Source organism: Kogia breviceps, chromosome 5, assembly GCF_026419965.1.
Source record: "Kogia breviceps isolate mKogBre1 chromosome 5, mKogBre1 haplotype 1, whole genome shotgun sequence".
In the NCBI taxonomy this organism is placed as follows: Eukaryota; Metazoa; Chordata; class Mammalia; order Artiodactyla; family Physeteridae; genus Kogia; species Kogia breviceps.
In genome coordinates, this window is record NC_081314.1 from 81,510,649 (window position 1) to 81,755,013 (window position 244,365).

General features: G+C 48.8%; 1 protein-coding gene and 1 long non-coding RNA gene across 3 annotated transcripts; one reads left to right on the plus strand and one right to left on the minus strand.

The window, feature by feature from the left end:
• Window positions 1-19,160: 19,160 nt before the first annotated feature.
• Window positions 19,161-28,998, minus strand: LOC136794258 (uncharacterized). The gene is made up of 2 exons (XR_010840741.1): window positions 27,730-28,998; window positions 19,161-20,761 (listed from the first exon to the last, which is right to left on the minus strand). It is a non-coding gene; the product is annotated as an uncharacterized lncRNA (long non-coding RNA).
• Window positions 28,999-29,077: 79 nt separating this feature from the next.
• On the plus strand, window positions 29,078-186,154 carry ADCY5 (adenylate cyclase 5). Of its 2 annotated transcripts, XM_067034428.1 has the most exons (22): window positions 29,078-31,476; window positions 111,796-111,897; window positions 116,791-116,940; window positions 120,597-120,718; window positions 135,144-135,255; window positions 136,770-136,897; window positions 138,927-139,085; window positions 139,942-140,083; window positions 142,034-142,174; window positions 146,975-146,997; window positions 147,939-148,083; window positions 149,358-149,455; window positions 153,146-153,233; window positions 164,395-164,511; window positions 164,951-165,115; window positions 167,874-168,049; window positions 169,927-169,956; window positions 171,020-171,152; window positions 177,469-177,732; window positions 178,795-178,999; window positions 181,866-181,990; window positions 183,711-186,154. In XM_067034428.1, the coding sequence occupies exons 1-22, from the start codon at window positions 30,340-30,342 to the stop codon at window positions 183,837-183,839; spliced, it is 3,891 nt and encodes a 1,296-aa protein (XP_066890529.1). In that variant the 5' UTR covers window positions 29,078-30,339; the 3' UTR covers window positions 183,840-186,154. The 2 variants fall into 2 exon arrangements, with proteins under 2 accessions (XP_066890529.1, XP_058920322.1); XM_059064339.2 differs by lacking the exon at window positions 111,796-111,897.
• Window positions 186,155-244,365: the final 58,211 nt, after the last annotated feature.

Sequence of the window (244,365 nt, forward strand, 5' to 3'; positions counted from 1 at the left end):
GGGATCCCAGGGCTCACCGAGCCTCCTGTCAGGAATCTCGATTCAGAGCCAGGCAAGTTGGCTTGCCTGGTATATTTAGAAAAGTCAGGCTCCGGTTGCTCCCTGTTCCCTTACAAAGTGTGAACTGCACCCATCACATGGAAATGTGATTCACTTCTCAGCAACCAGGCTGAGCTGCTTCCCACCGCCTCCAAGCAACCCTCCCTCTCTGCCCCACTCAGCCCTCCTGCGCCCGTAGCTTCATGTTCTCCGCCTGGAGCTGAGGGCTCTGGCAATGCTGTGGCCGCGGAGAACAGGTGGAAGGCACCTCCAGGGTCAAAGGCAGAATGGCTCCTTTGCATTTTTTGGCAATGCATTGGTCTCACTTAGTCTGGTTCCTTTCTAGAAATCTGGATGCTTCTTCCTCACAGTCTCATAGCCCTCAATTCTCAGTCCCCCAGCCCACATTGCTCCTCCTGCGGTCTTAAGCCTTGGAAAGGCTCACAGTTTGGTGGTGAGATCCTCATGGAAACAAGTGCAGTAAAGCTGAGGTTGCACCCCTGCCGTCTGTGAGCTGAACATGGCTTTTTTTTTTTTCCTTTTCTAAAATGATATTCTAAACTGTTTTGGTTACTAACATTTTTAAATTAAGAGGCTTCACATTTTAAAAAATTAATTTCCTGCTTCTCTTGAAAAAATGACCTGGAGTTCTGGCAACCCTGGGCCCCAGTCCTACAGGGCACATGGTGGGGTCAGGGTGGAGGCTCTCCCTTTGGATGGGCAGGTTCTCCAGGCCACCCCACCAGGCCGTGCATTCATTTGTGTTTTGGATGTGTAGCCCAAACATCTAGGGTCTCCTACTATACCTAGATGTACCTGCATATAGCAGGTGTAAAGCAGCTGTATAGCCCCTGCCATAGGGACACAAAGAAGATGTCATTTCTCCCTCTCCTCTTTAATTTCTCATTCTTGTGATCCTCAGTCTCCCTAATTTATCTCCATTTTTCTCTCCACCGCTCTCTAGTGCCCTATATTATTGGTTTGTGTGGTTCTATTTTTGCCCAGCACCAACCTCCCCAACCTCTGCCTGGTTACTTGGAGACAGAGCAACACGGAGCTTCAGAGTCAGGCCTGAGTTTGATTCCTGCTCCACTTTCTGCCCTCACCACTTCCCCGAGCCTCTTTGACATATAAGATAGGGACAAAATAATACCTAGTTTACAGGGTTTCCGGGAGGATTAAATGAGCCCCTGCCCTGCTCATTAAATGGCTGAAGGGACTTGAGTTTGCTCCAGTGGAGGGCAGAGCAGAGGCTGTGGCTACCTTGCCAGGCACTGTGGGAACCTCAGCCACTCCCTCACCTCGTGCTCCCAGGAAGTAAGTAGTCCAAGTGCACAGGCTGCTCCCCAGGGGCCCCAGAGGTGGCAGTGCCTCTGGCCCTCGAGGGCCAGAACTCCCTTAAATGACTGGTCTCATCTGGTTGCAGGACATTGTTCAAGCCCAGGCTGGGCTCCGTCCGAGGAGGCCAGGCCAGTAGGACAAGCCAGGGCCTCAGACCATGTGTTCCCCTCCTCCCTCCGAATGACAAGCTCCAATGCCTGCCCAGACCCCGTATCTGCCCGGGGTCCTCCAGCTGGAGCCCAGTCATGGGCTGAAGGAAACCATCAGTGGAGGCGTGACCAAGGCCAGGGGTGAAGGTAACCACCTCTTCTCCTACTGGGAGGTGCCAGCTTGGTGAAAGTACACTGGACTCTGTAAAGGACCACATCACAGAGTCCCTGCTGTGTCACTCTCTCCCTCCCTGCCAAGTGTCCAAGTGTCCTCCTCTGAGCAATGAAGGGGTGAGTTCTGGGAACCCTCAGGCAGCCCCTGACACCATGTGATTTAGTCAAGCGCAGGGGAGGGATCACATGTTGGAGAGGTGCACAGGTGATATCAGATCCACAGGTGCAGGAGTAAAAACTGACAAAATGGAATAAATATAAATCAAGGCAGCTGATCTGAGGCTTTAGGGGGAGAGAAAAAGGCCTGGAGGAGAAGGGGTTTGGTCCATGCTCAGCACCCCCAAGTCTCCCCCAAGATGTCCTCTACCCTCAGGCAGCATTACCTCAGGGTAGGTTTCTCTTGGAATTTCTCTGATGACAATGTTGCCAGGGGAGCCAGGAATATGAGAACCCAGAGGCACTTCCTCCAAATGCAGAGTGACTCACCCATGTGCTGGCCCCCTGATGCAAGGGCGACCCATGGAGAATAACAGTAGCTACCATTTAACACGTACAATGTGCCGGGCACTGTTCATATTTTTTCATGTATATTGTGTATTTCTCCCAACAGTTCTACGAAGTCAATACTGCTGGACTCCCATTTTACAGATGATGAAACTGAGGCACAGAAAGGTTAAGTAACTGGGCCATGGTCACCTGGCAGGTGAGTGGCAGAGCCTGGACATAAAGCCAGAGGGTGTTCCAGAACCCACACTCTCTGTGACTACACTAATTATATTGCTTTTACTGTTGCCCCAAGGGGTAACAGCACAGGGTGCTCTGTGCTGTGCCCCCAGCCTTACTCTCACCATCTAAAACCATCTCCAGCTGCAGCCACCCAGCCTGCTCCTGAGCTGGTGACCAGTGAGCACGACATGATGGCACAGCCAAGCGAGGCCAGAAACAGTCAAGTGCCTGGGTTCAAGCATCATGAAGAACCCACCCCCTCTTTCTCAAGCCAATCCCTCCGTCACACAGAGAAAGCAAGGGCCCAACAATGAAATCCTCTTTCCTTTGCTGTCACAGAGAAACATAAATTAGCCCATTCAAGTGGCCACAAAATGTCAAAGTTCCCACGTCTCTCTTCCCCATTTTTGTCATCCTGCTCAGTCCTAGCCAAAAGGATCTCCCTCTAGTGCCTGAGGCAGCTCCTTCCACCCCTGCAGTCTGGGTCCCCTTCCTGGACACTGGAGGGGACCTTCAGCCCCTGGGGGCACTGACATCAATCCCTCCCTCAGAGAAAGAACGTTCTCAGAACCAGACACAGTGGAGCCCCGTGGCATTCTTGCTTAGACCCTGGCAGAAGTGCAGTAGTTACCCTGGGCGGGGGGAAGACGTGCCGGGCAGGGGCCAGGGGTGGGGAGGATAAGCCAAGAAGAGAGAATCAGCTTGGAAGCTGCCTTGCCAGGAGTCTGACAACCCCCTCACCCTGCAGAGCCCTGAGCTGTGGCTCCACCTTCCTGAGGGTTAGTTCCCCCGGGAGCTTGGGCTGCTGCTCAGGGTACCCACTGGTTTCTTGAGCCCCACGAGTCCCTGTGTTAACTTCCAAGCCCTCAGGGGCCCCGGGGACAAGCAGTGTGATTTCTATCCCACAAGCTCCCCCAAACCTTACCCTCCCCCATCCTTCGGGTTCCCTAGGCCTTGATCGCTGCTCCCATCTCCCACACAAAGTGCCAAAGTCCCTTTCCTGCTGCAGCAAGACGTGTCCTCTCCAGGAGCAGCAAACCAGTCCCCAGCCCTCTCTGAGAATCAGGATAAAGGAGTGAGGGCACGGTGGAGCCACGGAACTGCACCCCTTGTCAACCCCCCAGAAGGCTCGGCCTGCCCCACTGGAAGCCCTGTCGTCTGAGTGGCCCAGGAGTCTCCTGGTCGCTGACATTGTGGCCAGACAAGACTGCCCAGTGAGTCTCCCTTCTCCCCCTCAGGACAAGCGTCCAGGTGTGCTGCTGGCGGGGAAAGCAGCAAGACCTTTCCCCCAAAGCAGGAACCCAGCCTATCCACCTGGGGGCTCCGTCGGCCTGCAGCACTCCCCCAACAGTGACCACAGGCCCCGCTCACTCTTGAAGCCAGGCTGTTCCTGGTGAGCTGAGCACACACCACGGGCCGGCAAGTCTGAGACCGGCTTCCCTGGGTCCGCTGACCGCCACCCTGTGAGGGGAGGTAGCTTACCCTTCCTTGACATGGATCTGAAGGACTCTAGGGGTCAGGGGAGATGGGGGAGATCACTCACAGTGACCCAGGTTCTCCAGAGGAGAGCTTCTTACAGCACAAGGACGGCAGGGCCATCCTCCCTCTGGAGGCTCTAGGGGACAATCCTCACTTGTCTCTTGCAGCTTCTGCAGGCTCTAGTTCCCTTGGGTTTATGGCCACATAACTCCAGTCTCAGGCCTTTGTCTTCACCTGGCCCTCTCCCCCGAGTCTCTGTCTCAAATCTCCCTCTCCTTTCCTTTCTCTCATAGGGACACCAGTCACTGGGTTTAGAGCCCACCCCAGATACCAAATGGTCTCATCTCCAGGCAAGATCATAATCTCATTTTGTCCTTAAAATATCTTAATCCTTAATTATCTTTGCAGACCTTGTTTCCAAAGAAGGCCACATTCACAGGGACCAGGGGTTAGTAGTTGGACATATCTTTCTGGGGGACACCATTCAACCCACTGCACTCAGTTGCCTCCTCTGTAAAGTGGGACAACAGTAGACCTGCCCCACGATGCTGTGAGGGTCACGTGGGTTAATGCAGGCACAGCACTTAGAGCAGTGCCCGGCACATCGTAAGTACTCAATCAGTGCTAGCTGCTATTATAATTCCCCGTCCTTCCAGACACCACTCGATGAAACTTGCCCTGAGCAATGTCCAGCCCCTCTCCTCTCACCAAACAAGAGCCACTGCTGTTCCATGGCCTCCGCAGACCCCTCCAGCCTTATCCCAGGGCCTTGTACCAAGAAGGATGGAGACTGGTTTCCTCAGCCAGCCATTGGCTCCTTTTAAAAAACTAGATTTAAAAAAACTAGATCTTATTCATCTTTTTAAAAAAATATAACCTTTTTCGAGTCGTACGAAAAAAATCTTCGTTGCGCGCAATAATATATGTATGGTGACATCATAGAGCAAACATATCTCGTCATCGTAAGCCCAAATGTTTCCGTTTTCTTCTGATAATTTAACTGGTGCCCTTCACCTTTGTCTCTCCAGCATCCAGTACAGAGTTGCCCTGTAGGGGTGGGGCACAGATATTTGTTGATAAATTGAAAGAGGAAGGCAGCCTGAAGGTCAGAGCAGAAATAAGGGAGCAGCTGAATGTATGGCTGAGGACCCCTCGCTTGGGGGGGACACTGGAGGGTGCTTGGGTGATGGGAGCATGGCAAGCAAGTCCCAGGCCAGGAGGACAACTGAGACACAACTGATGAGTGTCAGCGATCGCGTGTGCTGGAACAGTACCTGGCGTCAAAGTGAACTCTCAGCCCGGAGCCGTGACACATCCTCGGAAAGGTAACCGGACAGAAAGAGACCTTTCATAACCACCCGCCTGGCTGTGTAAAAGCACATCCGTTACCTTTGTTTTCATGGCCTGTTTACTATTTATGACTAATTACTACGTAGCATAACAACAGTATGTATATAATTAGGTGGCAGATTAATTTTGTTATTAGCTTCACTTAATTATACTGCTGAACTCTGTTTCCTAAGTCTCCACGACCCCCCAAACAAAAACAAAACAAAACAAAAATTCGCGGGCCCGTTGCTCACATCTGAGGCTTTCGCAGTTGGAGGAGGTAGGTGGGCACAGCCCCGCCTCCACAGTGGAAGTGGGTCCCTGGCCAGAGTCGCTCTTGTGGCTGCTGCCAAGAACTGTCTTGTACTGAGCCCTGCTGTCCTCGGCTGAGGGGTTCCTCAACTCTCACGTAGCACAGCAACCCTGCTGATGCCCATTTAACATGCACGCTGCATGGGGCTCTAAAAGCCTCAGACGGGGTCAGTCCCCTCCACTTGCCTGGGCCAGGGGAGGCGTCATCTGGCTCCAGAGCTGGGGGATGGCTGGGATGACCTCAGAGCCTCTCCTGGGTGCCTGAGTTCACTCCAATGGGCTCCATCGTGCTCCCAAGGGGGAGCCATCCCACTCCCGGCTCCGGCCAGTGGCTTGATCACTAGCCCACCTGTTCCTCCTCCCCTCCCCCACCCGCCCTTCCTCAGTTCTCTCGTTCCTTCTCTGTCTCTCCTGTCCCTGGTTTCTACAGTGACAAGCACCATAGGAATGCTGATGGCTCCTCAGTTCTGGCCAGAGAGCCAAGCTGGGAGGAGGCAGGAAGCCACAGAGAGAAAAGCTACTCAAGACGTGCAGCAAATCTGTGATGCTGACACTTCCAGAAGAGAGAAGAGCCCCGAGGGACCCTTGCAAGACCTCCAAGGGTTCCAGCCACCCTTTGGGTCCATTCTCAGTGAGAAGCTTTTCTCTCATCCAGCTTCGTTCTGTGTTCTCATAACGTATGACAGTTCTCTCCTCGGTGGGGTTAAACCACGACTGGCCAGCCTCCTTTGAGGAAGCCCCTTTGCAGCCCTGGACTCTTGATCCCCTCTGTGGCCCACCACACCAAGCCCTTCTCAAGGCCACACACCCCAGATCCCTTCCATGGCAACACGAGTAGTTTACACTCACTGGGCACTGTGGCCACTGTCTGTGCTGACACCTCCAGGCCTGGTCTCCCTTGCTCTTCTGCGGGCCCCAGGAAGTAGCTGCTGCCATTACCATCACTGATCCACAGACGAAGAGAATGAGCCTCTGACAGGCTGGGAACTTACCCAAGACGCACAGCTGGTAAGTTCAGAGCCAGGATTTGAAACCAGGTTTGTCCCGCTCTAGAGCCCATGCTCTTAACTGCTGCCTTACAGCTCCTCCTCTCCTGTCATCATTCAGCAAATATTGGGGAGCATCTCTTCCAGGCCAGACCATGTGCTAAGCACTGAGGATGGACCCACGAACAAGGCAGAGACAGATGAGGCCCTGTGGAGCCAACACCCAGGCCCACCCACCATGTGTGAGCCTGTTCTCCTGGGCCTGAGAGGCCTGTCGTGGTGGGAATCAGTAGCACTGACCCTGTTCTCAGCCAAAGAGGCATGTGATTGTGGATAAGCGGCATGTTACAGAAGCAGGCTTCAGGCAGCTGCTGGTGCTGGGCCTCAAAGCCTTCTTGGGGCATATCTCCCATACCCTAAACTTGAACATCAGTGGGCCTTCCTCCTGCGGGGCTGGCCTTCCTGGGGGGCAATCTTCCCCCAACATCCTTCCTTTCGGTTCCCTCGACCAGATGTTGTTCCAGTTGGAAAAGGGGCCTGCAAAGCTGACCAACTCCCCTACCTGCTGCCCTCCCACCTGAGGGGAACCTCGCTGGTCAGTAGGGCTGGGGGCTAGTGGAAGGCAAACAGAAATACTGGGGGCTGAGGGACTGAAACCTGGCCAGGCAGCCTGCCCTCCCTCTCGGCAGAACAGCTGAGGGACCTGAGGTGGAGGGAAAGGATGCCACCTCCCCCTGAGAGCTGCCTCGTGCCAGCATCACACCAGGCAAGGAGCCGCCAGTCTCTCTGACAGGTGGGTGCCCAGGGAGCCTCTGATGGGAGGTGACCCCTGAGCCAGCAGCACCTCTCAGGTGTGGTCTGAGGAGGCTTCCACCTCATCAACCCTGATTCAGGACTTGGGGGGGGCGGGGGCCCGGGGACGTGGTTTTCATAAGTGCCCAGCTGATTCTGATGCACACTCAGGTTTGAGAAGCATGCCCCAGAGGACGGGTGGGGAAGCTAATGCAGACAGTGAGACCACCCAGGGCGCAAATTCATTAATGTAGAAATTGGAACCATGTCTGTGCATTAGAGGGAAAGGCTGGAAGACCCTCCCTGTGGCTCCCTCCTTGGGATGGGGTCCTCTTCCCTCTCCATCTGGTTAATTCTCACCTCTCTCTCAAACATCACTCCTCAAGGAAGCCCCACCCCAGTAACTCCTGGGTCCCAGCTCCCTGTGGTCGTTCTTTTGGTTCTGTATTTCTTTCTTGGAGCCCTAGTATGGGTGGCACTAAATGACTGCCATTTGTAGGTCAAGTTCTGTGCCGCCCTCTGGAACGTAGGCTCCGAGAGGGCAGGAATTTTTGCCTTGTTCACGACTGCATCCCCAGAACTCGCACTGGGTTTGGCACGTAGCTGGATGTTTGTTGAATGTGTGACTCAGGTTGCAAAGCTGGGAGACGTAAGTTCAGGTAGAAGGAAAGAAATGTAGAAGAGAGTCTGTGCCTTCTGGTCTGCAGGGCCTTTCCCCATCCAGGAATTGCTCGGCCCATGTAGGAATTTCACAGGGCAGTGGAATCCTCCTGCCATGGAATCAGCTCACCTACCTCCTTGCATCCAAGCCCTTCTGCTGTTCTTCTCAAAGATCCCTGCAAATGAAAGTTCCTCAGCTCTCCTTCCGTGTTATTCTTTCTATGCTCTTTGCTATTAGGGAAGTTCTCCTCTGAGTCTGACTCCTGTGTTTCCTATGCCATTTTTACCGCCCTTTCCCTCCTCTTGAACACAGACTCTAACGTTACCAGAACTAGATAGGACCTTAGAGATGACCAAAGAAAGTAGCTTTCAAGTCTTTTTTTTTTCTTTTTTCCTAAGCAGGAAAAGCTCTTTTCCAAAAAAATCAGAATCTGAATCCTAAAATGTGAGGCCGACAAAAGGGGAGCAGCTCTGATTTTTTAGGGGGTGGAACCCATCCCAGGGCACCCCCAGGAGCTCCAAGGTACCCAACTTGAAAACCAGTGATAGATCTAAGCCTGACACCTGACACTTTGTGGATGAGAAAATCCAGAGACGGGAAGTGATCTGCCTCAGACAGGATCACAATCCAAGTCTTTCCTGCCTGAAGTTCACAGCCAGCGTTGTTGGACCTCAGTGAAAAAGGCAACGTTTGGGTTGCTCTGCAGTTGTACTTTTTTAGAAAAAATTAATTAATTAATTTTATTTATTTGCTTTTGACTGCGTTGGGTCTTCGTTGCTCCGCGCAGGCTTTCTCTAGTTGTGGCGAGTGGGGGCTACTGTTCATTGTGGTGCGCGGGCTTCTCATTGTGGTGGCTTCTCTTGTTGCGGAGTATGGGCTCTAGGCACGTGGGCTTCAGTAGCTGCGGCACATGGGCTCAGTAGTTGTGGCTCACAGGCTTACTTGCTCCGCGGCATGTGGGATCTTCCCGGACAGGGTCTCAAACCTGTGTCCCCTGCATTGGCAGGCAGATTCTTAACCACTGCGCCACCAGGGAAGTTCCTGTACTTTTTAAAAAGTATGTTCTGGCATCATGTTCGGGACTATGTGTTTTGTGTTTTCTTTATGGTATCTGGTTCTTCACTATGCTAAAAAACTCAATAAGAAATTGGGAAAGTTATACAAACATGTTTCCCAAATCTCCAAATCTTTGAACAAAGATGTTCATCACATTTTCTCAAACATTTCCACATAGGGCAGCGGAGTAAGGCCCATCTTTTTTTGTATTATTTACTTAGTTATTTCTTTTGGAGTACACTTTGTACACAAACTATGGGATCGCAAGAAAGATCAATTGGAATGAGAAATGGTGGCATCCTTGGTGCTGGGAACTCATTAAGCCTTTCAGCCCCAGGGACTTGGGGATTTTCATGGAACCAATTTCCTTCTTGGGATTGTTAACATAATCCCATAATTGGAGGATTGAGGGACCTATTAGCTGCCAGCACAGTGCTCTAAGGGAGCACATTCCCAAGGACCAGAAGGAAGGTCTAGGCGTCTTCATGGATTTCCCGTGAACCACAGGCTCTCTGCCCACACCCTCATCCTGCCCTCCACCTTCCGCCGGCTCCCAGACCCCAGCGCAGGGGAATGTGAGGTGTCTCAGGAGAGTGGGGTCAACAGGGGCTGGACTGCAACAGTACTCACTAGTCACTCATCCTCCACGTGCCACCCTTAGAGCATTAGTCACGATCATCATGCTTCAGGTGCCATTCATGAAGCTTCTAGTACGTTCCAGACACTGCTAATTCACCTAATCCTGACGACAAGGACTGACAATATTGTTATCTCCATTTTGCAAACAAGAACACTGATTTTTAAGAGGAGCTTGAGCTGAGCCAAATCTTATTTCATTTAATATTTGCACACATTATTTCCTCTAATACTAATATTATCTCTTTTTGAATGTTCGCTAGGTTCTAAGAGCTTCACATGTATAAACTCGTTTAATCATCATGACAACCCTATGAAATTGGGTATTATTATCATCCTTATTTTATATATGAGAAAACTGAGGCACAGAATGGTTAAGTTCCTCGGCTCTCAGCCTCGTCATTAGTTCTAGGCAGTCTCAGTTCACTTCAGGCATTGATGTGTTCCTTCCACGACACAGGGGAAACAGTACCAGCAGTGGTTGAGTGTGGGGACTTTGGAATCAGACACACCTGGGTCCCAATTCCAGCTCTCTCTGCGTGAGTGCAGGCAAATGGATTAGCCAGCTATTGCTACATAATAGATCCCCCCAGCGTTTGGCTGCTTAAAACCACAAACATTTACTATCTCATGGTTCTGTGGGTCAGGGACGTGAGAGCAGCTTCCTGCATGGTTCTGGGTTGGGGTCTCTTATGAGGCGGCGGTCAAGACATCATCTGAGGCTGCAGTCATCTTCAGGCTCACCTGGGGGAGAAGCAGCTTCCGAATGTACTCACAGGGACCTCTCCACTAGACTGCCTCACCACCAGGCAGCTGGCTTTCCCCAGGGCGAGTGATCCCAGAAAATGAGAGTGTGCCCAGGATGGAAGCCACAGCCTTTTTATAACTCAGTCTCAGAAGCAACATTCATTACTTCTACCCTATTCTAGTCATTAGAAGTGAGGCGGTAAGTCCAGCCTGCGCTCAAACTGTGGGAGGTTACACAAGTATAGTGAACATGAGGAGGAGCGGAAGACTTGGGCCAGTTTAGAGGGCCTGCCGTGCAAGTCACTCAACTTCTGAGCCTGGGTTCCCTCATCTATAAAATGGAGATCCGAGTACCTGTCTCAAAGAGTTCTTTTAAGTCCTCAATGAGATAACGCCTATAAAGAGATAGAAACGGTGCCAGCAAACAGTGAGTGCTCGACAAATATTAGGTGCTGTCACCACCAAGGCTGTTAGCTACTTGCGGACAGGGACGCTGCATCTTTTTCTATCACATCTGACCCTACAGTTGCATGCCTAGCTCAGCACCCAGTACCAGCACTTCCTATCACGGTACAGACACCAGGCACTGACATGGCCAGTGCGGGAGGGTGGAAGGAGGAGGAGCACGCCCTTCAGGCCACTCCCAAGGCCTGTGGGAGGGGCCTCCCCAGGGCATCAGGAACTTCCTCTAAGAGCCAGTCAGGGTGTGAGGGTTGAGAGTACCCAGGGCCTCTGGCTGCTGCTGGCCCTCAGCCTACTCTACCCAGACATGGTCACAGGGGGCTAGTCATGGGTGCAAATCTGCCAGCCCTGCTCCTGTAGGCCCTGGCTTGGCAGAGCTCCCAAACACTGCCCAGACACTCCCAGGAGAGGCTGGCACAAGGGCAAGGACAAGTTCTGGAATGCTAGACCACCCTCCTATGATGACAGTAACTGTTGGTGGCTCCCTAGGGCTTCTCATCAAGGAACAGCACGTTGCCTTCTAGGGTGCTGGGCGATGGTGGCAGCTGCTGGCATTTCCTGCGGAGGGGAATTGGGGCAGAGGGGAGGGGACAGAGAGGAGACAGCCAAATCTTCAGCAAAGAACCACATACCCAGCCAGGCTGCAGACGAGGAAAAGAGACCAAGCGTGCTGGAGAAGCAATGGACCTCTGAATGGGAAAGGCACAAGCTGTAGGGTTGTGGGTTTGACTCATGGCTCAACTGCTTGTTTGCTGGATGGCTTTGGACAAGCTGCATAATTACTCTTCATTTCTGGTGCCTCATCCACAAAATGACCTTTCACCTCGCCCAGAGACAGTGAGAATCAGCAGTGTGATGTGCAGTGCCTGGCTCACGGTAGGTGCTCCGGAAATGGAACCATCACTGTTTTCAGGGTGGGGGGTGGGAAGGTGCTTAGGGGAAGATTGAAAGCTAAGTTGTCTGTTTCATTTTGTAAATTTAATTGATGTATATATATACATTAAAAGGTGCATGTATCATGTGTACAGCAAGACAGAAATTCCCAGTGTGTAACCACACGTGTGTAACCAGATTCCGGTCAAGAAAAAAACCATGACCAACACCCCAGAAACCTGCTTCGTGTTCCCTACCAGTTCCTATCTACCTGCAAGGAGACCCACTATGCAAACTCCCAAGACTCTGTTTCTGCCCTTTGTTTAATTGGAAACACATGGAATGCGCTCTTTTGGGTCTGTCTTTTCTGGCTTAATATCCACCCATGCAGCTGCACGCGATTGTGGTTTGTTGGTTCTCATTGCTCTGTAGTGTTTCATTATGCGAATATACTCCAGCTTATTTACTAATTCTCCTGTCGATGGACATTTGGGCTGTCTTCAGTTTGGGGCTCTTAAGAATAGTGGTGCCATGAACGTTCTCATGCCTGTTTTTATTTGATGGAATTAGGGTGGAATTAGTGGGTCAGAAGCCATCCGTACTTATAGCTTTAGTAGGTACCGCCACACAGTTTTCCAAAGTGTTTGTACCAGCATGCGCTCGCACCAGCAGTGAACGGGAGCTCTCCTCGCTCTGCATACTTGAGCTCACTTGGTGTTGTCACTCTTTTTCTTTTCAGTCATGCTACTGGGTGTGCAGTAGTGATTTTAATTCATCTCCTCTTGGTGACTCCTGAGGAGGAGCACCTCGTCCTATGTTTATTAGATATTGGGTTCGTATCTAAGTAGTTTAATTTCTGTCCTTGATGGGGACGCCCCAGATCACTGATCCCACCCCCACCCCGTGCCCACTGGAAATTTTGGATTTCACACCTGAGTGAAATGTGGGAGTTGAGCAACAGAAGTGCAGGCTGGCTCAAGCAGCTCCATCCTTTGTGCAGCAGGCCTTACAGCTCCAGGTGCACACATGACCCGCCCTCTGCCAGGCAGATGCGCTGGCCTGAGGTTGAGAAGGCAGTGCGTGGCCAGCCGTGGGCTTCTGCGCTGCTGCTGTTTCTCCTGACCAGCGGGGAGACAAAAACATCTGGTTCTCCTGGGGGTGGCGGTAGCAGAGATTCCAGGCCCAGGCTCTAGTTTGGTGTGTCAAGGGCCAAACATGTGGCATCCCTTTTGCTGATGTGGATCATGTGGATCACTGCCGGGGGTGATGTGGTCCTGGAGCCGGCAGATGGCTCCCTGATTCCCCAGATTCCTGATCATGGCAGAGATGGCAGAGCTCCTGGCAGGCCAATCCTTCTGGGAGTTTCTCCGAGAAGCCCAGCCTACCTCTGCTCCACCAGCCCTTCCAATGATCTTGTAAAGTCCTAAATCCCCGTGTTAAATTATTTCCTGCTTAAAATAGCTAGAGTGACTGCTATACCTGCGATTAAACCCCAACTTATCTATTGCCGTACACTGATATCGCCGTTTCATGGAAGAAAAGATATTTTAAAACCAGAAAATAGGAAGAACATAATCCTAAAATAAAAGGACAGTTTTCTTAAATTTCATTAAATCAATCCCATGAAAAGCCCATTTTCCTTTTCTCATTTTGCCAATGGAAATTTCAGCACTAGTGGGCTCTAAAGGAAGAAGTGAGTTTAGAAGAGGAATTAAAAGGGAAAACATAAAGAGTGACCCCTGAAAGGGGCACGAGGAAGCTGAGAACTCTTGGGCTGCTGTTTATTGACTACTTACCATAGTGCCAGGGGTAATGTGACCCTGGTACCAGCAGTATCCTGAACTCATTTAAAATGCCACGAGTAATACTGTTTTGTTTGTTTGTTTGTTTTTAAAATTTATTTATTTATTTGTTTTTAATTTTTGGCTGTGTCGGGTCTTCGTTGCGGTGCGCGGGCTTCTCGTTGTGGTGCCTTCTTGTTGCGGTGGCTTCTCTTGTTGCGGAGCACGGGCTCTAGGCATGCAGTCTTCAGTAGTTGTGGCTCGCGGGCTCTAGAGCGCAGGTTCAGTAGTTGTGGCACGCGGGCTTAGTGGCTCCGCAGCATGTGGGATCTTCCCTGGCCAGGGATCGAACCCGTGTCCCCTGCATTGGCAGGTGGATTCTTAACTACCGCGTCACCAGGGAAGCCCTAGTAATACTGTTTTTATGGGTTCTTTCACCCTGCCCCAGAGTTGAGGGTGAGGGAGAGCTTTTGATGATGGGGAGTCATGGGCATGAGGCACTGTAGCTGGGTCTCAGGATGTAATTCGAGTGATCATTAGTAATATTGGGCTAGTCATTTGGTATGATAAGTGATAATAAGAGGATGCAGGGGAAACAACTCCTAAAAGGAGAGAGAGGAGCTGGAGCGAGGAGCCATCCAAGAGGACCCAGAGAGGCAGCCAGGTGGTGATGAGGTTTGCTGTGTATTTGAGATCCAGGAGGGTCTGTCTGCCATCCTTGCTCTGTGCAGCTGCAGCTGCTCCATGGCTGCAAAGGCCTCAGTGCTGAAGCCTGGCTGGAGAAGGAAGTCTCCAGGCTAAAAACTGGGCATGGGCTCTGGTGACAGTGGCCTCAGCTGTGGATGGGGCGAGGGGTAATTCTTGATGCTGTCAGCAGAGTCTGGCTGGTAGGGACAAGGAGAGGGGCAGATGCTACCGTCAGGAACTCTGGAGATGGAAGCACCTGCATCATCTTTTGGCCCAGTGGTGTGCAGTGATACTTTCCTTCTCTTTCTCTCCTTTTTTCTCTCTAATGGTTTATAATGGAAAATTTCAAATATACACAAAAGTAGAGACTATAGTCCAATGAACCCCCATGGACCCATCACCCAATGACAACAATCATCAACTCATCAGCCTAGTGATTTTTTTTTTTTTTTTTTTTTTTTTTTGCGGTATGCGGGCCTCTCACTGTTGTGGCCTCTCCCGTTGCGGAGCACAGGCTCCGGACGCACAGGCTCAGCGGCCATGGCTCACGGGCTTAGTTGCTCCGCAGCATGTGGGATCTTCCCGGACCAGGGCACGAACCCGTGTCTCCTGCATCGGCAGGCGGATTCTCAACCACTGCGCCACCAGGGAAGCCCAGCCTAGTGATTTTTTTAAGCAGTTAAGCCTCTGATTCTCTGCTCTCCTGTGTATGTGTAGCTGAATGAAACTATAGAGTATTTACTTATGTTTTTCCCTATCCCTTTCTCCCATTCAGTCAGATGTTAGGAGAGCTAACAATGCTCAGGAGGACTTAAAGGGTTTGCAAGGGAAGTAAAACAGGCAGAAGGAATCTGCATTCCATAAGGGGAGGGGGCACCCTAAGTGTTTTCAAATTGAGTTTCCTGCAGCCCTAGGCTGCAAACAAATACCACAAAACACTGAGTGGCTTAAACACCAGAAACGTATTGTCACTGTGCTGGAGGCTGGAAGTCTGAGATCAAGGTGTCAGCAGTGCTGGTTCCTTCTGAGGGCTGTGAGGGAACTCTTCATTCCAGGCCTCTCTCCTTGGCTTGTAGATGGTCATCATCTCTCTGTCTCTTCACATCATCTTCCCTCCATGCCTACCTGTGTCCAGATTTCCTCTTCTTATAATGGCAGCAGTCATATTGGATTATAGACTTACTATAACTTAATCACCTCTTTAAAGGCCTTTTCTCCAAATCGGGTCACATTCTGAGTTATTGGAGGTCAGGACTCCAACATATCTTTTTTGGGGGGGAACAGAGTTCAGCCCATGATGGGGACTCACTGGCATTGACTGAATGAATGTCTTAAAGAAACACAAAAGGGAATCCCCCCAGGCTAGGAAGAGTTTTCCCAGGGTGGAGGGTGGGCTAGAGAAGGGGGTCTGTGGGATGAGAAAGAGAAAGGCAGAGGGGACATTGGTCAGCTTCCAAAAGGCACCCATGTCCCAGGAGTGGCACAGAATCAGCAGAGACAGCTGGACTCACAGAGACCACTGGACAGAGACATGGCTTTTTAGTGGACACACGTGTCCTGGAAGTGAGGCACAATCTGAGAGGAGAAATCCAAGAATATTTGGGGTGAATATTTCATCCAGCTTCTGGGAATAGGTCATGGGAGTCAGAAATTAATTTAGAAATTTAGAAACTGGAGGAATTGATATTTTCTGTGACTCCTGAGTTTGTCAACTGAGAGTTATATCTGCCAAACATAAAACAGATAAAAGCAGGATATCTGCCAAACATAAAACAGGTAAAAGCAGGACTGTTCTAGGTGGAGCTCACCCCTAACCCTGGCTCTCCTTGCAGTGTCCCAAGGCAATCCAAGGGGTCCTAGGGCTGCAGGAAACTCAATTTGAAAACGCTTAGGGTGCCCCCCCCCTTATTGAACACACAGGCCACAGATGCTCAGAAGAGGAAAAGACCTTTCCGTGGGCAGGTACAAGGCAGGTTAGCAGCAGAACCCAGGGCTCCTGATTTCTACCAGGACACTTTCCTCGGGTTCTTCAAAGATTTCCAGGGAGGCTGATGCTGTACCTTCGATCCATATCCAGGTGCTATCTGGTGAGGTGTCTCCCTGCACGGCAGATGGCTGGGTCCCTGAGTCATCCTGGAGTCGGCCGGAATCTCTTCTTGTGAACTTGTCAAGTTTTTGTTACTGTTTCGTTTTAGCCATTCTTATAGATGTGCAGTGCCCTGTGTTCTTTTGACATGTCCTCATTAATCTTTGAGGGCTTCTTTGCTTTCTAGCTCAACAAGGTGTTCCAGGTTTACCTTGTCCTTTCCCTACCCCAGGGAATTATCCCTGGAATAAGCCATTGATCCCCGGTTCTCTATCCCTGCAGTTTTTCTAGAAATTTCACAAGACGAGGGTTTGGGAAATTATTATGTGTTGCGGGGGGCAGGAAACACCATTAAAAAGGTACTTCTATAATGTAGATTTAATTATTCTACAATCAAATCATTCCCCACATACTGAGGTAATTCCCATATTCAGAAATGACTGAGACCTTCCTCCTTGAACTTGTCCCCAGCAACTTTTAACACATTCCTTTCTGCTTCAGTTGGTTATTGTGAATTCAGTTCTCTGTAATTAACCCTCATCAATAGAGACTGATTGATACCGGATGGTGGCCAGCAATAGACTCTCAAAGAAATGAGAATCTGAGGTTGGATATCTGACCTAGTTGGATCCAAAGGCGACAATGATCCTATTAACATGAGGAGATAGTATTCTGGTAGTCCATACCACACCATGGTATAGTACAGTTATCACCTGTGGTCACCTAGGAGGAAGGTAAGGCTTTGGAGGACAGGGTTGCTGATGAGATAAATCATTATAGTGAGAATAAGGAACATAAAACCTGGGGAGGGGGCCGGCTGCTTCAAACTGCACAGAGTGTTTAAAGAAAGAAACAACAAGCTCAGGGTTTTTTCTTCCTTTTAAAAAATAGCTTTATATATAATGTTACATGTCAATTTTACCTCAATTTAAAAAGTAGCTTGGGCTTCTCTGGTGGCGCAGTGTTTGAGAGTCTGCCTGCCGATGCAGGGGATGCGGGTTCGTGCCCCAGTCTGGGAAGATCCCACATGCCGTGGAGCGGCTGGGCCCGTGAGCCATGGCCGCTGAGCCTACACGGCCGGAGTCTGTGCTCCGCAACGGGAGAGGCCACCACAGTGAGAGGCCCACGTACCGCAAAAAAAAAAAAAAAAAAAAAAAAGTAGCTTTACTGTCTGCACATATTTAAAGTGTACAATTTGATGTTTTGACATATATATGTATACACACACACACACACACACACACACACACACTCCTACCTGTGAAAACCATCACTGCAATCAAGACAATGACCATCAATTACCACCCCCCCCACACACACCCCTGGCCCAAGTTTCCCTTTCAGTCAATCTCTCCTGCTCTTCTTTGCCTCCCTGCCATTCCCAGGCAACCACTGAGCTGCTTTCTATCACTATAGATTAGTTTGCATTTTCTAGAATTTTTTATAAATGGAATCATACAGTATATACTCTCTTTTGTCTGGCTGCTTCCAGTCAGGATAATTATTATAATCATTTTGAGGTTTATACATGTTGTTGAATGTATCAATAGTTCATCCCTTTTTATCGCCGAGTAGTATTCCATTACATGGATATATCAAATGTGTTTATCTAGTCACTTGTTAATGGATATTTGGGTTGTTTTTAGTTATGAATAAAGTTGCTATGAATATTAGTGTACAGGTCTTTGTGTGAACATATTCTTATATGCTTTCATTTTTCTTGGGTAAATACCTAGTAGTGAAATTGATGGCATATGTGGTATGTGAATGCTTAACTTAAAAAAAAACTGTCAACGCTATTTCACAGGGGTTGTACCATTTTACATTTCTACCAGCAGCATATGAGAGTTCCAGTTGCTCCATATCCTGTCCAACACTTGGTATGATCACTCTTTAATTTTAGCCATTCTTATGGCTTGTGGTGGTATCTCATTGTGATTTTTAATTTGCTTTTCCCTGATGGCTAATGATGTTGAGCATCTTTTCATGTCCTTATGTGTTATCTGTATATTTTCACCCTTTTTTGGTAAAGTGTCTGTTCAAATCTTTTGCTCATTTTTATTGGGATCTTTATTCATTATCACGCTTAGAGTTCTTTTTAGATGCTGCCTACAAATCCTTTATCAGATATGTTTATCTGCAAATAATTTTTCCCAGTCTGTGGCTTGTCTTTTCATTCATTTAACAATGTCTTTTGAAAAGTTCTTAATTTTGACTAAGTCCAATTTACCAAAAATTTTTTTGAATAATTTGAAAAATAATGAATTGTACTTTAGGTGTTGTGGTAAAGAAATCTTTGTAACCCAAGGTCACAAAGATTTTCTCCTGTGTACTCTTCTTACAGTTTGAAGTTTTACATTTAGGTCTATAATAAATTTTTCTTTTGGTGGGGAGAGCTGTGTTGGGTCTTTGCTGCTGTGCATGGGCTTCTCGTTGCTGTGGCTTCTCTTGTTGTGGAGCACGGGCTCTAGGTGCAAAGCCTTCAGCAGTTTTCAGCACATGGGCTCAGTAGTTGCGGCATGCAGGCCGTAGAGTGCATGGGCTTCAGTAGTTGTGGCTCGCGGGCTTAGATGCTCCGTGGCATGTGGGATCTTCCCAGATCAGGGATTGAACCTGTGTTCGATCAGCAGGCGGATTCTTAACCACTACGCCACCAGGGAAGTCCCTATAATGAATTTTGAGTTAATTTTTATGTGTATGGTGTGAGGCACGGGTGGGCAAACTTTTTCTTAAAGGATCAGACAAGTACAGATTCTAGGCTTTGTGGGCCATCCAATCTGTCATAACTACTCAACTCTGCATGTAGTGCAAAAGCAGGCTGAGACAAAAATAAATGAGTGTGGCTGTGTTTCAACAAAACTTTATGTCTAAGAACAGGCAGTGGCCACATCTGGCCCAGTGGTCAGAGTTTGCTGATACCTTCTTTAAATCTTCACACAGCACTGAAACTCCCCAGGCAACACAAGCAACCCCATCCATCCCTGCCTATTGAGTGTGGTCCTGCCTTGCTTAAAGATCCTTGGTAGGTATCTTGCAAGAGGACGGCAATTTTTCTCATGTACCACCCCTACATTTCTTCATTGCTTTCAGACCTACAAGCAGTGAAGTATATTCTTGTATGCCCCAGAGGACCAAGTACAAAGTCTGACTCAGGAAGAGCTGTCTACATGCCAGAATCTCAGGTGGACATAACAAACTGTTAGGTCATTCAGCTTCTTCATCCTCTGCCTGCTTTGGGTTGACAATAGAAGTCAAGACGTTTAGGTCAAATTCTGCCCCTAATGCTGTGTAATATTGATCAAGTCACTCTACTTCTCTCTTCCTCTGTATCCCCACCTGTGGGGGGGGGCAGGGGGTGGGGGGAGAGGAGAGATTTCTCCTAACACTGTCATTGTTACTGAGTTGATAAGAATAAGACAATACATTTCTTACCCATCTGGTTTGCTCTCTACCAGACAACTCCAAAGCTGCCTTCTCCTTGAACAGCTTTAAAAAACTGTTTTCTTTCTTTTTAAAAGCACTACACAAACGCAAGGTATTGTTACAATTTTCTCTTTTTAAGTAATTCTAGAAAGCCCAGCCCCAGGATTTCACAATCTGTCACTGTCCCTTGGTGCTTTCTGCCTGTTGCCAGGGAAAGAGATTATCCTGGCTTGGGGAAGGTCAGCCAGCCCCAGCACGATTGCTAACATGACTTAGCTTGCCATGCCTAACCACAGATTCACAGTCAGGGATACAGAGACTGGACTAAACCACTCCAAGGCCAAGCAGACTGGCCAGTGAGAGGAGAAACAACACTCAGCACCACTCAAGTGCCTCACCGGCCACTCTAATCACCACCCACACCTGCGGGAGGGCGCAGCTCTCCAGTCTGCAGGGCAGACAGGCTGCAGTCTGTCAGAATCCTGAAAGAGGGGAGGTCTTTGAGAACAGAGACCTCATCTGCATGGCCCTGGGGGCCCTGCTTTGAACACAGCAGAGATGAAAGGGTAGATCTCCCAGACTAGTAGACGAGCTGGTACACACGCAGCACAGACGTAAAAATATTTATCACAGTCATCTATAAATGTATGCAAGAGCCTGAGACCCTGAGAGATGTACCTCATTCCATGCTAACCTCTTAAATGAATATCTGGATTTATTAAGAATGACTTTATTAATTCGCTATTATTAAGAATGATTCCCATTTTACATAATGGTGAATAATTTGAAACGGAATTTCACATCATTGTCCGGATCCTCATAAAAAATCGTGAAGGGTAGGAGAGCAGTTACCCTTGCTGGGACTGCAGTTCAGAGAGGTGATGTGTGACTTGTCGGATATCACACAGCTGGAAAGTGGTAGAGCTGGTGTAGAACCTCCAGGTATTCTGACCCCAAGTTTAGCGCTCTTCTCTCAGTCCTCTGTGTTGAGTGGAAGACTGTTTTCTCAGCAGGTGGGATGCCTTAGTAAAGAAGTACAAGGAGGAAAAGAAAGAGATGAGCTAACTGATGCCTAGAGCCAGCTGAATCGGCTCTGCCTACCAACAGAGAGCCAGCTGATAGGGCCAGATTGGGCCCCAGTCCCGAATCCCCTCTTCTTGACTCACGTATTGCCTCTGGCTTATAAAAAAAAACAGGTCAGAGTGCAAGCACTGTGTATTCTTTACAAAAGGAGTCATCATAGAGAGTTTTGAATAGTCATCTCCCCAAGGGCATCTAAGATCCAGTTCAAACCACACAAACCGTACGTAAACACAATTTAGGGAGAGATCATATACGAACCTTATATATTGTATAAGGTTCATATACATAGGCAGTTACATACGCAGATAGACATTGGGGTAATTTGAGACAGGGGATGGGACAAAATAACCTCTGAAGGGTATAGGGGTGATGGTTTCTGACTCTTTCTCTCCCACGCTCTATAAAGAGGTTGTGGACTCACTGTGTGTGTGTGTGTGTGTGTGTGTGTGTGTGTGTGTGTGTGTGCGCGCGCGCTCCGTGGAAGAAGATATACACAGTGGGGGAAAGCCTGGTTTTAACACCAAGGCTGAAGTTCAATGATGCTGCTTTCCAAGAAGGTTGCCTTTGACTTTTCTAATGAAAAATTAATAGGCATTTACTTGCTGCTCCCTTTAATTACATTTGCTAAAGACAAGTGTCTGCCAACTGGCATGGCTCTGGCTGTCTTCTGTGCTGGATCTGCTCTCAGCAAAGCTCATTGGTTTGGGAGGAGAAAGGGTGCCATTTTGTCTGAGCCGTTGAAGAGGCAGAAACATCATGGGATGGAAATTGTATCACATTTTCTGCCAATGGATCCCCACCCATAAGCATTCACCTGACAGAGAAGCTGAATCAAACACGCCTTGGTAGAAGGAACATCGACCAGGATTCTAAAACTGTGGGTTGAGGACCCCAAAGGACCAAGGAGATTTTGAGAGAGGGCCACTAAGCCTTGTCTGTAGGCATATAAAATGCTCCCGTACAAATACAGAACTACTTTTCTACCATATGTAAATACTATTGGGATTAGTATTGGGATTAGTAAAGTATTAATTCATTTACTAAATGAAAATCTAAATTTATAATAGCTATTTATAATAGCTTTTTAACGTTATGTATTTTCTTAACTAAAAGTACATATATACCATGTTGAGGTCCTCGAAAGTTTTTTACCTTAAAAAGGAGCCTTCAGGGAATTTCCTGGCAGTCCAGGGGTTAGGACTCCATGCTTTCCCAGCTGAGGGCCCAGGTTCAATCCCTGGTCAGGGAACTAAAATCCCACAAGCCATGTGGTATGGCCAGGAGAAAAAAAAAAAAAAAGCCTTCATACAGGAAAAGACTAGGAACTTAAAACTAGGGTGTTCCTTCTATAACTAAGCAGGATTACTGAAGGAATGGTCCTTTTGGATCCCACTTTTTCCCCATTTTTAAACAGATTTATTAAGATATAATTTGCATTCCATAAAGTTCATCCATTTAAAGTATGAAACTCAATTTTTTTTTTTAGTATATTTAGAGTTGTGGAACCATCACCACAATCTTAGAACAGCTTTCGCCATCCCATTGTACTCACTAGCAATTAATCCCCATCTCCTACACCCATTTCCCCTAAGCTCTAGGCACTCAATGATCTCTTTTCTGTTTCTATAGATTTGCCTCTTTTGGACATTTCATATATTACGTGGATCATACAGTACACGGTCTTTTGTGACTAGAGGCATGTTTTGAATCCTCAAAACTCCATCCAGTTGTTGTATATCCAACTCCCACACATACTTCTCTGTCCCCTTCTCACATCTCCCAGAAGCCTCTTGCTCCCCCGCCTATAAGAATACTTTCTCCTATTAGTTCTCAGCCGTCTGCTTGTTCAAGAAGCACTTGGCATAAGCTGCAAAGCCCATCTCTGCTGGCACTGTGCTGTTCTCCGGCTCTTTCTGTGACTTCCTCACCTCTGACTTATTGGGGATGGCATCTTGCTGGCATACCTCTTGGGCTCCCCCCACTCGACTATGTCCAGCATAGTTTTCTGCTTGAAATGGGTAATCAGTTTATGTGTGTTGAAAGAATAAGGGACTCATGGGGATGTTCCCATACTTCTAGAAAAAAAGGATTCAGGAGAAAGTGCAAGAAAGCAAAGTCAAGAACAGGTACAAAGATAAAGCGTGGAATGTGGGCATTACAATCCAAAGGGTTGGCAGCTGTGGGTCAGGAGTGATCTAGTATTGTGACTGGAGGGTATTAAGAGGCCCTGGGCCGCAAAGGGTCTCCCGTTACTTCCAGCAGCACCTGAAAGAACGTAGTAGTCACTCCAGCTGATGGCGTTAACTGCCTCCATTACAATGCAAATGTCAACACCTGGGAGAGTGGCAGATTGAGCTATTATCAGCCATTTCCACCTCAGCTACAATCTGAGCTCTTTGAATATTTCCTCTTCCCTGAGGCCCAGAGGTCTGGAGGTGAGTGTAGAGTCTGGAAAAATCTAGGGCCCAGTTCCCTATGGCCAACTGCACACTTTTATCATCCTTGATTTCCAAGCCAAGGAAGACAGAGGTCAAGAGTAAGATGGCTGATGTTCTTGGTTCCTCCTCAGAGCTCCCGGTGGGGGACGGGCTAGGGTGGAGGATGGCTCCCAGGGACCTCAGCCATCTGTGCCCATGGCTAAGACACTGGGGCCCAAGCCTCCACGGATGACCTACCCTCAAGACACACAATGTTCCATCCTGTTAGCTACTCTCTGACTTGGGGAGAGTAAGTTAGTTCTTCAAAGGAAAGGTAAGTCATCTAGTCTGAGGTGTTGGGCTTGCTCTCAAAACGCAAATACCCAGGGGAGGTTGACACACCTTTGGGGAATTAAGATGATCTTTAAGATTCTTTCACCCTTAAGAGAACCTAGGGTTCTTAGAGTTCTTTAATTCCTTGTGAAGAACTCATTACAAGGCAGGGCTCTCCTAGGCAGCAGGCAAACTTCATTTTTAACCTCCAATTCCTAACTGGCTGTCATTTCTGCCCTCCTCCTTCCTGCTCCCAGGCACCTGTGCCCTTTTCTGGTTCCATTTGCTTTGGGAACTGCTTAGTGGTCCCAAATGTTCTTTCCTTCCTTTCCCTAACTCATTCCTACTCCTAAAGAGCAAGCATCCAAACACATATATATGGAATCTAAAAAAAAAAAAGAAAGTTATGAAGAACGTAGGGCCAGGACGGGAATAAAGACGCAGATGTAGAGAATGGACTTGAGGATATGGGGAGGGGGAAGGGTAAGCTGGGACAAAGTGAGAGAGTGGCATGGACATATATACACTACCAAATGTAAAACGGATAGCTAGTGGGAAGCAGCCGCATAGCACAGGGAGATCACCTCTCTGCTTTGTGACCACCTAGAGGGGTGGGATAGGGAGGGTGGGAGGGAGGGAGATGCAAGAGGGAAGAGATATGGGGATATATGTATATGTATAGCTGATTCACTTTGTTATAAAGCAGAAACTAACACACCATTGTAAAGCAATTATACTCCAATAAAGATATTAACAAACAAAACAAAACAAAACAAAAAAGAGCAAGCATTCATTCTCTCAGTGAGAGAAACTTGTTTTGGCCTTAGAGGGGGAAGCCTGCTGATTAAACTCATCCACACTAACTTAATAACGACTGGCAGTCCTGGCAAAAGTCCCTCAATCTCCCGGTGGTATCTGCATTCATTTTTTCAACCACTTTCTTGAAATGTAATTTATATACCATAAAGTTCACCCCGTTGGATTAAAGTGCAATTCAATGGTTTTTAGTATATTTCTCGAGTTGTGCAATGATCACCATAATCTAATTTTAGAACATTTTCATGACCTTCCCAAAGAAGGAGGGTCATGAAATTTTGTACCCATTAGCCATCACTTCCCCATTCCTCCTCTTCTCCAGGCCTAAGCAAACACTAATTTACTTTCTATCTCTAGATTTTCTGCATTCATTTTTAGGGAATAATTGTCATCCTAAAGCATGATTATCTAATGGTGGGATTTTCAGCATTGTGGGGAAAGTATTTTTAGGTACAAGAGTATTACTGAGACCCACTTGTACAAATATTTCTAAACATTCTAAAATATTAATATTCTAATTTCCAAAATGGAACTATTCTTCCAAAAAGAAGTCTGGGGGAAATGAAGAATGAAGTCCTGAAGGGTAACTAAGGTACAAGGGGAAGATGGCTGGAGGGGGGGTGGTCTGCAGATCTCCCAAAGGGCCTGCTATGTTCCGAGGTGCATAGGCACCTCCCCTCTGCAAGCCACGTACTCACTTCAGAGAGAGGCCCGAGGTGGTCAGCCCCTGTCTGATGACAACAGCCAGATGCACATCCTGGAGCAGCTCTTCAAAACCTCTGCCTTTTGTTCATGTGACCCCCCCCACCTTTCTTGGTTTTCATCTGACCTTTCGGACTCCTCCTGTACACGGTGGTTGACCCCTGGGTGTCCTCGTCAGCCCTTCACAGGTGTCCTCCAGCCAATGGCATCATTCCCATCACCATGTCACTTCTGGGCTCCATCAATCAATACATCTGCTCTGCCATAGCTTCCTGACTGGTCCCCTCTGCTCTTGGATCTTGCTTTTCCAATCTCGTTACAACATTGCCAGAGTTTTCCTCCCAAAACATAATGGCCCTTGACACCCCTGTCCCCCAACTCATGGACTCTTCATTATCTTTAAACTGAAGCCCACCCTCCTCCACATAGCGTTAAAGAGCCCAACCCACCTTTCCACCTTCACCCATGGTTGCCAGTCAGTCCCCTCACTCCACCCCACCCTTCAGACTCAATTCCCATCACTAATCCCCAGATGTACCATTTCTTTATCCAACAAACAGCTAAGGGGTACCTCCTATGTGCCAGGTATGGGGCACAAGAATGAGTAAGATACCAGTTCTGCCCTCAAGGAGATCAGCAGGCTGTGGAGACAGTTCTGAAGACAAGTCAAGATAATACAATGTGACAAGTGCTATAATAGAGATAAAAGCAAGGTGTGCTGGGAACTGAGGAAGGAGTGCCTAGCAGCCTGGGGTGGTGAGGGAGGAAAAGCCATTAGAGAGGCATCACAGAGGTGCTACAGATTTGGTTTGTACTGGGGGTGCATGTGGAAAGGGTGATCTCTGCAGAGATTTAAAGAGCCATTTACAGGTGGCTGGATGATGTGCAGAAGTGGTGGATAGTGAAAGCTAGCAGGTAGGAAGAGGCAGTTTTGGGGACAGTTTTCAGTTGGGTTGTGACAGGCATGATCAGATGGGGACAAAGTGGAGGACAGATTGGAGGGCAAGGAGGGAGAGCTGGTAATTGTCTAGGCAATGAGGAGGGAGGATCTGGGCGAAGGTAGTAGCCAGAGAATGTGGAAGAAGAGACAGAAGTGAACAGACAGGGGCACGGTGGCAGGACTCTGGGAACTGGGATAGGAGGGCTCGCCACTCTAAGATCTGGGAGTTTGGGGGATGGTAATTCCACCAATGGCGAGAAAACAGAGGGAGGAGCAAGCTTCTTGGGGGATGACCTTAGTTTTAGACAAACTGAATCTGGGGTGCTGGTGGATACCAAGGAACATCCATGGGGAGTTCTCCAGTAGACGGGGATAAGCTTGGAACTGGGAAGGGAGGCAGGGGATGAAGACTCAGATTTCAGAAATCCTTAGTGAAAAAATGTTTATCCTTTGGCCCAGCAATGCTACTTGTAGGAATTTCTCCTAACGATACAATGAAAGATGTGTGTGAAGATTTATCTACAAAAGTGCTCATTGTTTATAACAGTAAAACAGTGGAAACTTTACAAACTGCTATGACAGTGAAAAATGTCCAACAGTAGGGGACTGGTTAAATAAATTATGCTATATTCATGCAATGGAATTCTGTTTGGACAATAAAATGGATATTGTAGATGGATACTTATTGGCATAAAAAATATCCACAATATTTTGCTAAGTAGAAAAAAGCAGATTCTAAAACTCTCTGTAAAGTCCCATTTTTTGTTAAGAAAAGAATTAAGATGTTAATGGTTCTTTCTAGGTGTTGTAATTATGAATGTGTTTTCTCTTGTCTTTCTCTTTTTTACTTTTTACACACTTAATCATACATAGATTTTGCTATAAGATGATGGTTACTTAAAATTTTTGAATAAAATGGAAAGGAATGACCTAGGGAGAGCTCAGGGAATGAGAAGGGAATCAATGATGGAACCCAATCACCTTGAAGGCCATCTGGCTTCTGTCCATGCAGTGTTCCTCTCATATTGCATTTGGTACATGGCTGTGTGGTAGAGTACAAGGAGCAGACTGAACTTAGGTTCCATTCTACTACAAACTCTGGACCCTGGGCAAACTTTGATTCTCTAAGTCTCGGTTTTCTCACCTTTATAGTGGGGAGAATAACATCTTCCTCAAAATGGTTATGCGACCATAAGATGCACAGACATATTGTTGTTGCTTAATAAATATTAGTCCATCCTCCTTTTCTTCTGACTCCTTCTTCTCTGCTGGCCCCAGATTCAACCTCTAGAGTCTTTTTGGCCCTTACAGTGGGAATTAATGCCTCCTCTCTCCAAACTCCCAAACTGCTCTCTTTGGACCTCTATTGAACACTGACTGAACTGTGCTCTGAACTGGAATTAGTGGCTTAGCTCCTCTCCCTCCCTGACTGTAACCAGAGTTGAGTCACCTCTCTATCCCTAAGGCACCTAGCACAGTGCTTTGCACATAGGGGATGCTCTATGAATGTTTGCTGACTAAATTCATAGTGCTTTTTATGACTTCGCTAATCCTGGATTGATTACTCAAAGGCTGGAATACTGTAGGGTTAGTTTATTCAGATCTCTTGGAATGTTTCTCCTCCCAATTTGTAACTCTGGCAAGATTTATTTTCCAATTTGCAAAGAGATGACCATCAGAGAAAGAAAGAGAAGCTCACCCAGACCTCTAGCCTCTTTGTCAGAAGCTCTGCAGAGCACTGGAGGAAGACGAGTAAAGTGAAGGTTGTTTCTCCCTCCCCGGAGTAGGGGTGACATGTCTCCACCCATCCAGGTGTTTAGACTGCCGGAGCTTCCAGCAGGACAGGTTAGGGGCAAGGGGAATTGGATAGGTACATCATTCCACAGGCCTAGGTCCTCTTTGACCCGAAGTAAAGTCCTCTCCACTCCTGCCTGTTTGTCGCTGGCACTGTGCAGGAGTGTCTTGTCCTTTTCTGCCCTCTCCCCCGTCCTCCTCCAGCCGGGGCTCTCCACCCTGCTCTGGGGCGCATCCTTCCGGCTAACACCTTGCTAGGTAGGGAGCCAGCCTGGCGCTGACGAAAGATGTTTCGGTTGCAAGTCAGGAGACCTGTGTGGCCCATGGCAAGTTAATTAGGCTCTGAAGCCTTAGTTTCCGCATTTATAAACTGGGAATAATCACACGGGCCCCGTCCCCTGTCACAACCCAGGGTTATTGAGGGGAATCAAATGAGATTTTTTAAAAAAAGTATGAACGGGCAAAGAGCTCTTCACAAACGCCAGGTGTTCGTAATGCTGTCTGTGGGGTTCCCTCTGGGTAACTCTCCACCAAAGCGTTCCTGTCCGCCCCGCCCTAGCTGCATCGGCCTCACCCACTGCATCTCCATCTTTCGCGTCACTGTCTTCCTGCGCCTCAGAGATACTCTGTCTCTTCATCTCCACCGTCCATTTCCGGGTCTGGCTCTTGGGCCCCTCCGGCCCTCCAGGGACTCTGGTCTTCGTCTCCCTGCGGCAGTCGCTGCCTGGGCGCCCCCAGGCCGGTGCGCCCTCCTTTGGTACAGCCGCCCGGCCAGAGAATCGCCCAATAAGAGCGCCGGACTCAAATATGACAGCTCAGGAAGCGGCCAATCGAGCCGGGCCGGGGAAGGGGGGCGCAGCGCGGGGGCTGAAGTTGGGTTGAATGGGGGGATGGGGATTAAAGGGGGATACAAAAGAGGGGAGCTAGGACTAGGGGCGCAGGAACCCAAGCAAGGGGCAGGGGAGGACCGCACGGCAGCCAGGTCCGGCGAACGGACCACGGGCTGGACGCGGCTCCAGGCGCCAGGGAGGGAGGGGGCGCGGCGAGAATTTTAGGTGAGGAAGGGGAGCTGGGGCCCCCACGGTCCCGGGCGCCTCACGAGGCCGGGCCTGAGGATGCCAGCAGGGCGCCGAGGCGGGGGCCGCGGCCGGGCCGGGGGCGGAGGCGGCCGCGCGCCGATGTGAGCCGAGGCCCGAGCGGCGCGGGGGGCGGGGAGGCGGAGGGAGGAGGGGATGTGGAGGGCGCTCCGGCGGCGGCGGCGGCGGCGGCAAGCGGGCGAGAAGGGAGGAGCGGCGCGAGCGGCCGGAGCAGCGCAGGGCCCGAGGCGTGCATGGCGCGCCCTGAGCCCGGCTCCCGCGGGTCCCCCCGGAGCGCCCCCGGTGCGCAGCGGCTCTTGGGCCGTCCCCTCTCGGCTGGCTGCCTCTGAGCGCCGGCCCTCGATCTCTGGATGCCGTGCTCCCTGGGAGAAGCCCGCCTGCGTTGGGGCGGAACGGCGGCGGTGCTGCGCCGGATTCCGCCCTCAGCTTAGTCCTTCTGCGCCCGGCCGTGGCGGGCCCGCAGCCGGCGGCGAGGAGCCTGGAGCTTGCGGAGCCGGCGCGACAGCCATCCTGGTCCAGCGGGTCCGGGCCAGCTCCGCTCCGTTTTTGGGGAAGGGGGAGGCGAGAGGGGAAGGGCCGCGCTGCAGGAGCCGGTCCTCGCCCCCGCCCCCCTGCGCGGACACGCTGAAGGCTGGGCTCGGCTTTCGCGGGGGCCAAGCTCCCACTCTCGCCGCGGGAGGTGGGGGATGCGGGCGACGGCCCCCTTGGGCTCCAGGACCCTCCCCCCAGGGCTCGGGAGCTGTTGCTCCGCCCGCCGCCCCCTCCCCCGTCCTCTCCACCCCCCCATCCCACCTCCCCACCCCTCGTAAGAAAATAATGCTGGCTGGCGCTCGCACCTCCCAGTCGCTCCCAGTCCGCTGCGAGGAAAGGGCGCCCGCTTGGTCTCCACGCCGGGACCCCTACCGAGCCGCCCTAGCTGCCGCCTCGCCGCGTGTGCCGCTGGGCTCCGCTTAGGCAGAATCTGCGAGCGCCGCGCCCGGGCATTGCCAGCTCCGGGGAGGCGCCGCCCGCAAGGACACCTCTCCGTCCCGCCTCGTCTGCAACTCCAGTCCTTGTCGAGCTCGACGCGAGCCAGGAGTCCGGACGTCCCGACGTCCCTCTGCGCGCAGCTCAGCAGCTCGAGTAGTCCCCGCTGCCCCAGCTCGGAGCCAACTCCATCTCGGACCTGGGACTCCTGACGCGGATTCTCAGCCACTTCTCACCTCGGGGCTGTGCCTGCCTCCCGCTTGCTCTCCCGCTGCCCTCCTTCTCCGCTCAGGACGGGGGTGCCAAGATGCCCCGCTACTGCCCAGGGCCCCGGGCCGCCCCCGACGTGTGACCCCAGCCTGGTCCCCCTGCTCGGCCGTCCGCCCTCCCCTTGGAGAACCCCGGCCCGGCCCCCGGGGGAGGAGGAAGAAGACGACGAGGCCGAGGGGGGGATGTCCAGCTCCAAAAGCGTGAGCCCCCCGGGCTACGCGGCGCAGACAGCGGCGGCGCTGGCGTCCCGGGGAGGCCCGGAACACCGCTCGGCGTGGGGCGAGGCCGACTCCCGCGCCAATGGCTACCCCCACGCCCCCGGGGGTTCGGCCCGCGGCTCCACCAAGAAACCCGGGGGGACGGTGACCCCGCAGCAGCAGCAGCAGCGCCTGGCCAGCCGCTGGCGCAGCAACGACGACGACGATCCTCCGCTGAGTGGCGATGACCCCCTGGCTGGGGGCTTCGGCTTCAGTTTCCGTTCCAAGTCGGCCTGGCAGGAGCGCGGCGGCGACGACTGCGGTCGCGGCAGCCGGCGGCAGCGGCGGGGCGCGGCCGGCGGGGGCAGCACCCGGGCGCCCCCTGCGGGCGGCGGCGGCGGCTCGGCGGCGGCGGCGGCGGCGGCCGCAGCTGGCGGGACGGAGGTGCGCCCCCGTTCTGTGGAGCTGGGTCTGGAGGAGCGGCGGGGCAAGGGCCGCGCGGCCGACGAGCTGGAGGCCGGCGCCGTCGAGGAAGACCAGGGTTCCGGAGATGGCGGCAGCTTGGCAGGCTCGGGCACGGGGCCTGGCGCGGTGCTGTCGCTGGGCGCCTGCTGCCTGGCACTGCTTCAGATATTCCGCTCGAAGAAGTTCCCGTCTGACAAGCTGGAGCGGCTGTACCAGCGCTACTTCTTCCGACTGAACCAGAGCAGCCTCACTATGCTCATGGCTGTGCTGGTGCTCGTGTGCCTCGTCATGTTGGCCTTCCACGCGGCACGGCCCCCGCTGCAGCTGCCCTACCTGGCCGTGCTGACGGCTGCCGTGGGTGTGATCCTCGTCATGGCCGTGCTCTGCAACCGCGCCGCCTTCCACCAGGACCACATGGGCCTGGCCTGCTACGCGCTCATCGCCGTGGTGCTGGCTGTCCAGGTGGTGGGCCTGCTGCTGCCCCAGCCGCGCAGCGCCTCCGAGGGCATCTGGTGGACTGTGTTCTTCATCTATACCATCTACACGCTGCTGCCCGTGCGCATGCGGGCCGCGGTACTCAGCGGGGTGCTCCTGTCTGCCCTCCACCTGGCCATCGCCCTGCGCACCAATGCCCAGGACCAGTTCCTGCTCAAGCAGGTAGGGGCCCACCTGGGCATAGGGACTGGATAGTGGGGTGCGCAGGCCTAGGCCTGACTCCAAAGAAAGGCAACCCACTTTCACCCTTTAAAGTGGTGAAAAGAGCCAGAGAGACATGGCTGTGTCAGCTGTGTGGTGTCTTCTAGCCCCCGAACCCCATCTGAGCCCCATCATCTTCCTCTACAAAAAGAGTGCTCTTGTATGTAATGTTCCCCCTGGTAGAAGACACACCAAACCTTAGCCATTATTGTCGGGTTGCTAATGAGGAAGGAGAGTTGGAGGAGAAAATGCTATGGAAAGGTCCCCTTCTCTTCCTGTGCTTCTGTCTCTGTATATAAAAGGCCCCTGACAAAAGTGGCTGGCTCCTGTAGCAGCCTCCCCACTCCTGAGAGCCACTGATGGTTTGTTAACCGAATGTCTTGGATGGTGGGTTGGGGAGGGGAGACCCTGGGCACCACTTGCCCAGTCTTAGGGAGGGGAAATGATATAACCCTCCCAGGTGTCTGGGACTGGGGGTTCGGGAGCTGGAGATATTTTTGAACTTGAGGGAGGACTGACAAGTTTGTTTCATTTGTGAAAGTGCCCCAAGCCAAAAAGCTGCCTTCAGCAAAGGTGGGAAGGAACATTTGTGTGTGGTGATGGTCCCCCTCCTGGCCTGAGCAGAAAGCTAGTGTTGGAAGTCGTGACCCCTTCATGTGGGTGCTCCTGGTTATTGCTTATGGTTGGGGCTTTTAACCCTCCTGGGAAGGGTTAGGCGAGCCTTGAACGGTAGGCTTACCTCCCTACTTCTCCAGAAGAAATAAAACTTCTCCCTGGTTAACTGGTGACTCCCCTGAAGACTTGTGGGAGAGAGGTGTGCTTGCCATGGCGACCTTGGGTGAGACCAGCTCCTCTGACATGCACACCTTCTCCCCTTAGCGGTCCCCTTGTCTGTGGCTCCATGGGCCTCATCCATTGGCCCCTGCTGAGCCTACTTGGTTGCAGTGCAACCTACTTGGCTGTGAGAGTCAAGTGGGCCTTTGCTGCAGGCTAGTCTCCTGACTGTGGAACCCAGTGCATCCCCCCACCTCTCTCCAGGCAACTGCATCCTCTAACAGAACTTCTTAACTCTATTCCACTGTCATTGCCTTCCTCCTCCCCACTTCTAGTGCCTTTTCTCAGACTTCAATCTTGTTGAGTACTGAGTCTTTCTTGAGGGGTTCTCCTGTGCCCCCTGGCTTCCTGGGTATCATACTCTCCCACAGGGGATACTGTGGGCTTCATGGCGCTGGGCTCTCGCTGCACCTCCAAGGTGCTCTGTGAGTGGGAGGGAGGGAGCCTACAACCTCTCTGGGCCCCGGGTTCCTTGCCTAGTAAATGAGAGGCTTGTGCATGCCCCTTCCAGTTCCAGCCCCTCTGTGCCAAGCCTCACCTTCTGCAAGGAGCCCCTCCTTGCATTCCAGCCATACTGGCCTCTCCCTCTTTTGCATGGCCGACAATGGAGTCAGAGCCACAGAGTGGGGCACTTACTTATTCCCCAGTGCCCATTGGTTTTACTCCCCATCCAATGAAAGCTCCTTGGATGCAGGAATCCTGAGGCGTATGTGTTTTTCCTTCTCTACCCTCTCTCCCTTGTCTAGCACAGTGTAGGGTATTTAGTAGGGATTTAATAACTGCTTAACAATTTGATTGTGTTCCGGTAGGTGAAGTAGTTGGGGTTGTTGATGCTAACTTAAAGTTTTTCTGATCTGGGATCAGAAGGAAATAAAATCTTTAAAGATAAGCTTTGAAATTAAGAGAACAACCTATTGAGAGCTGGTTAAAAAAAAAAGTTAACTACTATTGTTAGTGCTTATAAAGGCTCCAAATGTTTTGACCTGGGGACCCAAGGTCTCACATGAGTATTATACCTCTGGGGGTTGTTCCTGGCTTGAATGGAAGGCAGGTTGCTGGGGTGGATATAGCTTTTCTACAGAAAGAAAGGCATGACATCCACATGGAGCAGCAGAGATTTCCAGGATCATTCAGAGTATTTACTGAACCAGACTTGGGACTCAGGCTCTGATTACAGCCCTAGGAAATCCTAGATGTGTGATTTTAGGAGGCTGGAGTCAGACCCCAGGACAGGAGTGCTGGACTAGGGAGCTCCATCTCCATCTTAGCATGAAGATGCTATTGCAGCAACAAGAGTTGGCTGACTGTCTTCCCCATCTAGTTCCTCGGGCCTGTCCCTCTCCCTTCTCTCCCCACCTCCACCACCTCCCACCCCATGCTTGTTTTACCTGTTGTGGTCTTCACACCTTCCCTTGTCTGTAGGCTTTTGGGTGTGTTTGCACTTAACTTCTCATGACCTACTCTGCTGAGTATAGCAGAGCTTGTTAGGAATGGTCCACGATAACAGAATGCAAGCATTCTTTCTATTTGACTTCAGAGAAAACTGTATCTTTTTTGGTTTGTATTTGATTTGCCTTTCTGATTACATCTGATATAAACTTTGTATTTCTTGAGCAAACCCTATTGGATGGTGGGAAATATTAGTGGGACAGTCAAGCATTATCCTCCGCCTCAGGTTACCCCAGAGCAGCAGGTGTTAGAAGATGGCTTGCGTTAGGTGCCTTGTTCTTTTCTTTGGTGAAGATACACATCCAGGGAAATGGGGCAGCAGCATGCGGTCTCTCATGCAGGGGCTTTGGGAATTTCCCTCCACGGTGCCTTGGACACAGAGTGGGCCCTCAGGAAACTGTGTTGGCATTTTCCACTTCTCCTGAGAGGCTGGCCCCCTTGCTCCTACAGCCTAGATCTTCAACATCAGTATCTGATCTGGATATTTTTTTCCCCTGGCCCCTCTTCTCTTTGGGGCTCTTCCCTTTGCTCCAGTTAGGAGGAGAAACATCTAGTATCTCATCTGGGGCCTCTTGAGAGAGCAGAGAGGCAAGGTGGGGCAGCCCTTTTGGGGGATGATGTTTCTTCCTTTTGCTACATCTCCTGATCTAGCTCTTCCCCTGGTATTCATCCCCCTCCCCCCGCTCTTTTTCTGTCCCTTCCTTTCTCTTGCCTCCCCCTCCAGTCCCCTGTTGTTCTCTGCCTACCTCTCCTCTCCTCTGCCTGTCTGCTTTTCTGCTTCCCCATCTCTTACTTCCCATTTGCAGCCTCTCAGCCTCGCCTTCTGTGCTCACCTCACTGTCGTCTCCTTGGTGGGGTACAGTAGGAGCCTCATGGGTTGTTTTTTTCTCCTTCTTTGCCTGTTAGAAGTCCCTCTGCTACACCCATACCATAAATAACACTCAAGCATCTGCCAAACACATTCCTCACTTGTGTTAATAGGCTGCAATGATGCTGGAGCCTGTTGCCATGGCAACCTCATTTTTGTTTGACTGTATCCCACTCTGCTACATAAAGCCTCTGCATGCACTCACACACAAACAAGTACACTCGCACAACTATTACACATACTTAACTATTAGAGATTATTTTGGAGAAAACATCTTTGGGGCCCATGGGGGTAGGCAGTCATTTGGCCAAGGAGATGAACGTCTCTGCTTGTCCATTGTTACTCTAGGAGGTGATAATGGATGCAGGAGCTCTTTGAAAAGTAGAGAGTCCCGTTCAAATGTGGGGTGTTATTATTCTGCAACCACATTAAACCCACCTGACATGGTTTCTGAAAAGAAGATTCTGACCCTGTGTGGGTCCCCGTGAGCTTGGGAGTGCTGTCAAAGGTTGCCTTTGTGGTGTGGGCTGACCCATCCCTACCCAGCTATCATCAGCTCCTTCCTCTCTCTCCCCTAACCCTTTTGGACAAACTCAGTGATTTCCTGCATTTCTGCCTTTGTGCCTGTTTGAACACACAACTAGCACCAGTTGTTCCAGAGATCAGAAAGGCACAGGTGCTGTGTGGGTGATGTTCTGTGACCATGAGCACATGTGAGTGTCTAAACTGAGGAGTCTGGGGCTGGATGGGGGTGGGGAAGCAGACCAAGAAGTGACTGCTGTGGCTGCTGAGGGGTGGGTGCCTGGGTCCATGTGTGGGAGTGTGTCTGTCACGTGGGCTGGCCTCAGTGTGTACGTGCATGCATGTGCATATGGACGTATGTGTGTGTGTGTGTGTGTGTATGTGTGTGTGTGTGTCTATGTGTATCTATCTGTCTGTCGTGTGGGCTGGCCTGGGTGGTGGAGGGGGGCCCAGGGAAGCCTTTGTGTTGACTTTGAAAGGAGATCATCACAGCTCTGTCCTCTTTATTCTCGGTTGGTGGCTGGCTTCCTATGGCTGTTTGCATTTCTGATTCTGGGCCTTGATTGACTTTCCGATCTTGACCTCTGGCTCCTCAGGGAAATACCCTGGATGCACACGCCCTCCCTTATCATAATGAGGCTGGGGGCTAGACTCGAGTGGTCAGCCCACTCCATGGAGTCCCACCCTTCCCTTTCAAAAACGCAAGCTGCCTACCCACTCAGCCATCCGGTGAGCCCCGTGGAGAGCTGGCCCCTCGCTCTGGAACTTGGTCCAGAGGCCTGTGCAGTGGGTTACTGTGTGCACTGCTCCAGCCACTGCCTCCCTGCCCACGGAGGGGTTGGAGGATGGGGTGCTGGTATGGAAGAGGACACACACTTTCACAACTCCGGGAATCGTCTGCCGCCAGTTACTTCCCCCATCACCCCCATTTCTGGAAGAGAGAAATCTGGCCATAGTGAACCCCAGCAGCAACTGCAGGCTGGGGTGGGAGGCTGGCTCTGAGTTTGTAGTCGGGGAGGGTCTGCTTGTCTTGCCTCAACGCTAATTGTATTTGCTGATTATATTTGCTAATTGTTTTCAATTATTTTGTTGTCTCCTCTGTGCAGCGGGAAGGGGGTGCTTGGAGGGGAGCAGGAACCTCTGGGGTGGGGGTCGAGCAGAGCTTCTAGATGGAGGGTCATCTTGTGGACCTCAGGGGTGCCTCGATGCCTGTGGGGACGACTTCAGGAATGGCAGAGACCCAGCCGAGGAGCAGGGCGATCAGCTGCTGTACTTGCGGCAAATGTTGACTGTCAATAATTCAGTCTAAGTTTTGATCTGGAGCAAGAGCGTGAGGTCTGTGTGCTGTGCAACTCGGAACAGTGTGCTCATGTTTGTCTATAAAGAGGACACAGGCAATGTATTAAACCCCAGCTTGGGAACCTGCCCAGCCTCACAGAAGAGTTTTAAATATTAGTGTCAAAGGCCTGGACAGAAGCTCTCCTGTGCAGACAGGCCCTGGCCACGGGTCACTCTGTCAGAGGGTGCAGCTGGCAGCAGAAGCAGGGCTGTGGCCCTTGCTGGGCCTGGCCTTGTGTTCTCCCGAGAGGTGAGGATGGAGCACCCACCTCGGTTCCAGCCAGGGGTGGGGTGAGTGTTGGGGGAGGGGACCGAGGTAGGAGCCTCTCTGTGACTGCACCAGTCTCTTGCCGGTTGACTTCCTGTCCACGGCTGCCCGCTTGGCACCTCCGTTAACTTTATTTATCTTGTGGTGGGTCCAGTTTGTGGTTGTTTACTTCCCAGGAGCATCACCTGTGTTGGGAATGGAAACAGTTTGCCCCAGGAGCTCTAACGTGCTGGCGCCCGTAAATCCTTTGGGTGCGGTTACATAAGTCACGCCTTAGCATATTGTATCCTTCTTTCATCCCTGCCTATGAGGTGGGGGGAGCTCGCTAGTGGAGGGCAGGATCAGTGTTGTTTTTTTTTTTTTTTTTTTTTAAATAAATTTATTTATTTATTTTTGGCTGCGTTGGGTCTTCGTTGCTGAGTGCGGGCTTTCTCTAGTTGCGGCGAGCGGGGACTACTCTTCGTTGCAGTGCACGGGCTTCTCATTGCCGTGGCTTCTCTTGTTGCGGAACATGGGCTCTAGGCACGTGGGCTTCAGTGGTTGTGGCACAAGGGCTCAGTAGTTGTGGCTTGCGGGCTCTAGAGCGCAGGCTCAGTAGTTGTGGTTCACGGGCTTAGTTGCTCCACGGCATGTGAGATCTTCCCGGACCAGGGCTCGAACCCGTGTCCCCTGCATTGGCAGGTGGATTCTTAACCACTGCAGCAGTAGGCAAGTCCTAGTGTTGGTTTCTTTTCCCAAACACGAAACACCATGAAGATGATTGGAAAGCCCTACTTCCGCCCACGCCCCTCTACATTTTCTCTAGGCAATGTCCAAACGCGGGGCAGGAGGAGATCTCTCTTTATAACATTGTGAACAAAATCTGGGAGTTTCTAGTTAATGGACCGTGAGCTTCATGTGGCCCTGCATTTTAGTCTGGCTGTTAGAAAAGACCAGTGGGGTCTTGGTTAGACTTATGGGCATATCCGGTTCATAGAAAAATTGAGGCCAGATCTGAATACTACATTTGATTCTAGAATTCAGAGGAGGGTACCAGATTGGTAAGGGGGACTGGAAACCTTGACTTCTGAGAGAGCACTTGAAAAGGTGGGAGATGTTTAGCTGGGAAGACAGCAGACTGTACAAAGCTAAGAAGGCAGAGACATGGGCAAAGTGTTATTTATTGCTGGAATCCCTGTTGTCACATGTTAGAAAAGGGACTAAATTTATTTTCGGTTACTCCCAAGGGCAGAGTTGGGGCAAATGGGTGAAAACAGTAGACAGATTTCAGCTCCAGGGTAGAAGATACCTTTCTAGCCTTTGGGGTTGCAGCCATCAAACCAGATGCCTCCTGGGGTAGCCAGCTGTGTCAGTGGAGGTGTTCAAGGGGAGACTGGACGGCTGACTGCCAAGCTTGTTACTGAGGAAATGGAAGTCTCTGCTTCCAAAGGTCTGCGGTGGGTCCCAGGAAGGGATCTATTTTTTTTGACAGCGTGGATTTAGTTTTCCAAGCTCTCCAGCTGATGTTGTTGATCAACTCTTAGGTTTGGGATCATTGGCTAAGATAGCCGCTCAGGTCACACCCAACCCTCAGATTCTGTGGTTTCACATCTTACCACAGCATGAATGCCTGCTGCAATCTGTTGGGGTGTCCTATCATCATGCCCAGCTCAGCCTCTGTTTAAAAGTCAGAAAGTCACTGCAGACCTGCAGGCCCATTAGGAGATGTCCAGGTGGGGCTGGCAAGTGGACTGATGTAGGATGCAGAGCTGGAAGGCGATTGGTAATGGTGACATAGGGTGGGAAGGATGGCCCAGACCTGGACGCATATTCTCCTGTCATCCTGCCTCCCAGCTGTTCCCATCCCCCCACTCTTGTTTGAGGCAAAGCAGTCTGTGGCTCAACACTGGTGGTGGTAGTGGTCAGCAGAAAGATGGACCTTAGTTTGACTCCTGGTTTATTCATTCATTTGGCAAGTGAATATGAAAAACACTGAGGATACCCCAGGTCCACAATGGATGGTACAGAACGTGGAAAGTGGGGAGATCAAGGAGTAGGCAAGAGGTCGGGAATTAGGAGATGGTTTGAAGGAGGAGGAGGAGGCTGTAAGGAAGGGAAGAGGAGATTGGAGCTGTGAGTATGGGGAGGGGAAAAGCTTGGAAGTGGGGGCAGGGATGCTCTCTGAGAACAATGGGATATAGTCACAGAAAAGGGGGGTAAACAAACAAACACCAGGGAGACAGTAATAGCTTTATTCTCTAGCTCAGCCTCATATGTCAGCCTGGACACCGCCCCCCACCCTGACTCGCACACACACTTCTTGCTCTGAGAGGGTTATGAGCTGTTGCTTCTGGGCTTGAGGCATCCTGACCTCACACTTGGGTGGTCTCCTCTCCCTTCCCATTAGGGGCTCCCTAGGGGTTATCACACAGATCCCCACAGTCCCACTTGGCTCTTGGAAGTGGTCCTGAGGGACCTTGGTGCGCGACACGTAGTAGGTGCTCGGCGAGAGTTTGAATGAATGAATGAACGAACGGGTGGTGGGGTGGGTGGACGCTGCATGCAGACTCTCAGCTGTACCAAAGTGCTAGACCAACACCTCCACAGAAGGAAGCGATACAGCTCGGCTTGGAAGCCTATTTTGGTGGATTGTTATCCTACACTCTGAGCAGGGCTTCCAAAATCCCTCCTGCTGCAATTTAAAACGTGTGCCTTCTTGGAAACAGAAAGCTGTTGCCTGGCACTGCCGGTACTATATCCCTTCACAGATTTGAAACCCATTATTAAGTCATTCTTTCAGCCTTTTCCCCATTCATTCAGACAACAACCGTTTATTAGATGCCTACAGTGTAACAGGCACTGTGCTAGACCATGAGGGTCCAAAAATGACTCAGCCTGGGTCCCAGAACCCGGCATTGCCTTTAGCCCAGATGCTCCCAGTGACTGTGTCCTTTGGAGGGATGTTAATAGATGTTTCACATACACACATTCAGTTCTGTGTCAAATAAATTTAAGAAATACTGGGTTAAACAGAATTCTTTATTGTAGAACTTTAAAGCTTTTAATATGTTAATATGCGGTCGAATTTGCCAAGAGGAGGCTATTGCATGAAGCCTTTATCAAACATATTTGACCCCAGAACCAGTTTTTGAAGGAACATGACAGAGGCATTAGTGTTTGTTGGAACTCATTTTGGGACACACTGCCTCAGGGGCTGGGAGAATCTTTGAAATTTCTCAGGGTCCAGCCCCCTGCCTCTGGGGTAGGCCTAGGCAAAGTCGTCTAGATGGGGGCATTTGTTTGTTTGGGGGCTTTCCTCCCTCAAGAAGGAGATTACTCAGCTTGCATTGGCTGGCTACCTGTTTTAAAGTCTCATTCCCCATCTGCATCTGAAATCCTTTATAAAGTAAGATGATGGGGCTGGAAGGGATCGGCGAGGTGCCTCCTTTATCTAGTTTCAGTTTCCTTTAGGGGTTTTCTGCTGTCATTAGACATCGGAGCCTGTTGGGCTCTGTATATGACCTTTGGTGGGGCTGGGCGCCATGCACTGAGGGCATGGCTGCCCATGGGGAAGTCGTGATGGGCCATTTCAGAGCATCCTTCTTCCCCAAATTTTCTTTGTGTCCTTTGCACTCCCATCCTCCAAAAGGAGGAAGACCTTAAAGAATATTGATTATGAACAATGAGTATATATTGAGTTTTTGTTGTAAGCCTGGCACTGGGCTAATCCGTTACATATGTGACCTCATTTAATCTTAATATCAACCCTTTGAGAAAGATATTTTTATCCCTATTTCAGGGCTGCAGAAAATGGGATAAGAGAAGGTAAATAACTTCCCCAAGGTCACTCAGGGAGTGAGCATAGCAGATGGTTCAGCGCCCGCCCATATTCCCTGGGCATGTACCTTTCTGCTCTTGCCAGCCAGACTGCCAGCTGTCAGCACCTGAGGGCTTTCTCTGGCCCTGAGCCTCTCTGCCTGTTTGTGGGACAGGTCAGAAGTGCTGAGGGGGAGTGCCCATCCCTAGAGCAGTTCTCAACCAATGACTGTTGGAGCAGTTCTCAACCAATGACTGTTGGAGCAGTTCTCAACCAATGACTGTTGGGAGCTGGTGGATAAATACCCCAGCTCCCTTGACCCCGGTGTGGGGGGAGCATAACTTTGAGACGAGCCTTCTCTGTTGGCTCCTAGTGCTGCAGAAGGATTCAGCTCTGGTTGCCCACAGTGGTATAGGAGTGAAAACATTCCTTTTTCTTTTTCTTTTCTTTTCTTTTCTATTCTTTCCTTTTCCTTCCTTCCTCCCTCCCTCCCTCCTTTTTTCCCTCCCTCCCTCTCTTCCTTCCTCCCTTTCTTTTATTTCTTTCTTCCCTTCTTTGTCTCATTTCTCCATTCCCTGTCTAATGTTTTCTGGGGTCACCTCTCAGGTAAACCACTTCTTTCAAATCCTTGTCTCAGAATCTTTTTCCAGGGACAATCCAAATTGAGAGTGGAGAAGCTGGAATTCTAACCTGGGTTTGACTTGAACACTAGGGAGGGGAGTGGCCGCTTTGCTAGGGCAAAATGCATCAAGTGCAGAACTCTGTAGCAGACTCAGAACCCTAGTCCTGCCTGGCCCCTCACTCCTATCTGATAACATGTTTTGTCACCAGTAGAGTGGTTTCTGGACTAGTGGAATGGTGTGAAAATTTAAAAACTATATACATATTTTTCGTTTATATATATATATATATATATATATATATATATATATATATATATATATTTAATTTCTGCTTCTTAAAAATGTATGACTTTCTGTCACCTAGACAGTGGCTCAAATATCAGCCAAAGACTCAAATACTTGGACATTTGATTAACATTTTACAGAGGACACAGGACTTTACCACGTGTGATCTTACTTGCTTCTCATGATGGCTCTGAGGAGGTGATGAGTTAAGAAGGTGCAGACATTGGCTTTTGGGCCCAGGGGCCCAGGAGAAGTCCCTGGTTATATGGTCCAGACTGAATTGCCTTACTCTCGCTCAGTCAGTTCCCTGACTGACAGGATCTGTTGTTGGGTCCCGATAAGGTAATGCATGCAAGAGTACTCATAGTTACAGACCTGTGCTGCTGGTATGATGTTGGAGAGGAGGAAGTAGGGGTTCAGAGAGGTTGAGTGACCTCACTCAGGTCACACAGCCAGTTAGCTTAGGAGCTGCTATACAAATCCAGTTCTCTGACTCCAAATCCAGTGCTCTTTTCACATTTGGACCCATCCCTGAGTCCATCCCATGGTGCCTAAATTAGAAGGCACAGCTGCTATCAAGCAGTTGTCTTGGGTGGCTGTGGAATGTGTGGTTTCTTATTTGTGATGCCTTCCTTCCCACGTGGTGTCTGGCTCAGATGGGCGTTAAATGATTTGTCATTTCCTGAGCCTGCAGTCATGCTACGAGCGGGGGCAGTGCTGAAGTGTTCAGGGGGCACCTGGGATCAGATGTTTACCTGTGAAGAGCCCTCAAATGGTCTTCTGGATGCGTGATGAGGGACCGAGACCCAGGAGATGGGTCAGACTCAACGCTGGGATAGCTTAGGTCTGGATGTGAGGCTGCCTCATGTCCAGGCTTCTGGTGGTGTACATGGAACAGGGGTGGGAAGGAGGTGGCTGGGGATACACATCAGGATCATTTCTTGGAGGTCAGACCTGGGGTCTTTCTGTAGAGTTGCATCTAGTAGATGGTGCAGTTTAGTGCTTACCCTAGGAGGTCTTTCTTTCTTTCTTTCTTTCTTTGGCCATGCTGTGATGCACACAGGAGTCTAGTTCCCCAACCAGGGATCCAACCCATGTCCCCTGCAGTGGAAGCATAGAGCCTTAACCACTGGACCGCCAGGGAAGTCCCTCTAGGATGTCTTAGAGCCCAGCTCCCACAACCATCAACATCCTAAAAAGTACCCCAAATATCCTGCTTCAAATCCACTTCTGTCCTTGTCACTCTTCTCAAGAAAACTAAGGGCTTCCCTGGTGGCACAGTGGTTAAGAATCTGCCTGCCAATGCAGGGGACACGGGTTCAAGCCCTGGTCTGGGAAGATCCCACATGCCGCGGAGCAGCTAAGCCCGTGAGCCACAACTACTGAGCTTGCACGTCTGGAGCCTGTGCTCCACAACGGGAGAGGCCATGACAGGGAGAGGCCCATGCACCGCGATGAAGAGTGGCCCCCACTCGCCACAATTGGAGAAAGCCCTCGCACAGAAACGAAGACCCAACACAGCCAAAAATAAATAAATTTATTTAAAAAAAAAAAAAAAGAAAGAAAACTAAAGGAGAATGTAACTCCTACCCAAGTGCAATTCTTTTGCTAAGTGGATTTTCCAGGTTTTATTTTCACATTTTCTTTTGGGGATGGGAAGGCTGTTTATTTGTTCACTTAACATGCCCAAGCCCCCAGTCTTCCTCTGGCCAAGTCTCTTTTCCTTTAAGCATTTCACCACGCCATCTGGGAGGGACCCAGCCATCCTGACAGGCTCCCAGCGGGTAACACCAGCTCGGAAGTGCCTTGGCTCTGACATCTCCGCCAAGGAGGCTGCCGAGGGAGCGGGATCATCACTGAATCCCAGGTGAGCAGGGTAGACTTGTACCCCTCCCTGTGGAGGGAGAGGCGCCCTGCCTTTGCAACATCTGACACTCTGCATCTAACATCTGAGTCACTCTGAAACACCCTCTTCTTTTTCTCTGTAGCACTCATACTGGTTTGTAATTTTATCTCTGGAGGTTTATCTATCTGTCTTTCAACTTGACAGTCAGCTGTCGGAGGACAGGGGCCTTGTCTGTTTGAAATACTCAGATATTTACTGAATGTTACTGACTTTCCGACCCCTACTGCCCAGCACTGTGGGAAGAAGGTGGACAGTTCCCATTCTCAGGTTCTACAGGGAATGCTGACTCTTAGCAGCCAGGGGTCTCTCATGGTGCTCCCTCCCTGGACCAAGGCAAGCTTGTCCTCCACTGGCAAGGGGCTCTGGGCCTGGGGGTGTGGTCTTAGAAAACACTGCTTTCCATCTTTGCCCTCCCTCCCTTGAGTTCCCTACTGGTCTGTTGAGTGATGTCAGGAAGGGTCCCTGTTGCCCCCATTTGCCTCTCTCTCCCATCCTTGGTCCCCTTTCTTCTTCTCAGCTTTCTTTTGGTATCTTTTTCCACCTCCTGAGTCCTCCCACTTCCCTCTTTCCAGCTGTAAGATGTGGGAAAGACCTCAGAGACTTGCCAGGAGGCAGGTTCAACTGTAAGGACAATAAATATAAGCCTGGATAACTACACAAATTCCAAACAGTATTCTTCATTCTTTTCAAAGCAATCCCATGAAACAGCAGTTCTCACCGTGTGTTATAAACTTCCTTATGGTTGATTGCCCTGTATTACAGTGCATGTGTCAGCTTTGTTTTTCACCTCAAACGCCCCAGGCTGAGACTTCAGCTTTTGGCGTGGGTTAACCTCCAGTCACCCTACAGAGCTTAAGATGTGGGAAGTGAAGGCACATCTAGGAGTTTTTACATAACCCCGGTATCCAGGCTCATCTGGGGTGGGCCTGGGCATCAGCATTTTTAAATGTTCCTGCTGATTCTGACGTGCCCAGGGATGAGAACTACTGCCGTGAGCCACCCTTCATCAGTAGAGGGCTCACAAGGATGACGCCGAGTCTGATTTATGGCTCTATTGAAAGGCAAGTTGCTTATATCGAAAGGGGTTTATTGTGGTGATTCACTAAAGAGTGATGGCCACTAAAAATTATTACAGGCGTGTAATAGGGGAAGAAAACTTGGTTGGTGGTTGGTGTATAAAATCTTGTCAGGCAAGGCTGTGGCTCAGTATATTTATGTTCCTCTTATCACCAGCAATTTAGTCCCAAACATGGCTCGATACATGGATTAGTGCAGTGCTATAATAACTGCAAGGATATTTTAGAAAATGAATGCTATATACCATGTGTTCAATGGAGCCATCTTAGCAGAGCAGCAAATCTCACTCAACGTTCCTGATGGCCTCTTAGCTACAAACAAATGCCTAGTGATCAGTGTGAGCTCTTCCCTTCTCTCCTTTTTCATGTGGTATTTCCCTTTTGAATAGGAGAAATTGTACATTAGTCTTTGTGAGTCTCCCTCCAACTAGAATGTAAACTAGAAAATGTCTGTAGTAGATGCTCAATAAATATTTGTTAAAGGAATGAATGAATTTGCTCAGGGCAGGTAAATAGCAATGTGAGTCCAGCACTAATACCACCATTACTTTTTCTTCGACTCTTAAGCTCATGAAATATGTAAGGAATTATATAGTTAGTGACTCCCCATTTGCACGTATTGTTATCAGCATGTGTGGCAAAGACTAAAAGAGTAAAGAAAGGTGATGTGTAGGGTGATGAAGAGATGGAGCTTGCACCCTGTGAAAGGATTTCCTTCCTGTGCACTTTGAAGCTGCTTCTTTCCTAGCACCTTTGGCTAGAAAGGTACAAGGATCCTGCTGTAGCCCTTGTGCTCTGGGAGGACCGAGAGATGCACATGAAATCAGGGTCTATCTGAGGACTGGAAGGATTGAAAATCACCAGATGTGTGGGCTGAGGCCTGGGAAGCATCCCTCTCCAGGACCGAGAGACATCCTTGGGTTAAATCCTCTAGGAAAGGCCACATGTGGATTACGACGTGGTCTTTTTTGGAAAAGGGTTATCTGGGGAGAGTTAATTTTGGATTTTGCTTTACATTTATTTTTAAAGTGGAATACTTCTCCGGCATTGATGACAATGGCCTAGAAAAGCCAGTTAGTCACCATCTGACATTTTCCCCATGTGGGGTGTTTGCTGCCCCTGCTTCTTTCCCACCTGATGTCTCTGGGGCTGATTTAAATCCTCTCCCTCGGGGGCCTCTGGGGTGATTTCACTGGCAAACAGATCTATAGGGAAGTCCTGCTGGATCTAAGTGGTATCATCCTCTGCTCTGATCCTGGGTGACAGGGAGTGGCCCCTGGAGCTGCTCTTTGCTTCTCCTTGCAGGGGGCGATGGCATCCGGGTGAGGCCTTTCCCTGCCACATCCAGGCCTGTAAGACTGGTTCCAGGCTGTGTTCTCCAGTAGTTTTTTTTGTTCTTTAATTTTACTCTGTATAGTCTGCAGGGAGTAGAAGGAAAATCACCCAAATCCTGTATTTAAAGAACAGACCTGGTTTCTCTTAAGGGATCAAAAACATATGGACTGTTCCATCCCACTTCCCCTAGGGTCACCTCTGGTTCCACTGGGAGCAGGAAGAGGGTCTCAGGGCAGACGCTGGAGCCTCTGTACTGTGAGGGGGTAGAAGACGGGAGGAGGTGCTGGGAGAGGTGACAGAGGTGGCATCCCTGCAAACTCAGTTGAGAGGTGGGGAGAAGGGCCAAGGCTGGCCCTGGAGTGATGTGCAGGGCATTTTCTGCTGGATCTTCTCACCCCCAGTTGTAATTCATCTAAGAGAGACAACTCGGGGCCTGGAGGGAGTAGGGCAGTGGCTGTGGGCAGGTGAGCTCAGAGGACCTGTTGCAGTTGAGTGCAGGTGTAGAGTAGGGCACAGAGGCTCAGAGCCTTGGATCTCCCAGAAGCCAAGAAGCCACCGGGCCAGCCACACGCAGGTGCCATATGCCACCCTGACTTCTCCCACCTGTTCCCGCCCCCTTGTGCAGCACTGCCCTTCCAGCGAATGGGTATCAGGTGGTCTCAGAAGCGCCTCCCTTCCTGTTTGCGTGAACTCTGACCTCTCCAGGCCCCTAGAGTGAAAAGCCTGGGGAACCTACCTAACTGACAGGTGGGAGTGGGTGGGGCCAGGTGCCTGGGCTCCTGCTCTGAGGAGAGGAGGGCTTTGTGATCTGCCTCCATCCAGGGCTGGGGAAGGGCTGAGCACAGGCACTCCCTGGGGAGGGGGGCACTCCTCCTCCTTCCTTTTCTCCGGGGACCCCTCTGGACTTGGAGGTGTCCTGATAGCCTGCCTGGTGTAGGGTGGGCTGTGCACTGGGAACAGCATCTCTTTCTTTTCCATTCACCAGTCTTTGCTGCAGTCCTGATGAATCCCTGGGGCCCTGGGCATGGGGAAGAAAGAGGGGGCTTTGTCCTTCCCCTGGGGGAATGTTCAGTCTGATGGAAATCTTTTGCCTTTCTGAGATACCCAACTTAAATATAGGACAGTGTTGCTAATTCCTACCATTTATCATGCACTTACTGTGTGCCAGGAAGCGCTGAGCACTTGGTAACATATTTGATCCTCGTAATCTCCCTTTAGGTAGGTGTTGCTGTTTTTTTAAAGAGGATAATTTTTAGATGAGAAAATTGAGGCCCAGAGAAGGTAAGTGGCTTCTGAAAGGGTAGTACATTTAAAGAGCGGTACAGCGGGCTCCAGAGCTCGTGCGCCCAGCCAGTACACCAGCAGCTCCCAAACTAGTGTGTGCAAGAATTCCCCATGAAGTTGATTTAAAAATCAATTCCTGGGCCCCTTGTCAAGAGAGTTTGATCCAGTAAGATTAAGGTGGACCCTAGGAATCTACACCCTAAAATTTGAGGTAGGTGCCCCAGGGACACAGTTCCACCCTACAGCGCCTCCCCATGTGGAGAAAGGATTGAGGCTGAAGTGATGGGGGGCAGTGCCCGGCCACCTGCAGAGACAGAGGTTTCTGTTTTGACTTCCCCAGGAGGTATCTGGGGAAGGCAGAATGAGGTGGTTAGACTGAGGATAGGAGGTCCCTTTCTGCTGAGCCTGTGCCTGGTGGGTCTCAGGGGGCAGAGCTGGAGGAAGCTTTTGGAAGAGCTGATGGAGAGACTCCAATCTGGGGGGCGGGAGCTGGGAAGTGTTCCGGGAGAGAGCACATGTCAATGGCATGAGAAAGGAGACAGAGAAAGGGATTCTCGGGTGATGGTAGGGACACCGGCTGTGACATTGCAGGCACAGAAGTTTCGACCGGGAGACATCTGCCTCTGCCTCAGTTTCCTCATCTGGACAACGCAGATCAGACATTCTCTGAAGGTCCTTCCAGTGTGTACATTAACAGGGGCACTGGGCCCAAATGAGAAAGGACTTTGCTCCAGAGGCCTGGATGGGGAGCAGAATGGGGACGAAAATGATACAACCCAGGGGGGACTGAGAGTCACACGGCCAGACAGTGCATGGCCCTCATGGGTCCTTGTCCATTGATCCTCCCGGTGAGAGTCCCTCCAGCTCCTCGAACTCAGCATGTCCCCAAACAAAATTCATCATGATCCCTAAATTGGCTTTTTTTTGGGGGGGGGTACGCGGGCCCCGCACTGTTGTGGCCTCTTCCGTTGCGGATCACAGGCTCCGGACACGCAGGCTCGGCGGCCATGGCTCACGAGCCCAGCCACTCCGTGGCATGTGGGATCTTCCCGGACTGGGGCACGAACCCGTGTCCCCTGCATCAGCAGGCGGACCCTAAACCACTGCGCCACCAGGGAAGCCCCCTGGCTTTATTTTTGTCATGTCAGTTCTCTCTTTGCCTAGGTAGTGGTGTTAGATGTTTGCTGGACTGAGTTATTTAACAATATCTACCATGTGTTAGGCACTGGGAAAGCAAGAGGAAAGAGCTGCAGACCCTGCCCTCAAGAGCAAGCCTGTACACTGTGCCTCCTATACGCCTGACTCTGTTCTAAGTGCTTTATTTTGTTCTGTTAACTCATTTAATCCCCACAACAGTCCTAGGAGGTGAACACTGTTGTCACCCCCATTTTGCAGATGAGGACACTGAGACTGGCAGGTTAGATAACTGGCCCAAGCTCACACAATGAACCGGGCAGCCTGGCTCCAAGTCTGGGCTCTGACCTCCCAAGCTCAGTGGACAGATGGGCTCTCACACCCTGTGGGCGCAGCATGACACCTGCTGTTTTAGCAGCAGAGATAGCATGCAGCCTATACCAGGGAGCGAATGGGAAGAGGTATGTGGCAAAGGTGAGGCTGCTAGTATGTGGACTAGGTTGGGAAGAGTATAGGTTTCTGGGCCAAGGGGGTTGCATTTTTTGGAGGCAGTGGGGATCTCCAGAAGGTTCTCATGGCCCCATATGTATTTGGAAATGTGGCTCTAGTGTGTGGATCTGGAGGGAGCAGCCTCTTGGAAGAGGGAGAGCTGGTGCCGAGTGCAGAGGCTGCTGCCGTTGTCTGGAGAGGCTGGAGAAGTCCCGGGGGTGCTGGGGGGTTGAGGGTCAGGGCCTTCAACAAGAGGGGGCAGGTCACAGGGTGCATCTGGGCATTTACCTATTAGTTTCTCCTTGCCTTGGTTACCAGTGGTGCCAAACCCACAGCCTTGTGTTCCCTAACTAGGAGACCAGCTCCCCAGCCTCCGGGAACCAGATATCATCTTTTTCCCAGGGAACCTGAGGTGGATCCTGAGGACCCTCCTCCTTACCTTTTCTCGGGCTTTAAATATCCCATGTCAGCCTCCTCGCCTCAAATGCCCAGGGCTCTGCCTTTATCTAGGTGTTAAGCACCCAAACATTCAACCTCTGAGCTCCTCCTCCCTCTGGAGCCCGGGAGCCCCCACCCCAACCAGCTCCGTTGCCCAGAGATCTCAAGTCTCTGAGAACTTCATCTCTCTCTGGGCCACTGGCATCCTGGCCACCCTGAGCCCCAGCAGAGCTCCTGGTGCTCCTGTAGGCCCAATATGACACCCTCCACGCACTGCCCCTTCTCGGGGGCCGCTTGACAAAGTGCACATTTAAGCCCCTTGTTCATTGCTTGCCTGCTTCCCCTCCCCCACTAGAACTTCAGCTTCCCCAGGCAGGGACTCCACGCTCATGGCTGTGTTCTCTGTGCCTGCACGGTTCACATCCCAGCTCCGCCGTGTCCCAGCTGTTTCTCCTTGGCAGGCTCCTTGTCCTTCTGAGCCTAAGTGTACTCCACAAAATGGGATTTAATAAGAATTGCTGCCCCTGAAGGTTGTGTTGACCATTCTATGGGATGATGTATGCAAAGCACTTAGCACAGGGACTGTCAAGAAAAACGCCCTCCGTAAATGACCTGAGGTCTGTCCTTGCTATGTATAAGCTTTCAAGTTCCCACACATTACAGGAGAGCCTAGTGTTTCTCTTGAAGGCCTTTGTGTTTGGACAGCAGTGAACAGGGTAGGAGAAAATTGCATTACATCCGCAAAGAAGGCTGAGTGGAGGAAGGACTAGGTCCTGGGCCGTGGGTTTTCCCCCACGCCTGCCCCATCCCTTATGCTGGCTGCTGGCCACCAAGGTCCAGCCCAGACCATCCAGGAGTGAGGCAGCCTCTAGAACTGACTGGGTGGGACCAGCCTGGGAGCTGGAGCCAGGAATGCCCTGGGTGAGTGTGAATGGGGGGGTGGGCTCAGCCAGGTCCCCCTGAATTTGGGGGTGGCTGTAGCTGAGGGAGGCTGCAGGGGTGTGACCAGCATCCTCTCCAGGGACCGTTCTAGAGAGGCCAGTAAATAAACTGAGGACGGTTTTGAAAGAGTTGGAACCACTAGGGAAGAGAGTGGGCAAACATCTGCTTTTCCCAGATGTGCTTCCTTCTGTAACCTCATTAAGACGTGCACACCCAGCACAAAGGACAGCAAAAGCACCCATGGACCCCAGAGGCCTCAGGGTGGAGAACGCTCAGAGCCGGTGAGGCCTAGAGAGGGCCTGAGAGAAATCAGATGAGACCCTTCAGGGATCTGGCTGAGGTCGAGCGACAACCAGGACATTGAGTCAAATCCCTTGCCCCCAAGTGAGTGTTTAGGTGGGGCAGGACCCATGCCCAGGGCAAGAGACTGTGATGATGTCCAGAACATTCCCCCAGCTGGTTGGACCTTTGGGACTGGACACGGGGCTGGCCAGCTGGATGGACCGCAGGAGGACTGCTGGCACGTGGCCTGCCAGCTTTCTGCCCGTCCGTGATCTTGTGTGCCCCTGACTGGGCCCCTTCTCTCCAGGGCTGTTACCCTCACATTGAGCGAGGGGCCCCCTGCGCCTGGGCTGCACTTAGGATGTGTGGGGAGGGGCTGTGCCAGAGCCAGAAACCACGACAGCCCCTGATCCTGGCTAATGGAGGCGGTCTTGAAATGGACAGTTTTTTCTTTTTGGCTAAATTAACATTTGGCATTTCAGGGTGCTGGCCCCATGCCCGGGCACTTTGGCCTTCTGCCTGTCAGCTCCTTTGAGGCTATTTTTGCCATTCACTTATTTATTAACTATTATTGCTCCCCAGGACAGATGGGCATGCGCACACATGCACACGTGCAAACGCACACGCACGCGTGTACACACACACATACACATACACACACACGCACACACACACACACGCACACACACACACACCCTCTTCAACCCAGAGCCCATTGGAAAAGCCAGCCTGCGCCCACCAGGCTGAACATGGGATGCAAAAGGGGGAAATGACCAAAAGATGGTCTCTCTGAGTCAGGGTGGAGGAAGGGCTGTGGGGGTGATGGTGGGAGGCAGCGACCTCCCCACGCTCATCATTCCCCAGAAACACCTCCACCCCCAAGGCATTTCCGTTCCCCTTCTCCCGCCCTCAGGGGTGTTCAGCCCCGGGAAGGAGCCACGTGTGAGGGGATTGTGGATCCTGTCTGAACCATGTTTCCAGAGAAATCAGCAGGGAGACCTGGGAGATCTAAGGGCTCCTCGCTAGGAGGCAGGAGAGCCCTTGCTTCCTTCCTACAGGAGGCCTGCTTTTCTGCCCTGCTCCACCAAACCCTCACCTTCCAGAGGAGGGAAACTTGGCTTCTGCCTTCAGAGAGCTCCCAGCCTGGTGGGGACAACACTGGGCTCTGGTCGTGAGATGAACAGGTACCACTGTCGGAGAGCAGAGAGCATCAGGAGGAACCGGCCTCCATTGAGGGGCAGCGTGCACATGCCCTGCCCACTGTTTGATCCCTCTGAGAGCAGGTTGCTGGCAGCAGAGCAGGCACCAGCCCCGCCACCCACACAGACCTGTGTGCAGGGCACTGTGTGCGTGGTGTGAGATGATCCCCACACTTGCGTCCAGTTTCCTTGCCTCAGGGCCAGCTCGTCTGCCCTGAGGCTGGGGTCCTGGCCATGTTCCCTCCCCCTGACAGCCTTGACCCCGGGGCTCCCAAAGGCCAGCATGGAACCAACAGGAGAATAGAACGAGCAAGAGGGACCTTCCTGCTTCCTTTGGCCGCCTGGTGCCTTACCTGGGCCTTGGTGTGTGCTTGTGAGAATTGCGAATGATGCTTTTGCCGTCTCCAAGGCAGTGAGCGAGGGAATCGGGGGCTGGAGTGGTGGCTACCAGGCCTGAGTCCCGGGATGGCTCCCTCTTTTCTCCCACTCAGCTGGCCAACCCCACCCTTCCCGTCTTAGGGCACGTGCCATCTACTTTCCTCGTCCTCAAGACCCCTTTCTTGGCCTCAGGAAGACACTGCACTCCTGCGACTGGATACTTACTGCAGAGGGACTGCCAGTGGCCAGGCTATGTCCTGTGGGGCTTTTCTGCCTTGGGACTCAATGCCAGCCCTTCTCAGAGTCAGGGAACTCCTTGAGGGTAGGGGCTTGCCCCTTGCATCAGACTGGGAGTGAGGCCAGGGCCTGCATTTCCTCCTTTGAGACTAGGAGCTCCTGAGGACAAGGACCGTATCTCCCCTATCAGACTGGGAGCTCCCTGAGAATGGGATCAGGACCCTCTTCCACCACTCAGGACCCAGTTTCTGGCTGTGGGACACAAAGGTGCACCTGGGTGCCTGGAAAGAGGGTAGAATGCTGGGGAGCCACACGGCCTTAGCTGGGGATATGGAAGACGAGAAACTTCCCATCTCCCTGCAGGAAGTCAGAGCCAAGAATTCCATCCCCTTAATCAGGAGCTTCCCTTCACTTCCCCTTCTTCCCAGGGGTGGGGTAGGGAATGGGTTTTATAGCTGGGGTCGGGGGCAGGATTTCACAAGCCTGAGAGCCAGTTGGGCACTAAAGGTTTGTGCTAATAAGCTCAGGGCAGTCCGAGAGGCAGGCACGGGTGTGGAACAGATGGGCAGTCAGGGAGGGCTGCGCTGGTGCCCCTGGTGGCCTTAAGACTAAGTGCCCTTTTGAGCTGCTGCTGCGTGTGACCTACTCCTGAGCTGAGGGCCAGGGCAGCCCTGGTAACTGGCCTGTCCCCTCCTCTGAGGTGCAGGGAAGTATCATCTCCTTGTCCTCGAGGTCATTGCTGATGCTTCTCCCCGGGAGGACGGTTGGGAAGTCCTCTCTGGTCTGTGCATCCAGACTGTGCCAAGCCCTGACAGACTGATGTATCTGTGTCTGTCTGTCTCCCCTACTTGATAAGGGACCATCTCATTAATTTGTGTGCTCGCTCCTCTCCTGGACTCAACCCTTGGTCTCCTCTGGAGTGCAGTGGCTTCTCAGGGCTCCCAGCAGCACAAGGAGGGGGACCAAGCCAGCTGCTGGTGGGCCCCGCCTGGACCAGTGTCCTAGTGTCTGGGAAGAGGTGGGTCCTCCTGGCTGGGCATTCTGGTGGGGGCGGGGGCAGGGGATTTGCAGCTCTCAGGTTGTGAGCTGAGCTCACTGCCCCTGATGTGTGCAGGTCATGACTCAGTGGCTGCGTGGTTTAATGGCAGGCTTGGATTTGAAACTCAGCTCTGCCGCCTACCTGTGTACAGGTTACCTTGGATGAGTGGCCACAGCTGTCTGACCCTCAGTGTCCCCATCTGACCACTTGGGGCTGTCGCTCTCCACGGCACATTACTGCTGTGAGACTTGTGCACTAATCTGTATAAAACACCCTGACCTTCTCCACTGCCCATGGAAATCCCACGGACAGGCCGAGAGAGGAGGTGAGTCAACGAGATGTCTAGTTCGTCTGGCCACTGCGCTGCCCTGATTTTTCCATGGTCTTGTGTACTTTACTTTTTAAACATTTTTGTTAATTATTTTATTTTATTTATTTATTTTTGTCTGCGTTGGGTCTTCGTTGCTGCGCGCGGGCTTTTTTCTGGTTGCGGTGAGCGGAGAGCACCACTCTTCACTGTGGTGCGTGGGCTTCTCATTGCGGTGGCTTCTCTTGTTGCAAAGCACGGGCTCTAGGCACATGGGCTCAGCAGTCGTGGCAGGCTCTAGAGTGCAGGCTCAGTAGCTGTGGTGCACGGGCCTAGCCGCTCTGTAGCATGTGAGATCTTCCCGGATCAGGGCTCAAACCCATGTCCCCCGCACTGGCAGGCAGATTCTTAACCACTGCGCCACCAGGGCAGCCCGGTGTTGTGTACTTTTAACTTCTGGCTGCTTTAACTACTCATCTAAATCTAGACTCAGCTTTGGTGCCACTTTGATGAGAGCATTGGAGAGAGTGTGGCCGTATTGGGAGCTGGGCAGAACCCTTCGAGGGCCCCTTTCTGCCAGGGAGGAAGCTGGCAGTCCCAGTGCCTGCACGGTTTTTTGCCTCCCAGTAAAGACTGCATTATTATGAGTTAATGTCTGTGCTGTCCCCAGAGTAGCCAGGGAAGAAACACGGAGTAATATGATTAGTATAACAGTAATAATAACAGCAACAACATCGACAAGCACACACAGTTATGGAGAAGGCTGAGACTTGAGGGCCTGGCTCCAGGCCAGGGCTGCGGTTAGTGTACCAGGGTTGGCCGTGGGACTTGAAGGCAGCAGATTTCAGGGTTTTCCTGCTCAACTCTCTCTCCCACAGCCTTCCCCTATTAAAGAAAAAGCCTTCTGGACCAAGTTCCTTCCAGTACAGCACAGTGTGGTCCTATGCCCATCTAGGGACGGGTGGGGATGTCCCAGAAAGGGAGGCAGTGGGCTCCATTTGCCTTATGTGTCCCCTGCCCCCTGTTCTTCACTCACCCACTCGGAACTCCTCCCACCTTTGTATTGCCCCACTGCAGGCCTGTCTGCTCTCTTGGGTGATGACTTGAGCCAGGGTCAGGGGGCAGTTTCCCCATGAGAACTCTCCATGGCTCAATCTAATGGCCAGAGTGGACCACACCCAGGTTCTGGATTTAGGACAACGTGTCAGAGTGAGATGATATCTGTGTTGCCCAGAACTGGCACAAATGTTTACATCATATGATATGATTACTATAGTGCAACGGCTGAGGACCACCTGCATTAGAATTCAGGCTTTGTCATGCATAAACTCTGTGACCTTGGGGAAGTTCCCTAACCTCTCTGGGCCTCAGCTTTCTCATCAGGAAGTGCAGATAATAAAAGTAACTTCATAGTGTCCTTATCCATGCTTATAATGGTATGTGGGACATGGTACACCCATGAGGGTCAGCTCTTTTTCAGTTACTATTCTTTCAGTAGGAACAATACCAGTACCTTCAGCAGCTCCCACCCTTGGGATCTGTTATGCATTGAATTGTCTTCCTAAAAGATGTTGAAGTTCTAACTCACAGTACCTTTGACCTTATTTGGAAATAGGGTCTTTGCAGATACTCAAGTTAGATGAGGTCATTAGGGAGGGCCCTAATCCAATATGACTGGTGTCCTTAGAAAAAAGGGGAAATTTGGACCTAGAAGTAGATATACATTGACGGAAGATGGCCTGAAGACACAGGGAAAGTGCCATCTACAAGCCAGGAAGACCTGAGAGAGTCTCCCTCACAGCTCTCAGAGGAACCAACCCTGCTAACTCCTTGAGTTTGGACTTCTGGCTGCTAGAACTCTGAGGCAATTATTATTTGTCATTTGAGCTACCCGGTTTGTGGTCCTTTGTTAAGGCAGCTCTAGGAAATGAAGGCAGGGTCTGATAGGGGCACGGCCCACTGCTTCCCGCTGCTGCTCCGCTGAGCTGCCTGCCACCTGCAGGGGAGAAGAATGGATGTGGGGTGAGCAGGCCAGGGTCCGGGGCCTGCCGTCAGGCTTTGGCTGGCTTTGAGGCTCTCGCATCTCAGATGATCTGGGCTTCTGTACCAATGGCTCCAGCTCCATTTACCATGCAGGTAAATGGAGCTGGAGCCATTCGTAGAGCCTGGGGTGCAGATAGCCCACCCCTCGCCTCCCACCCTGCCTTCCTGCCTCTTGCCTCTGCTTCTTGGAGCACTCCCTACCTCACCCCTGCTCCAGACAGGAGGAAATGGAGAAAGGAGGTAATTAATCCCTGGAGAGGACAAGCCACAGTGGGATGTAGGCCTGAACATCTCTGCCCCTCTCCTCGCCTGTCTCCTGGAACTTTAACTTTGATCTCTAGTTGGGAAATGGTCTGCCTGTCTGGGGTGTATCTCTGTGTATGTGTGTGTGTGTGAGTGTGTGTACTGAGAATGTCCCTCATTAAGCTTCTGTGGGCCTCGTGACCGTGACTCATGAATGCACAATCAGGCTGCGCTGGACGGAGGAGACCTGTCCCCGGGGTGGGTGATGCCAGCTCCCGAGGCGCACCTCGGCAGCCCGCCCCTGCCTGCTCCCTCCAGAGAACGGGCTGTGCAGTATCACTTGAGGGAACAGACAGGTCTCATGTGTCTCTGTCCGCATGTCATGGGGATCCAGCGATGAGAAAGGTGCTGGCCTCGCCTGCCGGGAGCTTGTCATTTGCGGGGGCAGAGGGGCGGGCGGGCATCTAAGACAAGCACAAAATAACTCTTAATCTAAGGGGAATAAAACAAGGAGCGTGGAGAAGTGCAAGCTGAGAGTGGAGGTGGGGGGCTGTGGAGGAGGAGGAGCTCAGCACAGGCAGTCGGGGACGTCTTGTCCCATGGCTGGGTGGAGGAAGATGCAGAGTAGTCCTCTAGCATGGTAAGACCCTGGACTAGCCATGGCCACCAACTGTTTTGTGGGCAAGGAGATAGCTCCTCTCAGGAATCAGAGTGGGCTCATTTCCCTGAAGAGCCCTGGCGACTAGGCCCACTGGCAGGTCTGAGCTACAAGCAGCCAGGGGCCCAGGAGCCAGGACCCACGCTGGTCACAAAGGCCAGTGGCATATGTTCACCCCAGGATCCCACTTCACCACCTGTTCTGTGCTCCCTCCATCCCGGGTACCCCAGAGAGGGCCCTGCATCCCCCTTGTCCCACAGTGATTCCCCAGAGACCTGCCCTCTACCACACCAGAGGCCCTGGTGCTGCACAGGTGGATGGCACAGCCAGGGAGGCACCCTCCCACCCACTTCTCTTTGAATGGCATCACTGTTCCTTCACCTGACTCATCCTCCATGCCTCCTCTTCCTCACTTGCCAAATTCTGTCAATTTTCCAAGAGAAAAGTCTTCCCTTCACTCTTTCTTCCCACTCCCGCTGTGCTCCCTCACTTGCATCAGGGCTCACCGCCCTCTCCCAGACCTGCTTCAGCCTCTCTCCAGGGCACCCCCGGCTACATGCTCCCCACCCCCACACACTCTCCTTGTCCACTCCCTTCTGAGATGCAGCCTAAACCGTGTGTCCGTGCCCACAAACCCCAAGGAACTCCCTCTGATGGCTACATTATACAGACGCGCCTTGAGCCAGCATGTGAGGCCTCACTTTCCTCCTGCCCCAGGGAGGACCCTGCACGTGGGTCACTGGGAAGACTCAGTGTACCAGACACTCCCTGCCCACTCCAGCTTCCAGGCCTGTGCTTCTTCACCACCCCCTGCAGCAATGCTGGCGCCTCAGAGGCTCCTTCATGAAGCCCCCCATGGCCTGTGAGGGAGGAGGGCTCACTGTTTCTGGCTGGCTTGGCCATCAAGCAGTGGTTTCCCTCACTGCCCTGTAGTGAACCTGGGAAGAGGACCGAGGGGGAGGGGTGGGGCCTCTCATTGGTACAGCTCCTTTTCTTCCCTGGAAAGGCAGACTCACTTTGGCCTTTCTATGCCTCCTGGCCCAGATCATGTGTGGTGGGACGAGGAGGAAGGAGGGAACTTGTACCTTGGGATATGCTAGGAAATCAGGGGCGCTTGAGCCAGACAGGTGTGCTTATTGGATCAGATGGAACCACAGTGTGCCTTTAGGGTTCATGTCTCTGAGGGGAAGGATTAGTCAGTTTGGGCTGCCCTAACAAAATACCACAGACTTGGTTTAAATAAGACATCTATTTTCTCACAGTTCTAGAGGCTGGAAGTGCAAGATCAAGGTGCCAGCAGATTTGGTTTCTGGTAAGAACTCTTTTCCTGGCTTGCAGATGGCTGCCTTCTTGCTGGGTTCTCACATGGCCTTTCCTTTGTGCATGAGCTTGGGGAGAGAGAGATCTCAGATGTCTCTTCCTCTAGGTATAAGGGCACCAGCCCCATTGGATGAGGGCCCTACCCTTATGACCTCATTAATCTTAATTACCTCCCCAAGACCCCATCTCCAAATACAGTCACATTGAGGGAGGACCACTCAGTTTGGGAGGACATAATTCAGTCCATAACAGAGAAGATTTGCGAACGAGAGCCGTGGGTTTGTATCTTCCTCATCATCAGGGTGCCCTGTCCATGGGTGTGAAAGACCTGATTGGTAGGAAATTTGCTCAAAATCTCAAGGTCTCTACAAATTTCTGTGAGAGAATTGTCACATCCTGTCAATTACCTCAGATGATGAGGCAGAGTCTGAGTGTCCCTCGTCCTTAAAGCTCCCTCCCCTCTTTCCCAATCAGATTGGGGTCAGGGAGGACCTTTGGGAGGCCAGCTAGGCCACTTCTCTGTGGGGCAGCCTGGTGTCTAACCCCAAGCCAACGAGACAAAATGCCCTGATGATAAAAGTTCCAGAGAAGGAGATTCTTGCTGTTGGCCCTTTGTAGGAAAAGTCTGGAAGTGAGTCCTGAAGAATGAAGTCTCAGAGAGCTGTTGTGGGGGGAGGTGACCTGCCCAACAAGACAGCGGGTCCTGGAGAACGCCACCCTCTGAGGGACAACATCATCTCCACTTCTGGCCCCCCCTGCACCGTCTCTTCCTTCCTTCTGTCCCTCCGTCTCCCTTTCCCTGTGTCCTCCCTGGGCACCTCACCTGGGTCCTGCATTATAACTTCCTGCCCTTGGGTGGGGCCTTTGTCTCGAATTTTTAAAATATGAAACATGGCAAAGTAGAATAATAGTGAGTTCCCACACACTCATCATTCAGATTCGACAATTAGCATGATTTTTTCCCACGTTTACTTCATTTATTCTTTTTTTCCTCGTGCTGAAATCTATTAAAGCAAATTCCAACCATCATGTCCATGTACCTGTATATACTTGGTGTTTTTTTTTTTTTTTTTTTTTTTTTTTGTGTGTTATGCGGGCCTCACTGTTGTGGCCTCTCCCTTGCGGAGCGCAGGCTCCGGACGCGCAGGCTCAGCGGCCATGGCTCACGGGCCCAGCCGCTCCGCGGCATGTGGGATCTTCCCAGACCGGGGCACGAACCCGTGTACCCTGCATCGGCAGGCGGATTCTCAACCACTGCGCCACCAGGGAAGCCCTACTTGGTGTTTTTTTTTTTTTTTTTTTTTTTTTTGCGGTATGCGGGCCTCTCACTGTTGTGGCCTCTCCCGTTGCGGAGCACAGGCTCCGGACGCGCAGGCCTAGCGGCCATGGCTCACGGGCTTAGTTGCTCCTCGGCATGTGGGATCTTCCCGGACCAGGGCACGAACCCGTGTCCCCTGCATCGGCAGGCGGATTCTCAACCACTGCGCCACCAGGGAAGCCCCCTACTTGGTGTTTTTGAAAAAAAAAAAAATGTGCATCCGAATTTGATCTCTGCCTCTCTGTGCCATCCCAGGTCAGTCGGTGATGCCCTCACTGCTCAGTTTCTTCACTGTGAATTTTTCCCAAGGGCGTGGTATTGGGTAAAATAAAGGAGAACTTAAAAAGAACAACAGTGTAGTAAGAAGGTGTGCCAGATTAAACCTGAGACCTGGGTTTTGTAATTAAACTGCGTTTTCCCTGGTTGGAGCTCCTCCCTAAGGCCACAGAGGCGCTGTGGGACTTGCCACCCCCTCTCACTGGTCGCAGGAAAAGTAATCATTTTCTAAACGGTCCCGCAGACACTGAAGAGAGGCTCATTAGTCCTCCCAGGGGCCGCTGTCACCCCTGGGAGGACAAGTGGCCCAGCTCAGAAAGAATCTGGGTCATCTTATCTTGTACCATGACGATCTCCCCAGGGCTCTGGTGAGAAGTAGCCCGACCAGCGAGACCCCAGGCACACTGGCACGTGGAGTGGAGGTGTACTAGTGGATGGCAGGGCTGGGGTGAGGCTGCTTAGGGTTCTGTCCGGGGCTGATTCCACCCTGTCCCCTGGTCCCCGGCTGAGTCAAAGGAAGTTTAATGGTTTCGTCTCATTCCTCTCTAACAAATGAATTTCTCCCCCTCTCTTGGCAACCTAAGCTGTGTTTACAGAAAATATCAGAGTCTAGAATAAACAGTTCCTGTCAGACGCAAGGGCCAGTGGAGACCGTGGGAGGACTTGCAAGTCTCCTCCCTGATGACTGGGAGGGGGCTGCAGGCCCCACTGTGGCTCACCCCTCAGCTCTTCTCTCTGGGGGTCCCAGAGATTGCTGTGGTGAAGCTTTGGAGTCAGACAGACCCACATCAAATCCTGCTTCCCGCCTTGGTTACCCATGTGACCGTGGACAGGTTACCTAACCTCGCATAGCCTCAGTTTCTTCATTTGTAAATCTTCGGAAGGGTTGCTTTAAAGATGAGTTGTCAAGTCAAATCCCTAGCTTAGCACTGGTCCTCAGAAATGATGCTGCTTTCTCTCCGCCCTGACCTGGAGCTCCCATGTCCCTCTGGCATTCGGTACTGGACACAGGGAATTATTGGCAAAACAACAACAACAACAAAAATTATTGATACAGTCCTGAGGACCATTTCCCATATATTATCTCACTGGAGTATCAGTGGATTAGGAATTATTATCTTCATCCCCATTTTGTAGATTTGAAAATTGAAGCTCAGAGAGGATAAGAGGATTGTACAAAGTTGCACAGTAAGTGTGGAGGTGGGGCTCAGGTGTGGCACAGGCTAGTGTGTGAAATTGGTGTGGAGTGGCCGGAGGGCTAGGATTGTCCACCTGGGAGCAGAGAAGGCTGAGGGTGGAATGAGAAGTGGTTCAGGCCTTTGAAGATTCAGTGTCCCCCCAAGTCAGTCTTCACTCACCCATCCTGGGCAGATCCTTCAGCAGTTTGTATGCCTTTAGCTGGCAATATACTGTCTGGACCATTTTTCAATCTCTCTCTCTCTCTCTCTCTTCCTCTCTGAGTTTTGTTTTATTTGAACCAGAGCTGACAGGGACTTTGGGGGTCACCTCTCCTAGCTCTGTCTGAGAGTGAGGCTAGGTGCACAGAGGTGAAATGACATGCCCAGGGGCACACAGTCCCCAGTGGGGCTGGGACGTGACTCCCAGGCATTTCTCTGTCCACTACACAGCCCTGCCCCTCCTTGGTCTTTGCTGCTTCTACACTCCTTTGGGACAGAGCCTGGGGTTCCTGTCTCACGTACCCAACACAATCATGTTTAATAAATACTCATCGAGCAAATCAAAGGGGAAGGGAACTGCTTTCACTGACCTTTCTGAGGTGAGAACAAGAGATGCCTCAAGTTGCAGCCAGAGGCATTTAGGTTAGACTGACAGTGGGCTCAGGCAGGTCCGCTTCCTGCGGTGGCCCTGCTGCCCAAGTCTCCGGAGACTGTGGACTCAGTCGTCCCCTCTGCTGAGAGTCACACTGGTTTGGGGATGGTTTAGAGGAATCCTAGGCAGGTCTGGATGCAGAGCTGACCCCTGACTTGGCCTCCCAACTTCAGGCCTCAAGTTTCTGATGGGAGGCCCTCCCCACGTGCATTTTTCTGGGGTTCCACTCCGCAAGTTCTGTCTGGGAGGGAGCATCTCCCTCCCTCCTCGGACTGAGATCAGAGGCCTCCCAGGAACAAGCAACCTTCTTCGGGCCCCAGCCTACCCATGGGCCTGAGCTCATAGCTCTGGGATCTCATCAGGGACAGGAAGTGCTCCTGCCTGCCTGCGTGCGATTAGGGTTCAGGGAAATGTGATGTGTTTTAGGCACACTCAGTGCCTGCCTTCGGAAAGGTCACTGCTTAAGAAAACAGCCTGGTCCTGGGCTTGGCCTATCTGCTGGGAAGCAAGGTCTGCAGCTCCTCTCCCCTAGGCTGGCAGCATTTCTCAGGTGAAAACAGGAAAACAGAACAGGGGAGAGAGGCTCATCATCTCCTGGATGAGCCTGTGTCGTAGCCTGTGTCGTGAAGTCTGCTTCGGACGCCGAGGACGTCTCCGGGGGTGCCGTGATTTCTCACAAATCTGGATTTAACCAGGAAACAGAGTCCAAGTCTGAACTCTGATGGCCTGCTCTGGAGGCTCTACTGGGCCTCTGTACCTGGCAAGTGACGGTCCTCAGCCTTTGTGACAGGCGTGTGCATGGACGGGGCTGTTTAGGGCAATCATCGCCTGAGCACGTGACCGTGACTGCCCTTTTTTTGTTTGTTTGTTTGTTTGTTTTGTTTTGTTAGCCTGAGGAAGGATCCAGATGTTTCTAGTTCTCCAGTTGTTTTTCATGGTAAAGCTGAAGACCAGAGACAGGAAATGACGGATGCAGGGAAGGTGGGTCCCAGAGCCTCCCGCATAACAGATAACCAGCTGATAATTTGTCTTCCATGGGGGCTCAGATTCCCTCTGCACTGGACTCCCACCTTCAGCCCGACTGTTGAGTATGTCCCCCTCTTAGGTTTTTGTTTTTACCTTCTCTCAGAGCTCTCTTCCACTAGCACTGGAGCTGCTATCTTCATTGCCTTAACACGTCATCCCAAGAGCCCTCTGGGGGTGCTGGCCCTTTGGGAATCACTCGTTAAGGAGTGCCTGGATGTGGGAGACATGCTGGTTGCATTATTTGACATTTATTTGGAATCAGAGGGAGACACATGGGGACAGTCCTATCAGGTTTTTTTCTCTGTCACTCTGGTCCTATCCCTCCCATCGCCTCCATTTCCTAGTGGGGAGAATGTCCTCTCTAAGCGCCTGCTGGCAGGAATCTGAACTAAGACAGGGCAGCCAGGCTGGCCCATGAAAGCCCATAGGGGAAGCTGCTTTCTCTCCTCCGTGGCATTCACCTTTGGTCAGGAAGTCTCCCCAAAGTCTAGCCTCCTTCCCTCTTGTTGTTTCTTCTGATCTTTCCCTAAGCAGAGGAAGATTTTTGTGAGTGGGAGCCTTCTTGGCACCTTCTAGAGAGAAGGGCAGGTATCCCGAGCTCTTGGCTTGGTGTTCCGAAGCTTTTCTGGACTTTGTGGGGGGAGGGCATGCTCCAGAAGATGGGAAGTTCTGTTTGGGTGGGTTTGGTAAGTGGGCCCACAGGCTGAAGGGACAGGAACTGGGCCGTGTGTGGGGAAGGGTGATGAAGGCTGTAGTCTGTCCACCTGGGTACTCTGTTGTGCAGTCAACATGGGCTGAAAGCCGTGCATGGTCTCCCTCACTTGTATTGACATGTCAGCCCAGCTGTCCCTTTAGGTTGAGCTGTTTGGGGACAGGCATGCTGGAGCCCAAAGGCCTGGGTCCCCAGGCTAGAGTCTGAGCTCAGGAGCCGCTTGAACCCCCTCCCTGCTTTGCTTATAGGACGTGGGCTGAGTCCTGGGGGCAGAGCAGGTAGTGCTGGGCTGGCACTCTGTGGGAGCCAGGACTTAAAGCAACTCTGGATTAGCCATTGAAGGTGTTTGAATAAAAGATGGGCGTGATGGAGGTGATGAATGTAAGTGCTTCCGCTATTGAGCCTTTCCTATGTGTGCTTTGTGTTGTGTCCTTTGATTCCATCCTTGCTGCAGCCCTCTAAGGAGGGTATTGTTATCCCAGTTTTCCAGAAAACCAAGTCTCAAAGGTCACCCGCCTAGTACGTGGTGGAAGTGTGATTCCAAAGCCAGATCAGGTGCAGGGTGTGGCCAAGGGCCTTGGAATAATGGAGGGAGAGCTGACACCTGGGAGATGGTGGTGGTCCCAGGCTGCTCCTTCCAGGAGAAGGAGGAGGAGAAAGGAAGGAGAACTCTTTCACAGGGCAGAGATGCCCCGGAAGGGAGTCTTCGCGAGCTGTTTTCTGGGGAGTTCTAGAGAGGAAACTCCCAGTCACTCTGCTGCCTTTAAGAGTGATCAGCTGAATAAATTTTTTAAAAATTTAAAAAAAAAAAAAAAAAAAGGAGATTCCCTGGTGGCGCCGTGGTTAAGAATCCACCTGCCAATGCAGGGGACACGGGTTCAATCCCTGGTCCGGGAATATCCCACATGCTGCAGAGCAGCTAAGCCCGTGAGCCATGGCCTCTGAGCCTGCGCTCTGGAGCCCTTGAGCTACAACTACTGAAGCCCGCACGCTTAGAGCCCGTGCTCCGCAGCAAGAGAAGCCACCGCGATGAGAAGCTGGCACACCACAATGAAGAGTAGCCCCGGCTCGCCGCAGCTAGACCACGCACAGCAACAAAGACCCAATGCAGCCAAAAATAAATAAATTAATTTAATTAATTTTTTCAAAAAAGGGTGATCAGCTGTGTACCTACCCCCATCCCTCCCTCCCTCACCCTCCCAGCTCTGGAGGGGGCCGTGGGGGCAGATGGGGGCTTCCTGCTGAGCTGATAAGATCTGGGCCCTGGGCTGTGTGGGGAGAACAGTGGAATGTCCCTTTGCCTCCTCCTGTCTGGGGACCTCCGGGCTATGCGGCCGCTGCCCTGGGGAGCATAGGTCTGGGGTGGGGGAGTGGGTGTGGGAAGGGCTGTGGAAAAAGCTGGGGCCGTGTGACAGCAGACAGATTTATGATGGCTCTCCCTTTAGGTGTTTGCATTTCCCAGGCCAGTGAGCTGGTGAAGAGAGGAAGAGTTAATCTATATCCAGCTGATAGATTAGCTCCTCTGAGCCCAGGAAACTTTCTCAGCTAAATCGAGTGGGGCCTGGGGGTGGGCGGGGCCGGGCCAGGAAGGCGTGTCTTTCAGGGGCAGTTTCTACATTGTTAAGAAAGCAGGTGCTAGAGGAGTAATACCTTAACCACTTGGAGGGCTTTCCGGGGTGGGGTGGGGGCACCCCAGAGTTTCCAATTCCCAAGGTTGTGATGGGGCCCAAGAATCCGCATTTCTAGCCAGTTCCCAGGTGATGCGGCTGCTGTTGGCTTGGGGATCCCACTTTGAGAGCCGTGCTGGTAGACACTCAAATGAGAGTTTATGGTTACTCTTCCCTCACCCCACCTTGCTGCTTGGACGGGTCTGTGGTTCGCAACTCGCCCTCTCCACCTGAGAAAGCCACGTCCTGCCTTGAGGCCCTGGTTCAAAGGACACCTTCTCCCATGGCCACACTGAGAGCCACGTGTACTGGGCCATCTGTCCTCATTTTCTTATTGTGCCTGGTTTTACAGTGCTGTTGCACACTCCCTGAACACTAGTGCTGTTGAACACTCCCTGAACTCACATTAGTGAGTCACTCTCACTAATCCCTGGGCCCCTGTGGTGCCTCTCACAGGCCCTGGCACATAGAGGAACTAGGGGCAGAGTGGGTCTGGTTAAACTGAACCATTGTCATGGTTAAGCCATTCTCAAAACCAGGAAATCAAGTTCAGTTGGGGAGAGCATTGCACAGAGGCCTCCTAGGCTGGTTAGGGGCAGAATCAGAACTAGAACGTGGCTTCCTGGACTCCTACTATATGCTCTCTGTGTAGACAGTTTTACCAAAATAATTTCATAAGCTTAAAACACCACCTAGTTCTCTAAGTCTTTCCTATATCTATAGAGGTGCATTGTGTATATGTAAATGCAGTCTGCATAGCTAGAATTTTGTGTCTGCTGTTTGTTTTAAATTTAACATTTTGCATACTAATTTTCTTGCTCTGAGTGTCTTTTGAGTGATGGCCCTATATTATCTCATTTAATTCTCACAACAGCACTGAAGGTAAGTATTATGACTGTATTCATGGAGTAGAATATCCCATGGAGGTGATGTTCTGTGGTTTGCTTAATGTTTCCCAAGCATCATGAGCATTGAATTGGTGTTTGGAGTTTTCACTATAGGTCCAGGGCTCTTTGTACCATCCCAGACCACCTCTTATATTTCTTTTTACGTGCCCACTGTACATCATGGATGATTTGATCTGATTCTTTTTTAAAAATTGAGGTGAAATTCACATAATACAAAATTAACCATTTTAAAGTATACAATTCAATAGCATTTAGTACATTCATAATGCTGTGCAATCATGAGCTCTGTCTAGTCCAAAACATTTTTGTTACCCCCAAGAAAACCCTATACCCATTAATAGTCGTTCCTAATTCTCCCCTTCCCCCAGCCCCTGGCAACAACTTGTCTGCTTTCTGCATCTATGGAGTTACCTATTCTGGATATTTCATATAAATGGAATCATGCAATATGTGTATTTCTGTGTCTGGCTTCTTTCACTTAGTATAATGTCTTTGTAGTTCATCCACGTTGTAGCATATATCATGTACATCGTTCCTGTTTATGGCTGAATAATATTCAGTTGCATGGATGTATCACATTTTGTTTATCCAGTCCCATTCTTTTTGGTAACCAGGGAAATCCAAGGGCTAATGTTGGATTCTGGAGTGTGATGCTAATGTTTTGAGAAGAGAGGGGTGTCTCAAGAGGAGTTTATTGATGGGGGAGTGTGATGCTAATGTTTTGAGAAGAGAGGGGTGTCTCAAGAGGAGTTTATTGATGGGGGCTGCATGGGATGTGGGAGAGTGGTAGGGAGTCTTGAGAAGGTAGAGTTGGTGGTCAGAGGTGGGATTGGGTATGTACTCTTGAGGGATCAAGGGGGCAGAGCAGGATGATGGAGCTTGGCATGGAGGGGCAGCTGAGGGGGTGTCACATTCCTAGAACAGAGGAGTAGTCAGTTCAGGGAAATGTGGTGGTTGAACTCCAACGATGTCCCCAAGCCTGCATGTGAATGGCTTCAAGTGGAGGAATTTTGACCCAAAACCAAGGCGTGACCTCATGCCCAGATGGAAAAGGTCCTGGATTTCCTGGGAAACAGGAGCAATAGCTGTGGCCTGGCCTGCTGGGCGGGTGTGGGAGTGACAGGCTGGCTAAGCATGGCGGCGTGTCTCTGAGAGGAGTGGCGTGGGGCAGGAGAGGAGCGAGGCCTTATAAGGAGCCCAGCTGGGCGGAGTTGTGAGAATGCCAGCTTGCTCAACCCCAAGTCACCTGGGCGTTCTTGTCCCTCCCAGCGTTACAACAGTCAGTGTTGATTAGAGTGTTGTTTGTGCCATTTGAGTGATCATGGGAGAAATGGAATAGCCCTGAGTCTCAAGAGCACAGTTTCAGGAGGGAAACAAATCCATTTCCTCTCCCCCTCAGTCCCTCCAACTCGAATGAAACACCACTTTGCTGGTCAGTGGCACCAGACAACTATCTTTGTAACTGACTGAAGAACCGTAGGGTTAAACTTTAAATTTAAGTTTAAAACACTTTAAATGTAGGTGTTATTATTATCCAGGTTTGGTGAGACCAGCAGATCAGGAGACGGCTGCCATTGAAAAGATAGTTTGTTACTCACAGGTCCCGAGAGGAGAGGATGCGTTACGCCATAGGCTGGGGGGCACACGGGGAAGCACAGGGGTCGGTGAGGAGGCAGCGTGAGGGGAAACGTGGGCAAGAGCCTCTGTTGTGGTTTCTGCAGGAAGGAATGGATGAGGCAGGGTAAGCAGGCTTGGGATTGGCTAGTTTGAATAATGTCGGTGGGCTCTGAGGCATAGGACCGGCCGAGTCACCTGGCACTTGTCCCTGGGGTGAGTAGGGCAGGGGAGTGGTGGGCTGGAGTGTGGGAGTGTAAGAGCTTGATAAAGAAGAAGGTTCACACACAGGCAAGAGGCAAGTCATTTGCTCTCTCTCCGAATTGACTAGGTAGGGCCCAAGGTATGGAAGCATCTGAAATACAGAAAAATAAAAAGGCATGATTGGTACAGTGGGGAACCTCAGGACCTTGTTCTCAGCAAGGTCCTACTCAGTCCTGGCAGGGCTTCACGCCCTGCTCTCCTCCTTGCCTCTCGTAGCTCTCTCAGGTACTGAAGGAGAGAAGAAAGTTGGAGTCCTCTTCTCTGCCTGGGTGGACTCTTGGAAGCATTTGCCTTCCAGGGAGAAGAGGACTTGGAAGATGTGCACATTGCGGCCTGAGATGACTGGTGTCTGCCTGTCCATCTCTGTCAGCTCTAGGCTGGCGGTCAGAGCCTCACCCAGGGGTGCAAGGAGGAGCATGCAGGGGTGGGGCGCTGCGGGCCTCTGAGGGTCTGGGTCTTGGCCACAAAATCAAGGCCACGGCAGCAGGAAGGCAGGCCTGGGAGCCGGCGCTGGTTGGCCCTCAGGCCTTTACCAGGCAGCTCTTACTCCAGATGCTGCTCTGGACAATCAGCAGCAACAGTCATAGGTCCCATTTCTGGTGGTTCTGGCATGCTCGTTCCCCGCTTCCCTCCCTCTGTCGTCTCTGTGTTGTCCCAGCAGCACCCCAGAGGCAGGGAGGGTCTGTCTAGTTCTCTCTGTGGTACATGAAAATGGAGGCTCAGAGGAGACCAGAATGGGGGGCCCAAGCCCCAAAGCAAACACGTTTACCAGATCCCTCGGACAGGGTTTCTCTTTGAGAGCCAGTTGAAGATGGAGTGTAAAAAGATGGAGTAAGACAGAAATCCGTCTGTCAGCCACCTTCTCTTGCAGCTGGCGGAGACTCAAGCCCAGACGAGTCCAGGTTCCGCTTGACTCCTCCGGGGAGCCCTGGTTGTGTGACTCTCCCACCAGGCTCCATCTGGTCTGAAAACCCTCTAGAGCTGAACTCAGTGGCTCTGGTGACATACACGCAGCCCACAGAGCTTCCAGGAGCCCTTGTCTGATGGGGGTGGAGGCTCCCACTTTTCAAAGCTGCTTTCCCACCTGGGAGGCCTGTGCGAGTGTTTGTTCTGGGCATAGTACACATTCTTCTCTCCAGAACACAGCTGGAGAGACGGGGCAAGGCAGGAACCAGGCCTCGGTAGAGCACGAAGTCCAGGCTGGGGGGTGGTGAGTCAAGGGCTGGAGGTACCAGGAGGCCCTCTGCTTGATGCTCAGAACTGACTGGCAGCTCCAGAGTGACCATGTCCACCCCCTGGGTCTGGCAGGGGCAGTGTTTGTCCACCGTCAGAAGCTGGGGGAAGAGGAGCTGTGTCTTCACTGGGGTCTCGTGTTCTCAGCACTCGGGTGCTTGGCAGTGCTTGTTCACCAGCCGGGATTCACGCTGTAGTTAAAAGTCCCCTCCCGAAGCCGGCAGCAGTGGCTCTCTGCTTGGGGCGGGCAGGGTTGTGACTCGGACACAGTGCCGATTGTGTCGCTTCTGCTGGCGCTTTGCAGTTGGCTGTTCTGCCTCATTGGGTGTTTCCTGGGTGGGCATATCTCTGTACTTCCTCGCTGTGTTTCAGATTCTTTGAGGGAAGAGGAGTGGGTCTTACTCCTTTCTTGTAAACTAACCAAACTCAAACTGTTTGCTAAATCAGGAAGGTGAACACCTCCTCATAGCTGACTCTAATCAAACAGCATGTGAGAAGGTGGTGGGAGAGAGAGATTCCCTTCTGGCTGGAGTGTCAGAGGAGACCTCACGGAGGAGGGACTATAGATGGGTGTGGATTCCACAGTGAGATGGGATTGAACACAGAAGGATAGAAGGAGGAATATGTGACAAGGACACACAGGAAGGAGAGACCCGGCCGGGGTCCATGAGGGAGGCTGTGTGAGGAGAGGCCCCCGTGGGCTGGGAAGGGATGGCTCAGGGGTTCATTCTTAATCTCATGGACAGCGGGAACCCTTAGGGAGCTTTTGATTGATGTGCTTGGTTCATTCACCTGGTGATCGTATGGGGTGGATTGGGAGGAGGAGAAGGTGGCGTCCTTAGGACGATGGAACTAAGAATGGGTTCTTCACTGCTCTGGGACATTGCCTGAATTTTTCCTCATAGTGATTCTGGTAGGTGGATGTTACTACCATCCCCATCTCACCAACAAGAAAACTGAACCCAAGTCACACATGCTGTAGGTGGTGTAGCCACGAGTCAAAACCAGGTCTCTCTGGCTCTAAATCTGTGCTCTTCATGCTACTCAAGACTCTCCAAGACATGGTAAAGGAAGCTTTTGATTTCATTGTTCATCGCATCTGTATTGAGGCATGCTTTAATGGTTTCTTTTTTTTTATTGCCAGTCTTTAATTAGATAATAAATATAAGTACATCGCCCCTGCCAAAAAGGAAAAACTATAGACGTGACTAGAGCCCCATTTGAACACTTTTCCCAACCATGGTCCTATGAGCTGCTGTGCCTTGGGATGGAGAGGTTGGAAGACACCCTTGCTTGCATCACAAGCCCTCCCCCGCAACCCCTGCCTTCTAATATCCTGCCAGCATTGTCAATCACACTGTCACCAGGGTTACCAGCAGTCCAGTGCTGTCCAGCAGCCAGATTTGATCCCAAGAATAGTAACTTTGGGTTAGAGCCATGCTCTGCAGCCCCAGCATTCCACCTCTGGGCCTAGCCCAAGCTGTATATTTGGAGAGTGGAGGGTTGTCCTCCTTGCCATCAACCTTAAAAGGTCCTGCTTGTGGTCCAGGCATCCCTCAGGTCCCTTGATAACCAGTCGTGATTTTGCCTTCTCTTAATTTGTCTGAACCCTCCATGAGCCTGTTCTGTTTTCAGCCTATCTCAGCTCTTAAGAGAGATGGGGACCAGGGGTTCCTGTCCAGCTTGGCAGAATGCACTTCCTTCTTATGTCTAACTGTGCATCTTTAAGCTCTCAGGGGCATTTAGCCCTGGTCTTAGAGGAGCTGGTGCACAAAAAGTCTGCCTTTTCACGGCCCTTGTCTACTCGGCTCTCCCCTGGGGACCCGCTCCAGCCTGGCCAGGCCTTGTCTGAGGCATTGCCTGTAGATTCTGGGGCAGGGGCAGGCACCGTGGGGTCATCCGGGGTTATCTCAGTCTTCTTGTATGTTTCTTCTTTTTTTTTTTTTGCCTGTGTCAGGTCTTCGTTGCTGTGTGTGGGCTTTCTCTAGTTGCAGCAAGTGGGGGTTACTCTTCATTGCAGTGCACGGGCTTCTCATTGCAGTGGCTTCTCTTGTTGCGGAGCATGGGCTCTAGGCGCACGTGGGCTTCAGTAGATGCAGCACGCGGGCTGAGTAGTTGTGGCACAAGGGCCCTAGAGGGCACAGTATTCAGTAGTTGCGGCGCGTGGGCTCTAGGGAACGCAGGCTCCAGTAGTTGTGGTGCGCAGGCTCAGTACCTGTGGCTCGTAGACTCTAGAGCACAGGCTCAGTAGTTGTGGTGCACGGGCTTAGTTGCTTCGCGGTGTGTGGGATCTTCCCAGACCAGGGATCGAACCCGTGTCCCCTGCATTGGCAGGTGGATTCTTAACCACTGCGCCTCCAGGGAAGTCCCTCCTGACATGTTTCTAAGGCCCTTTCTGAGACAGGCCACGTTCTCTAGGTTGGTTAGGTTATAGCCACATGTCACAGCAGGGGCCCCAGAGAACAGCTGGAAAGTTTGGGAAAAAGTTGTTCCTGCCATGAAGAATGCTGACCAGAGAGAGAGGTCAGGGCTCAGGATGATTCCAGCTTTCTTCCCCACCCCCTCAGGAAAAGTTGCCTTGATCTTGCCACCATGTGTTTCAATGAAATCTTATATAGGTCTCTCTGGGAAAACCAGTTTATAATCATTTAGGTAGCCATCTCCCCTTCCTCTGTCCAGCTCCTCCACCGTGACCCCAGCCACTAAGTGGGCTCCAAGGAGCACAGGTTGAAAATCATCTGCTCTAGGTTGTAGAGTGATCAGACATATGCTTGTTTTTACCCTAAGTGCCAATAGCCATGAAATGGTCTTTTCTTTTTTTTTTAATGTAGAGGGGTGGGATCGGGATGGTAGTTCCCCACTTGCACATGAATTATGCTGCCCTGGTGTCACGGTGTTTTGCTTTTCCTGAGAAGGAGTCCTCAGGCACTGCGTTTCCCCTGACCAACCCAGGCATGTGCCTGGGCTTAGCGTCTGAACCTCCCACCCCATCTGTCTGATCCAGCCACCTGTTGGAGCCATGAGTACTCTTGGGGAACTTCAAATCAGGACCCTCATCATGTATTTTTCCCCAAAATTATTTATGCACATTTGGAAACTGAGAAAAGAAGAAAAAAACAAGCACTCATAGTCCCATCAGTCTAAATAGTCACCATTTGCATTATGGTGAATTTCCTTTGAATTTTTGTGAACATACAGGTGTTGCACCCCCATATACGGGTGCAAAACTTCTTTTCTTAAAAAATTTAATTACAATTATACAGTACCAGCCTTTTAATATCCTGTTTTTTTTTCATGTGGCCAAAAGCACATTCTATGTCAGTGCTCTGTTTTTTCAAATAACTGCATAATATTTCATTAAATAAAATTGCCGTATCATAGTTTAGACATTCTCCTACGTTGGACTTTAGCTCATTTAGTATTTTAGTGTCAGAAGTAGTGCTGAGATGAAAGTCCTTGCAAATAAAGCTTTTTGCTTATTTCGGATTATTTCCTTAGGGTTCTTGGAAGTGGAATTACTGGGTCAAAGAGTTTGAACAATTCTGAGGCTCTTGACGCATATTGCCAAATTGCTGTACAAAAGGATTGAGCTGGTTTGCATTCCCAATAGCAGGGTAAGCGGGTGCCTATCCAGCTGCTTCTCCAAGCATCCAGCTCCTATGTTACCAATGAGGAAACTGAAGTGCAGAGATGTGAGACGAGTGGTGATCCAGGAGCGAACAGTTCCTTGAGAGCAGAGGTGATTTTGGAATCAAGGCCCATAGACTCCCACTTTAGACCTCTTAACTGTCCTCACTGCCTACTCCTGTTTTAATAATGTTTCCTTACCTTTTTTTGAGTTATGTCCTAGTCTTTCCTATGGAAGCAAGGAGAGCATATAGTTCTGCTGCTTCTGAACCGTGTCCACTGCCCTTCCTGCATGTGTGCACTGGAAGGTGTCTGGGTGTCAAGGGTTTGGGTCCTAGTCCTGACACCACCTTTGCACACACCTGACTTAACCCCCCTGACCTCTGTTCCCTTACCTCCTTTCCGGGGCTGTCGGTGCCTGACCTGCCTGCTTCACAGGGTCAGTGTACAGAAAGCACCACAATACAGTAAGGAACAATCCAAATGAAACATGCTATTACAATTATGGTTATTCTGAAAGTACTCCTGGGATGGGAGATTCAGCATCAGGACACTAAAGGTCTAACTTAATTAACTCATTTATAACACCAGTTTGTTCCAGAGAGAATATGAGGCATCTATCAGAGAGGGTATACATGAAGATAAATAAAACTAAGAAAAATGATGCTGTATAACAAAGTGCATAAAGTTAACAATACTGTACTGTATACTTAAAATTTTGTTTAAAAATGTAATTTCATGTTATGTGGTTTTTTACCACGTTAAGCAATATGGAGAGGGAGAAAGAAAAGTGAGACATGGAGACAGTTCAAAAGGAACACTCATTATACCCTTCAGAGGTCAAAGAGAGATTATTTTAACTAAAAGGTACAGACCAGTAAACACACCCAGAGCTCCCTGGACTGCCACTGTCCAGTAGGAACATAACATTAACCACACGTGTAATTAAGAATTTTTCCAGTAGCCACATTTTTTAAAAATGAAAAGAAACAGGGAATTCCCTGGCAGTCCAGTGGTTAGGACTCGGCGCTTTCACTGCTGAGGGCCTGGGTTCAATCCCTGGTCGGGGAACTAAGATCCCACAGGCCATATGGCGCGGCCAAAAAAAAAAAAAAAAAGAAAAGAAACAGGTAGATTTATACTAGCACTATATTTGATGTAACCCAACATATCCAAAGTATTAGCATTTTAATATGTAGCCAATATAGAAAATTATCAATGAGATATTTTGCATATTTACTAAGTCTTTGGAATTGGTGTCTATATTATACTTACAGGACATCCCATTTTAGACTCATCACATTTCAAGTGCTCAGTAGTCACATGCAACTGGTGAGCAGCTCAGCTACAGAACATTTCCAGTGCTGCTGAAAGTTCCAGTGAATAGCACTGCTCTACACTTTCACCCTTCGCCTTGCTTTGGAAGCTATGGCTGCGATATAGAGAAGCCCGTGAGGGGCTGAGGCCTGGGGGAGGCGGAGAGATGCCTCCCCAAGCCCTGTCCCTGGAGAATGCTAATGGGATAGTTGCGATGCTTGTCTAGTGAGTGCCCAGTCTAATGGAGGAAGCTCCGTGGGTCTTCTGGGAGCCCCTAGTCTAACAGGGGGATCTCGCAGCCTAATGAAAGAGGAAGATCCCCCCTTGAGGAGTTTGCAGTGAAGTTAGAAACTTGGAACCCACAATCAAATGGTCATTTATAGCAACATCAAGGTAGATGCAAGTATCTATAGCGACAGGATACAGCATGGCTTGTTGAAGGAGAAGAATGTGAGCCAGAATGCAAGGACATGGCAGGAGGGGGATAATGGCATGAGCAAAGAAAACATGGCAGGAACAAGAAAATTGAGACAGAGAAGAGACGGGTGTGGCTGGAAAGGCAAGGCCCTGGATTCGGGATTGGAGTGTGTGGGTGGGTGTGTACATAGTGTAAAGGTTTAGATATGATCTGATAAGCTGGGGGAGGCTATTTTAGGCGCTTGAGCTGAGGAGTGATTGGGTAAAAATGGTACTTGAAGAAGATTATCCTGGTGGTGGTGGCTGTGAGCGAGATGGTTTGGAACACCGGGGACTGGCCTGGAATCTGGACCAGAGGTGATGAGGGCGGTAGACGATGTGGTGATGATGGATCGTAAGGTACATTCAGATCCATCCTTGCAAAATCTCAGAGAACTGAGCATCTCCCAGTATCCCTGTGTCACCTCAGCCTGGGGATCCCTGAGACAGGCCCCCTAGACCATGTGGTGGCCTGTACGAATGTCCTGAGTGAGGGTGCACACTGGCCTCTCCCATCACTGTGTAGCAGGGTGTGTGGGTCCCAGCTGAGGGGCAGGTAAAGCCCTTGGTTTTAGAGGGAAGGGGGCTTTGCTAGAGGTCAGTTGGGGGCCTTTTTGCTGATGAGCCCCGCTCTCCAGGTGCTGGGAGAGCTGGTTGCCATGGCAATGGGCACAGGTTGGCAGTGCTCTGAGGAGGAGGGCAGCAGACGGTGCTTGGGTGCTACAAGGCTGAGGAGGTGGGGAACCCAGATGAGGAGGTATCTGAACCCCAAGATAGCTGTGAGCAGCTTTGTTGGTGCCCAACAGTCAGCTAGACTTTGCAATAGGAGGGTTAACCCTTAAGCGTTCCTTCTTACTTTCTCCTGTCCCCTCTTCTTTGCTCTCCACAGTGGCTTCTCTGTGCCGGGTCTCCCCCATGTACCCCTTTCACTGTTTTAGTTTGAGCCAGAGATACACTTAACTAAGGCCCCCTTTTCCTCATCCCTCTTCATCTCTGGTTTGAAAAGCCCACCACTTAAATCAGAGGGGAAAAAAAAATGGTTGAGAGTGGGAAAGAAGATCCTTCCCACAGAACAGAAGAAGAGGTTTAAGCTAGATGTCAGGAAACTTCCAGACCTGACGATTAAGTGCTGGAATGGATGAGTCAGTTGTTCCTTTTCTCAGCAGCCTCTGAGCACAGGGGAGACTCCTGCCTGATCAAGTAGGAGAAAAGAGGGGCTGTGTGATTCTGGATGTTTCTGTGCTTATCCCCCCACCCACCCACTATGCCACAGCAAAGAGTAAGGAAAAAGTCAGTTAGGCAAGGCACAGAGGAAATTGTTGGCAGGGCCTCCTTCCCTTCCACCTAGTTCCACCCGTTCTCAGGAACACCAGGACAGAGATAAATTTAGCCCTTCTATTTTTCAGAGTTTATGGAGAAAAAAATTAGCATAAAATCCTTCTTGGGCAAGAGGGAATTCCTTCCCAGCTGGACCTCCTGTCATCCTTTCCCAATTCCAGGAGATCACATCCTCCGTGAGTTTCCCCAAAGTGGTGGGAAGGTGTGTGAGGGTGCCTGTAGGCATGCACTCCTGTGTGTGCTCCAGAAAGCAGGGCCCCTGATCTGCCGTGGTGTGGACACGGGTCTTCAAATCTGACAAAAGTTTACTGAACGCCCATGAGGTGCTGAGCATGCTGTCATCTGTGGGGACCCAAACAGGCTGCGTGCTGTCTGCACACAGCTCACCGTCAAGCCGAGCAGGGGAGGCGGGTGTGCAGGCAGCGCCAGTCAACACAGGATGGAAAGGAGCTCGAGGGGAGGCCCAGGCCAGGGCACGTGAGGAGGATTTGCAGGGCAGGGGACTTTGCTGGGGAGAGCGATGGCAGGCTCTGTGAGGGAACACCGTGGGCAAACGCAGCCGGCAGCGTGAGGGTGTGTGGGCATGGTCAGGGGAGAGCAGGCAGACTGGGGTTGGAGTGTGGGTACGGTAGGCCCTCCTGGGGCCTCAGTGGAGCCCAGTTTGGGGATGTTGCATAGACTGAGATTCCGCCTGGACATTGGGCACTGGCCGGATGGGCCCTTTGAGTGGGGAGTAGTCTATGTTATGGCCTTGAGAGCTGGGGCGCCCCTCTGCTCATCACACAAGGCTGCTCAAAGTGGGGAGAGTCTGAGGGGCTATTCACTTAAAATATGAGGTTGGCGCAGTAACCCCCTTCTCTCCAGAACCCTTGGGGAGTACGCCATTCCGTGTGGCCTGTTTTTCCAGATAATTAAGTATTTATGCTGCATTTATTATTATAACTATTTCTGATGGAAGTCTTCCTAAAATATGTACTTTGTCCACTCCTTAAATAGTCACTGATACAATGTAACCTTTTCTGGATAACTCCAGCCATCACTGTTGTAAGTTATTGTCTTCTGCTATAATACAGGGCAGACCTGCTTGGGGGTTGCAGGGATGTTTGCTCCTACATGAAATAGTTCAAGTATGGGTTTTTTGGATAACTTATTCATACTTAAAAAAATCATTTTCTGTCTTCTTCCTTGGTTAGTAGACTGTCACTTGTCACTTTTCAAAGTTATCACAGCTCCTGCCCAAGCAGCTCTTCACCTCTCCCACCCCTATCCCACCACCACTTCTAATTTGCTATTTCTAAACTGCATGAGCTTGGCAACTATATTATTAGAATTTGTGGAAACTAACAATTATCAGGTACTTAGAGATGACCTGAGATGATCACTCATGGGTAAACTTCATGAATGTGAGTGCATAGTCTAAGTGCATTTGTTTTGTCCCATATAGGCTATCTTTTTGGCTATTTCTGGGTTCTCAGCTGTGCTATAGAAGGGTAGTGTAAATACGCATTCTTTTTATTCATTCAAAAACGGTCAGGTCCCTGGAAGGGAACAGAAAACTGTTGATTGATTAAGTATTGGAGGCAACATCCTTTATTATTTCTGATTTGGGTGAGAAAAAAATATTTTTAATCAAATTAAGAGAACAAAGACAAGGTATGTACTTTTTAAAGTTAGAAAAGTAAATTTAAAATGTTACTATCTTAAAATCAGTTGTTGTTGTTGTACATAGTCCCTGAGGGTCCTCAGCAGCTGGCGCTGGAGGGAAGGAGGGAGAACTGGGAATGGGCCAGCCCGGGCCTGGGGCTGGTATGGGGGTGGAAGGTGGGTCTGCAGAAGGCCCAAGTTCATGACAACAGTAGCTGCCAGTTAGTGAGCACCTGGCCAGGCCAACTCGAATGGGCACTTTGCTCATGTTATCTGGTTCTCATGTGATACCACGCCCCTAGGAGCTAAAGTTCTTGTCCTCATTTTACACGGGGTTTCAGAGAAGAGGACTAACATGCCCACAGCCGCAGAGCTCAGCTCTAAGTGAAACAGCTTGAAGCAAGGCCCGTGTCGGTACGGTGGGGTGGGGGGCGATTCAGGCAGAAGGTGCGTGGATTTCTGTGCCTGGCTACTTGCTTCTCTCTCTGGTATGTGGCCTGATTACAGGGACTGAAGTCCTGAGTCTTCCTACTGGGTGCCATTGTCTAGACCCAGTGCATTTAGAGTCACATGTCCCTTGAGCCACCTGTGGTGGGGGAGACTGGTGGCCTCCCACAAACATGAAAAAAGAGCTTGTTCTATTGGGGGAGTGGGATAGGTAAGGGCAGTGTGTGTGTGTGTGTGTGTGTGTGTGTGTGTGTGTGTGTGTGTGTGTGTGTGTGTGTGTGTGTGAAACAGAGACAGAGAGATGCAGAGCAGGGTAACAACAATGTTCTCTGCCCGGGGGTTGAGAGGCCTGGGTTCAGACTCCACTTGGCCACTACCTCCTGGCTAACTGACCTTAGGCCAGCCTCGTGCCCTCTGGGCCTCGGGCAACCAGTCATAAGCTGAGTGAGTTGGAAATGGTTTCTTGGTCTCTCCAACTCTGTGGTGTATGAGAATCTCAAGGAACACGCCCTCACCTGTGATACCTGCAGACACCAGCCCGTCTTCACCACTCCTCAGACTTTCTACAAACCCGACAGATTTTATCCTACCTGGAACTCACAGAATTTTCCACTCAAGGTTTCTCTGAGGAATAAAATCTTTACTGCATGCATAGCTTTCTTTCTCTGATCATAAAAGCTATATATATCCTTTGAAGGAATCTGGAAGATTAAAAAAAAAGTATAAAGGAGAAAATGGAAAATCACCCTTAATTCTACACATTTTGATACTTCCTTCTAATCATTTAAAACTGAAATTAGTATAATACAGGATATACTGTTCTGTAACTTGCTTCCCCCATGCCTGCCACTACATAGTGCATCTTTCTTAATTATGTGAAGCAAATTAGACCTGAGGAGGAGGTGGAGCTGGCTGCCCTTCAGCGGCCTGTGCCAGCAGCTGCGCTTCTGAGGCCTCTGGAAACCTGTGGCCCTGCCCTTAGCCTCGGAGTCCTGGTCTGCCGGGACTGACCATGACAGAGGTGCCATGGCGGGGACTCCAGGGGCACCTGGCCACCCGCTAGCCTGCAGGGCTATGGGGCAAAGCCCTGTAGCTGCAGAGGGAGCTGTTCACACATAATCTGCATTGAGTGGCGCCCCCTGGAGTTGTGCAATGAGAGGTTGTACCAAAGCCCGAGGGACTGCCCGTGTCACTCCTGTGAGTTAATAGGAGCCCTGGGCCCTGGAAATGGCTCAGCACATTTCACAGGGGGAGGTTATTTCGGTTGTGCTTCCATCCCATGGCCTTTCGACCTTGGGAAGGGGAGCTGGGGTGGGGGAGCTGGGCTAGAGGAAGGAGACCAGGGATAGCCCCGGTGGGGTTGTTTGGGGGCGTTGTTGCTTCTCAGCCTCCTGGGCTGGGTGGAGGCTGCCTCCTCTCAGGAAGGACATACCCATCTTCCGTCCTCAGGCCTCAGCCCCGGGGTCTCTCCCTCCTGGGTGGGAAGTCATAATTGTAATTTATAGCCTCTCTTTCCCAAGAGATGATCTTTCACTTTGTTTTGTCTGAGCTGCACTTGCTGTCCCCTGTACGGCCCTCAAGGACATCTGGAAGTGTTTAGACATTCTGTGGTCCTCACGCAGTGGCCCCACGAACTGACCGGCTAGGGTGGGTTTGGCCTAGTTTAGTGGCCCAGCGGCCTCAGGGGTGGCACATACTTTGAAATTCTGAGAATGTAGCTCGCTTTTCTCATCTCAGACCCACATACTTTTGCTTCATTTCCCGTCCATATCCTCCCACCTCACCCACCTGGAGGGATCAGTGTGCCTGTACATCCTTCAAGCTTCCGCACACCCCGGCCAGTCTGTTTGGGCAGCTGGTCCTCATGGGCAGGTGCACTGGGCGGCCCCCAAGCCCCTGGAGGGGCAGATGGGAGGTGCGCTGGCCCCTGCCCACAGCTGGATCAGCGCAAAGTGCTTTAGTGTTTGCTTCTGGTTTTCCAAAGTCATTCCAGGGAGGAGAGAGAGCTCGAAATGCCCCAAGTCTCTGTAGCAGGGTTGAAGGTTGAACAAATACTCTCTTCTCAGGTAGAGATTTTAGGGGACAGACCACAGAAGTGAACCTTCGTGGATGCAAACTCCAGCCTGCTGTCCTGAGCAGGTGAAGGGGAGAGAAGGAACAGGACAAGTCCATTCCAAGGATGTGACTGGGTGGCCTCACCTTGATGACCCAGGACCACCAGGGGATTATGAGGAGGGTGTTTTACCCACATCCACAGGAGTCCAGGACCAGCCCTCGTTCCGTACTCCGCAGCACCCGAAAGCAACTTTTTATCCTCCTTTGTGTCTCAGCCCCTCGGAAAAATCTAAGGAAGGCTATTAACCCTCCCTGCAGGGAAGTGTACCATTTTAGGGAGACCTGGGCTCCTGAAGACCACCTATGCAAGCCTCAGGTAGAGCCCCTGCTAACCAGATCTCACAGAGAGGCTGGCCCTCCGTGGCCCATTCCACCAGCATGCACGGGGGAGACAGGCTTGAAGATGCAGTGGGAGACCTCACGAGTAAGCACTGGACTGATGCCCAGCTGGGTGATCAAGAAGATTCTGAAGGCTCCTCTGCTTCTGCCACAGTGACAGCATTCAGGGACCACCAGCTCCCTTTTCTTTCCCCCTTTTCTACAAGCAGCACAAAAGTCAGGCTTGGCTGTGAGCTGTGTCTGCTGGGGATGAGCAGTAGGGGACGGGTTCTGTTTTCTGAGTCGATGGTTCAAAGTGTCTGTCCAGCTTCCCAGCCTGAGACTGAAGCTGGAAGCTCGATGGCCCAGGGATTGGCAGCCACCCTCACCCCCATCACCTAGGGCCACCTACTCTGTCCCGGTGTCTAGACATCTATAGGCTAGACTCCCCAGCCCCTCCCCTGGCTCTGCCCCCATTGTACACTCCCCCACCCTGGCCCTGCTCTTGAGGAAGGACGCGGGCCATTTTGGACATCTGTGTACCCTCCATGCAATTAGGTTCCGGTCGTATTCACTTCACGCTGGAGTTTATCCCGCTCCGAGCCACGGACTGAGAAGCACTTATTCTGGGAGAGTTGATTGACCCTGTGGTCAGCGAGGGGGAAAGTTACAGGATTTTCTAACCTCAGGGTTAGTGTCCCTCTCATCTGTTTGTCACACGCCTCTCTGCATGTGGTGCTCTGCTGGGGGTGTCACCAAGAGTAAGAAACAGATGTGGGCCTGTGCTGGACTGGAGTCCCAGCTATGGTATGCAGGGAGTGGGGGGCGGGCAGCAGGGGGGGCGGTTAGCTGTCTTTGTTTGTTTTTACGATTTAATTTTCTTTATTTTTGGCTGCGTTGGGTCTTCGTTGCTCTGTGCGGGCTTTCTCTAGTTGCTGCGAGCAGGGGCTACTCTTCGTTGCGGTGCGTGGGCTTCTCATTGCAGTGGCTTCTCTTGTTGCAGAGCAAGGGCTCTAGGCGTGCGGGCTTCAGTAGTTGTGGCATGCGGGCTCAGCAGTTGTGGCTCGCAGGCTCTAGAGTGCAGGCTCAGTAGTTGTGGCGCACGGGCTTATTTGCTCCGTGGCATGTGGGATCTTCCTGGACCAGGGCTTGAACCTGTGTTCCCTGCATTGGCAGGCGGGTTCTTAACCACTGCACCACCAGGGAAGTCCCCAGTTAGCTGTCTTTTGTGAAAACTCTCCATGTGCAAAAGGACCCTACTGGTACTGGGGAAAAGGGACTGAAAGATTTAGGGACAAGACTATAAATCTTAGCCTGGAGGAAACTCTTTAAGTTGTGTTCCTAATTTTTCTGAACCAGTTCCCTTCCCCTCCAGGGCCATAATTTCTTGAAAGGATTTCTAATGAGGGTCACAGTTTTATTCATATCCTCCTCCCCAGAGTGGCCACCTGGAGCCCTCCCCACTGTCTCTCTCTGGCTTCCAGTCCTGTGTCACCACTAAGCCCTCATTGTTTGCAGATGAACTTCCTGCCTCACTGAGGACCGCTCAACCCCTGTCCCCCCCGTCTCAACTACCTCCTGGGTGCCCTTCCCGGCCTCTCAGAGCCAGCCCTGACCTTCTCCTGCCCAGGGTGCCCCCTCTACTGGCCTGGCCTCTGTTATGCTCTTTCGGCAACCCCACCCCCCATCATTTCTAGTGTCATTCAGCCTCTGCTCCCTCAGATGCTGAGTGAGGACACAGTTTCTCCCGCATCAAACCCATCCTCAGTCTCTTTCAGGCCTCCACCTCTCACGTTTTCTCTCTTCTCTGTCACCACCAGCCCTCTCAACGGGGTAGCTTTCCCTAAACTCAGCAATCCCCCCCCACGATGAAGGAAGCCCTTGCTTCACATACTGGGGTCTCCTGGCTACCACGTGGTCGAGCCCCCTCAGCTGCTGGTCTCCTGCCTCTTGTCAACCTGGCCCCGCCTCCTTCCTGACACTCCTGGTTCTCAGGAGTGTCAGTCCATCTCCTATCTGGGCCCCCGGTCCTCTCCTTCCTCCTTAACACTGAGGTGTTTCCCAGGCTCCGCAGTGGGCCCGCTTCTGGCTGATCTTACCTACCTCTGTGATTCAGTTAGTTGTCCCCCATATCTGTCCCTTCGGCCCCGATTTCTCTGGAGATCCACTCGCAGATTTCAAGCTGTCTGTTGCTCCCAGGCTGTTTGTCCCTGGGTACCTCAAAAACCTATCGTGGCACTGCTTGATGCATCCCCAACAAGGCCAGCTTCTCTTCCACCTTTCTTCTGCACCTTGTTTTCTGGCATCACCCTGCCCTGGTGCCCAGCTGAAAACCGGGAGTCATCCGTGACCACTCCCTCTCCTTGCCTCCCACTTTCACCTGGTCATCTGGTGCTGATGGTTGTGACTCTGAAAACCCTCTCGCCCTTCCTCCACCTCCCACGTCTCCTCCCAGCCTGCCCTGCTTAGCCCTCATCATCTCTCATCTACCCCATTGCAACAGCCTTTTAACGGGCTACCCTGACTCGGCTCTTTCCCTCTTTGGCGCACCTTCCACACAGCTATAATGCTGCATTTCCATAACTCAGGACTGAGCACATCACTTCCGGGCCATTCTGGCTCTGCATGTTGGCTCCCCGCCCCCCACCCCCATCTGCCATGAATAGCTCCCTCTCCAAGCTTTCTTGGAAGGCTTTCAGTCCCTCCAACTGCTTCTTGTTCAGCCACTACTCATCTGCATTCCAGAATCCAAGTCAAACTTCACCACCTCCAGGAAGCCTTCCTGGGCCATACCCCAAGTTGCAGGGTTAGGCTTTCTCCTTCCTTCCTTCGGACCCCTCTCTGACCACACTCACCCAGCTGTTGTGCCCTCCTGGTTCTATTTATCTTTCTCCCTCTAGACTGGGTATGTCTCAAGATCTGAGATGGGGCTTTATTTATTGCTGATTTCTCTAGCCCTAGCAGAGTGCCTGGCCTGCCATTGGCCTCAGAACATGTTTGTCTAATTAATGTTGTATGAAGATAAATTCTCTCTTGCATCTGCTAATAGACCTTTTTAAAGGAGGTTACTATGTCACTTGGTTTGAATGTCCCATATTTGTGACTGGGCTGGGCTGAGATCAGTGTCCTCCTCAGCTTCTCTCAGGCTTCCTCAGCTGTCCTCAGGCAGGCTGTCCTCTGCAGGCTGTTGGATTTGCATGTTTTTTTATTCTCACCTTATGTTTGCATTTGGTTTACCCCCAGCCTCCTGCATGCTGGTCACATCCTGGGCAATTAATCCATATTTCCAAATTGATAAATTTGGTCAAATTGATTTTTTTCCCCCTGGCTAGCTTCCTCAAACTCAGGCATTTTCTGAGAATGTAGAAGAGGTCTCGGAATCCAGCTCATTTGAATAACAATGTACTATCTTATGGGCTAAAACATCATCAAGGAGGAAAAAGTATTGAAAAAAAAAAATCACCTAATGCATTTCAAAGCCTGATTCCAGTGATTTTCAGATTCCTGGGATAGCTCACAACTCACAAGCACAAATAACTAAATCTATGTATGCATATGTGTGTGTATCTCCATCCTAATTCTATAGGTTGTATATATACTTTAATTTTGTGGGTTCTGGTTCCATTGACTATAGGACACAGCCTTGAGCTTGGTTGATGCTTAATCAATTTTTGTTGAATGAATGAACAGACAAACAGACTAAAGCTTGAGGGAGTATCTGTTTCTTTTCTTGAAGATACAGTGATTTCTCATAGATCCTAGTGCATCCATGAGCAGTGCTGGGTGATACTTCTGGCCGCCTCCTTTCTCTCTTCTGGAGTGGCCGTTTTTTGCTGGCTTATGACCTTCGGTCACTTATGTGGTGTTGAGAAGACCTAGCTGGGCCCCTTCTAGAAGTCACAGGCGTAGGTGCCTGGCAGGTGTGTGGGAAGAAAGTTTCTATAGCCTGGAAAATCAAGGAGGCTGGTCAGGGGCATTTCTTAAAGGTCCTTGGAACTGCCCAAGGATGGTGGGGTGCCCCCCTTAAGGGCAGATTTAGGCCCAGGGCTCAGGAGCTGTGCGTGGGGAATCAGAGTATGGTGTCCATATAATTTAGCATCAAAACCAGGACCCTTTTGGCAGTTAAAGGGGAGGGAGCACTGTGAATAATTGCTCCAGAACATCAGGCATAAACCAGGACTGTCCTGGGCAAATCAGAACAGAGGGCCTCCTGAATGGAAGACAGGCCTGCTCTGGGAGCTCTTCAGTTCCATCCAGAGGGCACCCCAGGCAGACCGGGGCATCACGGGCAGTGTGGCAGGAAGCTGAGAAGCTGGGGTGAGAGTTGGGATCCTGTGGACGTCCTTCTCTCTGGAACTCAGGGTTCTGACAGAACGCTGGCAGGTCTCCCCTCCCACCCTGTGCACACCTCGGTCTCACCAGCTAGGTCTCCAGAAAGTAGAGGAGTCATGATTTCTGGCATTGACACTGCATGTCTGGCTGGAGCTAAGTGGGACTTATTTATAAAAGGTTTTAATAAAATAAGCCTTTTGGCTCTATTGACATTCCCTCTCCTTTCTCAACTGCTCCCCAACCCCTGCCTCTCACTCTCTCACATACACACACACACAGACACACACACACAGATTATAACCCTGGTTGTGTGTGTGTGTGTGTGTGTGTGTGTGTGTGTGTGTGTGTGTACGTCTGCGATGGACATTTTTTGCCCCTAGAAGGACGTGCTCTCGAGTGGAGTGCAACGCAGGCTCCAGGGTGACCTCTGCGGGAAGGGCAGCTAGCTTGGCTCCAGCGTCTTGCTTGTTTGTTTGTTTACCGGGGCTGTGGTGGAGTGTGGAGTTTAAGCTATGTTCACATTGTTCAGAGACATCTGCTGTTTGCTGTAACTTGCCAGCCAGGGGGAGCTGCTGGATGGCTGGCTTTGCAGCGTTCCCTGTAAATATTATGACCTGGAGGAGTGGGGCGGGGTCCCAGGGACTTCAAGGAGACTGAAGGGCTGGTCTTGCACTTGGTGGCTGCATCCCCGAAGTCCTATTGTCCACTCCTTCTTCGGAGCTGAGGGTCACAGAAGGAGTGGTGGCTTTAGGAGCAGCAAGGAGGCCAAGATGGTTACTGGTGGCCTCTATGCTCCTCAAATTAGAAAAGTTGGGGCTCACAGATTGTCCCAGAGCCGAGCACCAGAGCAGGAGGTTGGGAGAGAAGAGGTGCCCTTGGGCTTTGGGCCAGTTCCTGTGGCTTTAATGGGGAGGAGGCAAAGAAGGAGTAATTTCTTGGACAGCTAATTTAAATGGCCCCTGGAGCTTGGCTCTGGGGTCAGAGAAAGGGCAGTGTGTGTGACAGTGGACAGGCTTTACAAGGACGCACCTGGCTTCAAGTCCCAGCTCTGACCCTTATGCACTGTGTGCCCTGAGGCAAGGCTCTCAGCATCTCTGAGGTAACGTATGGAAAGGGCATAGCCAGTGATGGCGCAGACACAGCTGGTGTGGTCAAGGGCTCCAAAGGCCTTCTACACCACCCCTCGCCCACAGGTGGGCCACACTTGACCCTGCCCAAGGGAAGAGGCAGCCTTCTGTGACGCACTCACGCTCCGGGACCAGACTCTGTGACTCAGTGTTTTAGATTTCCCTTGGTTGGACAGCTCATCCTCAAGTCCAACCAAATTCCTTGATAATATGTACTGTTGAGCCATCCTGCTCTGTTCTCAGAGGGGACAGCTGGTCCCATCTGCAGCTGCGGTCTAAAGGCTATTTATTATTAAATCTCCCTCAGGGTCTTTTCTTGGGACCTAGCCACCTCTGACCCGGGAGTCATAGGGTCACGTGGTTAATACTATGTAGTGGGGCCTTACGGGGTTCAGAACTGCAGGGAGTAAAGGATTGACAGATTCCCTTCCTCTCACAGGGCAAGAAGGAGAATTCATGAGGCCCACGGGGAGGAAGGGTGTGCGTGTGCACACATGCATGTGCACGGGTGCCTGTGCGTGTACATGGTTGTATGTGCACGTGCATGGGTGCATGTGTGTGTGTGTATTTTCTTGCCCTTCTGGGTGGCCCCATAGTGTAAACCTCCCTAGCTGACTTTAACAGGAGCCTTTGCACAGGGAGCTGTCCCTGCTGCTGTGGAGCCTAAAATTAGCCCCGTGGGCAGGCACTTTTCCATCTGGCTTTCCTCTCCCTAAAGAGCTTGTCCATCTCCAGAAGGTGGGAGCCTGGAGCTCAGCTGGGCAGCCCCATCCCACCCTGGTTTTGGGGCAGAGCTGTGAGCATTGCAAACTTCCCTGGAGACCAAAAGAATCTGTCTCTCCCCTCTCATCCTTGACCGATGGCTGGTAAAGCCAAAGGGGGAGCCGAGAGTGGGCCTGAGAGCTTGCCGAGTGCAAGGGCCGCGCCGACCCACTTTACTTCCCTGCAGCAGCAGCAGGTTGGGCTGCGGAGGGGACAGAGGGCTCCTCCTTTCCTTCTGTCACACACTGTGGCCATGCCTGCCCCTGACTTGGCTTTGCTGAAGCCCACAGTCCTGCAGGCAGAATCAGAGGCCCCCAGACGCCTCACCAGCAACTGCCTTTCCCCTTGCACTTTCCACCCATTCACAAAACCCCATCTCCTTGGCAAGAGACTTCCCGTGTATATCTTTGCCTGAGTGTCCCTCACAGGGTATCACTAGGGGATGCAGCAGACCGGGAGCACTCCCTTCCCTCTCCAGGGCAGGGCAACACGCGGCCACCACCGTTGTGCATGATGGTCCGTGTCACCTGGTAGCAGCATCAGACCCTGGGGTGGGTGTGGAGGAGGCCGAGGGGGTCAGGAGGGAGGGTGAGGTCCAGAATGGTTTCATATGCAGTTGAGTCTTTTAACCTCATGATTGTTCCTTGACTTTTTGTTATCATGGCAAAATATAAATAACATAAAATTTGTCACTTTAACCATTTTTAAGTGTACAATTCAGTGGCATTAAACACATTCACCATGTTGTACAGCCATCACCCCCTTCCATTTCCATACCTTTTTCTATACTGAACAGAAACTATATGCCTATTAAACAATAACTCTCCATTCCTCCCTTCTCCAGCCCCTGGTAACCATTATTTTACTTTCTGTCTTTATGAATTCTACTGATTTTAGATACCTTGTGTAAGTTGAATCATGCAATACCTGTACTTTTGTGTCTGCCCTAGTTCACTTAGCGTAATGTTCTCAGAGTTCATCCATGTTGTAGCATGTGTCAGAATTTCATTCCTTTTTAAGGCTGAATAATATTATATTATGTATATAGCACATTTTGTTTATCCATTCATCCATCCTTGGGCATTTGAGTTGTTTCCACCGTTTGGCTATTGTGAATAATGCCACTGTGAACATGGGTGTACAAATACCTGTTTGAGTCCCTGCTTTCAATTTTTGGGGGTATATACCCAGAGGTTGAATTGCTGGGTCAGGTGGTAATTCTATGTTTAATTTTTTGAGGAACTGCCATACTCTTTTCCACAGGGGCTGCACTATTTTACATTCCCACCAGCAATACACAAGGGTTGCAGTTTCTCTGCATCCTCACCAACACTACGCTTTTTAAAGGCTGGATTAAGTGCAGTCCAGCTTAGGGACAAAGGGATAGGTATGATTTTAGAGGACTTTTCTGACTTGAAAGGGATGTTTGGTCCTCTGTTTGGGGAAGGATATCTGGGGTAAGAGTGTCCTGTGCAGAGGTAACAGCCAGAGCAAAGGCCCTGGGGTTAGAATGTGCCTGGTCAGTGAGGAAAGAAGAAGGGTGTAGACTGTGAAAGGCCTCAAGACCACTGTCACGACTTGGCCCTTCCTTTTACTCTGAGTGGGATAAGAGCTACATTTATTAGCATTGTTAGCACTTTATAATACAGTAACTCATTTAATCCTCATGCTAACCTAGAAGGTGTCCCCATTTCACAGGAGACGAGACTGAGGCACAGTCAGGTACTTGCCATGGGTAGAGGTGAAGCACCACGGGAGGGGCACCATGCTGTTTGCACTTCTCATGGAGGAAGGATGGGATATGAGGAGGGCCTGTGGTGGTGACCCCATGCCTGGCACTGTGGGTATGTGCGCACCCTAATTTTAGGGAGGCGGGCCCCCGTGGGGCATCCTGACTCCAAGAGAGGGAGCCAGCAGTGCTCGTGTTTATAAAGAGGGCAGGTGGGGGACAGTTTGCAGCGCATGGTTTTGGTTGGTAAATGAACTGACAAAGCTCACCTAGGTCTCACCCCTTCTCTCTGCACTCCCCACTCTGGGGCCCAGGGTTCACAATCCCCCAAATGCTGCTCAGACCTTGGCTTTGCTTGACAGGACCAGAATTCTGTTGAGGGCAGAGGGTGGTATAGTCATTTTCCCACCCACCTCTACTCAGCTTGTTCCCCATTTACATGGCTCCCTGTAAATGTTTGTGGTTGATAATTATACCAAGGCATTGGTAGTTGTAACTGGGACTTTTCTGGCTTATTTTTTCCTGGGAAACCAAAACGTACTCAAGCCTGGATTCACTCTTTCTGAGAAGAGAGGCGAGGAAGTCCCCTAATTTCTTCTAATTCAGGAATTAGTCCTAACTAGGAGAGTCTGGCCTATTGATGGGAGAGGAAATTCAGACCCAGATGTCTGGCTGTGTCCTTTGGGCTAAAAGGAACTGGACTTGAATTCTCACCCTGCATTTAATATTTTATCTGCGTGTCCTTGGGTTGAGTTGGTTTCTCCTTTGAGTCTCAGTTTCTTCTTCTGCAAAAATTAGGATAATCGGTTCAAGTTGCTGTAGAGACCTGGGGTGAGTACTTAACAGGAAGGAGAAATGCAGTTCTGGGAACGCTTTTAGCCCGGAGTCTCTCTGCTGTTCAGATGAGGTCTGATCAGAAGTTGGCGGAGACCTGGGGCCTCCGGGTCTGGCTTCTCAACTGCGTTGCCACTCCGCCCTACCCCCCCGCCCCGCTCTGAAGTTCCCATGTCTCTGAGCCCCTGTGAGGCGACCCTACCCTCACCCACACACCCTTCCCACGCTCTGCTGTCACAGAGCAGTTCCTGACAGCCTCCATTGTCTGCCTCGCCCACTCCCTTCTCACACCCTCTCCCCACCACTTCCCATTGCCTCCACTTCCAAACCACCCCCACCCCCCCCGCCTCGCCCCCCCCGCGGTAATTGCTGTCCTGGATTCTCTTCAAACCCACCTGCTCTGTGGGCCTGTGGCCTCTCGCCTCCTGCCCTGTGTCACTTCCTTTCTTACCTCATAAGACTCCCCCTCCCCAGAGCGGAGAGACTCAGTGCCATTTCAAACAGGCAGAGAGAATTGCTTCAGAAGTCCTCCGTGAGGGGAGCTGATGGGAGGTCTCGACCCAGGGAAGCCAAAGCGTGCCCCAGGCTCAGCCTCCTGGGGGTCTCGAACATTCCCCACTGCACCCCTTGTCCTCTCTATCAGCCCTGCCCTCCAACGCCGGAACTTTTGCCAGCAAAAGACCAAGCACTACGGTCAAGTGCCCCAAGTGGTCCTGTGTCCCTCGGCTGGAGATGGTGGAACCTGCCTGTGAGAGGGTGGGCGAGTGAAGCATGTAGGAAAGTAAACATCTGCGCCTGGTGCTCTTTCCAAGGACCATAAGACAATAGCCAGTACCAGGAATTCATTTCACCTGGAGAATTTCAGCCTGAGTTCCTGGAAACTGGGGACGTGTACCCTGAAAATGGGAGTGTGGGACAGGGCATTGACAACATGGGCCTTTTTGCAGAATCAGAGGATGGCCAAAGAGAAGGAGCTGCCTTGGAGCTTTAGAGGACTTTCTCTGTTTATAATAACTGATGTCACTTTCATCTGAACATCATTCCTCCCTCTCCTCTTGAATCCACACACTAACCCTCAGCTAGTGGAGGATAGGGTGGAGTTGGTGCTGAGCATCTCCATTTTACCTTTGGGGAAACAAAGGCACAGAGAGACACAACTAAAGACGTCTGGCCAATCAGAGCAGCCCTCGGCGTCTCTGGCAGATGACAGGGATAAGAGCCTCCATTTCAACACGGTAGTGGGGCTTCCCTAGGGTAGTGTCATGCTGCCCTCCTGCAGGATGGGACCAGCTGGACCTTCTGGAGCCTCTGAGGAGTGAGGTCAGGGTGATTGGAGCAGGAGGGCATGGTCTTCCTATCACCTCAGTCCTTCCCTCGCAACTCCCACACCAGTCGGGAGGACCGCCCGTTGATCTCTGCCTGGGGCTCTGTGCTCTGGGAAATTGGGCTCCTAGTCAGCATTCATCTCGGGATAGGAGGCTTTGTCCTCCCAGCAGGGACATGGGGCCACTAGGTCAGTGGAGGCTGCAGGACTCTTCAGGACTCTGGACAGGATTAGCCCTAGTTAGGGCCACACAGCAGTGTGGAGATGTGCTCTCCACATCCTTCTCTTTTGGTGGGTACTTGGAAACACTGTGTTCCTGAGCCTTCCTCACAATTAATTTGGGGCGACGTGACTGAGTGGTAGCCAGTGGAATGTGGGTGAAAGCCACGTACAGCTCGATGTGTACCACCTCCAGGCCTGGTCTATGAAAATACCCAGTGCCTTCTCTTCACCCCTTCCACAGGGACCTGACATGGACCTTCCACATGGTCCAAATGTGGCCTGCATCACATGGTTTATGAGCCAGAACTCAACTTGTATGGAGCTAAGTGCTGGAGTTGCCGGGGTGTATTTGTTCCTGTAGCACAGCCTTGCCTGTTCTGACTAACACAGCAGCATATTAGAATCAAGGGGCCTGATGTAGTCCTGCTGTCCTGCTGCCTGAAAGTGTGATCTGAGGCACTGAACCCATCTCCTCATCTGAAAAAGCAGAGCGTCAAGCCCTCTCGGGGTCTGAAATTTGGAGAGGCTGTGAAGATCAGAGTTGAGTAAACATGCTGGAGAAGGAAGGTTTCCTGGGCTCAGGGTGAAAAGGCAGGGCAGGTGGCTGCTATGCCCAAGCTGTTTCTCAGCTTTATTCTCAGGTGGAATTATGGATGGCTCTAGCTTTGGAGAATGCCCAGCTCGTAAGTGATTTAATTTTCTTGTCCATTCATTCATTCATCCACTCATTCATTCATGCAGAGTTTCTTGAGCATTTATTACATTCCAGGCACCGTGCTAGGTGCTGATGTTTTGCTGGTGAGCAGACAGGTCCTACCCTTATGGGGCTCTCACTCTAGTGGGGAAGTTGTACACTGATGAGAAATCACACTGGTAATGGTAAAATTCCAGCCATACTCGACACAAAAGGGAGAGAGACATGGGCTTTGGTAGCTGTTGGGGGGGATGTCACTTTGGGACGTCAGAAAAGGCTTTTCAGAGGAATTGGATATTTGGCTGTAGTCTAAAAGAACAATAAGAGGGGGGAACTTCCCCGGTGGTCCAGTAGGTAAGACTTCGAGCTCCCAATGCAGGGGCCTGGGTTCGATCCCTGGTTGGGGAACCAGATCCCTCATGCATGCTGCAACTAAGAAGTCTGCATGCCGCAACCAAGAAGCCCACATGCCGCAACCAAGAAGCCCACATGCCGCAACTAAGAGCCGGTGTGCCGCAACTAAGAGCCGCCGTGCCGCAGCAAAGATCCCGTGTGCCACAACTAAGAGCCAGCACAGCCAAAACAAATAAATAAATGAATATTTTAAAAACTAAAAGAAGAGTAGGAGGTAACTAGGTAGAGAGGGGTGGGAATGGGGTTTTCTTGGGAGAGGGACCAGCATATGCAGAAGCCCTGTGGCCAGATGGAGTGGAATTGAACTTAAGGTAGTGATAGCAAGAGGTGATGTGAGATGAGGCTGGAGATGCAGAAGGAGGCAGATGACACGAGCCCAGGGAGCTGAATTAGGAGATTGGATTTTATTCCAAGAGACTTGGAAGTTATCAAAGTTTGAAGTGGGAGAGGATGTGTAGTTTACACGATCGAATTTGTGTTTTGAAAAGATCACCTTGGCTGCTGTGTACATCTCCAGTCAACTGCAGGTGGACAGGTGTATGTGTGGAGGGCGGAACATGCATATGATTTTAGAAAGCCTTCAGTCCAAGATTGCCTGCTTCTTGCTGGTGCACATCTCACCCTGGACTACCTCAGCACAGATTAGATGTGTTCCATGCTTGAAACACCAGAGGATGAAACTTCCCCAGGGAATGATGGGAATTCACCAGAAGCAGATCCTAATTCTGCAAAGAATGCTGGTGGAGAAAGGACCTATTGTCTAAAATTAGGCTTTGGGAATATTTCAGTGAAACTTCTTCCTGACCTTTCCTTGCTGAGGGCTTGGTCCTGGTTCCTCCCTCCTGCCTGCCCAGACCTCTCTTTTCCAGCCTCTCCTCATCCTCTTACCTCATCCGGCCCCCTCTGCTCTGGAGCTAAGGATGACGGGTTTATTGTTACTTTTTTTGTTGTTTTTTATTTTTTTGCTGCACTGCGCGGCTGTCGGGATCTTAGTCCCCCAACTGGGGATTGAACCTGGGCCCCGCCGAGTCCTAACCACTGGACCACCACGGGAGTCCCCATTGTTACCTATTTTAGACCTCCCTGGGCATCCAAATAGTGGGCAGACTGGCTATGGGCTGATCGTGATTTTCACTTAGCAGATTATGTCCTGAGGCCTCGAGTAGAGGAAAGTCCTCTAGGAACAAGTGTCCCCTCCTCCTAATGAGACATTTCTCAAAAACATATAGCCTGGACTGGGAAGCCCCAGGCAGAAAGATCTTACAGCCCTCAGAAGAAATTCTGATTTCTCTTATGGAAGTGCCAAGGTCCAGAGCCTGCCCCTGGATCCCTTAGCTTAACTGTGACCACCTGTGCTACACTCTTGGCATTTCCTTGCTCTTCTATCCTGTGGGCCCCCAAACCAAAGACCACCTTAGCCACAGTCCTGCTGAGACAAGCAGAACTGCCAAGCAGTCCTTGAGTCTCCCCTTACCCCACTGTAGCCCCTTGCCCCGGAGAGCAGGCGGATTGAGGAATTCCCGGTCTGCTGCACACATGCCCCCAAACAGCCATGAAGGACCTCAACTTTTGGCTTAAAACCCCCGTATCACTATCACCATCATGAATCCCACCCCACCACCCTGAAGGCTTGCATGGAGCCCAGCTGTGGGGCTCTGCTAGGCTTCCTCACTTGTGTGTGCCTACAAATCGCCAGGACAGATGCTGATGTGGACAGTTGAGCAAGGGGTTTGCTTCTCGGGGTTAAACAAGGCCTTTGAAGTCACCCTCCCAGCCTCGCAGCTATCCCCTGCTGTGTGAGTGCCCTGTCCAGCTTCCCCAGATAACAGAGTGCCTGGCACACAGAGACCCCTCAGTTAACACTGAAGGATGAAACCAGCTCTTAGAATGGCTGGCCTGCTGGAAGCCTCCTGTCCCTCTGACCCCTCATGCATTCTTGGGGCAAACTCTTAGCTGCAGACATTCTTTCTCAAGATAGCAAGATGGCGCCTGCTGACCTTGGGTTGTAAATATCCTTTGTTCTCCAGATTTCTCTGAAAACTGGGAACAGAGGGGCCTGTCCCAGATGGGTGCCTGAGCCCAGAGTGGGGTAGGCTGGTTGTTGGGGTGATGCCTTGACACTTGACTGTCAGGGCCCAGAGTTTTCAGGAAGGACGTCCTATGGAGAGCCCTCTTGGCTGAGATTACTGACAGCAGGACCTGGGAAAGCTCAGTGCCTGGTTTATCTCTGTTTGTCATCCACTGAGGAAAAATGAGAGTGTGCTTCCTTCTTGGAGGCAGAGCTGTTTATATCTGCAGGATCTTGACACATGCGTGCATGCTTTCACATGCACAGCCTTGGAAATAATAAGTCCCTCACTTTGGACTCCGTGGCAGTGAACAGACACTAACCAGATCCTGTCCGTTTACCCCAGGAATAGATGTGCTTCCCTGGAGAAGAGACTCTGGTAGCGGTGGACGTGTCATTGAGATGGGGGGCCTGTGGAAGGGATGGGGGAAGGTGGGAGCTTCAGTCCCCTGGAGGGTAACTTGTGAAAACCTGGGCTGCAGGTGAAGGTTAGGCTGTGTGGGAGAAGAACTCAACGAGGAGAGAGATGGCAGTGTCCACTCTGTGGACAACTCATCACTCTTCAGACTGAACCCATCATCTGCCCCATACTTGGTGCCTTTCTCGACTTTTCCATTCCTGTCAAGGGTCCCCTAAATATTTGAGTCTCCTGAGGCTTGGTATGGGTTTGTCCCAAATTTTGTCAATACTTTCCTCATGGAATCTCCTGGATTCAGCTCTCCTCTCCAGCCCCATCCCTAGCCTCATCTCCCTAATGTACCAGTATTTCTGGCCTGCAGACCCAGGTTCCCAATGGATGCTGCGGCTCCTCCCTTTTGCCATCTCCATGGCTCTTTGCAACTGCCGACAACGTATTCTTCCTTCTTGGGGGCCAGGTAGCGTAGTGGTTAGCCACGTCCTAGCTGTGTGGACTTGAACACGTTGCGTAACTTTGCCATGCCTCACAAGTCTCCTTGTCTGTAAAATGGGAATTCTAATTGCATCCACCTCATAGGATTGTCCTGAGGATTACAGGAGGTTATATCTGCACATTGTAGTCATTCAATAGACAGTAGTTGCTATTAAAAATCATTTCATCATGAAACTCCCCCCTCCCGCACCAACCTTCAGTGGCTCCTTATTGCTTGTGATCCCAAGACAAGCATTCCATCCTGGTAGACCTTGGTTCACACCTGGGCCACAGCTGGGTGCAGCATTATCACCGGTCACTCTCTGATCCTGCTGGGCAGTCTCTTCACTGCCCCAGCCGTGCCAGGAGTTTTCCAGGACTGTCACTTTCATCTGAAAATTTCCCCTCCCCATCCAAACCCTAGTCAGCTCCCCACCCAAACCTCGCCCCCTCCCTGAAGCCTGTCTTGGCCTCTGTGGCCCACAGAGGTGTTTGCAGTCTAAACCCAGCCATCTTGCTCTCCATCATCTATTCCTATGGGTTCTCCCGTGTCATCCACCTAACTGTGAGCGCCTTGAAGCCAGGGGCCACATCTTGAATGTCTCCAGCCTGTCTCATGGGGCCAGCCACGTACTGATTTGACTCCCCTAATGTGGAGAGTTGGGAGTTGGCCGTAATGATCAGTAGAAACTTGTCCTTCAAATATAGGCAAGTCCTGTCCTGATTTGATAGGAGCCAAAAGGTCAAGAAATGTATCCTAAAGTTCCCAAGTGACCATGCAGATAAAATGGGATTAGACTCCAGCCCAGGTCCTGTATTCCCTCAGCCCTGATCCCTTGTTACCTGGGGGCTCTTGGCTTCTTGGCCAAATTCCACAGCTCAGCAAGTGGCAGAGATGAAAGCAGGGGCCAGCCCTGCAAGTGCCTGCCGTGGTTTGTTTTGACAGGGCGATTTAGCTTACTTGGCTTGTGCTAGCGCTTGAGGTGCTCACCAGGACTCCTACCCCAACTCCCTCCACAGGGCCCTTCAGGGCAGGGGGGGTGGTCACTGCTGTGAGACCATGGGGTTGGGGTGGGGAGATCTTGTGCCCCTTCAGCCCTCATTCTCCCAGTCCCAGTCTGGCTGCTGGAGCAGCCCAGCTGAGACTGGTGGGCTCCAAGAGAGTCCTCTGTCCCTCTGAGTGTTCATCCAGTTAGCCCCATTAAGCTAGGAAGCCAGAGGCATGGATAATACCAAACAGCAGAGGATTTCTAAATGCATTTGATAGTTTGGAATGCACTGCATGATTTGTAGCAGACTTCCTCTCTTAATTATTTTGGGCTCATGCTGAGGTCACATCAGTCTGTATTCCTTGTGTACATATTGCTGCCTGGAAATGGCTGTGGTGAGGACGAGCCAGTCATTCCTTGACATGTTTTCCCATTTTCCTGCTCACCCAGCATTTATCAAGTACCTGTAGCATGCTAAGCACAGTGTGGGGTGCTGAGGCTCTGCGACGTGTGGTCCGTGTGCCCAGAGAGCAGCCTGGCTGACCCTGGCTAGTAATCTGCTGTGGATAATTCCCACAGTGGATGAGCACCTGAGCTGACCAGGAGAGAACAGGAGGCCGAGTGGTCCAGTGTCCACCTTTCTGAGCACCCCTGCCCCAGCCTCTGCTTGTCAGGGTTCAGGCTGCTTGGGGTCCGAGGTGGCTTTGCCAGACTTTGCTTTCTGCTGTAGCCGTGGCCCTTTTTAAGAGAGAGCAGTTGACAAACATCCAGACTTGCAAAGCTGATTTATTAGGGGAGTGGCCCTTTGCTTCAGATAGGGTGCGCCCTAGGCTACCTTACCACGGCAGCTCCCTTGGTGTGGACATTGAGCCACAGGGGATTGTCACATGGCTCTGTTGCCAGACACGAGCCTGGTTGGGCTTTCCTGCCCTCACTGCTGGCGTGGGGCAGGGCGGCGGGGTGGGGCGGGGTGGGGTTGGTGGGGAGGCAGGCTGCTATGCTCCTCTCCTCTCTTGTTCTCACGCTCTGTCGCTCCAGGCACATGCACGTGGCCGGGGAATGGAGAGCATCTGGTATTGCTGGCTCAGGTTCCACTCCAGAATCCTTTCCGAGGACTCGGGCTCTCTCCATCCACCTCTGAGCCCTGGGAAGGACTCTGCTTCCCCCAGAGGAAGAGGAGAAAGGACTCTCCTGCCTCCTCTCACCTGGGGCCCTCTCAGAATGGGAGTACCATTTGAGGGTTGGTATCCTGCCCCACAGAGTATCGCGATGCTTTTCTGGATCCCACAGTGTTCCTGGGAAATGCCCTCTCTGCCTGTGTTCTGGGGGGCAGAGCAGAGTGCTGCTGCCCAGTCTTTGGGGAGAGGTGAGGAGGACCAGCCACGACGAGGCTGGGGCTGGAGTAGGTGCGAGCAGGTGGGACCGAGAAGGCTTGGTATTCTAGCAGGGAGCATGGGGGTAAACCGAGGCAAGAGAAGAGGCGTTGGGCTGGCGTGGCAGCTCACCTTTCAAGGCTCCTGGACACACCCCAGGACAGAGAGGCAAAGTCTGAAGGATGGTCATCCGATGGTGGTGCTGGGGTATCAGGGACCCCTCCAGGACTGGGAGAGGGCTGAGCTTGAGTGCACTTTTCTCCACCAACTCAAGTAATTTTTTGAAGAAAGAAAAGAGCTTGGATTGTATAAGGGAAGGAGGAAAAGAATGTCTACGTGTGTATAACTGAGTCACTTTGCTGTACAGCAGAGGTTGGCACAGCATGGTAAATCAACTGTATTTTAATTTAAAAAAATAAATAAATAAAATTAGAAGAGAAAGAGGAAAAAGGGCTCAAAGATGAGAAGGGAACCACCGGGCCAGGGGTCCCAGGCCCTGTTTCTAGTCTCACTATAGACCTCAGAGACTTTGCTGCCCCACCCTCTCAAAAATCCCTCATTCTTCCCCAAACCTGGCTGAGGAGCAGCCCAAGGCCCAGCTGCTCCCGAGGTGAGGCCCTCAGGCACCTTTTGCTTTCCTGTGCTTCACTGTGTGGAAATGCCGAGTGACCATCAGGCAGGAAGCTAAGGTGCAGACCCCTCTGCTGGTGCATGCCTGACAGTTTGCTGAGAGCCCCCTGAGAAGAGAAGCTTTGGTCTTTGCTTTCACTCCCAGTCAAGGCCTGTCGTCGCCAGGCTAGAGCCTGCAGTGGCCACTGGACAGAGGAGAGGAGCTCCCTTCTCCAGCTCCTCTCATCTTTGGAGGCCTCTGCCCCCAGGGCTGTGGGAGTGACAGCCTTGCCCTAGTCCTTGCCTGGTCCTCCAAGCGTGGGTGAGAGAAGCCAGGCTGCCTGTGCACAGGGTCCTGAGGCGCCAGACTAGAACTCTCGGGCGGTTGGCCACGTGTCCCTTTCCCTGGGAGATGCTCTGAGAAACACTCCCAGCCCCGTTCCTGGTGCTTCAGGACGCCCAACAAATACTGATCGATGTTCTTATCCTCCCCACTCCCCACGCTGGGACTGGCCATAGATTGGTTGCGGTTCTTAGTTTCTTGCTTTCACTATAACTAAACCAGGTAGGCAGGGGGAGAATAACTGCTTTTCTGACATTTTATATTATTACCCTATTTAGTTTATCAATAGTCCTTGAGAAGTAGATAGTATCTCCCCATTTTCTAGGAGAAGAATCTGAGGCTTTCTAAGGTGAAATGACTCAGTCCGCACCACTCATCTCATAAGTAACTGAGCCAGGACCTGAACCCAGGTCTTCTGATACCAGGTGCCATGTTCTTTCCCACACCATGCTTCTCCTTGAGATAACGCAGAGCCCGTTCCTTCTTTCCTCTGGGCCTCCGTTTCCCACCTTGTGGAGTACAGCCACTCTGCTTCCTCCTGCCGTTGAGAATCCAGCCAGTCTGTCTGCTTTGTCTCTGGTGTGGTTTCTGGGCTCAGGCCCAATTCTTGTCAGGACCACTGCCTCGGAAACCTTCCACCGTTTTTGAAGTGGGCTTCCCATTTTCACACCTCCAACCCCATCCTGCCTTCCCTCATCTTCTGTGCTCTGCATGTTGTGGTTTCTCCCTTCTGCACTGGAGGAAGTGATGGGAGAGGCGGGGGAAGGACGGGATCAGGCTGTCATTGGACGCTCCAATCTGTGGACCTCTGCTGTTCGCAGGCACGTTCGTGTAACAAAGAGACACCAAGATACAGTCAGTTTCAGAAGATGAGAGTTTCTTCCTTTCTCAGGTAGTAGTTCCAGACTGACCTGGTCTGGTCCCGTGAGGTTGCTCCACCACCCACAAGGCCATTATTCTTATCTATATCGTCAAAGCTGCGTTTGGGGGCTATCCGTGTTCCCGCCTAGAAGAAAGTGAAAAAAGGTGCTGGTCCAGGTAGGGCAAGGGGCTTGTCTGACGATGGAGAGGGAGAAGGCATAGAAGTTGCACACATCACTTCTGTTCACATCCCTTTGACCTGAGCACAGTCACATGACCACACCTAGCTGCAACGTGGGCTGAAAAATACTCTAGCTGGGCAGACATGTGTCCAGCCACGGTGTAATGTTTTGGAAGAAGGGGAGAATGTATTTAGGTGGACAACTAACAGTCTCTGTCATGGCCCTTAAAATTATTTTTTTTTCAATTTAGTTCTTATTGGAGTAGAGTTGATTTACAATGTTGTGTTAGTTTCAGGTGTACAACAAAGTGAATCAGTTATACATATACATATATCTATTCTTTTTTAGATTATTCTCCTATATAGGTCATTACAGAGTACTGAGAAGAGTTCCCTGTGCTATACAGTAGGTCCTTATTAGTTATCTATTTTATATATAGTGGTGTGTATATGTCAATCCCAGTCTCCCAATTTATCCCTCCCCCTGTCCTTTTCCCCCTGGTAACCATAAGTTTGTTCTCTACATCTGTGACTCTATTTCTGTTTTGTAAGTAAGTTCATTTGTACCATTTGTTTAGATTTCACATATAAGCGCTATCATATGATATTTGTCTTTCTCTGTGGGACTTACTTCACTCATTATGACAATCTCTAGGTCCATCCATGTTGTTGCAAATGTAAAATTATTATTATTATTATTGTGTGTGGTACGCAGGCCTCTCACTCTTGTGGCTTCTCCCGTTGTGGAGCACAGGCTCCACACGCACAGGCTCAGCGGCCATGGCTCACGGGCCCAGCCGCTCCGTGGCATGAACCTGTGTCCCCTGCATCGGCAGGCAGACTCTCAACCACTGCGCCGCCAGGGAAGCCCTAAAATTATTTTTTTAAGTAAAAAGGTTAATCCTAATTATCTACTCTAAAGGGACGTGGTGAGAGGTGGTAGTGTGATAATCTATTGTCCATCAGATGGCCCTCGAGCTGAAAGTACGCTTCTGGGGGGTCAGTTTGCAAATGAACATTTACTGCACTCTTTCCACTAGGCGCTTTTTATAGACTTGCATCAGTAATGGTGTAATGAGTAATGAGTTTAATGGCTCACGCTTGGCACCCAGTTCGTGTCTCGTGAGGAAGAAGACTTAGCTCTTTTTAACTCTTTCATCCCAAGAATTGGGCTCTTACTCTCAGTGCCAGCCCCAGTCAACCTTCCTACCTCTCATTAGCAGGACAGCTGGGAGTAAGTGGCGACCGGGGCCAACTCTTGGTTTTCTCTCTGGGAGACTGAGTCACATCACAGAGAAGGACCCCCGAGTCATAGCATGTCAGGGCCCTTGTGAAGCCGCTGAGAGACGTGGGCTCGTGTTCTCCTGTTTTACATAAGAAGAAACCTCATGGGACCCAGCAGACTGGCTGAGGCAGCCCAGGCTGTGAGGAGAAGGGCAGGCCCTGCAGTAATCCAGGTCCTCACTGTTCATCAAGCCTTTTCACAAGCCTCATTTCCACATTACCTCATTTCTCTTCCCAGGTCCAGCATCCAGGGATTTCCCAGTGATCTGCTCAAAGCCAGCCAGCCAGTCAGGGACCCACCAAGACCACACCTGGGTCTCCCAGGTCCCAGCCCAACAGAGCTGTGCACCCACTCACAGGGACACATAGACTTGCCTCCTGGCTCATCTGTTTTGGTAGAAACGCTCTCCAAGCCCTTAGCAGCCACGGCAGTTAGTGCCACATTCATTTGTCCATCTTTCTTGGCCTCATCTGTGTTTTATTTATTTTTTTAAATTTTTTAATTTTTTTTGCGGTACGCGGGCCTCTCACTGTTGTGGCCTCTCCCGTTGCGGAGCACAGGCTCCGGACGCGCAGGCTCAGCGGCCATGGCTCACAGGCCCAGCTGCTCCGCGGCATGTGGGATCTTCCCGGACCAGGGCACGAACCCGTGTATCCTGCATCGGCAGGCGGACTCTCAACCACTGTGCCACCAGGGAAGCCCTGTGTTTTATTTAATTCTAACTCGGGCCTTTGAATTCCCATGGATGGGGTGCTGTAACCCGCTCTCCTGCCTTGTGCTTGGTACTCAGTGTCAGAGGCAAAGATGGCTGGGTGTCTGGACCGTCTTCTGACGTGAGCTGGAATATTCAAGGCCTTGAAAGTACCTTGTAGCCCTCGATGTCCTTTTCATTCATTTATTCGTTTAATAAGTGTTTATTGGTGCCTGATATGTATCAGCCTGTCCTGGAGGATGTAATAGTGATCAGGAGGAGGCGTGGCCAGCCCCTGGAGGGCTTTTATCTAGTTCTCACCCCTCCCAGCCGTTCAGGGCATCCCTAGACCAACTTGTATTGCTTTACACCTGTAATGTGTTTGCATTGGTAAAATCAGCAGGCATCCATAACTCCATTTCAGAGCTAGCTCTGGAGGTTATGTGATTTGCCCAAAGTCACAAGACCAGCAAAGGTCAGTCCGGGTCCCCTGACTCCCAGCAAAGCACTCCTTCCATGGTATCTCCTTGCCTCTCTTTCCAGGCAACCTCTGGGGTAACCTCTGGAGCCCCCTGAATCCCTGCTGCGGTACCTGACGGAGCTGGGCAAGCCTGCCTTGTCCCGAGCAGCTGCAGGGTGACCCTCCATCCTGGGTCATTCACAGGGTGCCCAAGCCTGCCACACAGACAGACACAGCCCCGTACATGTTCTGCACTCAAGTAGAGGTTAGGTAAGCAGCTTGGTGGCAATTTCACTTTCTCTTTAGTGTTTCTTTTTTCCTTCCAAATTCAGCAGACCTAAAATGGGCCCCTGGAGGTGAGGACTGGAGGGAGGGAGGCGGTGTGGGTAGGGAAGGCACGAGGGAAAGCCGCGCTTCACCTGTGTAGGGTGGAAAGCCGAATTCAGTGTTTGGGGAGGGGCTGCTCTTTTCCCTCCCACGGGATCTGATTCCAGCATTTTGTCAGCCCCTTCCCTCCACCTACACAGCCCAGCATCATCCTCAGCTGTCACCACTGCTCACCTAGAACAATGAAGGCTTGTCTGATTTTCCTGGAAGGGGGAGGAGGATGCTGAGGGTGGAGGAACTTGGGGAGGTGGGGCTGGATAATTGTTCTCCAGGATGGAGGAGAGAAACTTCATTTGCACTCAGATTATAAATAAATTTCTAGCCCACTAAAACTTCTTGCCAGGCCACAGAGCAAACTCTCCCTTACCGCAGAGGTCAGAGAACTGCATGGGAAGCAGTTTATGGGCGGCGAAGCCCCATCCAGCTTCTCTAGAAAGCCTTACCAAGGCACTCCCACCGAGCTAGCCTGTCCATCACCCCCGACCCCTCTGCCCCAGCTCATAGCCTTGGTTTGTGTGGGAACGTATCTGCATTTCCACACTGCTTTGTACGTGTGATTCCCACACCTTGGGGGTGCGTGAGGGGTGTTGTTGCCTGGCATAGGTTCTGAAGGACTCCAGCTTCCTCTGGGATTCCGCACAGATTCAGCATGGATCAGAAGGGAGATTTTGTATGACTTCCAGGTGTGACCAGCTGTCTTGAAGCTGCAGCTTATATGCTGAAATGTTGGGCATTTTATTGCATTTCAGAAGAACATGGGACAGAATATTTGAAATCAGATTTCCCGGAAAACTCTGTAAGTGGTGTGTCTCCATTCATAGTGGTGTGCTCAGGACAGTTGCGCTGCCAGAGCCCCAGGCCACGGCCACTCCATGCACTGTCCCAGGTGGCAGAGACCTTGGCCATCACCCACTGCCTCTCCGGTTTTATAGACAAGGAAGCTGAGGCCCATAGAGGAAAAGTGACTTGCTTAGAGCCAAAGTGCTATTTTTTTTTTCTGTGGCAAATCCAGGATGAGAACTTAGCCTCCCAAGTCCCTAGTACTTTCTTTACACTGTGTTGCCTTCCAGACATTTATTCATTGCTCTCGGGCTGCCCCTTCTCCCCATGGTTTTAAATTCATATACTTTCCCAAAGCCCCCAAGTTTCATGACATGCTAGAAATGTTGACATCCTGTCTTAATACAGTCTTAATACATCAGTCTATACCTGAGCCCCCCATGAGAGACTTTCTGGTCCCTTGGGATCTTATGGTTGAGCCTCAGCGCCCAGAGACCTCTGTCCCTTTTCTCCTGTACATTTCATGCTCCCCAAAGCCAGAGAGAGTGGCTGTCTTGGGGCATACCATCTGAAGTCTGCTCTGAGCCTAGTAGATGAAAGAATCTGAGTCTTTGGAAAATGACCCCCTAAAGGGCAGGGAGGGAGGCCAGTCCCTCTGTGGCCCAAAGGTGGGGCTCTAGGTCAATTCACTGAGTGTCAGGTTTTCAAAAACAGCAGTTTGATATTCTGCAAATCAGCTTGTGGTCTGTCCCATGTCTACCGTGCTCCCAGTCCCTCTTGTTTGCCTCCCCTTTGTTCTACAGCTGTGCTGTCAACAGAAATATAATGAGAGCTACATACATAATTTTAACTTTTCCAGTAGCCAAAAAAGTTTTTAAAAATGGGTGAAATTTAGACTTCCCTGGTGGCGCAGTGTTTAAGAATCCGCTTGCCAGTGCAGGGGACAGGGGTTCGAGCCCTGATCCGGGAAGATCCCACGTGCTGCAGAGCTGCGTCACAACTACTGAGCCTGCGCTCTAGAGCCCGCAAGCCACAACTACTGAGCCCATATGCCACAACTACTGAAGCCTGCGCGCCTAGAGCCCGTGCTCCACAACAAGAGAAGCCACTGCAACGAGAAGCCCGCGCACTGCAAATGAAGAGTAGCCCCTGCTCGCTGCAACTAGAGAAAGCCTGTGCACAGCAACAAACCCAACACAGCAAATAATTAATTAATTAATTAAAAAAAATTTTTAACGGGTGAAATTAATTTTAATAGTGTATTTTTACTTCACCCAGTATCTCTAGTATATTATTTAAACAAGTAATTAAAAAACTATTTCAAACTCTAATGTGTATTTACACTTACAGCACACCGCAGTTCAGACTAGTCACATTTCAAGTGCTCACAGCTGCGTGCAGCTGGCGGCTGCCATTGTGGACAGTGCTGTCCTGCAGCTCAATAGACTTCTGTCCTCCTTTGCCCCTGTAGTCCTCCCCTGCCTCTGCCTTTGGATAAATCTGGTTCTCCCGCCTTTCCCTTCATTCCACGCTCCCTCTCAAGCATCCTAAGAGTCACCTTCACAGCCCCTCTGACTTAATCCGTTGCAGTCTGGACCCCTCTTCTACCCAATCTCCTTCAGCGGTCACCTGTGGGAGGGCCCTAACAACCTTTGATTCACGGTACCTTGTCAGCCTCTTCCACAGACTTGACTCAGTTGGCCCTCCAACTCTTCCTTTAATCTCTCTCTTCCAGTTAGCTTTCATGACACAGTCTCACTCATTCCACTCACCATGGAAACTTCCCTTCCCCTGGAGAGCCACTTCTGGCAAATGTCTTGCTTGGGACCTCCCAACACGGCTCCCCCTTCCCTTTGCAGGCCCCTAGCCCCCCTCAGGTGCTGGCCTTTCTCATCTGTGCCATTTCCCAACCTCTCCTTTTGGTTTCTCCATCTCTAGCGCCTTCCTCTTGACTACCTCTTTCCAGCTGTCCAATTAATCTTTCTGAAGTGCATCTCTGATCACATTTCCCTGTTGAAAGCCTGCAGCATTAGAAGTTGTAATAACAGGGGAACTTGCTTACGCTATAGCGTTGAGTGAAAAAAGCAGGATACCAAATCATAGAAACAGTAAGATCCCAGCTTCACAAAAGCAAGAACAAAAAACTGTGAGTAGATTAGAGAGGAAGGAGGGACAGGAGGAAGGAACCAGACAGCACTGGTTGTCTTTGGGGGCTAAATTGATTTTTTTCCATGATTTTGAAATTTTCTCTAATGAAAGCACATTTTATAAGTTGAAAAATTAATATATTTTTTATTTTGGGAAATGCAGCCACCAAGAGGTTTTAATGCTTCCTGGGTCATGTGCCAGCTCCTTACTTGACATGGATGTCCTTTGTGATCCAGCCATGAACCCCACCCTGTCTCTGGCCAGTTCCCCTTGCTGGCTCTGTCCCATCAGCGTTGACTTCCTCGCATTCCACAGGCAGCCTTGCACCTGTCTCCCTCCACCCCTTTATTCAGGTTGTTTCTGCCACCTGGACACCCCTCCCCTGTCATTCTGGCTGCCCGGATGCTGCCCACACTGCAGGTTCCATCCCCAGACACTTCTAGCCTTCTTGGTCACCACTGCCCAGACGTGACTTCTTTTTCTTGTTCGAATCTCTTTTCCCATTTGATTTATTCTGGCTGGTTTTGTAGGCATTTGAATTCTGATCTCTTCAATTTAGATAAGAAGTTCCTTCAGCCTGCCATGCTCAGAGTAAAAGCATGTAAGTTTTTCCTCTTTTTAAAATAAATTCATCATTTTTCTCTTTTAAGGTTCATACGTATGGTAGAAAAGTATTCAGTGGTCTAAAGAAAAAGGTAAAAATACTTATAATGCTACCACCTAGAGACAGTCTACCACTGTTAACATACATATATTTTTAGATTGGAATCATGCTGAATATGCAATTCTGTATTCTCCTTTTACCCCACTTGACATTATATTTTGCAAACTTCCCCAAGATGTTGAATCTTCTTCGAATAAAACATTTGAAAGCCCTGACATATTCCAGGGTATTGAAGCACCATAATTTATTTAACTATCCTCTAGTTGTTCAACATTTATCTGTTCCCCATTTTTAAGTTTTCTAATTCTCCTTGGATATAAAGCCCAGCCCAAGCTACTGAGTTTCTGTAGCACAGATTCCTGAGAGGAGACTGAATCTAGGTCAAAGAGTATAAACATTTTTAAGGCTCTTCATACACATGGCCAGACTGCTTTCCAGAAGGGTTGTGCCTTCACATCCCCACTGATGGTATCGTGCCTTTTCTATTGCATTCTTGCCATCATTATTACCATGAAAAAAAAGCTTTGCTAGTTTAATAGGCAAAATATTGTTTTCATTTGTATTTCTTTGCTTACTGGTGAGGTTCACATTTTTCATATCATGTGTTTATAAGTCATTTGTAACTTTACTTCTTTGGAAAGCTTCTTCATCTACGTTATCCATTTTTCTGTTAAATTTTACTTATTCTTTGTTAATTTATAAACCTCTTCATATCGTAAGAGTATTATCTCCTCTGCCATATTTGTTGAGCGTTTGTGGAACTAACTTGGGGTTAACGACACCGCAAGGCCTGCAGAGTTTGTGTCCTCTCCGCTGCTTCTGTGCATATGCCTTCCTCCACCCCCAGACCTGGAGTCCTGGAGGGGAGGGGCTGGGTGGCCGGGGTCAAGGTTCCCCAGTGCCCCAGTATGGTGCTCTGCACTGGATGCTTAGTCAATGCTTTTTGAATGAATTAAGAGGATGTCCTGTTCAAATAAGTACTCTTATATGAAAGCTGTTGTTTTTCTCTGGCTGTGTACACAAGGTCTGGGGTCTTCCTAGGAATAAGTGACCAAAGAGAACAAAAATAAAGTGTACAGTGCGGCCATTTCTCTCTAAAGGCGCAGCCGTTTAAGTTACAGAGTAGACTACCTTACATGTTATTGTCGCTATTTGCTTTAAATTTTAAGGGAATCAAAATCACAATGCGATACCACCTCACTCCCACTAGGATGGCTGTAATAAAAAAGACAGACAAAACAAGTGTTGGGGAGGATTGTGGAGAGTCAGAACCCTCAGCCATTGCTGGTTGGAATATAAAAGATGCAACCACTATGGAAAACACTTGGGCAGTTCCTCCCTCATACCTAATCATCTTCCCAAAGCCCCACCTCCTAATACCATCACACTGGGGGGTCAGGATTTTAACATATGCATTTAGGGGAAGGGGACACAAACATTCAATCCATAACATCTAGCAATTCCACTCCTAGGTATATACCCAAGAGAATTGAAAACAGATGTCTCTGAAAGAAGCTGTACATGAATGTTCATAGCAACATTATTCATAACAGTCAAAAAGTAGATACAACCCAAATGTCTATAACTGATGGTTGAATAAACAAACTGTGGTATATCTGTACTATGGAATGTTATTTGGCCATAAAAGGAAATGAAGTACTGATACATGCTAAACAAAGATGAATCTTGAAAATATTATGCTAAGTGAAAAGAGCTAGACATAGGAGGCTATTACATGACACCATTTATATGAAATGTCTAGAACAGGCAAGTCCATTAAGATAGAAAGTAAATTAGTAGTTGACGGAGCTGGGGGTGGGGCTGCGGGGGGGGAAATAAGCAAGGATTAATGGGTGTGGGATTTCTTTGGGGGGATGTTAATAACGTTCTGGAGTTAGTGGTGAGGGTGGCACAACCTTGAGATTGCGTTAAAAGCTACTGAACTGTATACTCTATTTTTTTTTTTTTTAAATTAATTTATTTCTTTTTGGCTGTGTTGTGTCTCCGTTTCTGTGCGAGGGCTTTCTCTAGTTGTGGCAAGTGGGGGCCACTCTTCATCGCGGTGCGCGGGCCTCTCACTACCGTGGCCTCTCCCGTTGCGGAGCACAGGCTCCAGACGCGCAGGCTCAGTACTTGTGGCTCACGGGCCCAGTTGCTCCACGGCATGTGGGATCTTCCCAAACCAGGGCTCGAACCCGTGTACCCTGCCTTGGCAGGCAGATTCTCAACCACTGCGCCACCAGGGAAGCCCGAACTGTATACTCTAAACAGATGAATTCTATGGTATATGAATTGTATCTCGCTGAAAACATAATTAAAGGACACTCTACGAGGGTAAGGCTTGGCCTCACAAGACAAGCGATGGGCCTTTCTCACCTGCCGTGGCAAGTTCCTGGGAGACAGCTGGGCTGGAGGCAGCAACTGGGAGGAGGGCCCTAATCAGCAGCATTTATGTGACCAGGATATATGAAGAAGGCCTGGGGCACTTAGGACGAGGGTGAAAGAAAGTCGAGTGTTTCTTTATTAAATAGAATAAAACAAAAGTGGACCTAAATTAAGTTGGGATAAATAACAACTTCTTCGTACAGTAGAGCAGGACAAGCTCTGAACTTGGAATGAGAATCTGATTGAATTCTGCCGTCGCCTTGCTGTGTGACTGCCTTTGTGGCTCCTGCCTCAGCCAAGCCGTAGTTCCCGCATCAGCAGGAGGGGGTGATGCCACCCACCTTGCTTATCTTAGAAGGATGCAATGAGGGTGTCATGAAATATTACCTGTGAAGGTGTTTTGAAGGCTGTAAATTGCTGGCCCCCATCATTCCTAGATACTTGTCTTTTTTCCTATTTTAGTCTACGTTGTCTTTCCTAAACATGGATTAAGCAGATGCTAATTATCGATTTGTTTTTAGTAATAGTAAAATTGTATTAAATAAACATCGTACTTTTATAGATTACTTTTTTAAACTATTGAATTGCACACTTTATTTATTTATTATTAAGAATTTTATTTATTTTTGGCTGCTTTGGGTCTTCATTGCTGTGCACGGGCTTTCTATAGTTGTGACGAGAGGGGGCTACTCTTCGTTGTGGTGCGCGGTCTTCTCATTGTGGTGGCTTGTCTTGTTGCGGAGCACAGGCTCTAGGCGGGGGGTTCAGTAGTTGCAGCACTCAGGCTCAGTAGTGGCGGCTTGTGGGCCCTAGAGCACGCGGGCTTCATTAGTTGCAGCACGTGGGCCTAGTTGCTCCGCAACTAGGATCTTCCCAGACCAGGGATCGAACCCTTGTCCCCTGCATTGGCAGGCAGATTCTTAACCACTGTACCACCAGTGAAGTCCCAAACATTGTACTTTTAGAATCATATTGTAGATTGGTATTTCCAGAGGCAGTGAGTAAGCCATATGGTTGGGGTAGTGAGGAGAAGGGGAACGTGGCCCACGATGAGACTTGTAGAATCTTAATACCAGCACAGGAGTGTGGGCTTTATTTTACTGGTGGGCTTTTGAGCAGGGAAGTGTCATGATATAAGGGGATATGAGGATCTCTGACATAGAGGATAGTTGCATAGAGGATTCCAGTTCAGGAGAGATTGACAAGCACCGAGCAGCTAGATCCTGGCTGGAATACAGAGGAGGGGTGGGTGCCACCTGGGCAGACCCCTAGCAGGAATGAAGTGAGTGGAGCCCCTGGTCTTGTTTGTCCAGAGCCATTGAGATGGACCAGCCACCTCTATGAAAGAGGACCTCATCACAGAAACCCTCAGGCAGAGATAATGTGACTTTGATCACCGAAAAAAGTACAGCAATCTTTATTCTCTGTAAAGGAAAACTTTTAAAAGAGGCATCACTATGATGAAAAAAAGTTAAAATATGTAATATTTTTAAAAAGCCATTTAGCACCTAATCGAGCATGGTACGGTATACAAGAAACCCTGCTGATATGCCTTCTCAGTATATAATTTAAGATTATCCTTCCTTGATTTATTTTACATCATAATGGGATTCCACCGAGGTCCCCCAAGCTTCCCATCAGCACCACGCAGGAGAAATGAAATCTGGGACAGCAGAAGGAACCCTTGTCCTGCTTGTCAGCTCCTTTTATTTGGGACTCATTTGGTTGCTAGTTTCGTGTGTATGTAAACAGAAAAAGGACTAGAACAGAAAGGGTTCTGCCTGTCTTTAAGGCTGGAGTCCCAGGTCACAGCTGCAGAGTACTGGAGAGCTGGTCCTCAGCCCCCAGGGCCCTGAGGTGGTCTAGCCCCCTGGGTCCAGGTGGGTGGATTTGGAAAATTAGATCTCAGCTTTGACTTGCACTCAAGTGGGGTGATTTCAGGCCCTGATGTGAAGAGGAATTACTGTAGTCTATCTGCGCAGGAGCCACTGAGAGTGGAAGAGGATCTGGAAGAGGAAGTGGGGTGGAGTGGGGGCTGGGTCACCCTTAGTGTGCTGGGGCTCAGCCAAGGGGGGCGGTATCAGAGCTGGGGGAGGGCAGGTTTGAAGGGGCTCCCTGTTAGCGTTGCCAGTGAAAATACAGTCGCCCAGTTAAACTTGAATTTCATATAAACAAATAATTGTGTCGTATATGTCCCCAGTATTGCATGGGACGTACTTATACTTAAAAAAAATTGTTGTTTATCTGAAATTCAAATATAACTGAACATCTTGCCCCCTCTCCCCAGTCACCAAATCTGGCTACCTGGGGAATTCTGATTCCCCATCTCCTACCACCGCCACCAGGTCCACCCTGTGAACCAACTTGCAAGGGCAAGCTGACTTGTCCAGAACAGAATTCATGCAAAATAGCAGATTGTGAGGGGGTCTTCCCCAACTTATTTCCTTCTATTCCAAACCGTTCATTCCTCATTCCTCTTTGCCTTGTGCCTCTCTCAGGACTGGTTAGTAGCAGGCCTATGGCAGCGGGCCCTTGGGTCCCCCCTGAAAACTCAGAGAGAAGGGGCAGCAAGGATGGCAGTGCCCAAGGCAAGCTGCTGGCAGTCCTTTCAACCTTTGCCATGGAGACACTGCACACACTGAGGACTGTCACTTCACCTGTGGCCAAATCAAACCTGCAGCCTACAGACAGCCAAAGACTGGGTTTCTGAAGTGCTGGTGTTTTAGAAATGCCAGCAGAGTTGTACATAAGCCGAGGCATCTCCTCTGGGTTTCCACTGGGAGACCAGAATTCCAAACATTCCCCACTCACAGGGTTTCTCCTGGTGTGGTCCTGGGACCTCCCAGACCCAAACAATATGCAGGCCTGGTTTTAAAAGCAAATGCTGAGGCCACTGCCAGGGCTGAGGTTTGCTGTATTGCCAGGTGCCCTGTTACTCCACCTGGTGTAATGTAGGTATCCCTTCACACACACACACACACACACACACACACACACACACACACACACACACACTCATCTTCCATGTGGTTGGACATGTCCTGTGAGGTCGGCACAAGGAAAACCAACAAACCCTTAATTAGGCCTTGCTTACTTGTTGTGAATGATACCTGCTATTATTTACTAATTAAGTATTTTACATAAGAACATATGAGGGGGCTCGATATATGATAATTATTTTTAGTAGAGAAGAAAGCTGGTCAGCATTTAGACCCTTGTGCCTGAGGTGTGAGATCATTTTTAAGCTACAAACTCCTTCCTGGAAGGCTGTAAGCAGAATTCCATCAGATTTCACTGACGTTTCCTCTCCATTCATAACCTTTGTGTCTGTACAGTGGCCTTAGCATCTATTAAAACCTGGCACACAGATTCCTGCTTTTTTGAAGGGTGGCGTGTGTGTGTGTGTGTGTGTGTGTGGCGTGTGTCGTGTGTGTATGTGTGTGTTTGTTTGATGTGTTAATCTCTTTTTCACTCTCAGGTCCAATTTGCTGAAATCACCCTTCCCAATGGGGCCTTGCTCAAGACCCCTCTCTCATACCCAGCACTGTCTTCCTGCTCACCCCATTGTGTGTTTAGTGAATGGGAGAGAGGAACCCTGAGGCATGCTAAGCTTAGCCAAGCCATTTGGACCCTATTGGGTTACGGCGCATCATTTTACCTGGATTTGCACCGTCTGTTGCTATTGGCCTTCTGGCTGCAGGAGGAGTAAGGTTACAGCAGGAGAGGTCAGGAGGATTAGTACTGAGATACAGCATCGGCCAGTTGATAATTACTTCGGAGATCATGTCTCAGAATAGAGTCTGGTCCCTCTTTCTGGCCTCAGAGAGAGGAAAGGCTGCCCTTTCCCTGTCCAGCCGTCTCCTCATATTCTCTCTGCTATCCCTCCTGGATCTTAGTCCTGTCCTTTCTTTATTAAAGTATAATTTACATACAATAGAATTCAGCTTCTATGGTGTACAGTTCTGTGGATTTGGCAAAGGCGTATAGATGTGTAACTACCAACACAATCATGATATGGCACAGCTCCATCACCCTGAAAGATTTCCTCCTGCTGCCCCTTTTAGTCAACCTCTCCCCCTGCCTCCTGGCAACCACTGATCTGTTTTCAGTCCCTGCAGTTTTATCTTTTCCAGAATGCCCTATAAATGGAATCATATAGTATGTAGCCTTTTGAGTGTGGCTTCTTTCACTCAGCATAATGTATTTAAGACTCGTTCATGTTGTGTGTTATTACTAGATTGTTCCATTTTATAGGTGGGTAGTATTCCATAAAACATTCCTGCACAGATTTTTGTGTGAACATAACTTTTCATTTGATTTGGACAGATACCTAGGAGTGAGGTTGCTGGTCATATGGCAGGCATAAGTATGAGAAATGCCAGAATGTTTCCCAAGGTGGCTGTACCATTCTTCATTCCTACTAGCAAGGTATGAGAGTTCCAGCTGCTACACCCTCTTACCTGTACCAGTGTTGGCAGTTCTTTTTTCTTTTCTTTTCTTTTCATTTTCTATTTTATTTTATTTTAACCACTCTAATAGTGTTTAGTAGTATCTCATTGTTTTTTTAAAATTTGCATTTCCCTAATGGCTAATGATTTTGAGCATCTTTCTCTGTGCTTCCTTGTCATCCTTATATCTTCTTTGGTGAATTGTCTACTTAAATATTTTGCTCTTTTAAAAAGTGGGTTGTTGGTTTTCTTATTTTTGACTTGAGAGCTCCTTATGAAGTTTGGATACAAGTCTTTTTATTAGATATATGATTTACAGATATTTTTTCCCATTCTGCTGCTTGTCTTTTCATTTTCTTAGCAGTGTCTTTTGAAGGCAAATGTTCTTAATTTTGATGAAGTCTGATTTATCAGTTTATCATTTCTTTTCTTCTATGGATCATGTTTTGCTGTGGTATATAAGAAATCTTCGCCTAATCCAAAGTCTTGTGTTTTCTTCTGGAAGTTTAATAGATTTAGGTTTTACATTTAGGCCTATGAACTGTTCTGAGTAAATTTTTATATATTTTGAGTTAATCATATGGGTATCCAATTATTCTGGCACCGTTTGTTGAGAAGATTATCCTTTCTCCATTTAGTTGCCTTTGTATATTTGTCAAAAATAAAGGTGTGATAAATGATTTGCAGGTATTTTCTCCCATTCTGCAGGTTGTCTTTTCACTTTCTTGATGGTTCCTTTAGAAGCACAGGACTTCTTAACTTCAATGAAGGGCAATTTATCTCTTTTTTTGTCTTTTATCATTTGTGCTTTTGGTGTAATGTCTAAGAAATCATTGCCTAATCCTAGGTCATGAAGATTTATTCCTATATTTTCTTCTAAGAATTTTATAACTGTAGCTCTCATGTTTAGGTCTCTGATCCACTTTGAGTTAATTTTGTGTATGGTATGAGTTATGAGGTGCAACTTCATTTTTTTTGCATGTGGATATGAAGTTATCTCAGTATCATTTGCTAAAAAGACTATTCTTTTCCCATTGAATTGTCTTGGTACTCTTGTTAAAAATCAGCAAACCATAAATGTAAGGGTTCATTTCTGGACTTTCAATTCTATTCCATTGATCTATATTTCTATCCTTAGGCTAGTACTGCACTAGATTAATTACTGTAGTTTTATAGTCAGTCTTAAAATTGAGTAGTGTGAGTCTTCCAACTTGGTTCATCTTCAAAATTGTTTTGGCTATGCTAGTTGTTTTGCTTTTCCATATAAATTTTAGAGTCAGCTTGTCAATTTCTTTTTAAAAACCCTGGTTGAGTTTTGATTATGATTATGTTGCATCTATACATCAGTTTGGGGAGAATTGACATCTGAATAATACTGAGTTTTCCCATACATGCACATAGTATGTCTCTCCATTTATTTAGGTCTTTTAAAATTTCTTTCATCAGTGTTTTATAGTTTTCAGTGAACAGGTTTGCAATATTTTGTTAGATTTATGGATAAATATTTCATAGTTGTGGTGATATATAAATGGCACTTAAAAAAAATTTCACTTCTAATTGTTGCTTGCCTGTAGAAATACAGTTGCTTTTTTGTATATTGACTTTGTTTCCTGCGATCACGTATCTTTTGTATTTCTAAACTTGCTTATTAATTCTGGTAGCTGTTTTGTAGATTCTTTGGGATTTTCTACATAGACAAACATGTCATCTACAAATATAGACAGTTTTATTTCTTCCTTTCCAATCTGTATGCATTTTATTTTTTTCTCTTATCTTACTGCATGGCCTAGGACCTCCAATATGATGTTGAATACACGTAATGAGAGAGGACAATCTCGCTTTGTTCCTGATCTTAGGGGAAAACATTCAGTCTTTCACCATTAAATATGACGTTAGCTATAGGTTTTTGTATATGCCATTGATCAGATTGAGGAATTTCCCTTCTATTCCTAATTTGTTAGGAGTTTAAAAAAAAATCTTGTATAGGGACTTCCCTGTTGGTCCAGCGGTTAAGACTCCATGATTCCAGTGCAGCGGACACTGGTTCGATCCCTGGTGGGGGAACTAAGATCCCAATGCTGCACAGTGTGGCCAAAAAAATAAAAAAATTAAATTAAACTAAAAATCTTGCATAGATATTAAGTTTTGTCAAATACTTTTCCAGTAACTACTGAAATAACCATATGGTTTTCTATTTAGTCTGTTAATATGGTGAATTACATTGATTTTTGATGTTGAAACAGCCTTCCATTCCTGGGATAAACCCCACTTGGCCATGTTGCATTATCATGCTGCATTATTCTGTCTGAGGGTAACTCCTCATATTCTCCTTTCCAGTTTCTCCTCACTCCTTTTTTTTATCGTCTGGCACCTTCCTCTCACCTTTCAAAAGATAACCCCTAAAGAGAACATTCTTCAGAATTCCCTGTAGTCTGCACCTTCAGCCTCCACCTCCTCATCTCATTCTCTCTCCTTAGCCCTCTCTCAGTGGTCCCCAGCAACTTCCAGGAGGTGTGTCCTTGGGGTCTCCCTTCACAGGCATTGCATTGCTTCATACTGCAGGCTGCAGTCTATTTCTTCCCTGCGCTTGGGGCCTCTTCTTTCTGAGTCACCTCTGCCTTGCCAGCCCCCAGCCTCATGTGGGTCTTTGTTCCCTCATACTTTGGGCTTCTGTGGTAGCCTCCTGACCCCTCTCTCGACTCCCTGCATTACTCTTGCCCCTGATGAATCTTCCTGAAGCTGTGTGCTCATCCTGCCATTCTTTGCTTCAGCAGTGTTCGTGGCTCCTGCTGTAGGATTGTGCCAGGACTTCTCAGCCTAACATTCAGATGCCTCTTCATTCTGGCTCCAGTCTGCCTTTCCAGCTCCATCTCCTCTCTGTGGACTTTCCCTCAGGATCAGAGAGCCTGGGTTATTTACTCAAGGACCCTGAGTACCTTACAAGTCTGAGCTTCCTGGATGCTCGCTTCAGGGACGCCCTTTCTTATGTCTGCCAGCCTCGGCAAACATGCCCCTAACCGCAGGCCCAGGAAACCCGGGCCTTCCCAGGGGTCTCTCCTCACTCTGTGCTCTCTTCCTCTCCCTCTTGCTTGGCATGAGTCAGTTTCTGCTTCCTGTTGCTGGTTCTCTGTCAGTCTTGACCGCTTGTCTCCTCAACTGGACTGTAAGCTTCTGTAGAGCAGGGGTCTTCTTTGCTTGTGATAAATAGGTTGGGTTTTTCTCTGCAGTGCGTTTACATAAGATGACAGTGGTAGGATTTGGGGGTGGCTGAGGTTGGGGTGGGGGGCTGGGAGCGAGCAGCAGTGTTGGTGGGGCTGTGGAGCTGGTAATGGGAGTTTGCCCCTTCCCTGAAGACTCCTCAGGGAGGCATCTGGAGGGGAGCCAGGAGGTGCTGGAGGGGAGCCCACAGTGTCCTTCAGCCAGGAGACCAGAATTTTTTGTGTAGCCGAGGAGAGAGCAAGACTGAGATGGGAGAGGAAAAGTCTCTTTCTGTGCATGGACTGGGACAGACATGGTATAGGATGTCTCCAGGGAAAGATGGCACCACATCCGGTATGGAGCCCACATGGCTCTGGGCCTGAGAGCCTGTGTGGAGGTCAGGGCCACCTCAGAGCTGGGCTGGGAAAAGCCTTCAGGTAGAATGCAGAGCAGAGCCAAGGACAGGACTTCTAGGTCCAGAGACACCCTGGAAGAAGAATGTGGGAGCTGCTGCCAGTCACTGCCAGGCAGCTGAAGTCCCAGAGGGAGGCTCTTTGGGATCCAAATAGACAAGTGGACTAGAGACCAATGCAGGACTCCTGGGGGCTGGAGGAGCCACAGTGGAAGGTGCAGGGGTCGGCCTGGGCTCCCCTTCTGCAGTTGGGACTAAGAACTAAATGTTTGGAGGGAGTGATTGAGGCCTAGAAAGCTGAGCCTCTTTGTGTGGCTTCTGTCCGGTATGGCCTGAGGCAAGGGCAGGACCAGGATCTGTTTACCCAGATACCCCAGGAGCTGTACCTGCCAAGAGAAGTTCTGACCAAACAGTACCTTTGCCAGGACCTGGAATGTGCTATGTCAACCCTGCTTTTGTGGGTTGAGTTGTGTTTTCCCTTAGCTTTTCAGTAAGTATTGCTTTCAAAAGAATTCCAGCCTTGTCTCTGCCCCGAGGGACAGTGATTTTTCTCCACACACATCTCTGTCAGCACAGAGGACGACATCCGTGAGGAGTGGGGGTAATGGTGGGTGCTTGTCAGCAGGTGTGCTGGTGGGGTCGTCAGGAGGCCCTGGTGCTGGTGCAGAGAAGGAGATGAGACCTGTGTGGACACTGATCCCTGCTGGCCAGGGACCTCATCCTTCCCTGAGTCCCCAGAGGACTTCACACAGTGCTGGGTATCAGCAAGTATTTGCTTCTTGGAGCTGATTCCTGGGGAAGAGCCAGCTAAGGCCTCTCTGTGGAAGAGCAGCCCTTTGTCCTGTTGGACCCTGTCGCACTTTCAAACAATGAAACCCTGTCCCCCTCAAGGAGCCTTCCCTGCAGTGCCCTTGCCACCCCCAACACACAAAGCTCTGTCACAGCATCCCCAAGACACCTAACCTTTTAGCCTTTGGTACTGTGGACATGGCCAGTATGAGTATTCAGTGACTCAGCATCCTTAGGGCCATATTCTGTCACAGGCCAGCCAAGCTGTAGGCTCTGAGGACATCAGAGAGCCTGACTGGTGACACTTGGCTACTCCCAGCAGTTGGCTGCGGGTGGGTGCCCTTGGCATTTGTTTGCGGGCAGCTAGGTGTGCGTTTGCCACCCTGGGGCCTGGGGGCTCCGAGCTCTGGGACTGGGAGAGTCATGGCTGGGGCTCCAGGCCTGAGCTCCGCGTCCTCGTCTCTCCCTCTGCAGCTCGTCTCCAACGTCCTCATTTTCTCCTGCACCAACATCGTGGGCGTCTGCACCCACTACCCGGCTGAGGTCTCCCAGAGACAGGCCTTCCAGGAGACCCGGGAGTGCATCCAGGCTCGGCTGCACTCGCAGCGGGAGAACCAGCAGCAGGTGAGTGAGGCCCTCCTGCCCTGCACAGCTGGCAGGGAGCCTGCCTCGGCCCAGCTGCTGCCTGCCCACCAGCTGTGCTCAGGGCAGCTGTCCAGCCCCGCCTCCCTGGTGGGGTGCCCAGCCTGTGGGGAACGTTTCTCCTGGAGGGAGCCCAGCGTTCCTGGCTCTGCGGGAATGCTCTAGGGGAGGCTCTGGAACACCAGCTCTAGCCCTGCCCTTGCCTGTTGCGTCCTCAGTCTCCCTGGGGTTTGCAAGCAAACCAAGCAGCTTGGGTGGCAGGAAGCAGCCCTCCACCTCTCCCCCGGGGCTGATGAATTGGGGTGGTGAGAGCATCAGCAGTCCCTCCTGGGATTAAGGTGCCTGCCAGGTGAGGGGGGAGGGAGGAGGAGAGGAGACTAAGCTGTCAGCCCCTGTGACACCCTCAGTAGGCAATCTCTCTGTGATGATCTCTGGGGTTTGGTTAGTTCAGAGAAAGGAAGACAACCGTGTCTCACCCTAAACCTCACCCTCAGGGGGCTCCTGGGCCAGGAGGCAGGCCATTCATGCCGCTCACCGACTCGGGCTTCTCCCCGTGAGCCCTGGGTGGAGGGACCTGCCCCTGTGTACTCCTCTGGCTGAGGCGAGGCAGGGGCTGAGGCCTTGTCAGGGTTCCCTGCCTGGCATCCTGGGGGTGTCCTGTTTGGGGTTCAGGTCTGGCTGGCTCACCACTGTGTCTTCTCCTGTGTGTGAACCAGATAGAAGTCGGGATCCCTGAGACTGCGCATGGCTCCCAGACAGCAGGCCCGGAGGGAGACCGCAGGGGGAGAGTGGGCAGGTCAGCAGGGTGCTGGGGCTCCCACTGGACTTGGACTCGTCCCGGCTCTCAGAGATAAGGTTATTCCAAAGCGGAGGGGCCTCCCTCTCTCCTTAGGTTCGTGTCTCGCCAAACTCTGCACGAACACTGGCGGAGTCCTCTTCTGTGCTGCACACTGTGTCGGCCGACCACAGGTGTAAACACGGAGGCCTGCCTTCAATCGTGAGGACAGGGAGCCAGAGGCCTGGACGGCAGTAGTCATCTGTGCCCTCCTGCCCAGCACGGCGTGTGCGCTGTGAACACCCCACGAGCACAGTTTGCCACAGTGTGAGGGCCTCTCTGCCTCTGTCTGGATTCAGCCCACGGCTGGTGACATCCGGATGGCTGAGCCGGGGGGAGAGCTGGGCTGAGCCTCTCCAGGCCCTCCCCCAGTCACCATCTGCCCCTTCTTCCCTTCCAGCCCCGTGCCCGGCCGCTGTGCCTGGCTAAGTCCCCAGCTCAGGCTGTCCAGTCTGAGGCCTGGCCTTCCCATGTGCTCTCTTGGCCCCATCTGGGCTCCAGGTCCAGCCTCTTGAATGAAACCTGTTCCCAGGGGTGTCCCTGAGTCTTCCCACTGTCTCTTCTTGACAAGCTTACCTCACCTGTCTGCACCCTGCTCACCCCCAAGCTCCTACCTGCCTCAAAAGCCCCCCTCTCATCCCTGTTCCAGACCCCAGCATCTCTCACGTGAGATCAGGATACCTTCCTTCCCCTTCTGGATTAGGGAATGTCCCCCCTCACTCCTGGGCCTCGTCCCTTCTCCAGTAAAATTAGCATTTACAGTGCCTCACAGTTTACTTGCACTGGCCCTGGCCAGGCTGGACATTCCAGAAGATCCACAGGGATTTGGGGGAGAAAATATGTTTGCCATACCATGTTTCAGGCCAAGGTACTGGGGAGGGGAGGCATGCTTCCAGGGGACAGGCACTCCTCACCTAGCCGGGGCCCAGAGTCAAGCCTTCCCTGCCCTCTGCAGAAAAGGATGCTTTTAGATCTGAGGATGCTCCTAGGTGCCACCTGATGAGGGGACTCAGCACTGTTCCCCAGCCACCCCCTGCCCACTCATCCTGGCCCTCAGCCCCAGAGCTAGTTATACATGTAGGAAGGTCTCTCATGAATCTAAACAATTTGTAGCACACTTTCTCCCAGTCATCCTGTATTTCCACAGAATTGTCCTTTAGTTTGTATTGATATTTTTATCACCAGTAGCTGTTCGCTGAGAGTTCAGTAAATATGAAATGGCCTTTAATGCCCATGTGCACTGATGTCTGGGGAGGCCAGACCCGCCCACAGAGAGCACCATTCCTCACTAGTCCACCAGAGTTTCCTAAGCATAAGGCTGTCAGCTCTGGAGCTGAACAAGACACAGTTCCCACCCTCAGGGAGACCCCAGTAACAGACCATTGACATTGAAATGCAGAGTGATCGGGGGCTCTATAAGAAGGCCCAGAGTGGCGAGGGGATGCTGCAAGCTGGAGCCAGGACCCTCCCCCTGGGACGGGGCTGAGCCTGAGGTAGGTTAGCAGCAGTACTTGAGGATGGTGATTCTAATTGAGGAGCAAGGCCTTGACCTTCATGATCAGGAGGACGGGGGTGCCACGGACAAAGGCAGGGAGCTTGAGAAGAACCATGGTGAGCATGGTGTGGGCACGATGTCAGGTGCTGGTGGCAAGACATATGGCGGGCAACCGGACAAGGGAGTGGATGTGGGAGGTGAGCAGAGGAGGTGCTGATGGAAACCTTGTTCCCAGAGGCCAGGAGGGGGGAGGGGAACGAGACAGATGCAGGCGCAGCAGAAGAGCCTTAGGGCCACGTGAGAGAGCAGCCCAGCGCCCGGTGCTGAAGGAGTGGAGGGAGAATGAGGAGGGCTGGAGACAGCCAGGAGGAAAGGCTCCAGATGAGAGGATTCGTGAGCGAGCCTGGCAGAGCGCCTGGGCTACAGAGGATGCAGGTAGAGGTTGGACCTCTCGGAGCAGGCAGGCCCCGGAGGAGAACACAGAAATGGGGCCAAGTCCAGACCCCGTCAAGGGCTGCCATGACCCTCCCTAACTTCACAGGGTGGCCCTGGCCCCTCTCCTGGCTTTTCTCCAACCTCCCCTTCAGCCAGTCTTAATTTCTTGGTTTCTCAAAGTCAGCAGGCTTTCCCATCCTCCTGGGCCACCATCCCCTACATCGAAATGGTGCCCCCTCCTTCACACATCATCCTCTGGTCCCCACGAAGCCTTCTGTGACCACCCTGCTCCTCCCCAGCCTACGTCAGGTCACCCTGCTCAGTGCCCTGTAGTACCTGTAGCCCCACAAGACTGGGAATTTGTGAAGGAGGAACTTTGCCTGTCTCGTTCACGGTTATCACTCCTGGCACCCGGCAAGATGGGTGCCTGGCAAGAGGCCAGGAACATGGGAGGTGCTCAGTGACTATCTGGCGACTGAACGAATCTCATCTAAAGCTCCCAACAACCCCATCCCTGTTTATAGATAAGGAACTGGAGGCTTCGAGAAGTTCAGTCATTTGCCCAAAGTCTCAGGTGACACCCAGGTTTCTGACCCGAGGTGCCTGGTACTACAGATTCACCAGGAGTACTTTTCCCCATGTATGTGCAAGAACCAGGAGGTGTCCCGGGGAGATGGGGGCCAGGTAGCCCTGGGGCATGACTCCACACCCAGCCCACACAAGTGTTAGCTCCATGAGTTTCCAGAGAGCCTGAAAAGTTTTCCAGGGCCCTGTGGGTGGGGGCTCAGGTAGGGAGGAGTGAAGCCTGGGGAGGGGAGGGGACTGCCAGGCAGGGGGAGGAGCTGTGATGAAAGCATCTGCTTCCCTCCCCAGGAGCGGCTTCTGCTGTCTGTCCTTCCCCGTCACGTTGCCATGGAGATGAAAGCAGACATCAATGCCAAACAGGAGGATATGATGTTCCATAAAATTTACATCCAGAAACATGACAACGTGAGGTAGGGGTGAGGCTGGGGGGCAAAGGCAGGGTGGGAAGACTGAACCCCAAAAGAGGTGACATGTCCCTTCCCTCCCCTTCAAGAGGGCACAGCCCAGGGGGTGGTCTGGTGGCTTTGGAATGTGTGTTGTCTGGGGCACCCCAGCCCCGCCCCTCTGGGTCTGTTAAGTGAATTAGTTAGTATTGGTGGGGAGGAGGTGAGGCTGCAGCAAGGAGGAGAAAGGAGAAAGCAACACTACCACCTCTTGGGGAAACTCCTAGCCTAACAAGGGAGATAGAAAGTACAGACTTGGGACCCACATGTCACCATCATCGTCTCAATCTTCACCACCATCCAGCAGCCTCCATGCCTTCTAAGCCAGTGTGTGCCAGGCACTGTACCAGGCATTTTCCACCTCACTGCTAATCCTGTCAGGAGGCTGACAATCCTGCAGGGTTGGGACCCTTATTAACATCCCTTGTTTAGAGTTTGAGCTCAGAATGTCTCAGACCCCTGGCCAAGGTCACTCAGCCAGGAGTGGTAAAGTGGTGTGTGCCCAGGTCAGCCCACCTTGAAGCCCACGCTCCTTTTAGTGCGTGTTTGCGGCTTCCCTAGACGGAAGGTCTGACAGCAGGGACAGGCAAACAGATGTAGATTAACAGAGTGCAAAATCTGCTTCTGTGTTCCATGGGGACATGAAACGATACAGTGGCCTTCATCCAGCATGGCTTCCTGGAGAGCCTGCTAATCCTCCCATATGCCCAGCCAAGGAGCTGCTGTGTTTGCCTTCGAGAGGATTGCTTCCTCCCTGGGCGAGGTTTCCTAGGACCCATGAGTCCTCTAAGGTTGGTATAAAGAGGACATTTTGGAGGTTTGGGCTGAATTTTCAAGTTTGGGTTATAGAGAATAATACAAATTATTGTGCGTGGGTGCACACGCACGCACACACAAATACACACGTTCAAGATGAGGCTGATGGCAGCAGGAGTGGGGAGGGCATGTGTTGTCTTGCAGAGTGGACCGAGCTGCCCAGTCCCCAGGGTGCCCCGGAATCCGACACTGCCGATTCTGCCCGTGTGTCCTCCATCCAACTCCCAAGACAGATTTGAAGCCTTTGGGAGAAAATAGTACCTGGACAATATATTTGTCCTCAGTTTTCAGAGTATCCCACCCCTGTGACGACCGCCCACACTCCACTGTCGGGCAGGGAGAGTGTGGCCAGCAGCAGCCTTGGACTCTCAGGAAGAAAGCTGCCCTAGCCGAGTCTCCAGGCCGAGGAGGTGTCCCGAGGGGCTGCGGGCTCACCTCAAGAGGGAGGTGGGGTCCAGGCCTCTGTAGGTGGTGCTGATGCGAGGTTTCCCTCCTCCGCCTCTGTCCTCACATGGTGGAGTAATCACTAGCAATAGTTAATGTTTGTATAGAGCTTTCTTTAACCCAAACACTGTTCTAAGCGCTTGCTTTTGTATATTCGCTTAATCCCCACAACAAATATAAGAGGTTGGTACTATTATTATCTCCTTTTAACAGGTGAATAAACAGGCACAGAGATTAACTTGTCCAAGATTCGTAACTGGTTAAGTGAGGGAATCGCCCCCAGAAAGCTTTTTGGTATTGAAGTTTTTACCTGGTCTGACTACTTGACAGATTTTTTTTATACGCCAGCAGAAGGGGTTTGTGGATGACTCTGTAGGAAGGAGGCTTGGGGAGCCCTCAGGGAAGAGGGGACTCAGAGGAGAGGAGGAGAGAGGTTTGGCTTCCCACCTGCGTGTGTGTGACTCAGGAGCCACGGGGCCTTTCCTGTCTGCTGGCTGCCCCTCAAATCTGGTGGGCCCCACCTTAGGGCATGTAAAGAAGCAGCCTTATTTATCAGAACAAGTCCCAGAGGTCCAAAGTTCAGGTGGGAAGGAGTGACCCACCAAGTGGTCCCAACACATACAAACCCCTGAGCTCTGCCCTTTGAAATTTTCTCTCTTGGTCCTGTCTTCACCACGCCGCTGGCCCTGGCATTGCTGTGTTCCAGGCAGAGCATGGACAAAAGGAGCTTTCCTCGATTGCTCTTAGCACAGCAGAGCTTTCAGCAGATTTACTAAACTATAAAGTGGAACACAAAGGAAATCCAGAAAATTCACCACTCAGAAACTGTCTGGCATTCAAGGCACAGGTTCTCAGCCTGGCTTGGCTGGCACATCTGCCACGTCTGGCCTCCTCTGCATCTCTGTCCAGTACCTTGCCCTCTCACCCCTCTGTCCTCCCAAATGGGGGTCTTCGTCTCACTTTCCATCCCTCTGTTGCTGGCTCTTGGGCCCACGGCCCTCCAGCAAAAGGGTTTGGTCAGAGAGGCTGACTCAGGCCTCTTCCACAGTGACTGCCCTACGGAGTGGCCCACCCTCTGGGTGACACCCCCTCACCCCTCCACTCCCACAAAGGCTGTGACTTCGGGTCAATACAAGAATCACAAGAGTGGCTAGAGCATCGGCACGGCAAGAATCAGAATCAGACCCCAGCCATGGGGGGTGGGGAATGTCTGTTCTAGAATGTGCTCAGGATCGATAACAGCAATCAGGAAAGAGATGAAAGGACAGAAAAGCTAAGATGCCATCATTCTCATGGGGACAGACATAATTCTGGCTCTGAAATTGCCAGGACTAGGGGGTGGCTGGTACACATCAGAGGCCAGCCGCAAGCAATCATATGCAAATATCCCGCTGGGGCCCCTTCCCTGTTTCATCAGCCTCCGGGTGCTGCTCTTGGTAGAAACACATTGCTTGCTCTGGTCTCTGGTTTTGGGCTGAACCTATGGTTTGGGTTGGGGGTTGAGTAATAGGTGGAGGGATGACATCACAGTGTAGAAATGCACTTTGGGGCTTGACTCATGGTCCAGTGATTAGCCCTGGGGCCCTAGGCAAGGCGGCCCATCATGTCATTCTGGCTCTGCTGTGTGACCAGGGCAAATTACAGGCATTGAGCCACTCTGAACCTGTTTCCTCATCTGCATAATAGGATAGGAAAAGTACCTACTTAATAGGGTTTGTTAAAGAGGAAATGAAGGGCTTCCCTGGTGGCGCAGTGGTTAAGAATCCACCTGCCCATGTAGTGGACATAGGTTTGAGCCCTGGTCCGGGAAGATCCCTCACGGCACGCAGCAACTAAGCCCGTGTGCCACAACTACTGAGCCTGCACTCTAGAACCCGCGAGCCACCAGTGCTGAAGCCTGTGCACCTAGAGCCTGTGCTTCTCAACGAAGAGTAGCACCCACTCACCGCAACTAGAGAAAGCCCACGTGCAGCAATGAAGACCCAACGCAGCCAAAAATAAAATAAATAAATTTATTTTAAAAAAAGAGAAACAGGGCTTCCCTGGTGGCGCAGTGGTTGAGAATCTGCCTGCCGATGCAGGGGTCATGGGTTCATGCCCCGGTCCGGGAAGATCCCACATGCCGCGGAGCGGCTGGGCCCGTGAGCCATGGCTGCTGAGCCTGCGCGTCCGGAGCCTGTGCTCCGCAACGGGACAAGCCACAACAGTGAGAGGCCTGTGTACCGCAAAAAAAAAAAAAAATAATAATAATAATAAAAACAAGACAGTAAATGAAATAATATGAGGAAAGCGCTTAGCACAATATCTGGCACAGAACAAGTGTTCACTAATTGGGAGCAGCTATTATTGTTACTGTTATTATGATGATTATTGCCACACTCCTATCAGCAAAGAAAGGCCTGGGGATTCTCGATCTGGAGTGGAAGGGTGATGAGTCACATTCGTCAGTTCTCTGTGGAGTTGTAATATTTAGACAGGGTGATGACATGGTGTTCTCTAACCCCACTGAGAGCAAGGCCACAAGAAAAATAAATCAACTCTGAGGTGTGACAGTTTGGGCCTGGATCTAAGGGAGAGAAGAGACTAATGGGTGGCCAGAGAGTTTGGCCTGGGCAGGGAAGGGGGACAGACAGGTGCACATCACTTTCCATGGCCTCATTCTCCCCAGGCCCCGAGGAGGATCACTGCACAGCATACAATTCTCAGCATTCCAGGGGGCCTGTTGGATGCTCTGGCTCTGGGCCACCACTGGCTGTGGGTTGAGGCAGGCCAGAGGCCAAGGAACCCTCAACACCCCCGTGGAGCCCCCCAGATGCCTCTCCTGTCTGATGTGTTGGGTGGAGATGTTTTAGCCCCTCTTGCTGAACAGCTCAGTTGGGGCTGGAGCCATGGCTGGATTCAGACCTATGACTTGAGAACCCTCCTGCCTACCCTCACCTCCATCCAGACATCTGGCCCTGCTGCAGCCACAGCGCCAGGGTGAGAGGAGGGCCATGCTGTCCCTACTCCTGGGACAAGGGTCTCCAGGACATGTCAGCAGAGGCTGTTCTGGACTGGGGGTTCCTGGTGCTCTGCTCTGAGGGGAGGGAGATGGGGGTTGGAGGAAGGGACACCCAGAGAACATACCACATGGGGGAGCAGAGTAAAGGTACTGATGCAGCCAGAACCCAGGGGCCACCGGGTTACCCCTGCCAAGAGGTCACCATTGTGGAGGAAGATGAGCGTCTGTGTTGAGCAGACTAGTTCACACCCCACTCTGCCACTTAGTTAGTAGCTGTGGGGACTTGGGCAGGTCACCTAGTCTAAGCCTCGGTTTCCTCATCTGTGACATGGGAATGGTGATGTCCTTCCATTCATCCATCCAGCAGAGGTTTCACCTCTACCTCCATTGCTAGGAATCACCAGCTGTGCTGTCAGACACTTAGCCAGAGGCAGGACCGTGCTGGCATTTGGGGGTGGGGGGACACTGTCTCTGGCATGGGGAAGCTCCCCTTCTGTTTGGGAGGACACACAAACAACAGGTTAATTAGTAAATTGGGGATGCATCATGTGGGGAGTGGGGGTAGTGACCTGGCGACATGGACTTTGCATTCTGGCAGAATACAGTGCTAGACAACCCACCTCTCAGTCACTGAGGAGCAGAGCCTGTAGGAGAGGGGCCCCGGGGCTTCTTGCAGGGGTGCTGGAAGGGTAGGGCAGCTACAGCATGCAGTGTGTAAAGCCTCGGGCCCGGGAGGTGGCTGCACACTGTTTGCCCTGCGGAGGCAGAGCAGGCTTCTGGGCAGGCTACCAGGTGAGAGTCAAGGTCAGGCAACCCCAGAGGTTTCAGGAGGAAGGGAACACCCAGCCAGGCCTGAGAGGGTACTGAAGGGTTCCCTGCTTCCGCAAGGGTCCCTGCTGGATGAGAAAGACCTGCACCTGATTGGCCAGTACGCTGGAGCCCTTAGGTTTTACAGGTTGCAGATGGTGGGATCATTCCAGACTCTGCTCTCTGTGGGAGTGGAGAGAAGGCCACCTCCTCCAGGGGGCGCTGGCCCTCTGCTGAAGGAGTGCCGGGGCGGGGGTGCGGTCTTGACTCACTGGCTTGAACGAGATCCTCATTCTCAGAGACCCAGGAGCCCTGTGGGGCTGGAGCTGTGGGCCTGGCAGAGGAGCTGCTGATCCAGGGGTGGAAGTGAGGTTACACCTTCGCCCTACACAGGGGGGGTGTAGCAGGGTCTGGGGAGGGCTGCCCTTCCCCCACCCTTCCCTTCTTTCCCTGTCTCTCCCCAACCTCCCCCTTTTAAGGTTATCGGCTCCTCTCCTGTCTCCTTCAAGGGCTTGGCTGCGTCCCCAGGTCACTCCGGCGTCTGGCTCAGCTACAGCATGGTTGTGAATTATAATGACCACTCCGCAATGTCTGCGATGCTCTGATACCCGTGGGCGGATTGTGCACCCTGTGGGCAGAGATTGAAATGTTTACCTCCCCATGTCCCCAGCCAGAGGATGGACGAGAGGTGTGGACCACAAACATGCAGCTTTCCTGTTTCCGACCTGATATTAAGAAAAGTATTCTTTTCTTGTCATCTTCTGTATCAATTATAGATATAAGTGGTCTTATATTATCCTCTCATTCATTCCACAAACATTTATTGAGCTGCTACTGTGTGCCAGACATGACTCAGAGTAGATGGAAAAGACACCATGCTTGACCCTTAGGGAATATCCAGCCCTCACCAGTGAGGTGGGGCTGAGCCTGGTGCTCTGGGAACGTGGCTGACGACCCAGCTGGAGCCACTGGGGTTGGGTCTTTTCTTTCAATCAGTCAATCAATTAATTAATTATTTTTGTTGTGGTAAAATATACATAGTATAAAATGTACCATTTTAACCATTTTAAGTGTGCAGTTCAGTGGTATTAAGAACATTCACATTGTCGTGCAACCATCACCAACCATCCGTCTCCAGAAGTTTTTTCATCTTGCAGAACTGAAACTCTTTACTCATTAAATACAAACTCCCCATTCCTCAACTTCCCCCAGCCCGTGGCAACCACCATTCCACTTTCTATGTATTTGGCTATTTCCAGGTACTGCATTTAAATGGGATCATACAGTATGTGTCCTTTTGTGTCTGGTTTATTTCACTGAATGTCTTCAAGGTTCACTCATGTTATAGAATGTATCATGTTTTCCTTACTTTTTAAAGGCTGAATAATATTCCGTTGTCTGTATTTACCCCATTTTGTTTATCTGTGCATCCATAGATGGACACTTGGGTTTCTTCCATCTCTTGGCTATTGTGAACAGTGCTGCTATGAACATGGGTGTACAAATATCTCCTTGAGTCCCTGCTTTCAAACTTGGGGGTATATGCCTAGAAGTGAAATTGCTATATCATGTGGTAATTCTATTTCTAACTTTTTGAAGAGCCCCATACTGTTTTCCTTAGTGGTTCACGATTTTACCTCTGCACCAGCAGTGCACAATGGTTCCAGTTTCTTCACATCCTTGCCTGGGATTGGGTCTTGACAACAGACCTGAGTTTGTCTTGGGACACAGAATGGGGATCAGTGGGGAGTGGAGCCAGCACCCCTCTGGACTCAAAATGGGGGGCCCTGGGGGAAACTAGAAGAGAGAGAAGTTGGGGCACAGGGTCACTGACCAGTTAAACATGTCAGGCTATCTTTGAAACAACTGGAATCAATTGTGCTTTGTGATTCTGATTCTAATAAGAATTCAGACACAAGAAGGCTGATTCTAGGCAGGGTGAGTCAAAGAAGACATTGTGAAGATGGAAGGGTTAGAATCTTCTTTCAGAAGGCCTAAAAGAAGAATGTGATTTATTTTCCATCTTTTAAAAATTAACATTTTTATTGCACAAAGGATGTAGGTTCTTTATAGAAAAATTGGAAAATAAGAGCAGCATGAAAAGAAGATAAAAAGCACCCATCTCAGGGCTTCCCTGGTGGCGCAGTGGTTGAGAATCCGCCTGCCGATGCAGGGGACGCGGGTTCGTGCCCCGGTCCGGGAAGATCCCACATGCCGTGGAGCGGTTGGGCCCGTGAGCCATGGCCGCTGAGCCTGCGCGTCCAGAGCCTGTGCTCCGCAATGGGAGAGGCCACAACAGTGAGAGGCCCGCGTACCACAAAAAAAAAAAAAAAAGCACCCATCTCACCACTGAGAGGTCCCGACTACGGCTTGGTTCTGGGACAGTTCCCCTCCCTTCAGTGTTTCTCCTTTAGGAAACATTTCCCCAGTTCTCCCCAGACTCTGGAAACAGAAAGCCTGCAGGTGCTGTGGAGGCTTCATTGTCTGGGTGGGGGGAGTAGGATTTGGTGGGCAGGAATAAGAGCGAGGCGCTGGGGCGTTGGAATGGGGTCTGCAGGAGGCCCTGAGGCCGGCAGTGGGGATCCCAGGACATACCTTGATCCCAGACCCCCTGGACCCGGTCCTGGTGGTCAGGCTTGTCACAGAACCCTCTGCTTCCTGAAGGCAGGTGTCCCATCTCTGTGGGAGTGGAGAGGGCCCGGCTGTCCCAGGAGAGATTCTCCCTGTAGGTGGATGTGTGCCAACACCTAGTGTGTTCAGCATCCTCCCCCTTTGGCTCTCCCGGCCTGTGTGCTCAGGTGGTCCTCTGGCTGCTCCCAGTTCAGATGCCCCACTAACCGTTTTCCACTGCCCCTCAGAAAATGCCCAGTCATCTGGAGCCCGTTCTCAGCTGGGTGTTAATAAGACCACACCTGATTGTGTTGCTCACCTAGGGCATGGGAGAGGCCCACTGACCCTCCTTTATCTTACAAGGGGCATGGACCTGGGTGGCTTTCTGGGTGGCAGGGCTTGGAGCAAATGGAGCGATGCTCTTGGTCCAGAAGAGACCCTGCCTTGTGGCTGGGCCTCCAGGGCACTTCCTGCCCTGCTTCCCCAGAACCTTCCTCTCCCTCTGGGCCCACAGTCCCAGGAGTTGGGCCGAGACCTTGCCATGCTCCCTTCCCGGCCCCCACCCCGTGACCTCTGTTTCCCCAGGCCCCTGCTCTTCCTGGGCCCACCTGGACAGATGGCTTGCTTCTTGGCATTTCTCAAGTTCCCTCTACATGCCAGGCAGGGAGGGAATGCAGGAGTTCAGACGGGTGGGTTCTCATGCTGCTGCCCGCCCAGACCCCTAGCTCCTGGCTGTTCAGAGATGCTGTGGGATGTGGCTTCTGCACAGAAACGGGATCAGATGCCGGCAGTTCTGTAAGTTGTAGAGCCTGTTGGCGGTGAGAGGGGGCAACAGTGAGGAAATGCACGTAAGCAAATCCCCACATGGTAAGGCTGAGCTGCAGCTGTGACAGAGCTGGAGGGCCTCTTGTGGTAATTGGGATGGAGAGCCTGCCCGCTCCTGCCTCTGGAACAGGATGCAGGCGACCATGAGTGATGGATGGCAGGCAATCAGGGAGGAGCACACGGCCGGAGTAGGCCTAGACCCACCACAAGGGCCTGATCACGTTGCCAAGACAAGCTCTCAAGTGGGAGCTAATCGATGAGTTAGTACCTTGCCACGTGTCTGGGCCCCGCGCTGTTGTAAAATGGCCTTCGGAATTACCAAGGAGCAGATCGAGCAATCTTGGCCAGCAGAGCAGACAGCCTGCCGTTGGGTAAACCTCGTAAATCAGAGGAGCCTCCAGAAGTGACAGACACGAAGCAGAATCCTCCCCCGAGGAGGCAGAGGAGTGTGACTTTGCCTGTGACAGGAGGTGGGGGAATGTGGAGGTGGCAGGGTCTCCATCAGCGTGGAGCAGAGGCTGCAGGACTCAGACGTGGGACCTGTCCCAGCTCCGCACCAGCTAGAAGCCTTGCTTGGAGCAGCCTCCTCCCTGGCTGCAGGTCGCTGTCACACCACCTGAAGGGGAGAGAACCAGCAACCTGCCCCTCCCTGATTCCTCAGCAGCTGTTTAAAGAACTTCTTTTACGGAAGAATAGGTCCCAGCAGATTGGAGGGAGGGTCAAGCTTTCTTTTTGTTTTTTAAAAAATTTTAATTAATTAATTAATTTTTTGGCTGCACTGGGTCTTCGTTGCTGTGTGCGAGCTTTCTCTAGTTGTGGCGAGCGGGAGCTACTCTCCGTTGCAGTGCACGGGCTTCTCACTGCTGTGGCTTCTCTTGCTGCGGAGCATGGGCTCTAGGCGCGTGGGCTTCAGTGGTTGTGGCACGCAGGCTCAGTAGTTGTGGCTCACGGGCTTAGTTGCTCCGCGGCATGTGGGATCTTCCTGGACCAGGGTTTGAACCTGTGTCCCCATCTTTGGCAGGCGGATTCTTAACCACTGCACCACCAGGGAAGTCCCGGAGGGTCAGGCTTTCTAAGGCACCTGGAGGTCCCGTCCACACAGGTATTGTTTCCGATGTCCTCTGGCACAGACCAGGAAGATGCCTGGCCTCCATCACTATTCTACCGTTTGTTCCATGAACACTGCTGGATATCTGCTGGGTGCCAGGCCCGGGGCTCCCCACACTCGTGTCTCAGATAACGTGCTTGGGACTTCAAGAGGCCCAGGGCGGTAGAAGGAAGAGCTACTAGAGTTACTGGTCCTGCCTCTTCCTTGCTTTACACTATGAATATTCTCTTCCATTCAACAAATATACATTAGACACTGTGTGGGTTGAACTGTGCCCTCCTAAAAGATACGTTGAAGTACTAACCCCTCGTATCTGTGAATGTGACCTTATTTGGAAATAGGGTCTTTGTGGATGAAATCAAGTTAAGATGAGGTCATGCTGGAGAAGGTGGGCCCCTAATCCAATATAAGTGGTGTCCTTATAGGAAGAGGAAAATGCCATGCAAAGACACATATACGCATGGACAACGCCTTATGAGGACAGAGACAGGTTGGAGTGACACAGCCGCAAGGTGAGGAGCACCAGGATTGACAGCCACCACCGGAAGCAGGAAGAGGAAAGGAAGGTTTCTACCCAGAGTCTCAGAGGAGCTTGGCTCTGCCAACACCTTGACTTCAGACTTCCAGCCTCCAGGACTGGGTCAGAATAAATTTCTGTTGTCTTAAGCAGCCCAGCTTGTGGTACTTTGCTATAGCAGCCCTAGGAAACTAACACAGGCACCTACTATGTGCTGGGTATTGTGCTGGGCGCGCGCGCGCGTGTGTGTGTGTGTGTGTGTGTGTGTGTGTGTGTGGAAGGGGATGGGCATAGCAGAGGGCAAGGAAGATGTGCTCTGTCCTCTTTCATTCAGTCATTCCACTACAAATTTTATTGAGCAGTTCCTCTGTGTGCCAGACATTGTACTAGGGGCCGGGATGTGGTATTGAAAGAAATAGACCAAATCCCTCCTTCAGGACTTCCCTGGTGGCGCAGTGGTTAAGAATCCGCCTGCCAATGCAGGGGACACAGATTCGATCCCTGGTCCGGGAAGATCCCACATGCCGCGGAGCAACTAAGCCCATGCGCCACAACTACTGAGCCTGCGCTCTAGAGCCCGCGATCCACAACTGCTGAGCCTGCATGCCACAACTACTGAAGCCCGTGTGCCTAGAACCCGTGCTCCACAATGAGAAGCTGCCGCAATGAGAAGCCTACGCACCACAACGAAGAGTAGCCCCCGCTCGCCGCAACTAGAGGAAACCCACACACAGCAACGAAGACCCAATGCAGCCAAAAACAAAACAGCAACAAAAAATCCCTCCTTCAAAGACTTTACATTCTAGTGAGGAGAGGCAGATAGGAGCATATAATAAATAACAACAATAATAAATAATATGTTAAATGGTGAAAAGTGCAATGGAGATAAATACAGTAGGGAAGAGACTTAGACATATGGCAGGGGTTGTAGATTTAAATAGAGTGGAGGAAGCCTTGAGAAGGTGACATTTAAACTAGTACCCTGGTTTTCAACCCTGGCTGCGTATTAGAATCACCAGGGACGATTATAATAAAACAAAACAGAACAGAACAGAACAAAACCAATCAATAGCAGATCCCCACCCCAGGCCGATGAAGTCAGAATCTCTGGGGATGGGGTTCCGGGACTTCTCCATATAAAAGCTCCAGGGGGATTCTGATTGACACCAGCTCTGAGAACCACTGGTCTAGCAGATGAAAGCTGCAGTGGAGAAAGTGCTCTCCTAGGCCCAGCCAGGTCCCTGCGGAGAAGGAGAAGGGTTGCAGGCCTGCCCATGTCCACACGTGGCAGGCAGAGGCCATCCTGGCTGAGTGGCTAGGTGAGCTCAGGCAGCTGCAGGGCTCAGGACTCAGTGAAGCGAGGCCCCCGAGCCCTGGTCCACACACGTCTGCCTAGTGCTTCTAGGGGCGGCCCGTTCTTTTCCTCCTTCCCTCTTCTTGGCTTGGGTCACCCTGCCCAGTAGCGTTCCTGCCTCTGCCGGGTTTGGGGATTTTTTTCCTTCCCACCGTGGAGGGGTCTAATCAGCCCCCAAAGCCAGGCTTCTACTCTGTAGCCTGGGACCCAGTATGGAACAGCTGCTGGGCCTGGCGCCTGCCGGCTTTGCATTCAAAATACTGACACTTATTAAAGATGTTCTTGACTCTGGAGCAGCTGATCTTGACCCCAACTCCCCTTGGCTTTGATTATCTAAGAGTTACAGAAGAATTTCCAGAGCAACTATGTCGTGGTGCTTTCACATAGACCAGCAGAGACCTTTCTCTTCTTCCCGGGTGGGGTGGGGCTCCTGAGAGACTGAGAGCCAGGGAGGTGGCTGGTGGTCTGGGCTAGGAGTCTGAACTTCCTTGGGGAGCAGGGGTCAGCGTCTGGAGCAGGGCCGCTTCCCTTCACGTGCTTCTCTCTCACCAGTGTGGATGTCCACAGACTCCCCCAGGCGGGGTGCTGAGCCTGTCTGCCAGACACCAGGCATCAAAGCCTGATGGGGGCTCCGGCTCCCTTTCATCTTCTGAGCCTCTGCCCGGTGGCTGCCACTGTGGAGCAGCTTGTCTGATTTCTGAGTCCTGTGGGCTGACAGTCTCTCCTCTCTGCTCCTCCTCCTCCTTACCTTTTCTTCCGTCCCCCTCATTTGTCTCCTCTCTTGCCAGCTCCCCCATTTCTCCCACCCTCTTTGGCTTTCCTCCTGCACTTGTCCGCTGGTCTGGACTGGGATCAGGGTGGCCGGAGGAGCCTCGAAGCCAGGAAATAGCACTGGGCTCGGGGCCTGGGGTCTGCCCTCTTGTACTTTTCTTGTACTTGCCTAGCCCAAGCCCGAGATGCACTACCAGTCCCCCTCGTGTAAGCTGGTGCAGAGCGTGTCCCCTCATGCTGGAGTCCTGTACTTGCCCGCCCACGGCAGCCCACACCTGTCCCTCCCCCTCCGTCTGCGCCGTATACCATATGCCAGACCAGTGAACTGTGCTTTTTACTCATTTAAGATGACTATGGGGCCAACAGACAGCATAGTATTTATTGGCTGAACTCCTGGATTGTGGACCCACACAAGCCTGTGTGGCCTTGGGCAGGTGACTCGACCTCTCTGTGCCTCAGTTTTCTTACCTCAAAAAGGATTCCAACCTCAAAGGGTGGCTGTGAGGCTTAAATGAGTTCATACATGTAAAGTGCTTAGAACAATGTCCAACTATTTTAAAATGTAGGTGTTATTATTATCCAGGTTTGGTGAGACCAGCAGATCAGGAGACAGCTGCCATTGCAAAGATAGTTTGTTACTCACAGGTCCCGAGAGGAGAGGATGCGTTACGCCATGGGCTGGGGGGTACCCGGGGAAGCACAGGGGTCAGTGAGGAGGCAGCATGAGGGGAAACGTGGGCAAGAGCCTCTGTTGTGGTTTCTGCAGGAAGGAATGAATGAGGCAGGGTAAGCAGGCTTGGGATTGGCTGGTTTGAATAATGTCGGTGGGCTCTGAGGCATAGGACCGTCCGAGTCACCTGGCACTTGTCCCTGAGGTGAGTAGGGCAGGGGAGTGGTGGGCCGGGTGTGGGAACCTGACTGGGGTGAGAGGCTCTGGACTCCAAGGTGAGTGGTTGACCATCTCTAGGAACTGGCTGGCCTGGGAGAGGCAGGCTCCCCAGGTCAGGAAGACCCCGGATGTCAGACAGCAGAATGAAAAGATATGCTTAACGCATGAACACACATTTTCCAAATAAAATGACAAGGCATGTTTAGTTGTACTCTCTAATTTGAAGCGGCTGTCGGTCTGGAGCCCCGGGAGCCGCGTGGATCAGAGGACAGAGCAGAGGCCGTGGGGAAGAGCCCCCAAACTACCATCCGTCGCTCTTCCCCAAGGCTCCTCATCTTGGGATGGGGACACCAGGCCCTCCTTCAGGGCTGCCTGGAGGGCTCAGTGAGGTGGCAGGTCGGAAACCCTAGTCCCCGTGCCCAGCCACCAGGAGCATCTCAGCCCACAAGAGTTACTACATTTCTGTGTCCATTTTAAGAAAAAACTCTTGGGCCCCTTACACATTCTGGCCCTGGGGCCTCACCTCTGGTAGTCTGTTCTGAAAGAAAAGGAAGACACGTTCAATCTCGGGAACAGACAGAAGATCACAGTGTGCAATGCAGGGACCAGCGGGTGCACCTGAGGGCCCCGGGGATGAGGCCGAAGGAGCTGGCAGGACAAGTTGGGGGGCTTCCAGGGACGCTTATTGGCTGTGTCTTCCTCTCCCTCCTCCCTGGGCCTCTTTATTCTGTCTCTTCTAGAGGACTCCCTCGGTATGGAGGGCCTGGGGTTGGATGCCCTGTGTATGGGTTTGGGAAGTGAGACCTCTGTATGGCCGCCATTAGGGCCTGAAACACTTTCCAGACAAGATGAACAAAGACCCTTCTCCTGGACCCAGCTACCTTGAGGGGGGCTGCTCAGGAGTCAAACGGGGGGCAGCCCTGAGAGGTGGCTGAGGGTGAGGGGAGCAGGCCCTGTTTGCATGGCCTCAGGCAGATGTACACCCCCAGGCCTCATACGCCTCCGCCCCCCTTTCCTCCCGGGTGGGAGTGAGGGTGCAGGGAGATACAGAAAGGAGGGCTGGCCCGGCATTTCCCTACCAGCTGGGAGAGGCCACCAGTGTCAGCTCTCTCTCTCTCTCCCTTCCCCAGCAGCCGTTTGGAGCTCCCAGGACTCTTGCTGGCTGGCGGCCCTCCTAAGGCAGAGGGTGGCCCCAGCCGTGTCCCCCTGACCTTTCTTCCTCACGGAGGTCTTCCCCACTGTCTCTCTAGCATCCTGTTTGCTGACATCGAGGGCTTCACCAGCCTGGCGTCCCAGTGCACTGCCCAGGAGCTTGTCATGACCCTCAACGAGCTCTTCGCCCGCTTCGACAAGCTGGCTGCAGTGAGTCACCTTGCCCACTGCCCTGGGGACCCCGTGTGCCTGAGCCGGGGCCGGAAGGGTGGCCTGATCTGGGCTGCCTGGGGTAGGGTGCTGCGGAGTCCGCCATCGGGAACTGGGGAGGCAGGGCCGTTCAGGCTGTGGCTGCGTGTCCTCACGCCTCACATCAGCCCCGCCGCACACTCAGAGATGCTCACGGTGTCACCGGTCACAAGGGAGCAAGCCCTCCATCAGTGGAAAGGGGTGGTGAGGCCTGTAGGAAATGCTGCCCTGACCCCGGAATTTGTGGAATTTGTGTTTGGAGGAGCGAATTCGGAGCCACAGAGCCACTTTGCTGATGAGGGTGGCCAGAGTGATAAATAAATAAATAAATGAGTCTGAATCTCAACTGGCCTGCAGACAGCTGTGTGTCACCCAAGAGACTTTTGAAAAGAGGACTCTCCCACATTGGGACAGATTGGAAGTGACCCCCCCGGGCATGGAGTGGTGAAGGACACACGTTCGTTAGTCCCTGTTTATACTCTGCCGTCCTTTCCCAGCCTTTGTGGCTCTGAGTGATGCTCTGTGCCTTTGGAGAGTCCTGTGTCGGGGCCCACTTACTGCAATGTCCTCTGAGAGGTGGATACGTCCCCTGGGCCGTCACAGGACACCAGGCAGATCATGGATGAGAGGCGGTGCCAAGGGCCTCCGAGAGCATTGATGGTGGGCCTCACACCTCACTGATTTTATCACCGAATGTGGGCGAGGTGAACGGGGACATGCTCGGCCCTTGGCTTTTGGAAGGGCCTTAAAGGAGAGTCCAGGGCACACAGATACTTGGGTCCCAGCATACCGGCTTCACGAAATAACCTTTGGGAAGCAGACTTGGACAGCTCAGAATTGGTGATTAATGACAGTCCATCTCAATCCCAGTTATGCATCGGTTGCGGCCTGTGGGGTGACCCTGCAGCGGGCGGGTGCTTCCGCTCTGTGGCTGTCTTAGCACGCACGTGCTTGCTGGCTTAGCAGAACTATCTTGGATAAAAATCTCAGGCTGGGGGTCAGGCAAGCTTTGGTTAAATCTCACTTCTGCTTCAGTCTTTTCATAAAAGGAGAGTCATAAAACTGTTAGTAGAACCCTAGGCCAAGAGTTGGAGCGTGTCCCAGGGCTGGGAGTGGGGTGGGCCCCTCACTCTCAGCTCGGGGCCTCTCACACTGACGAGTCTGACCCATTTGCTGCCACATTGGACCAGCTGTATTCTTCTTGGGCCTCAGCTGTGGCCATAAAAGTGAGTTCCTGAGCCTGGGGTGGCTGGAATGCTTCTCCAGGGCGGCTCAGCCTGTCCTCCGTCCCCCACGGCTCCCGATAAGCCTGTCCCCAGGCTGGGGCCACACCTCATGCCGGCACTGGGTCTGTGCTCGCTGCCCTAAAAGGCAAGTTATTCCAGGCATGGGGTGAATCTGTTTGCTTCCTGTATCTTTCCCTCCCACTTCTCTTTCCTACTATTTTTAATTTTTAAAATTAATTTGCTTTCCAGGAGAATCACTGTTTACGTATTAAGATCCTGGGAGATTGTTATTACTGCGTCTCAGGGCTGCCTGAAGCCAGGGCTGACCATGCCCACTGCTGCGTGGAGATGGGCATGGACATGATTGAGGCCATCTCGTAAGTGCCCGTCTCCAGGGTGACTGCCCGCCTTTGGGGACACTGTCCATCTCCAGGGGGACCGCCCGTCTGCAGGGGGACTGTCCCATAGCCCGAGTAACTGACTCATGTTGAACTGATGGAAGCAGGGAAATAGTGGGACAAAGCCACCTCCCAAGGACCCTGGCCACACCGGAGGGTTGATTCACACCTCCAGGCTCTGAGCCTTCTCCTGGGCTCGTGGGCTCACAGCAGCCTGGGAAGCTCTGCACAGAGGGACATGTCCTGGAAGAAGGGAGGGCTTTGCAGACTCCAGGGCAGCAGGAGGTGTGGAGCCACCCCTCCAGGAAAGGAGGGCTGGCTGACAGCTGTGCTGTACCCTGTGCCGTGGCAGGGCCTTGCACTCCAGGCCCCGTGTCTTCTCACAACCACCCAGCCAGGGTTAGAAGTCACCGGTCCCATTTCTTCACAGATGAGAAAGGTTGGGCTCACAGAGGCTAAGCGGTTCCCCAGGGTAACAGTGCTGTGCAGGTGGATGCAGACACAGGTGTTCCCGTTTAAGAAAATCCATCCTCCCTGGGAGCAATAGCAGCGAGGATCTTTGGCCGATTCTTGGTCACTGCTGACCACAGAAGGAACCCCAGTCATTAAGCAACATAGACAATACAAGCTTACAGGTCAGCCAAGGGAGTAGGCCAGAGATTGCATCCAGGTTCCAAAACTGTGAGCTTTAGAAGTAGACTGGGTGGGGCAAAGGAAAAGCCACAGTGGGCAAGGTCAGAGGTCAGAGTAACTGGCCCAGAAGGTGGCCGGGTCCAGCCCGTTTGGCTCAGTCCCTTTCGGCAGTGTTTGCCAAGTGCCCCTGTGTGCCCGGCCTAGACAGGGGGTCCCTTGCCCGGAAGCACAGAGCCTGTTGAGGGGCCAGGACTCCCGTTGCTCTGATACCAGGCATGCCCAGTGGACACCATCAGGTAAGAGAGGCAAACTGCGGTGGGAGCGCCCGGGGAGGTGGGCAGTTGATTTCACTGGGAGGACCCAGAAAGGCTTCATGAAGAAGGTGGCCTTGGAGTGAAGCCAAAAAGGTAGAATGAGAGATATCAACCTAAGCAAGTGGTCAGAGGCCCTGTGGATGGAAGGCACAGCTCCAGCAGAGGTATTTGCAGAGTTGATCCCAGGATGAGAGAAATAGATGGATGACATAAATATTCCCTGTGGTAGGTGTCAGCCTCTCGGTGGTGGGGTGGGGTGAGAGCTGGAGTCCACATGGTGGTCCTGCCCGCCAGGCCAAGTCGGACTACCGGCCCCTTGGCTGGCTGAGTGGGTCCATCCCCAGGGAGCCAAGGAGGGCCCAGGTCCCTAAGAAGTGCACACTGTGAACCTCCCCCCAGAGTGCCGGCTCCTTCTTCCACAGACCCCGGGCCCCAGACGCATACCCAGGGCTGTAGAGCTTCCACCCCTCTCCCCCTCCTACAGGCGTCCCACCCCGAATACGTGTGGGCTGCATGTGATGGGGTTGGTGCTGTCTTCTAGCACGTGGAGCACCCCTGGTCCCCTGCACCTGCCCCAGCTCTCCTTCTTTCCTAGGCAGGGCCTATGTTCTCTTTTTCTCCATTATCCTGCTAATGTCAAAGAAGCAGCAATGTGGGTAAATCCAAGAATTATATGAATGGGGTTTGGAGTGACTATAACTTTCCTGTCGACTCAAATCGGCACTAACGTGCACCTGCATTTTCAGAACACAACTTAATTATTGACTGAGGGTAGTTAGTGCTGGCTCAGGTGCCCTTGCTGGGAAGAAGCAGTGGGCCTGGGATGTAGTGTGAGGCACTGCGCCACCTTGCGGGAAAGCTGGGAAGCAACGCCTCTCCCAACCCTCAGCCCCTGAGCCCCAGGGCCCAGCCCTGCCCTTCAGGATGCACAGTCTCAGACTCTGGATTTGGACTGGCTTGGAGAGAAATGACTCTCTGACCCCTACACCTTCTCACGCACCCTGACCTCTCTGCACCTGGCCCTGACCCCCCTCCCGGCCTTACCCCTACTCCATCCCCAGGCTGGTCCGGGAGGTGACAGGTGTCAACGTGAACATGCGTGTGGGAATCCACAGCGGGCGAGTGCACTGTGGCGTCCTTGGCCTCAGGAAGTGGCAGTTCGACGTCTGGTCTAACGACGTCACGCTAGCCAACCACATGGAGGCTGGAGGCAAGGCGGGGTGAGTGAGTGAGGGCAGCTTCCCGCCCGGCCCACCCAGGTGGCTGTCATAGGGAAAGGGCTAGGGTGGGCAGGACCGGGTAGCCGCAGCCCTGGGGTTGGCAGAATTTAGGTGGAATTCCTCTAGTAACCAAGCACTGACGCCACACATGGCAACTTGTAGGGAGCGTGGCCCCAGTCTTCACCCAGAAAATATTTACACAGAACCTGGCGGCCTGTCGTGAGACGCAGGGGGTCAGGGTAGGCTTCTAGAGGAGGGGGAACCCCTGGATAATTCCGGGGGTGGCCAGGAGGTGGAAGGTCAGCTGGCCCGGCAGACGGGGGGCGGGGTGGGGACAGGTGAGGAAGGTGAGGGTCGGGGGAGCTGCCAGGCTGAGGACGGGCACAGGCAGAGGAAAATACAGTACTTCCAGGGAATGCAGGTAGAGCAGATGGCCTTTTAGGAACCAGTGGGAGAAACGGTGCCTGTGTTAAGGACGTGCATGCCAGGCTGGGGAATTTGGACACAATCCTGCAGTCAGCAGGAGCCACTGCTGGCTTCTGAGCAGGTTTGCAAAGTTTGTGCGACCACAGGCCGTGCTCTCCCTGCAGGCCGATGTGTTACGTCACTGTAATAACATGATGCTGATGTGATGCGGTGTGGTCTCGGTGAACATGAGCTGGGGAGGGGCCCACCGTGCCATCTTGATAAGTTTGGAGGGATACAGTCTATTGAGAGGTAGGGGTTAGCATTTGAGCCAGGGGGCCCTGGGATTCGAATGATGACTGAGTTGGTTACAGTTTGGTTCTGCATGGGAGCAGGGGCTCTGAATTCACGTCTGCTGCCCTCCTCTCCCTGCTTCCCCCCCTACCCGTAGACGCATCCACATCACCAAGGCCACACTCAACTACCTGAACGGCGACTACGAAGTGGAGCCGGGCGGTGGGGGCGAGCGCAACGCCTACCTCAAAGAGCACAGTATCGAGACCTTCCTCATCCTGCGCTGCACCCAGAAGCGGGTCCGGGGACCGAGGGCTGGGGTGGTGGTGGGGGGAGTGGGAGGGCGTCATTCTTTGGGGAGGAATGTTTCTTAGCCTGCTGCTTCCTTCTCCTCTTACTCTTTCCTTGAGGCAAGTCCTGAATTTATTATGCAGTCGTGGTTCCTGCATCTCAGGAAGGACATGAGAGCTACAGAGGCTTTGCAAAGGCTGGTGGCAAAGAGGGGAGGTTTTCATTTTGCTTCTGTTGCAGAAAAAGCAACAGACCTCAGATCAGTTAGTAACAATACAGCAGAAGGCCACGAGATGGAAAAGAAGCATCAGGGAACTCTGTGTATACCACGTCCTTTATTTCCATCTCGTTCCTTGTCTGTTGCTTAATCTAGGTGGATCTCGCTCTCTCTCTGCCTGTACTTCTATAACTCTGTTTCTTGAAACTCTGTCTTTTCCCCTCTTGCACTTTCCAGTCTTTTTTCTTCCTTCTTTAGTCTCAGCTCACACTTGCCAAAATATAAAACTGAATTATTAGCAGACTTCAGTGTTCTATTTTTAATAGTGTCACGTTCCATGTTAATTTTTAAAGCAAACGAGGAGAACATTTTGTATTTTACATTTTTCCTTAGATTAAAATACCTTTTACTTATAAATCTTTCAATTGAATTTATCTATTGGTCAGAGCCCTTTGATAGAGAAAAGCTTCCCCGTTTCTTTCCTAAGGAATTAGACTGAAGACAAAATTAAGCTGCAAGAAAAGTTCAGAGAAAGTCTCGGAGACAGCAAAAGTAGATTTTTCCAGGTGGGCAGAGCTCTTTGAGGCAGGTGTCCACCCTGAGAGGGACATCAGAGGGACACCTCACCCTCCACAGAAGCACATCCCAGCACACAGGACCTGGCTACAGGGTGCCTCTGAGGGAGCGGTATCAGGCCCTGCTCCGGACATCCGGAAAGAGGGATGGGAGGATTTAGGTACTCTGGGGAAAGCACTTAGTGGCTTAATTGACATTTTAAAGCATTTGCTTGTTGTTTGGCTCGAGTATAAATGAACCAAAATGCTCCCAGGCCCCCTCCCACACTCCTCCTCTCTGCTGGGCCCACAGCGCCTCTAGCCTCACCCTCCTGCCCCGCCCAGGCTGAAGGGTTACCCTCTGCCCTGGGTTCTCTGGGTCTTGATTTTTCTAGCTTGACAAGTGGTTCAGAAAAGATGAAATGTAGACAAAAAAGGACACACACACCCCTCCAGCCCTGACCCAGAGCAGTGTCTGCTGAAGCAGGCTGTGTGTCCCCTCCCCTCTGCCTCTGATCTGACCTGCTCCCTTCCCAGGCTCAGGGAGGGAGTTGAAGGGAAGGCCACACAGGTACCCCCAGGGCCTCTCCAGCCCTCCACCTCGAGCTCATTTGGATGGATGGACAGATAGGTTGTGGTCGGCACATGGAGAACTGGCTGAGGCCCCGTTGGTGTATTTGTGCAATGCGCGTCAGCCCTTGAATCTCACGTTCTAATGACCCAAACCTCCAGAAGCTGCAGGGCCTGTCCTACTACCCGCTCTGCTAGAACATGCCTGTTTTGGGGTGGAAATTGGAATCTCATGTTTCCTCTCTGTCCATCACCCCCCAAGCACTTTCAGACCCAGGCTCTGCCCACATCTAAAATTCTATGTCAGCGACAGATGTCCCCGTGCCCCTTGGCTTTGTAACAAGACAAACCTCGTCATCCTGTTCTGCTGCTCCCACCTGAGGCCCCCAGCTCCCAGCCAGGGCTGGCGTTGGGGAGTTTGGAGGGATTTAGGATGCTTTCTTGGGTGAGCTTTAGGATCTTAGCAGACCTCAGGGCTCCAGGCTGTGCAGAGAAGGGAGGGAAGCACTGCCTTCACCCCTACCCGGCCAGGCACCTGGGAGGAATGAGAAACTCCCTACCTGGGCTCACGTGATGGGCCCTGCCCACAGGCTGATGCATCTATGTTGCTCTCCCAGAAAGAAGAGAAGGCCATGATTGCCAAGATGAATCGCCAGAGAACCAACTCGATCGGGCACAACCCACCACACTGGGGAGCCGAGCGCCCCTTCTACAACCACCTGGGTGGCAACCAGGTGTCCAAGGAGATGAAACGGATGGTGAGTAGCTGGCAGGGCAGTGTGTGGACCACACTCTCCAGGGCTAGGGCCTTCTGTGGGTGTGAGGACTGGGCCAGGCCCCTCCTGTTACCCAGGGAATCTGGAGAGCCACAGAAGGAATCATTGGAAGGGAGCTCACCCTGACTTTGGACCTGGAGACAGAGCACCTAACTTCCAGCCCTGGGCTTTCTCCGTGGGCACCACCATCTCTTGGCATGCTGGATTTGGCTTTGGAGCAGAGCAGTGAAGCCCCTTCTTCCCTCCCCCTTGGCAGACCTTGCTGGTGTAGGCTGGAAGCAGACCCATCTGGCTGGACTCAGGGTCCAAACAGAGCCTCCAGGGCCTCTTGGCACTGTCTGGGGAGCCCCAGGGAGTTGGGCAGGCACAGGCTTGTCAGATACCTTCCAGCATCTGTTGCATTTCCCAGGCAGTTGAAACACATCTTCTGGCCCGGTCGCTCAGAAACCATCCCAGTGCTTTTTGGCAAGTGCCTGGTGATGGTCTTTTTGCCCTCTGTGCTGAGAAACGCCCTGCTAATTCCAGTCTTCCTGTGGGAGCATGCAGGCTGAGTGAGCAGAGGCCGTGGTAGGGGTGCTGCCTCCATCTCCAGGGACCCTGCTGGCCTCAGAGGACAGACACCCTCAGCCACCCCTGCACACAGCAGGGATGGGCTAATTCAGGATGCCCTGCCTGGGTTCTATCAGTAATGCTAGAAAGAAGACTTCAGAGCGTGCGGAGAAGTGCATCCGAGCACACTCCTCAGGTCAAGGGCAGCCTGGTACCCAGGCAGGAGTTGCCCACTCTGAGAGAGGGATGGGTGAGGAAGCCGTGTGTGTGTGTGTGTGTGTGTGTGTGTGTGTGTGTGTGTGTGTGTCCACTGAGTTCCCACAGATCCAGGTAGAGGAATGGGGGGCATGCCGACACTAGGATCCCCACGTTGGGGGCCTGTGGATCAGACTGGGTTTAAGCTGCAGCAGCAGGGATTAGAGAGAGACTCCATGGGAGTCCAGCTGAGTCGGCAGACAGATCCAGGGGTCTGAGGGAGGGGACAGGCTAGGGACCAGTCATTCTGCTCCTTGCCAGCTAGCAAATAGCAGATGACAAAGGTTTAAGGAGAGTGTACAGAAGAAAAAAGTGAATTGAATCAAGATCACCATTTTAACTTTTGGTGGTAAAGAAACAACTCGCAGGACACCAAGGTCCCTAAGCGACGAAGAGTGGGAAAGGTCAGCCTTGCCCCAGGGCTTTGAACTTAGACGTGCCAGGCCTGGTCGGTGCCACCCAGGGCTCCAGGCACCACTCCCGCTCCCTCCAGGCCCCTCCCCAAAGCAAAGAGCAGTTGCTGGATCCCCCCTGTTCTCACCCCAGTTCTTGAATCATCTCCTGTGGACTCCTGTACCCACGTGACCAGGACGGCCAAGAGGTGAGAGAGGGAGTGAGAGGAAAGGAGGGAGACTGAGAGCAGGATGCAAGGAGGGAGGCTCTCATCCAGGTGGGAGGAAAGAGAAGGACAGGGGAGCAGGAAGACCAGAGAGGGAGGACAAAGAGGGTAAGAGGGAGATGGTGGGGGGGGGGCAGGAGATGAGGGAGAGCAGGGAATAAAAAGATGGGGCAGGACAGAGGTGGAGAGGAGGAACCACCAGCAGGCAAGAAAGGTGCCTGCTGGTACGTTCTCTGTTTAAAATCTTTGGAAAGCTTTTTTCTTTAGCGATATTTGGTGTAGGTGGACTCTTTAGGTATTTCAGAGTCTCCAAGGGGGCAGTTTGGACTATAAGCACCGATTTGGCAGACATTAATCATTGTTAGGACAAGAAACCTTGGAAGAATTAGCAGAAGGGCTGTAATTGGGGAAACAGTCTCAGGGGAGACTGGCTGTCGGAAAGGCTCCTCCGTGGTGTTGGTTGCTTCGCCCATTGGGGAGGGAATGGAAAGTGATCAGAAGGCTCGGAGACACCACTGTAGACGGAGAGAAGAGGCTCCCCATCTCCGTCCTTGCTGGGCAGAGTCACCCGAGGGGCCAGCATCAACGTACCATACCCTGGGCCCCTGCTTGCCCAGTGTCTAGGTCAGGGATGGGGTGGGAGCTGGCAGCCGCCAGGCACACCTTTGGCTTTTGGTGTTAAACTTGCCCAGAAACCCTTGGGAAAGATAAGCAAAAAGAAAGCTTCTACCCCGACTTCCACTGAAGATGCAGTGGAGGGGAGGGGATTGGCTTAAGCAGTGACTGAGAGCAGTTAGAGGGGAGTAACTCGTAGTCAGCAGTTTACTTCTTTAAATCTTGTTCCAGCTTTTACTCAGCTTTTAAGATGTAGTAATGAGCTGTGCTGGTTTAGGCATGAGTGTTGTAAGGCCTCTAAGTTTCTTTTTTTAAAAATTATTTTTATTTTTGTGTATTTATTTTTAAAATTTATTTATTTTTGGTTTGCTGCTGTGCGCGGGCTTCCTCTAGTCGCAGCGAGCGGGGGCTACTCTTTGTTGCGGTGTGTGGGCTTCTCATTGCGGTGGCTTCTCTTGCTGCGGAGCACGGGCTCTAGGCACGCGGGCTTCAGTAGTTGTGGCTCATGGGCTCAGTAGTTGTGGCTCACGGGCTCTAGAGCGCAGGCTCAGTAGCTGTGGCTCATGGGCTTAGTTGCTCCGCTGCATGTGGAATCTTCCCAGACCAGGGCTCGAACTCGTGTCCCCTGCATTGGCAGGCAGATTCTTAATCACTGTGCCACCAGGGAAGTCCTCTAAGGTTCTTTATTAATAAAAAGGTTGACGGGAGATCGTATGTGAACTCCTGCTCATCTAACCAGGCCCGGGTAAGCAGTGCATTCTCCAGAGGCGTCAGGCTGGACCCAAGTGTTCCCCACAGCAGCTTTGCCAGGGCAGGCATGCAAACCGGAGTCTGCACCTCAGTGTGGATGAGCAGAGGGGCCCATGGCCTCTGCTCTTGCTGTAGGTCAGAAGGAGGACTCGGGGACCAAACAGAAACACTGAGCTGAGCTGCTCCCCAGAAGTGCTGAGGCACAACGGCAGGAACCCATCTGAGTGTCCTCCTTGCCGGCTGGGGACCGTTGTCCTAGGACTAGAAAGCAGGTCGGGGGACTGGAACCCAGTCTGCTGGCCTGTGTTCCTAAAGGCCCTTTTATCCACCAAAGTGTCTCCTGACTGCGGTCAGTTCACCACCCCAGCCCGGCACCCAGGGAGCCTAGAGCGGACCTGGCCCCCAACACCAGCCCCTACAAACCACCAAAGGAGCACTGGAGGAAGTCAGAGACAGGTTCATTAGACACATTTCAGGTATAGTTCCGAGCTGTAGAGACCAGTGTAGGCATAATATGGCTTGGATGTCCTCCGAGTAAAATCATTGCCGGCCCCTGTGGTGGAGATCAGCGGGCCAGCCCCTCGCTGTGGTCTGCAGAGACGGACCTGTCCGGACTCTCCGCCGTCCACTCGAGCTTGTGCCCTAGAGATCCTGCCTGCCCCCAGATGGGGCACTCACATGACAGACCCCAACTCCTCTAGCCTCAAATGGGGACAGTGAGGTGGGAGGGGCCCTGCAGCCCGGACCGAGGGCTTGGTGATTCTCAGAGGATGAGGAGAAAGGAAGACAACCACTGGGCAGCCCGGAAGGAGCTCAGAGCCCACGGCTGGGCACTTGGATGTGGCACTGGGGCTGCCAAGGCCCCTGGGAGCCCTGAGCTGGTGAGGAGAACAGACAGCACCTCGGTGCCCACGGGCCCCACGTCTATTTCGGAGCCCGGCAGCTCTGGCTCGCGGAGGGCATCATAAACCCCACTCCTCAGTGGGAATGAAGAGGGCTGTGTTCATTTGGGGTTTGGGTTCCCCCGACATTTGCCAAGCCCCCTGGCTGCTCAGCAGTGTGTTCCATGCTGGGCCACAGGGACAAGAGGCCACGCTCTGTCCTTGTCCTGGCAACGTGACGCGGCCTGTCCTGGGGTGCTTGTGCCTCCCCCACTGCCTCCCAGATCCCACCCCTCCCCATTTTAGGGGCCCCTCCCTCCATTCTGCCACAGTTGGTCAGACCCTGACACACTTCTGCCCTTTATAGATGAACTCTAGGTAGGGCCTTGAGTTTGGCAACCAGTAAGGGCCCTTCCCACCCTCACCCCTGCCCTGTGTGTGTGAACATCAGAACAGTCGTCAAACCGGGGCAGGCAGGTTCCTCACCTCCTGGATCCCCAGCCAGCTCCAGCCTTCTAAGAACACACTGGTTCTCAGATACCAGAAGAGCTGTTGCAGGTAACCAGAGTTTAGTTTTCTTAAGCTCAAAACTTGTGAAGTCCCAGGAGATTTTATGTGTGGTTGGCGGGAGTTGGGGGGGGTGAGTGTGCGTGAGCTCTGTGTGTGTGTGTGTGTGTGTGTGTGTGTGTGTGTGTGTGCGCGCATGGGAGTGCACAGGTGTGTGTGGATTGATCGGCCTGGCAGTTTCTCTTATTTCCATCTGAGTAAGTGGTAGAATTGGGAGGGGACCCACCAAGCCCAGGGTCCAGGAGGAGGGTGAAGGAAGGTTTGGGGAATGACAAGGAATTGGGTATGGGGACAGGAAGAGCTTAGACTCATGGATTTTGCCAGTGGATGAAGTAAAATCACAGTGCGCCCCCAGCATCTAGCACGGAGCCTGTCCCAAACCCAGCTGTATTTGCCGAATGAAGGAAGGAGGGGATGACTGAGTGACAGTGCTCTCTGTGTCTAAGCTCCTGGTGAACTGTGGAGAGGGGCTGAGCTGCAGCCTCCCCGTTTTCTTCCCCTTGGTTCTCATCCTCCTCTCCTCCTCTCTCCGTCCCTCTCTTTTAGGGCTTTGAAGATCCCAAGGACAAGTGAGTAACCTGTCCTTCTTCACTTCAGCTCCCTTGGCCTGGGGGATGTCTCCACATCTGCCTGGAGCTCAGTTTCCATACTCCATGGAGAATGAGCCCAGGTCTCGCAGTCTTGGCTGGGAGTGAACAGAGCCCACTGTACCTGAGAGACGAGCAGCCTGGGAGCCCAGGCCCCCGGCAGGGATGCTGGGCCTGGGCACCCCCCATTTATAATCTCCACTCCACATACACACACACGTGTGCACGCACAACTACACACAACACACTCAGCACATGCATGTGCGCGCACACACACACACATGCGGCTCCCGGGAAGATGCAGGCTTTGCACATTGGTCGCCGGAGCCTGGCACGTCCCAGCACCCTGAAGGAATGGGCCTGTCTCTCTCCTCCACTCCCCAGTCTCAGGGGCTGTCAGAAATCCCACTTGAGGACTGGGCCCCACTCTACAAGTAGAGTGTTTAGTTCAGCACCCAAAGATTGTGAAACGTGCTTCCCAGAGAGTCCCCTGGGCCAGGCGAGAGCAGCCAGGTGGCTCCCAGGCTCTGCAGCAGAGGTCTTGTGTCCTGGCCTCAGCCTTCAATTCAGAATGACAATACATCTAGAGAGTGAAGAGCGGAGACTGTTACCTGTAGGGGAAAAACAAACCCTTGAGAATAATTCATATTATCATTATCATTTAATAATACATCAATAGGGTTAGAAAATCCTTATTGTCAGTGAGGCCCCCCCCCCCAGCCCGTGGGTCTGAGCCTTGGGCAGTTTTCTGCGCATGTGCGTACTTGGGCTTCTGGTCGTCCTGGTGTCAATCCCAACTTCCCCACCCCTTATTAGAGCTGATCAAGTCCCTCTGATGGGTCCGGGTGCACGGGCTGAGCCGGCCCCCTAGCGGCGCCCCCTGGTGGTCAGCCTGTCTTGTGTCTGCGCCCCTTGCTCCCCAGGAACGCCCAGGAAAGTGCGAACCCCGAGGATGAAGTGGATGAATTTCTGGGCCGTGCCATTGACGCCAGGAGCATTGACAGGCTACGATCTGAGCATGTTCGCAAGTTCCTCTTGACCTTCAGGGAGCCTGACTTAGAGAAGAAGGTACAGCACCCTGGGGGGGACCACCCCCAACCCCTACCCCAGTGCAGAGCCAGGACCAAGGGGAGGGGAAGGAGGCAGCAGGACGGCTCCCTCCCGTCTCCACCCTGGAAAGAGCTCCTTCTTGGCACTTCCGTTTCCCAGCCCTGATGCTGCCCTTCCCAGAGGGTTTTAAGGAGACTTCTTTGGTGGAAAAGGATACATCTTAATTTCTTTGTGTCTCAGTTTACTTATCTGGAAAATGGGGATTTTTAACATACCTACCTCATGGTGTCATAGTGAGGATTAAACACATCCATGTATGTAAAACACATGAAACAGTACCTGCCACATAGTAGATGTTCAATAAACATTGCTATTTGTATTATTTTTATTGCTATTATTATTATTACAGTTACCAATGGACCATCCAGCTGCCTTTGGCACACTGGAAACTCAAAGTATTAGAATTGGAAGGGGCAGTCAAGAGCTCTTTGTCCTATCTCCTTAAATTGTGACTGAGAAAGTAAAGCTCAGAGTAGCTGGGTGACTTGCTCTAGGCCACCCAGTGAAGTAATGACAGAGCCAGAATGAGACCCTGGTCCAGAGTCTTTGCTACATGTCACAGGGTCTCCCTTGTGTTCCGTCAACATGGGCTCCTGTGAACTCATGCCGTGGTCAAATGAGGCGCGCCTAATTGGGAAGGAAGAATTATGAGAAGGGAACTTAGTCTGTTTACCAGCATAAATGGAACTGACTCATGGATTACCCTCTCTGGGTGACTCTCTACCAGCACGGCCATTTGTGCAGCTGGTTGGTGTCGTGGGAAGGGTGGGTGGGGGCTGGGAGTCAGGACCTTGGAGATGAGCTCCGTGACATTGGACAAGTCGAGTGACCTCTCTGATCCTCAGCTTGCTCATCTCTGACGTAGAAACAGCAGCAGTCCTGTGCGTATTTCCTGGAGCTCTTGTGAAGATGGGCAGTGATGGTTGCAAAGCCCCAGCGCGTGTTGAGGCATGTAGTTGGTGCTCAGGAATGTGATCCATGATCATTATGAATTATTCTCATGGTGACCCAGCCTGCAGAGTTTCTGGTTTAACATAATTCAACGGCCCTCCCCACAGGCACCACCATATAGTGAGTGGACTGGTTTCTTGAGAGCTAAGGCTAGTGCTGGCTCTCGACTGGGTCTTCCAAGTCTTGGGAGTGGACTGTCCCGGGTGTGTCTGGGGTGGGGGGGCGCTGGAGCAGACTGGGCCAGGTGCCTCCGCCCGCTCACCCTGCCCATGTCTTCTCAGTACTCCAAGCAGGTGGATGACCGATTCGGTGCCTACGTGGCATGTGCCTCGCTCGTCTTCCTCTTCATCTGCTTTGTCCAGATCACCATTGTGCCCCAGTAAGTACCCCATCCCTCCTGGGCTCCCTCCTCTGGCTGCAGGGGCTCCAGGGGTGGGAGGGGAGGTCGTGTAGGAGAGCAGAGGCGGGAGTCTGAGCTGAATTTGCTCAGGCAGAGGGAGAAAAGTTTACAGTCTTGTCCTCAGTGAGACCAGGAAGCCAAGAGTCTGCCTCCCCCATGATGGGTAGGCCATGTGCTCAGTGCAGGTGGAAAACTTCTGTCTGGGCACTGCCCAGAGCACAGGAGACCCCTTCTCTCCACTTCATCCTCTCATCCCATTTTAATGCAGACCACTCTTGCCCACTGAGTCACCCAAAGTATTCACCAAGCTGGTTTCTGCATGACCTTTGGTTCTTGCAAAAATCCAGTATATCTTCAAAAAATAAGGGTTTTATGCTACTCCAGATATTTCAAAGAATGGATTTCAGATTCTCAAGACTTTTCTCTAAGAGATGTTCCTGAAATCTTCTGAGGACTGGCTGTGTCACTGAGAGAGGCCTGTGGCTTCCAAGGGGACCACTCTGAAATGGGCTGTTGGACATGAAGTGTTTATTAGGTAGTCATTCACAGTAGGGTCACAGCTAAGTGAGAAAGATAACCGCTCCATGTATGTATGTGTGTGTATATATATGTATATATGCACATATATATATACACATATTTTTTTACTTTTTATTATGCAATATTTGAAACATACAGAAATGAAAGTAATTAATATAATCAACACTCATCCCCTAGATAGAACAATTGTTCTTTTTAAAAAATATTTATTTATTTATTTTTGCCTGTGTTGGGTCTTCGTTGCTGCATGCAGGGGGTTTTCTCTAGTTGAGGCGAGCAGGGGCTACTCTTTGTTGCAGTGCGCGGGCTCCTCATTGCGGTGGCTTCTCTTGTTGTAGAGCACCAGCTCCAGGCTCACGGGCTTCAGTAGTTGTGGCACGTGGGCTCAGTAGTTGTGGCTCGCAGGTTCTAGAGTGCAGGCTCAGTAGTTGTGGCGCACGGGCTTAGTTGCCCCGCGGCATGTGGGATCTTCCCGGACCGGGACTTGAATCTGTGTCCTCTGCATTGACAGGTGGATTCTTAACCACTATACCACCAGGGAAGTCCCAGAACAATTGTTAATATTTTGCAAGTTTTTTTAATTTATCTTTTTCTGATTTTTAAAATTGAAGTATAGTTGCTTTAGAATGTTGTGTTCGTTTCAGGTATATTTCTGATTTTTTAAGGTAAATTTTAGACACAAGGACATTTTGCCCCTAAACATATCAATATACACATGTTTTAATAGCATTTTGCTTCTTAACCACAATGCTTTATATACCAGACAAAACTAACCCCAGCTCCTCTACAATCATCTAATACCAAGTCTGTATTCAAATCTCCCAAATTGTCCCCCTAAATGTCTTCTACTCTTAGTTTATTCATAGCCAGGATCTACTCAAGATCCACTGGATGCATTTGGTTATGTCTCATAAATCTAACTTAATCTAGAAGAGTCCCCTCACTCAAACACCTTCTGTTTTTCATTTTGAAATAATTATAGACTTAGAGGAAGGTTACAAAAGTACTACAGAGAGTTTCTGTACATCCTTTATCCAGTTTCCCATGCTATTGACAACTTAGATAACTGTAGTAATCAAAATCAGGAAATAACACTGCAGTGATATATGAACTAATCTGTAGGCTATATTCTAATTTCATCAGCATTCCCCCAAATGTCCTTTTTGTGTTCCAAGAGCTGGGCTGGGACCCCACATTGGATTTAGCTGCTGTATCTCCTTAGTCCCCTCCAATCTGTGATGCTTCCTTGGCCTTTACTTATCTCTCATGGCCTTGGCACTTCTGATAAGTACTGGCTAATTAATGTGTAGAATCTCTCAAATTGGATTTGTCTGATGTTTTTTCACGACTAGATGGAGGTAATGTATTTTTCACAAGAATCCCACAGAAGTGGTGTGTCCTTTCAGGGCATCATATCAGGAGGTACATGACGTCGGCATGTCTTATTACTCAATGCCTTTGTTGTGTGTGTGTGGTACGCGGGCCTCTCACTGCTGTGGCCTCTCCCGTTGCGGAGCACAGGCTCTGGACGCGCAGGCTCAGCGGCCATGGCTCACGGGCCCAGCCGCTCCGTGGCATGTGGAATCTTCCCGGACCGGGGCACGAACCCGTGTCCCCTGCATTGGCAGGCGGACTCCCAACCACTGCGCCACCAGGGAAGCCCAATACCTTTTATTTTTAATGGCACTTACCGTTGAAGACATGGCCCTTGCGTTTGTGTCTGCTATGACCCTGTCAGGATACCACAGGTGAAAACCATACACTGGCAGCCAGCTGCACCCTGGTTATGCAGTTAATGTCCGTTGCCCCCTGTACTGAGACCATGCAGAGCTGGTGGGATTGTGGCTCTTTACTGTCATAGGACTCATTTTCTGTATTGAAATGGAGCTATAGGTATGTATAATAAGCAGCTTAGACTTTCCGTCCCATTGCAACTGAGAGTCCCCTTCACTTGGGTGCATAATCCTGCCTCTTTGCTGCTTCTCACTTTCTGTAGCGTGGCTTTGGGGCTGGGTTATTCCAGATTCCTGCTCTGCCCGCAGTAGCTTCACTCCCTCCTCTGGCCACAGCTCCGAGCTGCTAAGGCATGGATGGAGGTCGTTCTCTGGCTGTCCTCTCTCCAGGGAAGCCTTAAAAGCTACTTTAAAGGTCTTTCTTTCCCTCTGAAGAGAGTTCTCTCCCCTGTTCTGTTTGTTTCAGGCAGCTAAGTGCTGGCTTCTGGGGGAGCCTGGAACAAAGATGCCTCCCTAGAGGCGTTCATCTGCCTTCTTATGTCCTCCACTTGCCTTTAACCTGCTGGCAACACCTGTCATGTCAGGCTGTCTCACTCCCTGAAAGGGAGAAGGAGTTTCTGGGGCCTCCTGTGGTTGGTAGGGAGTGCTGTGCCTCGACCAGCCCCTGCCCCAGGAGGGCCACGGCAGGCTCCGGATGGAAAGTCACTTGCAGTTCTTTGGCCCCAGGATACTAGCCCTGTGTGAACATTGAGCTCACCTGTGATCTGCCTCTGTGAGGAGGGGCAGCAGGAGATCCTTGCAGGTTTTACGGTTGTTGTTGAGCTGGGTGGGAATAGGGGAACAGAAACTGAACAGGACTTGTGCGGCCTGGCAGTAGGAAGGGGATAGGGTTTAGGGACTCTGCCCTCCAAAGGGAAATGTCACTGCTGTTTCTCAGAGTAGCTGGTTGGGCGGTTGACAAATGCATTTCTATAAATGATGGCCATTTATCAAACCAGAGTTCAGCCTTCAGAGTTACTTGGCAGGCCATAAGTGACTACCTAGAGAGAACAACCAGGTGATTTTTAAAATGGTTCCTTCCAGGCTAAATGAAGTGAGTCTACGGATAGCTAAGAATTAGGCAAACTATTGGGCAGGTGTCCCCCCGTTCTTCATTTGGCTCCTGCATGGGCTATGCTCCCCCAGGAAAGTGACAAGACCGGGAGGGAGGGCAGGAGCCAGATTGTTATGGAGGCAGGTCCTGAATCGGTTAACAAGGCTCAGTAATCCCTCCTCAGTGAGTCAGGGGCCAGGCACCCAAGACTGGGCAGGAGGTTCAGGAGAAATGGAGCAAATTCTGCTTCCTTCGTGGGGCCTCTCAGAGCCCCAGAATTCCCCACCTCCTCTCTCCTTCCAGCTCCGTGTTCATGTTGAGTTTCTACCTGACCTGTTTCCTGCTGCTGACTTTGGTGGTATTTGTGTCCGTGATCTACTCCTGCGTGAAGGTGAGTCCAGCTTATACTTGAACCCCAGTCGCCTTCTTCCCTCCCTTCCCAGCCCATTGATAGGGCCCCTCCCAGGGGCTGGAGAGTCACACCTGGGATCCAGGTGCCTGATGCTGGATCACGACTCCTGATTGGCATGCGCAGCAAGCCAGACTGCAGGGGGCGTAGTTTGTCTGAGAAGCCTTATTTGTAATGGCTGTTTCAGTTAGCCTTTGCAAATCTCTGCAAGAAGATACTGTTGCTGTCTCTTCTGTCTGTCCCCTGGCTATCAGGTAGGCCAAAGGAAGGGCACGTAGCACAGTGCCTGGCACGGCGCAGTGGCCAATAAACATTTGCTGAAGGAATGAGTTTGAAAGGGATCGCTCTCCACACCCCTTCTCTGTTCCAATGTGCCCTGGAAATGGCCCTGGAGGGAGGCCATAGAGATGATGGCTTTTGAGCTGCCCATCATATAGATGAGAGGGAGACCCAGAGTGGTTCATTGTTTCAGACAGGGCCACACAGCTAGTAGCATGGGCGTGAGACCCTGTTCTGTGTTTTTCTCCCACGCCGCCTCTTAGGCATGCTGTGTCGCCATCCAAGCTGTGTCCTTCAAGGGGACCTGACCACAGGTCATGAGGGTCTATTGTAGAAATCACTCAGGTTCCTGTTTGCCTTGCCCACCAAGCCTCTTCCTCAGTTCCTTTGCCACTGGTTTAAGAATTCCCATGGGCCTTCCCTGGCAGTCCAGTGGTGGGACTTTGCCTTCCAATGCCGGGTGGGGGGGTTGGGGGGGGGCAGGGGCGGGGCGTGGGATGGTGTGGGTTCCATCCCTGCTCTGGGATCTGAGATCCCATGTGCCTCATGGCCAAAAACCCAAAACATAAAACAGAAGCAATATTGTAACAAAAATTCAATAAAGACTTAAAAAATGGTCCACATCAAAAAAAAAAACACAAAAGAATTCCCTGATGGGGCCAGCCTGGTTCCAGAAACCTCTCTGTCCCAGCAGAGACAAGCCCTTTCTAGCTTCTGCTGTAACCATTTCTCTGCTCCTCCCTGACACTCACTAGGAGCCAAGCCCCTGGGGGCCCCAGGCCCTGACAGCACTCCCTACACCCTCTGCGGTGGGCACTGTGTTCTCCTTCCTGGGGCATTGGACCTTTGTCATCTCCAAAGTCCCCTTTCTCGTTCCATCCTCCAAATAGAGTCCTTCGTTAGGCTGTAAACTGTTTAATCACCTGATGGTCAAGATCTTGGTGGACTGATTGTCATAACTGGAAGGACCTTGGAAGCATCTGGTGTGCTGCAGTGTGCCCCTGGGCAGGTACAGAGAGGGGCAGGACCGGCCGGGGTCGCTCGGCAAGTCGAGCAGTGTGCTCAGCCGGTTCCTTCGCTGCATCGTAGGGGTTAATCCTGGCTCCCTGCCTCTCCACCAGCTCCTTCCTCAAGGCTAGGACCTCCCTCCTGCTCGTGTTCAGTCCCTCTTGCCTCTTGGTCTTGCCGTTGTAAGGCACCCCCCCCCCAGCTTGCTTTTCCTCCAGTGGACAGTCCCACTTTCTTCCTCTCATGGCCATAAAAGCACGCCGTACATTCACAAGAGCCAAAAGGTGGGAAAAAACCCAGGTATCTATTAACAAAGGGGTCCCCACCCGCCGGACCTCGGACGTCCACGGCCTGTTAGGAACCAGGCCGCACAGCAGGAGGTGAGTGGCTGGTGAGGCAGCGAAGCTTCATCTGCGGCTGCCCATCGCTCGCATTACCGCCTGAGCCCTCGCTTGCATTAGCTCCTGAACAATCCCCCCCAACCCCGTCCGTGGAAGAATTGTCTTCCACGAAACCGGTCCCTGGTGCCAAAAAGGTTGGGGACCGCTGCTTTAACAGATGAATGAGTAAACAAAAGTGCTAAGTCTGTACAATGGAATATTGTTCTACCATGAAAAGGACTGAGATTCTGACACATGCTCCGACATGGATGAACCTTGAAGACGTTGCACTAAGTGAAAGAAGCCAGACACAAAAGGGCATATATTGTATGATTCCAGTTATATGAAATATCTATTCTAGACAAATTCATAGAGACAAAAAGTAGACTATAGCCTGGGCTGGGGGAGGGGGAGTGGAGAGTTATTGCTTATTGGGTACAGAGCTTCCGTTTGGAGTGATGAAAGGGTTTTGGAAAAAAATAGCAGTGATGGTTTCACAACATTGTGTAGGTAATACATGCCACTGAATTGTACACTTAAAAATGGTTAAATTGGCAATTTTTTTTTTTTTTTTTTTGGCGGTACGCGGGCCTCTCACTGTTGTGGAGGCACAGGCTCCGGACGCGCAGGCTCAGTGGCCATGGCTCACGGGCCCAGCCGCTCCGTGGCACGTGGGGTCTTCCCGGACCGGGACACGAACCCGTGTCCCCTTCATCGGCAGGCGGACTCTCAACCACTGCGCCACCAAGGAAGCCCCGCAAATTTTGTTATATATATCTTACCGCAATAAAACAACCTAAAAAAAGCATACCATAGCTAAAGGGCCCTCTTAAACATTCTTTTGCTGAACGCTCAAAAAGAATCTTAAGTTATAAACTGAGGCAAAGTCATTGTTTTGTTTGTTCATTTGAGGCACTTAACTAGCCTATTCAAATCAGAATCAAAGCTATCTGTTGTTTACAATTTTTAAACTGCAACCGAGCTTGTCACTTTTCTATTAGCTGCTTTGTTGAACCTGAGCTTCATGGACTTCCTTTGGTTTGTGTTCCCTGACTTGCATGTGTATCTGCTGGTGGGGGAAGAGGAGGAAACAGAGGGGGAGGAGGTGGGGAGGGGAGGGGACGGGCCCCGCCTGCTCTGGCCATTTTAAGTTAGTTCCTTGGTCTAGTGAATTCTTTTTGCCACTGTTAGAGATTATTTATAAAAATCATTCCTGCCTCCTTGTGTTTTATTGAATCTACCTATTTTGTAATCAGTGTCACAGTCAATAATCTTGTTCTCAATTCCTTCATCCAGCCCAGTGATCTTTCTGATGGCTCTGAGGCCTCAGTTTCCTGAGGGGGAGGCCGGTGGATGGAACACTCCCCTTCCTGCCCCGACTCCATGCTGTCCACCTCCCCACACGCTTCCACCAGAGAAGCCTGCTTCTTCCATCTTGCAGATGTAGAGCTTCTGTAAGGAGTCTGTTTAGAAAAAAAAGTGTGCTCTGTGACTTACCAAGCCTGAAAGCTGCTCATGTGGACCAAGAGTTGAAGAGACACTAATACCCATCTTGGGTTCCTAGCTGTGTGCTTCTCTCACAGCCTCTGAGAAGCCATTTTCTCAGCATTTATCCACCTTCTGGAAAGTAGACCCCGACCTGAGCAATTGTTTGTAGCATGAACTCCTCTTCCAGTTAATAATCAGTCTTCTTTCCTCTTTGTGTTGTGGATTAACTGCATAGTAAGATGTGAAAGGGGTAAGTCTCCCTTTTGGCATCTCTGCAGCAGGGCAGCCTGGCTCCCGTCCCGTCACACTGCCCGCAGGCCAACTGACTGAAAGTTGATTGTATCACCTTTTCAGGTACTGCTGTGAAGCTGACTGGGCTGGAATTTTCAGTGTCATTCTGGTTTTCCCTGTGAAAAGATTTGCCAGAACTCAGACATTTTTCATCTGATTTCCACTGTTTCTCAGAAATCATGGCTAGCGGCTTTCCGATGAGATACAGCAGTTCCTGAATTACCCTTGCCTGCTATGGGCTCTGCAGATCCAAAGCCAAGCGGTTCTGTCAGACATGGTCTCTTTCTCTGTTTCATTTACTTTTCCATTTCCCCCAAACAACTTGGACTTACTTTCTTGAATCATCCACATTTTATCCTTTTTGAAGAGAGAAACATGAAGAAAGTGTGGTCTGAGTTATTAGTCAATGTAGTCGTCTTAGCCGTCTGTCAGGGAGCAATTCCTGGGTCCTTTTCTGCTTTTCTGAAATGTACTGCTCACCGAAGGCTCTGATTGTGTTTTTCATCTTGGGCCTGTATGATCTTCTCCTGACACAGCTTGGCCCAGGTCACACACACACACCTAGATTTCTCAGTGAGGGTAATTTTGTGCCTCGGACTTCATCTTGTCCCACAGTCCTGGTCTCGCTTCTCAGAGCATCAACTGCCCTCTGGAGCCCCTCTGTCTCTGGGACGCCTTGTCCTAAGGATCATCCCCTGAGCGTGTCCTTCCGGTGAAGCTGTCTTAAGGGCCAGTCTGAAGATCTGCACACACCACTCCTTCCTTCCCTTGGCATCGGTGCTCATCTGGGCTCCGGAGCTGCTTTCATCAGAGAAAACCATGCTAAATCCCTCTTGCGGTCACATGTGGTCCCCAAACTCAGAGAATCTCAGATCGGTAGGGGCCCGAACAGGGAGGCAGCCCAGACACCCTCCTGAGGCCGGAACCCCTTTGCATAACCCTGCAAGGGTTGGGCCAGCCTCTGCCCTGTCAGCTCCAGGGTTGGCGAGCTCCCTCACGGCGCCTGAGTGCAGCCCCTTCCCTCCTTGGCCAGCTCTGACTGCTCCGTAAGTCCCCCGGTGGCTTCTGCCCCCTCATCCTGTGAGGCAGCTCAGGCCTGCCCCTGACAGTGCCAGCACTTTTGCTGCCACCGCCCAAGTGGGGGCAAGAGAGTGGCTCCCTTCTGTCCCCGCACTTGACTGGGCCCCCTTTCTCTCCTGTGGCTCATTAGCACGTTCTCACTCAGAAGGCCAAACTCTGCTTTTCCTGCAGTTTTGGGGTTGGGTACAGATAGGTCCAGAAGGAGTACTCAGCTACAGGGCCGTGTGTGTGTGTGTGTGTGTGTGTGTGTGTGTGTGTGTGTGTGTGTGTGTGTGAGTGTGTGTGTGTTTAAATCTCTTTCATCTTCTAGGCTACTGGCTCCCTCTTGGCTTGTCTCCCATTGACCTCCTGGACCTGATTGTCTGAGCTCCTGGAAACTGACCAGGACTTCCTCTAGGCCCTTGCCTGCTCTGTGCAGTCACCTAAAAGCCTCCTCTCCTCTCCCCGAAGCCTGAAGCTAGCTGAGTCCCGCCTTGCCGGCTGCCCTTCCTACCACGCCCTCCTGACTCCCGTCCACAGCTTCTAAAACAGGGCCCTACTCCTCAACCATTACCTCTCACCTCCCAGCTGCCTTCTGTCTCTTGTGACGACTTCAGAATCCCCACACTCCCCTTTCTAGAGGCTCGGAGTCACACTTTGTCCACTTGAAGAGGATGTGTTGCTGTCAGGCACATGTTCGTTTGGGGGTGAAGAATGCTTCATTTTCAGGAAGGAGATCTTATGTTCCTCCCATGGCTTTTAAGTCAAGCCATCTTGGGCCCAGAGCCCAGCCATGCCACCTTGACCGGCGTTTCCCAAACCTTTAAGGTGTCTTTTATTATATCCACTTTGCAGATGAGCAAAATGAGGCTCCAAGCGGTTAAACAGCTTTTCCTAGGTCCCGGAGCTAAGAAGTGGTATAGCTGGGGTTTAAACCCAGATGATTCTTGACTCCAGAGCCCACAGTCCTTCACCTCCAGGACACTGCCTTTGTTAATATGTCCAGTTGACCGCTGCAAGGCCAGGTGATAAGAGCAGTAGTCAGCGTCTACTACTGGTCAGCATCTTCCTGTCTTGTTCTGAAGTTTTCATATCTTTCAAAATATTTTTCTGAAGTAGGAGCCACTGCTTCATTTATTAGCTCCTTGTCAGAAAGTCTGTTTTCTTACATTTTTTGGCTGTCAGATTTCATCACCTTCTTTCATTCCTGCAATACCCTGGTCCCACATGACAGACAGGGAGCTGGGACCCCAGGGAGGTCATTGATATGCCTGGAGACTTTCTGAGAGGCCAGGATCAAAACTGTCCCTCACCCCAGTCATGGTTTATTAATTGTGTCACCATTCCCATTTTTCAAGTTGAATTGATTTGAATTAATCATATCGGGGTTGGAACTTTTTTTAAAAATTGATTCTTTTTCTGAGCTCTGATGGTGAACAGGCACTGAGCAATTAGTTTGCACAGACACAATTATCCTTCCAGAAAAATGCTCTCCAGGATCTGTATGCAGCTGTAGAGCAGCCCTGCGAGGAGATTCTACTCCAGGTGAAGAATCTTATTGTCCACACCGGGGTTAGTAAAGGTGGGATTTGGGGTCAACATACAGGTAAACTTTTTGTTACAGGAGATGAGATACTCTATAAACCAGTGCCAGGACACGATGTCAAATCTTTTGGAGACTTCAAAAAGGCAGCAATTCCTGGGTTACTGCTGAGACTTTAAGTCAAGAGCAGGTCTTTTGAAAGGGTGACAAGGGAAAATGGCTTGTAAAAATGCAATGCATTGAGGTAATCATTCATTAGATGTTAGAGCTGTAGCAGCGGTCCCCAACCTTTTTGGCACCAGGGACTGGTTTGGTGGAAGATAATTTTTCCACAGACGGGATGGGGGTTGGGGGGGGGGCTGGCTCAGGCAGTAATGCGAGCGATGGGGAGTGGCTGATGAAGCTTCGCTCGCCGCCTGCCACTCACCTCCTGCCGTGCGGCCCGGTTCCCCTGAGCTGTAGTATTCCAGGTTGGATTTTGTTTAATAGCCTGCAGTTCTTCTCTGGGTGGCCCCTGTGGGGCTCCTGGTCCCAGTTCACCAGGAAGCCGGTGTGCTTTTACTGGTCCCCAACCACCTTCTATAAAGGCTTGACCATCTTCTAATAAGTTTTGTCTAAATCAAGTCATTACACTGGCGATGAAAGAAGCCGTTCAATTGATGGATAGGGTGATCAGGACTGAAATGGTTTAAGCAACACGGGGGATGGGGGGATGAAATGGCAAAATTTTAAGCAGGCAAAGATTAGAAGCCATCTGTCATACCATTTCAGAGTAAGATCCTCATGCTAGCGCCAAAACACTTTCCACAGCTGTGAAACCAAAAATTCCTTTACTGAGAAACAAGGACTTTTGTTCTTATCTGCAACATAGCTCTTGAAAATGCAAATATTAAGTAAATTTTCTATTGAATTTAACAGCTTTCAAAGCACTTTCAAATGCATCATTTCACAACCACCCTGGAAAATCTACCACCCTGGGAGGTAGATATTCCCTGTTTACCAATAAGGAAACTCAGAGCCCTTGATGACTTCCCCAGGATCACACAGAAACTGAGCAGGATTTTTTTAAATCAGTGCTTTATTGAGATATAATTCACATAACATAAAATTCACCTTTATAAAGGTTATAAAATGATAATTCAGTAGTTTTTACTATATTCATAAAGTTCTGCAACCATCACCACTAATTCCAGAACATCATCATCCCCAGAAGAAGCCCCATACCTTTCAGCAGTCACTCCTCATTCCCTGTTCCCCACAGCTCCTAGCAACCTCAAATCTACTTCCTGTTTCTATGACTGTGCCTGTTCTGGACATTTTGTATAAATGGAATCATACACTATGTGGCCTTTTGAGATTGGCTTCTTTCACTTAGCATATTTCAAGGTTGGTTCATGATGTACTATATGACAGCGCTTTATTCCTTTTTATGGCCAAGTAATATTCCATCATGTAGATATACCACATTTTGTTTATTCCTTCATCAGTTGATGGATATTTGGGTAGTTTCCACTTTCAGGCTGTTATTAATAATGATGCTATGAACATTTGTGTACAAGGTTTTGTATGGACTTATGTTTTCAGTTCTCTTGGGTATGTACCTAAGAGTATAATTGTTGGGTCATATTTTGAGGAACTGCAAAGCTGTTTTCCAAAGCAGCTGCACTATTTTACATTCCCACCAGCAGTGTACAAGGGTTCCAATTTCTCTGCATCCTCACTAGCACTTGTTATTATCTGACTTTTTGATTATAGCCATCCTGGTGAATGTGAAGTGGTTGCTTTTGTTTTGGGTTTGCATTTCCCTGATGACTATTGATGTCAAATATCTTTTCATGTGCTTATTGTCCATTTGTGTAGATTCTTTGGAGAAATGTCTATTCATAGTATTTGTGGGATTTTGTTTTGTTTTGTTTTGGTTTTGGCCGCACCTCGTGGCTTGTGTGATCTCAGTTCCCTGACCGGGCCATGGCAGTGAAAGCCTGGAATCCTAACCACTAGGCCACCAGGGAACTCCCTGTTTGTCCATTTTTTAATTGGGTTATTTGTCTTTTCTTGTTGAGTCGTAAGAGTTCTGTGTATATTCTGGTTATAAGACCCTTATTAGATATATGGTTTACAACAATTTTCTCCCATTCTGTGGGTTGTCTTTTCATTTTCCTTTTCATAATCATTTTAAATTTATGGTAAAATATACATGATATAATTTTTTTATTTTAACTATTTTTAAGTTTACAGTAGAGTGGTATTAAGTACATTCATATTGTTGTGCAACCATCACCGCTATCCATCTCCAGGACTTTTTTATCTTTCCAAACTGAAACTTTATACTCATTAAACAATAACTTCCCATTCTGCCCTCTTCCCTGGCAACCACCATTCTGCTTTCTGTCTCTATGAATTTGACTACTCTTGGTCCTCAAAAAAGTGGAATCATATAGTATTTGTCCTTTTGTGACTGGCTTCTTTCATAATGTCTTCAAGGTGCCATCCATGCTGTAGCGTGTTTCAGAATTTCATTCCTTTTCAAGGCTGAATAATATTCCATTGTGTATGGATCCCACATTTTGTTTATCCACTCATCCATAGCTGGACACTAGAGTTGCTTTAACCTTTTGGCTATTGAAAATAATGCTGCTATAAACATGAGTGTGCCAATATCTGTATAAGCCCCTGCTTTCTATTCTTTTGGGTATATACTCAGAAATGGAATTGCTGGATCATATCATAATTCTATGTTTAATTTTTTAAGGAATCATACTGTTTTCTGCAGCAACTATATCATTTTACATAACTACCAGCAACAAACAAAAGTCCCAGTTTCTCCACATCCTCACCAACACCTTTTTTACTTTCTTGATGGTGTTATTTGAAGGAAAAATTTTCAAAATTTTGATGAAGTCCAACTTATCTGTTTTTTCCTTTTTGCTTGTGCTTTGGTGTCATATCTAAGAAACCATTGCCTAATCCAGTCACAAAGATTTAATTATATATTTTCTTTTAAGAGTTTTATAGTTTTAGCTCCTACATTTAGGTTTCTGATCTGTTTCAAGTTAATTTTTGTATATGGTGTGAGGTAAGCTCCAAATTCATTCTTTTACATGTGGAGATACAGTTGTCTTAGCGCCATTTGTTGAAAAGACTATTCTTTCCCCATTCAGTTTTCTTGGCTACCTTGTCAAAAGCAATCAGTCATAAAGGTAAGGGTTTATTTCTGGACTCTCACTCTATTCCATTGATCTCTATGTCTATTAAAGCAATATTTTAATCCAAGCTTATGTTCTCCAAATCACACATGTCTTTTCTTCTGCCATGTTAGAGGGTTCAGTCAGAGTGCCTCCTTTATTGCCCCAGAAGGAAGTGTTTTTTCAGAAGAGTGCCACAGACTTGATGATCCATGAACACACCTGAGAGGCACCCCTGCTGGGGACATGGAGGTCCAAAGTCTTCACCACTCAGCCTAGAGCCTGAATGGCTTGCAGGCCTCTGTCACTGCTGCATTCCTTCTCTGTGGTCCCTTCTTTCCCTCTGCTGAATAGGAAGTGGCCTTGTTGGAAGGGTGGAGGAGGATTTGGGGCGGAAAGATATACTGCTTCCCTACGTGCATGCCCAGCCCAAAGCCCAAGACTGAGGGGGTAAGCAGTGCACTTTCTTGGTGTCAAGAACTATGAAGGGTCTGAGATTTGGTTTTACCCTAATTACAAGCTAATAAGTTAGCTTGTTGCTCTTTCATCGATACTGGCAGACATCACGAGACTCCTGGGTCAGAGACAAGAGACTTTATTACTCACAGCATAGCAAGCAGCACAAGCATCAGCATATTTGGGTTGGTTTCCCAAAGTCCCACGGGGGCAACCTGATGGGCCCATGTAGACGCCCTGCATGTAGTGAGTTTGGGTCACAGCTGAGGAGCACTGGACCAAGAGCCCGGCACTTGCTGGCCTCAAACATTGTAGCACACAAGCCATGGCCTTAAACATTGTAGCACACAAGCCAGTCCTCTCCACACTGGGAGAGGTCCCACTGTGTCCCTTTGCCTACTTAGCTGTCTGTGTGACCAGCTACAGAAACGCTCTGTATCAGAGGGTGGATAAGCCTTGCAGTCTGGCACACTCAGCCAGAATATGCAGGTGTGCTCACACAGGAAAAGCCATGCCTAGAACCCAGGCCTCCAGGCTCTGGTGAGTGCTTTTTCCACCACCTTCGTCTGCCCTTAGGGGTTTCCAAAGGACGCATGGCATGCTTGCAGATCAGCCTTACCAGGAGGCATTAAGGTAGGTAGGATGGGGGAAGCACGAATCCACTACTTCACTTTTCCGGGGTCTGTCAACTTCTTTTTTAGTCTAGGTTGCTTGGGAGATGAAGAGCACATGGGGGCCAAGGCCAAGTATATCAGATTTGGTAGACCCAATCATTTAATTACCAAAACCGCAGTGGGTCTTGAGTGGACATACAGTTTGTCTAGCTGAAGGAAATATAGGGAGGATTAGGTGAGGGAAATGGCAGATCCATGGGCATCCTGCTGAGGAAAAGCTCACTTAATTCACATGACTGGGGCCCCGCTGTCCGCTTACACGCTGCTCTGCCCCCTTCTCACGTGCCCATCCCTTTCCTCCAGACCCCAGGTTCTCTCCAAGCCCTCAGACCCACAGCTCCCTACTTCTTCCCTGAAGCCTTCTGACCCTCCCTGGAAACGTTCTGGGCACCTCCATGTCTCCTTCACCCCACCTCCTGCCCCTCCCTGATTGTAACTCCAAGCGGCCCAGCATTCACACAGCGGGTACATGTGCTTTTTTCTCTGCTTCCCCGTTGGGGTGAAGGTAGCATCTTCCCTTTCGTCCTGCCTCTCTTAACTGAGCTCCCCAGGTGGACCCCCTCCTGGCCAGCTGCAGAATCTGTGCTGTGGTTGGCCTGGAAGCAGGGTTGCAATGGTGCGAGGCTGGAGGCTCGCCCACAGGGAGGGGGTCAGGAAAGCTCCTGTGGTTCTGTTGGCGAGAGACAAAGGTGGGGAGGGCGTCCACCGAGCTCCTCTGTGGCGGTGTGCGGAGTCCACTGAATTCTGTTCCATCTCTGTCCTCCCTCTGCTCCGCGACAGCTCTTCCCGGCCCCGCTGCAGAGGCTATCCAGGAAGATCGTGCGGTCCAAGATGAACAGCACCCTGGTGGGCGTGTTCACCATCACCCTGGTGTTCCTGTCAGCTTTTGTCAACATGGTGGGTGCCTCCACCTCCCCAGCGTTTCCTCAGCCCATTGGGTGAAACCCAGTGGAGCCCTGTACCTCACAAGCATGGGCCGGGAGGAGACTTTCCCCCAGGCCCTGGCGTTCTCCCCCCTGGAAGTTCTTATTTGGGTCTCACCTCGGGTCTGGGATCAGATTTAGCTCCTAAAGCCTCTCACACAGCCTTTAGTCCTCACTCTAGAGGCTGGAGGAGCCAGAAAGACTCAGGGAAGTATGCCCCAAGGGAGGTTTACAAGCCCTGCCCTGGGTAGCTGGGCAAATCTTGGCCCGTTCCTCGGCCTCTTCCAGGCTCCTCTCCTGTCCCGGTCAGTGTCAGGCTGCACCTGAGGCGAGGCGGGATGGGTACCTGCTGCCTGTGGAGATAGGCTACCCTGGCCCGGCCCACACAGGCTGACCCTCTCCTCCCCCACCAGTTCACATGCAACTCCAAGGACCTGTTTGGCTGCCTGGCGGACGAGCACAACATCAGCGCCAGCCAGGTCAACGCATGCCACGTGGTGGAGTCAGCCGGCAACTACAGCCTGGGTGATGAGCGGGGCTTCTGCGGCAGCCCCTGGCCCAACTGCAACTTCCCCGAGGTACTGGGCAGGGAGGGACTGGACACGGATGGGGACCTGCCACCCCAGCCCTCTCTGCCCTTGGCTACTCTGGTGGACAGTCAGGGGCCCTCAAGCTCATTGCCATTCCAGAGACCTCCTTCCCCCTCAGTCTGTCTCACTCTTTGTGCCAGACACCAGTGAACAAGGCCGACCTCCTCAGTATAGCAGTAACAACAATAATAGCATAGCTATTGTTTATATGGTATTTACCATGTGCCAGACACTGTGCTAAGGGCTTCACATTTACTCATTTAATCCTCACAGCAACCCTATGACAAAGATACTGTTTTATACAGATGACATTGAGGCACAGAGAGGTTAAGTAACTTGCCTAAGGTCACACAGCTAGTAAGTGGCAGAGCCAGAGCTCCCACCCAGGTCACCTAGCTTCAGAATTCTTGCTCTTAACCTGAAGGCAGAGCTGTTTCTCAACCCTCAGCCTCAGCAGCATTCCTGATATGGCCTCAGGAGGACCTGTCTGACCCCTCGGCCGTGGGTCAGAGAGAAGAGCGGAGCAAAGGGAACCCAATCCCAAACCAGTACTACCACCAAGTTCACCCATTCAAAGTATAATTCAGTAGCTTTTAGTATATTCACAAAACTTGTGCAGCCATCATCATAATCTAATCTTAGAACATTTTCGTCACCCCCAAAAGAAACCATGTACCTACAGGTTATTGGGTTTATAAAATGGTGAGAACCTTTCGAGAGCAGCATGCATTAAGCGCCTACAGTATGGGAGGAGCTTCGTTCACCCTGCCGTGCTTCCTCAGGGAGCCATTTTGCAGCGAGCAGCAGGGCCAGGCTTCCAGCCCAGGGTATTTGCTCCAAGCATTGGGTGATTCCCACAACCCGGCTCCCCGACGGGGCTCACGTGAAACCTGTAAGATGATGGCCGTTTTTTCCCTTTTCTGGGGAGAAAGCCCGTGCTTTCGTCCAATTCCCAAAGGGCCCATGACTCATAACAAGGGTTCGGAACTGCAGTGAGGGACCCGTGGGCAGTCACAGTGCTGGCGTCTCTCCCCCGCCCCAGGGAATGGACCTGATTCTACTTCCCTGTACACATGGGCAAGGGAAACTCAGTGAGGGGTAGGGCTCACCCTCACGGGTGCTCACCTAGACCGGTTGTCCCTGGGCCCCCGCCAAGCCCTCCCTCTGCGCAGGCAGCCGTGCTCCAGCACCCGCCCTCAGCTCCCCACCTCTCTTCCCTCTCACATCTGGCCGACAGCCCACAGGAGCTGCTGCCTGAGGGCTGTCTGCTGAGAAGCAGAGGCTGTTGTTTGGTCCTGCACATGCCCCTTGGTGGTTGCTCCATGGGAAAATGGGGGAACAAAGCAGTGGTGTCAGGGCCCGTTCTGCTTCCTCATTTGTGGCAGATGGTTGGTTGGTCACAGACTTCAGCTCTCACCAGCCCGACCAGTTTCAGGCCCTCAGATCCCAGGCCCTACCAGCTGCAGACCCCTAGGGCTGACCCCATCCCACAAGTGTTGTTCTGATTCAGCAACTTCTCACTGACCCTGAGGTGGACCTCAGTATTAAGCCTTGGCCTCCTGGATGTCTGGGCCCAGGGTCTGAATAGGAATCCAGGCTGGCGCTTGGGTTCCCCTCCCCATCCCCCAAGGACAGGACTATTATCCTTAGGGCTGATGTATCGGGTTGTGCCTTCCCTACTCCTTCCTCTGCCCCTTTCCTGCTGGTGACTTGAGGCTGGTCCCTCCCCCTTCCAACCGCCAGGGGCCTCTGCAGTCCCTCTCTTGGTTCCTAAAGGCCTAGGCAGAAAGGATTGCCCCACTGCCAGCCACCAAATTTGGCCTCCGGCCCAAGGCGGAAGCAGCGAACAGTGAGTCGCTCTGTCTGATGCAGAAATAACAATGCTAAATCTAAAAGAGAAAAATAATAGATGCTGACATGACTAGGACTAGTGTCAGGGGACAACAGAGCAGAAGTCGACCTCTGAGATCGCCTGGTTTGGCCCCTTTGGTTGTCTGAGAAAGAAACTGAGGCTCAAAGACGAGGATTTCCCCAAAGTACAGGGAAGAGTACAATCCCTCATCTGAAACCTTTTGGGTCAGATATGTCTTGGACTTGGGAATTTTTCAGGTTTTAAAAGGTTACCTCACACCCCACTGCAGTATGGGCAGCACCTGATAATGAAACACAGAAATCTTTCTGCAGCAAAGTGTATGAAATAGTCACAGGAAGCAGGATAAAGGTGATAATTCACATCACATCAGTAGGTCAGTTTGGCCACCAAATAAGGTCAGTTCAGATGTTGCCACCACATGTTATGTTGCAGATCAGGGGCTGAAGCCTGCGCTCCCACAGTAATGGAGGGCACCACGCACTGTGCCAGGGGCTTCATATTGTGTAATCATCACAGTAAGCCCATGAGATAGAAGGTTTTGCATATGGGGAAACTGAGGCTTAGGTTGAATAAATGGCTTAAGTCACACAAACAGTCCATAATGAATCAGGGCTGAAGCTCAAGTCTGCCTGAGCCTGGAGCCCTGCTCTAACCATTGGCCCACACTGCTGATAGTGGCCCTCCTCAGCCTGGAGCCCCACCTCCTGGTTCCTACCCAGGGCCACTCACACCACAGTACAAGTTTGCATCAGCAGAAACATCCCCAGACCCCCGGTTTCAACCTGAGGCCAGCTCAGACTGGAGGGATGCTGGGGGGCGGGGCCGGGGGAGGGCGGGGCCTGGGGCACTGAAGCCGCTGCCCTCTCTCCACAGTACTTCACCTATAGCGTGCTGCTCAGCCTGCTGGCCTGCTCCGTGTTCCTGCAGATCAGCTGCATCGGGAAGCTGGTGCTCATGCTGGCCATCGAGCTCATCTACGTGCTTGTCGTTGAGGTGCCCGGTGTCACGCTCTTTGACAATGCCGACCTACTGGTCACAGCCAACGCCATGTAGGTGGCACCCGCCTCGCGCTCTGCACAGGGTCTGGGGCATTGCAGAGAGGCAGGAAGAGCAGGGGGCTGGGTTCCTGGGCCGCAGGGGGCTTGCCAGGGGAGTGTTCTGTTGCTCCCAGCTCTGACCACGGGGGCAAAGCAACACAGTGTCTTGTTTCTTTCTCTCCATCCCTCCCCCAGTGGTGAGGGTGGCCTCAGGGCTACTAGGTCCCCTATTCCTCTGCCTCCAGCCTCCTACTCAGTCCTGACCTCAGGCTTCAGTGAATTGTTCCTCATCTGTCCAGGGCAGCCTTTGATGACCTATTTTCACCTAACTGCCCTTGCACCTCAGGCCCAGGGGGTCAAGGTCCAACAGAGCTGGAAAGCAAGGTGTGTGCAAGCAAAGGAACAGCCTTTGCTGTTCGTGGGCACTTGTCCTGCCTCGAACCAGGCAGTTGGACACACGTTATCCCTTTCATCCTCATAGCAACTCAGTATATAGTAGGCAGGGCCACCCTGGACGGTTGGGTAGTTTGTGCACTGCTCAAGGGCTCCTGTCTGTGATGGTGAGCAGTTAAATCCTACAGCCCAGAGGTGGCAAGTATGGGGGTTGTGCCCCAGGCTATCTAGCTGGCAGTCAGCCTGGTCATATAGTGACAGATGTCGGATTTCCAGGGGAGGTAGCTCTGTGAGGGGAAAGAGCTGTGATTTTGGGTCAAATTGAGTTTGAATCTCAGCCTCAGACACACATTTGGCTCTTTTTCCTGAACCTCATTATTTTTTCCCAGTAAAATGGGAATAATACCTATAGTAGTAAAATGTATGTAAAGTGCCTGATATGTAGTACCTTTTTCTTCCCATTACCATCCCCCCCCACACACACATACATCAGGAAGAGCAAAACACGTGAGTGACAGGTCTGTGAAGGATCTAAGTCAGATGCAAGGAAGAACTTCACAGCTGTGCAGGGCTGTGGGCAGATGACAGGGAGACACTGTAGCATCATGAGCAGTGCAGGCTGCAGTCCCTTGAGGACAGGAGAGGGAGGAGGTCGACCCTTCTCCCTGTGGATCAGGGCGGGAGCTGGGAACTTTGCCTCCTCTTTTGCTCCTGCCCCGCCCCTCCCCAGAGCCCCTCCACTCCTCCTGCTGAAGCAGCCACAGAGAATGGAGGTCCTTTCTGGGTTGGGAGACCCTGGTGTGGCTCTAGGGCAGCACTGTCCAGTAGATAAATCATGCAAGCCACAGATGTAATTTAAAATTTTCTAGTAGCTCTATTAAAAAGGCAAAACAAGCGATTAATTTAAATAATGTATTTATTTAACCAATATATTCAGAATATTATTTTCATATATAGTCAGTTTAAAATTATTAATGGAATATTTGACACTTTTCCACACTAATTCTTCAAACCCTAGCATCTATTTTATACTTACAGGACATTTCAACCTGTACTAGCCTCATTTTAAGCTCAGTAGCCACATGTAGCTAGTGGCTACCATACTGGACAGTGCAGGTGTAGTGTTTCTCCTCCTCTGGGTGGCAGCGACTGGCTGGGGTGGGAGAGGGGACAGGCTTCTGCCCAGGTGGATGTGCTGGGAGGGCCCCAGGGTCCCAGGTAAGGGCTGGGTGATTTGTGGTCATGGTGACCAGATGCTAATTGGGGCTGGCCTTTCTGCAAGCCTCCCATCCTGAAAGTGACCTTGGATTGGCAAGAGGGGTGCTGCGGGGGGGGGTGGCAAAGGAGCAGCCGTGGTGGGGGCAGAAGTAGGAGGTGTGGGGAAGCAGAGCTGGGTGTAGAGGGGCACAGAAGGGGGTGGGGGGCAGCAGAGCAGGCATTGAGGCTACTGATGCAGGGAGCAGCCCTGAACAGCCCTCCCCAACTCCTGTTCACAGAGACTTCAACAACAACGGGACCTCCCAGTGGTGAGTTGAATCTGTTTCTCCGAGTTCCCTGATACAACCCCTGCCTGCCCTTGGCACCGAGCAGCCAGAGGCCACCAGCTCAGGCCACCAGCCCAGCAGAGAGGGCAGCGGTACCCAGGTGGGAGGGGGCCTTGGTGGCAAGGTGGGTGATGAAGGAGGAGGCCCTCCCCTCCCTAGGTACCAAGCAGGCCTCACTGGGTAGGTGCCCGTCTTTTATGATCTCTCTACCACCCCAAGATGATTTATAGACTCAGTGACCAAGGTCATCAGGATCCACAGGTCATTCCACAGGCCTCAAGCTCTCCCCAGGGGCACGCATGAGATCCTGGGTGCAGGAGAATAGGTGCCCCTTCTGTCCCCAGAAGAGAGGAGCGGAGGAGAGGCCTGCAGGGTGTGTGGCCCTGCCTCGGGGCTGCTCCTGGGCAGGGAGTCTACACAGCCTTCAAGGTTTGGGCTCTTTGCTGGGACAGGAGCAGGGTCAGGGACAGCTGTTTTTATTGGGAGTATTAATAATGTTAACAGAAATATAGTCAGAAATAATAGCTACCAGTTTGGGATTTTCTACTGTTTGTCAGACACTGTACAAGGAGTTTGCATACAGTGTCTGTAATTCTTCCCACCATCTTGAAATATGGGTGTTATCCCATTTTACAGATTAGGAAACTAAGGTTCAGAGAAGTTAAGAGGACTTGCCCAAGGTTGCCCAGAGATGGTCAGTATTATGGCCTGCCTGGCTCCCCTGTTACAACCCCTGTCTTGTCAACTGAGAAAGACCTGAGATGTACACGCTGCCTTTTACAAGGGCCTCGTTCACCCCCTGATGTAACCAGAGGGAAGCGCCCCAGTGATGGGGGAGAGGGAGCCATCAGGAGAAGAGTGCTGGCTGCTGAGCCAGGGCTGAGCAGGGGCTGCCCACTGAGAAGGCTTCCTGGAAGAGGCACACCTCAGGCAGTTAGAGGAGGAGGGTGAGGATGGGGGGTGCTGGAGTGGGAGGTAGAAAAAAAGGCCTGAGGGGCCTCAGAGCCCGGCATGAAGTGCCAGGACATCTACCTCCCGCCTGTAGCCCTGAGCACGCAACCAAGGTGGCGCTGAAGGTGGTGACGCCCATCATCATCTCGGTCTTTGTGCTGGCCCTGTACCTGCACGCCCAGCAGGTGGAGTCCACCGCCCGCCTTGACTTCCTCTGGAAACTGCAGGTGGGTGGCGCCAGGCTGGGGGGTCGGGGGTGGGGTTGGAAGGGTGGGGCGGGACCCCCCAGGCCTTCACGGCACTTTGTGAGTGAGCAGTTCATCCGCTGGGCTGGGCTGGGCCTGGGTCCTGTACTGACAAGGTGTCCTGCTCACCAGCTGACCGGTGCCCCGCGTCCCAGCGAGTCTGCTCCCTGCTCTCTGGGGCCAAGAGGCAAAACCCTGGAGCTCCAGACAAACCCACCCTTGACAGTGCCTGGTTCCGGGACTCTGATGGGCCTGGGAGAGAGGCTCTTCGGTCACAAAGACCGTGGGCGTCCAGATGCCAGGACAGAGGGGAGGCATGGACAGGCCCAGTTTGGGGCAGAGGCAGCAAGGAGTCAGGAGGGCAGGGGGAAAACAGTGGCAGGAGGAGAGGAGAGAAGTAGGGGGAGTGCAGTCCTGGGGCCGCGGAGGCCTTAGTGCAGGAGGTGGTGCCAGAGGCTTCTGGGCAGGGCTTGATGTGACCTATACTGGATTTGAAGACCCCTCCAGGGGAAGATGGCTGGAAGGGGCATCAAAGATCGTCGACAGGAAGTCCAGCCAGGTGGCTGTGTCCTGGCCTTGATGAGAGGTGGCTCAGGCAGGGGCAGGGGTGCTGGGTGCTGGGTGCCCAGGTGGGGCTGAAATCCAGCCAGCACTCTGCCCTCCAGGCTCTGTGACCTGCGCCCTCATTGTGTCCACCTGAGGGAAGGGTGCTGCTGGGCCATGCACAGGGAACTCCAGGTGCTACAGCAGCAGCCCTTGTGGCCCCTTCCGACCTGCTGGACCACCTCAAAAGATGCAGGAAAGGGCACCCAAGGGCCCATGAGAAAGCCTGGTCTTGTCTTTTTTTTAATATATATATATAAATTTATTTTATTATTTTTATTTTTGGCTGTGTTGGATCTCCGTTGCTGTGCGCGGGCTTTCTCTAGCTGCGGCGAGTGGGGGCCACTCTTCGTTATGGTGCGCGGGCTTCTCATTGCAGTGGCTTCTCTTGTTGCGGGGCACGGGCTCTGCGTATGTGGGCTTCAGTAGTTGTGGCTCGTGGCCTCTAGAGTGCAGGCTCAGTAGTTGTGGCGCACGGGCTTAGTTGTTCCGCGGCGTGTGGGATCCTCCCGGACCAGGGCTCCAACCTGTGTCCCTTGCATTGGCAGGTGGATTCTTAACCACTGCGCCACCAGGGAAGCCCCAAGAGAAAGCCTGATCTTAGATGGGAGTGAAGGTAGGGCTCAGACCTGTTATTTCAGCCCAGCCGCCTGCAAGGCATAGCTTAGCCTGGCCTTTTTTGCCTCGCCTGGCCTGGCCCCTGTGTGCAGACCACTTCTTTAGCTCATCTGCAACTCACTTAGGCCTCCTCCATCCTCCGCTTCCTAGTAATGTTGAGATTAAAGTCTTCGGGCTGGGGCAGGAGGCCCTGGACTTTCACTGGATGCTGAGTGAAGACGGGGGCACCTGGCTGCCCCTGCTATTGGGTGTCTCCAGTGAGGCTGCCCTGAGGCTGGGGGAGCATGTTTTCTATGAGGAATGCCCTGGGTTGGGAGGGGCCTCGGGGGTACCCAGTGTGAGGCTGCACCTTCTCTTCTCGGAGAGCAGCCTCCCAACCTCCTCCCGACTTGCTCACGCCTCTCTTCTTGGGGAAGCTCCCAGGAGGTCCCCAGGTCTCTCCTGGGAGTTGACCAGGCTTTGTGGGGTCCAGGGCCAATGCCCCTCCACTCCTCTGCTTACACCCCCCGCCTCCCCCAGGAGCCCCCAGGGAGCCCCTCCCAAGGTGGATGCTGTTGGGTGACCCTGTTGTGTTACAGAGGCCCCAAGAAAGGGACGGAGGCCAGGGAGGGTGAGCCTGCCACTCCGCACCTTTGTGACCAGCTGCCCCTTGACCCGCATCCCGGGGCCTTGTCCAGCTCCTGAGGGCACAGGGTCAAACCGAGGCCGCCTGCCTGCTGAGCAGAGTAGCCTGGAGCTTCCCCGGAGCCCCTACTCCTGGCTCCCTGGTGCCCAGGCAACAGCAGCTTTCTCGTAGCCCCGGAAGACCTGGAGGAGCCATGAGGTGGGGTGCCTGTCTCTCCCAGAGAGCTGAAGCCTTCCAGCTTTCAGCCAGGGTGAACCTCCCCGAACCAAAACAGCCAGGGAAAAAGGAGTGTGCTGTGGACAAGACTTCCTCCAGTCCCCTTGGTCTGAGGCCCCAACATCTGCCCAAAGCACTCCCGTTGCCTCCTGCGTCCCCGGCTGCAGCCCGCCCCCGTCCATCCCCCCGCTGACCCCAGCTGTGCTGAGGGTTTGGGGAGGTTTGGAGACCCAGTCGATGTCAGGCACTTGTATTGTTAGTGTTTCTCTCCACATGTGGCTGCAGAAACAGGTCATTTCCACTCTTTACCTTTCCTCCCTGACTTCCTACCCCACACCCATGCACCCCCCCATTTTTATCTTCTTTTATGGGAGGAAGTTTTAAAAAATAACTTTAAACTTACAGAATAGTTAAAAGAACAGTATAAAGAACTCCACCAGTCCCTTCATCAGATTCCCCAGCCATTTGTCTACATTTGCTCCGTCACCCCCTCTCTCTCTTTTCTGAAATGATGCCCCATCACCCCCCTAAGTTCTCCAGTGTCTACCTCCCAAAAGCAGGGACACTCTCTGCGTTATCCCCGTGTGAACTCCCAGTCAGGAAATCAACACTGTCCACCCACAATACCATCCCACCCACAGAGCTGTTCACGTTGTGTCAACTGTCCCAGTTCTGGCCCTGGATCCCATCTGGTGTACCCTATGCATTTAGTTGTCATGTCTCCTGTCTTTCTTTTCCTCTCATGTTTGCCAGTCTTGAAGAGGTCCTTATTCTGTGACCCTCAGTCTAGAGCCCTTGATGTTTCCCGTGTGCAGACTCAGGCCATGCCTTCTCGGAGGAAAGCCGTGGAAATGACACTGTGCACTTCTCAGAGCATCACCTGGGGACTCCTCTATGTTGGCCTGTCCCACCCCTGGTGACATTTACCTTGATCACCTACTCAAGTGGGTGTCTGCCAGATTTCTCCACTGTCAGGTCCCCATCTTCCCCTTTGTACTCAGTTAGCATTTTGTGGAAAGACACTCTGGTATTATGCCAATATTCTGATCTCCAGCAAACCTCACCCACCAGCCTCAGCATCCATTGCTGACTCCTGCCTGCCAGGTAGTGATGACCTATGTCTGTCATTCCTTCTGCATTTGTTAATCGGCATTCTCCTGTAAGGCAGAGCTCTCCTTCTCCCCCTCTCATTTACTTGGTCATTCATTTATCTACATCAGCATAGGCTCACAGATTCCTATCGAATTCAATGGGGTTTACTCTGCTCCTCTCATTATTTATTTTAATGTCCTGGCTTTGTCCTGGCTTTGGTTGGTGTGTCTTCGGTTGGCTCCATCATTCTTTGAGCATCTTCTTACTTTCTGGCACAAGAAGATGTCTGGGGCTTATCATGTACTTTCCCTTCAAAGTGCCCCAATTCTTTTTAGTGGGGAATGGTATTTAGAAACCCAGATCAGGGCACTCAGTGTGCTCACTGTTCTAGGTCCTCTCTGTGGACAGAGCCAGGAAATGTATGTAGGTATATAGGAACATAGAAACAAACATACACATACACACATACATGTAGATGGATACTACTCCAATATCTGTCTGTTGATATTTAAAACCATGAGTTTATAGCAGCACCCCCATTACCAATGCAACACCTCAGGCTTCTTTCTAGCCTTCTCCCTTCCATGCATGCAAATATCATCTCTAGCAGTGAGAACCTCCCCTTCCGTTCCTTTCATATATCTACTCATTTGCTCGACGGAACCGACCTCCCACCCACCCCACCCCCCTTCTCTGCCCTACCATGCCCTCTCCCGCTCACTGCCCTGCTTCCTTGCATACTGGACATACCACACGTGGCACCCCTTCCTCTGATCACCTCCTTCTTCAGGCACCAAGGGCTCTGCACAAGGGCGGGAAGGAAAGGAAAATTGGAAGGGGAGTGGCTGACCACTTCCCATTTTGAAAACAATTAAGAAGGCCACGCACACTGTGTGTGTGTCTGCGGGCGGGTGGTGAGCGTGTCTCTACCTGCTAGGTGTGTCAGCCTCTCTCTACTCAAGCTCTCTGACAGGCTCATGATGCGTCCACCTCCCTCCATCTCCCCTTGTGCTCCAGGGCTTTGGGGAGGGATAAACAATAACCTGAACGCAGGTCCTTGGGATGGGTGAGTGATGGTCCATTCCCCACGCCCAGTCTTATGCAGCAGCCCATTTAGTTGTTGGGTCTGTGGTCATGATGGGTGGATGCGGTGCTGACGGGGAGGTGGGGAGCCTGGGGTTCTTAGCTTCCCTGAAGCACCTGCACGAGGAACACACCCTAACCCGCAAGGCCCCCTCCACTCGGCCTCAGCTCTCGGGAGAGCTCATTCTTCTTGTCCCCTCCCACAGCATTGAACTTACTAGGACCAGCAAGCGTCTGTGGACTCCTAAGCTATCCTGCCTGGGCAGAGCCCAGCCCTAGAAGCAGCTGGCTATGCTGGCAGCTGCCAGCATGTCTCGGGCCGAGTTCCCCAGATGTGGCAGGCACACCTGGCCAGGGCCTCTGAGCTTGGCGTGCGTTCCCAGCCGCGTCTCTGCTCCCTGAGTCCCCACCCACAGCCTCCGCAGCCACCCTGCCTGCCATGTTGGGCAGAGGCTGTCTGGGAAGGCACGTGTCACATTTCTGCCACCTGCAGGCTGATCAGAGGAGCCGAGGTGCTCCCAGCCTTCCCCCCCCACCCCGGCATGTGGTCTCAGCGGGTAGTAGGAGCAGGAGTGGGGGCAGGTCCGGTGCATTTTCAGAGGCAGATAGACCAGCTGGGGCTCCTCCACGGGCTAGCAGGCGAGAAGTACAGGGATTCCCACTCCAGCCTTCTCCCTCTGGCACACCTGTTCCCGAGTAGGAGCAGGTGGCACTTATTTATGGGGAGGGGGGTGGTCATACTGTCCCACCTCATAGGAGCAGAGGTCACCTGGCAGGAAGAGAGCACATGCCCGCTGGACCGCCCCCAGGCACCTGAGGGTCCAGGAGTTTCCTCGGGTGTGATCCCCATCCTTGTGGCCACGTTTCCAGTGGCTCCAGGAATGAAGTGGGTCCTCTCACCTCAGAGGCAAGGCTTAGACCCTGAGCCTTAGGGTCCCTGAGCTTTCTCCTTCCCTGCTGGACCCAGTCCTGCAACCTTGGTGGCTGTGCCAGCTCCTTCCCTGTAGGCAGCCACCGCCTACCGGGAGAACCAGGGCCCTGAGAAATAGTCCTGGCCCTTTTGGATGTTCTAGTTGCAGTGAATAGAAAGGCCTCCATGTGTAGTTAGGGAAGGCCCAGGCAGGCTGGCTAGATCCTTTAAACAGCCCTGCTAATGATCCTTTGCCGGCCTGCCTGCCTGCCTTACCACCACGGTCACCCCCAGTTCAGGGGGCCATTTTGTTTGCCATTGAGGGGAGGAAGCCAGCAGACTCCAGTCTGTACCCCCGTCTCCCTTGAACACTCTGGTCAGCTGGCTCCTCGCATGCCGAGGTGCAGGACTAGCTCTGTGCTTCAGCCTGTGGGCCACTGTTGGCCTCTTGACCCGAGGGCTCTGCGCTGTCCCTTGATCCTGGAGAGTGAGCTTGTCCCAGACCCAGGACCCAAGCTAGGGGAGAACCAAAGTCATCAGTGATGTCCTTGTCCCGCCCAGGTGGCAACCTTGGGGTACCTGCACCTCCTGGCCCTGCAGGTTGCATCTGGCCCTGGGGTGAGTCAGCTCTCAGGGAACCAGGGAGAATGGGCAGCGCTTTGAGCCCTTTTCTCTGTGGTCAGTCTGCTAAAGTGATTTTTCTCAAACCGCCTTTCCGACCACATTTCCCTATATGAAGAGGAAAATGGAAAGTCGAGGAGCCTTTGGGTGGCTGGAGGGCCATTTGGGTGTGGTTTTGGACCATCCCTTTACCCTCCTGCCTTCTCCTCACCTGGGGCAGACAGGATCCTTCCGGCCTCTCCTCCGGGACCTGTGTCCACTCAGGGTTCCCTCCTTCAGCATCAATGCCCTCATAGGCGTCGCTTTCCAAGAGGCAGGTGGGAAGAGTTAGCTACCTACAGATCTCTCTTTTCTGTTTGTCAAAGTAAGAGATGCTCTTTATGGAAAACCAGGAAGTAGAGACAGCAGCGAGGATGCAAAGTCAGCACCTGCTGAAATCTTGGGCCTGCGTTGGCACGTGGGCAGATTGCACTGCCTTTTTCTAAGCAGCACGATGCTTGCCCTCCCTCTGACCTAGTCCTCTGTCCCAGGCCACCGAGGAGAAGGAGGAGATGGAGGAGCTGCAGGCCTACAACCGGCGGCTGCTGCACAACATCCTGCCCAAGGATGTAGCCGCACACTTCCTGGCCCGCGAGCGGCGCAATGATGAGCTCTACTATCAGTCGTGTGAGTGCGTGGCTGTCATGTTCGCCTCCATCGCCAACTTCTCCGAGTTCTACGTGGAGCTGGAGGCCAACAACGAGGGCGTCGAGTGCCTGCGGCTGCTCAATGAGATCATCGCCGACTTTGACGAGGTGCGGCCGGGCCCCGACGCTCCCTTTCCCGTCACCAGATGTGAGCAGAGGCGTCAGGCGCTCTGACTGTGTCCCAGGCACTGTCACAGGCATCTGCATACATTTCCTCCCCATCACCATGTCACGATGGGGAGGACGAGGCCCCCGCATGTAAAGCGTCCTGCCTTGGGTCACTGCCTGCAAGCGGCAGAGCTGGGGTTTCAGCCCAGCTGTTTGAATTCACAGTCTGTGCACGTTGGCTGCCCCACTGAAGCCCCGCCTGGCTGACTCACCCCCATCACCCGCCATTCCTCTCATGCCATCTAGGACTGGATGGGGCTCAGGCTGGGACTCAGCATTTGAGAGAGTCTGAGGGAGGAGGAGTTCCCAGGCTAAAGGAGGAGGCAGGACAAAGATGCAATGCCCTGAACAGCAGAGGCAGAAACAGACGTTTTCTTCTTTGTTTATTACTCCCTTGTTGAGCACCCAGTGTGTGCCAGGCCCTGGGGATACTGTGACCAGTAGAGCAGTCTCGGGGCTGGAGCTCACCGCATAGTGAGTGTGAGAGGGGCGAGCCAGCGGGAACGCAGGGGCTGGGGCATGGAGCTGGGACCAGGCAGTGTCCAAAGCAGGCCCCGAGACCCCCGGGTGGTGGGGTAACTGGAGTTGGCTGCAGTGGGTGTGGAGGACAGGCTTCCAGCAGGTCCTGGAGACAAGAGAAGAGCGTCCTGCTGGACAATGATGAGGAGGTCTCCCTGGGAGGGATGGAGACCTGAGCCAGCAAAGCGGAAAATGGCTGCCAATCCCTGTCGGAGGACAGAGCCCCAGAGGTGACTAGTGACCGGGCCCCAGGGGCTCTTGTATGGGGCTGGGCTCGTAGCCCACAGCCACTAGACAGCCACAGGGTAAGTGCTGGAGAAGGCCTGACTGTTGGGGAGCACCAGGGCTTTGCACTGATTTGGTGATGGAAACGGGCCCCCCCTGTGTGAACTGGGGAGACAGGAGGGGGCCGTGCTGCTGCACTTCCCTGCAGGCCTCAGTGCCCAACTTGGGGGTGACCCAGTTTGTCCTCCATCTGTCCAGATCATCAGTGAGGATCGGTTCAGGCAGCTGGAAAAGATCAAGACCATCGGCAGCACCTACATGGCCGCCTCGGGCCTCAACGACTCCACCTATGACAAGGTGGGCAAGACCCACATCAAAGCTCTGGCTGACTTCGCCATGAAGCTGATGGACCAAATGAAGTACATCAACGAGCACTCCTTCAACAACTTCCAGATGAAGATTGGTGAGCCCGGCCTGGAGTCCTGAGGGCTTGCTGGGACTCCCACCCACCATCCCCCATGCCGCCACCATGACCCGGTCCAAGCAGAGGCTAACACTGCAGTGTGTCCCTGCCCGAGGGGTGGGGGTAGGCCCCCATCACACAGCAGAGTTCTCCCAGGGCCTGGAGGTGCCTCCTCTGCATGGTGGTAAGCACTGGACACCCTCTTTCTGAGTTCCTGCCTCTCCCACTCACTGTGCCTGCCAGAAAGGCTTTGTGGGGGGATGCTGTGTGCCAAGGGCAGAGGGGACCCCGGTGGGAGAGGCGGGAACTCAGAGAGAGGTTATCGCTGAGCTCCAAGTGGCTTCTGTGCACACGTGAGCAAGATCTTCTAGGTGCTGTGAAAGCTCTTCTGGTCTACGCAAACTGGGGAAAGAAATGGTGAGGAAGTGGAGATAAGTCAAGTCCACATATCTTCCCTGGATCCCTTCTTTGTCAAATGCCTTGGCCCTCGCTGGGTGGTTTTGAGGAGCTTCGTAGATGGCTGTGGTGTCCTGGAGGCAGGGCCGCTGCGGGAGAGAGTGGGGAGCTCTGAGCAGAGACCCCGGGTCAGTTTCAAAACAGGCAGAGCCATACTCTACTTGTTCAGAAAATCTTTGAACCAACACCCTATATAATTTTTTTCATTTTTTGTATTAATTTTATTATTTTCTTTCTTAATTGAAGTATAGTTGATTTACAATATTAGTTGTGGGTGTACAACATAGTGATTCAATATTTTTATAGATTATACTCCATTTAAAGTTATTATAAAATATTGGCTACATTCCCTGTGCCGTACACCTTTTGGTTTTCAATTTTGTTGTTTTATCACCCCAACCTTTTATTCTGACACATTTCAACTCTACAGAAGAGCTGAAAGAATAGCGCAGGGAAAACCCACATACATCAGCACACTTGCCTGTTCGCTCCCCTACTATAACCACAAAATGATCTCAGAATCACAGCTCTAAGTGTGTTGCTTGATAAGGTTCAAGGTGTCTCAGCAGTTTGTTTTTTTAGCATGTATCTTGCCAAGGGTGCCCAGGCTTTCAGAGTAAGAGTTCCCTTTTCAGAAGAAACTGCTTTGTCGAGCATTGCTCTCTCCTCCTTCTCAGGGTGGTGGAGGTAAAGAATGCTTTCCAAAAGAGCAGACCTTTGTTCTTGTCAAAAATTTAATGTATGATCGACCCCCCCCTCCAAGAAATATCTCAGGCCAAAAATTATTCAGATTTCAAATTTTGTAAAAAAGGAACAGAGATTCGCCAACAAAAATACTGGTATTTCAATTCTAAAAATTAGCACATTAGACTGAAATATTGGATTCCTAAAAATCGATATTGTGATCATGAATGCCCTCAGGAGACCTTTCGTTCTGGCCCGAGTGTTGGGAACTGGGCTTTCCCTGAGGAGCTGGCCGTGTGGGCCCGTGGACACATGCCTGTGGACTGGACCAGGTTTTCGTTTTGCATCGGCTGCTGGAAAGCCAGACCAGAGCCAGCTGGGGGCCTGCTTTAACTGACCGGCAGCCTGTGCTTCTGTGTTAATGTCACTCTTGGTTTCCTGTGATGCTGCCATTCTTATTTTCCTTTCACCCCATCTCCCTCACCCGCATTGATGCGCACTTTTCTCCCAGTGTGTGCTTATTTCTGTGAGCTGCCCCAGCTCCTTCACTGGACCAGGACTGGGGACTTAGTGGCAGGCAGATAAGTAGCTGGGCAGGCAGTTGGGAGCCTTGTGTGGCAGATCCCGTCCTACAGACTCAGGAACGTCTTCCCTGGGGAGCGTGGCTTTTGGCCAGTGAGGGCGACAGTCCAGCCTGGGAATAGCACGGGAGGTAAAAAGCTACATGTGGATTGATGGGACCAAAGAGGAGGGTCGTGGAGGGAACAGTTTTGAAAACTGATGACATTTCTGACTTAGTGAGTGGCCAAGGGGTGTATGTGGGAGCTTCTGCTGTGTTTGTGGTCCTGCTGCTCACACACAAGAAATAGTTAAGCAACAGTGAGGCTTAATAAGGCCCAGTGTGAGAGACGGCTTATGTAACAGGAGGGAGCATCCTGGGGCTTGGAGATGGGGCAGGAAATGTCTAGCGAATGCTGGTTGAGGCAGGTGTGTTCAGGAAGGACTTGGCCAGGAGAGAAGGAGGAAGGACACTTGAGGTGGAGACCAGCACGGCAGAGGCTCAGGGGAGGGTTGCTCAGTGTTGTTTTGGGCGGGACTGGGAAGGCGGACAGACCGGAGCAGAAGTGTAGGAGAGAGATGGAGAGGGAGAGCCCATGTGGACGGTGCTGCGGCATCACCGGCCTGGCTCAGAGGCCTGAGGGAGGATTACCTGGAGAGAGGAGACTCTGGGGGCAGGGAGGTGGGTTAGGAGGTAGGTTCTAAGAACGAGAATGGTGGCACCCCTGAAACAAACAGAGGAGCAAGGAAGAAGAAAATGGCGAGTCTGGTATATTGAGTCTGAATTGAAGGTGAGAACTTAAATGCCACCGAGAGAGGGGGAATTAAGGAAAGGCAATCAGACAATGCAAGAGGTTTACTGGAAACTTGGAAGAGGGCAGTCTAGCGGTGGATTTGCAGGAGCTGAACGTTGCCTGGGTGGCGAGGACACAGGAGCAGGGCTGTGTGAATGGGTTCCTGTGGTCGCCAGTTAGCAAGCATGCAATAGGAGCAGAGCAGTGGCAGCTGTGGGGTTAGGCACAGCCTCGGGGCGGGAGGACCCTGGGTGTCTTCAGGCCAAGAGTCGGGGGAGAATCTGCCGAGTGTCGAGGGAGGAACGGTGGTGAGGGCAGGCAGGGCAAGCGTCAGTCTGAACCCTGATGAGCATTCTGACTTCTGTCCCCTGCAGGGCTCAATATCGGCCCCGTAGTGGCTGGGGTGATTGGGGCCCGCAAACCTCAGTACGACATCTGGGGCAATACAGTGAACGTGGCCAGCCGCATGGACAGCACCGGCGTGCCCGACCGCATCCAGGTGAGTGCAGGAGCACCCATGTGGGGACCTCTGTGTGTTGCTAAGTGGTCTTCCGGCAGGCCGCTCGCTGTTCCCAGTCAGAATTTCTGCAGCCAAATTTGAGGGTGATGGGGCACTTGGCGCTGGTATCTTGGACGCTTGGAGAATACAATTGTGTTTTGGTCCGTCAGTACCACGGACAGATCTTCCACCCTGTGCAAAGCCCTCTACTGGCCACAGAAGGAATTGGGGGGGATGAGGGCAGCCAGCTGCAGATGCCAAGCCAGGCACGCAGAGGGGACACGAGGCGGCCGCAACGAGCAGGGTCTTGCCAAATGGAGCCCACAGCACTCAGGGCCTAGCTCTGAGAACCAGACGAGGCCACTGGTCCCGGTAGGGTGCTCCCCCCAGCCTCAACAGCCAAGGGCCCTGGCCAGAGACCTGGAGACTTTCTCCTCTCTTCATCCTTTGCGTCTGGTGCTTGTGATTCCCAGGCCTGCTGCTCTTCAGCTGCTTTTCTTTGGTTTTTCTCAGGCCTTCCTTGATTCTTTCTGCTCCAGTCTGACACACAGAGAGGCCCTGGACTGGGCTCTAGTCCGGCACCCCCGGGTCCCTGTGAGGCTGTGGCTGGTCATTTTTAGCCTCCCCGGCCTCGGTTTTCCCACGTGCAAACTGGGCCACTGTTAAGGTCCTTGCTCACACTGACACTGCTTAACTGGCCCCTAACTTCTCTCCCCTGGGGGGGGCTCTGAACAAAGGGGCTGACTCCAGCACAGCCCTGGCTGGCCTGTGGGTGCTGCCTGAGGGCCCTGGCCAGATGCCCTTCTCTCACCTCCATCCCTGTGCCAAAGTGGGGGGCGGGGGAAGGGACAGCAGAATGGGAGTGGGGTTCCTGAAGGGAGATGGGGAGACAGGATGAGTGTTTACAGAGCCTCCAACCCCACCCACAGACAGGTGTGAGGGGCTGAGTCAGTAACCACACGACAACCCAGCACCTCGCCTTTGCATGGGGCTTACCTTTCACGGAATATGCTGCCCCCTCCTCCCTGGTCCGACAGCAGGCGTGCGATGGGGGCACTGGTGGGGGGCGGGTGCTGGCTATGCTCGGAAATGGCTCTTGGATCACCTTGTGGTGAGGCATTAGTCGTCCTGCTCCTCCTGTGACCCTGCTCTGCCCCTTCGCCCTGCAGTAGTGCTGTGTCATTACTGAAACCACCTGTGAGTTCTCTTTGTTCCAAAAGCCAAAGCAGAGCAGTACCATCTGAAGTGAATCCGGGCTCTAGCATTTAGCTACATAACATCGGGCAAGTGACTTAGATTTTATGAGCCTGAGATCATAGTTCTTACCTCACAGAAGGATGAAATGAGATCAGCAGTGGTTCTCCAACTGTCTGTGGTGAAAAACCGGTTTCTAGAACTTTCTGATCACTCAGGAGTGAGACTTTGGTAAACCCTTGGGCACTGATTGTGGGGAGTCAGACGGCTGTGAGCTCCTGAGCGCCTCCCCTCAGCGTCTGCGTTTCTCCCACTGCGGACGATGACAGGCAGTTTGTGGGCCGCAGGCATACGTGAGGTGCTCGCCACGCCACACAGCAGGGGTGGGTGCTGCCGTCCTTCCGGTTTCTGAGGCCCTTCGTTGGACGAGCCACCCCGCAGAGGCACGCCGCCCACCCTTCCGAGTCGGAGGCAGTCAGGGCTCAGGTCATGAATGGCCTGTCCTCTCTCCTCGTTTGCCTCCTAGGTTACCACAGACATGTACCAGGTGCTGGCCGCCAACACGTACCAGCTGGAGTGCCGGGGTGTGGTCAAGGTCAAGGGCAAAGGCGAGATGATGACATACTTCCTCAACGGAGGGCCCCCACCCAGTTAGCAGCCGCCGCGGACGCCAGGCAGCCTGGCCTCCAGAGAAACGGCGGAAGCCTCGCTCCAGCCCACGAGGCCGCCCTGAGATTTTCCACTTTGACTCCAGAAGCAGCTTCTGCCTTGGCGGGCGGGCGGTCTCCGTCCCAGGCCCTGGGGTGCCAGCGTCCTGCGAGCACCAAGCTGACCAAAGATGTCTCCCCCTGTAGTAGACGCCGCCATACTCCGTCGGAATCTCGTTTTCTAACGGGTGCTGCGGTGCGTGCGCGGGCGGAGAGGCGCCGCTGGAGGGGCCTGGTTGCGTGGCAGCCCCGTGTGCGGGGCCGCGGGAGCACGGCCTCGGTGGGCGGGAGGCGGCGCCACCTGGCCCCGGGCCCTGGGGCTGCTTTTCTATGTGAGCCTTGAAACTTCAGACCGAGGCCGCGGCCCTGCTGTGTGGTGGAGGGGGCCCTGGGCAGGAGTGCTGGCTTTGGAGGGACCGAGGCCTTTCTTGCGGGCTCCTCCCACACCCCCCACACACAGCCGGTGCCCCTGGAGGGGGCAGAACTGCGAGGGGGGAGGCCAGAGGCCCCGGAGCAAGGAGTGGCGGTTCTGAGAAAAAGAAAATATTTATTAAATAAAACAAAACACGTTTCTGTGCCCTTCTTTAGACTATGCTAGTTGTATGCGTGTAAGAAACCCACAGGCAAAGCAGGATGCCACTGGGGAGGGAGGGCGGGGACCCCCAACTTGTCTTTTTGTATTTTTTACTTTGTATTATTGAAAACCTTGGAGATCTAACAAATATACCAAATTCTATATTTTGTAAATTCTCTATATTAGAAAACAGCTGTGCACAGCAGGGCATTTGTGCTCATTTGTACTGTACGTATGTCAATGTACTGGAGTGTGTGTGTGTGTTTATGCTGCACAACTGGTCTCGTTCAGGACACCTGTTTCCCTCACTTCAGATTTCCCCAGGTCCAACCAGAACAGTGAGCATGTCCTTTCGGGGTACCATAGGTAGGAAGATGCATGCACACATTACCCCACCTCTCTCTCTCTGTCTCTCCCTCTCTCTCTCTCTCTCTCTCTCTCTCACACACACACACACACACACACACACACACACACACACACACACACACACACACACATCACTTCCCCTAAGTAAAATGCAAACAAAATGAAAAAACAAAAGCTTCTTTCCCATCTCAGGCCAAGTTGGAATCAAGGGAAGCAGCCTCAACCTGCGGTGGACAGCTCAGCCACCTTCCACCCTTCCACTCCCTGAGATGTCAGCGTTTGCTGCCTGCAGAGAGGCAGCTCCTGCAACTCTGAGAGCTCAGCTGGCGTTGGGGGTGTGAGGAAACCTCACCTGCATGGCTCCTCTGTTGGCCGAGGTGCAGGTGGCTTTCTAGGGAGATGATCCCTCAGACTTGAGGATGTAATATACAGCTCTCAGGCAAGGAAAGGGCGGTGGTCTTGCTCTCCACCTGCAAACCAGACAGAGGAAAGAGTAGAGGCCAGCTTCAGAGTCCATGGGGCAAAGCTAGCAGAAATTTCGTTTTGTCTGATTTTTGTCTTGGGGGGAGGGAACAGTCAAATATACCAAGAAAAAGCTCTATTTTTTATACCCTATGAGGGAGGAATTTGGGAAATGATACACTATTATAGAGACATATTCAAACAGAATCCTTTGGTCCTGTGCCCAGATCTTCTCGTTGCTTCTCAGGGCAGCATTTTTCTCGCCTCCAACATGGGCTTGAAGGAGGTGAAGAGGCAGCTATATGCCAGCTGCGAAGTGTTACGTTGATGCCCACCTGCACCACCTCTCACTGGACACTAGCACCACCCTCCCCTTTCCACACACTGTCTCCCACCCCAGTTTGAACACAGCTCTGAGAAGCAAAGCTTATGGACCTAAAACTGGCAGCCTTAGTCTCTCTGTGCTTTTGCTGCTCCAGCCTCTGAATTCTGCATCACGCCTCTTGCATCTGTCACGAGGGGCCGGCTCTCTCCATGGTGTTGTATTCAAGTCCCTGACCCCTCCATATGGCCCACCAGTGGTGCTGGGTTTTCATTTTGCTCCCAACCTGAGTAATGTGTGTGCTGAGTTTCTCCTGTGTTTCCCCTGTTGGTCATGGCCTCCCTGGCCTTGTGGGGACCCATCCTCCCCATCCTGGCAGTGACTGGTGACAACGTGTAGTGCTAGCTCTTCATTCCCTCCAAGGGGTGTGCACACTTTTTATCCCTGCTCTTGCAAAAATGAATACAATTATGATTTCCCATGGAAATTGAAAAGTCTATTTAACTAATTTAACTATTAAACACTTTCACTGGTAACGTGTCCTGGTCTGATTTGCATCTTGGGCCGTGGGCCTGGCTCCAGCTGGAAGAACAGTGCACTCAGCACTGGGGAGGCACTGCGGAGGGAGCCTCAGAGAGTGGAGAGCGCCCCTGAGTGGGCACAGTGCACTGCTGTGGAGAGAATGTCAGCTGAAGACTGCAGTTATTGTATCAGCAGGTGGGAGAACGCTGGTGACCTTGGACTGGTGACCTTTGACATGCCAGGGTGCAGGAGGCTGAGGGATGGAGAGATGAGGAGATGGGCCAGGGGTGAAGGGGACAAGGGATGGAGAATGGAACCAGAAAAGATCCAGGGTCAAGGGGAGGGTGTTTTAAAACAGGTGAGCCAAACATGTTTCTTTGCTAAGGGAATGAAAATTGAAAATACAAGAGGGAACACAGATCATCGAAAGGACCCAAGTAGGTGGCAGTGGGGGAGATGTAGGCATGAGGTGAACTGACTTGACCTGGATAGCTAAGAACAAGGGCTACCATTTATTAGGCACTCTGTGTGCCAGAGCATGGGATAAGCACCCTACAAACACGACTTCGTTTAATCATCCTGGCCACCGCATTTCACTGATGAAGAAACAGAGGTTGAGTTACTTGCCTAAGTCCACACAGCTGGTAATTAACAGATGAGATTAAAGCGGGCCTGTCTGGTAAGCCCACACAAGGAAGTAAGCTCACGTGTGTCCAGGACTCCTCCTCCCCTGAGAGGAAGGGAAAGGGGGTAGGAAGCCAGGGGACACTTTTCAACAATTCCCAGCTGCTGCACCCATCAAATGCAGGGTTATATTTGGGTTCAGGAAATAAAACCAGAGGGGCTTAGTCAAATTAAATTGAACACAAGTGAAAATGAAGGAACCGTTGAAAGACACTTCACTGGGGTTCATTGCAACAATGGCCACATGGGGACACAGATGTGGTAGTCCTGGTCCTAGGCAGGTCTCCTGCCCCAAAGAAAATAGACATTATTAGGAATTCAAAGGTGCGTGGTGGAGGCTGTAATTGCATAGAGCTGAAGTTTAACTCGAAGATCTTTTCAGGCTGGAGTGAAACCGTGGGTAGTTGTTAATCAATTCCATTTCACCTGTAACCTTGCCTTCACTAAGCAAGGTCATTTTAATTGTTTCTACAAAAGACTTGCGTGTCCTCCAATCTGCACGTAGCCTAAACAATAACATATTGGCCCGAGTTGTTTTCCAGAAACTTAAAAGAGTCAGCTTCTTCTGGTTCAAGCTGAGCTGGTTAAAACTCTTAACCACCAACCCTTCAACTAGGCATGCGCAAGTGACCTTTTGACCGAGCAGAGGCCTGTAGCTTAGTTACGCTTGCGCTTGCGCAGAAAGGATTTTTGCACCTTTTTCCAATCACCTTTCACCACACTCCCCGGTCCGCCCTGCTTTTTTATTGGTTATCCTATATAAATACCCAGAGGCCCTTGCCTTGGGGAGGTGGATTTGAGGTGTGCTCTCCCTTCTCCTCTCTTAGCTGCCTTGCAAGTAAACCATCTGTTTGCTGCAAACCTTGGCGTCTCAGCGTTTTGGCTTGCTGTGCTTCGGGGAGCATGAACCTGGTTCCGTAACAGGTTTGGTGAGCCAGCCAGAAGGTAAGTCCAAACGGAGTTTTGCCCATGGTTCATCAGCCCCTTGCCAGTATTGAGAGCCTGTAGACAAGTCCAAGTAGCTGCCTGGGCCACTCGTTCCAGGGGCAACCTCTCCCACCCCCTACCCTGCCCCGGATTTCCCCGGGGAGGTACCGCTGACCTCCGGCGCTTAGTTTCGTTTTGCAGTGAAGGAACAGTATGGAGGATGTCTTTTGGATGAGAAACCTTGTTAAAGAAACATACCTGTGCAAGCCTGACCAGATCATGGTCTGGAGGCCCACCTGGCGGGATTGTGGCAGATGAGGTAAAAGGTTACAGCTGCTGAGGGACGCTGTAGCTGGATTAAAGGCTTGGGACTCCTGGTTTTGATTTGGTTTGGTGTTGTCTTGATTTTGTGTGTCCCTGTCTATGTTGGGGTGTCTTATTAAGAACTGGCTAAAAAAAAAAAAAAAAAGAACTGGCTATTTAGGGGATTGAGCTTCTTGGTGACCATAGCAAGGACTGGCAGAAAGATTTTGTTGCTGTGAGCACCTGGCGGTAAAACCCCTTCAAAATCGGAAATGTTAATTCAGTTCCCGCTAGCATTCTTCTAGGCTGCATTCCCCAAAACTGGGGAGATCTCAGTTATGAATCCATGGAAAAGAAAAAGATGCTATTTTTTGGTAACACTGTGTGGCTTTAGGCCTGAGACCAAAATGGCCTGAAAATGGATCCTTAAATTACGATACAATTTTTTTTTGACTTTTGAATTTTATTTTATTTTTTTATATAGCAGTTTCTTATTAGTCATCCATTTTATTCACATCAGTGTATACATGTCATTCCCAATCTCCCAGTTCATCACTGATCCCTAGCTTGATCATGTTCTAAGAGTTTAATAATAGGTCTGGCATTCTGTGTGCCCCCGCAGGATATGTCTTTTGTCTGCACTTTGATTACCAATCTTGGGCCTATGAATGCCTTGACAGCTGGCACATAGGTGGTATTTGATTACTGGGATTGTGGAAAGGGAATGTTGCCTGCCATTCAAGTTAAAGAATCAAGCTACCAGTCGCGACAGCCACTGCCCGTTGCTCCCATGGTGTGCACTGAGGGGAATTCAGTATGGAAAAACAGGATGCATGTTGTGCTTTGGATGATGGCCCTATATAGTAAAGATGCATATCTAAGGAATAATTTGAATGAGCCCAGACTCAAAAGGCCCCAAATAGACAAAACAATTTTTGTTTCTTTCTTTTTGAATTTTTGAATTTTATTTTATTTTTTAATACAGCAAGTTCTTATTAGTTATCTATTTTATACACATCAGTGTGTATATGTCAATCCCAATCTCCCAATTCATCACACCACCCCGCACCCCCCGCCGCTTCCCAACTTGGTGTCCATACGTTTTTTTCTCTACATCTGTGTCAATTTCTGCCCTGCAAACTGGTTCATCTGTACCATTTTTCTAAGTTCCACATATATGCACAAATATGCAATATTTGTTTTTCTCTTTCTGACTTACTTCACTCTGTATGATAGTCTCTAGATCCATCCACATCTCTGCAAATGACCCAATTCCATGCCTCTTTATGGCTTAGTAATATTCCATTATATGCACCACATCTTCTTTATCCATTCATCTGTCGATGGGCATTTAGGTTGCTTCCATGTCCTGGCTATTGTAAATAGTGCTGCAATGAACATTGGGGTGCATGTGTCTTTTTGAATTATGGTTTTCTCTGGGTATATGTCCAGTAGTGAGATTGCTGGGTCATATGGTAATTCTATTTTTAGTTTTTAAAGGAACCTCCATCCTGTTCTCCATAGTGGCTGTATCAATTTACATTCCCACCAACAGTGCAAGAGGGTTCCCTTTTCTCCACACCCTCTCCAGCATTTGATATTTGTAGATTTTCTGATGATGCCTCTTCTAACAGGTGTGACCTGATACCTCATTATAGTTTTGATTTGCATTTCTCTAATAATTAGTGATGTTGAGCAGCTTTTCATGTGCTTCTTGGGCATTTGTATGTTTTCTTTGGAGAAATGTCTGTTTAGGTCTTCTGCCCATTTTTGGATTGGGTTGTTTGTTTTTAATATTGAGCTGCATGAGCTGTTTATATATTTTGGAGATGAATCCTTTGTCCATTGATTCGTTTGCAAATATTTTCTCCCATTCTGAGGGTTGTCTTTTCGTCTTGTTTGTAGTTTCCTTTGCTATGTAAAAGCTTTTAAGTTTCATTAGGTCCCACTGTTTATTTCCATTACTCTAGGAGGTGGATCAAAAAAGATATTGCTGTGATTTATGACAAAGACTGTTCTTCCTGTGTTTTCCTCTAAGAGTTTTATAGTGTCCACTCTTACATTTAGGTCTGTAATCCATTTTGAGTTTATTTTTGTGTATGGTGTTAGGGAGTGTTTTAATTTCATTCTTTTACGTGTAGCTGTCCAGTTTTCCTAGTACTGCTTATTGAAGAGACTGTCTTTTCTCCATTGTATATCCTTGCCTCCTTTGTCATAGATTAGTTGACCACGGGTGCGTGGGTTTATCTCTGGGCTTTCTATCCTGTTCCATTGGTCTATATTTCTGTTTTCGTGCCAGTACCATATTGTCTTGATTAGTGTAGGTTTTTAGTATAGTCTGAGGTCAGGGAGTCTGATTCCTCCAGCTCTGTTTTTTTCCCTCAAGGCTGCTTTGGCTATTCAGGGTGTTTTGTGTCTCCATACAAATTTTAGGATTTTTTGTTCTAGTTCTGTGTTAAAAAAAAAAAAAAAAAAAAAAAAAAAAAGCCATTGGTAATTTGATAGGGATTGCATTCAATCTATAGATTGCTGTGGGTAGTATAATCATTTTCACAGTATTGACTTTTTTTAACATCTTTATTGGAGTATAATTGCTTTACAATGGTGTGTTAGTTTCTGCTTTACAACAAAGTGAATCAGTTATACATATACATATGTTCCCATATCTCTTCCCTCTTGCATCTCCCTCCCTCCCACCCTCCCTATCCCACCCCTCTAGGTGGTCACAAACCACCTAGCTGATCTCCCTGTGCCATGTGGCTGCTTCCCACTAGCTATCCACCCTACGTTTGGTAGTGTATATATGTCCATGCCACTCTCTCACTTTGTCACAGTTTACCCTTCCCCCACCCCATATCCTCAAGTCCATGCTCTAGTAGGTCTGTGTTTTATTCCTGTCCTACCCCTAGGCTCTTCATGACATTTTTTTCCTTAGATTCCATATATATGTGTTAGCATACGGTATTTGTTTTTCTCTTTCTGACTTACTTCACTCTGTATGACAGGCTCCAGGTCTATCCACCTCATTACAAATAACTCAGTTTCATTTCTTTTTATGGCTGAGTAATATTCCATTGTATATATGTGCCACATCTTCCTTATCCATTCATCTGTTGATGGACACTTAGGTTGCTTCCATGTCCTGGCTATCGTAAATAGAGCTGCAATAAACATTTTGGTACATGACTCTTTTTGAATTATGGTTTTCTTAGGGTATATGCCTAGTAGTGGGATTGCTGGGTCATATGGTAGTTCTATTTGTAGTTTTTTAAGGAACCTCCATACTGTTCTCCATAGTGGCTGTATCAACTTACATTCCCACCAGCAGTGCAAGAGTGTGTTCCCTTTTCTCCACACCCTCTCCAGCATTTATTGTTTCTAGAGTTTTTGATGATGGTCATTCTGACCGGTGTGAGATGATATCTCATTGTAGTTTTGATTTGCATTTCTCTAATGATTAATGATGTTGAGCATTCTTTCATGTGTTTGTTAGCAATCTGTATATCTTCTTTGGAGAAATGTCTATTTAGTTCTTCTTCCCATTTTTGGATTGGGTTGTTTGTTTTTTTGTTATTGAGCTGCATGAGTTGCTTATCTTATAAATTTTGGATATTAATCCTTTGTCAGTTGCTTCATTTGCAACTATTTTCTCCCATTCTGAGTGTGGTCTTTTGGTCTTGTTTATGGTATCCTTTGCTGTGCAAAAGCTTTTAAGTCTCATTAGATCCCATTTGTTTATTTTTGTTTTTATTTCCATTTCTCTAGGAGATGGGTCAAAAAGGATCTTGCTGTGATTTATGTCATAGAGTGTTCTGCCTATGTTTTCCTATAAGAGTTTGATAGTGTCTGGCCTTACATTAGGTCTTTAACTCATTTTGAGTTTTTTTTTATTTTAAGCATCTTTATTGGAGTATAACTGTTTTACAATAGTGTGTTAGTTTTTCCTTTACAACAAAGTGAATCAGTTGTACATATACATATGTTCCCATATCTCTTCCCTCTTGCATCACCGTCTCTCCCACACTCCCTATCCCAACCCTCTAGGTGGTCACAAAGCACAGAGGTGATCTCCCTGTGCTATGTGGCAGCTTCCCACTAACTATCTAATTTACATTTGATAGTGAATATATGTCAATGCCACTCTCTCACTTTTTCACAGCTTACCCTTCCCCTTCCCCATATCCTCAAGTCCATGCTCTAGTAACTCTGTGTTTTATTCCCATCCTACCACTAATCTCTTCATGACATTTTTTTCCCTTAGAGTCCATATATATGTGTTAGCATACAGTATTTGCTTTTCTCCTTCTGACTTACTTCACTCTGTATGACAGACTCCAGGTCCATCCACCTCATTAAAAATAACTTAGTTTCATTTCTTTTTATGGCTGAGTAATATTCCATTGTATATATGTGCCACATATTCCTTATCCATTCATCTGTTGATGGACACTTAGGTTGCTTCCATGTCCTGGCTATTGTAAATAGAGCTGCAATGAACATTTTGGTACATGACTCTTTTTGAATTATGGTTTTCTCAGGGTACATGCCCAGTAGTGGGATTGCTGGGTCATATGGTAGTTCTATTTGTAGTTTTTAAAGGAACCTCCATACTGTTCTCCATAGTGGCTGTATCATTTTACATTCCCACCAGCAGTGCAAGAGTGTTCCCTTTTCTCCACACCCTCTCCAGCATTTATTGTTTCTAGAGTTTTTGAAGATGGCCAATCTGACCGGTGTGAGATGATATCTCATTGTAGTTTTGATTTGCATTTCTCTAATGATTAATGATGTTGAGCATTCTTTCATGTGTTTGTTAGCAATCTGTATATCTTCTTTGGAGAAATGTCTATTTAGTTCTTCTTCCCATTTTTGGATTGGGTTGTTTGTTTTTTTGTTATTGAGCTGCATGAGTTGCTTATAAATTTTGGAGATTAATCCTTTGTCAGTTGCTTCATTTCCAAATATTTTCTCCCATTCTGAGTGTGGTCTTTTGGTCTTGTTTATGGTATCCTTTGCTGTGCAAAAGCTTTTAAGTTTCATTAGATCCCATTTGTTTATTTTTGTTTTTATTTCCATTTCTCTAGGAGATGGGTCAAAAAGGATCTTGCTGTGATTTATGTCATAGAGTGTTCTGCCTATGTTTTCCTCTAAGAGTTTGATAGTGTCTGGCCTTACATTTAGGTCTTTAACCCATTTTGAGTTTATTTTTGTGTATGGTGTTAGGGAGTGTTCTAATTTCATACTTTTACAGGTAGCTGTCCAGTTTTCCCAGCACCACTTATTGAAGAGGCTGTCTTTTCTCCACTGTATATCCTTCCCTCCTTTATCAAAGATAGGGTGACCATATGTGTGTGGGTTTATCTCTGGGCTTTCTATCCTGTTCCATTGATCTATATTTCTGTTTTTGTGCCAGTACCATACTGTCATGATTACTGTAGCTTTGTAGTATAGTCTGAAGTCAGGGAGCCTGATTCCTCCAGCTCCATTTTTCCTTCTCAAGATTGCTTTGGCTATTCGGGGTCTTTTGTGTTTCCATACAATTTGTGAAATTTTTCATTCTAGTTCTGTGAAAAATGCCATTGGTAGTTTGATAGGGATTGCATTGAATCTGTAGATTACTTTGGGTAGTATAGTGATTTTCACGATGTTGACTATTCCAATCCAAGAACACGGTATATTTCTCCATCTGTTTGTATCATCTTTAATTTCTTTCTTCAGTGTCTTATAGTTTTCTGCATACAGGTCTTTTGTCTCCTTAGGTAGGTTTATTCCTAGATATTTTATTCTTTTTGTTTCAATGGTAAATGGGAGTGTTTTCTTAATTTCACTCTCAGATTTTTCATCATTAGTGTATAAGAATGCCAGAGATTTCTGTGCATTAATTTTGTATCCTGCAACTTTACCAAATTCATTGATTAGCTCTAGTAGTTTTCTGGTAGCATCCTTAGGATTCTCTATGTATAGTATCATGTCATCTGCAAACAGTGACAGCTTTGCTTCTTCTTTTCTGATTTGGATTCCTTTTATTTCTTTTTCTTCTCTGACTGCTGTGGCTAGAACTTCCAAAACTACATTGAGTAAGAGTGGCGAGAGTGGGCAACCTTGTCTTGTTCCTGATCTTAGTGGAAATGGTTTCAGTTTTTCACCATTGAGAACGATGCTGGCTGTGGGTTTGTCATATATGGCCTTTATTATGTGGAGGGAAGTTCCCTCTATGCCTACTTTCTGGAGGGTTTTTATCATAAATGGGTGTTGAATTTTGTCAAAAGCTTTCTCTTCATTTATTGATATGATCAAATGGTTTTTCTTCTTCAGTTTGTTGATATGGTGTATCACATTGAGTGATTTGCGTATATTGAAGAATCCTTGCATTCCTGGGATAAACCCCACTTGATCATGGTGTATGATCCTTTTAATGTGCTGTTGGATTCTGTTTGCTGGTATTTTGTTGAGGATTTTTGCATCTATGTTCATCAGTGATATTGGCCTGTAGTTTTCTTTCTTTGTGATGTCTTTGTCTGGTTTCAGTGTCAGGGTGATGGAGGCCTCATAGAATGAGTTTGGGAGTGTTCCTCCCTCTGCTATCTTTTGGAAGAGTTTGAGAAGGATAGGTGTTAGCTCTTCTCTAAATGTTTGATAGAATTCGCCTGTGAAGCCATCTGGTCCTGGGCTTTTGTCTGTTGGAAGATTTTTAATCACAGTTTCAATTTCAGTGCTTGTGATTGGTCTGTTCATATTTTCTATTTCTTCCTGGTTCAGTCTCGGCAGGTTGTGCATTTCTAAGAATTTGTCCGTTTCTAATCCAAGAACATGGTATATCTCTCCATCTGTTGGTGTCATCATTAATTTCTTTCATCAGTGTCTTATAGTTTTCTGCATACAGGTCTTTTGTCTCCCTAGGTAGGTTTATGCCTAGGTATTTTATTCTTTTTGTTGCAGTAGTATATGGGAGTGTTTCCTTAATTTCTTTTTGAGATTTTTTCATCATTAGTGTATAGGAATGCAAGAGATTTCTGTGCATTAATTTTGTATCCTGCAACTTTGCCATATTCATTGATGAGCTCTAGTAGTTTTCTGGTGGCATCTTTAGGATTCTCTATGTTTAGAATCATGTCATCTGCAAACAGTGGCAGTTTTACTACTTCTTTTGCAATTTGTATTCCTTTTATTTCTCTGATTACCATGATTAGGACTTCCAAAACTATGTTGAATAATAGTGGTGAGAGTGGACATCCTTCTCTTGTTCCTGATCTTACAGGAAATGGTTTCAGTTTTTCACCATTGAGAATGATGTTTGCTGTGGGTGTGTCGTGTATGGCCTTTATTATGGTGAGGTAGGTTCCCTCTGTGCCCACTTTCTGGAGAGTTTTCATCATAAATGGGTGTTGAATTTTGTCAGAAGCTTTTCCTGAATCTATTGAGATGATCATATGGTTTTAATTCTTCAGTTTGTTAATATGGTGTATCACATTGATTGATTTGTGTATGTTGAAGAATCCTTGCATTCCTGGGATAAATCCCACTCGATCATGGTGTAGGTTCCTTTTAATGTGTTGTTGGATTCTGTTTGCTAGTATTTTGTAGAGGACTTTTGCATCTATGTTCATCAGTGATATTGCCTGTCATTTTCTTTTTTTTGTAGTATCTTTGTCTGGTTTTGGTATCAGGGTGATGGTGGCCTCATAGAATGAGTTTGGGAGTGTTCCTTCCTCTGCAATTTTTTGGAAGAGTTTGAGAAGGATGGGTGTTAGCTTTTCTCTAAATGGTTGATAGAATTCACCCGTGAAGCCATCTGGTCCTGGACTTTTTCTTGTTGGAAGACTTTTAATCACAGTTTCAATTTCATTACTTGTGATTGGTCTGTTCATATTTTCTATTTCTTCCTGGTTCAGTCTTGGAAGGGTATACCTTTCTAAGAATTTGTCCATTTCTTCCAGGTTGTCCATTTTATTGGCATAGAGTTACTTGTAGTAGTCTCTTAGGATGCTTTGTGTTTCTGCCTTGTCTATTGTAACTTCTCCTTTTTCATTTCTACTTTTATTGATTTGAGTCTTCTCCCTCTTTTTCTTGATGAGTCTGGCTAATGGTTTATCAATTTAGTTTATCTTCTCAAAGAACCAGCTTTTAGTTTTATAGATCTTTGCTATTGTTTTCTTTGTTTCTGTTTCATTTATTTCTGTTCTGATCTTTATGATTTCCTTCCTTCTACTAATTTTGGGTTTTGCTTGTTCTTCTTTCTCTAGTTCCTTTAGGTGTAAGGTTAGATTGTTTATTTGGGATGTTTGTTGTTTCTTGAGGTAGGATTGTATTGCTATAAACTTCCCTCTTAGAATTGCTTTTGCTGCATCCCATAGGTTTTGGATCGTCGTGTTTTCATTGTCATTTGTCTCTAGGTATTTTTTGATTTCGTCTTTGATATCTTCAGTGATCCCTTGGTTGTTTAGTAACATATTGTTTAGCTTCCATGTGTTTGTGTTTTTTACGTTTTTTTTCCTGTAATTGATTTCTAATCTCATAGTGTTGTGCTCAGAAAAGATGCTTGATATTATTTCAATTTTCTCAAATTTACTGAGGCCTGATTTGTGACCCAAGATGTGATCTATCCTGGAGAATGTTCCATGCGCACTTGAGAAGAAAGTGTAATCTGCCCTTTTTGGATGGAATGTCCTATAAATATCAATGAAATCTATCTGGCCTGTTGTGTCATTTAAAGCTCGTGTTTCCTTATTAATTTTCTATTTGGATGATCTGTCCATTGGTGTAAGTGAGGTGTTAAAGTCCCTCACTATTATTGTGTTACTGTCTATTTCCTCTTACATAGCTGCTAGTAGTTGCCTTAAGTATTGAGGTGCTCCTATGTTGGGTGCATATATATTTATAATAGTTATATCTTCTTCTTGGATTGATCCCTTGATCAGTATGTAGTGTCATTCCTTGTCTCTTGTAACAGTCTTTATTTTAAAGTCTATTTTATCTGATATGAGTATTGGTACTCCAGCTTTCTTGTGAGTTCCATTTGCATGGAATATCTTTTTCCATCCTGTCACTTTCATTCTGTATGTGTCCCTAGGTCTGAAGTGGGTCTCTTGTAGACAGCATATATATGGGTCTTGGTTTTGTATCCATTCAGCCAGCCTGTGTCTTTTGGTTGGAGCATTTAATCCATTCACATTTAAGGTAATTATCGATATGTATGTTCCTATTACCATTTTCTTAATTGTTTTGGGTTTGTTTTTGTAGGTCCTTTTCTTCTCTTGTGTTTTCCACTTAGAGAAATTCCTTTAGCGTTTGTTGTAGAGCTGGTTTGGTGGTGCTGAATTATCTTAGCTTTTGCTTGTCTGTAAAGCTTTTGATTTCTTCATGAAATCTGAATGAGATCCTTGCTGGGTAGAGTAATCTTGGTTGTAGCTTCTTCCCTTTCATCACTTTAAGTATATCATGCCACTCCCTTCTGGCTTGTAGAGTTTCTGCTGAGAAATCAGCTGTTAACCTTATGGGAGTTCCCTTGTATGTTATTTGTCATTTTTCCCTTGCTGCTTTCAGTAATTTTTCTTTGTCTTTAATTTTTGCCAGTTTGATTACTATGTATCTTGGCGTGTTTCTCCTTGGGTTTATCCTGTATCGGACTCTCTGTGCTTCCTGGACTTGGGTGGCTATTTCCTTTCCCATGTTAGGAAAGTTTTCGAGTATAATCTCTTCAAATATTTTTTCGGGTCCTTTCTCTCTCTCTCCTCCTTCTGGGACCCCTATGATGCGAATGTTGTTGGGTTTAATGTCCCAGAGGTGTCTTAGGCTGTCTTCAGTTCTTTTCATTCTTTTTTTCTTTATTCTGTTCCACAGCAGTAAATTCCACCATTCTGTCTTCCAGGTCACTTACCTGGTCTTCTGTCTCAGTTATTCTGCTATTGATTACTTCTAGTGTAACTTTCATTTCAGTTATTGTATTGTTCATCTCTGTTCTTTCATTCTTGTAGGTCTTTGTTAAACATTTCTTGGATTTTCTCGATCTTTTCCTCCATTCTTTTTCTGAGGTCCTGGATCATCTTCACTATCATTATTCTGAATTCTTTTTCTGGAAGGTTGCCTATCTCCACTTCATTTAGATTTCTTTCTGGGGTTTTATCTTGTTCCTTCATCTGGTTTATAACTCTCCGCCTTTTCATCTTGTCTGTCTTTCTGTCTAAATTACAATTTTGCAACTAGATTTATTTTGTAAATAGGAAGAAAAGTGGGATGAAATACCTTATGTACAGTCTTTTATGTCATTGTATCAGAGTAAACCTGTGCAAAGAAAATAAGATTACAATTCAATAGGAATGGAAGGCAAAGAAACCTGTTTTACTTGATCCTAATGAAAAGGGGGACGACTTGCTGTTAATTCAGTGGAACACTCTGCCTGCTCCTCCTCCACCCCCATATGATGAGGCTGCTGCTCCTTCCCTGCCAGTGCCTGAGCCACAGTCTCAGGCCCTCCTCCCCCCGTCTCTGAAGATGGAGAAATAGGAATGGTCTCCCCCTGTCATATCCACCAGGGAGCTACCCAAACTCAGGTAGGGCAATCCTACCATCAAGGCAAATCCTCATTGAGGGTATAAATGCTGAGACTGAGCAGCCGATGGCGTTGATCTGGGTCCACGCCCCTTTTTCAACTTCAGGTTTAATCAGTTAGAAGAACAATATGCCAGGACTTCCCTGGTGGTCCAGTGGTTAAGACCCCTGCTTCCACTGCAGGGACCCGGGTTCGATCCCTGGTCAGGGAACTAAAATCCCGCATGTCGCACAGCTCAGCCAAAACAAAACAAAACCAACAATATGCCAATTTATAGAGGTGACCCCCAGAAAATGGAAAGTGTCTTTCTGATTTCTGAAACCCACAACCCAGGCAATTGTTGAAAGTTTATTAAATTCCCTCCACGCTTCAGAAGAACATAGAATGGTGCTGGATAAAGCTAGGGAGGAAGTAGATGGGCTTCATACAGAAGCCCCTGGTAACCCAGTACAGGCCGCTGCAAGTGTAGTTAGCTATACCAACAACAGACCCTAACTGGGACGAGAATGCTGAACATTATCGAGATTGCATTCTTGCAGGATTGCAAAGAGGGTGCCAAAACAAAGAAGCCTTAATAGAGTTCAGGAGGTAAAACAGAAACCGAATGAGGGTCCTTCAGAATTTCTAGAAAGGGTCTTTAAAGCCTATAGGCAACATGTAGATATAGACCCCAAGACCCAGGTGGGATTGCCCTACCTGAGTTTGGGTAGCTCCCTGGTGGATATGAGAATTTAAAAGATGTTTCATGACTTTTGTTGAGAGCAACCCCAATACACAGAAGAAACTGCAGAAGGTGGAAGGGGCTCTAGGGCTGCCTGTGTCTCATCTTGTTGAAATTGCCTTCAAAGTTTTTCATGGCAAAACCAGGTTCTGGAGAAAAGGGAACAGTGGAGAGTGAAATAGGCCTCTGCCTTAACACAGGGGAGAGCTAGATCAAATCGAGGACCCTCACAAGGGACTCAGCAAAAGGTAGGAGGCCTCAAGCCCCGAACTCCCACTCGAATGGGGCACTCAACAGTGGGACCCCACCAATGTGCATATTGTAAACAGGAGGGACACTGGAAAAGAGACTGTCACATCCTAAATATGACTCTTGAAGGTAAACGGGCATATCAGATGTGCAAGCTGAGAATGACAGTGACTAAGAGTGACAGGGGCCAGGGGCTCCTTTACATCCTGCATCCATCAATATGGAACCCCAGGTGGGAAGTCAACTTCTGGACTTTCTAATGGGTACCGAGGCCACTTAAGTCTTAAATACCCGGCTTTCTAAACTGTCTTCTGAGACTAGGGTATCTGGAGAGACCTTGAAAAAGCCTTTTCTCCAGATGCTAGACAGTCAGATGGGGGACACCCATCTAAAGCATGGCTTTTTATACATGCCTGAAGGCCCCATCCCCTTCTGGGGTGAGATTTACTTAAGTTAAATGCCAAAGGTACCTTTGCACCTAGATGAATGGATGTTAAAATACCACCAGAGCAGGCTTAACACATTGCAGGCTTTATGGCTCTGACCCTGAAGAGAACATCCAGCAACTGTCCGGGGAGAGATATGGCAGAAGGTAGGAGGCCCAGAGGGTATGGGTGGATGTGAGACCAGGGAGAACAAAGACAGTTATACTGTACAGGTTAGGCTTTGCCCTGGGGCAAAAATTCCAAACTTAAAAGCATTAGCCATTAAAGAAACAGTGAAAGCATGGAATTCAACCCCTGCTAATGGCCTTCCTTGAATATGATTTAATACACCCCTTCCTGTCACCTTTTAGTACTCTTAATTTTACCAGTCAGAAACCAGACACAGATGAATATTGGTTTGTGCACAAACCAAAAACAATCAAACTGTAGAAGATATTCATCTAGTGCCTAACCCATACACTCTGCTCACTAGTATGGAGATTTTTGTTGGTTTATCATTTTGGATTTGAAAGATGCCATTTTTTGGTGTACGCTTGAGTTTTGAATCACAAGAGTTGTCTGCTTTTGAATGGGAAGATCTAGATACAAAAGTTAAACAAAATTAAACAGTACTACTGGACAATACTTCCTCGTGAAACCGTACAACTTGTCTTGGGACTCAGTAGAGCACAAGTTGCTGAAAACTCAGAACTCATCTCAGGGCTTAATGAAACACAGGTTCTTTTGTCTCGGCGCAGAAAGAATTCAGCGAGAGGCAAAGGGCCAGGCAAGATGTGATTTATTAGTATAAGACGCTTGTGAGAGGTACAGACAGGCAGGAAAGGGAGTGCCACCCCGAGAACTTAGTGGGCTATAGGTTTACAATCAAAGGAAAAGTGGGGAGGGGAAGAAGACCACCTTCTTCCTCATTCTTGGGTAGACGTCAAACTTCCATTATCTGCTTCTCCTCCATGTCAGGCAGAGGAGTTTTCTTGTCCCTACATAGTCAAACAGGCACTGTCATGGTGCTAAGGAAATGAGCAAAAAGGTGGTAACATACATGAAAACATGGTAAATCATCTCAGGTTTCAGTATAATGTCACTTTTCACTTATATTTCTCCTCTTAGTACATGCAGAAAATGCCCCTTCTCAACGTTCATTAACTTGCTGACTTCACTGGGCAGGATGTGGGTCTTATTCCACCATTGTTTTGTTTGGGGGCATGTCTTGTGTTTCTCTTGCTTGGTTTAGTTGTTAAGCAAGATTCCTTTCTTGAGTGATCATTGACTTACAGGGGTCTCCCATACTTTTTTCTCTACATACAGTCCCTTAATGGAATTAACTATTTGATCACCTACTCTGTCCCTATCACTCAGGGATTTAAAAATCCCCATGATATTTGGAGAAATCTTGGCAAAAAAACTTGAGGGACTCTCAATTAAATGAGGGAGCCCTGATCCAGTGTGTAGATAATAGTCTGTTTTCTTATAAGGCAAAAGACACCTCAGACCAAAATACAGTTTTGACTTTGAACTTCTTGGTTGAACGAGGCTATGAGGTGTTTAATAAAAAGGCACAGATTTCTCAGCCTTCTGTTAAATATTTGGGTTTTGAACTTTCAGAAGGACAGAGACTTAATCTTTGACAGAAGGGAAGATCTCGCCAGGGTTGCAGTTCACTAACAAGAGACAATTGTGGAGATTTCTAGAAATGGCTGAGTTCTGCATTTGGATCCCTAACTTTGCATTCATAGCAAAACCTTTTTACGAAGCTCTTAAAGGAGTAGACAGTGAATCTCTAAACTGGACTGGGGATGCCATAAGGCATTCCAGGTCAAGAAACTGCTAACTGCCCTGGCTGTAGGTCTTCCAGATATCATAAAGCCCTTTGACTTATTATAGAGAAACAAGGAATCAGCCTTGGAGTCCTAACTCAGAACCTGGGCAGCATAAGGAGGCCTGTTGCATATTTCTCAAAGCATTTAGATACAGTCACTAAGGGATGGCCAGTGTGCCTTCTGGCCACAGCAGCTACCTATGATCTTCTCTAAGAAGCAGAGAATTTTACACTAGGAGAACTTACCACTGTGCATGCCCCTCACTGTGTACTTCCCCTCCTAGAACAGAAGGGAGAATACTGGTTAACTTCAGGAAGATGGGGAAAATATCAGGCCATATTACTGGGTAATCCTAATATTTCTCTGAAAGCAGTCTCTACTCTGGACACAGAATGTCACCTGCCGTATCAGCAAACAAAGAATGTTGCAGCCCTCAGCCACTGCAGCGGCCCCTGACAGTGCACCTGAGGGGATTCAGGATGGAGAAAAATGGGATAGGTTGTTATGGTGCATATCAAAGGAATGATATGAGCCCAGACTCTTGCATCTTCCCATACAAAGAAAAGCGCTAAATTCATTAACTTGAGTTGTCTGTTGCTTTAATTAGCAGTAATGTTCGACTACCTGTTTTGTTTTTGTTTTTGTTTTTTTCTGCAAAAACTCCTCTATATCCTAGCTCCTCTGTTACCTCTTCAGTACAGTCCCTCAGAGCTATCCAAGAGGCTGTATCCTGGGCTTATATCCTCAGTAATGCCCCCAAATAAGACATAATTCTCAACTTTCAGGTTGTGAATTTTTAAGTTGACAAGATGTTCACAGATGGAAGCAGCTTTAGGGACCAGGGCCAACGCAAGGTTGTATATGTGGTACTGACTCATCAAAAGAGACTGGAAGCTGAAGCCCTTCCCCAGGCACCTCTGCACAAAAGGTGGAACTTAACAGCCCTGATGAGAGTCTTCCACATAGGTAAGGATTAGAGAATAACTATTTTCACTGATTCCAAATATGCTTTCTTGGTGGTCCATGCCCATAGGGTTGTTTGGAAAAAGGACTGTTAACTGCAGAAAAGAAGGAAACTAAACATGCCAAGAAACTTTAAACTTATTAGAAGCTGTCATGGAGCCAAAAGAATTGGCTATTGTCTACTGTGCAGAACATCAGAAATCAGGTTGTCTGACTGCTTGAGGGAATAATCTAGCAGATCAAGTGGCAAAGCTAACAGTCAGGACTAAAACACCTAGCTTCCCAATTTGGCCCTTACCTCTGATATGGATTTGACAAGATGGTATCCAAAGTAGTCTTCTGAAGACTTAGAAAGGGCCAGTGAATGGGGATTTGACTGTAGTCCTGGCCATTCTCAGGAGGCTGACTGTATAGTTACACCAAGGAAGGGTGGGTTTAGAATAGACAAGGCAAGGTGCTTGTACCTGAGTACCTTATGGAAGATCTAATAAATTATATACAGGGATTTTACATAAAATCCCTGCAGTGGATTCAGAAATTCACTATAGGACCAGACATACAAAGGACAATTCAAAAGGTGATACAGAAATACATGGTATGTGCTAAAAATAATGCTAAGCCTGGGCTACCGCCAATCAAAGGAGTTGAGACTGGAGGTGCTAGACCCCGAGATTGGTAGACTGACTTCACTGTGATGCCAAGAGCCGCTGGAAACCTTAGGTACTTACTAGTATTTGTGGGCACTTTTACTGGCTGGTGAGAAGCATTTCCCTGTTGGTCTGAAAAAGCTTCTGAGGTTGTAAAAACCCTACTAAAAGAAATAATTCCTAGGTTTGGGTTAGCTCTCCATTCAGAGTGTCAGTGGAGGGGCCTTTATAGTAACTCAAGCATCTGGAGCCTGAAACCTTCGTTGGGGTTGCCATGAAGCATCTAATTTCTAATCTACTGGCAAAACAAAAGATGAATCATAATCTTAAAAAGACTAGTCTCTTGACAACTTTTAGCTATAATCCCCTGGAATAAGGCCCTACCAGTTGCCCTGCCTCGAGTGAGGGTAGCCCCTAGAAGCAAGCTCTGAGTGAGCCCTTATGGAATGTTGTATGGGAGATCCTTCCTATTTTTCAGAAATGGTTTAGGAGACCAGGAGGGAACTTGAATCAAGAAACCAGACACTGTTGGATAGGTACAATCATTGGGAGCTACTCTAACTGCTATACATGTTTCGCCTAGCAGGTTATGTTTCCCACGGCTGTTCCCCTGCACCACTTCTGTCCTGGAGGTTGAGTCCTGCTGAAATCTCAGAAAATAAACAAGACAAGCTCCATCCTTACTGGATCAGACATTATGAGATGCTACTCGATGAAGTTGAAGGGAATTAAGACATGGATCCATCACACTCACGTTAAGCTGGTCCCGCAGAGATCAACGGAGCCACCATATCCTGTTTACAGGAAAGCAACGGGAAATGGAAACCACGCTGCAGAAGAGACCTGTGACCAAGATCATGCAAACCTTGGCTGGTTCTGTACCCTTGACACTGGCTTCTCCGAGTGGGCAAGTGAACCCCTAACAGATCTTTAAGTTCCTTTTCAGAAGGAAGCCAGGAGAAATTGAGGTACACAGGATTGCTGTGTTCGTAACTTTGTAAAGCAAAACTCTTCAGAAGGCAACTTTAATAACTTGTTAGGTTACCAGAATGATTTTTCCCCCTTTTGTTAGAAACAGAAAGCCTAATCTCCCAGTTTTGGAAGAACAACTCAGTGACGAGGAGTTCCCAGACTTTGGCAAAAGCAGGTAATCTCTCTAGCTGTTGGATATGTCATTCGAAACCATTTTCTGTATTTGACCATGCTGACCCCTCAGCTGTGCCTGTCAATTTTGTGACCATCCCTAACATCACTGTGACTTAGGATAAAAAGCCCTCAGATATAACCAGGTTAGGCTAATCAACAATTTCCTGCCCCTGTTTTTTTCTTGACTAAGCCAAAATTTGGTCCTCTCCTGCCCTAAAAACAAACAGAAAAACAACCCCCCCAAAAAAACAAACAAAACCCCGGTATCTACCTTTGTCAAAATTCTACTTGGTCAGGATATTGTAGAAACAGGACTGTTTTTCCCAGTCTACGTCCCTTCCATATATAATATCCAAGTGTTTCACCCAAACTGATAATAAAGACATTTCAATATGTAAAAGGTAAAACAAGAAAAAACATACTCTCAAGGGCTGCACACACCTCTGCCTATTTGCAAATTAAATGATTCCTCGTGGATGTTGCCTTATATGGATCCCTGGCTTGACTGTGTCCTAGATAAAATTCCTAAAAATAGCATAAATTTTAACAATATATCTGGCATTCTGTGTCCCTTAGGCTACATCTTTGTCTGTGGTTTCGATTGCTAATCTTAGGCCTATGAATGCCTTGACAGCTGGTACATAGGTAGTATTTGTTTATTGGGATACTTAGTCACCTCCTTCCTGTCCACAATCCAAATGAGACCCAACATTGGACCAGGTCTTTAAAATTGTTCTCTAGAATAAAAAGGACCACCTACTTGCTTGGGTATCAAGAAGATGAATTTTGGTACATGATCGATAGAGCAATTTTGCCACATTGGGGAGTCTGATCACATGATCAGAAACCTTACCCCTAGGGTAGCTGAAGCAGCAAATGAAAATGCTTTAGCTATGACTGGCCTACAAAGAGAAATTGACTCATTAGCCAAAGTAATCCTAGAGGACTGCATAGCTCTAGATTATATTCTGGCTCAACAGAGTAGGATTTATGCTATTGGTGATACCTCCTGTGTATAAATTAATGATTCTGCTGAAACAGAAAACCGTATAGACAATTTAGCAACTGGCTATAAGTATCCCCAGAAGTATTGGGTCCAGACTGGTTTTCAGGACTATTTTCCTGGATTCCCCAAGAGATTAGATATGTATGTCAGAGACTATTAAAGCTTGGTTTATTTATACTTCTCTTCCTTTTATTTGGGTATTTAGCTATGAACTGTGCTCTTAAATGCTGTACCAAGACTTGTTAAGCTTGAAACCATTCATTTTCAATGAATGCTAAACAGTTTCATTCCTAAAGCCCTTGTTAGGGCCGTGCTACTTAGCAGGGAAGTAACCCAGAGTAGTCATAACCCCTCTTCCCTCAAGATTGAAAAATAATCAAAAGATACAGGGGACTGAAACAGTGGGTAAACATTAGTTAATTCCATTTCACCTGTAATCTGCCTTTGCTAATCAAGGTCATTCTAATTGTTGCTACAAGACTTGCATATCCTCCAAGCCTCCTGCAGCCTAAACAATAAGATGTTTGCCCGAGTTTTCCAGGAACTTGACTTAGCTGTGTCTAGTTCAGCTGAGCTAGAGTTAACTGTGTCTAGACAGAGCTGAACTGGCTAAGACTGGATGGGACCACTAACCCTTCAACTGGGCATGTGCGAGCATCTTCTCAGTGACCTTTTGACATCTGAGGGCTAAAACTGCACCCTCAGAACATGCAGAGGCCTGTAGCCTAGTTATACCTGCACAGAACGTGGATTACCACACCTTATTCCAATCACCTTTCCCCACACTCCCCATGCTTCAGACTGCCCTGCTTCTTTAAAGATTCTTCATCCCATAAATACCCTGAACCCCTTGCCTTCATGGAGGAAGATTTGAGATTTGTTCTCCCATCACCTCTCCTGACTGCCTTATGCATAAACAAGGTTTGCAGTAAACAGTTCTCAGCATTTTGGCTTGCTGTGTGACAGGAAAAACAAACCTAGTTTGGTAACAAATTTGGCAAGCCAGCCAGAAGGTTACCTTCAGATGGAGCTTTTGCCCATGGTTTATTGGCCCCTTGCTGGTATTGAGAGCCTGTGGACAAGTCTCAGCAGTTCCCTGATTTTAGGGACCATCCCCTGGAATTCCCCAGGGAGGCACTGCAGACTTCTGGCACTTAATTTTATTTTGCAGTGAAAAAACAAGTTTGCGGTTTGGGTTGGAAGGTGTCTTTTGGGTGAGTAACCTCATTAAAGAAATGTCCCTATGCCAAGATTGTTTGGCACTCCCTCCTGTCCAGTTCCTGGGTTGGAGGTCCACCTGGTGAGAATTTGGCAGACAATATGAAAGGTAACAGCTGCTGAAGTACTCAGTACCTGGCTTAAAGGCTAGGGCCTCTGGATTGTTTTTTTTGTTTGTTTTGGTCTTGTTCATGTCCATCTATGTCAGATTGTCTTAGTTATTAATAGCTGTCTTGGGGCTTCCCTGTTTGCGCAGTAGTTAAGAATCTGCCTGCCAATGCAGGGGACACGGGTTCAAGCCCTGATCCGGGAAGATCCCACATGCTGCGGAGCAACGAAGCCCGTGCACCACAACTACTGAGCCTGCGCTCTGGAGCCCGTGAGCCACAACCACTGAAGCCTGCGCGCCTGGAGCCCGTGCTCCGTAGCAAGAGGAGCCACCGCAATGAGAAGCCTCCCTACGGCAACGAAGAGTAGCCGCTGCTTGCTGCAACTAGAGAAAGCCTGTGCACAGCAACGAAGACCCAATGCAGCCAAAAACAAATAATTAAATTAATTAATCAAAAAAAAAAAAAGTCTAGCCGTAGGAAAGATCATGTGAGGACTAAGTGGCCATTTTCAAGCCAAGGAGAGAGATCTCAAAAGAAACCAAACCTGGTAACACTTTGATCTTGGATTTCCAGCCTCCAGGACTATGAGGAAATAAATTTCTGTTGTTTAAGTTAAAAAAAAAAAAAAAAAAAAAGTCTGTTGTGGGGCTGAGTTCCTTTGCAACAGTAGCAAAACTTTGTTGCTGTGGCCACCTGGAGGAAAAACCTCTTCAAAATGAAAAGTGTTAATTCGACTTTCCCCTTGGAGCATTCTCCACAATTGGGTGACTTTCAAAGGAAAAGCTTTTTTGTAACACTGCATGGCTACAATACTCCTTAGATTCCAGAGAAAAATGCCCAAGATGGGGCTCCTTTGACATTCCAAAACTGGTTTTGTGTATGTGTTAAAGAAAGCTGGCTTGATTAAAACATTTTCAGAATTCTGACCCTAAGGAAACAAGTCTTTCTAGGAAAACTTGCATTTCTATCCCTGTGCCTTTGAGATGTTAGTGTTCAACCAGGACTCTCAGGAACTCCTATCTTACTCTTATTTAGACTATCTCCAAGTCCTGAGATGAGAGGAGAAAAAGAGGCCTTTTTAAACTCAAGGAAGCTGTCTGTGTCTATAGGGATGTATGTATGTCTATGTGTACAATTATAAATATGTCTCTATCTCTGGATTTTACCAAAATTAACTTGTAAATGAACTCTATTTAATTGGCTTAAAGGAAATTAGAGTTGATATGAATCCTAAAACACGACAGAAACTAACCTAAATTTTTAAAAGGGTCACACGATCTAGGATTTCTTCAATGAGTAACAAGTTTAAGTTGTTAATACAGACATATCTTTAGAGTCATTAACTATAATACTTTCATTGTACCTAGATTTACTATGTCAAGTTCATATTTCTGTTACAAAATGTTTCAACAAGAAAATTAACTTGGTATGATAAAACAATGTAAATGAGAAGAGGTTTTTAGGTGAACTCTTCAGGAATAACTATGTTTTTGGAATGTCTAAAAATAGTCTACAGATTTTGGTAACTTGAAGCTTCAGAGTTTTACTAAATTAAGTTAAATACATTAAATATCCAGATTATTTTAAATAAGATACCATTAGAACATTAATTGTTAAACAAGTCTAAGTTTACTTTTTGTCCTGTTACTAGAGAGGAACTCAAGGTGTTTGGGTTTACTAGACACACCTCTTGTACCACATTGAGGAAAGAAATTATGCTGTGAGAAAATGTTTCTAGAGACTATAGAATATGTTCATAAGTTGGTTAATCAGGAAATGCTGGTATGACAGTTCACAATTACTCACTTCTTGGTTTTTGCTGGAGATGAAGCTTTTTAAAGGGTTAAATTGTAACTAAAACTACTAAAAATATGGGAAATGGTTCAGTATGCAAGGAAAGTAGGATGTATGTGTTCAGTAAAAAGGTATGAGGAATGAAAACCTATTGTGTTAAGGGAAAAGAAAGTAATTTTGTCCTAAAGCTGGTTATTTCAAAATAGGAAAGAAAATAAGGGATTAACTAACAGATGCAGAAATTTACAGAAAGTTTGTAGAAAAGGAACCTTGAGGGCTTCCCTGGTGGCGCAGTGGTTGAGAATCTGCCTGCCGATGCAGGGGACACCGGTTCGTGCCCCGGTCCAGGAAGATCCCACATGCCGCGGAGCGGCTGGGCCCGTGAGCCATGGCCACTGAGCCTGCACATCCGGAGCCTGTGCTCCGCAACGGGAGAGGCCACAACAGTGAGAGGAAAAGAAAAGGAACCTTGATGAGTTTTGTGCATGGTCAGGGCTGGTTAGATTGGATTGAATACAATGGTTGAATGAATTTTTATTAAAAACCGATGAGACTGGAGTTTGATTTCTCTCTCAGGAGAACAGTTTTTTTTTGGAATACTGAGCTGATATAGATAAGATTTGACGTTTCTTTTTCTCTTTTTTTTTGCAGTACGCTGTCTTCTCACTGTTGTGGCCTCTCCCGTTGCGGAGCACAGGCTCCGGATGCTCAGGCTCAGCGACCATGGCTCACTGGGCCCAGCTGCTCCGCGGCATGTGGGATCTTCCCGGACCGGGGCACAAACCCGTGTCCCCTGCATTGGCAGGTGGACTCTCAACCACTGTGCCACTAGGGAAGCCCAAGATTTCAGATATTTTTAAAATAAACTTCCAAAGAATAAAATTCTAGTTTAAGTTTGTTTGACCTCTAGCAAAACTTTATTTAGGGTTTTCCAGAAGGTCCCTGGAACACCTCAAGAGACTTCTTTTCTCTCTGTAGCAAAGAAAGATATTGAATTAATTAAGATTTTATGATATGTTAAATTACATAGGAAGCACTGTCAAATGAGTGGTAAACATTTGATTATATTTTATGGGTAAATGTCATTAATATAAATGTCTTATTATTTGAAATACTGTATGGCACAGAAATACCCAAATTCCCTTGATAGCTGCATTGTAATCAAGTCTTTTACTATGTCCTTAAGGCTTTTTAAAAATAATTTGTATTTTATAGTATAGTTGATTTACAATTTTGTGTTTCAGGTGTACAGCAAAACAATTCAGTTTTACATATATATATATATCCATTCTTTTTCACATTCTTTTCTCATATAGGTTATCATAGAGTACTGAGTAGAGTTCCCTGTGCTATACAGTATGTCCTTGCTGGTTATCTTATATATAGTAGTGTCTGTAGGTTAATCCCAAATTCCTGATTAATCTCTCCCCCACCCACGGTTCCCCTTTGGTAACCATAAGTTTGTTTTCAATATCTGTACGTCTGTTTCTGTTTTGTAAGTAAGTTCATTTGAATCATTTTTTAAAAATTAGATTCCACATATGAGTGATAGCATATGGTATTTGTCTTTCTCTGTCTGACTTCACTTAGTATGATGATCTCTAGGTCCATCCATGTTGCTGCAGATGGCATTATTTCATTCTTTTTTATGTTAGAGTAATATTCCATTGTATATATGTACCACATCTTCTTTATTCATTCCTCTGTCTATGGACATTTAGGTTGTTTCCATGTCTTGGCTGTGGTAAATAGTGCTGCAGTGAACATTGGGGTACATGTATCTTTTTGAATTATGGTTTTCTCAGGGTATATGCCCAGTAGTGGGATTGCTGGGTCATATGGTAGTTCTATTTTTTAATTTTTTAAGGAACCTCCATACTATTCTCCATAGTGGCTGTACCGATTTACATTCCCACCAACAGTGCAAGAGGGTTCCCTTTCTCCACACCCTCTTCAGCATTTATTGTTTGTAGACTTTTTGATAATGGCCATTCTGACCAGTGTGAGGTGATAACCTCATTGTAGTTTTGATTTGCATTTCTCTGATAGTGATGTTGAGCATCTTTTCATGTGCTGTTTGGCCATCTGTATGTCTTCTTTGGAGAAGTGTCTATTTAGGTCTTCTGCCCATTTTTTGATTGGGCTGTTTGGTTTTTTTGATATAGAGCTGCATGAGCTGTTGTATATTTTGGAGATTAATCCCTTGTCAGTTGCTCCATTTACAAATATTTTCTCCCATTCTGTGGGTTCTCTTTTCATTTTATTTATGGTTTCCTTGCTGTACAGAAACTTTTAAGTTTAATTAGGTCTCATTTGTCTGTTTTTTGTTTTCATTACTCTAGGAGGTAGGCCAAAGAAGATACTGCTGTGATTTATGTCAGAGAGTGTTCTGCTTATGTTTTCCTCTAAGAGTCTTATAGTATCCAGCCTTACATTTAGGTCTTTAATCTATTTTGAGTTTATTTTGTGTATGGTGTTAGAGAATGTTCTAATTTCATTCTTTAACACATAGCTGTCCAGTTTTACACCACTTATTGAAGAGACTGTCTTTTCTCCACTGTATAGTCTTGCCTCCTTTTTTCATAGATTGATTGATCATGGGTTTATTTCTGGGCTTTCTATCCTGTTCCATTGATCTATATTTCTGTTGTTGTGCCAGTGTCATACTGTTTTGATGACTGTAACTTTGTAGTATAAGCTGAAGTCAGGGACCCTGATTCCCCCAGCTCCATTTTCTTTCTCAGGATTGCTTTGGCTGTTCAGGATCTTTCATGTTTCCATACAAATTTTAAAATTTATTGTAGTTCTGTGAAAAATGCCATTGGTAATTTGATAGGGATTGCATTGAACCTGTAGATTGCCTTGGGTAGTCTAGGATGGTTGTTTTAACAATACTGATTCTTCCAATCCAAGAACACAGTGTATCTTTCCATTTGTTTGTGTCTTCAATTTCTTTCATCAATGTCTTATAGTTTTTGGAGCACAGGTCTTTTGCTTCCTTAGGTAGGTTTATTCCTAGGTATTTTATTCTTTTTGAAGTGATGGAGAATGGGATTGTTTCCCTAATTTCTCTTTCTGATCTTTTGTTAGTGTATAGGAATGCAAGAGATTTCTGCATATTAATTTTGTATCCTGCAACTTTACCAGATTCATTGATGAGCTCTAGTAGTTTTCAGGTAGCATCTTTAGGATTTGTTATGTTTCGTATCATGTCATCGGCAAACAGTGACAGTTTTACTTCTTTTCCAATTTGGATTCCTTTTCTTTTTCTTCTGTAATTGCTGTGGCTAGGACTTCCAAAACTATGTTGGATAAAAGTGGCAAGAGTGGACATCTTTGTCATGTTCCTGATTTTAGAGGGATGCTTTCAGCTTTTCACCATTAAGTATGATGTTAGCTGTGAGTGGTCACATATGGCCTTTATTATGTTGAGGTAAGTTCCCTCTATGTCCACTATCTGGAGAGGTTTTTTTTTTTAATCATAAATTGGTGTTGAATGTCATCAAAAGCTTTTTCTGCATCTATTGAGATGATCCTATGGTTTTTATTCTTCAATTTGTTACTGTGGTATATCACATCGATTGATAAGCAAATATTGAAAAATCCTTGCATCCCTGGGATAAATCCCACTTGATCATGGTGTATGATCCTTTTAATGTATTGTTGGATTTGGTTTGCTAGTATTTTCTTGAGGATTTTTATGTCTATGTTCATCAGTGATGTTGGCCTGTCATTTTCTCTTTTTGTGATATCTTTGTCTGGTTTTGCTATCAGGGTGATGGTGGCCTCATAGAATGAGTTTCCTCTGCAGTTTTCTGGAAGAGTTTCAGAAGGATAGGTGTTAACTCTTCCCTAAATGTTTGACACAATTCGCCTGTGAAGCCATCTGGTCTTGGACTTTTTTTTTGTTGGAAGTTTCCTAATCACAGTTTCAATTTCAGTACTTGTGATAGGTCTGTTCATATTTTGTTTCTTCTTAGTTCAGTCTTGGAAGATAGTACCTTTCTAAGAATTTGTCCATTTCTTCTAGGTTGTCCATTTTATTGGCATATAGTTGCTTGAAGTCATCTCTTATGATCCTTTGTATTTCTGTGGTGTCAGTTGTAACTTTTTTCATTTCTAATTTTATTGATTTGTGTTCTCTCCTTTTCTTCTTGATGAGTCTGGCTAAAGGTTTATCAATTTTGTTTATCTTTTCAAAGAACCAGCTCTTAGTTTAATTGATCTTTTCAATTTTCTTCATCTGTCATTTATTAATATTTCTGCTCTGATCTTTATGATTTCTTTCCTTCTACTAACTTTAGGTTTTGTTTGTTCTTCTTTCTCTAGTTGCTTTAAGTGAAAGGTTAGGTTGTTGACTGGAGATTTTTCTTGTTTCCTGAGGTAAGGTTGTATTGCTATAAACCTCCCTCTTAGAACTGCTTTTGCTGCATCCCATAGGTTTTGGATCATTGTGTTTTTGTTTCTCTTTTAATAAACTTTTAAAATTCAAATATAACATGTATTCCAAAAAGCATACAAATCATGAATGTACAAAGAACTTATACAAAGTTAACATACTCATGTAACTACCATCCTAATCAAGTACAAGAAAACTTCAGAAATTGACCTCATATACCATCCCATCAACTAATCTCCCTCCCTAAAGGTAGACACTCTACTGACGCCTTACTCATATATTAGTTTTGCTTGTTTTTTTATTGGAGTATAGTTGATTTACAATGTTGTGTTACTTTCAGGTGTACAGCAAAGTGATTCAGTTATACATATTACATATATTCATTTGTTTTCAGATTTTCTCATATAGGTTATCACAGAATATTGAGTAAAGTTCCCTGTGCTATAAAGTAGGGCCTTGCTGGTTATCTCATATATAGTAGTGTGTGTATGTTAATCCCAAGCTCCTGATTTATCCCTCGCCCCGCCATGGTTCCCCCTTTGTAACCATAAGTTTGTTCTTGATATCTGTAAGTCTATTTCTCTTTTGTAAATAAGTTCATTTGTATCATTTTTTAAAAAATTAGATTCCACATATGAGTGATATCATACGGTATTTGTCTTTCTCTGACTTACTTCACTTTAAATATATAGTGCCACTCCCTTCTGGCCTGCAGAGTTTCTGTGGAAAAATCAGCTCATATCCTTATGGGGATTCCCTTGTATATTATTTGTTGCTTTTCCCTTGTTGCTTTTAATATTTTCTCTTTGTCTTTTAATCTTTGTCAATTTGATTAACATGGCCTCAGTGTGGTCCTCCTTCAGTTTATCCTGTATGGGACTCTCTGCACTTCCTGGACCCGTTCCATACTTGCTGGATTAGACCTTATGAGGTGCTACTTGTGACCCATTCCTCATTGAAGCAGAAGGGAGTTTAGACGTGGATTCATCACACTCGCAGTAAGCTCATCTTGCAGAGATCAACAGAGCCACACATCTGTCTACAGGTAATGGAAACCATGTGGAAGGAGAGAACCTTGACAGATCATTCAAAACATGGCTGGTTCCAGACCCTGACACTGGCTTCTCCAAGTGGGCAAGTGAACCTCTAACAGTTCTTAAGTTGCTTTTCAGAAGGAAGCTGCAAGAAAGAAATTGAGGTGAACAGAATTGCTGCAGTGGTAACTTTGTAAACTAAAACTTTTCAGAAGGCAATTTAAATATCAATAGCTTGTTAGGTTACCAGAATGATTGTTTTCTTTTATTATGCTTCTGCTTTGTTTCTAACTTCCCAAGCTTGGAAGAACAATTCAATAATGAGGATTTCTCAGACTTTGGCAAAAGCAGGTAATCTCTCTAACTGTTGGATATGTCATCCAAAACTATTTTCTACATTTGACATCTGACCCTGAGGTTGTGCCTGTCATGAATTTTCAACCATCCCTAACGTCACTGTGATTTACAATAAAAAGTCCTCGGTTGTAACATATCAGGTTAGGCTAATCAACAGAATTTCCTGTTCCCTGTTTTTTTAACTAAGTTGAAATTTGGCCCTCAGATTTAAAAAAAAAAAAAAAGGACCTTTGTTTCTACCCCTGTCAAAGTTCTACTTAGGATATTGTAGAAACAGTACCTATTTTTCCCAGCATACATCACTTCCATATTTAATATCAAAGTGAGCCAAACTAAGAATGACTGAGAAAGTCCAATTTGTAAAGGTAAGACACTGATCCCTAGCTTGACTATGTCCTAAAGGTTTAATAATAGGTCTGGCATTCTGTGTGCCCCCTCAGGATATGTCTTTTGTCTACACTTTGATTACCAGTCTTGGGCCTATGAATGCCTTGATAGCTGGCACATAGGTGGTATTTGATTACTGGGATTGTGGAAAGGGAATGTTGCCTGCCATTCCAGTTAAAGAATCAAGCTACCAGTCATGACAGCCACTGCCCGTGCTCCCATGGTGTGCACTGAGGGGAATTCAGTATGGAAAAACAGGATGCATGTTGTGCTTTGGATGATGGCCCTATATAGTAAAGATGCATATCTAAGGAATAATTTGAATGAGCCCAGACTCAAAAGGCCCCAAAGAGCCAAAACAATTTTTATTTATTTATTTTTTAATTTTTTTAATTTATTTTTTAATACAGCAGGTTCTTATTAGTTATCCATTTTATATATATTAGTGTATATATGTCAATCCCAATCTCCCAATTCATCACACCACCACCACCACACCACCACTTTGCCCCCTTGGTGTCCATATGTTTGTTCTCTACATCTTTGTCTCAATTTCTGCCCTGCAAACCGGTGCATCTGTACCATTTTTCTAAGTTCCACATATATGTGTGAATATACAATATTTGTTTTTCTCTGACTTATTTCACTCTGTATGATAGTCTCTAGATCCATCCACGTCTCTACAAATGACCCAATTCCGTGCCTTTTTATGGCTGAGTAATAGTCCATTGTATATATGCACCAAATCTTTATCCATTTGTCTGTCAATGGGCATTTAAGCTGCTTCCATGTCCGCGCTATTGTAAATACTGCTGCAATGAATACTGGGGTGCATGTGTCTTTTTGAATTATGGTTTAATCTGGGTATATGCCCAGTAGTGGGATTGCTGGGTCATATGGTAATTCTATTTTTAGTTTTTAAAGGAACCTCCATCCTGTTCTCCATAGTGGCTGTATCAATTTACATTCCCACCAGCAGTGCAAGAGGGTTCCCTTTTCTCCACACCCTCTCCAGCATTTGATATTTGTAGATTTTCTGATGATGTCCATTCTGACTGGTGTGAGGTGATACCTCATTGTAGTTTTGGTTTGCATTTCTCTAATAATTAGTGGTGTTGGGCAGCTTTTCATGTGCTTCTTGGCCATCTGAATGTCTTCTTTGGAGAAATGTCTGTTTAGGTCTTCTGCCCATTTTTGGATTGGGTTGTTTGTTTTTTTAATATTGAGCTGCATGAGCTGTTTATATATTTTGGAGATGAATCCTTTGTCCATTGATTCGTTTGCAAATATTTTCTCCCATTCTGAAGGTTTTCTTTATTGTCTTGTTTGTAGTTTCCTTTGCTGTGCAAAAGCTTTTAAGTTTCATTAGGTCCCATTTGTTTATTTTTGTTTTTATTTCCATTACTCTAGGAGGTGGATCAAAAAATATATTGCTGTGATTTATGACAAAGAATTTTCTTCCTAAGTTTTCCTCTAAGAGTTTTATAGTGTCCAGTCTTACATTTAGGTCTCTAATCCATTTTGAATTTATTTTTGTGTATGGTGTTAGGGAGTGTTCTAAATTCATTCTTTTATGTGTAGCTGTCCAGTTTTCCCAGCACCACTTGTTGAAGAGACTGTCTTTTCTCCATTGTATATCCTTGCCTCCATTGTCATAGATTAGTTGAACACAGGTGCGTGGGTTTATCTCTAGGCTTTCTATCCTGTTCCACTGACCTATATTTCTGTTTCTGTACCAGTACCATATTGTCTTGATTACCATAGCTTTGTACTATAGTATGAAGTCAGGGAGTCTGATTCCTCCAGCTCTGTTTTTTTCCCTCAAGACTGCTTTGGCTATTCAGGGTGTTTTGTGTCTCCATACAAATTTTAAGATTTGTTGTTCTAGTTCTGTAAAAAAAAAAAAAAAAAAAAAAAAAAAAAATGCCATTGGTAATTTGATAGGGATTGCATTGAATCTGTAGATTGCTTTGGGTAGTACAGTCATTTTCACAATATTGATTCTTCCAATCCAAGAACATGGTATATCTCTCAGTCTGTTTGTATCAACTTTAATTTCTTTCATCAGTGTCTTATAGTTTTCTGAGTATAGGTCTTTTACCACCTTAGGTAGGTAGGTGTATTCCTAGGTATTTTATTTTCTTTGTTGCAATGGTGAATGGGATTGTTTGCTTAATTTCTCTTTCTGATCTTTCGTTGTTAGTGTATAGGAATGCAAGAGATTTCTGTGCATTAATTTTGTATCCTGCAACTTTACCAAATTCATTGATTAGTTCTAGTAGTTTTCTGGTGGCAACTTTAGGATTCTCTATGTATAGTATCATGTCATCTGCAAACAGTGACAGTTTTACTTCTTCCTTTCCAATTTGTATTCCTTTTATTATTTCTTTTTCTTCACTGACTGCCATGGCTAGGACTTTCAAAGCTATGTTGAATAATAGTGGCGAGAGTGGCCATCCTTGTCTTGTTCCTGATTTTAGAGGAAATGCTTTCAGTTTTTCACCATTAAGAATGATGTTTGCTGTGGGTTTGTCGTGTACGGGCTTTATTATGGTGAGGTAGGTTCCCCTACAACAACTTTCTTGAGAGTTTTTATCCTAAAAGGGTGTTGAATTTTGTCAAAGGTTTTTCTACATCTATTGAGATGATCATATGGTTTTTATTCTTCAATTTGTTAATATGGTGTATCACATTGATTGATTTGTGTATATTGAAGAATCCTTGCATCCTTGGTATAAATCTCACTTGGTCATGGTGTATGACCCTTTTAATGTGTTGTTGGATTCTGTTTGCTAGTATTTTGTAGAGGACTTTTGCATCTATGTTCATCAGTGATATTGGTCTGTCATTTTCTTTTTTTGTAGTATCTTTGTCTGGTTTTGGTATCAGGGTGATGGTGGCCTCATAGAATGAGTTTGGGAGTGTTCCTTCCTCTGCAATTTTTTAGAAGAGTTTTAGAAGGATGGGTGTTAGGTTTTCTCTAAATGGTTGATAGAATTCACCCGTGAAGACATCTGGTCCTGGACTTTTTCTTGTTGGAAGACTTTTAATCACAGTTTCAATTTCATTACTTGTGATTGGTCTGTTCATATTTTCTATTTCTTCCTGGTGCAGTCTCTGGAAGGGTATACCTTTCTAAGAATTTGTCCATTTCTTCCAGGTTGTCCATTTTATTGGCATAGAGTTGCTTGTAGTAGTCTCTTAGGATGCTTTGTGTTTGTGCATTCTGTTGTAACTTCTCCTTTTTCATTTCTACTTTTATTGATTTGAGTCTTCTCCCTCTTTTTCTTGATGAGTCTGGCTAATGGTTTATCAATTTAGTTTATCTTCTCAAAGAACCAGCTTTTAGTTTTATAGATCTTTGCTATTGTTTTCTTTGTTTCTATTTCATTTATTTCTGCTCTGATCTTTATGATTTCCTTCCTTCTACTAATTTTGGGTTTTGCTTGTTCTTCTTTCTCTAGTTCCTTTAGGTGTAAGGTTAGATTGTTTATTTGGGATGTTTGTTGTTTCTTGAGGTAGGATTGTATTGCTATAAACTTCCCTCTTAGAATTGCTTTTGCTGCATCCCATAGGTTTTGGATCGTCGTGTTTTCATTGTCATTTGTCTCTAGGTATTTTTTGATTTCCTCTTTGGTATCTTCAGTAATCTCTTGGTTATTTAGTAACATATTGTTTAGCCTCCATGTGTTTGTGTTTTTTACAGTTTTTTTCCTGTAATTGATTTCTAATCTCATAGCGTTGTGCTCAGAAAAGATGCTTGATATTATTTCAATTTTCTTAAATTTACTGAGGCCTGATTTGTGACCCAAGATGTGATCTATCCTGGAGAATGTTCCGTGCGCACTTGAGAAGAAAGTGTAATCTGCCCTTTTTGGATGGAATGTCTTATAAATATCAATGAAATCTATCTGGCCTATTGTGTCATTTAAAGCTTCTGTTTCTTTATTAATTTTCTGTTTGGATGATCTGTCCATTGGTGTAAGTGAGGTGTTTAAGTCCCTCACTATTATGTGTTACTGTCTATTTCCTCTTACATAGCTGCTAGTAGTTGCCTTAAGTATTGAGGTGCTCCTATGTTGGGTGCATATATATTTATAATAGTTATATCTTCTTCTTGGATTGATCCCTTGATCAGTATGTAGTGTCGTTCCTTGTCTCTTGTAACAGTCTTTATTTTAAAGTCTATTTTATCTGATATGAGTATTGGTACTCCAGCTTTCTTGTGAGTTCCATTTGCCTGGAATATCTTTTTCCATCCTGTCACTTTCATTCTGTATGTGTCCCTAGGTCTGAAGTGGGTCTCTTGTAGACAGCATATATATGGGTCTTGGTTTTGTATCCATTCAGCCAGCCTGTGTCTTTTGGTTGGAGCATTTAATCCATTCACGTTTAAGGTAATTATCGATATGTATGTTCCTATTACCATTTTCTTAATTGTTTGGGGATTGTTTTTGTAGGTCCTTTTCTTCTCTTATGTTTCCCACTTAGAGAACTTCCTTAGCATTTGTTGTAGAGCTGGTTTGGTGGTGCTGAATTCTCTCAGCTTTTGCTTGTCTGTAAAGTTTTGGATTTCTCTATCGAATCTGAATGAGATCCTTGCTGGGTAGAGTAATCTTTTTTTTTTTTTTTTTTTTTGATAGTTTTAGAAAAATTTATTGTTTTCCCATTGAATCCTTTTTCTTGCTAATACCGAGATATTCTGTTCTCTGCCTTAGAGGGGAAAAAAATGTCTTTTTTTTTTTTTTTTTTTAACATCTTTATTTGAGTATAACTGTTTTACAATAGTGGGTTAGTTTCTCCTTTACAACAAAGTGAATCAGTTATACATATACATATGTTCCCATAACTCTTCCCTCTTTTGTCACCCTCCCTCCCACCCTCCCTATCCCACCCCTCTAGGTGGTCACTAAGTACAGAGGTGAACTCCCTGTGCTATGCTGTAGCTTCCCACTAGCTATCTAATTTACATTTGGTAGTGTGTATATGTCCCTGCCATTCTCTCACATCGTCACAGCTTACCCTTCCCCCTCCCCATATCCTCAAGTCCATGCTCTAGTAGGTCTGTGTTTTATTCCCTCCTACCACTAATCTCTTCATGACATTTTTTTTTTTTTTTTAGATTCCATATATATGTGTTAGCATACGGTATTTGTTTTTGTCCTTCTGACTTACTTCACTCTGTATGACAGATTCCAGGCCTATCCACCTCATTACAAATAACTCAGTTTCATTTCTTTTTATGGCTGAGTAATATTCCATTGTATATATGTGCCACATCTTCCTTATCCATTCATCTGTTGATGGACACTTAGGTTGCTTCCATGTCCTGGCTATCGTAAATAGAGCTGCAATAAACATTTTGGTACATGACTCTTTTTGAATTATGGTTTTCTCAGGGTATATGCCCAGTAGTGGGATTGCTGGGTCATATGGTAGTTCTATTTGTAGTTTTTTAAGGAACCTCCATACTGTTCTCCATAGTGGCTGTATCAATTTACATTCCCACCAGCAGTGCAAGAGTGTTCCCTTTTCTCCACACCCTCTCCAGCATTTATTGTTTCTAGAGTTTTTGATGATGGCCAATCTGGCCGGTGTGAGATGATATCTCATTGTAGTTTTGATTTGCATTTCTCTAATGATTAATGATGTTGAGCATTCTTTCATGTGTTTGTTGGCTATCTGTATATCTTCTTTGGAGAAATGTCTATTTAGTTCTTCTGCCCATTTTTGGATTGGGCTGTTTGTTTTTTTGTTATTGAGCTGCATGAGTTGCTTATAAATTTTGGATATTAATCCTTTGTCAGTTGCTTCATTTGCAAATATTTTCTCCCATTCTGAGTGTGGTCTTTTGGTCTTGTTTATGGTATCCTTTGCTGTGCAAAAGCTTTTAAGTTTCATTAGATCCCATTTGTTTATTTTTGTTTTTATTTCCATTTCTCTAGGAGATGGGTCAAAAAGGATCTTGCTGTGATTGATGTCATAGAGTGTTCTGCCTATGTTTTCCTCTAAGAGTTTGATAGTGTCTGGCCTTACATTTAGGTCTTTAACCCATTTTGAGTTTATTTTTGTGTATGGTGTTAGGGAATGTTCTAATTTCATACTTCTACAGGTAGCTGTCCAGTTTTCCCAGCACCACTTATTGAAGAGGCTGTCTTTTCTCCACTGTGTTTCCTTCCCTCCTTTATCAAAGATAAGGTGACCATATGTGTGTGGGTTTATCTCTGGGCTTTCTATCCTGTTCCATTGATCTATATTTCTGTTTTTGTGCCAGTACCATACTGTCTTGATTACTGTGGCCTTGTAGTATAGTCTGAAGTCAGGGAGCCTAATTCCTCCAGCTCCATTTTTCGTTCTCAAGATTGCTTTGGCTATTCGGGGTCTTTTGTGTTTCCATACAAATTGTGAAATTCTTTTTTCTAGTTCTGTAAAAAATGCCAGTGGCAATTTGATAGGGATTGCATTGAATCTGTATATTGCTTTGGGTAATAGAGTCATTTTCACTATGTTGATTCTTCCAATCCAAGAACATGGTATATTTCTCCACCTATTTGTATCATCTTTAATTTCTTTCATCAGTGTCTTATAGTTTTCTGCATACAAGTCTTTTGTCTCCTTAGGTAGGTTTATTCCTAGATATTTTATTCTTTTTGTTGCAATGGTAAATGGGAGTGTTTTCTTAATTTCATTCTCAGATTTTTCATCATTAGTGTATAAGAATGCCAGAGATTTCTGTGCATTAACTTTGTATCCTGCTACTTTACCAAATTCATTGATTAGTTCTAGTAGTTTTCTGGTAGCATCCTTAGTATTCTCTATATATAGTATCATGTCATCTGCAAACAGTGACAGCTTTACTTCTTCTTTTCCTATTTGGATTCCTTTTATTTCTTTATTTTCTCTAATTGCTGTGGCTAGAACTTCCAAAACTATGTTGAATAAGAGTGGTGAGAGTGGGCAACCTTGTCTTGTTCCTGATCTTAGTGGAAATGGTTTCAGTTTTTCACCATTGAGAACAATGCTGGCTGTGGGTTTGTCATATATTGCCTTTATTATATTGAGGAAAGTTCCCTCTATGCCTACTTTCTGCAGGGTTTTTATCATAAATGGGTGTTGAATTTTGTCAAAAGCTTTCTCTGCATCTATTGAGATGATCATATGGTTTTTCTCCTTCAGTTTTTGATATGGTGTATCACGTTGATTGATTTGCGTATATTGAAGAATCCTTGCATTCCTGGAATAAACCCCACTTGATCATGGTGTATGATCCTTTTAATGTGCTGTTGGATTCTGTTTGCTAGTATTTTGTTGAGGATTTTTGCATCTATGTTCATCAGTGATATTGGCCTATAGTTTTCTTTCTTTGTGACGTCTTTGTCTGGTTTTGGTATCAAGGTGATGGTGGCCTCGTAGAATGAGTTTGGGAGTGTTCCTACCTCTGCTATCTTTTGGAAGAGTTTCAGAAGGATAGGTGTTAGCTCTTCTCTAAATGTTTGATAGAATTCGCCTGTGAAGCCATCTGGTCCTGGGCTTTTGTTTGTTGGAAGATTTTTAATCACAGTTTCAATTTCAGTGCTTGTGATTGGTCTGTTCATGTTTTCTATTTCTTCCTGGTTCAGTCTTGGCAGGTTGTGCATTTCTAAGAATTTGTCCATTTCTTCCAGGTTGTCCATTTTATTGCCATAGAGTTGCTTGTAGTAATCTCTAATAATCTTTTGTATTTCTGCAGAGTCAGTTGTTACATCTCCTTTTTCATTTCTAATTCTATTGATTTGAGTCTTCTCCCTTTTTTTCTTGATGAGTCTGGCTAATGGTTTATCAATTTAGTTTATCTTCTCAAAGAACCAGCTTTTACTTTTATTGATCTTTGCTATTGTTTCCTTCATTTCTTTTTCATTAATTTCTGATCTGATCTTTATGATTTCTTTCCTTCTGCTAAATTTGGGGTTTTTTTGTTCTTCCTTCTCTAATTGCTTTAGGTGCAAAGTTAAGTTGTTTATTCGAGTTGCTTCCTGTTTCTTAAGGTATGATTGTATTGCTATAAACTTCCCTCTTAGAACTGCTTTTGCTGTATCCCATAGGTTTTGGGTCGTCGTGTCTCCATTGTCATTTGTTTCTAAGTACTTTTTGATTTCCTCTTTGATTTCTTCAGTGATCACTTCGTTATTAAGTAGTGTATTGTTTAGCCTCCATGTGCTTGTATTTTTTACAGATCTTTTCCTGTAATTGATATCTAGTCTCATAGCGTTGTGGTCAGAAAAGATACTTGATACGATTTCAATTTTCTTAAATTTGCCAAGGCTAGATTTGTGACCCAAGATATGATCTATCCTGGAGAATGTTCCATGGGCACTTGAGAAAAATGTGTATTCTGTTGTTTTTGGATGGAATGTCCTATAAATATCAAGTAAATCCATCTTGTATAATGTATCATTTAAAGCTTGTGTTTCTTTATTTATTTTCATTTTGGATGATCTGTCCATTGGTGAAAGTGGGGTGTTAAAGTCCCCTACTATGATTGTGTTACTGTCGATTTCCCCTTTTATGGCTGTTAGTATTTGCCTTATGTATTGAGGTGCTCCTATGTTGGGTGCATAAATATTTACAATTGTTATATCTTCTTCATGGATCGATCCCTTGATCATTATATAGTGTCCTTCTTTGTCTCTTGTAATAGTTTTTATTTTAAAGTCTATTTTGTCTGATATGAGAATTGCTACTCCAGCTTTCTTCTGATTTCCATTTGCATGGAATATCTTTTTCCATCCCCTCACTTTCAGCCTGTACGTGTCCCTAGGTCTGAAGTGGGTCTCTTGTAGACAGCATATATATGGGTCCTGTTTTTGTATCCATTCAGCCAGTCTGTGTCTTTTGGTGGGAGCATTTAATCCATTTACATTTAAGGTAATTATTGATATGTGCGTTCCTATTACCATTTACTTAATTGTTTCAGGTTGTTCTTGTAGGTCTTTTCCTTCTCTTATGTTTCTTGCTTAGAGAAGTTCCTTTAGCATTTGTTGTAAAGCTGGTTTGGTGGTGCTGTACTCTCTCAGCTTTTGCTTGTCTGTAAAGGTTTTAATTTCTCCATCAAATCTGAACGAGATCCTTGCTGGGTAGAGTAGTCTTGGTTGTAGGTTTTTTTCCTTCATCACTTTAAATATGTCCTGCCACTCCCTTCTGGCTTGTAGAGTTTCTGCTGAAAGATCAGATGTTAGCCTTATGGGGATTCCCTTGTGTGTTATTTGTTGTTTTTCCCTTGCTGCTTTTAATATGTTTTCTTTGTATTTAATTTTTGACAGTTTGATTATTATGTGTCTCGGCGTGTTTATCCTTGGGTTTATCCTGTATGGGACTCTCTGTGCTTCCTGGACTTGGTTGACTATTTCCTTTCCTATATTAGGGAAGTTTTCAACTATAATCTCTTCAAATATTTTCTCAGTCCCTTTCTTTTTCTCTTCTTCTTCTGGGACCCCTATGATTCGAATGTTGGTGCGTTTAATGTTGTCCCAGAGATCTCTGAGACTGTCCTCAGTTCTTTTCATTCTTTTTTCTTTCTTCTGCTCTGCAGTAGTTATTTCCACTATTTTATCTTCCAGGTCACTTATCCGTCCTTCTGCCTCAGTTATTCTGCTACTGATCCCGTCTAGAGTATTTTTCATTTCATTTATTGTGTTGCTCATCGTTACTTGCTTCCTCTTTATTTCTTCTAGGTCCTTGTTAACTGATTCTTGCAATTTGTCTATTCTATTTCCAAGATTTTGCATCATCTTCACCATCATTATTCTAAATTCTCTTTCAGGTAGATTGGCTATTACCTCTTCATCTGTTAGGTCTGGTGTGCTTTTATCTTGTTCCTTCATCTGCTGTGTGTTTTTCTGTCTTCTCATTTTGCTTATCTTACTATGTTTGGGATCTCCCTTTTGCAGGCTGCAGGTTCGAATTTCTATCTATTTTTGGTGGCTGTCCCCAGTGGCTGAGGTTGGTTCAGTGGGTTGAGCAGGTTTCCTGGTTGGGGGGACCAGTTCCCCTGTTCTGGTGGATGAGGCTGGATCCCGTCTCCCTGGTGGGTAGGTCCACGTCTGGGGGCGTGTATGGGGATGTCGGTAGCCTTACTGTGATTCTAGGCCGCCTCTCTGCTAATGGATGGGGCTGTAGACCTGTCTCGCTCTTTGTTGGGGATAGGGTGTCCAGCACTGTTTGTTGCTGGTCCTTGAGTGAATCTGGGTCTTGGTGTTGAGATGGAGATCTCTGGGAGATTTTCGCCGTTTGATATTACGTGGAGCTGAGAGGTCTCTTGTGGACCAGTGTCCTGAGGTTAGTTCTCCCACCTCAGAGACACAGCCTTGACACCTGGCTGGAGTGCCAAGAGCCTTTAATCCACACGGCTCAAAACAAAAGGGAGAAAAAAGTAGAAAGTCAAGAAAGGAAGGAAGAACGGAGGAAGGGAGGGAAGGAAGGAAGAAAGGAAGGGAGGGAGGAGGAAAGGAAGGGAGGAAGGAAGGAGGGAATAAAGAAAGGAAGGGAGGGAGGAAGAAAGGAAGGGAGGAAGGAAGGAGGGAATAGAGAAAGGAAAGGAGGGAGGAAGAAAGGAAGGGAAGAAGGAAGGAGGGAATAAAGAAGGGAGGGAGGAAGAAAGGAAAGGAGGAAGGAAGGAGGGAATAAAGGAAGGAAGGGAGGGAGGAAGAAAGGAAGGGAGGAAGGAAGGAGGGAATAAAGGAAGGAAGGAAGGGAGGAAGGAAGGAAGGAGGGAAATAGGAAAAGGAGGGAAGAAAGGAAGAAAGAAAGGGGAGAAGACAAAATAGAGTAGGGTAAAATACTGTTATTAAAATAACAAAATAATTATTAAGAAGAAAAATTTCTATTAAAGAAAAAAAAAAAAAAAAGGTCGGTCTAACCCCAGGACAAATGGTGAAAACAAAGCTACACAGACACAATCTCACACAGCAGCACCCAAATACACACTCACAAAAAGAAAAAAGGGGAAAATAATAGTATATCTTGCTCCCAAAGTCCACTTCCTCAACCTGGGATATTTCGCTGTCTATTCAGGTTTTCCACAGATGCAGGGCACTTCAAGCTGACTGTGGAGCTTTAACCTGCTGTTTCTGAGGCTGCTGGGAGGGACCACCCCCTCTCTTTGTTCGCACAGCTCCTGGGGCTCAGCCCTGGACCTGGCCCCGCCTCTGTGCGCAGGTCGTCCGAGGGCGTCTGCCCTTCGCTCAGAGAGGGCGGGGTCAAAGGAGCAGCGTTAACGGAGCAGCTGATTCGTGGTCTCTGGCTCACTCAGGCGGTGGGTGGGGGGGCACGGATGTGGGGCGAGTCCGCGGCGGCAGAGGCCGGCGTGACGCTGCACCGGCCCGAGGCACGCCGCGCGTTTTCCCGGGGAAGCTGTCCCAGGATCCCGGGACCCCGGCGCTGGCGGGCTGCACAGGCTCCCGGGAGGGGCGGTGTGGAGAGTGACCTGTGCTCGCACACAGGCCTCTTGGTGGCGGCAGCAGCAACCGTAGCGCCCCACACCCGTCTCTGTTGTCCCCGCCGACAGCCGCAGCTCGCGCCCGTTTCTGGGGCTCCTTTATGTGGTGCCCTTAATTCCCTTTTCTCGCGCCCCAGGAAGCGAAGAGGCAAGAAAAAGTCTCTTGTCTCTTCGGCAGCTCCGCGCCCGTTTCTGGAGCTCCTTTAAGCGGCGCGCTTAAACCCCTCTCCTCGCGCAGCAGGAGGTAAAGAGGGAAGAAAAGGTCTCTTGCCTCTTCGGCAGCTCCAGACTTCTCCCGAGCTCCCTCCCGGCCCGCCGTGGTGCGCTAACCCCTTCAGGCTGTTTTCGCTCTGCCAACTCCAGACCTTTCCCTGGGATCCGCCCGAGGCTCAGTTCCCAGCCCCGCCCGCCGCGGCGGATGAGCAGACAAGCCTCTCGGGCTGGTGAGTGCTGATCGGCACCGATCCTCCGTGCGGGAATCTCTCCGCTTTGCCCTCCGCACCCTGTTGGCTGTGGTCTCCTCCGCGGCTCTGAAGCTTCCCACTCCGCCACCCGCAGTCTCCTCCCGTGAAGGGGCTTCTAGTGTGCGGGAACCTTTCCTCCCTCTCGGCTCCCTCCCACTGGTGCAGGTCCCGTCCCTATTCTTTTGTCTCTGTTTATTCTTTTTTCTTTTGCCTTAACAAGGTACGTGGGGGGGGTTTCTTGCCTGAGGTCTGAGGTCTGAGGTCTCCTGCCAGCGTTCGGTGGGTGTTCTATAGGAGAAGTTCCACGTGTAGATGTATTTCTGATGTATCTGTGTGGAGGAAGAGTGATCCCCGCGTCTTACTCTTCCGCCATCTTCTCGCTCCCCCCTGGGTAGAGTAATCTTGGTTGTAGCTTCTTCCCTTTCCTCAGTTTAAATATGTCATGCCACTCCCTTCAGGCTTGTAGCATTTCTGCTGAGAAATCATCTGTTAACCTTACGGGAGTTCCCTTGTATGTTATTTGTCGTTTTTCCCTTGCTGCTTTCAATTTTTCTTTATCTTTAATTTCTGCCAATTTGATTATTATGTGTCTCGGCATGTTTCTCCTTGGGTTTATTCTGTATGGGACACTTTGCAATTCCTGGACTTGGGTGGCTATTTCCTTTCCCATGTTAGGGATGTTTTCAACTATAATCTCTTCAAATATTTTCTTGGGTCCTTTCTCTCTCTCTCTTCTTTTGGGACCCCTATAATGCGAATGTTGTTACGTTTTAATGTCCCAGAGGTCTGTTAGGCTGTCTTCATTTCTTTTCATCTTTATTCTGTTCTGCAGCAGTGAATTCCACCATTCTGTCCTCCAGGTCACTTATCCGTTCTTCTTTCTCAGTTAATCTGCTGTTGAATCCTTCTAGTGTATTTTTCATTTCAGTTATTGTATTGTTCATCTCTGATTGTTCTTTAATTCTTCTAGGTCTTTATTAAACGTTTTTTGCCTCTTCTTGATCTTTGCCTCCATTCTTTTTCCGAGGTCTTGGATCATCTTCATTATCATTATTCTGAATTCTTTTTCTGGAAGGTTGCCTGTCTCCACTTCATTTCATTGTTTTTCTGGGGTTTTATCTTGTTCCTTCATCTGGTACATAGCCCTCTGCCTTTTCATCTTGTCTGTCTTTCTGTGAATGTGGTTTTTGTTCCACAGGCTGCAGGATTGTAGTTCTTCTTGCTTCTGCTGTCTGCCCTCTTGTGGATGGGCTCTCTAAGAGGCTTGTGCAAGTTCCCTGATGGGAGGGACTGGTGGTGGGTAGAGCTGGCTGTTGCTCTGGTGGGCAGAGATCAGTAAAACTTTATTCTGTTTGTCTGCTGATGGGTGGGGCTGGGTTCCCTCCATGTTGGTTGTTTGGTCTGAGGTGACCCAACACTAGAGCCTACCTGGGCTCTTTGGTGGGGCTAATGGCAGACTCTGGGAGGGCTCACGCCAAGGGGTACTTCCCAGAACTTCTGCTGCCAGTGTCCTCACGGTGAGGCACAGCCACGCCCCCGCCTCTGCAGGAGACACCCAACACTAGCAGGTAGGTCTGGTTCTGTCTCTATGGGGTTATTGCTCCTTCCCCTGGGTCCCGATGTGGACACTACTTTGTGTGTGCCCTCCACGAGTGGAGTCTCATTTTCCCCCAGTGCTGTTGAAGTCCTGCAATGAAATCCTGCTAGCCTTCAAAGTCTCATTCTCTAGGAATTCCTCTTCCCGTTGCCAGATCCTCAGGTTGGGCAGCCTGACGTGGAGCTCAGAACCTTCACTCCAGTGGGTGGAGTTCTGTGGTATAAAAGTGTTCTCCATTTTGTGAGTCACCCCCCCCAGCAGTTATGGGATTTGATTTTATTGTGATTGCACCCCTCCTACCATCTCATTGTGGCTTCTCCTTTGTCTTTGGATGTGGGGTATCTTTGTTGGTGAGTTCCAGTTTCTTCCTGTTGATGATTGTTCAGCAGTTCGTTGTGATTCTGGTGCTCTTGCAAGAGGGAGTGAGAGCATGTCCTTCTACTCCGCCATCTTGAACCAATCCATCCAAAACAATTTTTAAAGAACAGTTTGAATCACACTTCCTGACTTCAGACTATACAACAAAGCTACAGTAATCAAGACAGTATGGTACTAGCACAAAAAGACACACAGATAAATGGAACAGAATAGACAGCCCAGAAATAAATCCACATACCTATGGTCAATTAATCTACAACAAAAGCAGCAAGCATATACACTGGAAAAGTGTCTCTTCAACAAGTGGTACTGGGAACACTGGACAGCTACATGTAAGAGAAATGAAAGCATTTTCTCAGACCATCTACAAAAACTCAAAATAGATTAATACCTAAATGTAAGACCTGAAACCATAGGACTTCTAAAAGAGAACATAGGTAGAACACTCTAACATAGATCCGAAAAAAAATTTGCTACAATTTGTCTTGTAAGGCAAAAGACACAAAAGCAAAAATTAATGGGACCTAATTGAAGCTTTTGCACAGCAAAGGAAACCATTAATGAAAAGAAGACGCTACTGAATGCAAGAAAAATACCTGCAAATGATATGACCAATAAGGGTTTAATATCTAAAAGATATAAGTAGCTTATACAACTCAAGATCAAAAAACCAATTAAAAATGGGCAGAAGACCTGAATAGACATTGTTCCAAAAAATATATACAGATGGTCCACAGGCACATGAAAAGATGCTCAACATCGCTAACCAACAGGGAAATGCAAATCAAAAACACAATGAGATATCACCTCACACCTGTCAGAATAGCTCTTCTCAAAAAGAACACAAACAACAAATGCTGGCAAGAATGTGGAGAAAACAGAACCCCACCTAACAACTTGTAAGCACCAGTGTTGTGATGCATCAGACCAAGCAACCAATTGGGCAGGGACACAGTCCCACCCAAGCCTAAAGGAAGCCTAAAGGCTTCCTGAGCCCATAGCCACCTCTAGACACATCCATAGACACAGCCCTGCCCATCAGAGGGCCAAGACCCAGCTCCACCCACCATTGGGCAGGCACCGGCCCTACTCTCAAGGAAGCCTTCACTAGCCTCTAAATCTGGGCCCTGTCCACTAGCAGACTAATGCAAGCTTCAGGACACCCCAGACCCCATACTCAACTGTGTCAGGAATTGTCCTAACAATATCCACCACCCTAGCAATCTGAAATGAGCTCTGGGATCCTTGGACCCTGCAGCCAGATTCCAAGAACCAGCTCTATCTGCCAGCAGTCCAGCAGTAACCCCAGGATCTGGCTTCACCTGAAAGTGGGTGGGCAACAGCCCCAGAGTCTTCCAGACCCTGACTCTGCCCACTGCTGAGCCAGCACTAGCCCCAGGACCCCCTAGGATTCTGCAGCCAGCTGCCTTGTGACCAGGCCCTGCTAAGCAGCAGCCAACAGCATCCACCCAAAGAAGGGACTGGCAACCAACCAGGCTAAGGGCCAACCAAGCCTACCAGAATGCCCACCTAGTCACCCGCCAAAACAGAAGGACCCACACAGCCCTCTGAGGGGGAACCCATAGAGCATATACCTTGGGTGATGAGAGGGGAGTGTACTGCTGGGGCCCATAGGATGTCTCCTACAGAATGCCACTTCTCCGAGGTTGAGGCACATAACTAACCTACACATACATAAAAATGCTAACAGCAACTTAGGCAAAATGAGGTGGCAGAGGAACATGTTCCAGACAAAAGAACAAGCTAAAAACCCAGAACAACTACTAAGTGAAGAGGAGACAGACAATCTACCCAAGAAGGACTTCAGAGTAATGATCATAATGATGATCGAAGAACTTGGGAAAATAATGCACAGAGCAGTAAGTTAGAAGTTATCAATAAAGAGTTAGAAAATATAAAGAGCAACCAGCCAGAGATGGAGAATACAATAACTGAAATGAAAAATACACTAGAAGGAGTCAATAATAGATAAATGATAGAAAGGAACAGATCAGTGAGCTGGAAAACAGTAGTGGAAATCACTGTCATTGAACAGAAAAAAGAATGAAAAGAAATGTGGACAGTTTAAGAGATCTCTGGGACAACATCAAGCACACTAATATTTGCATTATAGCTGTTCCAAAAGGATGAGAGAGAAAAGACCTAAGAAAATATTTGAAGACATAATAGCTGAAAACATCCCTAACCTGGGAAAGGAAACAGTCACCAAAGCCCATGAAGCAGAGAGTCCCATGTAGGATGAACCGAAAGAGGAACACATCACGACATGTAATTAAAATGATAAAAATTAAAGATTAAGAGACTATTAAAAGCAGCAAGGGAAAAGCAACAAATAACATACAGAAAATACCCGTAACGCTATCAGCTGATTTTTTTAGCAGAAACTCTGCAGGCCAGAAGTGAGTGGCATGATTATTTAACATGATGAAAGGGAAAAACCTACATCCAAGAATACTCTACCCAGCAAAGCTCTTGTTCACATTTGATGGAGAGGTCAAAATCTTTACAGACAAGCAAAAGCTAAAAGTTCACCACCAAACCAGCTTTACAACAAATGTTAAAGGAACTTCTCTAGGTGAAAAAGAAAATGCCACAACTAGAAAGAAGAAAATTATGAAATGAAAAAGCTCACCAGTAAAAGCAAACATACAGTAAAGTTAGGAAATCAATATACAAAGCTAATAGGGAGGTAAAAAGACAAAAGTAATAAAAATCATCTATCTTAATAAGAAGGGATGCACAAAACAATTAGATGTAAAATATATCAAAAACAGTGATTGGGGGGGAGGAGAGTACAAATAAAGGGTTTTAAAATGCATTTGAAATTAAGAGATCAGCAACTTAAAACAATCATATATATACATATATATATAGACAGCTATACAGATACTTCCTACCAAAAATCTATAATATATACACACAACAAAGAAAAAGCAATCCAAACGTAACACTAAACATAGTCATCAAATCATAAGAGAAAAGAATAAAAGAAAAAGGGGGAGAAAAGACCTAGAAAAACAAATCAAAACAATTAACATGGCAATAGGAACATACATATTGATAATTACCTTAGATGTAAATGGACTAAATGCTCCAACTCAAAAGACAAAGAATGGCTGAATGGATACAAAAACAAGACCTGTATATATGCTGCCTACAAGAGACTCACTTCAGACCTAGAGACACATACAGACTGAAAGTGAGGGGATAGAAAAAGGTATTCCATGCAAATGGAAATCTAAAGAAAGCTGGAGTAGGAATACTTATATCAGACAAAATAGACTTTAAAATAAAGAATGTTACAAGAGACAAGGAAGGACACTACATAATGATCAAGGGATCAATCCAAGAAGAAGCTATAACAATTTTAAATATATATGCACCCAACATAGAAACACCTCAATATATAAGGGAAATATTAACAGACATAAAAGGAGAAATGGACAGTAACAATAATAGTGGGGGACTCTTAACATCCCACTTATATCAATGGACAGATCATCTAGACAAAATCAATAAAGAAACACAGGCCATAAATAACACATTAGACCACATGGGCTTAAATGATATTTATAGAGCAGTCCATCTGAAAGCAGCAGAATACACATTCTTTTCAAGGGCACATGGAACATTCTCCAGGATAGATCACATGCTAGGCCACAAAACAAGACTCAGTAAATTTAAGAAAACTGAAATCATATCAAGCATCTTTTTCAGACACAATGCCATGAGACTAGAAATCAACTACAAGAAAAAAATTGTAAGAAAACACAAACACATGAAGCCTAAACAAATATGCTACTAAACAACTAATGAATCACTGAAGAAATCAAAGAGGAAATTAAAAAGTACCTAGAGATAAATGAAAATGAAAACATGATGATCCCAAACCTATGAGAGGCAGCAAAAATAGTAGTAAGAGGGAAGCTTATAGTGATACAATCTTACCTCAGAAACAAGAAAAATCTCCAGTCAACAAACTAACTTGACACCTAAAAGCAACTAGAGAAAGAAGAACAAACACAACCCAAAGTTAGTAGAAGGAAAAAAATCATAAAGATCAGAGCAGAAATAGATAAAATACAGACTAAAAATACAATAGAAAAGATTAAACTAAAAGCTGATTCTTTGAAAAGATAAACAAAATTGATAAGCCTTTATCCAGACTCATCAGAAAAAAAGGGAGAGGGCTCAAATCAATAAAATCAGAAATGAAAACGTTACTACCAACACCACAGAAGTAGAAAAGATCATAACAGACTACTATGAACAACTACATGCCAATAAAATGGACAAATAGACAAATTCACAGAAAGGTACAATCTTCTAAGACTGAGCTAGGAAGAAACAGAAAATATGAAGAGACCAATTACCAGTAATGAAATGTAATCAGTAATTTTAAAACTCCCAACATACAAAAGTCCATGACCAGATTGCTTCACAGGTGTATGATACAAAACGTTTAGAGAAGAGTTAAAACCTATCCTTCTTAAACTATTCCAAAGAATCGGGAACACTTCCCAACTCATTCTATGTGGCCACCATCACCCTGACAAAGATATCAAAAATCAAGAAAATTACAGGCCAATATCACTGATGAACATAGATGCAAAAATCCTCAACAAAATACTAGCAAACTGAATCTAACAATACATTAAAAGGATCATACACCATGATCAAGTAGGGTTTATCCCGAAGACGCAGTATCCACAAATCCATCAATGTGATACACCATATTAACAAACTGAAAAATCAAAACCATATGATCATCTCAATAGATGCAGAAAAACCTTTCACTAAAATTCAACATCCACTTCTGATAAAAACTCTCCAGAAGGCAGGCATAGAGGAAACATACCTCAACATAATAAAGACCATATATGACAAATCCATAGCTAACATCATATTCAACAGTGAAAAGCTGAAAGCATTTCCTCTATGATCAGGAACAAGACAAGGATGTCTACTCTCACCACTTTTATTCAACATAGTTTTGGAAGTTCTAGCCACAGCAATTACAGAAGAAAAAGAAATAAAAGGAACCTAAATTGGAAAAGAAGTAAAACTGTCACTGTTCGCAGGTGACATGATACTAAACATATAAAATCCTAAAGACAACACCAAAAAACTACTAGAGCTCATCAATGAGTCTGGTAAAGTTGCAGAATATGAAATTAATACACAGAAATCTGTTGCATTTCTATACACTAACAATGAACTATCAGAAGGATAAATTAAGGAAACAATCCCATTTACCATCACATCAAAAAGAATAAAATACCTAGGAATAAACCTACCTAAGGAAGCAAAAGACCTGTACTCCAAAAACTGTAAGACATTGATGAAAGAAATGGAAGATGACACAAACAGAAAGATACACTGTGTTCTTGGATTGGAAGAATGAGTATTGTTAAAATGACCACACTAGACTACCCAAGGCAATCTACAGGTTCAATGCAATCCCTATCAAAATACCAATGACATTTTACACAGAACTAGAACAAAAGTTTAAAAAAATGTGTATGCAAACACAAAAGACCCTGAATAGCCAAAACAATCTGAGAAAGAAGAATCAAGCTGGAGGAATCAGGCTCCCTGGCTTTAGACTACACTACAAAGCTACAGTAATCAAAAAGTTTGGTACTGGCACAAAAACAGACACATGGATCAATGGAACAGAACAGAAAGCCCAAAAGTAAATCCATGCACTTATCATCAAGTAATCAATGAGAAAGGAGGCAAGAATACCAAGGAGAAAAGACAGTCTCTTCAATAAGTGGTGCTGAGAAAACTGGACAGCTACATGTAAAACAATGAAATTAGAACATTCTCTAACATCATATACAAAAATAAACTCAAAATGGATTAAAGACCTAAATGTAAGGCTGGACACTATAAAACTCCTAGAGGAGAATATAGGCAGAACACTCTTTACAAATTCCAGTAATGTTGTTTTTTGGATCTGTCTCCTAAAAGAAATAAAAGCAAAATAAACAAAGAGGACCTAATTAAACTTAAAAACCTTTTGCACAGCAAAGGAAACCTTTGAGAAAATGAGAAGATAACCTACTGAATGGAAGAAAATATTTGCAAATGATAATCCGATAAGGGACTAATTTCCAACACATATAAACAGCTCATACAATGCAATATCAAAAAAAGAAAAACCTGATTAAAAAATGAGCAGAACTGATTAGACATTCTTCCAAAGAGGAAATGCAGATGGTCAACAGGCACATGAAAAGATGCTCAACATTGCTAATCATCAGGGAAGTGCAAGTCAAAACCACAATGAGATATCACCTCACACCTGTCAGAACAGCTATCCTCAAAAAGAACACAAATAACAAATGTTGGCAAGGATGTGGAGAAAAGGGAACCCTGGTATACTGTTGGTGGGAATGTAAATTGGTGCAGCCGCTGTGGAAAATAGGAGTGAGGTTCCTCAAATAACAAAAAGAGAACTACCATATGACCCCAAAATTCCACTCCTGGGTATGTATCCAAAAAAACTCAAACCACTAATTTGAAAAGATACAATGTTTACAGCAGCATTATTTACAATAGCCAAGATATGGAAGCAACCTAAGTGTCCAACAACAGATGAATGGATAAAGAAGATGTGGTATACCTACACAATGGAATACTACTCAGCCATAAAAAAGAACAAAATTTTGCCATTTGCGGCAATGTGGATGGACCTGGAGGACATTATGCTAAGTGAAATAAGTCAGAGGAAGATAAATACTGTATGGTATCAATTATATGTGGAACCTAAACAATACAACAAACTAGTGAATATCACAAAAAAGGAGCAGACTTACAGATATAGAGAACAAACTAGTGGTTACCAGTGGGGAGGGAGGATGAGGGGCACTGTAGGGGTGGGGGAGTGGAAGGTACAAACTATTGTAAGATAGGCTACAAGGATGTATTGGAAATATAGCCAATATTTTGTAATAACTGTAAATAGAGTAACCTTTACATAAAAAATTTAAAAATAAATTTTAAAAAAGTTGAAAAAACAAAACAAAAATAACACATTGCATGTACTATCAACCAAATCCTTGTCTGTCCTAGGAATGAAAATTCCTGGCACCATGGGATAAATAAGTCATGAAATGCCTTCCAAACGTTGGTCAAATTTATGACCAAGAGGGGGCCCTGTGGAAAGGGAATGTTGCCTGCCATTCCAGTTCTACAAGGATCAAGCCAACAGCCACTGCTGCCCCCTGATGGTGCACCCTGAGGGGAATCCATTAGGGAGATATACAGGAAGCATTCTGTATTTTGAATACTGGCCCTATATAATTAAGATGCATATCAAAGGAATAATTTCAATGAGCCCAGACTCTTGCATCTTCCCATACACAGAAAAGGACTAAAATCATTAACTTGAGATGTCTGGCTTTTTTTGTGAATAGGAATAATGTTTTGATGGTTAACTACATTTTTTTTTCCAGTAAAAAATCATATATATACTGGTTCCTCCCTTACCTCTTCAGAGCAACTCATCAGAGATACCTGAGAGACTCTCTTCTAGGCTATAGTTCTCAGTAAGGTCCCCAAATTAAATTTAACTCACAACTTTTAGGTGGTGTGCTTTTCCTCAGTTAACAGGGTCAAAATGTTAACTTGAAGCAGGGAACAAGAGAATATTTTCAAATGAGTGCTAAACAGATTCATTCCTTAAGCCCTCATGAGGTCTAGTCTACATCCCTTATCAACAGGATGTAGCCAGAATGGTCATTGCCCTGAAACAGGGCTCCCCTAAAACCAAGTTCCTTTGCCAAGATTATGATTAACCTCTCTATCCCAAACTGTATTCCCTTTCTTATCCCTCCCCTGTTCCCTTCAGGATTGAGGAGTATCAAAGGAAAGGGGGGACTGAAACTGAGCAGGACCTTGCAGGACCATTCCAGGTACAAAAGCCCCTTTGTGTTCCCTGTTTGTAGAAAAAAGGTTTTAGTCTCCTAGGCCTTCCCTGAGTTCCAAAGAGCAGACTCAAGCAGTTACTAATTAGGGAAGTGAGAGAATGCAGAAACCAAGGAAAAGCAGTCCAGCAAGTAATGATACCTTAAACAAAACAGTCCTAGTTCCTCCTCAAGGGACATATATATATAACAATCTGATGCATATCTCTGAGTTGTTCTGCAGAAACTAAGACCCCCACCTAGGTGGAGGATAGTGACTACGTGCTGACCACAAGCAGTAGAACCCAGACTGGTTGGAACCAGAAGATTGATGATTAAAATTCCTGAAACACTACCCTGTTACCTCACCACCAACCAATCAGAAGAAGGTCATGCCCCTTGCAACCCCTACCCAAAATATTGCCTTTAAAAACCTTCCCCTGAAAGCCATCAGGGAGTTTGGGTCATTTGAGCACAAGCTGCCTGTTCTTACTGGGCACCCTTCAATAAACGCTGTACTATCCACCACAGTCAGGTGTCAGTATATTCGCTTTGCTGTGCTGTGGCTAGCAGACCTAAGTTCTGTTCAGTAACAGCCCCTCTTCCCCCATGACTGAGGAATGATCAAAAGCTAGGGGGAACTGAAACCATGGGTTAAATCCATTTCACCTGCTTTCACTAATCAAGGTAGTTTTAAGACTTGCATGTCTTCCAAGGGGCACAGAGCCTAAAAAACAAGATGTTTGCAGCTGTGTCTAGTTCAGCTTAGCCAAGAGTCAGCTGTGTCCAGTTCAAGCTGAGCTGGTTAAGACTAGGTAGGACCACCAATCCTTCAACTGGGCATGTGCAAGCATCCTCTCAGTGACCTTTTGACATCAGAGGGCTGAAAACGCCATCTTCAGAAAACGCAGAGGCCTGTAGCCTAGTTATGCCTGCACAAAACATCAATTACCACACCTTTTTCCAATTATCTTTCCCCACACTCCCCATGAGGCAATCTGCCCTGCTTCTTTATTTATCCCATAAATACCCCAAGTCCCTTGCTTTTGGGGAGGTGGATTTGAGATTTGTTCTGTAGTTTCCTTGTTTGACTGCTTTGCAAATAAACCCTGTCTTTGCTGCAAACCTCAGCATCACAGCATTTTGTCTTGCTGCACATCCAGCAAAATGAACCTGGTTCAGTTAACACTCCCACCCTGCTGTGGGTAGTGGAGACCAAGCCTCAGGCAGGCCCATGAAACCACGCACGCAGGCATGTGCACACCCAGGGCACACCGCGACAACAAAGGACACATCTCAGACCTTCCCATCCCTATTCTCCATTGAGCTAATCCCAGAGAACATGTTCATTTCTCCCATAGAGATTTATACTTTTTTTTCAAAAGCACATCCATACCTAGAATGTTAATTGGCAAGGGCACCATTATTATGTAGTGAGTTTTGAACACCACTTTAATGCCCACTGACAGCAAAGAAGCAAAGACTGCTAAAACCAAGATCTGACTTCACCCAGCAGGGGGATGACTTGATGGTGGTAGGGAGGTAGCAATGTTAGCGGAAAGGCACAGTGAACCTTGGTGTACTGAGAAAGCTTAAGCTAAATATTCACCAGGTAGCCATGTTACGTTAAGACTTTCAAAATTACAAATACATTTACAGAACTTTTCCTAAAGCAAGTTTCACCTGAGTGGCACATAGATAAATCACGCTCAGAACTGTAGTCTTTACAAGATAAAACATGGGTGTTTCCATATGCAATCTGGCCATGAGTTGCTAATCAATAGAAAATGAGCTTCCCAGAGCCTGCAAGAGATGTTGAGTTCATGTTGTAGGGCATGAAAGCATTCTTAGGCACAAGATGTACACACCCAAAAGTAATGCTGAGCAGACTCACTGCCACCTGAACAAGAGAACTGCACAGGTAGGGACAAGCGCACTATGAAAACTCACAGCTTTTGAATTTTTCTAGATCAAAACAACTCCACAATGAAGAGAATACTGTACAGGTCATCATGTCCAGAAGAGAGGAGTGACACGGCTGGACCATGCTGGCTGTGGCAAGCAGCATGGAACACAGTGTCAGGAGGAGAGTTGGAAGCGCTGTTGTTATCTGTGGGGCTGGGAGTGAGGGGACAGATGACCAGAGGATACCATGTCCCCTCATTTGGATGAACTTCACAGTGAACAAAGAGCTTTCACGTATATTTTCTCACTGTGCTTCCCCCTAAGCCTAGGAGGCAGTGGGAGAAACTGGTGCAGCCCCTGCAGTGGCTTGGACACTTGGGGACAAAAGCTGTGGCATTAGCCCAGGGGCACTTCTGTTCATTGGGCCCACCTGGCTAAGTACCGATGATCTTGGCAGGAACAGAGGGCTTGCCACTCTTCAACGTTGACAATAGGTGAAATGAGATCCCATTACTGTGATACTATATAGCTTTTCTTATCTTTCCAAACTTTCAAAAAGGCCCTATGGTGGGTTTCTTCCTCTCTGTCTTGGGAGGAAAAATATATTTGCTCTCTTCCTCTAGCCTATCTTTCCTTCCTACCGGCAAAGTCACTGCTTCACAAGACAGACACAAGAACAAAGCCAAGTGAGGCCATTAGAATGGCTGACCTCCAAGGTTTCTTCCTCCTCTGGCATTCCCTAACTCTAAATATTTGTGCAACTCTTTATCCTATCTTCACGTGCCAGACTACATGAATGGTGAAAACATAAACACAATCCAATTAGGATTTTAAGATGCTAGAGTCAACAGCAGAGAGAAAAATGGGATGAAAACATGTTGCCAAGGGGGCTCTGTGGGAAGATTACCTTCAAACCAAAGTTGGAAGCAGGCTTTGTTCTGTCCTCCTCCTGTCAACCCAGCAGTGGCAGCAGCGATGCATGATGGATGACCTTTTCTATCAAGGGCCCTGATCCATGGAGTGGGGAGAGGTGAGTGGAGGTCAACCTAGGTTCACAGAGCAATCAGAGGTCCAGAAAGGCAGGATGATGGTGAGAAGACAAAGAGGAGGAAAAGGATTCTTTGGGGCTAAGGGGTAAGTAGGCTCCTGTCCCCATTGGCTTGCCTGCCCCAAACCTCACCGTTTCCAGTGAGCAGAGGTGAGCTACCCTCTCCCTTGGTGAGTGCATATTCATCCCCAAGTCCCTTTTCATATTGCTCGTCTGTTAGGCCTGTGAATTTAAAGAAGTCTCACTGGCACAGATGTAGAGAATGGGAATGTATGGACACCAAAGGGGGAAAGCGGGGGGTGGTGGTGGTGGGATGAATTGGGAGATTGGGATTGACAGATATACACTAATATGTATAAAATAGATAAGAACCTGCTGTATAAAAATAAAATTGAAAAAAAAAAGTTTCACTAGAATCTATTAGGAGCCTTATCACTTTTTCCCTTCCAGCCAATTTCCAATTTAGATCTGCCCATAATCTCTAGTTTGTCAGCATCTCTGGTTATTCTAACTTAGACTATTTTCCAATTTTGCAAAATTTGCTTCTCTGCTTTGATTTTGTTAGCTAAAGTGGCATTTCCCGGGCTCACATGGGATTTTCTTTTTTTTTTTTTGGAGGGGTGAGGGGTGCATTCTCTTCAGATTACTCTCGAGAGCCACACTGCATTTGCGCTTTTTAAGAGTGCCTTGAGCTCTCACATCCTGAGCATCTATATATTTCCATACTGCGCTTGAGGGCTGCTGGCTGCCTTCCCCACCCCTTTCTCCCATCCATGCACAGACCACATGCACATACACACCCACAGGGGCCCTACAGAGTGGTGGACATTAGGTGGCGGCCATCCAGGAATACTCGATAGACCGAAATTGGACGTTCAAAGCAAAGGATGATGGGGCCATAGTGCCGGCGCCACACTGTATAAGGTGAGGTTCCCAGAGGCACCTTCCCCACTTGACAGCAGTGCTCCAGTACCTAGGAGACTTCAGGGTCCTGGAGAGCAGTTGACTTCTTCCAGGCTGAGTGACACTGGATTAAGTGACAACTTAATCCTGCTTACTTACCTCAGATGGAATTTGTTAAGCTCACATAAAGCCTGTATGTAAACAGGCATTTAGGCATTTGGCAATTGTCAGTCTCTCAATTCCCTTCTCTGTCTTTGAATGCATCCCCGGTGCACTGCCCAGAAATCTTCACACAAGAGCTTGCCAGGGCAGGGCACCTGCCTACTAAATATTTCAATAGGATCCTCTCTTAATTCACAATTTCCGAAAAGCTATGTGCAATGATATATTGGGGGGCATTTGTGATTTAAAAGACTATTATCTTGAAAGTAATAGTAACACCAACCAGAGAGACCACAACGAGGTAGCAAATGCTGTCCTAGCACTTGTTGCACCAGGCTCTAGGTGATTTACATTTATTGACTCATTCAATCCTCACAACAACACTTTGCCCAAAGCACTATTATCTCTACTTCAAAGATGAGGAAACTGAGGCAGAGAGGTTACATGACTTGTCGAGGTCACAATGCCAGTGGCGGGGAGAGCCAGGGGTCTGGCTCTAAACTCATAACCACTATTTGATAAAGCAAATAGTTACCTTCTATCTTTTGTTTAATGTTTTCAGATATAGGGACTACTTAAAGCAGAATTCCCATGAAATTACTTCATATTAAAGAACCAATCTATGCTGGCCTTCAGCTAGAAAAAGTAAGTATTTGTAACACATGAATCACCAATGAAGCTTTAACATTCTATATCAAGAATCATTAACTCGTGTTAGTTTTATGAGAAAGATTAAACTTCATACCTCCTTGCCCTAAGATCTAAGGCACACTTAAGGTTCACCATACCTACAGCAGCCATCTGTCCTATGTGACTGTTACAGATGTAGGAATTTTAGGAAATAATTTTATTCAGTCTAGGACATCTATACTGCAGGAATTAGCAGTGATCTGATCTCTTTTAAGAACAATGTGTGCTACTTGTATATATATATATATATATATATATATATATATATATTCCTTATATATTTCAACATATTTCCTAGCTTAATATTACAGGGTGGTTAAAGAGTGTGAGTTCTGAGTAAGACTATCTGGATTGAAATCCTTGTGCCACCACATAGGTTAGATTGTCACTGTGTTCAAGTCACTTAACTTCTTTAGGGCTCAGGTGCTTCATCTATAAAACAGAAAGCCTTCATAAAGCTTCCTGTGAGGATGCTTAGCATACAGTGCTCTTTTCCCCTCCCTGTTGGCTTCATCTGTTCTCTCTGCTGCTGGAACAGTAAGAGCCCAGTGTTATCAGCACGCGAAGAACTTTCTCTCTGAAAGGCTCTGTTGGCATGGAAAAATGGGCACCAATTTTCGAGTCGTTTAATCCTGAATCCCAGGTTTGAACCTGAGCCTGTTTCCTCAAGTGAACATGAGGTAGTGCCCATCCCTGCCACCATAAGGCTGCCGTAAGGCTTAAGTATGTAGGAGGTCCTCAGTGGCGCAAAAGGTGCTAACAAGCTTTCTTACAACATTAGTCCTAGGTATGGAGGAATTCAAAGTGCAAGGGCAAAATATTCTTTGTTCACCTTCAGGCAAGGTCCCCTTGACAACCCAGCCTTAAAGAAAAGCATTGGCCCAGAGGAGGCAAGTGACCTAGGCAGAGCTGGGAAGGGGCTGCTGGGACCAGACAGAAAGCAAAACATACAAGCCCTATTTTCCTACTGTTAGATGGAGCCTGAATGTGCTTCTGCGGGCGATGCTGCACTGCTGTACTATGGGATGTAGGAGAAAAGGGCAAATGTGAACCGTGGGTGGGGTTGGGCTGAAAATACCGTTTGTTGCCAAGAAAACATCAGGAAGAATTCATAAGGCTACGGTACTGATTTCAGGAACTCTGAGAATGAAGCCTGTTCTGTCCTAGAGTTTCCTACGGCCTCCACTGTGCTTAGACTATTCATTACACACCAGCACCACCAATACAGAAGAAAACGTGTGCATACACGTCAATGCCACTCACTGTAAACAAGCAAGGAGGATATAAGCCATGTGGCTTCCAACCATGCAATGCTGCAACACTGTGATTTCATCTGCTGAATAAAGAAACCTAGAAAGTTTGGCCACCCAAGGAAGAGATGTTACAAGAATGGCAGCCACAGATACCACTTCTCTTTGAAAAGCTCAATGCTCAAACGAAGGCTGCCAGCATTCAACAGCAGTCTTAGAACATTGATGAAGATGAGCAGACACCTCTAATCCTAATCAGTAAGACTAGAAGAGTAAAATCCTCAGCTGACATGGCTTCTATACACAACTCATTCATAACCCCTTGGAGTTGGAGGGGTTTCTTCCATTAACTTTAGGCTTGGATATTCCTAAAGCCAATTTAAACCAAAAATCAGGTTTGATTTTACCACAGTATTTTTAGGTAGAAAGACTCCATTTCTTCAGAGATAATAAAGCAGAAAAATACAAATTGACCATAAACAAAGAATGCAGCCCTGAAGAGTGACCCATAATGTGTGGTAAAGCTAAGGGTTCAATTTGGCCTGAGTGGTGGCTGATTTTGAAATAAGTTATTTGTTCTTTTACTACATACTCTATTATAGCTCTAACTTTTAAAGTGAACAAAAAGTCTGTTAAAATAACAAAAAGAAAAGTGAAGACACACACACACACACACACACACACACACACACACACACACACATATACACTTACTTTGCTGTGTCTCTTGGAAATACAACAGCCTGGAGTCGGTCCTTGGGTTACTCAGTAAACCTTTTGGAATAAAGGCCAAGCGACTGCCTTTTTGGTAGGTAGCTAACCCCAGGAGGAAGCCCTTTTGTGACATGGGGGTTAAAGACTCACCTGACAAAGATGGTCTCTATGGAGCCTTGACAAATCAGGAATCTAATGAGATTCCAGACATAGCCCAACAGAAATGGAGCTATGTGTTTCTCCAGACTGCATTCCACTATGAAAAAGACCATATTTAATACCAAATAAACGTGCTAACCCAGGGATAGCAGATTCATTTTACATAAGTTATAAAATTATAAAATTGGGTAAAGGTTTTCCATGTCTCAAGGCATTTGTCTTGAATGGATTTTCAAGCTTTAACACAGATACTTGTCTTTAGCTTTGGAGCAGAATTCTCATGGGAACAAAATCCTCTATTAACCACACACAAAAAAACCTTGAAATGAAAGCCTTTGAAAGCTGGTACAAAGTTGAGGATCCAGGGTGCAATAATACAGATATGTGTGTAAAATAATTGAGGATTTTGTTCATTTTAGCATTTCACAGGACCCCCAAGAGCAAACATTTTTACCTGAATTCATCAGGAAGACGTCTCCTCTGAGAAACATGCTTTGACTTATGGAATATAGATAAAGGCAAAACTTGTTTTCCTTCTTCTAGCCTTGACTTCCAAGAAGTTCAAGAATCAAATTTTATACTAACAGCAATTTGTTCACCCTTCCTTCCAGTTTCATTGGGCTTGCTTTTCTCCCCTTAAAGTTCATATTTTGTTAACATTATTGGGTATGTCTTTTCTGGGTATGCTGCTTCGAATTCTTTTGGGAAAGAGCCCAGGTATAAATACACTTTGAATACAGACCCAAAAAAGCAAGAAACTATTGCTTTTAGGATATAAAAGGAGTATCTTT

Coding starts and splice junctions, on each gene's coding strand:
- ADCY5 (XM_067034428.1), top strand. CDS start 30,340: ATGTCCAGCTCCAAAAGCGTGAGCCCCCCGGGCTACGCGGCGCAGACA. Junction 116,941..120,596: donor AGCGGGAGAACCAGCAGCAG/GTGAGTGAGGCC, acceptor TTCCCTCCCCAG/GAGCGGCTTCTGCTGTCTGT. Junction 146,998..147,938: donor TTTGAAGATCCCAAGGACAA/GTGAGTAACCTG, acceptor CTTGCTCCCCAG/GAACGCCCAGGAAAGTGCGA.